Source organism: Lepus europaeus, chromosome 19, assembly GCF_033115175.1.
Source record: "Lepus europaeus isolate LE1 chromosome 19, mLepTim1.pri, whole genome shotgun sequence".
Lineage (NCBI taxonomy): Eukaryota > Metazoa > Chordata > Mammalia > Lagomorpha > Leporidae > Lepus > Lepus europaeus.
Genome location: NC_084845.1, coordinates 72,257,786 through 72,532,243, shown reverse-complemented (window position 1 = coordinate 72,532,243; position 274,458 = coordinate 72,257,786). Strand labels below are relative to the sequence as shown.

The following is a 274,458-nucleotide window of genomic DNA, read 5'->3' as shown; positions in this document are numbered from 1 at the left end:
AGGGCCCAGGCCCACAATCCCTCACCTGAAGGCCTCCTGCCACGCTCCACGCTGCACGCCCCTCGGCCTCCCCATGCTGGCCACCTCGCTGCCCCCCGTTGCTCCAGGCTTGCCCCTTCCCTCGCCAGCTGAACCTCCTCCTGGGTCCGCCCCCCAACCCCCACATGCCCCATCCCTTCCCTGTGTTCTCTCCTCCACAGGGCTCGCCACCCACACATCCCCTATCTGTCTCGTCTCCCCTGCCTGATGGGTGCTCTAGGAGGCAAGGATTCTGCTCCCCAGAATCTAGAACGGCATCTGTGAATACTGACTAAATAAACAGGTGAGCCCTGAAAGCCGTGCTGCTGGCAGTCCCACCTCAGAAGGCTCACCAGGTCCAGCCCCGTGCAGACTCTCATAGAGCCCAACAGGACAACACCGGCTTCTCTAACGAGAACGCTTTGGAAGGCAGAACACCTGTTCACTTATTTCACACCTAATACTTCTTGGGCAGAGTTCTGGAGGCACTCGACTAACAGCAAAATACACAGAGAGCCGAGTGTGAGGTGTGCCCACTGCCCTACTTGCTCTGAGCTCCCGGCCCAGGGCCGGTGCCTCTGGCGATCTGACCTGCAGCAGCAGACGTGCCTCCATGGCCTCCTTGCAGGTGATGAAGTAAGGCTTCATGAGCAAAATGTCCTGGCGCAGCTTCTGAAGACGAGCAGAGTGGGAAGGCCTCAGCCAGGACACAGGGATGGCACTGCCGCCACGCCTGTGCCAGTCCATGGGCAATTTGTGGTCACCCACCTCGTCCTCTGGGTGACACAGGGTCACTAAGGGGCAGGGAAGGGGCCTTGAAGGACCCGAGGATGGACCCAGACCTGAAGTCTCTGGCTAAGCTCAGGTTCAAATCACAGCTCCCGGGCTATGCAGGAGCCTGAGGTTCATTTATCATTTATCACTGTCTGCCAAATCCACCATTTACTCGACCTGAGCCCAGCGCAGCCCCACAGGCACAGAAGCCACCTGCCTGGGAGCCAGCAGCCCCAGGGCCAGCACGGGGCTCCATCTGACACCCTGAGCCACACTAGACTGCCTTTCAAAACCCAGGTCCCTTGTCAACCGTGAGCCCGTGGCAGGTCAACTCGCTCAGTTTCAGTCTGTAAAATGCAAGTAACCCCTTTCCACTACCTCGCCCGAGACTCTGTCATCTCCTGTCTGGACTGTAGCACCAGTCTGTCCTTGGCCCCTACCCTCCCTCCTCCCTCACTCCTGGGTAACAGAGTGGCTACTGAGCACCAAGAAGTGTCTGGTCTGAATTGAGACACCTTGAGAGTAGAATGCATGCTGGAATTCAAAGATGTGACACGGAAAAGAAAAAATGTGAAACATCAGGACTAGCACCGTGGCACAGTAGGTTAAGCAACTCTATAGCACCAGCATCCCATACGAGCGCCAGTTCAAGGCCAGCTGCTCTACTTCCAATCCAGCTCTCTGCTATGGCCCAAGTCCTTGGGGCCCTGCACCCACGCGGGAAACCCAGAAGAAGCTCCTGGCTCCGGATTGGCCCAGCTCTGGTCATTGTGGCCATTTGAGGAGTGAACCAGCTGATGGAAGTCCCCTCTGTTTCCCTCTCTCTATCTGTCTGTAACTCTGCCTCTCAATACATAAATTAATCTTTAAAAAAAAAAAAAAAAAAAAAAAAAACGTGGCCAGCATTGCGGCTCACTAGGCTAATCCTCAGCCTGCAGTGCCGGCAACCCAGGTTCTAGTCCCGGTTGGGGCGCCAGATTCTGTCCCGGTTGCTCCTCTTCCAGTCCAGGTCTCTGCTGTGGCCCAGGAGTGCAGTAGAGGATAGCCCAGGTCCTTGGGCCCTGCACCCAAATGGGAGACCAGAAGCACCTGTCTCCTGGCTTCAGATCAGCGCAGCGCACCGGCTGCAGCAGCCATTGGGGGGTGAACCAACAGAAAAGGAAGACCTTTCTCTCTCTCTCTCTCACTGTCCACTCTGTCAAAAAAAAAAAAAAAACCGTGAAATATCTCAACAATTCTGTATATTGCTTGCATACTGAAAGAATCTTTCAGGGCCGGCGCCGCAACTCACTAGGCTAATCCTCCGCCTTGCGGCTCCGGCACACCGGGTTCTAGTCCCGGTTGGGGCGCCGGATTCTATCCCAGTTGCCCCTCTTCCAGGCCAGCTCTCTACTATGGCCTGGGAAGGCAGTGGAGGATGGCCCAAGTCCTTGGGCCCTGCACCCGCCTGGGAGACCAGGAGAAGCACCTGGCTCCTGGCTTCGGATCAGCGAGATGCACCAGCCGCAGCGGCCATTGGAGGGTGAACCAACGGCAAAAAGGAAGACCTTTCTCCCTGTCTCTCTCTCTCACTATCCACTCTATCAAAAAAAAAAAAAAAAAAGAATCTTTCAGATGTATGGTGTTAAATAAAATATACTATTAAAATTAACCTCACCTGGTTTTATTTCACTTATTTCATGTGGCTACTAGATAATTTAAAATTGCCTCTGTGCCTGACATCCGATCACTAACAGAAGTGGCTCTGGCATTTGCAATCCAAAGAAGGGCCCAGGCTCAGAACGTGCCACAGCCCCCACAGGTCCCTGAGGCGACAGCCCCGCCCACCGCTGGTGCCCTCAGCCTTACCCGGATCTCCACCAGCTCCTCCACATAACTGAACAGCAGAGGGTTGATCTCCCGGAGCCTGAGCACCGGCCGGGACACCATGAGTGCCAGGTAGCGCATGCTGCAGCGAGACACCTACGGGGCATGGCCGAGTGACTGCCCCGGGGGGTCATGCCCCCTCCCACCCACCTTTACCACCCTCACCTTTACCCCATCCCAGCTCCCCCCATGCCATCTGCAGATTGGCTCTGCCTCCCCAGAGCTGAGACCCTGCCCTCCAAACCAGCACCTTGCGGGGCTCGAAGTCCCAGTTGTGCACGACCCGTGCAGGGATGACGGCCAGGTCATTCCAGTGGCAGTGGCTGCAGTAGTACTGGCCGGTGTAGTCGCACTGCCGCGCCTCACTGGGCACACCCCCTGCAGGGGTGGGTGTGAGGTCAGACTCCTGGCTCTCATTTCCCCTCTCACAGCCTGCAGGGACAGACTCCGCAGGCCAGGAGGCCTCAGCCAGTCCCCGTGTCACCGCCCGCAGTGAGGCAACAGCACAGGCCTGCCACAGGACTCCCGAGGGGCCACAGCACACACATGACTACCGCGCGCTTTCCCAGGCCCTGTCTGTAAAAGAAAGCCACACAGACGCTGCGCCCAGGCCCCAGCCCAGCAGGCAGATGACCCGGGCAAGTCAGGGACAGCTGGAACCTCAGTCTGACTGAATGGGAACACAAAAAATGCCCTACCAGTCCCTCTTCCTTGCTGAGGACAAGCAGGCATGGCTGCACCCACAGATCTGCGCTCAGCTGCCTGCTGGGTGCCTGCGTGCCCAGCTGCCCCAACCACAGCCCCATCTCACTCTGTCCCCACCAGCACTCACGCAGAGAGATGGGTGCCCGGCACTCGGCACAGCGGTAATCCTGGCTGTCCAGCCCTGTCTCAGGGCAGATGTTCAGCTCGTACTCAGCTTGGTGGCTGACTTTGGAGCTCACACAGGGCTTGGAGATGAGGTTCAAGCACTTGCTGTGACACCGGTAGCAACACCCTGGAGCGGGAAAAACAGTCACACACCTCTCAGAAACGGGTAGGGTGGGGCTAGGGTCGTGGTACAGCAGCTTAGGCCACCACCTGCAACGCCGGCACCCTGGACTGGCGTGCTGGCTCTAGCTCCAACTGCTGTGCTTCTGATCTGCCTTCCTGCTCATGCACCTGGGAAGACAGATGACTGTACAAGTGCACGGGCCCTGCCACCCACACGGGAGACCAGCACGGAATGACTGGCTCCTGGCTTTGGCCTGCTCAGCCCTGGCTGTCGTGGGCATTTGGAGAGTGAGTCAGTGGACAAAGATCTCCCTTTCTGCCTTTTAAACAAATACGTCTTCAAAAAGCAGCGCAGGGGGTAGGTACCATGCAGCCCATGCTGGCCTTCCAGCTCAAGGCCCCTGCCCTGCAGCCTCTACTCCGACACACAGGTCCACTCATGGCCTTCTGCTCCCACAACAGATCTCAGGACCTGCAAGACCTTCATGTCCCCAACCTCCGACCCTCTTAACTCCAATCTCCACACCTGGGGACCACTCTGCCATCCCCACCCACCAAAGCCCAGCTGTCCACATGCAGTCCCTGCTCCCAGCTTCCCATCCTGGGTCACAACCCCTTTCCAAACCTCAGCCACCTTCAGAGTGCCACCACCCTCACCTCCCACCTTTGCCCTCCCTCTTCCAGTCCAATATTAAAACCTAAGTGTAGGGGCCAGCACCATGGCATAGCAGATAAAGTGGTTTGAGTGGTCTGAGTCCCGGCTGCTCCACTGCTGATCTGGCTCCCTGCTATGGCCTAAGAAGCCAGCAGAAGATGGCCCAAGTCCTTGGGCCCCTGCACCTGTGTGGGAGACCTGGAAGAAGCTATAGGCTCCTGGCTTCGGATCGGCCCAGCTCTGGCCACTACAGCCATTTGAGGAGTGAACCAGAGAATGGAAGACCTCTCTCTCTCTCTCTCTCTCTCTCCCTCTCTGTACCTCTAACTCTTAAATAAATAAATCTTTAAAAAAAAAAAAAAAACCCTAAGTATGAGGCCAGCGCTATGGCAAGTTAAGCCACCACCTTCACCTTCAGCACCAGCATCCCATATGAATGCTGGTTTGATTCTCAGCTGCTCTGCCTCTGATCCAGCTCCCTATTAATGCATCTGGGAAAGTAGCAGATAGCGGCCCAAGTGCTTGGGCCTCTACACCCATGTGGGAGACCCAGAAGAAGCTCCTGGCTTTGGTTTAGCCCAGCTCTAGGCATCATGGCCACTGGAGAATGAACCAGCAGACATAAAATCCATCTCTCTGTTTCTTCCTCTCTCTTTCCTTGTAACTCAACTTTTCAAATCAATAAATATTCTTTTTTTAAATCCCTAAGTGTGTCCAGCAGCCACCTCTGAGGCCGACCCTACCACACCTCCCCTCAGGCAGCGCCCCAACCACACTGCTCTCTGCACACCGGACACCCAGCGGCCACAGGGCCTCCAACATGGGGCCCCTGCATTCCTATGCTCACTCCTGGACTGCCAAGTCAGCTTGAACACAATGATGCCTCTTCATTCCACCCTTACGTGGTGCCCACACACAAGCCCCCACACAAGCCATTTCCTGCTTCTCTTCACTGTGCTGTTTGGCATTTACCAGTCTGACTTCTTATCCAGAGCAGCTCAGTCCAGTGTGGTGGCCACAGCCTCGCGTGTCCAGAGAACACTTGCAGGGCACACAGCACAGCCGTGATGTGAGCCCAGTGATAGCAGTGAGCTTCTAGTCTCTGGCATCCCTGAACACAACCCAGACATGGACGCAGAGCTCTGAGCTGCTCTGCTCTGCCCTGGGGACCAGCAGCACCTGTCTCCACCTGGGCCCACCTGTGCAGGTGTACCAGGTCTGGATGAGCCCCCAGATGATGGTGTTGCACTTGTCGCAGGTTTGCTTGACACTCTTGCTCTTCTCCTTGTAGAAACGGTGCTGGAGGAGGACTCGGATGTTGGGCTCGTCCTCATTGGGGTCCTGCAGACAGAGGGCCAGAGCATGGTCCCTGGTGGGCTGGGCTGCAGCGCCTTCCCCACCACGCAAGCCCCTCAGTTTATTTCTTACAGGCAACATTTGTAGCAGACTGAGCTTGAATCCAAGGCCAGGTCTTCTTTCCCCTTTAGCAACAGAACCACCACCTCTCTGTGTGGGTCAACAAGCTAACACACCACCTTCCCAGCATCCCCTGCAGCTGGGTGGGACTGCACTGGGGCCATCGGCACGTGAGCAGGAATGACACGGTCTCCCTGCCTCCCCTCCTACTGCCAGCTGGATGCAGACCCCATCCTGGGTTTCCCCAGGGACTGGCAGACCAGCAAAAGACTTCCAATGCCATCTGCTGCCACATGGACCAAGCACTGACCGCCTATGGGATTTTTTTTTTTTTTTTTTTTGACAGGCAGAGTGGACAGTGAGAGAGAGACAGAGAGAAAGGTCTTCCTTTTGCCGTTGGTTCACCCTCCAATGGCCACCGCGGTAGGCGCGCTGCAGCCGGCGCACCGCGCTGATCTGATGGCAGGAGCCAGGTGCTTATCCTGGTTTCCCGTGGGGTGCAGGGCCCAAGGACTTGGGCCATCCTCCACTGCACTCCCTGGCCACAGCAGAGAGCTGGCCTGGAAGAGGGGCAACCGGGACAGGATCGGTGCCCCGACCGGGTCTAGAACCCGGTGTGCCGGCACCGCAAGGCGGAGGATTAGCCTAGTGAGCTGCGGCGCCAGCCCGCCTATGGGATTTTTATGCAAAGAAAATCACACATCTCCATGGCCTCACCTAATCCCTACTGAATATTACACCTAGAATTCCCAGGGGACCAGGTGGACCCTCCCCCCCGGTAGCTTCTGAGCCCTAGAACCCACTGCCCCCTCCTCCTGCCTCCCTTAGGGGACACCATGTCTGCACCCTGAGCCCTGGGACCCACTGCCCCTCCTCCTGCCTCCCTTAGGGGACACCACGTCTGCACCCTGAGCCCTGGGACCCACTGCCCCTCCTCCTGCCTCCCTTAGGGGACACCATGTCTGCACCCTGAGTCCTGGGACCCACTGCCCCTCTTCCTGCCTCCCTTAGGGGACACCATGTCTGCACCCTGAGCCCTGGGACCCACTGCCCCTCCTCCTGCCTACCTTAGGGGACACCATGTCTGCACCCTGAGCCCTGGGACCCACTGCCCCTCCTCCTGCCTCCCTTAGGGGACACCATGTCTGCACCCTGAGCCCTGGGATTCACTGCCCTTCCTCCTGCCTCCCTTAAGGGACACCACATCTGCCCCCTGAGCCCTAGAACCCACTGTCCCCTCCTCCTGCCTCCCTTAGGGGACACCATCTCTCCAACCCTAAGGTCAGACACTTTAGCGGGGAGCCAGTGACCCAGAGCTGGCCCAGGACTGACCGTCACCCTGAGAAAGGGAAGGGTTCATCTGTGCAGGACCGCCAAGCCAGGGGAAACCACCTCTGCCACAGCAGCTCAGCCACCCAGGGCGAGGTCCGACGCAGCTGGAGGGGCTTGCAGCTAACAAGGTAAATACTCTTCCTTCAACTTAAGCTACTGGAGAGGCTTCTGCCCCCTGCAGCCAAGAGGGGTCTAGAATAACAAAGAAATAACCTGCACGTAGAGCCAGGGGCCCTCTCATTCCCCTGCCTTTCTTGGTACCTCTCTGCCTCAGCCTCTCAGGCCTAGAGGGAGACCCCCGAGGCTGCCCCTGGCCCCCCGCTTCCCGCTCCAGCCTTGGCCCTGGCCCCTCCACGGCAGCACCCACCTTCAGCTCCTGCAGCTTCAGCCGGAGGTGGATGAGCCGCACCACGGCATCCTTCTGCTGCTCCGACTGCTCAGGCAGCTCCAGAATCAGCTGCTTGCACTCCTCAATGGCCTGCCGCAGCTGCTGGATGTCAGAAGCCAGGAACAGACCCTACCCGGGTTGGGGGCAGGAACGACAGTCAGGGGCCCACTACAGGTTCTCCGTGTCGAGGCTGGGCCCATCACCACTCAGGCCCACAACGGACCTCCACCCAGATGAGCAAACAGAAGCCCAGGAGCCAGAAGCGGCTCCAGGCCTCTGGGAGTGAGCAGCACGGTAAGGAGCCACCCCAGAATGCCCACGCCCAGCTGGACCCGTCCTCCAAGAGGCACCTCAGGATGCTCTTCAAGGTGACTTCCTCCTTTCAGAAATCCAGCCGCCTTTCCACTCGCTTCTAAAGAGCTTCCCCTCAGAGAACAGCTGGGGAAATGATGGCTGCTGGCCTGAACAGAAAGTGGCCCCCAGCCTAAGTTTCAAGCTCAGGCAGACGCCAGCAAGGCAGCCTGGAAGGGCCCCCCACCGCCAAGACCCAGACCTTCCGGCTGCTTTCACCACACAGTGCCCCCACAGCTCAGGCCCCTGCCAAGCCCCGACTCAGAAACACCCAGTTACTGGGGACGACGCCTGGGGAGTGTGGGCTGACTCTGTCCTCGGGAGCCAAGCCCTCTTCCGTATGCGCACTAGAGAGCCAGTACTGAGGAGCAGCACCCTGCCCCCTCCTCCTGGGAGCTCACTCCGTGGCTGAAAGGAAGGGCTCAAAAATGCTACGGAAGACACAAAATACAAATACAGAACGTGTACCTGAATGGGCAAAGCTGGAAGGCACAGACAAGGCGAAAAGTGAGTTCCAACTGGGGGCTCCTGGCTCTTTATTTTACTCTTCTTACAAGACTTATTTACTTATTTATTTATTTATGACTTGAAAGGCAGAGTGACACAGATCTCCCATCTGCTGCTTCATTCCTCAAATGTGTACAACAGCTGAGCTGGACCAGGCGGAAGCCAGGAGCCTGCGCCTCCCTCCAGGTCTCCCGTGTGGGTGGCAGGGACCCGAGTACTGCAGCCCTCATCTCTTCTGCCTCCCAGGTGCACCAGCAGGGAGCTGCACCAGAAGCAGAGGCAGGCAGGCTGATGTGGGACACAGGCCACTGCCTGCCCCTGAATCCTTTTTCACTTAAGCTACACTTTAATGTTTCTATAAAGTTTCTCAAAATTAAAAGCCTTACAAACTTTTTGTAAAAAACTGAGCCCTTTAATTGCTTTTCTTCAGAATAAGCATTCTGTGAATAGAATATAGAACAAATCAACAAGATGTGCAGAGGTTGTGGGAAGCAAGCAGGGGGCTTCTCTCTCTCCGTCCCCCACTCTCACCTTGCAGCGTGTCCACAGGATTCCAGAGAACCCCAGCAGATTCAACTCTCACATTTACTTCACAAGGACCTGGGGCTAGGGGAGAGGGGCAGGCCCACGTCTCCAAGCCCTAGCCCCAGGACGTCTCCAGCAGCCCTCAAACGGGCTCTGAGCGTGGAGTCGGGCCCAAGGACTACTCCGCCAGCACACGAAACACAGCCCATCCCACCCATCCCCTGCCCCCCCCAGGCCCCAAATCTCACCACAGGCCGGGAAAAGTGGTCTTCAGACAGCCCTAGGTCCATCACGCGCTCAGTGCAGCGGAACTCCGGCTCCCCCAGGGGCAGCTCAGGCAGGGTCTCTGCAGAAAGAGGGCATAGATGTGCAGGGCAGTGGAGAGAGAGGGCCAATCTGCCCCACTTGCCCACATCCCTCAGGGAGGAGGCACTGCAGGGAGCGGCTGTCCACCTGGCACTTGCAAAGGAATGCAGCTGCTGGTGCAGGCAGCAAACAGCCACCAAAAAATAAAGTGCTGAAAGACGCCCCAACTTCCCAGCAGGAACCCCCATATAAACGCACGGATTGAAGAAAGGACACTGGAAGCCTGCACTGCGAAACCCAGGAACCTCAGCATGGCTCTCTGTACCCCTGGGTCACAGCCCCCCACAGCCTCCTGACCCCCAGGTCTTGGCTCTGAGTTCACTGCAGCTGCTGCGTGCTGGGCCCTGGGACGCAGTAGAGACTGATGACACAGACCCCCACCTCAGAGGAGCAGAAGCCAGCTAAGGAGCAGGAGAGTGATTCCACAGCGAGGCCCTGCCCCCTGGCAAGGCCAGCAGGCTCCAGGGAGGGTGGGGGACGGGCAGGGGTCCAAGGGCCCAGCCCAGCCCCACCCCCGCACCCACCTTCAGAAGCAACGTCCAAGACCTCCTCACGAGGCCCCTGCTCATGCTGCCGCGGCCTGAGCTGCTTGTTGAAAGGGTTGAGGTGGGCCTGCCGGAACCGGGCCAGCTTCTCATCATATTCCATAGCATCGCCCTGTGGGGCCAAGCAGGGGTGAGGGCTCAGCTCCCAGGCTCGCATGGACCATCGCTTCTCCCCACCCCTCTTCCTGTGCTACTTTCCTGGGAATGGGAGGATGACAGCCCCCCACCCCCAGCCTTGAACCTCAGCCCGTTCCACAGGCCATCTCAGCAGCCACCACCCAGGCCCCCACTGGTAGCAGAGGAGCCCGCAGCACTGGTGCTCATCCCATCCATAGCATGTGGGCACATGACCCATCCAAGGGTCCCCAGCCACACCGTCTAGAATCCAGGCTCCTCCTCAGGCCTCGGACGCCCCTCTCAGCTCCACCCTGGCCATCAGTCCATGCCCATGAGTCCCATCTCCTGGTACTGGGTTCCTCTTCCCTGACTCAAGACAAGAGCAGCCCAAAACCACGGCCTCCACTGCAGGGCTCAGTGTTAGATGTTCTGGAGCCAACGTCAGGGTCCAGGCCTGCGCTGCAACCAGGGGGTGACCCTGAGCAGGGCCCACCACACTCACACTCCAGAACTGTCAGCACCTGGAGCAACTTTCTCCAGTGCCGTCTACACTGGCACCTCGGGCCTGGGTCTAGGCCCCCTGATGAGCGACACGACTGAGGCAGCCTTGGAATCTCAGGGGAAAGGCAGGTGCCTAGCTCACCATCTGCAGAAGTCACAGATCAGTAACTGCTTTCTCCCCTCCCTGGGGCTGGGCCGACTGGTCCCAGTAGGGGCAGCATAAGCAGTGTCCAGCCTGGTCCTGGCTGGGCACATTCCACAGCCTCTCTCTGCCTCTCTTCCTCTCCCACAAATGGATCATTGTGAGGGTGAAGTGAGCACAAAGGAAGCCCTCAGGGATGTGAGCTGGCAGCCTGGAGGCCTGTGTCCCCATCAGAGCGCCTGCCTCCACCTCCCAATCCCAGCTTCTTGCCACCGCAGACCCTAGGAGGCAGCAGTGATAACTGAAGCCAGTTGAGTCCCTGCCATCCAGGCAGGAGACCTGGACCAAGACCCCAGCGCCCAGCTTAGCCTGGCCCAGTCCTCACTGCAGGCATCTGGGGAGTGAACCAGCACATGGGCATACTCCTCCTCTCTCTCGCTGTGCCTCTCAAAAATGTTTTAAGAATACATAATTAGGCCGGCACCGCGGCTCACTAGGTTAATCCTCCGCCTTGCGGCGCCGGCACACCGGGTTCTAGTCCCAGTCAGGGCACCGATCCTGTCCCGGTTGCCCCTCTTCCAGGCCAGCTCTCTGCTGTGGCCCGGGAGTGCAATGGAGGATGGCCCAAGTCCTTGGGCCCTGCACCCCATGGGAGACCAGGACAAGCACCTGGCTCCTGCCATCGGATCAGCGTGGTGCGCCGGCTGCAGCGCGCCTACCGCGGCGGCCATTGGAGGGTGAACCAACGGCAAAAGGAAGACCTTTCTCTCTGTCTCTCTCTCACTGTCCACTCTGCCTGTCAAAAAAAAAAAAAATTAAAAAAAAAAGAATACATAAATTCTCAGTAGCATTCTTCTTTTAAGCTGTGCCGAAAGTACACGAGTGTTCGTTAGCTTTCTCTGCACCTGTTACAGTCTGAAATAACTCACAATGATAAAAGACAATCAATTCCGGAACTCTTCTCCTACACCTTTCCCCAAAAACAAAGAGCCCAGTGGTGTGGGAGCTGAGATCTGAAGCAGTCATCTGGTGGCAGCAGAATAAGGTAGCACCACCCCAAGCCCACGCCAGGGCCTGACACCGGAGTCAGGGCCACCCACCACCCATGGAGCCCTCCCGCCTGTCAAGCCTCTGTACTGTGTATGTAACTGAGCAGAAGCTCCAGTCTGGTGGGACCTAGCACCTGCTGACTGGGAGGCACCGAGGACCCAAGTCTCTCCTCTCTCCCTTACTGCCTGATGACTCTGGATGGACCACAGATGGTGGGGTGAGAGGCAGACCCCTGGTGCCCAGCACCTCCCCAGAGAAGACCCACAGTGCAGAAAAAGCCATCCCAATATTCACACCCCTCCCTCCAGAGCTGGGAGCCCTCATTGCTGGTTTGTCACATGGTTTCCCGGCCTCTTCTGCACTAGGTGTGGTAATAGGACAGGAACAGGAAGAACATGCAAGACTTTTGGGAACTGCCCTCGAAGAGAGGGGCTGCTGTCGGCTGGGACACAGACGAAACGGTGAAGCTGGGGCAGACACCCCGAGGTGTGACCTAGGGGCCTCAAACGAAGGTGGCAGAATGACCACACTGCAGGTGACTCATGGAGTGGATTCCACTCAAGTGACACACGAATAAACCTGTCTACACCACTGTAACCGGGACAGAGGTTTCTGCCCCAGATCCTCACTGGTCACCCAGTAACCCAGCAGCCAGCAGCCCTATATGAATCCCAGGCCTGCCAGCTCCTAGCAGTGTGACCTCCTGGAAATCAGTAAGCCTTTCTCTGCTTCCAATTGCTCATACCCCAAATGGGAATTACAATGGCAACATACACAGTTACAGGAAAGACTGGTTAATACAAAGTTCCAAGGGCACCCCTCAGCACAGAGCAAACACTCCGAGTATCAGCCACAACTTAGTAACTATTACCATTGTTACCCTTAAGAACCAAATAATTTGGGCCAGCCCTGCGGCACAGCGGGTAACCAGTATCCCACCTGCTCCACTTCCAATCCAGCTCCCTGTTAACATGGGCCTGGGAAAGCAGTGGAAGATGGCCCAAGTGCTTGGGCCCCTGTACCCACATGGGAGACCCGAAGGAAGCTCCTGGCTTCTGCCTGCCCATTTGGGGAGCGAACCAGAGCATGCAAGATCTCTCGCTCTCTCTCCTTTTCTCTCTGTAACTCAGACTTTCAAGTAAATAAATAACTCTTTGAAAATAAAAATCAAGCAGCCTGATTTAAATTCTGGGTCTCCCAGTGAGAGCTGAGACCGCAATTCCTCACCTATGTGTCAGAGAAAAGCAGGATGTGTGCATGCCAGGGAGGCCAGACCCAGAGTCCCTGCTGTGCAAACTGTAGCCGTCAACCTCTGGTACCCAGCCCAAATGAAACAAGGGGTGGACATATGGCCTTGAAGCACACTGGGGAAGCCCACCTACCACCTCAGAATGCTGGGGTCAGGCCGGCGCCGCGGCTCACTAGGCTAATCCTCCGCCTTGCAGCGCCGGCACACCGGGTTCTAGTCCCGGTCGGGGCACCGGTCCTGTCCCGGTTGCCCCTCTTCCAGGCCAGCTCTCTGCTGTGGCCTGGGAGTGCAGTGGAGGATGGCCCAAGTGCTTGGGCCCTGAACCCCATGGGAGACCAGGAGAAGCACCTGGCTCCTGCCATCGGATCAGTGTGGTGTGCTGGCCACAGCGCGCCGGCCGCGGCGGCCATTGGAGGGTGAACCAACGGCAAAGGAAGACCTTTCTCTCTGTCTCTCTCTCTGTCCACTCTGTCAAAAAATAAAAAAATAATAAAAATAATTAAAAATTAAAAAATAAAAAAAAAGAATGCTGGGGTCTGAGTCTCAGCTCTACTAATGCAGGCCCAGGAGACAGCAGAGCTGGCACAGGTGATGGGGTTCCTGTCACCCACGAGGGGACCTGGACTGTGCTGACACAGACCCAGGAGACAGCAGAGCTGGCACAGGTGATGGGGTCCCTGTCACCCACGAGGGGACCTGGACTGTGCTGAACCCAGGAGACAGTAGAGGGGGCTCAGGTGATGGGGTCCCTGTCACCCACGAGGGGACCTGGACTGTGCTGAACCCAGGAGACAGCAGAGGGGGCTCAGGTGATGGGGTCCCTGTCACCCACGAGGGGACCTGGACTGTGCTGACACAGACCCAGGAGACAGCAGAGGGGGCTCAGGTGATGGGGTCCCTGTCACCCACGAGGGGACCTGGACTGTGCTGACACAGACCCAGGAGACAGCAGAGCTGGCACAGGTGATGGGGTCCCTGTCACCCACGAGGGGACCTGGACTGTGCTGAACCCAAAGACAGCAGAGGGGGCTCAGGTGATGGGGTCCCTGTCACCCACGAGAGGACCTGGACTGTACTGACACAGACCCAGGAGACAGCAGAGGGGGCTCAGGTGATGGGGTCCCTGCCACCCACGAGGGGACCTGGACTGTGCTGACACAGACCCAGGAGACAGCAGAGGGGGCTCAGGTGATGGGGTCCCTGTCACCCACGAGGGGATCTGGACTGTGCTGACACAGACCCAGGAGACAGCAGAGCTGGCTTAGGTGATGGGGTCCCTGCCACCCACGAGGGGACCTGGACTGTGCTGAACCCAGGAGACAGCAGAGCTGGCACAGGTGATGGGGTCCCTGTCACCCACGAGGGGACCTGGACTGTGCTGACACAGACCCAGGAGACAGCAGAGGGGGCTCAGGTGATGGGGTCCCTGCCACCCACGAGGGGACCTGGACTGTGCTGAACCCAGGAGACAGCAGAGCTGGCACAGGTGATGGGGTCCCTGTCACCCACGAGGGGACCTGGACTGTGCTGAACCCAGGAGACAGCAGAGCTGGCACAGGTGATGGGGTTCCTGTCACCCACGAGGGGACCTGGACTGTACTGACACAGACCCAGGAGACAGCAGAGGGGGCTCAGGTGATGGGGTCCCTGTCACCCACGAGGGGATCTGGACTGTGCTGACACAGACCCAGGAGACAGCAGAGCTGGCTTAGGTGATGGGGTCCCTGTCACCCACGAGGGGACCTGGACTGTGCTGACACAGACCCAGGAGACAGCAGAGGGGGCTCAGGTGATGGGGTCCCTGCCACCCACGAGGGGACCTGGACTGTGCTGAACCCAGGAGACAGCAGAGGGGGCTCAGGTGATGGGGTCCCTGTCACCCACGAGGGGACCTGGACTGTGCTGAACCCAGGAGACAGCAGAGCTGGCACAGGTGATGGGGTTCCTGTCACCCACGAGGGGACCTGGACTGTGCTGACACAGACCCAGGAGACAGCAGAGCTGGCACAGGTGATGGGGTCCCTGTCACCCACGAGGGGACCTGGACTGTGCTGACACAGACCCAGGCGACAGCAGAGGGGGCTCAGGTGATGGGGTCCCTGTCACCCACGAGGGGACCTGGACTGTGCTGACACAGACCCAGGCGACAGCAGAGGGGGCTCAGGTGATGGGGTCCCTGTCACCCACGAGGGGATCTGGACTGTGCTGACACAGACCCAGGAGACAGCAGAGGGGGCTCAGGTGATGGGGTCCCTGTCACCCACGAGGGGACCTGGACTGTGCTGACACAGACCCAGGCGACAGCAGAGGGGGCTCAGGTGATGGGGTCCCTGTCACCCACGAGGGGACCTGGACTGTGCTGACACAGACCCAGGCGACAGCAGAGGGGGCTCAGGTGATGGGGTCCCTGTCACCCACGAGGGGATCTGGACTGTGCTGACACAGACCCAGGAGACAGCAGAGGGGGCTCAGGTGATGGGGTCCCTGTCACCCACGAGGGGACCTGGACTGTGCTGACACAGACCCAGGCGACAGCAGAGGGGGCTCAGGTGATGGGGTCCCTGTCACCCACGAGGGGACCTGGACTGTGCTGACACAGACCCAGGAGACAGCAGAGGGGGCTCAGGTGATGGGGTCCCTATCACCCACGAGGGGACCTGGACTGTGCTGACACAGACCCAGGCGACAGCAGAGGGGGCTCAGGTGATGGGGTCCCTGTCACTCACGTGGGGACCTGGGATGGACCGTGTGGGTTTCCTAACCGGCTGCGGTGTCTCAGCTTGAGAGCAGTGCCCAGTCAGCCCGGCAGCACCGCCCCGCTGGGCGCCCGGTGCCGGCCAGTTCCAAGCCCTGTACCTGCCAGCCCCAGCTACTGTGGGCATTTAGACAAAAGACCTCTCTGTCAGTCGTAAGAAAACACATACATACACACACATACAAAGGTAAATATTCTCCAAACAGTAAGAATGTGGCCTCGAGCTTCAAGGCCAACAGGGGCAGGGGCGCCTCCGGGTTCCGGGGCAGTTCGCTGACCGCGACGCACAGGAAACAGCGGCTTTCGTCCACCCCGGGCGGCCGTGCGGGCTCTAGGCCTGGGGGAGGCCGCAGCGGGGCGCCAGGCTGGATGAGACAGGGGACACGGGAGCCACCCTCCGACCTCTACGCAGGCTGCATAATCGCGCTGGGCCGACGGAGGCTGCTGCGGCGTCCTCCCCGCACACGGCGCTGGACGCCTGCAACCCTGGAAGCCTCGGAACGGCGGGAAGGGGCGGCCCGAGGGGCCAGCGCCGCGCCACCGCCTCAACACGGAACCCCCCAGGCCCAGGCCACGCGGGTCGCCACCGCGTCCTCCCGACGCCGGGGGCGCCCCGTCTGCTCCCGGCCGGCAGGAGGCTTCCCGGGGCCCAGGGCGTGCGGGCCGAGGCTGCCGGCCGGTGAGTGCCCTGGGCCCCGCAGGGCCCCGCGGCGCGCTTGCTCGGGAGCCTCCCGCCCTGCCCGCTGCCACCGCACCCACCCATTGCGGGACGCTGACGCCGAGGCTCCGGGTGGCCAGCGTCTCCGAGGGCCGCGCAGGTCTCTGGCTCCACCGGGCCCTGCACAGCACTGGAGCCGGTCCTGCGCCCGCGCCGCCGAGGGTGCGCCCGCGCCCCGGCACCCCGGGCCCGCCCCAGGCCCGCGCGCCGCTCACCTGACCGCCGCCGCCCTGGCTGCATCGCCCCCGCGGCGCCGCGCTCGCCGCTCCGGGTCCCGCCGGGCTGCGCGCTGCTGCCCCCTGCGGCCGGGAGGCTCACGACAGCCACGCCCGCCCCACCGAGCTCACCGCCTCGGGGCCTGCCAGGCCGCACGCTACTGCCCCCCGCGGCCGGGAGGCTCACGACACCCTCCCCGCGCCGATTGTGCCCGGGCTGCACCTCATATGCAATTTATTAAAATTTTGAATTTAAAAAAAAAGATTTATTTCTTTGAAAGGCAGAGTTATAGAGAGGAGACACAAAGAAAGAGAAAGAGAGAGAGAAAGAGATATCTTCCATCTGCTGATTCACTCCCCAAATGGCCATGACAGCTGGAGCTGGGCCAGGCCAAAGCCAGGAGCCAGGAGCTTCTTCCAGGTCTCCCACGTGGGTGCAGGGCCCCAAGGACTTGGGCCATCTTCTGCTGCTTTCCCAGGCCACAGCAGAGAGCTGGATTGAAAGTGGAGCAGCCTGGCCGGCGCCGCGGCTCACTAGGCTAATCCTCCGCCTTGCGGCGCCGGCACACCGGGTTCTAGTCCCGGTCGGGGCACCGATCCTGTCCTGGTTGCCCCTCTTCCAGGCCAGCTCTCTGCTGTGGCCCGGGAGTGCAGTGGAGGATGGCCCAAGTGCTTGGGCCCTGCACCCCATGGGAGACCAGGAGAAGACCTGGCTCCTGCCATCGGATCAGCGCGGTGTGCCGGCCGCAGCGCGCCAGCCGTGGCAGCCATTGGAGGGTGAACCAACGGCAAAAGGAAGACCTTTCTCTCTGTCTCTCTCTCTCTGACCACTCTGCCTGTCAAAAAATAAAAAATAGTAATAAAATAAAATAAAAAAGAAAGTGGAGCAGCCGAGTCTATATGGGATTCTGGCACTACAGGCAGTGGCTTAACCTGCTGTGCCACAGTTCTGGCCCCTAAATTTTTTTTTTTTGGACAGGCAGAGTGGACAGTGAGAGAGACAGAAAGAAAGGTCTTCCTTTTGCCGTTGGTTCACCCTCCAATGGCTGCCACGGCTGGCGCGCTGCGGCCGGCACACCGCGCTGATCCGATGGCAGGAGCCAGGTCTTCTCCTGGTCTACCATGGGCCATCCTCCACTGCACTCCCTGGCCACAGCAGAGAGCTGGCCTGGAAGAGGGGCAACCGGGACAGGATCGGTGCCCCAACCGGGACTAGAACCCGATGTGCTGGCGCCGCAAGGCGGAGGATTAGCCTAGTGAGCTGCGGCGCCGGCCTAAAATTTTTGTTTTATAACATCACCTGCACTAAACCACCCAGCCACAGGAAGGGCTTGGATGGAGTGGGCCACGCCCATGCTCTCCACCCCTCATCAGTGTACTGTTGGAAGCAGCAGCTAAGGCTCCCTCGGCAGGTCCACTCCCATCTCTGCGGTCGCTGCAGCTGCACCAGCTCAGCTCCCCTGCCGCACCCCTCCTGGGGTTACTGTGAAGCCTCAGGAAGACAATGGCCCTGACTGTGCCTCCTCACGTGCTAGGGGCCGAGAGCCCAACACCACCCCAAACTAGTCAGAGATGCTGCTCTCGGGCCCCCAGACCTGCTTTTGCTCGCCTGACTCACAGAAAGCCAATCACTGAACTCACGGTGGTGGAACGAAGTGGGTGTTCATTGTAAAGTGCAGAGCAAGGAGCCTAGTAGCTAGTTCTTAATTCCTCAGGGAGTTAGGGTTGAAGGTTCCTGTGCATTGCAATTGGGTCTGAGAGGTGCATGTTCAGCTCGTGTCCAGGTTCTTGGTCGGTCACTGGCGCTCATGACCTTTGATTGTTGGCAATGCTGTGCTCTTTATGGACTTTTGTGATGCCAGGTGGGCTTCTATTGGCCTGGGGAGTTCCATTAAGTCACCTTCTGCCTCAGGCCTGGAATTCCCTTGTCTGGACCTGGAATTCCCCTACAAAACCCTGCTGGACAGTACTGGCCACAGAGCTTTACCTATGAGAGAAGTAGATGACTTCCTGAGTACAGTGATTAGAACCCTGTAGGTGGCTGTGTCGCTCCGTCAGTTCAGAGAACTCAAGATCTAGAGAAACAGTAGGGGAATGCACGCTCAGGGTCCAGGATCCAGAGTAACAGCTGAGTAATGCACACTCAGGGTCCAGGATCCAGAGTAACAGCTGAGTAATGCACTCTCAGGGTCCATATCTAGAGTAACAGCTGAGTAATGCACGCTCAGGGTCCATATCCAGAGTAACAGCTGAGTAATGCATGCTCAGGGTCCATATCCAGAGTAACAGCTGAGTAATGCATGCTCAGGGTCCATATCCAGAGTAACAGCTGAGTAATGCACTCTCAGGGTCCATATCTAGAGTAACAGCTGAGTAATGCACGCTCAGGGTCCATATCCAGAGTAACAGCTGAGTAATGCATGCTCAGGGTCCATATCCAGAGTAACAGCTGAGTAATGCACTCTCAGGGTCCAGGATCTAGAGTAACAGCTGGGTAATGCACCCTCAGGGTCCATATCCAGAGAGTAACAGCTGAGTAGTGCACTCTCAGGGTCCATATCCAGAGAGTAACAGCTGAGTAGTGCACGCTCAGGGTCCATATCCAGAGTAACAGCTGAGTAATGCACTCTCAGGGTCCAGGATCCAGAGTAACATTTGGGCAATGCACTCTCAGGGTCCAGGATCTAGAGTAACAGCTGAGTAATGCACTTTCAGGGTCCAGGATCTAGAGTAACAGCTGAGTAATGCACTCTCAGGGCCCAGGATCCAGAGTAACAGCTGAGTAATGCACTCTCAGGGTCCATATCCAGAGTAACAGCTGAGTAGTGCATGCTCAGGGTCCATATCCAGAGTAACAGCTGAGTAATGCACGCTCAGGGTCCATATCCAGAGTAACAGCTGGGTAATGCACGCTCAGGGTCCATATCCAGAGTAACAGCTGAGTAATGCTCGCTCAGGATCCAGGATTCAGAGTAACAGCTGGGTAATGCACCCTCAGGGTCCAGGATCCAGAGTAACAGCTGAGTAATGCACGCTCAGGGTCCATATCCAGAGTAACAGCTGAGTAGTGCACGCTCAGGGTCCATATCCAGAGTAACAGCTGAGTAGTGCACGCTCAGGGTCCAGGATCCAGAGTAACACTTGGGCAATGCACTCTCAGGGTCCAGGATCTAGAGTAACAGCTGAGTAATGCACTTTCAGGGTCCAGGATCTAGAGTAACAGCTGGGTAATGCACCCTCAGGGTCCAGGATCCAGAGTAACAGCTGAGTAATGCACGCTCAGGGTCCATATCCAGAGTAACAGCTGAGTAATGCACGCTCAGGGTCCATACCCAGAGTAACAGCTGGGTAATGCTCGCTCAGGACTGCCATAGTAACATTCATAGCCCCTGCACTCCTATGCCGGGAGGTTTACAAACTCCAGCAGTAAGGCTGAGAAGGAGCAGCTGGAGGAGGAGGAAGAAACACACCAGCAGAGTGTGGTTTTTAGAAAATGAAGCAATGCAGGCTCCCCCTCAGCTTGGGCTGCATCCGTGATCCCCCCACAGCATCCAGATCCACACTCACCCAGTCTGTACTAAGCCATTCTCAGTGCATGGTGCCCCTGCCCACTGGGGGGCCCATTCTGTCTCGGAGGTGGCTCCAGTCCGGGTGTCCAAGGACCACCAAGGAAAGTGGTGTGAGTAGAACAGACCTCTCAGGAGAGGGGGGAGAGGAGAGGCCACTGTGCTACAGAGGCGGCGTCTCTGCAGGGGCTGAGTGCTGCGTCCACAGTACCCATTCCACAAGAGGAAGGCGGCGAAGGGCCCAGCAGGAGGCGACTGCAAGGACTGAGCAAAACAGCCCCCCTGCTGCAGACGGCAGGGCTGGAGCTCCGATATGCTCCGACGGTAGACAGCAGGTGCGGCAGGACAAGAGCCAGAAACAGTTGAACCAGAGCGTCTGGCTGAGCACCTGGGGAAACAAGTGGCATCACCGAGTTGGGGGAGGCCTGGGGGAGGGGCTCTGGGGCTCCGTTTGGACGTGTGGAGCATGAGGCATTGCGAGGCTGTGTTCTGTTAGACCCCCACAAACCACACCTCGCAGAGTTCATGCTCCCTTGGCCTGAGGTTGGCCCACTGAGAGCAGCACAGTGGGACCAGGCCTGTCCCTGCTCTGGACCTTATGGAGGCTGAGACCACTTTGCTACAGGGAAGACTGGGCAGCCATGCAAAGAACAGAGACTGATGGACTCAATAGCAGCCTGGCCAGTGACCAGAGAATGCTTCTCTCAAGACTGAGACATTGAATTTGTGTGCTTATCCCAGCCAACACCTTGGAAAGCCAAGAAAACATCGAGTGAACACAGGGCATCAAGAGAAATAATCAGCTGCTGCTGGGGTCACTGTGTTTTTGGGTGATTTGTAACAGCTTGGATGCCAGTCCTGGCCCATGTCAGGGTCGAACTTGCGGCAGGTGGCCCTCTGAGCTGTGGTACCCCAGACCTGTGACCTCTCTTCTTGCACACAGAACCACCTTGAAAAGTGATGTGAGGCTGCAGCAGACTGAGCCACTGCTCGTGACACCCACATCTCATACTGCAGTGCCAGTTCAAGTCCTGGCGACTGCCACACTGCTTCCAATCCAGCTCCCTGCTCATGTGCCTGGCAGGCAGTACTGGGGTCCCTGCTACCCACATAGAATACATGGAATGGAGTTCCAGTCCCTGACTTCAGCCTGGCCCAGTCCTGGCTCTTGTGGGTATTTGGGAAGTAAACAAGCGATGGAAGATCTCTCCTTTCTATCTCCAAAATTTTAAAATAAATTAAAAAAAAAAAAAACATTCAAAAGAAGAGACACAAGAAAAGTCCTGCCTCTGTTGCTGGACAGGGGAGAGTCTGGGCCTTTAGTCCTGATAACAATCCTAGGCTTAGAGGGATGGGCTGCACGGAGTTGTGCCTGGTCCAGCAGGGCTGTACACCCACTCACGTGGGTTCCACCGGCAGGCCGCCTCCTGGGGGATCCTGCCGCTTCAGGGAATGACCACCAGGGGGCGTGTGAAGCTGGCAAGTGTGCTGGCCTGGGCTTGGTTGCTATGAGCACAACCCGCAGACCCTGAGCAGCCCCTCCCCAGGACTCAAGTCTCCAGCCTCCCAACACAACCAAGGGCTCCCCTCCCTGCCTCCCGGGTCCAGGTCCCAGCCTTCAGGTCTGATGTCAGTTTTTGTGTGCACCTGCCCCCTACTTGCAGCATACAGATGAGCTGGAAGCAGGAGGTTGAGTGTGGGCTGCTCTCAAATCACAGGAGAGCTCCTAGGGAGAGGATTGCCCAGGCTCCTCCAGTTCCTCCAGGCCACAGCACAGACCTGCCCCAGCTCCCCTGCCCTTCCTCACCCCTCTGGACCCAACTTGTCAGAATAAAAAGAAATCTCCAGCACCAGGCAGGGACATCTGACAGCAATAGATTTATTAAGTATCCCCCCAAAATATAAACACAAACTAATCTTTAAAAAAACCATAAAACATCAGGCCTGGAGCCACAGAAGAACAAAGAAACAAATGAGCAACACAAAGACAGACGGAGGCGGCCCAGGGTGGGGAAGAGAGGGCTGGGTGGACTCCTGGGGGGAGGGAAAATGACCATGGATACTAGAGGACAACGACTTGGGGGCCCTGGGGTGCTACGGCGAGCTGGTGGGGAGCAAAGCTGGGGCAGTGTTGGTCGGTAGGTGGCTCTGAGGGGCGCTGCTCGTCTCGGCCCCGGCTGCCACACGGCCCCACGCTCCAGCCGCAAGCTGCTTTACTTGGGGCCCTGGGCCTCGGATTCTTCTTCATCGTCTTCATACATCTCGCCCTCCTCCTCGGCCGTGGCGTCCTGGTACTGCTGGTACTCGGACACCAGGTCATTCATGTTGCTCTCGGCCTCGGTGAACTCCATCTCGTCCATGCCCTCGCCTGTGTACCAGTGCAGGAAAGCCTTGCGCCGGAACATGGCCGTGAACTGCTCCGAGATGCGCTTGAACAGCTCCTGGATGGCCGTGCTGTTGCCGATGAAAGTGGAGGACATCTTGAGGCCGCGGGGTGGGATGTCGCACACGGCCACCTTGACGTTGTTGGGGATCCACTCGACGAAGTAGCTGCTGTTCTTGCTCTGGATGGCCAGCATCTGCTCGTCCACCTCCTTCATGGACATGCGCCCACGGAAGACGGTGGCCACCGTCAGGTAGCGGCCATGGCGCGGGTCACAGGCAGCCATCATATTCTTGGCATCGAACATCTGCTGGGTGAGCTCGGGTACGGTCAGGGCGCGGTACTGCTGGCTGCCCCGGGCCGTGAGTGGGGCAAAGCCGGGCATGAAGAAGTGCAGGCGGGGGAAGGGCACCATGTTCACGGCCAGCTTGCGCAGGTCGGCGTTGAGTTGGCCAGGGAAGCGCAGGGAAGTGGTGACCCCACTCATGGTGGCCGACACGAGGTGGTTGAGGTCGCCGTAGGTGGGTGTGGCCAGTTTGAGGGTGCGGAAGCAGATGTCGTAGAGGGCCTCGTTGTCGATGCAGTAGGTCTCGTCGGTGTTCTCCACCAGCTGGTGGATGGACAGGGTGGCGTTGTAGGGCTCCACCACCGTGTCCGACACCTTGGGCGAGGGCACGACGCTGAAGGTGTTCATGATGCGGTCGGGGTACTCCTCGCGCACCTTGCTGATGAGCAGGGTGCCCATGCCCGAGCCCGTGCCGCCGCCCAGCGAGTGGGTCAGCTGGAAGCCCTGCAGGCAGTCGCAGTTCTCGCACTCCTTCCGCACAACATCCAGGACCGAGTCCACCAGCTCTGCACCCTCCGTGTAGTGACCTTTGGCCCAGTTATTACCAGCCCCACTCTGACCTGTGGAGCGAGACAGACAGGGGTCAGGGGTCTGTAGCACAGACCTCCCAGAGGGCAACTGTGGAGGCCCGAGCCTCTGTTTTCTCTCCCATAAAGGGGCAGGTCCCACCGGGGATACCTTTGCACACCTGTCACGGATGCCCCAGAGCCCAGACAGCGGCATGGTTTGTCCTGTAAAGGTTCTGTCTCCCAGGGGTCTCCTGTGTAAGATCATCCACTGTGTGCCTTGAGCCTACCTTTCCTCTCACTGGCTGGGCTGTGAAGTTCAGCCCTGGCCCCAGAATGCCTTGCAGCTCAAGGCTGGGTGGGAGTCAACACCCAGCAGTTGGATGTGGGGGCGTCGGAGGGCTGCAGTGAGGTGCAGCCCTCGCCCTCTTTACCTATGAGGCACAGGCAGGAGAATGCCGTGGCCGCTTGCTGCTTGCTTGCAAACCCCAAGTCCCCTGGAGGCCCCGACTCTGTTCTGCCAGCTCTCCCACAATTCTGTGAGCTCCTTTCTTTTTTACACCTCATTCTGCTTGAAATGTGTGAGCTTGAAATGTGCCCAAATGTAAAATGGAGAGATCAGTTCTCACCCTGCAAGATCATGTTGAGGGGTGTGAAGGCGTTGGCGTGGATCTGCCGACAAAGCTGGGAGCAGGGGGACTTACCGAAAATGAAGTTGTCAGGCCTGAAGAGGTGACCAAAGGCCCCCGAGCGGACGCTGTCCATGGTCCCAGGCTCCAGATCCACCAGGATGGCCCGAGGCACATACTTGTGAGCTGCAAGGAGAGAGGGGCTCAGTCATGCAGGTTACAGCGGGTCAGGGGTGCCCTCATTCTCCATCCTTCCCTGACCTTAAGAGATGGGACCCAAGGGTGGGCTTGGAGGCATCGGTGACGCTGAGCATCTAACTTTACCCTCAGCCTCACCAGTGTAACACAGGGATGGGGGATGGAACATGTCCCTGAGGCCACTGAGCGCTCCCCAGTCTGTCACAGCAACAGCCCCTGGTGCAGCAAGCCCTCAGGTGACTCCCCCCATGCCCTCTCAGGATGCAGCCAGCCACCCAAGCTTCCTGCCTGCTCTCAGGGCCATCAAACAGCTTGGCACACTCTGTGGACACCTAGGCTAATGGACAGGAGGGCAGAGATGCTGGAGCCCAGGCTGGGGGTGGTGGTGCGCTCACAGGAGGCCTCGTTGTAGTAGACACTGATGCGCTCCAGCTGCAGATCTGAGTCCCCCACATAGTTGCCGCTGGGGTCTATGCCGTGCTCATCACTGATGACTTCCCAGAACTGCAGGAAAGGGGGGGGGGGGGGAAGAAGAGTCAACTGGTGGCCCGTGACCCCTGGCAGGGCCCTCTGAAGCCTCAGAGACCTCAGTACAGAACCAGGGGCTTGGACCCAAAACCTCCACTAGCCCGCCGAGACACTCTGGATCCAGACCTGCTTGCTGGCAAGGGCCCTGGTCAGTCCGTTGGTCTGTGGAAGGGGCTAGCAGTAAACACCACATGGAGAAACTTTTTTGTTTCTTCTTTTCAGACCAGGGAACCGCGGGAGACACGGCCACAGCAGGTTGCAGAGCGGGGCTCATATTCTCAGCCACACCCTGTATGTGGCCCCTGTCCAGTGACGGGGCAGTGAAACTGGCACCCTATTGATGACCTCAGCCAAGGGGCCAAGGGGACCTGTGGGGACCTGTGAGGCTGTCCCAGTGAGTGGCCCCCAGACTGCCCCTGTGGAACCTGGCAACTCAGAGCTTCGGACTCTCACTGCCTTCTGCTGCTCACCTTTCCCCACCTTGGGCCGCTTGGGTTCACAGTCCAGCCCCACCCCTTGCCAGCTGCATGACCCCGGGCAGGTCACAGGGGTTCTCTGCACCCCATGTCCTTGGCTGCACGCAAGCTCACATGAGCAAGTAGCACAGGGCTGGCACTGTGTGGAAGTGTGAGCCCAGGTATGTGAAGGGCAGGCCTGCCACACTCCAGGGACGCCTCTTTGCTTGAATAGCAAGGTGGCTGCCCCCTCCGACAGGCCGTCTCTGGCCCACACACTGTGGCTTCTGGGGCTACCCATACTCCCCAGGCCAGAGTGACTGTCAGATAAGTCACTGGGTACGCAGGCCTCAACGCAGCCAATGGCCTCAGTCACATCCTGGTGAAAAGCCCACTCCATGAACCGAGCACTCTGCCCTGTCTGGCTGTCTCTGACAGTCACAGAAAGCTGTCCTTGGGACAGAGAGGCTGCTTCTCACTGGGTGGAACTTTGTCGTACGTACAAAGGAGCTCACCGAAGGGATCAGGGAGCAATGGATCTGCAGAGACTGGGGGTGTGGTCATGCGATCACCACATGAAGACACTGCAGAGAGGCCCCCAGGCGTTGTTATTGCTGCTGAGCTTTCTTCTTCTTGCATGAAGTGTGAGAATTTTTACCTGGGAATGTCACAGAGGCGTTTCAGGCCTGCCCCTGCTGTTTGGCCCCCTGAACCCACCTGACAGCAGCTCTTGGCAGCTTGCCTGAGCCAGGGGCCTGGCGCCGCACAGCCCTGGGCACTTCAAAATCCTGGCATCAGGAACACCCACAGTCACCAGTCCCTGGGGAGGGGGGATGGGCTCAGCCACTGTGCTGCCAGTGCATGATGGACAGTTCCTGGCGGAGTGTGAAGCATGGGTCTCCTAGGAGGCCCAGGGCTGCAGCCCTGCGCCAACCACACTGTGGGCCAGAGCCCCCTCCTCCTTGGACCTTAGTCTTCTCATGAAGACGTGATAATGGTGTCCACATTAACATAAGCAGCATAAGGGCCAGGAAAAAAAAGCAATCAGCAAACGTTGTCTTCATTTCCTTAGAAGGGCTTAGGTGGAATTGGCGTTGTGGCATGAAGCTGCCACCTGCAGTGCCGGCATCCCATAGGGATGCCAATTCAGGTCCCAGCTGCTCCACTTCCGACCCAGCTCCTGCTGTGGCCTGGCAAAGCAGCAGAAGATGGCCCAAGTGCTTGGGTCCTTGCACCCACGTGGGAGATCCTGCCTCCTGGGTTTGGCCTTGACCAGCCCTGGCAATTGTGGCCATCTGGGGAGTGAACCAGAGGATGGAAGATCTCTCTCTCTCTCTCTCCCTCTCTGTAACTCTGACTTTAAAATAAATAAATATTTAAATAAAAGGCCTTAGGTGCTATTTAAAGTTTAAAGGCACTTTTACAGACAGCTTAAGCAAAATGGGCTGGAAGAATAAAAAACAAAACAAAACCGTGTTCCTGTTCAGAGAGAGGAATTTTAAACTCCAGGTTTCCGTGCTTGCTCCAGTTTTTTACCAGAATACACTAATAGTTGCTTTTGTGGTTGAAATTTTTAAAAATTGTAACTTAAAATAAATTCAGTAAACCGTAAGTAACCGTCCAAGAACAACACGTAACTTGGCAAATCAAATAGGAAAGAAATCTGCAAGGTCAAGGCCGAGTCTCCTTGCTCAGTGGGTGGCGCTGTCCGTGGTGCTGACCGCAGGACCTGCCGGCCTGAGACCGAGCTGCGGGCAGGGTGGGTCCGTGGGTCTCAGCCTGCGGCCCCTCTCGAGGAGAAGGAGGCAGCCAGAAACCTTCCTCCCATTGGCCGCCAAGACCAGCGCTCCGCCCCTCCAGAGGCCCCGCCCGCGGGGAGGAGGGTGCGGCCCGGGAGTCCTCGGGAGGACTAGGGCACAGACAAAGACCCCAGAAGACCCCTTCTCTTCCGGCGGCCCTGGCACTGGGGAACAGATTGGAGTCAGGATCCCGGGCCCAGGAAGAGGAGCTGCCTGCCATGAGCCCGGCTCGTCCTTTCACACCGCAGTCCCACGGGCTAGCCTCGATCCAGTCCTGCCACGCCCTTGCAGGACAAGGTCTCTCCCAGAGCAATGTCTCGGGCACCGCCCGCCATGAGTCACTCAGCGGCTACTGACGCCCCGAAGAAGAGCTGGTGCTCCAGGCTGCAGACCCCTGGTGCGGTCCTCCCTCAGGCTGGCCAGGTGCCAGAGAGGACCCACAGCAGGGAAGCAGCCCCTTGCCCACCCAACAGCTGCTGCCGGTGATGGGGGCCTGAGCCCCACCCCTGCAGGCACATGAGGGACCCAGCAGTCAGCTGCAGCAGCAGGAACAAAACACAGCCACGGAGCTTCCTGTCCTTGGGGCAGGCGCTGGGCCTAAGGGTCCCAGCCATGGCCGGGGGCGGCTGCAGTGGTGAGCAGTACAAAGGAAAACAACTCCAGTCCTGACAGGTCCACCTTTCTATGGTTTGCATTGTTGGAAGGGTCAGATAGGAAATTCTTCATTGAGCATAACAAACAAACAAAGCCATGGAAGGAGGTACACAGCCCTCAGGGCTCCCTCAGGTGCAAACAGAGTCTGGGGTCCTCCTGAGGTGGCAACAGGGCCTGTCCCAGCCATAGAGGGAGGGAGCTCGTGAGAGGGCTCAGGGCTGCCAGCCCAGGGACCCCAGACCCTCCCAGGAGAGCAGATGTTCAGGGCAAGCCTGGCCCCGGGACCACACTAACGAGCCCTCAGCCCCTGCTGTCAGATGCTCCCCAGGAGCCCTGATTCGATTTGTGGCCACGTCCTCAAGCCTCCCCTCCCCCACGCCTCCTTCCCTGGCACAGCTGTCCCCTTCCCTGATTAAGGAGTGCCCCTGCTACTGCCCCCACCAGAGGCACCCCCACCCCACAGCTGAACCTGCAATTTACATGTCAGCCACGTGGCTACCCCAGCCCCATTGTAATCAGCTTTTTGTTCCTGCTTGGTTTCCAAGACAACAGTCTGCAGAGGCCCCACCCCCCTTCCCCTGCAGGACCCGACCTGCTAGGGCCTCATCCCAGCCCCCAGCTGCTTCCCTGGCCATGGTGCTGACAAAGACCTCCCTTACCCCAGCCAGAGCCCTCACTCCCACCCCAGCCTGAGCCCCAGGCGGGGCATCTGCAGGATGCTCAGGGCAGGATGGGCAGCCCTGGCTGTGGTGCTGACAAAGACCTCCCCTCCCAGCCTGAGCCCCCCCAGCCGGAGGCACCCTCCCCCGACGCAGCTGGAGCCCCAGGCTCGGCACCTGCAGGGTGCTGAGGATGGGATGGGCAGGTCTGGCCCTGGTGCTGACAAGGACCACCCTTCTCAGCTGGAGCCCCCCCAAGCTTGAGCCCCGCTCTAACCCACCGCACCCGGAGCCCCAGGCTGGGCACCTGCAGGGTGCTGACAGTGGGATGGGCAGCCCTGGCCGTGGTGCTGACAAAGACCTCACCCCAGCTTAAGCCCCCACCCCCGCCTGAGCACCTCCCCCCCAGCCTGAGCCCCCGACGGGATGCGCAGCTTGCCCGTCTGGTGCGTGCTGCGTGACCTTGGGTGAGGGACAGCTGGCTCAGGAGCTGCAGAGGAGCGAGGCCACCTCTGGAGGATCGCTGCGGATATCTCTCCCGCTCCCCCCACTCCTGCTCCGCCTCCGCAAAGTGGGCGAACAATGGCGGAGCGGCCGCGGCGACGACGCCCTCCGCGCCCAGAGCCCGCTTTGTCCCCACGTCCAGTCCCCGGGTGGGCGCGGTCTAGGCCCTCGGGGGCTTCGGCCAGGTGCTGCTGCCCCCGGGGAGGATGAATAGGGTCCCAAACCAAGGTGACCCCTGAGTCCCGGCCCGACGGCTCCCCACAAAGGAACGGGGTGGGGCTGCGACGCGACAGCAGCTCCGCTGCCTGCAGGACACCGCGTCCCACCCCCCACCCCCGTCCCCGCGATCCTGCGGCTCGGCTGTGCTTAGGACGCGAGCCGCACCCATGCGCCCACCCGGCCCGGCAGAGGGCCACGCCCAGCCGGGCCGGGCCCTAGGCGGGCGGCCACCCAGCAGACACGGGGTGAAGGCGCGGGCGGGGGCGGTGGAGCAAGGACCCCGCCGACCCTGCGGCGCGCGAGGCGGCTCCTGGCTTTGTCCCGGGTGTGCAGGTCGGGGCGGGCGGGCACGGCGCGCGGCCTCACCTTGGCCCCGATCTGGTTGCCGCACTGGCCGGCCTGGATGTGCACGATTTCTCTCATGGCGGCGCGGCGCGGCGGGCGGAGGCGGCGGGCGCAGGGCGACGGGCGGCTGCGGAGGCTCCGCGGCCCCCGACGCCCGCTCTTAAGGCCGCGGCCCCCGCGCCCGGGCTGACGTCTCCGCGGCGTGGCCAATCCGCAGGCGCCGCCGCACAGTGCGGCGCGGGCACCGCGCACCGCCCCGCGCTCCGGGCCGCGCCGCAGCCTGTTCGCAGGGAGGGGCTGGCGCGCTCCGCCGAGGACAATGGGAGCCGCGGGCCCCCTGTCGCCCTCGCCCCGCAGCTGCCCCGGCGAGTGCTCCCGCAACTTTGTGAGGGGCCCTGACACCTCCACCCCCGTCATGTCCCGCACACAAGTCCACTGGGCTTTGCGGGGTCCCTGGGGTGGAGGAGGCAGGCAGGGGACAGCAAGCTTGCGGGCGGGGCCCCCGTGCAGGTAGCGTCCGCAGCGCCTCGCCGCGGTCGTCTGCAGTGCGTGGTGCCCCTTGTACTACCCCGCACCATGGACCTGCTCCAGGGGTGCACAGCAGCCCCAGGTGTGCGAGGCTGGAACCCCGACCCAGGCTGGCACCGAGCCGCTGCCCAGCGGGTGTCGGAGTTGGCGGTTTGTCCTACAGCGCACACGCCGGTGGTGGGGGATGGGTCCGCGGGTGTGTCTGAGTCACTCCCTGACGTCACCTCCTGGACTGCGGGACTCGGTGCCGCCGAAGCCGAGAGGGAGACCACTCGTGTGGGGAGAGGGACCCGACCCCGAGCCGCCAGGCGGACTTGAGGGGACCCCCCCCCATGGAACGTCCCCCGGGGCCAGGCCGGCAGGGACCCTTTGTGCAGTTTCGGGAGCAGGAGCCCCTTAGGAAGTGCCTGCGGCGTTCCCAGCATCCTGTGTGCTCGCGGGTGTGCGGGTGTGGACCCGCCCGTGTTCCCCGTGTGCAGCCCTGTGCTCGCGGGTGTGCGGGTGTGGACCCGCCCGTGTTCCCCGTGTGCAGCCCTGTGCTCGCGGGTGTGCGGGTGTGGACCCGCCCGTGTTCCCCGTGTGCAGCCCTGTGCTCGCGGGTGTGCGGGTGTGGACCCGCCCGTGTTCCCCGTGTGCAGCCCTGTGCTCGCGGGTGTGCGGGTGTGGACCCGCCCGTGTTCCCCGTGTGCAGCCCTGTGCTCGCGGGTGTGGGGGTGTGGACCCGCCCGTGTTCCCCGTGTGCAGCCCTGTGCTCGCGGGTGTGCGGGTGTGGACCCGCCCGTGTTCCCCGAGTGCAATCCCTGTGCTCGCGGGTGTGCGGGTGTGGACCCGCCCGTGTTCCCCGAGTGCAATCCCTGTGCTCGCGGGTGTGCGGGTGTGGACCCGCCCGTGTTCCCCGTGTGCAGCCCTGTGCTCACGGGTGTGCGGGTGTGGACCCACCCGTGTTCCCCCGTCCTCTCTGTGAGTGTGCAGGGGTGTGCATGAGGCCACTTGGTCTGTGTCTTTGTTCTCTCAGAGGCCCCCCACTTTGGCAAGCTGGAAATGGGTCTTTTGTCTGAGATGCCCCTCCCTGCACCACCCGGCTGCCTCAGGGGCTCTGCCTGGGCCTTGCTGTGTCTTCCGTCTCACGGAGGAAGGGGTCTGGCAGCACCCGGAGGCCAGGACCGCCTCCCAGCCAGCTCACGCCTCCTGCCCGCCGCCCCTGGAGGGTTCTGGTGCCAGGCTCATGCTGACTCACCCTCCTGTCTCCCAGCAAACGCCTGCCCTGCCGGGAACCAGCTCCCAGCCCCAAGGCCGGGAGTCAGAACGGGTGGGGCTGCCAGGAGCTGGCAGGCACCACCGCCTGCACCTCCCGCTGAGCCTGCCCAGGTCGGGGTCGACTGGGCAGGAAACCGAGGCGGGCTTCTCAGCAAGAAGCCCAGGTTTCAGGAGGGTGAGGGCTGGGGGTTGCACCACTCCTGTGCCAGGCTGCATGGTTGACTTCTGGGTGCCCACTCCCCCAGCACTCGCCTTGGGCTGCTCCCTGAGCACCCCCATTGCCTGCCAAGCCTGGCCAAGCCTGGCCCCTGCTCTGAGGATAGAGGTTTCGAGCCCAGCCCACCCTGCACCACGGGCCTCTGGGGCATGTCGGGCGGTGAAGACAGCCCCTTTCTCACTGTGCCGTGCCTGGGGCTCCGGCCAAGGTCTCAGGTGGTCACGGGCTGGGACTGCCACTGCCGCAGTGTGCAGTCTGGTTAGCGTGGAGGTGGCTGGGAAGGAACTGCTGAGCCAGCCGCTCCCTGCTGTCCACTGGGATTTGGGGCCTCAGCAAGGGAGTCAAAAAGCAGGACCAGCATGGGCCTCAAGCAGGCAGGCATACAGGCTAAAACGGATTAGGTTTGTGAGCTGGGAGACCACGCCGTCGCCACGCTCCTGTGTGACCTCACATGGGGTCTCCACACTGGCTCTGGGGGCAGTCTGGGTCCTTGGAACAGTGGTGTCCCCCCTGGGCAGGCAGCCCCTGGCTCACTTCCCACCCTTCAACTCCACGCATCCTCTGGGATGATGAGGCCGGTTTATTACCCGAAGGTTCCCATCCGCCTGAGCAGTGGTCACTGATTCAGGCCGTCAGCCTCTGCGGCAGCCAGAATTGGCGTTTGCCAAAGCTGTGTGGTGGAGAAGCAGGACGAGTCTGCATCTCTCTAACCCCAGTGGGCCTCTGAGTCGACCCTTGGAAGGGTTCACCCCACTTCCCTTCTGCAGACCCCCGGTGTGCCCAGGGTGGGGAGGGTACTTCCTGCAGCAGTCTGCTGGGTGGCTGCGGCCATACCCTTCTGGCCACAAAGCCCCTTCTGCGGAGGCCCTGGCTGGGAGCAGCACTGCGTCTCAATGGCCATCGCTCCTCCAGTCCCGGAGACTCCGTGTTCCAGCCAATGAGGGCACAAGTCCCGGGAGTCGGCAGCAAAGACTCGGTGGGGGTGGGTACTGCTGAGTCATCGGGCGGAGGTGGATCTCTCCAGATGCCGGCAGAGTCTCTTCAGGAGCCTGGGCTCTAAGACCCCTCCCCCTCCCTCAGCCTGCTGCATCCCCCAGGACTGCTGTCTGGGTCTGGGGGCTGGAGGTTGGCTGCAAAGCCACCTGGCCCGGAACTGGCAAAGGGGCACTAGGGCGGCCCCACAGGAATCAGGCCACACCATGGCACCAACGCCCTGGCCTGGAGGCCCGTGGCCGCCACCCCCCTCTCACCAGGAGCACAGCAGCACCTCCTTGAGCGTCCTGCGCAGTTCCTGGCTGCGGAAGGCATAGATGAGCGGGTCCACGATGGAGTTGCAGATGATGAGGGTGAGGAAGAGGTTGAAGTTCTTAAAGACGCAGCTGCAAGTGGGGTGCCGAGGGCAGAGCACGATGAGCGCGAGGTGCAGGAAGAAGGGGCCCCAGCAAAAGAAGAAAATGCCCAGGAGGATGGTGAGGGTGGCAGCACCCTTGAGGCCAGAGCCCTGGTGGGCTGGGCGCTGTCCCTTGTGGAGCCGGGCGATGCCCTGGGCATGCTGGCACGCCCGGGTGAACATGTGGACGTGCAAAACCGCCATGAGGACCAGCATGGCCAAGAAGAGGCTGACGAGGCAGAGCAGCACGGCCGTGTGGTCGTAGTAGGCGACGAAGAGGGAGCTGGAGGTGGCACTGGCCCCCCAGACGGCCAGGGCAATGCACCGCGCCCTGGGCAGCGTCACGATGCTGTGGTAGCGCAGCGCGTAGAAGATGGAGATGTAGCGGTCCACGGCGATGGCACCCAGGAAGCAGAGGCTGGACACCATGGAGCTGCAGATGAGCACGTCGATGACGTCGTCCAGCTGCTGCACCACCGCAGCCCGGCCGGCCAGGGCGCCCGCCTCCAGCAGCAGCAGGACGGCCGTCTCCAGCACGCTGCTCATGCTCACCAGCAGGTCGGACAAGGCCAGGCAGCAGATGAAGCAGTACATGGGCGAGTGCAGGTTGCGGTTCTTGGCGATGGCAACCACCACCAGCAGGTTCTCCACCAGGCTCACCAGCCCCAGGCTGAGGAAGAGCCCATCGGGGATGGGCACCTGCAGGCACCAGGGTCCTGTGTGGTTGGCAGCTAGCCCAGGACTGGGGGAGGCTGTGGCTGTGGTGTTGAGGGAGCCCAGCAGCCTGCTCTGGGGCGCCTGCATGGGCATAGTCCCGTCCGGGGGTCAGGAAGGGGCTGGTGGGCCCCTGGATTCCAACGGCCGTCACTGCCCAGGTGTCCAGCTCAGCTCATGGTGCCACTGAAAGGTAGGGGTGGCGCTCGGGTGTCCCCCGTGCCTGCCTCATTCCATCTGGACAGCCCCAGACCTGTCCTCACACTCACCCTCTCCCAGGCTGGGCGCAGGCTGGACAAGGCATGGCTCAGTCAGTGTGGACACTTCCCCGGCCACGACCCCAGCTCTGTGGTGTTGGCCCTCTGGTCTCAGGGAGCATCACTCTTGGTGAGAACAAACCACGTCCTCTGTCGGGTCACTGGAGGCAGCTGAGGCCTGGACATCTCCACACCAACCACCTCCTGATGACGCCAAGGGGCCAAGTTCCCGGGGAAGAATGGAGCCTCTCTCTGCACTATTAAAAGTTGTCCGCAGAGCCCCTCCCCGTGAGGAGCCACGTGATGGGCCGGCGCCAGGGATGCGGGCGTGCCCTGCAGTACCCAGGGCCGCCACCAGGTGTCGTAGAGAGCAAGCCCCAGCTGGCTCCTCCCCGCTCCTGCGCACAGTACAAGGTCTTCCATGTCCATGCACGGCCCAACCCCCACTGACCTGGCCATCTGGGCCGCCCCTCCAGGTCCCCAGGGCTCCCTACATACTCCCTGCACACTCCCACCTGTGACACTTCTAACCCTCTGTCACACCTATCTCAAACACGACACCCTCTTATTTTATTTAAAAAAACTTTTTTTTTTTTTTTTAAATTTGAAAGGCAGAGTTGTGGGTGGGGAAGTTCCCATTCTCTGGTTCACTCCCCAGGTGACCATAACAGCCGGGGCTGGACCAGGCTGAAGCCAGGAGCCAGGAACCTCTCCCATGTCTCCCACAAGCGTGCAGGGACCCGAGGACCTGGGCCATCTTCTGCTGCTCTTCCAGGTGCATTAGCAGGGAGCTGGATTGGAAGTGGAGCAGCTGGGGCTCAAACTGGTGCAAATATGGGATGCTGGAGTCTCAGGAGTTGGCTTAACACACTACGCTGGCCCCCAAATCCTTACTTTTTTGGAAGTCTTAAAATACTTTTTTGAGGCAGAGACAGTGCTCTTCTCTGCTGGTTTGCTCTCCAAATGCCTTCAACAGCCAGGGCTGGGCCAGGCCAGAGCTGGGAGCCAGGAACGCAATCTGGGCTTCCCAGGAGGGTGACAGGGGCCCAATTACTTGCGCCATCACAGCTGCCTCCCAGTGTGTGCATCAAGCAGGAAGCTGCAGCCAGGTATCAGACGTAGGATGTGGGTGTTTTAACTACTAAGCCAAATGCCTGCCCCAACATACCCTGCTCAAAGCTGCCCTCCATCCCCCCACCCCCACCTGGGGCAGCTCTGCCTTGTGCACCCCTTGCGCCATCTCCCTCACCACCATCCGAGGGCAGGCAGCATCGTGTACGCTCAGTTCAGTCCGGGCAAGGAGCAATAACCCAGCTGAAGTTCAAGGTGGACCTGGGGCTAGACCAGGGAGAGCAGCCCAAGAGTAAGAGCCCTGTAAACTGAGTGGCGCTGCTGCAGGGGAGGGGCAGAGGGTCATGGCTCCCATCACTGCTTCTCAGATGAACTCAGCTGAGCCCTTTCCAGGCTGCTCCAGACCCTGCTCCCAAAGGGCCCGGCTTCACCAGGCCCAGGGCAGTGGCTCCTCCTAGCTGCAGCACAGGATGGGGGGGTGGGGGGAGCTGAATGGCCGGAGGGCATCCTGGTGACGCCGCCGTCTTGCTCATACTCACGGGTGCTGTGCCCATTTCCGCTGTGGAAGGACACTGCAGGCCCCCGAGCCAGGAACCACATCAAGGGCAGGCCTCAGAGGGCCAGCAGCCCCGTGTGGTGCAGGCGAGCCACTCTCGGTGGGCAGGGGCTGCCCCGCGCCCACCTGTGGCGTCTGCGAGGTGCACCGGGGACTGTGGAAGTGGGAGTGGGATGAGTCCTTGCATTTGCAGGTGGAGACATGAGCGTTTGCAGTAAGATGTGAGCCAGTGGTGAGCCGGGGGCCAGGCTGCAGGGTGGTTTCAGGGTTTGTCTGTGACATTCGTGTTAGAATCCACTCTTTCATCCATCCAACTGCCAGTCTCTGGCCCGGCCACGCCCACCCTCACACTGCAACCCCGTGAGTGCACATGCTAGCACCACTAATGTCAGTCTTTCCTTTGGCACCTTACAGAGCCTCCCTTCTGAAACAGGTATGGAAATACAACCTAACTGAACAAGTGTCGGGTCCCAAAGCAGGACAAACAAGGCACGAGCCAAGGCATGGCGGCTCCTCCTGCCGCCCCAGCGAGCTAACAGCCTGGCCTCCGAACCACAGAGCACTGTGCCTACTCTAGAACATCCTGTCATGCACATGGAATCACACAGGTTGGATGTGTTTTTGCTCACAGAGATCTGCCCTTGTTGCAGGAACTGTCCTCATCCGGACCATGTGCCGTCCACTGTGTGGCCAGGTCATACTGGGCATTTGGCGGGCTGGGCTCTGCCCATGATGAGCAGTGCTGGGAGATGCTCCCATCTCTGTTTGGACACGGGTGTGTGTTTCTGCAGGATAACACCAAGGACAGGCACGGCGTGGGCAGAGGTGTGTCAGCCTTGCCTTTGTCCAAACACTTTCCACACTGGTGGAGGTGGCGCGGTAGAGCCACTGGGGAGGCCCTGCCACCACTGCATCCCAGCTTCTGCTCCCGGCTGACGGCAGCCAAAAGGTGGCGGAGGGTCCCAGGAGGTGATCGGGAAGCAGGGCTGGGGCAGGGGGAGCCGTGTCCTGGGGCCACAACTCCTGGTGCCCGCAGATCCCCCAGCGGTCAGCAGCGCCGGCCCCAGCTTCCTGTGCTGTCACATTTCGGGGATGTGTTTCCAGCTCCGTAAATGGGGCCTTTGAGAAGCAACAGGGTTCACACCAGCCTTCCTCCCCCACTGGCCCTGCCTGGGATTTGAAGGGCGTGGGAATCAGGCAGCCTTTGGCCGAGGTGACCACATCCTTCTTCCTGGCAGAAATCTGCTGGTGGGCACCAGGGGAGGGTGACCCTGCCACAGGACTCTCGTGCCGAGCTTCTGTCACTGAAGGGAAGTGACGAAACCTGAAGACCCTAACACGAGTCATGCCGACTTTACCTCTTAGTGCCCCTGGACAATCTGTGAAGCAGGAGGCATGCTGGGCAGTCCCAGCAGGGGACAGAGTGCACTGGCCACTCACCACTGTCCACCACCTGAGAGGCCTCTGGACCAGCCCGGATGTCAAGAGCTGAGCAGAGCGGAGCCTCCCCACTGCTGCTGTGTACCTGCCACACCTCCTGACGTGCAACTGAGTCATGGGGTGCAAGCCTCTCTGTCTAGCCACAGCTGCAGCCGGTGGGGTGGGGTGGGGGGTGCCCGGCTCCTGGTCCTGCTCCCCTCACCAGCCACGCGCCTGCCCACTGGCTCTCCTCAGTGAGCTCCCGCTGCAGCATATCAGCTGGGGCACCACTTTTTGGTTGCAGGGTGGTTTCAAGGTTTGTCTGTGACATTCGCACATTTGGTTGGGGTGCTGTCCATCTTTTTTAAAGATTTAATTATCATTATCAATATTATTATTTAGATATTTATTTATTTACTTGAGAGGCAGAGTTACAGAGGAGACGTCTTACAGCCACTGGTTCACCACCCCCCAAATGGCTGCAATGGCCAGGTTTGGTCCAGGCCAAAACCAGGAGCCAGGAGCTTCTTCCGGGTCTCCCACATGGATGCAGAGCCCCAAACACTCGGGCCATCTTCCACTGCTTTTCCAGGCACATTAGCAGCAGGGACTTGAACCAGTGTCCACGTGGGCTGTCAACACTGCAGGCGAGGCTTAACTTTCTACGCCACAGCACTGGCCCCTACTTATTTATTTTTAACTGTTGTCTTTAACCTTTTTTAGCTTTTATTGTTTTAAAGACTTATTTACTTGAAAGTCAGTCAGAGAAGGAGAGGCTGAGAGAGAGGTCTCCCATCTGCTGGTTCACTCCCCAAATGGCTTCAACAACCAGAGCTGTAGATCTGAAGCCAGGAGCCAGGAGCTTCTTCTGAGTCTCCCACGTGGCTGCAGGTGCCTAAGGACTTGAGCCATCTTCTGCTGCTTTCCCAGGCCATGGCAGAGAGCTGGATCGGAAGTGGAGCAGCCGGGACTTGAACCGGAACTCATATGGGATGTTGGCACTGCAGGCAGGCGGCCTTACCTGCTACGCCACAGCACCAGCTCCTACTTATTTAATTTCCAATTTTTAAAGTCGAAGCAAGAGACAGGGAAAGAGAACGATATTCTACCCACTGGTTCACTCCCTAGATGGCTGCAACGGCCAGGAGCTTCCTCTGGGTCTCTACATGGGTGCAGGGGCCTGAGCTCTTGGGTCATCCTCCACTGCTTTCCCAGGTACACCGGCTATGTCACACACAGTGCCGGCCCCTAACCCTCTCCTTTGAACCTGGGGGTGGGGATGCTGAACAGGTCTCTGGTCTGCCCCGTCTCTGAGGCCCTCGGCACACAGGGGCCTCCCATGGAGGCTGAGCACAGTGCAGGGACAGCTGGGACTCAGCACGACCCCCAGCCTGGGTAGCAGATGCAGCCCTTCAAGTTGCTGAGATGGGACATGAGGGACACAGGTGTCTCCTCCCACTGCCATTAGCAATGTGTTCAGCTGCAGGTGAACCCACAGCCCTGGCTTTGTGGGCTCCCGGCCTCTCAGGACAGCAGGCCTGGTCAGTGTCATCTTGGTCTGCTTCAGGTAGGGTGCAGGGAGGCTGATGTGGCTCCAGATGTCACATCTCCACGGGCTGGGGGAGAGGCACAGTGCCACGCCCTCCAACGCTCACTTCCAGAACACGAACTCTCGGCACAGCCCAGCGCCCCAGCTCAAGTTCCTCCTAGGACTCCCCAGCTGTTGGCAAGGAAGACAGGGGCTGCTGCTCACCGACCCATGTTCTGGCACGTGGTCCCCATCCAGGACAGCTGTCGTGACCCACCCACAGCATGGCTCCTTGCACGTGATCTCTGAAGGGCACAGCAGGCACCGGACTCCACGTTCTTGCTACGAAGTGGAGCTGCAGGCCCAGATCTGAGACAGGCAATGGCAGCTTGGCTCCCGGGGCAATCTCTCGCTATCAACACCATGCAGTGAGCTCTTGACATCCCGGGAGGGGGCCGGCACCCCAGGCACCTGGTGGTAAATGCTAGGGCACCCCCCCAACCTCTGCTGTACCAGGTGACCCTGCCTCCCCTCCCCCACCAACACCACCATCTCACAGGAACAATGAAGCATTGTGGGGGCTTCTCGGTGGAGGCCAGCGGGCCAGGACTTGGGGAGGACCGCGCTGGCCATCTCTGGCCAAGAGCTCTCACCACCCTGTGGTCGGTATCGCTTCCTCACCCCTCGCCCCCTCCCTCCTGTGTGGAAGCTGGGGCTGAGCAGGGGACAGAACATCTGCCACACCTCTTCACACCTGCAGGCTTGAATCCTTCCAGAATCAGTCAGGCTTCCAAGCCCTGGGCCAGAGCAACGGCCTCACCTGTGTGATGGCGGCAGCACCGTGGGGCCCTCGGGACCTGGGCATGTGCTGAACAAGTGAGCCAGGCCCTGCCCCGGGCCACACGCCTTTCCTGGGCTACTGCCAAGCAGCCCTTAATCAAGACACATCTTCTTCCCCAAACCTGCTCCCTGGGGCCTCCTGCGGGCCCGCACCCTGTACTGCAGCGCCCCCAGAGCCCTGGCTGCCCCGCCTCCTGCTCAGCTCCTGCTCACGTGCACTCTGGGAGACAGCAAATGATGTCCCCATGCTCAGGTCCCCGACACCACAGGGGAGACCGAAATGGAGCTCCTGATGCTGGCTTTGGCCTGCCCCAGCTCACCCTTGCGGCCATCAGGGGAGTAAGCCCTTCCTTTCAACGCTCCTGTCACTCTGCTTTTCGAACAAAAAGTCAATCTAAAAACAAAACAAACAAAACCTACTTTTTGGGTTTCCTCTTCATCTCTGGGCCCTGCCCTGTAGTTCTGCGGTAACTCCCCCCTCAGATTGGAGAGACGGCGGCATTCATCGGCCAGCTAGGTCACACGTGCTTCTCTGCTCTGAAGGGGCCCAGGGACCCTGCCCCAGCAGGGAGCACCCAGGGGGCCCCACACAACCTTGTCCAAGTTCCAGGAGCCCACCCTGGAGGCGGCTGAATGGGTGCGGGCACTGCCCGCCGACACCCGCAGGGAACAGAAGACGCAGGCCGATGATACATCCAGCTTTTCTACTTGCGAGGCCTGGTCAATTCCGACCAGAACAGAAATCAGGAACATAATTGTACAGTGTGGGGCGCAGCACGTGCACACAGCTCAGCCCCACTCCCCCTCCCCCTCGGGGTTGTCCTCTCGCGGTGCCTCCAGGTCATTGAAGTGGAAGTTGGCCATCATGTCGCGCACGGCCAGCATCAGCCTGTTCAAGCCCTGGTTGCGGTTCAGACCCCCAGCAACTCCTTCCTCTGGCCTCTCCCCCTGTGGCAACGAGACACATCTGGGCTGGGACTCAGGAGCTGTGTGCTCTGTCGCCCGAGGACGCCCATGCATTAGCACTGGGCCCCAGACCCTCCCCGGGTCCCTGCCAAAGAAAAGGAGCTTTCAGAAACCAAACAAAGTGCAGAAGCCACGTCAGGCCCAGGGAGCAGGCCCAGCAGCCACGCTGGCCGTGCGGCTCCGCCTCGACAGCTCAGCAGACTGCACACAGGTCCTTCCCTGCGCCTGCGCTGCCTGCATGGCTGCAGACTCCCACACCCAGGTGGGCTTGTCTACCGGCCCGGCAGGGACGGGCCGAGGCCGCTCCACGTACCTCCATGGTGTAATTTGGCAACAGGGACCTGAAGAAGAGGGCGATTGTGTTTCCATGGCTGACAGGACTTAGCCTGCAAGACAAGGGCAAGAAGGGTCACAGGACAAAACTCAGTGACTACCTCCGGTTTCCAGCCCCACTCACGATGGCCCTCGTCAGCTGTCTCCCACCCATCTCCCACTGGCAGGGTCAGGAAGCAGTCTTAGGGAGCCCAAGGACACAATGGAGGCCCTGTGTCTGCACAGTGTAGCAGATGAGGGCCCTGGGGTGGGCAGTGGCTCCCAAGCAGCTTGAGGACGTCCCACATGGATGCCGGTTCAAGCCTTGGATGCTCCGCTTCCAATCCAGCTCCCTGCTGATGTGCCTGGGAAAGCAGTGGAAGACAGCCCAAGTGCTTGGGCCCCTGCACCCATGTGGGAGACCTGGAAGAAGCTCCTGACTTCAGCCTAGCACAGCCCTGGCCATTGAGGGCATTTGGGGAGTGAACCAGGGGATGGAAGACCTCTACCTCTACCTCTACCCTCTACCCTCTAATCTCTACCTCCTTCCCTCACTCCCCCTCCCTCCCTCCCTCCCTCTCTCTCTTTCTCTCTACCTTTCAAATAAATAAAGGCAAATGAAGAAAAGCTGTAGGTTCATGGTCTCCTCCAGCAGTCTACAGCTACTTATGTGTGGAGACCCCTGCCGGTGAGAGGTGGGGCTGCAGCCTCTCTGCCACACACTGGCGCCCACACTGGGATTATGGGCAGGGCCTACAGAGTGAGGTTGAGCGAGCAGCTGCCACAGGACCACTCCCTCACTGGGACGAGGCCCAGTGCAGCAGAAGGTTCTTTGCATGAACACACGAAGAGTCCATAATTTCCACCCTGACCGAATGGAGAATTCCATGGGAGCTCTTCTCCAGTGCACACAGTCTTGAGTTTTCTGACAGGAAGCAGAGGACAAAGGACTGCAGTCTACCCAGGCGCCTGCCAAGGTCTGGAGAGCACGCGCTCCCTTCAAAAGGGAAATCTGTCTGCGACTCTTTGAGATGGGCCACTTGGTGGGTGATGGCCACTATTCCTCAGCTTTAAAGGCCGGAAGGGGCCGGCATTGTGGCTTAACAGGTTAAGCCGCCATCTGCCGCACCGGCGTCCCAAATGTGCACCGGTTCTAGCCCCGGCTGCTCCACTTCTGATCCAGCTCCCTGCTAATGCACCTGGGAAAGCAGCACCCATGTGGGAGACCTGGAAGAAGCTCCTGGCTCCTGGCTTCACCAGGCCCTGGTTGTTGTAGCCATTTGGGGAGTGAACCAGAGGATGAAGAACTCTCTCTCTAACTCTGCCTTCCAATAAAATAAAAACAAAACAAAACAAGGCCAAAAGGAAAGGCTAAAAAAGAAAAAAAAAAAAATCCTTGTTTGTGTCGCAGATTCCGCAGGCTGGCCCACAACACTGTAACCCACATGATTTCCCATCCCACTGTCCTGCTCTCCTGGCCCTGGCCCTGTGAACACCCCACATGCTCTGCTCCCGGCACGGGGCCTTGGACCACACAGGGCCTCCTGCTCAGCAGCAGCGGCCACACCGCGCTCTTCAGTTCCCAGCCAACGCCAGCTCCTCTCTCAGGCGTGCTGCCGGTGCTCCCAGCGGGTCCTTGTGGCAGCTTAAACTTCACATTTGCAGACATGACAGTTAGTGTCTACATTCCTGTCTGGACTGTGCCGCTGCTACACAATCTCACAGACAAGTGCAAAGCAGGTCTGCGGTCCCACCAAACGTCAGCCCCTCTTCCCCTGGGGACAAGGGAAGACCCCTGGAGCTCCTGTGCTGACCTCTCGGCTTGTGCATATGCAGAGGCCCTGAGTCCCAGGGAGCCCCAAAGCACGGACCTCAGAGCTAAGCAGGCAGGAGAGCAAAGCGGGAGGGGGTACCTCTCGGGTCTGGCGTAGGAGGAGATGGTGTCCAGGGGAGGCAGAGGGTCAAAGCCCATCACAGACTGTGTGGTCACATCCTTCAGAGAGGGAACAAAACAGACACATGACAGCATGCTGCTGGGACATCCACTAGGCACCACGACACTTCTGGGTGGCGGTGGGACAGCTCGGTGGAGTACGTGGTAGGAATCACCACTCTCACTTGACCCGTGTGTCACCAACTCTCATCTGGTGACTGCTGGCTACAGGGACCTGAGTGGCTGAGTCACGAGACACACACCTGCTGTCGCTGCTGCCAGAACAAAAGGCCCAGCTGAGGGCAGGTTGGCTGTCAGTCTCCAAGAGTGGCAGAGTGGCCAGGCACACCAGACGTGACTCAAGGCGTCCTGGACAGCCTCTGGCCTGCCCTTGTCTTACCCCTTACGACAGCACCAAGTTTTTCTCTGGGGTTCAGGTGGTAGCAGCACACATGATAGGTGCCAGAGAAGGACCGGACCCAGGACTGCAGAGAAGGCACGTGGAGCTGGCAGCACAGTCAGGGACCGTGGACAAGCCCAGGAAGGACCTGCCTCTCGCAACGCCAATCATCTGAAGCCGTGTGCATCCCCCACCAACACGGCCTCGCGGGACGGGAGCACGCACGTGACCAGCTCATGCTGGGAGCACGACCTTACCGGGGGCAGGGCGGCAACAGCCCCCTTGATCTCGGAGAGGATCACGTGGCGGTGGATGTTTCGGGGTGCACGCTGGTACAGCACCTTCCGCCTGAGGCCAGGGAAAAGAAGAGCAGGTCAAATGGCAGCACCTGTGGGAGACAAGGGCTGCGGCCCCAGCCGGGCCTGCCTGCGGCTCTGTCTCCCCACCCGGCAAGCAGAGCAAGCAGCTGGCCGGGGTTCACCTGACTGCCAGGGCTTGGCCTCGAGGCCAATGAAGAGGGCTGGTGTCGGGCCTGGCCCATGTGAACTGAAGTAGCACAGGCCCAGGGCTGCGCCCGATGCAGCAGCTGCGGTCCTGAGCACTGGACCCCAATGCAGGGAAGGGGCAGCTCCCCTCTGCCAGGTGCCCACCACCCAAGGCAGAGGCAGACAGCAGCAAGCACTGAACAGACCATGCTCCACGTGCCCCACTGCCCCTGGGAGGGAGCGGCTGAGACCAGTGGTCTCTGCCCGTGCAGCTCACCTGCTCTCACAGATCTCCACGGCAGGGTCCCCAGTGTCCACCGCCTGCAGAACTTCACGGACGTTCTCCTCCAGCCAGCTCATGGTGGCAGGTTCTTTCCAGAGGAAATGTGACCGCCCGAGATACAGGCTCACCAGCTGGCGCAGGGCGGGCGGCTGACTGTGGAGAGGGGCACCTGTAAGCAGACCCCCGAATGGCCAGGGCCTGCCCTGGGACCGGCTCTGCTGCTGCGCATGGGGGCGGGGGAGGGTCCAGGCCATGCATATTGGCCTCAGGGGAAGAGGACACTGGCCCTGGCTGGGGGCTGGGGTGCACCCATGCCTGGCTCTGTGCTCCTCTGCAAGCCGTTTGCACTCTGGAGCATGAATCACTTAATGGAAGCATGAGCACACAGAAGGGACGGGACGTCACAGACGGGGGCTCTGCACCCGGTTCCCCACAGGCGTTTCCTTCTGCGCACATTTCACTTTGTTTTCCAGAAGAAATGTGAAAAGGTGGTCTGTGCCGACAGAGGAAGCTGGGTGTGCTGGCCTGCCTTCCTGCCTGAGCACTTGCCCCAGCTAGGCCCTTTCTGAGGCCAGGGTGTTCTGCCCTTGGACTCCAGAGCCTTCCTCCAAGGGATGGCAGTCTCCCTCGTCCCTGAGGTCACCAGCTCAGGGGAGCACCAGCCTCACCTGTGGGCACCCACGCTCTGCACCCCTGGCACCCCACGGCACACACACGGGGTACCTTTCCTTCTTTACCTTATTTCCGCATCAGGTCCGAAGAAGCGGTGATTCACGACAGTGGCATCAGGCCGCACGCTGCAATACTCCAGCAAAGGCATGAGGACTGCAGGCGGAAGCAAAGGCTCCAATGTGCCCAGCAACCCCAGCCCCCAGGCAGAGGACAGGACACGGTGAGATCCTTGTCCCAGACACGACTTGGGTGTATTAGGGTGGAAACAGCTGGACAGCCAGTGGGTCCATTCCGAGTTGCTGCTACAGGGAGCATCCTGGGTCCGAGGCTGGGGTGTGTCCTCTTGGACCCTGGGGGCAGACGCTTGTCCCGCTGCACCCGAGAGAGACCTGCCCATGACCCTCAGCAGGCACATGAGTTCGGATGTGCTGACCATGAAGATCAGGCTCCACGGCAGAGTGGCACAGAGGAGCCAGCAGTGCAGAGCTCCGGGTGTCAGGGCGGCAGCCCCGGGGTGGGGTGTGTGCCCTGGCACCCCGTCCCGAGACAGAGTCTGTCCAAGCCCACCCTGCATGCGGTGCTTTCTGGCTGAGCAGCAGTGACTCCCCCAGACAGCTGCCTGCTAGAAGCTGTCAGAGGTACCCACCAGGAAGAGAGAGGCGGCACGTGGCCTCCCCAGCCTGCATCCCCAACAGCACTGCCCATTGGAACTCAGGTCACCATCAGCAGCATCTGACCCCAGACGAGGAAGCAGAGCCTTCCTGGACAGAGGAAATGAGCCTCTCTGCCTCGGTGAGAAGGCGGAGATCTTGAGCGAAGCCTCACGAGTTCCGCCCATGCTGGGAACGGCCTCGACCCCTCACTGGGTCCCCCAGAACCAACGAGGCAATGTGGACTCCAGGATGTTGCCCAGAGGACACGTGGTCACTCAGTGTGGACACATGGGCTATGCAACCGCGTCCCCACACACAGCCAGTGCTGGTCAGGAGAGCCTCATCTTAGAGTAATTTCATGTGTGCTCTTAGGGGAGGGTCGATTCATCCACCGTCCAACCAAACAGCAGCCTGACTGTATGTCCCTGTGTGCAGTCGTGTGTGGGGAGAGGTGTGGGGATGGCTTAGGGTGCGAGTCTGCTGGAAGCCCTCGAGTACCAGGGCCCCTTGCTCTGCCCCCAGCACAGCACAAGTGTAGCTCCTCTTCTGGCTGCCCAGGCTGCTGCCCGTCTACTACCTCTGGGCTGGGCCTGCCCCCTAGCATCAGAAACCACCTAACGCATTGCACTTGTATCTTCTAGCTAATTTGGCTGTCTCTTGCCCCAGAACGGAAGCCCAAGGTGGGCATCAGGCCGGTGTGCATTGAGCTCACTGAGACTGGGGCTTGGCTTCCAAACCTTCCTAACGACGGCAGGAAGTGCTGGGACCTGGCCTCCACCACCAGGAGGCGAGTCACTACCCAGGGCGGACCGCACACCCACCTCCAGGGAACATGGTGAGTGCCTGCTGGATCAAGAGGGAGGCCTTTTCCCTGGCCGAGGTGAGCTCGTGCTCCGGGAGCTCTGTTTGCTGACTCAGCAGGAAATACGCCAACGGAACAGAGAAGGCAAAATTTGGCAGCTGGGACAGGTTTCGATGAGCCTATAAGCGATGCACAAGCAGATTTGGGTCCTCGAGGCCACACAGACAATGTAAAGTTCACAGGTACTCCATGTCCCACGATGAGCCCCTTGCTCACATGGGCACCATGGTAACTGTGCATGAAGGGCACGTGCACTCCTACCTGGGGGACTCTGTCCATGCAGAGGAGAGGGTGGGGTCAGCGGCGGTGAGAGGAGGGCCTCAGAGCCACCCAAGAGCAACTGTCGCCGTCTCAGTGTGGAAAACTAACTTCGGAAGGGGCCTCTGCTCCCAGCACCACTCCCGACTGTTTTTCCTGCCTTCCTCATGTGTGTGTACAATTCAACGTGGCTTAGGTTTTCTGTACCACAACGGGCTCATAGTCTCCACAGAGCTGTACCCTCAGAAACCACCACAGACAACTCTCTGTAGTCACGTTCTAGGGTTGTTTTCCCTAGGAATTTCTAGCTCCCTGTACGTGACACTGGTTGATCGATTATGCCAAATGTTATCCAATTCAAAAGGATGTACCCACTTCTCACTGGATGTGAACGTGTGCCCAAGGAAAACCAAGCAGAGTGCAATCTCACCTTCCCACTCCCCCACAACCCCAGGCCCTCCTGGGGGTCACCACACAGCTGCCCCTCCCCCTGTCAGGCACGATCCAGGAGGGACAGGCACCTATTAATCTTAATACACTGCATCTAACCTAATATACCACAATCATTACTTCAGTGTGTAATCCACAGAGAAGTTACTAGTAAGACACTTCACGTGGTTTTCTGTTGGTGAGTGTGACACTCGATGGGCACCCTGGTCTCGGCACCTGAGCCAGGTGTCGGGGCCCCGGCCTGCCTTCCTTGCACACTGGCACAAGTCTGACAAGGCACACATACTCGATCATGAGCATGTGGATGTGTCAGTCTAGCACTCCCGTGGTACACAGCCACCCCACACTCAGGACTTGGGGCACCCTCCCCAGGTGACCACATATGCTGGGGGTCCCTGTGCCAGCCCCACACAGTTCCAACTCTCCTGTGGCATCACTGTACTGACCACAACAAACTCTCTGGTCTCTCTGACCACAACAAACTCTCTGGTCTCTCTGACCACAACAAACGTTCACGGTTCCAGCACTGCAGTCTTTGTACGCACAGGTCTGCATGTGTGTACATGGGTGCGTGTGCACTCCCACAGTGTGCACCTACAATCCAGCAGTGTGCATGCACACCCAAGGGCTCTGACAGAGGCTGGGGGATTCCACGCAGCAGAGGTAGCGGGGGGACCTTGGGATCTGCTCTGGCTCCACCCTCAGCCTCACACCGTTTACCACAAGCTCTGAGTGACAGTACATGGCCACACCTACCTCCCACTCCTGGAAGAGGCGGATCAAGTACTCATAGTTGCGGGCCCGCAGGGCCAAGTGGTCGATCAGCAGCAGCATGCACAGTGGGTCCTCGTCTGGCTCCAGGCTTCGGGAGGCAGGGAAGTGGGCAGAGCAGAGGGGAGCAGAGGGAGCAGTCGTCACAGCCCAGTCTGCAGACCCCCAGCTCCGCAGGGAGGACCAGCAGCCCCAGGGCCCCTCACCTCAGAATGAGCTTGCAGTACTCCAGTGCAGTACGTGGGCAGCCTCGTTTCTCTAGGAAGCTCATCTGCTTGTAGAGGGCCAGGTAGAAGCTCCTGGGTCCAAAACAGTTCCCCATGAATTCCAGCAAGGCACAGCAGCAAGGCCTCAGGAGACAGACCTGCCCAGGATGGCCGTGGCCTCTGCCCTCGGGCCTCCCAATGCAGCGTGTGCAGCACCGAGAGCCTGTGCTCCACTTGATGCCGTTAACTGCGCATCTGCATCTTCAAAGACAAGCTTATTTGAAACTTAAAGTTTTGTTTACTATTTACCACCTAAGGGCACAGAGTTGAAATCCTCCAACATTATAATTACGATGTGAATCTATCAAATTTCAACAGATGCTGTTAGCACTGTTATAAAGTCCTAACATGTTGTGAGGTTCAGTTATCCTGCTAAGCATCTCATTAGAAGACATCAAAGTGACACAGAGGAAAGCAGTGGAGAAAAGGGACAGCAGCTCGCGCTGAGGACCCCGAGGACGGCCAGAGGGAGGCGGATCCTGGGACAGGGCCCGGCTGGTGAGGGCTGCCAAATGGCAGTTTTAGGGGAGACATTACGTGTGACACTGCTGGGGCTGAATCTGAGCTGCTCACTGATTCAACAATCGAGACACACGGCTGCCAGGCATCCCAGAGCTCAGTAAACTCACTGGGGCCAGATCCATCTGTCCAAACACAGGCGGTAATGACTGCAGGCCTCTCTTCTAAGGTGGACAAGCCAAGTTCACCCAATCCTGTCCCTGAGCCCAGCCCTCTCACCTAACAGCTTCCGGTGGAGCATACCTTGAGAGCAGTGACACCCGCCTGCAGTGATCCCAGTGGGGCTCACAGGGAAAGAGCGGGTGAGACGCTCGAGGAGCCAGTGCAGGGCGGGCTGTGCTCACCTGTTCTCAGGTCTGCGGTAGTCCAGCCGGCAAGCCCCGCTGGTGAGACTGAACAAGGGGTGGAATGCACACTCCATGCTGTACAGCGCTCTCTCTGTGGGCCAAAAACAGGGAGGGTGTCACGGCCACGCGGGGCAACTGTGTGGACTCGCAGCAAGGAAAGGTCTAGCAAGGTCACACTGAGGGCACAGGTGTGACCTCATGGGTCTCCCTAGCCCAAGATGGAGACACTCTGCATGCCCTGAGGTGTGACTGAGGCCGCATCCTATGCATAACACATCCTCAAAAACTGGTGGTGCGTGTGCGCAGTGGCTGGGGAGTGCCACGCCTGGAGAGATCCTGAACATCACGGCGAGGGAGACCCTGCCCGCGTGACTCCAGGGGGGAAGTGCCCCAAATGGGCAAATCCAGAGAGAAACAGAGTCGATTTGTGCTTCTAGCAGCTGAGAAGGACAGCTTTTTTTTTTTTTATTAAAAATAATTCTTTTTGTTGTTTTTCTTTTTTATTGGAGAGGCAGAGAGACAGAGTGCTCTCATCCATTAGTTCACTTCCCAAAAGCCCACAAAGGCAGGGACCCGGCCAGGTCGAAGCTGGGAATGCAATACAGGCCCGCCAGACCAAGCAGGGACCAAGCCTCCCAGAGCACACATGAGCAGGAAGCTGGAGCCAGGTCTCAAACACCAGTATCCCAGCAGGGGGCGCAGACATCCCAAATGGTACCCTAACTGCTAAGTGAGGAAATGCCTGAACCAGGGTTGTGGTTTTTTGTTTTTTTTTTTTTGTTTGTTTGTTTTTTTGACAGGCAGAGTGGGTAGTGAGAGAGAGAGACAGAGAGAAAGGTCTTCCTTTTTGCCGTTGGTTCACCCTCCAATGGCCACCGCGGTAGGCGCGCTACGGCCAGCGCACTGCGCTGATCTGATGGCAGGAGCCAGGTGCTTCTCCTGGTCTCCCATGCGGGTGCAGGGCCCAAGGACTTGGGCCATCCTCCACTGCACTCCCTGGCCACAGCAGAGAGCTGGCCTGGAAGAGGGGCAACCGGGACAGGATCGGTGCCCCGACCGGGACTAGAACCCGATGTGCTGGCACCGCAAGGCGGAGGATTAGCCTATTGAGCCGCGGCGCCGGCCCAGGGTTGTGTTTTTTAAGATGCATACATGCAGATACACAGGATCTCTCTACTTGGCGAGCAGAGATGGAGAACCTCCATTCACTGGTTTAATTCCCCAAAGTGCCCGTCACAGCTAGGACTTTGGCAGCCTAAGCTGAGGTGGGAAACCCGGTTCAGGTTTCCCAGTGTGTACGTCACCAGGAAGCCAGAACCAGAAGTGGACCTGGGACTCAAAGCATTCTGGGCTGCGGGCATCCCCAGTGGTGTCTTCACCCCTGGGCTAAACATTCATCCCGGGGTTCTGGAACGGGTGACGACCATGTCCTAAGCCTGACTGAGGTGACGGTTGTACAACTCTTGGTGTAAACTGTATACTTTAAAGGGGTTTCATGGCATACGGACTGTATCTCAACACAGTCATTACTTTGAAAATATCCTGGCAAACCCACTTGTATCCTCTGTAACAAATATCTGCCCACACCTATGGGCCTCAGCTGTTCCTACGCGCAATGGACGAACAGGCCCCACCGTACCGACAAGGTCTCGCGCCATCTCCTGATCCTCCTGAAAGCGGCAGGCGTCGCTGAGCTGCAGGAGGGAGTCCACGTGGTAGGGGCTGGTCTGCAGCAGGACCTGCAGGGCAGGGGCACCTCTGGAGGTAAGCAGCAGGCAAAGGCCCCCCGGGACAAGACAAGAGGCCGAGCCTCTCCCTCAGGCACTCTACTGAAGCCGGGAGAAGTCATCCCCAGGGTGACAGTCACAGTACCCCCAGGTAAACAGGTGCTGCGGCTGCTGAGCCATGCCACTGCCTGCCTTAAAGCGTGGACCTGGACTTGGCGCACGTGAGCTAGCGCCATTTCTCTCCAATGCTTTAAGAAAGGAGAATGGAAAACGCATTCCTCTTTCTCCCAGACAGAACGCAACAGGGGACTGTCAAGAGCACCTTGCCCTGGGCAGCCACGAGGTTCGGAGAGGACGCGGCCTGGCTGGCTGCCCCAGGAGCTGGGACATGCCAGGTGTGGATGGAAGGCGCCTCCCTCTGGTCACGGGGTACGATCTGCCCTGCACAGAGTCACAGGAGGGACACAGGACCTAGCACAGAGGCAGCTACACTGCCCTGGCCCTGCCAGGAGCTGCAGGGCTCACGTACCACAATGTTGTTCGGCTCCATGGACTCCACGGCCAGCAGGAACTTGTGCTGTGCCTGCTGGTACTCCTCATTGTGCTCAAAGGCAAAGAAGGAAAGGCCTTTCTTCGACTCCAACAGCCGCATGGACAGACCTGAAGGACAGAGTGCTCGGGGAGGGTGTACAGAGGCTGGGCTGCTGGCACTCTGTAGGGATGGTGGTGCCAGGCAGTTTCACCCAGCACTGTGCTCTTCTTGGAGAGGACCCTGAGATGTCGACACAACTGGAGCAAGTTGCCAGGGTCTGGGGCTGGACTGCCGCCAAGCCTCACGCTACAGTGCACCAAGCTCTCTCCCAGAGTGCCCAGGGCCTGCTTCTCACTGCTGGGGCTACACCAGGAGCCAGCATCCTGGCTGCTTTGGTTTTCTTCAAAGACGTGTTTCCCCAGAGAACTCAGATCCAGCTCAATGTGGATGGAACACAGAGTGGCCCAGGACCACGAGCCTGGCTAGTCTGAGTGGCGTATCAGGGACAGGGACACACATGGGACACGGCTGGGCCAGACACTGCACCGGATCAAGTCTGGTTTGAAAGAATATCCAGGGGACAGGCAGGACTGGGAGACAGGCCTTTCTGTCTGCTGCTGTGACTGACTTTAGGTGTATGGGCCCCGGTTTCTTCTGATAAACTTGAGAAACTCAGTCACCCAGGATCCCCACCCAATAGGTCAATGCTTCTCAGCCCTCTGCAGCCCTACCAAGGCCCAAGTTCTTACGACCACAGGGAACGAGCTCCTGCTCTCTGGTAGGAAGGTAAGAGGCTGGTGGGTCACAGCCAGATCAGAGGATGTCGTCAAAAAACGAGGGCTTATCCTCCAACAGCACTGGGCTCCAGGTGTTCAGCAAGTGCTGAGAGCACAGAATCTTCTAGAATCCCCGCAGACACAGGAGCAGGAGAGGCAGCAGCTGTGGGGCTGTGCAGTGCTGACCGTGGCATCTCTGCCCCAGGCTCTCTGAGGGCCCAGCATCCTTGACAGACACTGACTCACCTCTGCACTCTTTTCTTTACATTACGAGTGCTGAGCTGTTTGCAGTAAGACTCAAAATTACTGCACTTCTAACAACAAACTCAACTAGAGTACCCACGGCAGTAAGGCAGACGAGTGTCAAACAGACTCGAGGAACACACACACGGATGGAATCTGGGACATTCTCAGCCACCAGCACCAGTGTGCTCAATCCCTGAGGTGGTGAGAAAACACAGAACCAGGGGCCGCACACTGGCTTCACACAAATGCGGGGGCCCACCCCAACCGCTTCTAGCATCGGCCACTGCCCCAACCCCCACAGACCCTCACCTGGTTTGCTATACCGGGGCCAGGTGCTCTTGGGGGTCGTCAGCCACGTACACTTGGGGTACACACGCTGTCTCTGCCGTGGCCTGGGAGAAGAGGACACAGCTTACCTCCTGTGGCACATGGGGACCCAGCCTTGGCTGCTTCATGTTCGTAGTGACTTGTGGGAGACCCCAGAGCGCGGGAAGTGGTGGGGAAGGGTGGGGATGGGCACCGCCCCAAGGACAGAGCACAGAGAAACGGTGCAAAGCAGCCACTGCCTGAAGCCAGGAAATAGAAGATTCACCCAGGCCAGCAAAGAGGCAGGAGTAAGAAGAAAACCTAAACCAAAGGGCACAGAAGTGAGACTAGGGCCAGCACTGTGGCGCACCAGGTTAAGCTGCCATCTGCAATGCCATCAGCATGCTCTGAGTGCCAGTTCGAGTCCCAGCTGCTCCACTTCTGATCCAGCTCTCTGCTAATGTACCTGGGAAGGCACTGGGAGATGGCCCAAGTGCTTGGGCCTCTGCCACCCATGTGGGAGACCCTGGCTTTGGCCTGGCTCAGTCCTGTCTTGGCCATTTGGGGAGCGAACCAGTGAATGGGAGATCTCTGTCTCCCCCTCTCCCCGTAACCCTGGAGGATAAGCCTGAGTATGTGAGGACCTCGGCAAACTCCTGGAAGCAGCACGGAGGGCAGCAGTGAGAGGATGTTCAGCTCCTGGAGAAGGGAACAGGCCCTACCCTCCCTGCCCAGGCAGAGTGTTCCCGCTGTTACTGGGTGGCAGCTGCGACAGGTGCCACACGCCCACTACTGTCTGAATATTCTGTCCCTCTGAACACATGCAAGGATTTGATCCTCCAAGTCATACTCTAACGATATTAACAGGATGGAGAGGCAACACCACCGTGGTGCTGAGACGATTAAGTCTGGATACGGTCATTAGGGTGGGGACTGGCCCCCGCTAGGATCCTGGTGACTCTGTAAGAAGGGGGACACCAGGGTGGACACACAGACACAAAAGCTGCCATGAGTCACCTGGGACTCTGCCATAAAGCGACACAGTTGCGGGAGGGCCTTCCCCAGGACTCGTGCCACGCGGTCTGCACATCCAGCCCCCAGACTATGTGCTCAGGAACCTGCTCTCCTACCAAGAAGGCTGCCTCGAGGGCTCTGCTGGACCGACACACAGCACACCCTGGCTGAGAAGCCTTGCAGCAGGCAGAGCAGTGCTGGGAGCGGCAGGGAAGCTGCTGGCACTGCAGGGATGGCCATGGGTGCCTGGACGTTATTCTCTAGGCTCTGATCACCTGAATTACTGAATTCAAACTAAACAAAAAGAATGAATACAGAGTTGGACTGTTAGGAGCTGGATAAAAAGGCCTGTTTCATTTGCCATAAGAAAACCAAAAACTGGGAGAGAAAAAAACTATGTAGTAACCAGGGTCAAAACATGAAGGACGCTAACATGGGGCCCAATTCTGGGTAACTGGTAGGCTGCAGAGTGGGAAATGACTGGACACTTGAAACCGTTCTGCAGAATCCCAGGTGTGGCCTGGCCTGGTCCCAAGATCACTGCGGTCACCTAGAACAGCCTGGAACAAGGTGGCCTTGACAGATGCTGGGAGGTGAGGTGGGGAAGAGGTGTGGAGGAGGGTTCAAAGAACCTGACAGGCAGCTGTGGACTCCACAGGGCAGTGGGGTGATGCAGAAGGGGCCAGGAGGTGGGGGGGAGGAGGGGCAAGCGGCTGACATCGTGTCACGCAGGGAAGAGAGCAAGGCCTGGGTTCTGTGGAGATTCTGAGCACGAGGAGAAAGAAACAGACACACATTCGGACTTTGTCACAGAGCAGCAGGACAAGCGGTGGGGGGTGGGGGGAGGAAGAGGGAGCAGTGGCTTCGCAGTCAAAGTCTTTGGTATCACTTAAAAGCTCAGAGAAATGACAGTAATGGGGTGGCTACTGTAGCACAGCTTAAACTGTAAGCTGCCAGTTGGGATTCCATATCGGAGTGCCTGGGTTCAAGTCCCAGCTCCGGTTCTGACCCAGCTTCCTGCTAATGTGCACCCTGGAAGGTAACAGCTTCAATATTTGGGTCCCTGGCATCTGTGAGCGAGACCCAGATTGACTTTCAGGCTCTCAACCTCAGAGTGGTCCAGTACTGGCTGCTGTGAACATGTGGGGAGTGAACCACTGGATGGCAGATCTCTGTCTCTCTCTTCCTGTCATCTGCTTTTCAAATACACATAAGCAAACAAAACAGAAAAAAACACCAAAAAAGTGTAATACTATAGCAATAAGTACGATTATTATTAACTGATCACCACCAATTACCTGTAACATTGTTATTACAAACTAATCAATAAATAACTATAACTTGCAGAAACAGGACTATGCAAATGGAACGAAATGGCAGAGACAGATCAAGCAGGCGCCAAGGGTGGAGAGAACAATACGGGGTGACAAAGGCGACATCTTCAACAGTTCAAGTATTTTTCATTAATATTCCAAAAAGAATATAAAAGTCTTCTTTAATCGGAATAACTTATCAAAAACCTAAAGCAAAGTATAAAGCAAAAACTGTGAAACACAAGGCAAGTGTGAGCAAACGGCCTTATGAGAAGAGCAGACAAGCCACTGGTCCTTGAGACCGGCACTGCGGCACCGTGGGCTGAGCTGCCGCCCGCTCCACTTCCTGTCCAGCTTCTCTGATGCACCTGGGAAGGCAGTGCAAGACCTGGGCCCCTGCGCCCACACGGGAGACCTGGGTGGAGGTCTCGGCTCCGCTGTCATCCAGGTACGTGCGCCACCATCTGCTGCCTCCTAGGTCCATCAGTAGGAATCTAGATCGGGAGTGGAGGCGGAACTTGATCCTAGGCACTGCAACATGGGACCCAAGCATCCTAGTGTTGGCCTCACGACAGATTTTAAAATCATACACCTGCTGTGGATGAGAGGACACATGTGTCTCTCAGTCGGTGGGCCAGTCTTCCCGAGGGCAATGTGGCAACATGTAGGGAACTGGAAATACCCATTCCTGGACAATTTGACACAGATGCCCCCATTTGCAGGGGGTCCATGCAGGCAACATCTGGACACAGTCTGATAAATGTGTCAGTAAATGATGCTTATGTAACTCAGTGCAGAAAACCACTCTTAGGACTCAGAACCTGCAAAACCAGAGCATGGCAGTGGGACAGGAAGTGTGGGGTGTGCACAAACACCCTGGGAAGACACAGAGACTCATCAAAACCAGAGCATGGCAGTGGGACAGGAAGTGTGGGGTGTGCACAAACACCCTGGGAAGACACAGAGACTCACCAAAACCAGAGCATGGCAGTGGGACAGGAAGTGTGGGGTGTGCACAAACACCCTGGGAAGACACAGAGACTCACCAAAACCAGAGCATGGCAGTGGGACAGGAAGTGTGGGGTGTGCACAAACACCCTGGGAAGACACAGAGACTCACCAAAACAGAGTCAAAGGAGGTTACCTGAAAATCCCCACCCCTCACCATTTTTATTTAAAAGACAAAAACAGAGAGAGATTTTCCACCTGTTGGTTCACTCCCCAGTTGCCTTCAACAGTAGGCTAAGCCAAGCCAGGAGCTGGACCTCCTTCCAGGTCTCCCATGTGGGTGGCAGGGACTCAGGCACCTGAGCCATCACCTACCGCCTCCCAGGGTTCATGTCAGGAGGAAGCTGGATGGGAAGTGGAGTAGCCAGGACTCAAACCAGGCACTGAGATACAGGACAGGAGCATTCCCAAAGTGGAGACTCAACCACTGTGCTGAATTCCTGCCCCTGTTTCTTAATGTAAAATTTTTATTTTTATCTACTTGAGAGGCAGAGAGACACAGAAAGAGTTCCCATCTATTGGCTCATTTCCTAAATTTCCACCTCATATAGGGCTGGGTAGGGGCTGAAGCCAGGAGCTAGAGGCGCAATACAGGTCCCCGATATGGGTGGCAGGGACTCAAGTACTTCAGCCATCACCACTGCCTCCCAAAGCCTGCATCAGCAGAAGCCAGACAGAGCTGGGATCATGGATGGAACCCAGAGGCGCTGCCTGCCCAGGGCCTTTTCACCGGCCTCAGGAAAGTGCCTCCCTCCCTGCAGACAGCCCAATAAGGAGCCAAAGTTTCCATCAGGCAGCTTGCAGCAGGTCTTACCTTTGTTCACCCAGCACTGCGCGAGCACCAAAATACCTTTTCAACTCTGTGTCTGGATTCAAGTGTCTAGAGAAATGGAAATATTAGCAAGAAAACTTAAACCATGGTCTCCTACAGTGATCCTGGACATTCCAGAGAGCCACCTGAGAACCCAGCAGAACAGCGATTCTGGCCACACGGTAACCTCCAGGCCTACCTTCTCTAAGGCCACCCCGACGTGTTGTGAGACCCAGGGAACAGGGCTCCCGCAGGGCATCAGAGGGGCGCAGTGGGTCCTTCTGTGGGAAGGTAAGGCACCTGGGCAGGTGTCGCGCACATGGCAACCATCTGCCTGCAAGGCCGAGTGGGGGCAGCTAGTCAAGAACGTCTCTCCCTTTTCAACTGGAGACAGTCTCGGGGGTGGGGTGGGCCACATAAAGGCCACACTAGACCCCGACAGTGTGGACGAGGTTCCTTCTCTTCAGCCTCGCTCCTGTTTGCTGCTGGATGCTCAGTGATAAACTCTGGCCACTTTTAAACACAGCAGTTCTGCCTTGTTTGGAAATTAGGTAGCGCCAATCTGTGTTTTGAAATTACTTTCTCTTCCCATGCAGTGGAGTTGAGGCCGTACCTGTGCTCCACGTACAGGACGTGCTTCTTGGAGCTCAGGAGAGGGGGCCCTGGGCGGTTTAACCCACTGCTGTCCTCAATCCTCTCTAAGATGCGGTCGATATCCTCCAGTCCATTTTCCTAAAAGCCCAAGACAACCTATTAATCACCACACTGACTTTTTGAACGTTAAAGTAATACCCAAGTGATTTTTATAAGAACTACTAAGCTGTATTTACTTCCTAAAGAACAGGGTACTTCAAACATTCTATGACAGACATATATTTAGACAAAAACAAAAGGTGTTTTGCACGAGGAAGCTCAGAAGAGAATCACAGAACCCTGCAAACCCTCGGGTCACAGACGAGGCTGCCAGTCTCACATGCAGGCTGCTCGCGTGGGGACTTCCCAGCCCAGCTGAGCTGTCGGGACAGACTAGGACGCACAGTCTTGGAAACAGACTTCCTGGGGACAGCCAGGTGGTTCCCACGCCCCACCACTCAGTCCGTCAGGGCGAGGAAAGGGGACAGGGGTGAGCATCACCCGGGTGATGGGCAACAGCCCTACCAAGGCCCCTCTGTCACAAGGACATGATTCCTAACGCGTGCTGGACACACAGAAAGAAGGGAACAAAGACAGAAGCAACAGGAGCTAAGCTCCTCCTCCCTGACCTCCTGGGCAGCCACACTCCTAATGGTGACAAAAAACCAACTTCTTTCACCATGGCTGCAGGAAACAGGCAGAGGACAAGCCAAAGCCACGCCTGACACACATACCGAAGTCTCTCCTGTGCCGGTTTTCTTATTTTTCTGTTTCTTTTTCTTCTTTCGGAGTTTGCTACTTGCATGAGACTAAATGAAAGAGGCACATGTGAACCAGTGGAAAGAGAAGGACAACCTCAGAAACCGACAGCCAAAGCAGCAAGCTCAATTCCCCTCCTCTAAGCAGTGCCCAGCCCCTCCCTCCCCACCCAGGACGCATCCTTTGATGCGACAGTGTGGCCTTTCTCTCCCACCCTTTCTTTCATATATATATACTTGAAAGGCTTTATTTATTTATTTGAGAGGTAAAGTTACAGAGAGAGACAGAAAGGTCTTCCATCTGCTAGATCACTCCTCAAATGGCCGCAATGGCTGGAGCTGGGACAATCTAAAGCCAAGAGCCAGGAGCTTCCTCCAGGTCTCCCAGATGGGTACAGGGGCCCAAGCACTTGGGCCATCTTTCATTGCTTTCCCAGGCCATAGCAGAGAGCTGGATCGGAACAGGAGCAGCTGGAATAAGGAATGGTGCCTGTATGGGATGCTGGCACCGCACGCAGAGGTAGAGGCTTAGTCTACTATGCCACAGCAGCGGTACCCCACCCCTGACCCTTTCTTGATGGGCTGTGGGCTACCCCTGAGCTTACAGTTCAGCCCAACCTCACAGTGGCTCACGGGCACTAAACCTACCCACCCTCCCACCGACCCTCCAGCTCTCCTTTATCACCCTGTCAGTCCCTGACTGCCACAGCACAGCCATGGTGGACACGAAGGCCCTGCTGTGCCAAGGCTGTCTCACACTGACCCCCTGTGCCTCTGCCCCTCACTCTCCCACCTGCACCTGGCCTGCTCCTTCTAAGTTAGCCTATCAAGACCCCAACCTTAACTAGGGGCCTGCTCTGCTCTCTGGGTCAGCGCTCCCATGTCTACTGGTCCTGGGGCACCAGATTCATTTGCAGGGACCAGAAGGCTCCGAGTGAACATCTCTGGGATCAAAGAGGAAACCCTCCCTCAGGAGCTGGCATCTGGCCCAGTGGCTAAAATGCCCGTGTCCCACACCAAGTGCCTGGCTCCTGACTCCAGCTAATGTACATTCTTGGAGACAGCAGGTGATGGCTCAAGTAGAAGTGCTCCTTTCTGTCACATGAGAGACTTGAACTGAGTTCCCAGCAATTGGTTTTGGCCTAGCGTAGCCCTGGTATCTAGGGAGTGAACCAGCAGATGGTAAATCTCTGTCTTTCAAATAAATAAATAAAGATTTAAAAAAAAACAAAGCACACACACAAACTTAAAAACCCCTCCCGTAGGGATCCTGTGGGAAGACCCCCGTTCTTCAAGGACCATCCTCTGTGTTGTGATGCGCATCCCTCCCAGCACCCAGACCGAAGGCCCACAGTCAGGAGGACACGCTACACAAAGACACAAACCGCTGCGCAGACCCAGGCACCCTGATGTCACTACTGGTCTTGGGGATTTCATGCAATTCTCATCAGGGGAACTGGGCAGTGAACAGAATCCAGCTCAGAAAACGTGAGCACAGCGGGTATGGCTGGATGCCCGGTGGCCCTGCTCTCTGACACCGGCCCACAGTCTCTCATACCTGCTCTGGAGGCACTGCCTTGGCCACTTCCGCATCTCTTCTGGGCTCTGTGCTTCCGTGTTGAGCCCTTGCTTTGTTCCCCAATGCCATGGAGTCTGCCAGGGCACAGCCAGACCTGTCTCCGTTTCCCACGGGATCATCCTCCAGGTCCTCAATGTGGATCTGGAAAAACAGGTTGGACAGGATCAAGGGCTTTGCCTGACAAAGCAGTCATGATGCGAATGGCAGTGCAGAGAAGGCACAGCCAAGAGAGTTCTGAGCTTTCCAGCAAGTTTTTTTTTTTTTTTTTTTAAGATTTATTTATTTGAAAGTCAGAGTTACACACAGAGAGAAAAGAGGTGGGGGAGGGAGGGGGAGGGGGAGAGAGAGAGAGAGAAAGAGAGAGAGAGGTCTTCCATCTGTCAGTTCACTCCCCAATTGGCTGCAAGGGCCGGAGCTGTGCTGATCCGAAGCCAGGAGCTTCTTCCAGATCTCCCACGCAGGTGCAGGGGCCAAGGATATGGGCCATCTTCTATTGCTTTCCCAGGCCATAGCACAGAGCTGGATCAGAAGTGGAGCAGCTGGGACTCAAACCGGTGCCCATATAGGATGCCGGTGCTCCAGGCCAGGGCGTTAACCCGCTGTGCCAAGCGCCGGCCCCTCTAGCAAGTTCTGGCTCAGGCTGCCTCAGTCAGGGGGCCCCCGAGAGACTCAGTGTTCTCTGCCTTCAAGGATGACACAGTGAAGCGGCACCATGATCGCCCCATTCACTGAGACCACCCAAAGGTGAAAGTTAAAATGCATGGCTCAGCCAGGGCACTGAAGTCCTTCTTCCTATGCAATCCTCAGCTCATGTACCGTGGCACACAGGACGCACCGAGGATCCACCTGCCCACAGACTGTGATGACAGAAGTCACAGTTGTCTCTCAGCATCTGTGGGCCTGTGGACACTGGCATCTGCAGATTCTCTAGTCTCTTACATAAAATGGTGTAGGATTTGCACATAACCCATGTGCATTCCTTCGTATGTTGTAGATCATCACTAACGTAATGTGAGCACTGTGAGAATACTGTTACACTGCATCCTTTAGGGAGAAAATAAGGAAAGTCTGTACTTGCATTTCTTTTTAATTATTTTTGGTCCCTGGTGGTTGGATCCACAGACATGGAGGGCAGACTGCACATGGAAACCAGTGGAGCCCCAAAGAGCAGTGAGAATGGGTGAGCCACAGCTGGGCACACGCACACACACACGAGCAAATCTAAGCAGCATGGCACTGAGTAGAGAGACACACACTCTTGGGAGGGGAGACAGGCAGTGGGGACAACAGGGGAATGGTACAAGTCATGAGAAAAGTTTCAGTACTCAGCAAATAAACGAATGGCCGATAACACTTCATAAACAGCAGATCAACTGTGAGGTGCAGAAATAGATAAATGCAACTTTATATTCAATTTAGAACATTTGGAAAATGTAAAGCTCAAAAAATAAGAATGAAATCAACTCCAACCCTTGCAACCCTGAGAGAGTTTAAAACAGAAGTGGGGTCAGCTTTCCGTGGTGACTTCGTTGATGGGGATGAAAGGCAAATGCCCCTGCTGCTCTCACCTGGCTGCCCTGCAAGCTGGCATCCTGTGTCACAAATGCCAGTGGAGCCTCGGCTACTTCACTTCCAAGCCAGACCCCTGCTAACGGCCCACGAAAGCAGTGAAGATGCCCAAGCGCTTGGGCCCCTGCACACATGTGGGAGACATGAATAGAGTACTAGGCTTCTGGCTTTGGCCTGGCCCAGATCTGGCTATGCTACCATTTAGAGAGTGAACCAGCACATGGAAGATCACCTGTCTGTCTCTATTTTCAATAAATAAGTAAATAAATAAATGTCGGGGCCAGCGCTGTGGCACACCAGGTTAAAGCCCCAGCCTGTGGCACCAGCATTCCATATGGGCGCTGGTTCAAGTCTTGGCTGCTCCACTTCTTCTGATCCAGCTCCCTCCTGATGCACCCACGAAGGCAGTAGAAGATGGCCCAAGTCCTTGGGCTCCTGCACCCTGTGGAAGACCTGCAAGAAGCTCCTGGCTCCTAGCTTCAGATCGGCTCAGCTCCAGCTGCAGCAGCCATGAAGGGAGTGAACCAATGGATGAAAGACCTCTCTCTGAAACTTTTCAAATAAATGAAATTAATCTCTTTTTTAAAAAAAGGAGAGACAAGCCATAAACAGGAATAAAATATTTTTAAAATAATAATAAATAAATGTCGAGCTAAAGCTCAATTGAAACAATGATGCTGTACACACAGGCATGTCTCTAAGCAGTTCTGCTGACAGCGCACGATTGCCATCTACACTGGCCTCCACCAGCAGGACGTGGCGTCAGTCACCTCGAGATAAATCTTACTAGCCACTGTGAAAGCTGTATCAAAGCAGAGCCACATCTGTCCAACCCTACCTGCCAAATGGAGCCGGGAGGCTATGAAGAACGAACCTTCACACACATGAGCCTCTGTGGGAACTGCCCTAGAAACTTCTCCAAACCACAGCTTTGGGGCATGCGTTTAAGATGCCTGAAGTCAAGATGTTGTGTCCCTGGGCCGGCGTTGTAGCTTAGCGGGTAAAGCCACCACTTGCAGTGCCAGTATCCCAAATGGACGCTGGTTGGAGACCTGGCTGTTCCACTTCTTTTTTTTTTTTTTTTTTTTTTTGACAGGCAGAGTGGACAGTGAGAGAGAGACAGAGAGAAAGGTCTTCCTTTTGCCGTTGGTTCACCCTCCAATGGCCGCCGCGGTAGCGCGCTGCGGCCGGCGCACCGCGCTGTTCCGATGGCAGGAGCCAGGTGCTTATCCTGGTCTCCCATGGGGTGCAGAGCCCAAACACTTGGGCCATCCTCCACTGCACTCCCTGGCCACAGCAGAGAGCTGGCCTGGAAGAGGGGCAACCGGGACAGGATCAGTGCCCCGACCGGGACTAGAACCCGGTGTGCCGGCGCCGCAAGGCGGAGGATTAGCCTGTTGAGCCACGGCGCTGGCCTGGCTGTTCCACTTCTGATCCAGCTCTCTGCTATGGCCTGGGAAAGCAGAAGATAGCCCAAGTCCTTGGGCCTCTGCACCCACATGGGTGACCCGGAGGAAGCTCCTGACTTCGGATCAGCGCAACTCCAGCTGTTACAGCTATCTGAGGAGTGAACCAGTGGATGGAAGATGCCTGCCCTCCTCCCCCCCCCCCCCGCCCCGTTAACTATGCCTTTCAAATAAATAAATAAATAAATCTTAAAAGCAAGCAAGCAAAGTAGAACTCGAACGCAGACACTCCTCTATGGGATGTGGGTGTCCAAGCAGCTTCTGAACCACTGGACCTGTTTCTGAATTGCCAGTTCTGCTGTGCTGCTCTGTTTGTCCATGTTTCGCTAATACCACACCATCCTGATGCTTTACAAGCCCGGAAACGAGGTGGAGTTTTCTGAGGAGTGTCTTGCCCATGCCAGATCTTCTGCATTTCCATGTGAACTGTATGATCAGCCTGACCACAAAGCCTGGTCTCCAGCCTGTAGACTAAGAAGGACTGGACTCGACCAACCTGGGGAAATGACATTCCGATGATGTCAGTCTTCTAGTCCCTGAACATGGACGCCTTTCCCCTCACATGTGCTGTCACTGTTCCCAGCAATACTTTGTGTTTTTCGGTACGGAGATATTCTGTATTTTTCACTAACTTTATCCTTCAATATCCGAGGTGTTTTTTAAATTTTTGTCATTTGAGAGCCAGAGAAACAGACAAACTGAGTCTCCTATGTGGGTTGCAGGGACCTAACTATTCCAGCCATCTCTGCTGCCTCCCAGGATGTGATTCAGTACAGAGCTGGGACTGGGAATCCTAACTTGACAGAACTGTGGAACAGCCCGTTGAAGGTACAGGTAAAGCTTTACAAATCCAAGAAGAAGAAACCGAGAAGAAAACAGACAAACCCACAACTGATTGTAAAGCTTTAAAAACTGTGCCTCCAACGGACTGTTCCACAGCTGTATCAAGCCAACAGTTTCCAGAAAGAGCAAAGCTGTGGGCTCACGCCTGCATCTCCTTTTCTGTGAAGTGGGTCCCCAGTCTGTGACATACTATCTGGGATCCCACGCAGGTGGGACAGTGCCTAGACAGCGAGGACAACTGAGACCTGAGGGCAGGAGGCACAGCCCTATCTGGAATGAGTACCTGTCTGTTCTTTGCAGAATGAATGGCTGGTCCTTCAAAGATGGAAGGGTCTAAAGCAGCATAGGCAATGTACATATTTATGAAGTAAATGACTGAATTCTTAATACACTAAAATCATCATGATACACATTAAAAGGGTTAAATTTGAGTTTACAGTTTTATTCTACAAAATTTTTATTTAATTTTTTTGAATTTGAAAGGCAGAGGCAGACAGAGAGGTCTTCCATCCACTGGTTTACTCCCCAAATGGCAACAATGGCTGAGTCTCGGCAAGGTCAAAACCAGGAGTCTGGAGCTCCATCCAGGTCTCCAACGTGGGTGGAAGCCATCACCTGCTGCCTCCCAGGACGTGCGTCAGCAGGAAGATGGAATCGGGAGCAGAGCCAGGACTGGCATGGGATGCAGGAGTCTCCAAAGGTGTCAAGGAATGCACAGGGGCCAGCGCTGTGGCGCAGTGGGTTAACACCCTAGCCTGAAGCACCGGCATCCCATATGGGCACCAGTTTGAGTCCCGGCTGCTCCACTTCCCATCCAGCTCTCTGCTTTGGCCTGGGAAAGCAGTAGAAGATGGCCCAAGTCCTTGGGCCCCTGCACCCGCGTGGGAGACCTGGAAGAAGCTCCTGGCTCCTGGCTTCACCAGGCCGCTCTGGCCATTGCAGCCAACTGGGGAGTGAACCAGTGGATGGAGGACCTCTCTCTTTTCTCTCTGCCTCTCCTCTCTCTGTGTAACTCTGACTTGTAAATAAATAAATAAATCTTTTTTTTTTTTAAAAAAGGAATACATAAAACACCCATCCCAATACATACTTTGTAAAGATGTATGCATTTAATTACTTGAAGGCAGAGCAACAGAGAGGGAGACAGAGGAAGATCTTCTGTCTGCTGGTTCACTCCCTAAATGGCCTCAACAGCTAGGTCTGGGCCAGGTTGAAACCAGGAGCCAGGAACTCCATCCGGATCTCCCACATGGGTGGCGGTGGCCCACTTGAGTCATCTTGCGCTGCCTTCCTAGGTGCATCAGCAGGGAGCTGGATCAGAAATGGAGCAGCTGGGATTTGAACTGGTGCCCCAAAATGGGATTCCAGTGTGGCAAGAAATGGCTTAATACAGTTCACCACCAGACCCACCACCAGTATTTTCAATAAGCTGTTTTTCACTTGCAGTATTACTGGGGGCAAATATTCACCATACACACATCTGACACAAAATATGCATTAAAATACATATAGAATTCCTATTAAACAGTAATAGGAAGACAATCACATAAAAATGGGCAAAGAAATGTGAAGAGGCACTTCACGTAAGATAAACAAATGGCCAGGGAAATGCAAATAAACAAAAGAGATGGCATTGCATAGCCACAGAATGCCTGACTGCAAAGACTGGCAGTGCCCAGTACAGAAAGCTAGGCTGGGCAAGGCTGCCTTCGCCTCAGAGAAGGGTCTACAGTCTCTTCACGTCCCAGGTGTTCCGTCGAGCAGAAAGTAAACACGTGTCCACAAAAGACTTCTATACAAATGTTCACATAGTTTTAGTCCCAACACCCCAAACTGGAAATAACACAGGCATCGACCAAAAAGTAAATGGATGGACATGTGGTACGTGCACACAGTGTGTGACTGCTCCGCAGCAGATGAACACCACAGAAAGAGTCAATCTCACAAGCACAGGATGAGCAAGAGCGATCAGACGCAGAGAGCAATTCTGTACAACTGCACACGGACCCCGGAAACAGCACCGCTCACCAACAGACAGACAGCAGACACACAGGCTGGAAACAACTCCTCACACACAAACCTTGGAAGAGGCACCTCTCACCAACAGACATACAGCTGGGGCACAGGCTGGAAGCAACTCTTGGCACACGGAACCTGGAAAAGGCACTTTTCACTGACATACAGTGGGGTCACAGGCTAGGAAGAACTCACATATGAACCCCGGAAAAGGCACCTCTCACCAACAGACAGATCGCAGGGACACAAGAACAACTCCTCATACATGAACCCCAAAAAGGCACCTCCCACTGACAGAAAGTGGGGACACAGGCTAAAAACAATGATAAAACCTTCTGTAACTTGGTGGTGGTGGTGACACTGGTCTATCGCACAGCTGTCAAACTCAAACCATACACTTTAAATGGGTGTCTTTTATTACACACAGATTATACTTCAACTAAGCTGATTTTTATTTATTTGAAAGGCAGAATGACAGAGAGAAAGAGGACATCAGAGCTACAAGGTGACAACACCTGCAGTGAGCAGTTAGAGCTACAAGGCGACAACGGACCAGCAGTGAGCACAGTCAGAGCTACAAGGCAACAATGGACCAGCAGTGAGCATAGTCAGAGCCTCAAGGTGACAATGGACCAGCAGTGAGCACAGTCAGAGCTACAAGGGGACAACGGCTGCAGTGAGGACATCAGAGCTATAAGGTGACAATGGCTGCAGTGAGCATAGTCGGAGCTACAAGGTGACAGGTCAGCAGTGAGCAGTCAGAGCTACAAGGGGACAATGGCTGCAGTGAGCACAGTCAGACTACAAAGTGACAAGGGTCACCAGTGAGCACAGCCGGAGCTACAAGGTGACAATAGCTGCAGTGAGCACAGTCGGAGCTACAAGGTGATGGGTCAGCAGTGAGAACATCAGGGCTACAAGGGGACAATGGCTGCAGTGAGGACATCAGAACTACAAGGTGACAATGGCTGCAGTGAGCATAGTCAGACTACAAAGTGACAAGGGTCACCAGTGGGCACAGCCGGAGCTACAAGGTGACAATAGCTGCGGTGAGCACAGTCGGAGCTACAAGGTGACAAAGGTCAGCAGTGAGAACATCAGAGCTACAAGGTGACAATGGCTGCAGTGAGGACATCAGAACTACAAGGTGACAATGGCTGCAGTGAGCACAGTCAGACTACAAAGTGACAAGGGTCACCAGTGAGCACAGCCGGAGCTACAAGGTGACAATAGCTGCAGTGAGCACAGTCGGAGCTACAAGGTGATGGGTCAGCAGTGAGCAGTCAGAGCTACAAGGGGACAATGGCTGCAGTGAGGACATCAGAACTACAAGGTGACAATAGCTGCAGTGAGCATAGTCAGACTACAAAGTGACAAGGGTCACCAGTGAGCACAGCCGGAGCTACAAGGTGACAATAGCTGCAGTGAGCACAGCCGGAGCTACAAGGTGACAAAGGTCAGCAGTGAGAACATCAGAGCTACAAGGTGACAATAGCTGCCGTGAGCACAGTCGGAGCTACAAGGTGACAAGGGTCAGCAGTGAGAACATCAGAGCTACAAGGTGACAATAGCTGCTGTGAGCACAGTCGGAGCAACAAGGTGACAAGAGCCAGCAGTGAGCACAGTCAGACTACAAGGTGACAAGGGTCACCAGTGAGCACAGCTGGAGCTACAAGGTGACTCTGTAGGATGGACACCAGACCCCCATTTGTGCTCTGCCTCCTCCCCAGGAAGCCATCACCAGTCCCTAGACGTGTTTTTGAGTAAGGCACTCAGGATTGCACATTTCTAGGGAAGTTCTTTTGTTCTCTTGACTCAGTGTATCGTATTATGTCTGGTCTGACCACGTGCCCAGGATGCACTAAAGGCTACACACTTCAGTGGATTGAATCCTGACATACCTAAGGTTAACAATAACATGCCCAAAGTTTCATTAAGTATCTTGCTCAAGTTCTCCCATCTGGGAAGGGGTGGAGCCGGATCCACAGGCAGCACTCTAGCCTGCACAAAGACTATTTATCTAAGACTACACAGTAACTATGTGTAGGCCTCCTGGGAAATGGGGACACACTTACAAATAAAGTTTCTGTTTTCATGATGCTGATACTCCACTATAGGATACAATTGATATAAAGTAAGTGGAACAGACAGCCTATTAAGTAATGCTCAGCAATAAACTTCAGCGGAAAAGACGCCCAGAAAAAGAGATGGGAGAACAGCAGTGACTGCAGTTTTTAAAAAGTTATTGAGGCAGACAGAGATGGAGAGCTAAGATCTCCCATCCATGGTTCACTCCCTAAATACCTACAACAGCCAGGTCTGGGTCAGGCCAAAGGACATCAGGGCTACAAGGTGACAACAGGTGCAGTGAGCACAGTCAGAGCTTTGAATTCAATCTGGGCCTCCCACCTGGGTGGCAGGAGCCCCAGGATTTGGCCATTCTCTGCCCACTCCCAGGGTGTGCATCAGCAGAAGCCAAGCTGAGAACCAGGCGCTCTGAGGGGGAGTTCAGAGCCACGCCCCAATCTCTGAGCCAACACCTGCCCTGACTGCGATTTTAAATCAGGTGGCGAAGCCAGGCATGAGCCGCAGGCGGCACCTGAGCCAAGCCAAGGGGCAGTCAGGGGGTCAGACGCGTGTCAATGTCTGAGGAGAGTTTTCCCAGCCGCAGGCGTGACCGAGAGCGCGCTGAGAAAGAGACCAAATGCAAGAGCCTTCCAGGCACACTGGGTACCGCCAGGGAGGGCTGTGATCAGCGTGTGCTCAGAACCCCACGCAGAGTGACAGGACCAGAGGTGGGGCTAGGAAAGGACGGTCTAGCTCCCCATGCCCGGGACTCCCCAACGCTCTGCAAGTGGGCTGTGAGCCAGGGAGAGATAGACATCAGGATCAGGCATGCCATCCAGGTGGCCGGCCCCAGCACCGAACGAACGGAGAAGCCCCCAGCGGAGGCAAGGACGACTGAAGGAGCGCATTGGGCCAGAGGCGCCGGCGTAGGTCACGTTCGGATGAAAGGGAGACAAGAGTGCGAATCACGCACGTGAAGAAGCTCTGAGCTGCTGACACTAATGTCCCATCTGTGGGAGCCCTGCACTCTGCACCCAGCTCAGCTTCCCGCTAACAGACACCGTGGGAGGCCACACCCTGCCATGCACACAAAATACCTGGACTGAGGCCCCAGCTCGCGGGCATCGAAAGCGGACCAGCAGGTGGCTGCTCCGTCTCTGCCTCAAGACCCAGAGAAGTGGCGCCCTGCGCACTCTGCTGCAGCCCCTCCTCTGGACACTGCAGCCCCGCCCACCTGTTCACCCCACAACACCCCCTCCAGTCCCGCTCTCGGCAGACCTTCCCCGCCCCTTGAGCCCGCCCCCTCACATCTTAGCCCCGCCCCTGGCCGCTCGGTCCCGCCCCCACTCAACTCTTAGCCCCGCCCCTCCACCGAGTACAGAATCGGCTGGCCCCGCCCCCGTCACACCGCCCTTCTCGCTGGGTCCCACCTTTGACCCCGCCCCGGGCCGCTAGGCCACGCCCCATTCAGCTCCTAGCCCCGCCCCTGCGCAGAGTGCAGGATCGGGTGGCCCCGCCCCGTGACGTAAGGGGCACGCCCCCGCAGCCCCGCCTCGCCCCCCGCCTGCCCTCCTCCGGCCCCCCCCCCCGGCCGCCCCGCTCCTCACCAACTCGAACCGGTTGTTGACTCGGACGCCCTCCTTCCCTGCGCCCCCAGGGCGCCGGCCACCCGGTTTCCGTTTTGGCCCTTCTTCCGCGTCATCGTCCTCACCGAGGTCGAACCGCAGGGCTTCGGGCCCCAGGGGTTCCTGGCCGCGCTGTTCCCCCCTCAGCCTCCGGAGGGCCCGGCGCGACATAGGACCCAACGGCCGCTGACGTCTCAAGAGAGAGAAGGAAGAGCAGAAGAGGAGGGCGGTCGGCGCGCCTGCGCACACCCGGCGCGCTGGCGCGAGGCTGGCGTGTCGCGTCTGCGCGCTGCGGCTCGCCGGAACTTCCTGTCCACTCCAGCGGCGTCAGCGAAGGTGCAGGCGCTTCCGGGGGGGCTCTCGCGAGAAGTTGGCGCCTCAGCGCGGCGAGACCTGCCGGCGGGTGGAGGTATTCCCGGCGCGGCTGCCGGCTCGGAGGCGGCCCGTACCCCGATGGAGACCCTAGATCTCAGGGTGCGAGCCGGCGGAGGGCGCAGGGGTGACGCGGCGCGGGAGCCGAGGCCCGCCTGCGGGAGTCCCCTCCGCCCGCTTCACGGGAGTCAGCGTCCCGGAGCCGGCGCCCCGCCGCCCGCAAGTGGGCAGCGCCGAAGCCGGCGCGGCCCCGGGACCTGGCGCGTCGCTGTCCTGAACGCCGAGGGCGAGTCGCCGGCTCGCCTCGCGCGGCTGTCCCGAGCGAGGACCCCGCCCCCGCCGCGGACTCTCGGTGGGGGCCGCGTCAGGGTTGCCGTGCGGCTCGCGACCGCAGAGGGGAGCGCCGGGCCAGGTGCTGTCCCGTCTGTCACAGGTGACGAGAGGCAAGTCAGAGGCCCGGGTCTGAGTCGGTGCCTGCTCTTGGCTCGGAGCCCCCCCAGTCCGGAGTTGGCGCGCCTCTCATGGGAGCTGAGTAGAGTGTGCGCACGGCGGGGCTTTAGGCTGCTTGTCAGTTTTGTGTCACGTGGGCTTCTGGCCTGGCCTGCGATGGCTGCTTGGGGGATCTCAGTGTGTAGTGCAGAAGACGGAGGTGTGAACACAGTGAGAAGTGCATCGGCCCAGCTTGCGCTGTGTCTTCCCTAAGAAGCAGCTCCAGACACAGGTTTCCCCTGCACTGCTGCAGGCCTGGCCCTCATCAAGGAGAGCGTGATTCTGAAGAGCCCTAGGGACCTGTTTCTCAAAACCTGGTAGATGAGGCCAAGGCAGGGCTTGGTTCAGTTGGCTGATTGTGCAGCTTCCTGTACCAGGGTTGGGGCAAGACAGAGCTCCCATCTACGGATGCCTGTGGTGGCCAGGACTGGACTGGGCTGGAGCCCAGAGCCAGGAACACAATCCAGGCTTCCCCTGCAGGTGGTGGGATCTGCATCGGCAGAAGCTGGAGTAGGGAGGCAGAGCCAGCAACCAAACTCAGGCATCTGACACGGGGTCCGAGGCATCTTACCCATTAGGCCAAATGCTTGCGCCACAGGCTATGTCGTCTTATTTTCGAATTGGTGTTCGTTTCCAAGTGTTTCGTGTGAATTGGAACCCAGGCCCCATGGTTGGAAGTGGGAGCTGCACATCCGCATGGTGCCAGCTTCCTCTGTGTAGTCAGGATGACAGCAGCGTTCACTCCCAGCAGTGCCTGCACACGGGTGCTGAAGGTCCACGTCCTTCTGGCTGGCTGTGTGACCAAGGGCAGTGCCTGCCCTGTCCCTGCTTTCTTCCTTCCTACCTTTTTTCAAAGATTCATTTATTTGAAGGCAGAGTGACAGAGATAGAGACCGAGACGGATCTTCCATCCTATGGTTCACTCTCCAAATGGCAGCAGCAGCCACGGTTAAGCCAAGCTGAAGTCAGGAACTGGGAACTCCATTCAGGTCTACCTCATGAGTAGCAGGAACCCAAGTACTTGGGCCATCATGGGTCAGAAATGTGAGGTAACCGGGACTCAAACCAGCGTCTCCAATATGGGACGCAGGCATGCCAAGCAGTGGCTTAACCTTTTTTATTATTATTTTTATTTTAAAGATTTATTTGAAAGGTAGAGTTACACAGGGAGAGAAGGAGAGGCAGAGAGAGAGAGAGAGAGGTCTTCCATCCACTGGTTCACTCCCTAGATGGCCACAAGGACTAGAGCTGCACAGATCCGAAGACAGGAGCCTCCCCCAGGTCTCCCACACGGGTGCAGGGCCCCAAGGACTTGGGCCATCTTCTTCTGCTTTCCCAGGCCATAGCAGAGAGCTGGATTGGAAGTGGCACACCTGGGACTCGAACTGGCACCCATATGGGATGCTGGCACTGCAAGTGCGGCTCCACCCACTACACCACAGCGCTGGCCCCTGTTTTATTATTTTTAAGAGAATGAAAGGGGCTAGCAATGTGGTGTAGGGGATTAAACTGCTTCCTGCAACACACAGGCATCCCATATGAGCACCAGTCCAGGTCCTGGCTGCTTTGCTTGAATTCTGATCCAGCTCCCTGCTAATATACCTAGGAAAGCAGCGGCAAGTGGCTCGAGTACTTGGGCCTTTGCCATCCACATGGGAGACTTGGATGGAGTTCTAGGTTCTTAGCTTTGGCCTGGTCCAGCCCCGGCTGTTGAAACCATTGGGGAAGAAACTGGCAGATGGAAGATCTCTCTCTCTCTCATTCTACCTTTAAAATACAATTTTTCTAATTTGAATTTCCTGGACTCCAGCCAATGAAAAGCATTCTTTCCTGCAGCCCTGTTATAAATCACTGCAAGGCACAGGCCTCCCTGAGGGTCAGCGTGTGCCCAAGCTGGGTATATCTGGCCAAATTCCTTTACCTCATGATCCTCAGCTTCCTCACCTGTCGGTGCAGTGGTGACAGAACTCACCTCCTGGGTCCTTGTGAGCAGGCAGGGCACTAGCAGGTGCTGCCAGCGTGGGTGACAGGTAGCCCAGACCAGCGTGACCAGGGACTTGAAGCTGGTAGAGGAGGCAGCTGGGGCTGTGTGGACCCAAGTAGGCCTTCATGTCATGCGGGGCACCTTGACTGCTGAGCCCAGGTGGCCACTCAGCCCCAAGGGAAGGGGCCCAGTGCTGTAGCTGGGCAAGTGCTGTGTGCATACCTGAGATGGGAGCCTGGGAGGTCACCTTTATTAGGCCAGGAGCAGCCGTGTGCGTAAGTGCACAGGACTGCTTCCCTCTGTAGCCGGATCACCAGGGCCTTCTGGGCCAGCAGTGAGTGGAGGTCAGCACCAGAGTGTGACAGGGCTGGGCCGGGCAGGGTGCCTGGGCTGTGGATGCCAGGCCAGGGTCCGAGAGCAGACAGCCTCGGGGACTTTGTGGGACACCTGGGAATCCATGTGCCCCATTCCAACTTGGAAGTGCAGCCAGGGAGGAGCTTCCATGGCAGTGGAGTCAGTGGGAGGAGACCCACGATCTAGAATCCTCTGTGTCCTCTCCTCAGTGAGAAAACCTGTTCCCCTGTTGTCTTCCCTGCCCTCTCCCCAAGGAATCTTGAGGGGCTGGGGAGAGCCTAGCCACAAATGAAAGCTGGAGACAATGTATATAAATATAGGCTGTGTGTATATATTATATAAATGTATCTATATGTGTATATATGTACATGTATATGTACATGCACAGCTCAGGAGCGTGGGAGGCAGCTGTGCCCCAGCACCCCAGGACCAAGCTGGGCTCCTGCCCCGGGGCCTGGCAGCCTGAGGCCATCACTTAAAGTCGAGAGCGCTGGTGTGAGGGATGTAGAGGGACTGGGTCTGGCGGCTGCGGCGTGGCGTAGTGTTGAGGACGTCCACACTCTTGCGGCTGGAGCGCACCACGTCGGCCACAAAGCTGGTGCAGTCACTGCAGACGTCCTTCAGGACGCAGCCGTGGGTGTAGATGTGGGGGAACTCCTCCTCCACGCTCCGCCACTGTGGGCCCTGCAGAGATCTGGACAGGGCAGACAGGAGAGGGCTGTCACGGAGAGGAGCCATGCCACGCCCCTTCCCGGGTCCCCATTCTCTCCTCGGCTGGCATCCATATCAACTCTTGGAATGAATGTGCCTCGCACAGTTCGTCCCAGTAGAGGCTCTCCCTTGACGGGAACTTGAGTCCTGGGCCCTGCCATTCCGTCTCATATCACCCAGAGCCCTCCTGATCTGTCTCAAAACAACAGCCAAGGAGTTCCATTTTTTCGGGGATGCCCCTTCAGGCAGATGAGTCCAGCTCTCATCGCCCGAGTGCCCACATCAGCGTGAAAACCTGCCCACCACAGCCACACAGGCCACAAAGCAAAGGAACGCACTGGAAGACGTCTCGTCTCTGTGTCGGGGAGGCTTTGGCAGTCGACGCCCTCTGAGAACTCTCAAAGCCCAGTGTGTACACGGGGATGTGTGCAAACTTCTTGGAAGGCATCTTCATCTGCAACACAAAGGACAGGTGGACAAGACCCTCCCACAGCAGTCCAGCTGCACACCCGTCCCCCAGCCCTGAGGCCGGACTGCTGGCCACCCTCCACTCTGATGCCTCTGAAGACCAGCGTATTCCTGTTGCTCACTGAACACCCAGCTGAATTTCCTGCTCATCCAGGCAGGGATTCCTAGGGAGCAGGCACTGTGCCTTTGTGTAGCACACAGGTTATGGTGTCATTCCCTGCACTCAATCAGTTAACACTGCTGAGGTGTCAGTTTTCCTTTCCAGGAGTCAGGACGCAAAGCAGGGACCATGGTGGTAGATGCCCCTCTGAAGCCAAGTCCTACTTGTGAACTGAAGTGCACGGGTGACACACACTGAAGTGTTGTTATCCATCACCTCTGAGCACCTCTGTGCTCACGCATCCCCCAAACAGCAACAGCCAAGGACGTGGCAGAGCACCCAAAGGCATGAGTCTCCTGACGTGGAATGTTAAAGAGGTGGGGAGGAGCAACATTGTGGCACAGCAGGTTAAGCTGCCACTGGTTTAGGGTCCCGGCTGCTCCACTTCCCATCCAGCTGCCAGCTAATGTGCCTGGGAAAGCAGCAGAAGATGGCCCAAGTCCTTGGGCCCCTGCACCTCTGTGGGAGACCAGGGTGGAGTTCTGGGCTCTTGGCTTTGGCCCAGCCCAGCCCCAGCCATTGCAGCCATTTAAGGAATGAACTAGTAGATAGAATCTCTGTGTCACTCTGCCTTTCAAATAAATAACTCTTGAAAAACAAAATACATACGAGGTCTTTAAAGACAGCACAGTCTTAGAAAGTATAGGGAAGGGGAAGGGAGGAGGTGATGGATGTGGAGCCTGGCGAGGAGTGAGGTGTGTGATCCCCTGTCCCACCTCATCAGATCCCAGAGATCCCCAAGATCCTTACCTTTATGCTACAGGAAGTGCAGACAGCTCTGGAAGGGAAGGGAGGAGGCAGTCAGTGTGCAGAGGCGGCGCCCTGTGCCCTCACACATCCTGGCCCAAACTGTCCTTGCCCTCTGCCTGGCCCCTGCTTTCCTCTGCACTAAGCACCCTGGAGGATCTGGGGAAATGGTCCCCCACACCCCCCAGCTGTGTGTGTCTGGCTCTGAGCACAGGAACGCCAGTGATGCCCACAGGCCCAGGGAGTAGCTTCCTTCTAGCAGCAATGGACGTTTTCCATCCCCACACACGATTTCAAAAGGAGACGCCTTGTAAAAGCTGAAACATATTAGGAGATGAGTCGGATGGTCCTGGCCAGCAATGCACATAACTTTACGATAAAAGCAGGCAATAGGCATGCCGTGCTATAAAGATACATCTGGGGCGACACTAGCTAAAGTTGTCCAGAGGTTTCCTAAAACGAATAACCATGTTCTCCTGCATGAGTGACCTACAATTAATTGTCTATCAGCAAACCCGGGAGTTCATTTTATTTCACTGTGGTCAGAGAACTTACTTTATGTGTCTTGAATCCTTTTCTGTTTATGGAGACTTTCATGGCCCCAACATAGGCTATCTTGTGAATGTTCTGTGTACACGGGAGAAGAATGTGCAGTCTGCTGCTGCTGAGTCGGCGGTTCCATAAATGTCAAGTTGTCTGATCCTGCTGCTCAAATATTCTGTAAACTTTCTGTCTGCCTGCTAGTTTGATCAACTGGTAAGGGAAAAGTACTAAAATCTCTAACTGGATTTATCTGTTTTTCCTTGCAGTTCTGTCCTTTTTACTACACTTGATCTTAGCCAAAAGGCCGAGAAGCGATAGTTCTGTCCTTTTTGCTTCGTGTAGTTGGACTCTTACTAGGTTTATTTAGTTTAGGCTTATTTTCCCCTTCTTATGAAATAAAGTGCTTTATATCTGGTAATATTCTTGCTCTGTATACCTACACCAATACTAGCTTTCTTTTTAACAGAGTGGATAGTGAGAGAGAGAGACAGAGAGAAAGGTCTTCCTTTTTGCCGTTGGTTCACCCTCCAATGGCTGCTGCGGCCGGCGCATCTCGCTGATCCGAAGCCAGGAGCCAGACGCTTCTCCTGGTCTCCCATGCGGGTGCAGGGCCCAAGCACTTGGGCCATCCTCCACTGCCTTCCCTGGCCACAGCAGAGAGCTGGCCTGGAAGAGGGGCAACCGGGACAGAATCCGGTGCCCCAACCGGGACTAGAACCCGGTGTCCTGGAGCCACAAGGCGGAGGATTAGCCTGTTAAGCCATGGCGCCGGCCCAATGCTAGCTTTCTCAGACTGGTTTTAGTGTGGGTTATTTTGTCCTTCACCTTGCTGGCCCATGGTCTTTATATTTAAAGTACACATCTAGGGGCCAGTATTGTAGTGCGGTGGGTTAAGCCATTGCTTATGACGGATGCCAGCATCCCCTCATGGAGGGCTTGCTCCAATCCTGGTTCCTCTACTTCTTCTTTTTTTTTTTTTTTTTCTTGACAGGCAGAGTTAGATAGTGAGAGAGAAAGGTCTTCCTTTTTCTGTTGGTTCACCCCCCAAATGGCCGCCATGGCCGGCAAATTGCGCCGATCCAAAGCCAGGAGCCAAGTGCTTCCTCCTGGTCTCCCACACGGGTGCAGGCGCCCAAGCACTTGGGCCATCCTCCACTGCCTTCCCGGGCCACAGCAGAGAGCTGGACTGGAAGAGGAGCGACCGGGACTAGAACCCAGGGTGCCGGCACCGCAGGTGAAGGATTAGCCAAGTGAGCTGCAGCGCCAGCCTCCTCTACTTCTTATCCAGCTTCCTGCTAATGAGCCAAATGAGACAGCAGATGATGGCCCCAGTACCTGTAGACCTGGATGGAGTTCCTGGCTCGTGGCTTCAGCCTGGCCTAGTCTTGGCTAGTGCAGCCATTTGGGGAGTGAACCAGCAGGTAGAAGATTAATCTCTCTCTTTCTTTCTCTATGATCTGCCTTTCAGATAAATAATCTTTAGAAGTTTATTGAGGCTGGCACCGTGGCTCACTTGGTTAATCCTCCACCTGTGGCACTGGCATCCCAGATGGGCGCCGGATTCTAGTCCTTGCACCCACATGGGAGACCAGGAGGAAGCACTTGGCTCCTGGCTTCAGATCGGTGCAGCGCGCCAGCCATAGCAGCCATTTGTGGGGTGAACCAATGGAAGGAAGACCTTTCTCTCTCTCTCACTGTCTAACTCTGCCTGTCAAAAAAAAAAAAAGTTTATTGAAAAAAAAAAGTATATGCCTTGTAGATGGCAGATAGTTGGGTTTTGCTTTTTCTTTAAACATAATTTATGTACATGTTGATCTGTTTGGAAGACAGACCGTTAGGCTCACATCCCCTCTGGGCCATGCCAGGCCCCAGAGAACTCAAGGTCATTCTCTCGTGTGGGTGGTGGGGACTCCACCATCTGAGAGCAGACTCTCCTGCCGGACCTCAGGTTGCACAACAGCAGGTGGTGGACCAGGTCTGAACTCCAGGTGCACGGGGAGGGGATGCAGGCGTCCCTGCCAGGCTCTTAGCTGCTAGGCTAAGCAGCTGCCTAGCAGCGGTCAGTCTGTGACACTCTGCCTTTTAACTGGGTTGCTGTGGCGACTGACAGAGTTGTGCCTGAGTGTCTGCCTGCCTGCCTGTTCTCTGCTCCCCTATCTGGTTCTGTTTTTTTCTAGATCAGAAGTTTTTTATGATTCCATCTTATCTGCTTTGTTGCCTTAATTCACTCTATCTCTGTAGTTAGTGGTTGCTTCAGGGCTGCGGTAACACAGTCTACCTCCAAGTAATGAGCATAGCAGCCATGCGCGTCCTAGTGCTATCGTGTTTTACTTACACACGTTCCAAACCCCACAGCACATTGGCACTAATTTTGGCTTGCTTTTGGCATGCCTGGGTCTGTGATGGGGGCCAGCCACGCTGACCACTGGCATTGTGTGTCTTTATTCCCTAGCCTTTGCTTTGCTCGGGCAGGAAAGCAGGGTAACCGGGACACGTCAGTCCTTTGAGGTCTCATTTTACGACGTGCCAGCCAGGCCTGGAGCAGAGCTCAGCCTGGGCCACTCACCCCACACGCCTGAGTGTACCCTCCACTCGGCGCCTGTGGGTTTCATTCTCAGCTGTGGCTGATGGACGCCAGGTGACTCTGGTCCTTTACATCTTTAGCGCAGGCTGAGGAAAGCTCTTCTGCAAAGGGTCAGATACGAAACGCTCGGACAGGTCACTGGCCTGCGGGCTGCAGCTCGTCAAGCTCTGTTTTAGGCCGATGTCGCCCCTTGCACAGTGCACTCAAAGCTCAAGGAAGGCCTTCCCTGTGGCAGGTCCCCGGGGTCCTCTGTGCTATCTCTCTCTGGACGCTGCACTCAGCTCCCCTGCCTCAGTCTGCATAGCCCGCCCACCTGGAAACCCTGCAGGGCTCCCTCGGCAGGTTCTCTCCAGTGTCCTGAAAACCATGGTTCCACATCCTTTGCTGTTCCGTTTTTGGCTGTTTCGATGGAGTATGTCTACTCTCTTGACTCAAGCTATTTAAACAGTTTCTTAATTCCACACCTTTAAGGAATCAATGGCCATGTACAGTCATAGACCCAGGAAGCCTATTGGTCAGGTCAGCCCTGGGCTAAAGGCATCTTACCTCCTGCCCACATTAACTTGTGGCCCAGGTGCTTACGGGAGGCTCACCTCTTGCAGAAGAGACAGGTGGGGGGCCACGAGAACAGGGGGAACTTGGCTCGGCAGCAACAGCAGACCTGGGAGGAAATGCCCCGCTAGAGCCCGACTCTGCCCAGAGACCAGGGGGTGGGGAGTTGCAGCCTCTCGCCCCGTGCCCCTGCCCAGGCTCCCAACCAGCAGGGCGAGTGGGAGCGCTGGGCCTCACCTTCCCCTTTTTCAGACTGCTGAAGAGCTCCCTGTTCTGCAGGAACTTCTCCATCTCCGCCTTGACTAGCACGCGGCGCACGTCCATCACCTCCTCCACCGTCAGGGCCAGGCTCTCCACGGGGTGGCTGAACTCCTGGGAGGGACATCCAGGGGATGAGTCTCCCTCTTTTTGGACCCCCATCCAAGCTGTCTGGCGACTTCCCAGAACACCGGGGCCTCTGTGCATTCGTCCTGGGGGCCATGCAGGCTCCGGTTTCTCTGAGGAGGCCCCTGTTGCTGCCTGCCCTGTCCAGCCTACCCCAGCCCTTGCTGACCACATCCCCCTGTGCTCCCCACCTGCAAGCACCAAAGCCCATCTCAAATCTCGGCTCCTGCTAGAGGCCCAGGAGCCCTGTCCTCGTGAGCGGCACTGCCTATGAGGGACCACGGACGTCATTTTCCCGCTCAGTCTTGTGGGGTGCTGGCACTGCACAGACTAGGGCCCCTGCATGCCTCCACTGTGACCTGAGGTGCCAGTTTCTGTTGCCAACTGATGGTGCGATGTGCACTTGAACAGTCCCTCTACACTTTGCAGATGTTACTGAGTGCAGAGAGACCAGCAGCCTGCCCCTCGGATAAGGCCTGAGTCCACTACGTTCAAGGTGGACTGAAGGCCACAAGGGTCTCAGGCTGCCACAGTCAGACCTTCTAGAAACCATTTTAGACTTGTGGTCATTTTATTTATTTTGAAAAGATTTTTCAACTTAATATTTGAGAGGCTGAGTGACAGGAGGGTGGGTGGGAAAAGGAAGAGGAGGAGGAAGGATCTCCCATTCACTGATTCATTCCCTAAAGACCCAGAGAAGCCAGGGCTGGGTCAGGCCGAAGCCAGGAGACAGGGATTCCACCCAGGTCTCCTTTGTGGGTGGCAGGAATCCAAATACTTGGGCCATTGCCTGCTGCCTCCCTGGGGCATTAGCCGGAAGGTAGACCAGAAGCTTGGAGCAGCAGCCGGGACTTGAATTGGCCCTCTGCTGTGAGATGCCAGTGTCCTGGGCAGCACTCAGTCTGCTGCGCCACAATGCCTGTCTGTCTTGGATGATTTTAAAACGTGTCCCAATTCCTTCACCAAGACGTGGGCCTTGGTTCCCCTCCCTCTGAGAATGGGCTGGACTTAGCAAATCACTCACAACGAGACAGGGTGGCAAAAGACAGCATGGCTTCTACCTCCCTGGGACGGCAGCTCCCGCCGACTTTGTAACTGCAGCCCCTGAGAGACCAGAGCCAGGACCACCCCAGCTGGGCCACTGCTGGATTCCCAGCCCTCAGAAACCACAGGAGGTGGTACACACCTGCTATTCTGACTGTGAGGTCCTTTCACACAGCAGTGTGTAACTAGCCCAGGACTACGAGGGCAAGCACCCCTTCAGTGACAAGCACATTGCAACAACCCCCACACGCCACTGTGGCTCACTTGATAAAATCCTACACAGAGGCCGGCGCCGTGGCTTAACAGGCTAATCCTCCACCTTGCGGCGCCAGCACACCGGGTTCTAGTCCCGGTTGGGGCGCCAGATTATATCCCAGTTGCCCCTCTTCCAGGCCAGCTCTCTGCTATGGCCCGGGAAGGCAGTGGAGGATGGCCCAAGTGCTTGGGCCCTGCACCCCATGGGAGACCAGGAGAAGCACCTGGCTCCTGGCTTCGGATCAGCGAGATGTGCTGGCTGCAGCGGCCATTGGAGGGTGAACCAACGGCAAAAAGGAAGACCTTCCTCTCTGTCTCTCTCACTATCCACTCTGTCAAAAAAAAAAAATTAAAAATTAAAAAAAAAAATCCTACACAGAGAGGGTGGTGCTATGGCGAGTAGGTTAAGCATCCTGCAGTGCTGGCACCTTACACAGGCACCAGTTAGAATCCCGGATAGTCCACTTCCAATGCAGCTCTCTGCTGTGGTCTGGGAAAGCAATGGAAGATGACCCAAGTCCCTGGGCCCCTGCACCCGCATGGGAGACCTGGAAGAAACTCCTGGCTCCTGGTGTCGCATCAGGCCAGCTCCAGCTATTGCAGCCATTTGGGGAGTGAACCAGCGGATGGAAGACCTCTCTCTATCACTCTGCCTCTCAGATAAATAAATAAATCTTTAAAATACATATATCCTGGGGCCAGTGCTGTGGCGCAGTAGGTTAATGCCCTGGCCTGAAGTGCTGGCATCCCACATTGGCACCGGTTTGAGACCCTGTTGTTCCACTTCTGATCCAGCTCTCTGCTGTGGCCTGGGAAAACAGTAGAAGATGGCCCAAGTCCTTGGGCCCCTGCACTCGCGTGGGAGACCTGGAAGAAGCTCCTGGCTCCTGGCTTTGGATCAGTACAGCTGTGGCCGTTGTGGCCAATTGGGGAGTGAACCAGCAGATGGAAGACCTCTTTCTCTCTCTCTCTGCCTCTCCTCTTTCTGTGTAACTCTGACTTTCAAATAAGTAAAATATCTTTAAAAAAAAATCCTACAGAGAAACCCAGGTCTCGGCCAGGGCCACCAGAGACCAGCAAGTGTCAGGTCTTCACAATCACCAGTTAGACAAAATCCCCAGCTGATGAAACCGAGGTGCAGAGAATCCCGGCAGTCCGATAAATGCTCCTGCTGAGCTCAGAGCACAGGGCTTCAAGTTTACCACCAGCCTCAGCCTGCAGGGTCACCCTTCCCTGGCTGCGGGGCCACAGTGCCCCAGCAGGTGGCAGCAGAGACCAACCTCAGAGCTAGCCACCGCCACATCACTCCTCACGGCAGGCTGGTGCCCAGCAGTGCCCCTGGGCCCTGGGCAACGTGCCCACTGCTCACCAGCCACAGGTGTTTGGCATCTGGTCTGTCCTCCTCTGGGCCCCTGAGTTGGGGGGGGCTGGAATCAGGCAGGGACTGGACATTCACAGATGGGGAATCTGGAGAAAGAGCACAAGCCCTGTGAGGGTTGTGGGTGAGAAAATGGACAATGGAGACAGTGGGCAGTTCCATGGCGGGGTGGGTAAATAGCCAAGCCAAAGGTCAAGGGGAAGTGGGTCAGGGACGCTGCAGTTGAGTGAGCTCCACCAGTGACCCAACGCTAGGGGTCCCAGTGCACAGCAGGCCTTGCCAAGCTCCATGGATGCACCAGAGACCCTCTCCTCCACAGCCATACTCACACTGGAGGCCCAGAGGACAGAGGGGGAAAGAGGTACATGCACTTTTGCGCCCAGCTCTCTGGGAATCCCAGACAGCTAGGGGAAGCAGGTAACCTGGGGCAAGAGTGAGGTTCAGAACTGGCCTAGTCTGGACCCCTCAGCACTGGAAAGTGGGTCCCAGCTGCTGGATAGAGTCATCCTGAGAGAGGCCACAAGGCTACAGGGCTACCAAGGGACTCTGCAGGCCGACAAGGAGGTCTGGCAGTGACCCCATGGGGAGCACAGCCCTGTTCTGGGGGAGAGCTCAGGGCATGGTGCTGCTCCAGGCAGGGCAGGCTCTGGAGCCACGTGGGCTGCACGAGCCCACCCACCCCACAGCGGATCCAGGTTTCCACTCAGGAGGGCAGGCGAGGCCGGGCTGGCATCTGTGCCCCAGCATGTTGATCACAACTTTCCAGTATTAAAATCAAGGGAATTTAAGTTTTGAAAGCATGCTTCACAGGGAACATGGACTACTTATTTAACAAAGCAAGTTTTCACATAAAGAGGGGTGCCTGTGTGAGGGACGCTTCCTACGGCCTTCTTACCCAGGAGGGCCGAGGGACGCAGCGCCACGCGAGGGGCCCGAGGGAGGGGGCAGCAGGGGGAGGCAGCACTTGCCCTGGTCTCGGCTGCGGGGCCTCCAGGAGTACACACTGCCCGCTCGGGGCCGGCTCAGCTCCACGCCTCCGGGGGGCTGGGGAGCCGGCTGCAGGCCAGAGACCACCTCGCTCCGGAGCTGGGCCAGGTCATGCTCTGAGAAAGAGCGATCCCGCTTCAGCGTGACCTCTGCACACGGAGACTCTTCCTCCTGCAGACACACCACACAGCCCAGCGCTGACCACCCAGGCCCCTGCCCGCGCCCGCACTGAGCGATGGGGGTACTGCTGGCTTGCCGAGGCCCGGACTGCCCTCCACTCACTGCTGGCCCTACCATCTCCCAGGTGGGTCACAGCCGTGGCTCAGTAACCAAACCTTTTCCCAGACCTTCTGCAAAGTCCTGGAGAGGAAAGGCTTGGTACAGACAGAGGCTGAGCCACAGAGACGGCCACCACCAATGGCCGCCACGCTCAGAGGGATGGGCCTTCATGGGGACCAGTTCTCTATGGAGGAGGGGGTTGCTCAGCTTCCTTGCCACAAGCGGATGGGTCACTTTCCTGTCACACTTTTTTTTCTTTTTGGTGTGGGAAGAAGTAGCCCAAAGCCACTGTCATGACAAGGAAGGGTCCCTGAGCCCCAAGCCTACTCACAGGATGGTTGCAACCACGTGGGACACCAGTGTCCAAGGAAGGCCTGCTGGCCTGCAGCTCTGCCAGCCCCTAGCCGCAGCCTTGGGCAGCGATGCCCACTTGGCCATGAGCTGCTCCCAGCCTCTGCTCGGGCCCTCCTCACCTCCTTGCCCTCTTGTCCCCCCTCACCCAGCTCTCAAGAAGCCCAGTGGGCACTGACCTCCGATGTGTTCATCTCTTCCATCTCGGCCAAGGTGGGTGCCTTGAGGAGCACTCGGGGCCGCGGGCGCTGGGTGCTGCTCCCAGCATCCATGTTAGACAGATTGATGCAGGAGGTGGACTGGACATCGCCGGAGCAGGCATTGAGGATGCAGGGCAGAGAGCCGAACCCTGGCAGAAGTGGGGTGGGCAGTGAGCGTGCAGCCCTGAGGTGGAGTGGGAGTGGACACAGAGCAGAACCCTGGCAGAAGTGGGGTGGGCAGTGAGCATCAGCCCTGAGGTGGAGTGGGAGTGGACACAGAGCAGAACCCTGGCAGAAGTGGGGTGGGCAGTGAGCGTGTATCCCTGGGGTGGAGGTGGGGGTGGACACAGAGCAGAACCCTGGCAGAAGTGGGGTGGGCGGTGAGCGTGTATCCCTGGGGTGGAGTGGGAGTGGACACAGAGCAGAACCCTGGCAGAAGTGGGGTGGGCGGTGAGCGTGTAGCCCTGAGGTGGAGTGGGAGTGGACACAGAGCAGAACCCTGGCAGAAGTGGGGTGGGCAGTGAGCGTGCAGCCCTGAGGTGGAGTGGGAGTGGACACAGAGCAGAACCCTGGCAGAAGTGGGGTGGGCAGTGAGCGTGCAGCCCTGAGGTGGAGTGGGAGTGGACACAGAGCAGAACCCTGGCAGAAGTGAGGTGGGCAGTGAGCGTGCAGCCCTGAGGTGGAGTGGGAGTGGACACAGAGCAGAACCCTGGCAGAAGTGGGGTGGGCAGTGAGCGTGCAGCCCTGAGGTGGAGGTGGGGGTGGGTGGTGAGTGTGCAGCCTTGGGGCAGAGGTAGGCAGAGGACCGAACCCTGGCGATGGTGGGAGTGGGCAGAGAGCTGAACCCTGGAAGGGGTTGGGTTGGGCAGTGAGCATGCAGCCTCGGGAGGGGGTGGGGCTGGGGGTGGGAGTAAGCAGAGAGCCAAACCCTGGCAATGAGTGTGCAGCCCTGGGGTGGAGGTGGGCAGAGAACCAAACCCTGGCCGGAGTGGGAGTGGGCAGAAAGCCGAACCCTGGAGGGAGTACGAGTGAATGGTGAGCACGCAGCCTGGGGAGGGGGGTGGGTGTGGGTGTGGGTGGTGAGTGTGCAGCCTGGGGTGGGACTGGGCAGAGAACTGAACCCTAGCAGGGGTGAGGGTGGGCGGTGAATGTGCAGCCCGGGGTTGGGGACCAGGGAGGGCCCTGACAGCTTCATGGGCACTGCCTTGCTTAGTTCACACCTTACAGAGGCTGAGGGCTAACCACTGAGCAGTAAGAGGCTTCCACCCAAAGACCCACCTAGTCTGTTAGCAGGAGGAGGAGGAGGCCTCAGACGCTCAACGAATGCGTCTTCCTCCACTTAAAGACTGATTTTATTTTCCTCCTAAATATCAAAATTTGTCACATCATTGTAAAAAAAAAATGTGAAATGGCAAATGGGTTGAAAGGCAAGACGCAGACATAGGACACAAGCCTCCACGTGGAACCTCCCACGGCTGGCCCCAGGTCCTGATTTGCAGCCGGACCAGGACAAGAGGGATCTCAGCACCCCACCCGTCCCCGGCTCACCACGGGCACCCCAGCGTGGGCCCCCGACGGGGCGCAGCCTGCGTTCCTGCTTGATCTCCTCCAGGATCTTCTCGTGCAGGCTCCTCTGCTTCTGAGGAAGCGGGCGAAGCCTTCTCTCCGACACCTGCATGGCCAGTGGGCTGCTGGGAGGCCAGGCACGCCAAGCGGGCCCACCAGGAGGGAGTGGGACCCCCAGTGGGCTCTGTGTGCACCTGGGGTCGGGTGGGGGCTGTCCTCCCAGAAGGGTGAGGGTCCAGGGCTACACTGTGTGGGCCAGGGCCAAGGCCCGGTCTTCCAGTCAGCAGGCAAGAGAGGACCAAGTTGCCTGGACCCAGACGCGTCCAGACACCTCCTGGGTCGACTCCAGGAGAGCCCTCACCTGCTTCAGTGGAGGCCGGGAGCGGATGAAGTCCAGGATGAGCTCATGGGCATCCTTCTTCACCCTGGGAGGGATGTCCCCGTCAACCTGCCAGGGAGACAGGAAGGTAGCCCTGCTGCAGGGGCTGTGTGCTGGTGCCCAGGTGCCCTGACCACAGGCTGGTCCTCACCCCAAACCCCTCCCGGGCTCTGATCCCCGTGACCCCTCTGCCTTCTGCACAGGTGCATATTAACACTCCAGGCACACTGTGATGCGGCTGCAGCATTCAAGGTCTGATGACAGCCCCTGCTGGCATGGGGCTTCCAGGACCTCAGTTCCTCTGGAAAAGGAGCTGTCGTAGATTGACATGAACTTGGCGTGCAAGATTCTAAGTGACACGAGCACTCAGGAGGGTGGCACAGGTGTGTCCCAGAGGAGAGACCCTGCGGCCCTGGCTCCTGTGCTGGCCTCCTCCGGGGCCGTCCCTGATTCTCCAGGATCTTCTCCCTCCCCTTCCCTGCCATCCATACACTGACCCTGAGCCGTGGGAACCAAGGGCTGCGTCTGCCTCCTTCACACCCTGGCCCAGGCTGGGCTCAGCACCCAGCACCAGGAGCTGCTGTGGGACCGAGATGGGGCGGGGCGATGCTGAGCTCACCATGACCTTTCGCAGCTTGTAGTTCCTGGCCCGGATGTCCTGCATCAGCATCTCGAAGGGCGTGAGCTGGAACTCGGTGGGCAGGGGGTTGAACTCCTGCTCTTGCACCTTCTTGAGCTTCACCCCGTGGCGCAGCTCCCGCATGAGCTGCACCCACAGCCGAGCCTGGGCCCAGGGGGATGGAGAGGGCCCTCAGGCACAGGCACAGACCCTCGGGGCATCCCAAGTCGGGAGGGAACTGCTTACCCAGTCTGTGCGCCCCAGGTTGTCGAGTTCCACCAGCGGCTTTTCCACCTGCGGCTCATCCTCCCCGAGCTTCTGCAGCATCTAGGACCACACCCCTGGTCAGTCCTGAACGTGGAGCAGCAGACCGCACGCTGTGCCCAGGAACACTTGACCACACCATGGGCTCCCAGGCAGCCAGCCAAAAAGGGGGCCAGCGGGCACGTGGGCTAGGCCTGGGTGTTCAGGAAGACATCTGAGGAACTCAAGAGACCAGGTTGGAGCCATGGGTGCATACTATGTCCACACCTGCCCAGGACACTGTCAGAGGGTAGGGCACCCACAGGGCACCCATGTGGCGCCGTCTCCCAACTGAGGCAGCAGGCGCAGGTGTGTGTCTCACTCACAGCGCTGTCTCAGGAGCACCTTGGCAGGCCAAGTGTCCACCCATGATCCCGGCTTCAGTCTTACACTTCGTTGCTGCCTTTTTTTTTTTTTTAAGTTTACTTGTTTATTTGAAAGAGCAGCAGAGACAGAGAGAGAGAGAGAGAGGGAGGGAGGGAGGGAGGGAGGGAGGGAGGGAAGGAGGGAGGGAGGGGCACCTTCCACCTGCTGTTTCACTCTCCCCAAATGCCTCCAACAGCCAGGGCTGGGCAGGCCAAAGCCAGAAACTCCTTCTGGGAGTTTCAGATACCTAAGTATCTGAGCCATCCCTGCCGCCTCCCAGGGTGCGCATGGGCAGGCAGCTGGATGGGAAGCTTGACCACAGATACCCTGATGTGGGGTGTGGGCGCCCCAGGTGGAAGTTTAACCCCATCCCTAGCTGCTACTTGGAGTCACAGCCAGGACCCAGTGAGCACAGTGTGGCTCGTGCTTGGTCCCCAAAACTGGGTGAATGAACCAATGGGTGGGGCTCTGAGTGAGCACATCCTGTAGACACAGGTGTGAGCCTTGCGAGCTAAGAAAAATGCTGACGTCAGGGTGAGAACTTGCGGAAGATGGCAAAGACAGCCGTTCTCTCCTGAGGCCTGGGCAGGATGCTGGCGCTCAGGAGAGCCAGGGCCCGTCTCTCACTAACTCCTCCACGCTTGTTGGCACACGGCAGTGACACCACCCCAGGCAGAACCAGCTGTCCTGCTGTTCTGGCTTTTCACCTCGAGCTGCTACTTGCCAAAGCACTGCCAACTCTGAGTGCACAGGTGTGATTCTGATAATAGTCCAGTGTGTGCCCTGGCCAGTCTGTGGGCAGGGCTAGGGCACAGTGGCTGCTCGGCTGTCCCTCCTGAGCAGGCTAGCCCGTCCAGCTGCAGACCTTTCTCTCCATCCCCGCTACAAATTCCTGGAGTATCTCCTGGGCCGACCAACGGCCCCCGTGGAAGGGTGGGCTTCCACTGTCCAGACAAGCAAGCGTCAGAGCAAAAGGCAGACTGAGTTCAGAGGAAGACGAGAGCACCACAAGCGTCTGCGAATCCTGGGGGTGGAAGGAAACTGCCCATCTTGGCACCTGACTGGGTTACAGGTGAGTGCCAGCCAGGCCCACCCCGAGAGACCCCCCCAGGGTCACTCCTGGTGAGAGGGAAGGAGGCACAGTCCCACCGATCAGGAGCCAGCCTCACCTTCGAGACCTTCAGCACGTGAGCGAGACAGGGAAGTAGACCTTGCCCCCGACCGCCACGCCATGCTTCATGCCCTCATCTGGGAGGTGCACACCCACCTTGGAGCAGCACTGACTCCCCCCAGGAGAGGCTGAGACCCCTGACACCTGACTCCAGGTCCCTGAAGAGGCAGGCAGTTCGCTGGCCCATATCAGCTAGGGCTTCAGGCAAGGGACCCAACCTAGCGGAACCTGTGCTCACTCCTCGGTAAGACCTTCTCAGAGGGGTGGTGTGAGCACAGGGGCCACAAATGCTAGCACGGTCCTCTCACTGGCTGTACACCAGCCCCAAGCCATCTCCGAGTCTGTCCTGAGCAGTCAGACAGCTGCCTTCAGCACAGTATTTCCAGAAAGAGCTGGGACCAGGGAGGCAGCAGGCAGCCCCCTCTGCAGACAAGAGGAAGCAGCAGGCAACGCGATCACTTAGGGGCTGGGGGTCGATCACTAAACTGCCTGGGTCTCAGTTTCCTTCAGTGAAAAGGTGGGAGAGTTAGATCACAACCTACCAAGAGCCTGGGCCCTGAAACTGTGCCCAGGACACAGCAGAGGGCTGCCTGCCCCTACACCTCCTTGTTCATGCCCTGGCTCTTCCCCACCTCCTGTGACCCCCCACACTCCCTCTCACCTCCTTGGCCTCCCGGACTCGGGCCAGGAAGGCACGCAGCTCCAGGGTCTCCACGAAGAGGGCTCGGCACACGGCCTGGTAGTGGGCTTGGGCGCCCCGAGGGTCGGTCAGCCGGGCAGCACACAGCCGCATGGCCTGAGCGAAGGTGCGCACGACCCGGGGGCCGCCCTCGGACTCCTCCTCCTCCTCGGGACCTCCGTAGCCCTCGTCAGCAGCCCCGCAGCTGGCGTCCTCGCAGTCGCTGTTGGCCATGAGGTCGATGAGCCGCTCCAGCTGCGGGCTGAGCTCCCGCTCTTCTGTGTCGTCCAGCCCCCAGTCCAGGGCGCGGTAGATGGCGAAGCCCAGTGACTGCACCATCTGTGGGACGAAGGCGGGACGCACAGGGCAGTCACTAGGGGGCTCTGGGGCGGTGGCGGCCAAAGCCAGTGCCTGCTGGGGAAGGCCACAAGGGGCTGGAAACATGGAGCCCCGCTAGGAGGCATCCCCAACAGCAAGGCCCCTCTGGGAGGTAACGGCAGATTATCGCCATGCAGGGCACAGCTCAGCACCTCCCCTCCCGGCTGCTGGACTGAGTGGGGCCAGAAAATGCATCCACACTTGTCCCCGACACACTGCAACCCCGGTGTGGGAACCACCAAATGTACTCAAGTGGTGGACGTGACCCTGCCACCTGTTCCCAGGGGAACACTGCAGAGCAGGAGGGAAAAGCGTGGACCCCAGGCGTGAGTCGCCAGCCTGCTGGAGCACCGCGGTTGTCTACGGGAAACCCTACACTCAGCAGCAGGGGTCGGTGCTGCCGGGCTGGGGGCGGGGCAGGGCTCAAAGGGGATGGCTGAGAGGTCCATGTCTTGGTCGTGTGCTGGGGACGCAGCACTCACATTGAGCCGCCCACCTAAATCGTATGTGCTTCACTGTATGTGACGGCTAGCCTAGGGAAAACCAAACTCCACGTCAGACCTTGTCCTAGCTGCTAGACCACTGGGGAGGTAACATCCATCATTGTCGTGAGCTAACAGCATCATTTAAACCAGAGGAGGGAAGTGGCCAGTTTAATTGCTGCTGCTGTGGGACCCACTTGACGTCCGTGATAGAATTTGGCACTTCTGTTTCACAGGGAAGGGGACAGAGACACGCAGAGGGTGGACCACCCTGCTCCAGGGCATGACGAGCCACACCCTCATCTGAGTCCACCATACCCAGGGGGCAGGGTGGGGTGGGGGGAGTCCTTTGACCTCTCATTTCCTGTGCACCTGTAACTGTAGGAGGCTACATCTTCCTGTCCCCCTTCACACTCTGATGAGCACAAGTATATGCTGATTTGGATTACTAATGTGAATTCAGCACACAAACGATATGTAGGAATTCCAGAGACTGCAGGAAAACTGCTAGAATCACAAGATCTCAGATAAGGAGGAAGTTTGCGACCACCTGACCAGGAGCAAGGACCACGCACTGCGCACTGCGAGCTGTCAGCCTTAGATCAAAGCTAAGCCCCTGACGCCCCTCAGCCCTCTCAGCTTCTTTTAAAACTGCTCTTGCTAACTAGCAAGGTGGAAAAGCTCCTCTGAGACAAGCTGTCCGCTCTGCCAGCCTGCTGAACAAATCTCTTTCTTCCCACCCATTCTTGTCTTGGGGAACCCAGGGAATGGAAGCCCCCGCCCCACCACTGGTTTTCCAGTCACACAGGAACCGGAGCCCAAGCCTGGCATGGCCAGGGTGGGGTCCAGGAGAACGTGGGGCCCAGAACACGGCCTCCTGTGTCCTGTAGAAAACTCATGACCCCCAGCTCACCTTAGCCCTGTTCTGGCACAGAGCCAACTCTGTCACACCCCAGAGGCGGGGTCACAGGGCAGGCAGCAGAAGCCTAAGGGCTGGCCACATTTGAGGGGACGGCCAGGGTGGGGGCCTCTGGGGCAGAGGCCTCCATGTCCTTCCAGGTGTGACAATGGGGTGGGGGTGCAGGACCAGCAAGAACCACAGTTCACCTCATTTCCCATCAATTCCTTCGGACCCAGAGGCAGAGGCCAAGATGGAGGTCGAATTCCACACCATCCTGCCTCTGCCTCCCAGCTCCCTGCTGACCCGTGGTGTCTGGTTCTGTGTCCAGCCCCAGCCATGCCACCTCATGGAGGAAAGCCCACATGCCCTCCTGCACAGAGCAGCTCCCAGCCCATCTGTGGCCCCTCCCTCTTCCTCCTGGTCCCTGGTCCCTGCTCACTGGCTGAGCTAGCACCACTAAGGGTTAACTCCAGCCCAAGATTTTTATCTGAGAGCTGCTATTAAAAGCTTTTCTGTGCACCTGGTCACTGGAAACTTTCTCTGGAAGGCAAAGAATGCGTGCTTCCCCACGAGGAAAATCTAGACAGCCGGCTAGTCTCAAGACCTCTGCCCCAGGCAGGTGCTAGACCTGAGCTGCCCCAGCTGATGGGGCCGAGCAGCATTGCACGGAACCCAGCATCTGCCTGTAGTGCTTCCTGGGGGCACAGCCTCTGAGACCAGTGTAGACCCTCCCTGCCCCACCACAAAGTTCTCTGTCAACGTTTCATTGGGTAACAATGGGTCTCTGGAAAGCAGGGGGCCACCGCCACTCTGTCTGGGCATCACGGACAGCAGGGGCCACCTAACCTGTACCCAAGAGGTGCTGAACTTCAGGAAAAATGAGTTCTCTGGAATACTATACAGCTGTGGAGAGCGAGGGTCACCAGCCACACACAGAAGCATGTGGGTCGGGAGACAGCTGGCCATGCAGAGAAAGACAGGTAGGTCAGGAGACCAACAATCACACACACACACACAGAGACAGACACACACAGAGACAGGTGGGTCAGGAGACCAACAATCACACACACACAGATACACACACACAGAGACAGACACACAGAGACAGGTGGGTCAGGAGACCAACAATCACACACACACACAGAGACAGGTGGGTCAGGAGACCAACAATCACACACACAGATACACACACACAGAGACAGACACACACAGAGACAGGTGGGTCAGGAGACCAACAATCACACACACACACAGATACACACACACAGAGACAGGTGGGTCAGGAGACCAACAATCACACATACAGATACACACACACAGATACACACACACAGAGACAGGTGGGTCAGGAGACCAACAATCACACATACAGATACACACACAGATACACACACACAGAGACAGGTGGGTCAGGAGACCAACAATCACACACACACACAGATACACACACACAGAGACAGGTGGGTCAGGAGACCAACAATCACACACACAGATACACACACACAGAGACAGACACACACAGAGACAGGTGGGTCAGGAGACCAACAATCACACATACAGATACACACACAGATACACACACACAGAGACAGGTGGGTCAGGAGACCAACAACCACACACACACATACAGATACACACACTGATATATACACACAGAGACAGACACAGAGACAGGTAGGTCAGGAGACCAACAATCACACACAAACACACACACACACAGAGACAGGTGGGTTAGGAGACCAATAGACACACACACAGATACACACACAGACAGATACAGACACACACAGAAACAGGTGGGTTAGGAGACCAATAGACACACACACACAGACACACACAGACACAGACACACATAGGGACAGGTGGGTCAGGAGACCAACAGCCACACAGACACACACACACAGACACACACAGGGACAAGTGGGTCAGGAGACCAACAGACACACAGACACACAGACACACACGGGGACAGGTGGGTCAGGAGACAAACAGCCACACACACACAGAGGCTGGTGGGTTGGGAGGTACACTGCTTCCACCACCTAAACCCAGGAAAGCAGGTGTAGCCAGAGCTGGCGTCTCCAGCACTCACAGCTGCAGCTCAGGATGGGTGGCACCGAGCCCTGCATGTGCTAATAAGAAGCACGAAGGCTTTGCGTGGGTCTGTTAGGGTTTTGTTCTCAGAGGCACAGGATGCAGCCCGTGTCCATCTGTGGCACAGTGGTCAGCCGCTGGGTCTAACACACACACAGGCACTGCAACAGGGCCATGCTTCGAGAAGGCAACAGGTTCAGGGTGTCACCTCTGGGCAGGTGGGTGGGAGAGGTGGAAGAGTCGGGGCTGGCTGGGGGTCCTGGGCAGCACTCCCGGGCTGGCCCCTGACATCCACTACCCGCCCTGGGTGCTGTGTCCAGGAGACCAACCCCACAGACCACATTGCCTCGCCTCTTCCTCTGGCCTCTGCTGTGCTCAGGCCTCGGAGCTCCGCGGGAGCCTCCTGAAGCATCTGCATCACGTGACACCGCCGGCCTTTTCTATGGACCAAGTAACCTTGGGAATTGTTTTAGAAGTACCTGGGCTTCCGAACTGCTCGGCAGTGCCACCATCGTCGCAGCATCTGCGAGAGAAGACAGGAGTCAAGGTGGGTCCGGGGCTGGGGCCGTCCACCTACCTTCTCCCCAAAGACCCTGCGTGCCCCAGCGAGCCCGTCAGGAGACAACGGCAAGGCAGGCACAGCCAGTTCTGGGCAGCCCGCCTGGCCGAGGGCTGCCGATCCTCCCCGAAGCCCCAGACACCAGGCCCACTCCACAGTCACCGAGGGGGTCAGGGTGGGGGACAGCCGACGGGGCACTGTGGGGGAGCTTAGAGGAAGGAGAGGCTGAAGAAGAGGAAAAGGAGGTGGTGGCTCCGTGACCTCAGCTGTGCAGCCAAGACCTCAGGTCTGAAGCAGACGCCCCAACCCACGTGTGCCCCAAGTCGCAGCAGTCAGTGGAGAGACCCAGGCTCCAAGTGGACGACATGTGCTACTCAGAGGGGAAGGGCCCCAGCCCCACAGCCTCTCTGGGAGAACCAGAGACCCAGGCTGAGGCACGGGGGGAAGCCGCTCCCTGTGCTCCATTTCCTGGATGTGGCACCGAGCGAGGCCACACAGTGGGGCGGGCTCCTACATGTGCTGCTGTGGTGACCAGGTCATGACCCCAGAGGCGGCTATCTCTGCACCCACCTCACAGAAGGGAGACCAGGGCCCAGCAGCGTCAGCTCCTGTGCTCCAGAGTGACTCGGAACCTGTGCTAATGACTGTTTCTCCCTTGGGCCTCCCAGGACGCCAAGCCCAGACACAGACCCCCCACCCCCAACTCCTACAGCCTCCTGAATTATGTGACTAGAACTATTAGGATGCGAACTCCAACTGCTTTAAGTTTTCTGCAAGGAAGTGAGATGAAAACAACAACACATGCCATTGTCTGTTGTCCACAAATATTTTCGAAATGCTATCAACCACCAGGAAGATTGCCAAAGATAAAGGGAGTTGTGCAGTCCATTAAGATAACCGCTGCAGCGTGGGGTGGGGGCAAGGAAGGGGTGAGGGGGTGAGGAAGGGAGGCCAGGGAGGCCAGATCGGCCCCAGCAACCGGAAGGAGAAATCAGATGGGGACAGAGGCGCTTCCCGCAGGAGACCAGGGCCTGAGCTGTGTGACAGGCAGGAAGGTGACCAAGGGTCACCAGCTCTCCAGAGCTCATCCAGCCCATGGTCCTCCTTCACCAGAGAGCTTCCCAGCTGGAATAATTTAATGCTGTGTCCATGGTTTAAAGTCTGGGGCCAGCACTGTGGTACAGAGAGTAAAGCCACGGCCTGTGATGCTAGCATTGCATGTGGACACTGAGCTGAGTTCAGGCTGTTCCACTTCCATTCCAGGTCTCTGCTAAGGCCTGGCAAAGCAGGGGAAAATGGCCCAGGTGTTTGGGCTCCTGCACCCACATGGGAGACCCAGAAGAAGTCCTGGATTTGCCTGGCTTAGCCTTGGCCGCTGCGGCCACTTGGGGTGTGAACCAGTAGATGGAAGATTCTCTCTCTCTCAAATAAATAAATCTTTTTTAAAAAAAAATCTGTATACCAACAAAGAATTGTGCCAAAATCAAGAGTTTGAGACTCTAATTAAATTCTAAGTGGCAAGGACCTGGGGAGTCTGTGCTCAGAACCCCTCGTAGACTCACGGGCACCCGGGACCACATCCACATGCCACCTCACAGAGGCTGGGGCCACGATTCCTCCTTAGAGAGGAAACTGGGGTGCAGGTGGATTAAGAAACTGCCCCCAACAGGCCAGCGTTGTGGTGAAGTGGCTAAGCCGCTGCCACGACACAGGCATCCGCGTGGAGCACTGGGATCCCAGCTGCTCGGCTTCACATGCAGCTCCCTGACACCCCAAGTCCTTGGGCCCCTGCCTCACGCTTGATCCCATCCTGCTGGAGTCCTGGCTGTGGCGGCCAGTTGAGGAGTGACCCAGTGGGTGGAAGATCTGTCACCCCACCTTCCAAACAAACAGACCACACAGACGAAAAACGGAGGAGCCGGGTCCCACAGAGCCCAGCCAGGTCCCCAAGTGCAGGGGCCTCATCAGTCCCCAGGGAGCAGCCCAGGCGGCCTGCACGGAGCGGCTGTGATCCGTGACCTGTGGGGCCCCAGGAGGCCATGCAAACTGTGTCCTGCTTATTTTAAACTTTTCAAGGCAGGCATTTGGCCTAGGGGTTAAGCTGCCCTTCAGACCGCCAGTCTCCCATACTGGAGTGCTCTCTGCTTACGTGCACCCTGGGAGGCGGCGGTGACAGCACAGGTACAAGGGCTCCTGCCACCCACGTGGGAGACCCAGAGCTTTGGCCTGGTCCAGCCCAGCTGTTGCAGGCATTTGGGGAGGGAACAGCAAATGAGAGATCTCTGTGTCTGCCTCTCGAATAACATAAATAAGTAAATGAATAAAAATTCTCCTGGGAGGAGAGGGGGAGGTACTCAGAAGCAGAACACTGGGGCGAAACACCCAGGCCCCCACTGGCGCCTCTCCTCAAGCTGTTCCCGGGCGGAGACTCCCTCCCTGCCCAGAGCAAAGGAAAGGTACTCCCATTTCTGTTGGACCAATCACGATGAGGGAGGCTGGTGCAGTAGCATAATGGGTAAAGCTGCGCCTGCAATGCCGGCATCCCATATGGGCACCAGTTCGAGTCCCGGCTGCTCCACTTCCCATCCAGCTCTCTTCTATGGCCTGGGAAAGCAGTAGAAGATGGCCCAAGTCCTTGGGACCCTGCACCAGCATGGGAGACCTCGAGGAAGCTCCTGGTTCCTGGCTTTGGATCAGCACAGCTCCGGCCGCTGTGGGCAATTGGGGTGTGAACCAGCAGATAGAAGACCTCCCCCCCGCCTCTGTAACTCTGACTTTCAAATAAATAAATCTATCTTTATTTAAAAAATCACGACGGAGACACGGGAAGCAGCCAGGCGGTTTTCCGAGCAGCAGTCTCGAGTGGGACAGACTTCACCTGTCTGTGGGAGGTACCGTCCACAGAGCTGGAGAGGGAACTGGGAGGAAGGAGCCTGGAGGGGCTAGGAGGAAGGAGCCTGGGGGGTGGGGGCTCGCAGCAAGGAGCCTGGGGGAGCTAGGAGGAAGGAGCCTGGGGCGGGGTGGGGCTGGGAGGAAGGAGGGGGGGCAGGGCTAGGAGGAAGGAGCCTGGGGGGCTAGGAGCAAGGAGCCTGGAGGAAGGGGCTGGGAGGAAGGAGCCTGGGGTGGGGGAAGTGCTGGAAGCAAGGAACCTGGGGTGCTGGGAGGAAGGAGCCTGACAGGGGGCTGGGAGCAAGGAGGCCCTGGCCAGGCTAGGCTCTGGCCACCTGCAGTTTGTGACACCAGGTATCCTGACCTTCTGACCTCACCTGCCCTCACACATAAGGAGCAGGTGCAGAGACACCTCCTAGGGTGTGGCGCCCAGAGGACGTGGTCAACAACAGGTCATGGGACCGAGGTGGCAATGGGCAGGGCCAGCTCACGGGTGGACCTGCCGGTGACTCCCTTTTAGGTGTGGCTGTGAAAGGCAACAGACGGGCAGCAGGGGAGACCTCACCCATCCGGGGAGGCCACGGCATTGGCATGCTAGGCTCTCCCCAGGCCTAGACCCCGAGAGCTAAGTGCCAGTAATGCCTGCCGACCGTTGGAAAAGAAACTCTCAGAAGCTCCCACGTGGTGGACCCACGAGTCGGCCACACTGCAAATGTGCCACCTGCAGCATCTCTCACCTTACCCAGCAGGTCTGCTTCTAGAAGGCACGCCCACACGGCCACCGCCTCCCCCTGCCCAACACCTACTGGAAACAGGGAGACATCCACACGGGACACCTTGGTTAGCTGTGGACGGAACAAGGTGACCCCAGGCCCCCCACGGAGGGGAAGCAGGGATGCTGGCAGGGGGTGGACTTGAGGTGGGGCTGGGTCTCCTGCTGTCCATTTGCACTTCCTGTATACGCAGGAGCAAGCAAACATGTAAGGCCATTGGCCATAGCCTCACCCGATGGCTCATGGGGGCGGGGTGGTCGAAGCTAACATACCAGGGTACCCAAAACATTCGTTCACAGGAAATGGAATTAAAAGATGTTTATTTTGGGCCAAAAAAACTTTTGAAACCCATGCAGATGAGGGGTCTCCAAACAGGTTATGGTAAACACCAAAAAGCCACGCACAGATTTCAAATTTCTTGCACTAAAATAAACTTATCTTTACCCGCCCCCCTGATTTTCCAAAGCCCCTTTGCGCACACAGAACTCTGACTACCTCAGCTCCTGCTCGTGAAGCAGGGCCGTCTCCCTCCAGAGTGGTAGTGACGGCACAGTGCAATGAAACACACCCAGCGAGCTTGCTCCCACGGCAGGAGCTCGCACCCAAAGCCCTCTGAAGCTGCTGAGCCCAGGGGAACCCCTGCAAGCCCGAAGCTGTGTTTGTTTAGCAAACAGGAGAGCTCTTGGGGTCAAAGGGACCCAGGTGTCTGGTGTCTGCGGCCTGTCCTTCCTCCTCAGAGCTCAACAGTCCTCTGCATTTTCACAGAGGCCTGATGTGTGCCCGGGGACAGCCCCATGGAGGCTGTGCAGATACCAAGTCCCTGTGCGATCCAGGAAACCCACGGGCCCAGACAGGGGACAAGGAACCTGCCGAGCTCACTGAGCTTAGCTTCAGCCCCTGGGCTGGCCAGGACCCAGGCCAATGCCCGCACTGCAACTTGCTCCCCTCACGGACCGCCCGAGCTACCTTAAGCTGGGGTGAGTGATCCTGGCCTTGGAGGTGTCCAAGCAAGAGCTGTAACCCAGGGCATCCAGTGGCCATTGCTGGGAGCTTGTTGGACGAGGAGGGTCAGGCTTGCCCCATGCCTGCAGACCCAGAAGTTCTGGGTTGGCACCCAAAGACCCCAGTGCGACAGATGCCCCAGGCAGGAAAGCCTGAGGCCCTGGGGCTCTGGGCAGCTTTGGAAACAGACTCCTGGGTCAGACCCAGAATCTGGATGGGGAACAGGTCAGGGGCAGTGCTGAGAACTCCCAGGTATGCCCGGATTTCATGGGGTGCACACAACCGAGGTCGTGCACACAAGCTGAAGGACCTGGGAGACGCGTGTTCACGTACAACCACCCTGAAACACGACAGACGGGGGACGGAGGGCACCTGATGCCACATGCTGCCCACTCCACTCCTGTCACCCAGACTTCTCCCTGCCGCGCCTGGCAGGATTGTGGCCCCAAAGCCGGCCACATCCCGCTCCCCAGAGCCTGGAATGGGGAACGTAAGGTCGCAGAGCGTGGCAGGGTTGCTAACGGCTGACCTTAAGGTAAAGAGACTATGTCTTAGGGTAGAGGAGCAATGTAGCCTCCATCTGGATTGTCTGGGCTCAGTGGAGCCCTCACACCCCACTCTGGGTAAAGGAAACAGTGCGAGATCCGAGGAGATGGAGACAGAGCCCTGCCTGCCCAGGTGCCTTGCACATCAGCAGACCAAAGCCACATGGGAAGGCGCTGGCTGGCGGAGGACGCAGGAGAGGGAAATAGTCCCTCCTCAGCTTTCCCAGAGGCTTCTCCCCTGCTCTGGACAACAGCGCTCAAGGCTCACTTGCCCATGCTTGGGGAAGCACAGAGCTGCCTGAACCCCAGTGGCCCAGCACCACACCTCAGGAGTCACAGGCCCCACTTCAGCTCCCAGGAGGGGCACATGGGCCAGGACACAGCCCCAGCGCACTGACAGGAACAGCTTCCCAGGCCGGGGGGACCCTCGTCGGTGCTGCCTCACCTCACCAATGGGGCAGGTGCTCATCACTCCAGCTTATGGAGGCGGTCAGCGTGCTCCACACACTGCCCTAGGGCAGACTGGGAAAGACAACAGGCCCGTGGGTGCTGTGCCAACAGCTGGACCATGACAGCTTTGTGCTTGGAACTGGGGGCTGCTGTGAGAGGCACAGGAAGGCCCCGGGCCCACGTGGTCGAGAGCAAGAACGGGGAGGTCTCGTGGGGCGTGTGTGTGTCGGCCTCAGAGCTACAGGCAGGAGGAGGGACGGGGTGAGCCGGAAGACAGGTGACATGGGGCACCCCATGCACAAAGACTGAGGCCTGCCTGGGAGATGGTTCAGCATCAAACGTGGGCAAGGAAAACAGGTAAAATGGTGTCATGTACGTGAATGGGGGAGCAGAGGGGCCCGGCCAATCCTGCCCTCCCAGAGGAGCTGTAGACCCCACAGATGCCCTGGGCCCAGCCCTCACCTGGCAGAGAACCTGACCCACACAACTCACATGGGACAGGAACCAGGGGTCTCCCAGCGGCTGACGGCCACGGCCCACTCGGCAGATGCCACTCTCCTGGGGTAAAACCGGGGATCTCCAGGCAGACGAGTGCCCCGGGCGCACCCCTCGGTCACCTGATCATGCTCAGAACAGCACTGCGTGCAGGCCTGGGGGAACTGCTTGCCTCAATTACAAACAGGAGTCCCCGGGCCCGCGTTCTGGCGAGGCAGGTTAGGCTGTTGCTTGTGACACCTGCATCCTACGTCAGCTGCCCCACTTCCAGTCCAGCTGCCAGCACGCCTGGAAAAGCAGCCGAAGACGGCCCAAGTGCTGGGCCCTGCACTCCCATGGGAGACCCAGATGGAGCTCCAGGCCCCTGGCTTCCGATGGGCCCAGCCCTGGCTGTTGCAGCCATCTGGGGAGTGAACCAGTGAATGGAAGATCGACCTCTCTGTCTCTCCATTTCTCTCTGTAACTCTGCCTTTCAATTAAATAAATAAATCTAAATAAAAAGAAGAGGAGGCTTGTTCTGGAGAGGAGAACGAGTACCCTCGGTGTGCTGAGATAGCATTCACCCTCTCAAATCTGAGTGATTTTATTTATTTATTTATTTATTTTTATTTTTGACAGGCAGAGTGGACAGTGAGAGAGAGACAGAGAGAAAGGTCTTCCTTTTTGCCATTGGTTCACCCTCCAATGGCCACCGCGGTAGCGCGCTGCGGCCGGCGCACCGCGCTGTTCCGATGGCAGGAGCCAGGTGCTTATCCTGGTCTCCCATGGGGTGCAGAGCCCAAACACTTGGGCCATCCTCCACTGCACTCCCTGGCCACAGCAGAGAGCTGGCCTGGAAGAGGGGCAATCGGGACAGGATCGGTGCCCCGACCGGGACTAGAACCCGGTGTGCCGGCGCTGCAAGGTGGAGGATTAGCCTGTTGAGCTACAGCGCCGGCCAAATCCGAGTGATTTTAAACACTCGCCGGCTGAGAAGAGGGCAGGCATTGTGGTGCAGCGGGTTAGGCTGCACACTGGGACACCCACCTCCCGGGATCAGCGTGCCTGGTGCGAGCCCTGGCTCCACTTCTGATGCAGCCTCCTGCTAACACACACCCTGGGAGGAGGCAGGTGATGGCTCAAGTTCTTGGGTCCCTGCCATCCAAACCTCGACTGAATTCTGTGCTCCTGGCTTCAGCAGGCGTTTGGGGAATGAGCCAGCGGGCAGAAAATCTCTCCTCGCTCCACCCCTGTTTGCCGCTCTCTGTTGCTGTGTCTCTCAAATAAGTAAACAAATAAAATGCAGCTGACGACTGAGATGTGAGATTGCTATCCACAGCAAGGAACAAAAGTGCTCAGTGAATTCCTGAAGCCCCGGGACAGGTGGGGCCGGCCACCCTGGGGGAGACAGCTTAGCTGACTGACAGGAGCTCAGATCCACCAAGAGGAAGCTTGGGTAAATATTCTCTGTAATCGCTGGGAGGTAGCGAGTCACCATCCCAGCACCTTTAGGAGCCAAAGAGCTATGGACCGAAAACGAAAGTGAGTCCCTCCTGCCCCAGGTCAGTGCCAGCAGGAAGAAAGGGTCCACGAGCCGCACAACCCTGGGATGGAGAAGGTTCCAGAGAACGCGGGCAGGGAACACGGCTGGACTGGTCCACACTTCAGGGAAGCAGCAGCCGTGCCGGTTGTGCGCCTCGGCTTCCCTGGAGTGGGGGTGGGCCCAGGCAGCTGCACCCAGACCTGGCCCCCTCCTGCCTGACTCTGCGGAGCCGGGGCCTCGGCTGACCCGCGGGGACCAGGGGACAGGCCCTAGGGAAGGACCCAGGGCTGCCTGCAGCCTCCCTCACTGCACCGCGAGCAGCTCGCAGGTGTCACACGGGCGGCGGACCCGGTGGGAGGCGGCGACGCCCCTGCCGGCCGCAGCTCGGGGCTGTGGCTTTGTCCTGCCCGGCGCAGGGCCTTCCGGGCCGGCTCCCAGGGCTGCGGGAGCCCGGCCTTCCTCCCGCACCGAGTAAGTTTGTCCTCCCAAAGAGCGAGAGTAACGACCGCCACCTCCCGGGGGCTAAATCGCCGGTTCCCGGGGGAGGGGGCTGGTGAACGGCGGGAAAACCAAGGCTCCCCGCGCCGGTTCGCACGGGCCTGCGAGCCCGAGCCACGCGGTGCCTGCCAGCCTCGGCTCCGGCTCGGGGCGCGGGCAGAGGCGGAGTCCAGCGCCTGCCGACCCGGCCCGCGCGCGAGCCCGGAGGCATCTCGCTCAGGTCGGGGTCCCCGGGTCCGGGCCTGCACCAGGGTCCCAGCCGGAGACTGCGCGGGCGGAGGTCGGCCTTCCAGGCCCCCCGGGACCCCCGCCCCGCCCCGCCGCGTCCCGGGAAACGCGCCCCGCCTCACCCGCAGCGCCAGGCCCCGGCCCCGCCCCGCCGCGTCCCCGGGGACCCCCACCCCACCCCGCCTGGCGCCCCCGCCTCACCCGCGGCGCCGGGTCCCCGCCGCGCGCCCACCGAGCCGTCTCTGCGCAGGAGGACGTCGTCCGTGTCGCGGATGCGGGCGCCCGGCGCGTCCCGCAGCCCGCGGCAGCCCTGGAAGCACACGGCCCACGCTTGCTCCTCGTTGATCGGCTGCTCGTACACCCGCAGCACTTCCCGCAGCGACAGCTCCCAGGGCTCGGGCTGCCCCGGGGCCGCCGCGCCGCCGCCACAGCTGCCGGCAGCGGCCATGGCCGCCCCATGCTCGCCGCGAGCGCGCCGGGCCGTTCCCATGACAGCGCGCGGGGCGGGTCCGCACGCCCGCCGCGCCCCGTGGGCCGCAGGGGGCGGGGCCGGGCTGGGGCGCAGGTGCCGGCGCGGACGCGGTAGTGACCGCGCTGTCCCGGCCGGGCAGGTGCTGGGGACCTGGGAGGGAGCCCCACCCGCGCGCTCGGCTCTGGCTCCGAGAAGCGGGCGGCGGCAGCCCGCAGTGGCCTCTGCAGAGCCGGCCGGCAAGGTGACCTCGGAGATGGCTCCGGGTGGGAGACACGAGGTGGGAAGCGCGCGGTCGATGACCGCTCGCAGTGCCTCGGGGCAAACAAACCCGCGTGGCGTGCCGGGGACGCAGCGCAACACACGCGGGCGCTCCTGCGCTGGCCGCGGGTTGCCCAGGCCTGTGCTGCCCACTGGGCATGATAGGGCCGCAGGACAACGCGACGCAGCTGGAAGATCAGTGCCGGCAGTGATGCGCACAAATGCAGAGTTCCGGGCCCTGGGGCTGGAGGTGGGGACACAGGTCCGAGCGGACCGGGGCTGTGAGACCCGCGGTACTTCGGGCAGTGGGCATGAGGCTTTACGGCCTGGTTTGCAGGGTAGAGTGGGCTGTTCCCCAGGGCCTCAGATTACGTGATCCCCTCGGGTTTCAGTCTTGGGGCAGAAGACTCATTTGCTAAAGTTTTTTTAAAAATTTTTTTTAAGGTTTATTTATTTGTTTGAAAGGCAGAGAGAGAGAGAGAGAGAGAGAGAGAGAGAGAGAGAAAGAATCTTCCATCACTCCAAATGGCAGCAACGGCTCGGCTGGGCCAGATGGAAGCCAGGAGCCGGAGCTCCATCCAGGTCTCCTGCGTGCTTGGGCAGTCAACTGCTCTCCCCAGGTGCATGAGCTGGGAGCTGGATGGGAAGTGGAGCAGCCAAGACTCCAGCAGCTCTCCCAAACGGGATGCCCATGTCCCAGCCCACTCAACTTGCTGGCCACAGCACCAGGCTGGCTTGAAGGTTTTGTGGTCAGTCCCTGGGTGGCTTTCACATCTCTGCTCATGTCCACGGACAAGAGCCACAAGAGGAACAGAGGCCCTGCTACTTTGTGGAGGGGCCGGAGAAGGGGGGGCCCAGGCCAGTCCTGAACGAGGGGTGCTGGGCACCTGGGGCTCCACTCCCTTAGACGGAGGGCCAGTGGCAGTGGCGTTGGCGTCGAGGCTGGCCCCCCCTGGGCAGAGCGGCCGCAGGTGTGGGGCTGGAGGGTGGCCTGGCCTCTCCTGGAGGTTTCTGCCCTGGGAACCTGTGGGAACCTGTCGCTGAGAAAGTGCAGGAATGAGGTTCCCGCTGCCCTCCCCGGGGCACCACTGTGTGTGCATGTAGCTGGCCAGCAGGATGTCCACACAGCACGGCCAGCACCTCGGCAGGAAGCTGGTGGGGAGGAGCAGGCAGCCCTTGCAGCTCTCCCAAGGCCTCACGTTTCATTAGCGTGGCGGCTCGGGAGGCCGCGTGATGACTCGCACCCGACTGGCTGCAGTGACGCTCACCGGGCAGCGTGCACGCATCCCGGGGACCTCCCGGAAGACCGGCCAGCAAGATTTAAAACCGAGGCTCTACCGAAGAGCTTCAGAAACAACATTCTCCTTTTATTTATTAAGATTTATTTCTTTATCTGAAAGAGAGTTACAGAGAGAAGGAGAGGGAGAGAGAGAAAGAGATCTCCCGTCTACTGGTTCACTCCCCAGATGGCTACACAACCAGGGCTGGGCCAGGCCAAAGCCAGGAGCTTCTTCCAGGTCTCCCATGTGGGTGCAAGGGCTGGACTGGAAGTGGAGCGGCCAGGACTCAACTGGTGCCCATATGGGATGCCGGCCTCGCAGGGGGCAGCTTGACCTGCTCTGCCACAGTGCTGACCCTGAGGGTCTCCTTGGCTCTCGATACCTGAATAATTCCCTGGCCATGGCCGCAGTAAGGGTTTGCTTTCAGAGGCTGAGGGAAACCCATCTGCAAGCCAGATGCCCGGCGGAGAAGGCAGTGCAGGGTGTCCTGGGGGTGGGCTTGAGCCCTGCAGACTGGCCAGCAATCACAGTCCACTAGGAAGCAGATCCGGCTGGCCCGCGGCCGGGTCGCCGTGGGAGCTCGTGGTCCAATGTCAGTTCCTGCCAGCTGGCCACTGATGTCCCCTCCCGTGGGCCAGCACCGGGAGTGGCCACACTTTGACTCAGAAGTTGACTCCACACTTCTGTCATTGAGACTTGGGTAAACCAAGGGAGGGGCAGAGTTGGTTGTTTGCATGCGAGCAAGCAGGTGCCAGGGTGGGATAGGGTCGGGTGCCTCTGGGGAAAAGGGCACTGGTACTCCAGCTCTGGCTGACCACAGAGTGTGCATAGTGAGCTTGCCGCCAGGGATTTGGAAATGAAAGAGCGTACTTCCCGCTGTTCAGAGAAGCTCAGGGGCCGCGGATGCGGTGCCGCCTGCAGCACCGGCATCCCTTATGGGCACTGGTTGCAGTCCTCTGCTAATCCCAGCTATGGCCTGGGAAAGCAGCAGAGGGAGGTCCAAATGCTTGGGTCCCTGCACCCATGTGGGAGACTGAAGCAGCTTTTGGCTCCTGGCTTCAGCCTGGCCCAGCTCCAGCCATTTTGGCCATTTGGGGAGTGAATCAGCAGATAGAACCTTTCAAATAAATAAGTCTTTATCAGGGGTGGTGGGGGAGCACAGTGGAGATTGACCTAGGCCAATCATTAACCTTGCGTTGAAAGTTTGGAACAAGGCCGTTTCTTTTTTTCTTTTTTTTTTTTTTTTGGCAGGCAGAGTTAGACATTGAGAGAGACAGAAAGGTCTTCCTTTTTCCGTTGGTTCACCCCCCAATGGCCGCCACGGCCGGCACACTGCGCCGATCCAAAGCCAGGAGCCAGGTGCTTCTCCTGGTCTCCCATGCAGGTGCAGCGCCCAAGGACCTGGGCCATCCTCCACTGCCTTCCTGGGCCACAGCAGAGAGCTGGACTGGAAGAGGAGCAACCGGGACAGAATCCGGCGCCCCGACCAGGACTAGAACCTGGGATGCCAGCGCCGCAGGTGGAGGGTTAGCCTAGTGAGCCGAGGCGCTGGCCAAGGCCGTTTCTAAGTACAGGATCGCGGATCAGGAAGGCCTGGGGAGGTCCTTGGAGCCAGGGTTGCTCAGTGCCGTGATTAACCCACCAGGGCTTGGAAGGGCAGTTGCCCTCAAGTTATCTCGTTAGCAAACACACTCCCCAAATACTCATCTGTGGCGTAAGCTGTTTGTTCACACGTGTTTACCGAGGGCGACGCGGGTGCGGTACACAGGGAAAGACCGGGAACAGCCCAGCCGGTGTCTGTCCCCTGGGGGCTCATAGCTTCCCCTGAGCTGGAACCCCGGTGTGCTTGCTCCGTCCTGTGCTCTGTTTGCTGCTTTCGAGGGGGCTGTGGTAGGGAGCTCTGGCCCCGTCAGTGCGCCGCAGGCTGTGTGCCGATGCAGGGCACCTTGCCCTGCACGCTGTGGGAATCGTAGCTCTGAGCATCTTTGCAGACACAGGCCACAGGATCCTGAGTGTTGGGTCCAGATGCCCAGGTCTGTGTGGGCCGCGATCATGCAATGCCAGGGAGAACACACCAGCCACCTCGGGACAAAGGTCAGCGTCAGGCACAAAGATGATTTCAGACCAAAGGCCGCTGACTCACCGGGGCCCTGGGCAGAGCCACGCCAGCCGTGGCAAGGGGATGCCTTCCTGACCGCATTTCAGGTGCAGAAACAGGTCGGCTCCTCCTGTGTCCTTCTGTGCACACCGCGGTGAGCGGCCGGCCAGCCTGCGTTACCCCGGGGCAAAGGGCCCTGAATGCCTGCTTTGTCTTGGTCCCTGCTGCCAGCTGGGGCCAGAACCCAGGGGTTGGACAGGAAAAGCTGAAACCCAAGAGGTGGTGGCTTTGTGTCTTCAGTTTATTTTTGGCTGGGGCCAGAGGCCGAGCTCCCGAGGGATGTGGGAGACAGAGGCTGTGTTGGTCTCTCACGGAGAGCCCGGGACAGCTCGGAGGAAAGGGCTCTGGGCTGGAGACTGGGAGGGCTCAGAGTTCAGCTACATGCGGCTGAACCTGGGCGGCGTGGGCCAGGGCTCCAGACCGTGGCGGAGACTCAGAGCCCCAGTCCAGACCCTGACAGAGATGATGGCCCTGGGTACACACCATGGAGGGGATGACAGCCCCGGGTACACACCACAGCCCAGAGTCCAGGCACTGGTTCAAATCCTGGCTGCTCCACTTCCAATCGAGCTCACTACTAATGCTCCTGGGAAAGTAGCAGGGAAGACCCAGAAGAAGCTCCTGGCTCCATCCTGGCCCAGCCCCAGCTGTTGCAGCCATTTGGGGAGTGAAACAGTGGATGGAAGATTCTCTCTCTCTCTGTCTTTGTCTCTGTATCTCTGCCTTTCAAATAAATAAATAAATCTTAGAGAAAGAGGAGACCTAGAAGAAGATGGAGACAAGGGGACAGCAGACATGGCCCTTGTTGGAGCCCTGTGGACTGGCCCGAGGGCGTCCAGATTCTGGGTCTGTATGTGGACAGACAACACAGGACGACTGAAAACAACAGGAAGTTGGGTATCGTGGTGCGATTGAGGTGCCCGAACCCTGCATCAGAGTGGCTGGCTCAAGCCCCAGCTGTGCTCCCGACTCTGGCTTCCTGCTGACCTGCGCCCTGGGAGGCAGTGGTCCTGCTACCCACACAGGAAACCCAAATTGAGTTCCTGGCTTTGACCTGGTGCAACCCCAGCCATTGCAGGCCACTGGGGAGTGAACAAGGGAATGGGAGCTCTCTCAGTCGCTCTGCCTGTGAAATTAAAAAGACGAAGAATGAATGGAACGCTTTTTCAGCCTGTCACTCCGACACAGTGGCCACATGAGCAGGAAGCCTGCAGTGAGGTGGCTCCATGTCGGGGCTGACGTGCAGGCTGCGTGGTGACAGATGCCCCCGTTGTGAGATCGCGGGAGCCGTTGTGGTTCCCATCCAAGTTGGAATTGGAGTTGTTTGAGTGTCAGACGGAAGAAAAGGCCTACACTGAATAGTCTCCCACACACGGCGGCCCAGGTGCCCCCAGAGGTGGTTACTGTGAGGGCACACACCCATCTCCCTTCCAGAGTAGCAACTGTACCCGCCTGTGCTGTGACTTTTGACAGGTAGAGATATAGACAGTGAGAGAGAGACAGAGAGAAAGGTCTTCCTTCCGCTGGTTCACTCCCTGTGCTGTGACTCTTACCTCCTACGTGAAAGAGCTCCTCCAGGCACCAACCCCACGTGAGGCAGGTGGTTTGTGGGTGCATCACCCCCAGCTCTGTAGATGGACATGGAGGTGGCTTGTGGGTGTGTACCCCCAGTTCTCTGCTGATTGAGGTTGTTTGTGGGCTGTTTGTGGGTGCCTCAGCCCCAGTTCTGTGCAGGTGTAGGATGTTGGTGGGTGCCTTGCCCCCCCCCCCCCCCCGCGCTGATCTGTGCTGGTGTAGGTTATTTGCAATCATGCATGGACAACCTTTAACATTTTAAGCTCCTGGGGACAGAGTTTTTGCTTAATCACTTCTATACACACAAGTGAATTTCACGTAGTGAGGGCACAGCTGATGCCTGTCCATTGTCTTGTGTGTCAAATAAAGTCTAAGAAATGAACAGGTTGGGGCCTATGCTGGGCCAGCCCAGAGGATTGGGCCGTGGCCTGTGGAGCTAGCATCTGCATCTGAGTGCCGCCTGGATGCCCTGTGCTGGGCCGGCCCAGAGGGTTGGGCCGTGGCCTGTGGAGCTAGCATCCGTATCTGAGTGCCGCCTGGATTCCCACTGCTCTGCTTCCCATTCAGCTCTCAGCTGCTGCGCCTGGGAGAGCAGTGGGAAGACGGCTCAAGTGCTTGGGCGCCTGCCACGCACGTGGGACATCTGGATGGAATTCCTGGCTCCTGGCTTTGGCCTGGTCCAGTCTAGGCCATTGCAGCTGTTTAGGGAGTGAACCTGCAGGTGGAAGATCTCTCTCTCTGCATCTCCTTCTTTGTCACTCTGCCTTAAATCAATAATAAGGTAAATCTTATAAAGAAAGAAATGGACTTGTTGGATCAAGCGATCTATTAGCTTATTCCAATACCTGTTATCAATCCGGCCCCCTGGAGGCTGCCTGCCTGCACTGGTGATGGGGGTTGCTGCCCCGAGTTCCTCCACCATCAAAAGTTCTATAGGTGAAAAGTGGGTTAATTTGCATTTCTCTCGTTACACCGAAGAGCAGAGCTATTTAAAATTGATTCAACTGGTGCTTGTTGGTCCATTTCAGCATGCACGGGGCAAAGCAAGAAGTTCCAAGTGGGGACCCTGACTATGCCGGTGGAAACCATGCTGATCCCATTATCCCAACATTCGGGCCTTGCACACCTGCAGCTCTCTCTGCTTTCTGGTCCCCTGGCCGGGATGCTCGCAAGCACGAGGCTCTCCTGGAAGCCTGGGGGCCGAGGGTAGGGGCCCCACCTGGAGTCTGCGTCAGGGTCTGGGGGCGGCCGGGCACGTGCTCCGCCCCCAGGCCTCTGACTTCCTCTGGTAGGGTAGCTTGTTCTGAAGACGATTTTGTGTTTGGGAGCCCTTCAGTGAGTACAAATGATTTTTAAAACATTTTGTTTTTACCTGGGAGGCAGAGGGATGGAGACCATCCCCAGAGTGCCTGGCCCGGGGCTCTGCGGCGGCCGAGCGCTGCCTGCCATGGTCTGAAATTGCCCTGGCTGTGTCGCTAAGCACTGCGTGGGTCCTCGAGGGCTCCTGCATCCTGGTCCCTGGTGGGTAGCGGGAGTCTGTCTCCCCGGGCACCTTCATGACTGTCCGTCTGATGCCAGCCGTGTGCACTGGGCCGAGTGTGTGTCTGGCTTCCTATTTATCCCGTCGGAACTCCTGACACTGCCTCGTCACGTTTCCTTCCTTTCTCCCTGGAGGGTCCCGCGCCTGGGTGCGTCCCACTTGTGTTCTGGTTTGGGCTGCCCCTGGCTGTCCTCCACTGAACCTCCTCCTGGCGCCAGGCACTGGGTTCCCTGTGTGCCCAGGAGGGCAGAGGCCCGGCCTCGCCTCAGGGGTGCTGCATGCTGTTACTCTCAGCATCTGGTTCCTGCCTGGGAAACATCAACTTTCTCACCGTCCTAAAAGTCATGAGGTTCTGGGGCCGTGGCGCAGTAGGTCAATCCTCCACCTGTGGCAACGGCATCCCATATTGGTGCCAGGTTCTAGTCCCAGCTGCTCCACTTCCAATCCAGCTCTCTGCTGTGGCCCGGGAAGGCAGTGGAGGATGGCCCAAGTGCTTGGGGCCCTGCACCTGCGTGGGAGACTGGGAGGAGGTGCCTGGCTCCTGGCTTCAGATCAGTGCAGCTCCAGCCGTTGCAGCCGTTCGGGGAGTGAACCAGCCGAAGAAGACCTTTCTCTCTGTCTCTCCCTCTCACTGTCTGAACTCTCTCAAATAAAATAAATACTTAAAAAAACAAAAACCATTCATGAGGTTCTACTTTATAAAAGGATGCCGTACTGAAAAATTTTAAAAAAAGTATGTTTATTCCTTTTCTGTTGTTCTTAAAAGGTTTTCTTTAATGTATTATTGAGAGGCAGAGAGACAGGTGGACAGTGAGTGCTCCATCTGCTGGGTCACTGCCCAGATGCCCACGGTGGCAGGGCCCGGAAGACCCCAGTGGAGAGCTTGGTCTTGGCCTGGGCCTCAGACAGCCGGGGTCCTCTTAGAGGCAAGACCAAGGAGACGGCACGGCTGGTCAGTCGGGGCCGCCCCAAGACCAAGGAGACGGCACAGGCTGGTCAGTCGGGGCCGCCCCAAGACCAAGGAGACGGCACGGGCTTGTCAGTCGGGGCCGCCCTATGCTGTGGTACAGCTGGGAATGGAATCAGAGCGCTGCCTGCTCGGCTCCCACCCCAGCTCCCTGCTGATGGCCAGGGAGGCAGCGCAGGATGACCAGGTACATGGCCCCTCCAGCCATGTGGAAGACCCGGCGGGGGCGCCGGGCTCCTGGCCACTGTGGCCATTTGGGGAGTGAACCAACGGATGGGAGACCTCTGTCTGTGACTGCCTCTCCCTCTCTCTGCCACTCTGAGTTCTGAGGGTGGAGACCAGCCGGAAGCAGAGGCCCGGAGGATGTGGTTGGCTCGTGTTCCGGCTGCTTCTCCGGGCTTCTGATTTTAACGTGGATCCGCGAAGTCAGCACTCTCGCGGGGGAATGAAGTCCTCTCTGGGCTGGAAGAGAGACCCTCAGCCTCCTTGCCCTGCGCTCCTGAGCGGTGGGGACAGAGGCTCAGCCTGGCGCCCGCCCCTCCCATGGGGCCCAGCCCCCAGTGTCCTCTGCAGCCTTGTTCCGACCCCTCCGTGGCTTCTGCGTGTGGCTGAGTGGAGGCCCTGCTCACTCCTAAAGGTTCCTGGGTCTTACCGGAGGCCCTGGCTGCCAGCTCCCCCTGCAGAAGGGGCTGATCAAGCCCTGAGGCTGGCACACGCCCCATGGGCAGGCCCCTGGGTCCCGTGTGTCAGGGGTGTGTCACATCTGTCACACGTGTGGCATGTGTGACAGGCTGGGTGTGCTGAGAGTGGTCACACACCACGTGGGCAGGCGACGGCAGGCTCCGGGTCCCGTGTGTCAGATGTGTCACGCGTGGGACAGGCTGGGTGTGCTGCGGGGAGGGAGGCACACAGCGCAGGCGATGTGAGTGGAGTCTTCCGCTCATGCCAGGTGCCCCTGCACAGCGGCCCGGCCCGACCCAGCCTCGACGCTCGGACCGGCACCGGGGCAGGCACGACAGCGCCTCGCCGCCATCCGCCCCGCTGCGAGGCCGAGGGAGCCCTGTCGGGCGCGCACTTTGCAGTCCGGCTGTGGGACGCGGGGCTCAGCGCCCTCAGTCCGCGGCGCAGGGCAGAGGGGGGACGAGCCGCCATGGTCGGGGGGGGGGGGGGTGATGCAGCAGGGGCGCGATCCAGGGCTGGGCGGGGGGCTCGCAGCAGGGCCCGGCCCAGCAGGGTCCGGACTCACCGTCCTCCCCGCCCACGCCCCCGGGCCGCGCCACGCGCCACGCGCGCACGGAGCCTGCGGCCCTGGCCTCCGTGGCCGGTCCTGGGCTCAGCGCACGGCAGCCTCAAGCCTTGGGCGGGAAGGGCCCGCGTCGTTGTCGTCTCGGTCGTTGTCGTGGATCTGTGGAGTGATGTGCGGGAAGGGAACGGTGTCTCCTGCTCGAGAGGAGGCCTGGCCGTGACACGTCTACCCTGCACGCGCCCAGCCCAGGGCGGCTGTCGGGCGGGCTCCGGGCTGAGCCGCCTCCAAGCTGAAGCCCACGGACCCGACAAACGCTGGAAGACGTTCGTGTCCACGCGCTGCCGGACAGGAGCGCCCTCGAGCGGCAAGCCGGGGGGTTGCAGCAGGAGCGGCGGGACTCACTCAATTTCCGAGTTATCCGAAAGGCAAAGACACGACCCGTTGACCCACCACGATGGCCCCAGATGCCACTGTTAACACACACTGCAGACCTCCAGCGCCAAATTTACTGTATTTTTCCCCAGTTACCCAGAGCTGTTTTGGCCGCCGCCACGCACAACATGGCGGCCGCCGCGTCACGCCCCCCACATCGCCACGTCCAATAGCGTGAGTCCATATCCTGGGGGGTGTGGCCGGGCCGCCGCCAGCCAATGGGCACGCGCGCTGGCCCAGCCAACGAGGAGGCAGCGCGGGCTCGGGCGCTCGGGCAGTCGCGATGTCCGGCTCCGAGTGCTGGCGTCCCGCAGGCTGCCGGCGGGCCTGGGCCGAGCTGCTGGGTAGGTGGGCGCGACCGCTGTCCCGAGCCGAGCTCGCGGGTGACGGGGCGTCCGGGGCCCTCGCAGCCCTCCCTGCTCACGGCGCCGCCCTCGCTCTTCTCCCTAGCGGGCCGGGCCGGGCGGCCGCGGCGCAGCCCTGGACGCGAGCAGAAGCTGAGGGACTCGGCCGTGCGGCTCCTGAGCGGCCGCCAGGACGTGGGCGGCCTCTTGCTGGAGGTCAGCAGGGCCGGGCCTGCGTTCCGGGGGGACGAAGAGCGGGCCGGCGGCCCCGAGGCCCGCGCGCAGCGCTTGGGGACACTGGTCGGTGAGTTCCAGCCTCGCGTCGGCCCTAGGGGCAGCGGCCGGCGGGACCGTGCGGCGGCTGCGGGAAGCTGTGGGGGCGGCCGCGGCAGGGGGTGAGGGCGGCTGGCCGTCCCGCGGGATGCTGAGCCCGAGTTCCTGAAGCTGTGGTCGCGGTGCCGACAGCGTCCCCACGAGATGCGCGCACCTCCGGTCTGTGTTCTTTTTAGGATTTGACAGGCACAGCGGCAGAGGCAGAGTCTCCATCTGCTGGTTGGCTCCCCGGATGGCCACAGCAGCCAGGGCTGTGCCAAGCCAGAGCCGGGCGGCAGGAGCCACGCAGGGCCGCCGGGCGCAGCAGCTGGGAGCGCATACGAACCCGGGCCGAGATGATGGGTTGTGCGGCTGCTGCGAGCCCGCCGGGCCACAGCGCGCAGCTGGCTCTGGTCACTGGAGTTCGGGCCCCTTAGGCACCCGCGGGTGTTCCCCGAGACCTGGCGATGGCAGGCGCGTCCTGCAGCGCTCGGTGTTTGGTGTGGCTGCCTTTGGGTTATTTCTGTTAGTAATTTTTTAAAGCTTTGCTAGGGTATACAATTTCATGCATTTGCTAGTTTTCATTTTAAAAACCATTTCGGGGCGGGCGCCGTGGCTTAACAGGCTAATCATCCGCCTTGCGGCGCCGGCACACCGGGTTCTAGTCCCGGTTGGGGCACCGGATTCTATCCCGGTTGCCCCTCTTCCAGGCCAGCTCTCTGCTATGGCCAGGGAGGGCAGTGGAGGATGGCCCAAGTCCTTGGGCCCTGCACCCGCATGGGAGACCAGGAGAAGCACCTGGCTCCTGGCTTCGGATCAGCGAGATGCGCTGGCCGCAGCGGCCATTGGAGGGTGAACCAACGGCAAAAAGGAAGACCTTTCTCTCTGTCTCTCTCTCACTATCCACTCTGCCTGTCAAAAAAAAAAAAATTCTAAAAAACAAACAAACAAACAAAAAAACCATTTCAGAAGCCATACGAGCTGGAGAACGTTCCCGTGTCACCTGATGGAGGCAGGCCCCCGGGGAGCCCCGAGGACCAGGCCGCTGTGGCCGCTGGCGCCCAGGTGCTCGGCAGAGCTGCAGTGGTCAGGGACGCGCGGAGATTGAAAGCCTGCTACAGGCCTCTGGTCCCCGAGCTGCCCTGGGAAGAGGTCGAGATCCTGGTCACAGACGGCTGAGACGTGGCCGCTGTTCCGTGAGTCGTCTCCCTTTCTGTGACGCCACGGCTTACGATGATGCACTTAAAGCCGCAGGTCTTCAGGCAGAATCAGGAGGAGAGAGAGCCAGACAGCTTTCTTCCATCCACTGGTTCACCCCCCAAAATGGCAGCCGTGTCCAGGGCTGGGTCAGGCCGAAGCCAGGAGCTTCTTCCGGGTCTCCCACGTGGATGCAGGGACCCAAGGACCTGGGCCATCTTCCACTGCTTTCCCAGGCCACAGGAGAGAGCTGGATCAGAAGTGGAGCAGCTGGGACTTGAACCAGCACCCATATGGGATGCTGGCACTGCAGGCGGTGGCTTTACCCGCTGCAACACAGTGCCAGCCCTTTGCTTTGTCTTCAAGGCTGTGCTTTGCGGGATGAGGCCTCCCGGCTGGGGGTTCCCACAGGGCTGCTGTCAGCCAGGATGGTGGCCGCTGGCGTGGTGCGGATCTGTGCCCAGGGGGCAGCGGCGGAGCCTGGGGACCGTGCGCTGTTGGACGCAGAGCAGAGAGTGAGACGCCCCTGGCCCCGGGCGCGGGTCGGGCTCCCAGTGCTGTTCGGTGAGAGGCGGGTTCTCTCTAAGTCTTGGTGTCTTTTCAGAGGGATCTGGCGTCCTTGCTGGAGACGGCACAGAGCCTGCTGGCGCACGGCTCCTTCTCCCGCCGTCGCTTCTGTCAGGAGCTGTGGAGAGCACAGGTACCGCTGAGCTGCAGCCTGGCCCCAGGAGGGTGGCCGCCTCCCTGTGTCTCTGGGGACTCCCCATCACCTCATCGGCTACAGGGGCTCGCGGGCCCTTGTGGCTGGGACGGCACCTCGGTCACTGCGGAGACGCGGCCTTGGCAGTGCTCAGAGGGTACAGGGGGCGTCCCCGGAGGATGGCGAACTCGCGGCGGAGATGAGGGGTCGTGCCTGCTCTCTCCAGAAGCCCCACGGCGCTGCGCTCACACAGAAGAGCAGCCACTCCTGGCCGTGCGGCGTCCGTGCAGGGCTCACGTTTGTCAGGCTCCGTCTCCGTGCGCCTCCTCACGGTCGGGCTCGGGGAGGGGGCAGCTGACGGCCAGCGAGCCCGTATCCGGAGTAGGCCTTGCTGAGGGGACTTGATCAGACTCGCTGGTAGCAGGTAGCTCCCGCGCCCGGCTGCGAGGGGTGTCATGTGTGAGAGCCGGCGGAGGCAGACGCGGGGAAGGGTTCCGGGGAGACCCTGACGTGCGGGGGGCCCTGGCTGCCCAGCAGGCCGTGCTGGCTTCTCCGCTGTGCGTGCCCACGGCGCGTGGTGGCTGCGGACCCAAGGTAGTGCGGGCTCATCGTGCTGCTCCCTTTCCAGGACTCGCTGCTGCTCGAAGCCCTGTGGCGTCTTCACACACAGAACCTCGTGAGCCTGCAGGAGCTGCTGGAGAGGTAGAGCCCTGGTGATGGCACTGGGTGGGCACAGTGGGTCCCCGCGGCCCCGTCGGCCTGCCGTGTTGGAGTGTTCAAGGCGGAGCGTCCCTCGGCGAAGCTGTTGCTTTGCCGTTTAAAGGGCACTCGTCGGTGTCGGTCAGACGGTGCTGTGGTTGAGTGTGCGAGGTGGTGGGGTGAGCGAGGTGGACACAATACGTGCACCTGCTCCCTCCAGTCCCCTGGGACTTTTAGAAAAGGCTGGCCCTGGGGAGGTGGGCGGGCCCTGGACAGAGCAGACAAAGACTGGCCCTGGGGAGGTGGGCGGGCCCTGGACAGAGCAGACAAAGGCTGGCCCTGGGGAGGTGGGCGGGCCCTGGACAGGGCAGAGGCTGTTGTGAAGGCAGGTGCACCCCAGGTCCTCCTTGTTACTCCCTAAAGGCCCCGGGGCCCCAGGAGCTTGGGGCAGAGGAAGTGTGGTGAGGGAAGGCTTTAGAGCCCCTGCTGCTGTCTTCTCCCAGGTGGGCCTGTTGGGTGCAGTTGAAAAAGCTGAACTGGCTGGTGCCATGGCTCAACAGGCTAATCCTCTGCCTAGCGGCGCCGGCACACCGGGTTCTAGTCCCGGTCAGGGCGCCGGATTCTGTCCCCGTTGCCCCTCTTCCAGGCCAGCTCTCTGCTATGGCCTGGGAAGGCAGTGGAGGATGGCCCAAGTGCTTGGGCCCTGCACCCCATGGGAGACCAGAATAAGCACCTGGCTCCTGGCTTCAGATCAGTGCGGTGCGCCAGCCGCAGCTGCCATTGGAGGGTGAACCAACGGCAAAAAGGAAGACCTTTCTCTCTGTCTCTCTCTCTCACTATCCACTCTGTCTGTCCAAAAAAAAAAAAAAAAAAAAGGAAAGAAAGAAAGAAAAAGCTGGAACCCGAGTTGAGTGTCAGTGCTTCATGGGAACAGCCCCAGCCACCGCGACCATCTGGGGAGCGAACAAGCAGATGGAAAGTCTCTCCCTCTCTCTGTTGTCTTCTATGTCTGTAGCTCTGCCTTTTGGGTAAACAAATTGTAAAAAAAAAAAAAAAAAGTAATTTATTTGAAAGGCAAATTGGTCGTCTGTCCACTGGTTCGCTCCCCTGATGTCCACAGCAGCTGGGGGGGCCAGAGCTGAACTCAGCCTGGGTCTCCCGCATGGTGGCAGGCACCCAAGCACTTGAGCCTCCCCAGGTCTGCATCAACTGACGGGGGTGTGGGTGTCCCCGGGGCCACTTTTCTTTTGCATATTTATTCATTTTTTTTTATTGAAATGCAGGGTTACAAAGAGGCAGAGAGATAGAGAGATAGAGAGAGGTCTTCCATCCGCTGGTTCACTCCCCAGATGGCTGCAACGGCTCGAGCTGCGCTGATCCAAAGCCAGGAGCCAGGAGCTTCTTCCTGGTCTCCCATGTGGGTACAGGGGCCCAAGGACTTGGGCCATCTTCCACTGCTTTCGCAGGCCACAGTAGAGAGCTGGGTCAGAAGTGGAGCAGTCGGGACTCGAACCAATGCCCATATGGGGTACCTGCGCCCATAGCAGAGGACTGGGGCTGAGGCGTGGTTCTACTCTGACCACTGCTGGTGCCAGTCGGTGAAGGTGCCAGTCAGGTGCCGGTGCCAGTAGGGTGATGGTGCCTGTGACAGTCGGGTGCCGGCGCTGGTGTGGTGATGGTGCCGGTCAGGTGACAGTGACAGTCGGGTGACGGTGCCAGTCGGTGATGGTGCCAGTCAGGTGCCGGTGCTGGTCAGCTGACAGTGACGGTCGGGTGATGGTGCTGGTCGGTGATGTGCAGGAAGGAGATGTGGCTGAGGCTGTTCTCGTGCCACTGAGCTTCTGTTTGCTTTTTGAAGACTTATTTATTTACTTACTTACTTATTTACTTATTTATTTGAAAGGCAGAGTTACAGAGAGGGAGAGACAGATCTTTCACTGGCTGGTTCACTCCCCAGATGGCTGTAGTAGCCAAGGTTAGGCCAGGCCGAAGCCAGGAACCAGGAGCTTCTTCCAGGTCTCCCATGTGGGTGCAGGGACCCAAACACTTGGGCCATCTTGCGTGCTTTTCCCACGCCATTAGCAGGGAGCTGAATCAGAAGTGGAGCAGCTGGGACATGAACCAGGGCCTGTGAGTGCCACCGGCGACTCGGATGGCAGCTTGTTAACCCGCTTAACAAGGGCTTGGTGGGCGTCCTTCCCTGTCCGGCTGTGACGGCTCGGGGCTTCACGGTGGCTAAAGCTTCTGGTGAGTGACAGAGAGAACTGCTCCGTGGTGGAGGTGAAATGTGTCTGTGTCCGTGTCCCCCCAGCCACCCCGACGAGCAGGCCGTGGCGGCGTGGCTCTCCAGGAACCTGCGCCTTCTCTGTGAGCAGACGGAGTCTGCTCCCTCTGCCGAGGTCGCTGGGGCTGTGCTGTCCGGTAGGTCCACGGACCGAGGGGGCTTCGTGGGTAAAACTGGTGTGGAGGGAGAGGAGGCAGGACGGTTGTCCCGCAGCCGTGGTCAGCGCCAGCCCCCGGGAGGGTCTCCCACAGCCTGCCCACAGGCCCTGGGGAGCGACGCCCGCGGGGTAGGTGGGCTGCAGGCGCAGCTCGTGGGTTTCCCTGCAGGGGCGGGCCGCATGCTTTCCCTGAGGTGTTTGCACTCGGCCGGGAGGCTCACATTGAGGGTTAGGAGCCTTCTTTGTTTTATTTAATTTTTTTTTGTTTGAGAGGAAAGATTTAAGTCAGAGACCTCCAGTCAGAGTGGCCTAGGGGGAGCTCCAAGAGAGGAAAATCCCTCCGCTTTTTTTCTGTTTTAAAGATTTATTTTATTTACTTGAAAGGTGGAGTTACAGAGGGAGAGGGGGACACAGGTCTTCCATTCGCTGGTTCACTCCCCAAGTGGCGCAACACCTGGGGCGGGGCCAGGCCAGAGCCAGGAGCCAGAAGCTTCTTTTGGGTTTCCCATGTGGGTGCAGGGTCCCGAGTACTTGGGCCATTCTCTGCTGCTTTCCTGGGTACCTTAGCAGGGAGCTGGATCAGAACTGGAGCAGCCAGGACTCTAACCTGCATTGCAGGTAGCAGCTTAACCTGCCGTGCCTCAGAGCGTACCCGGAGCAGTCCCTTTTAGATAGTGTCAGGAAAGGATGTCGGTGTGGAGAAAATGTGCCAGGGAGCCCCTCCCGCGCCCAGACCCCACCCTGGGGCGAGGTGCCCCCTGCCGCTCCACAGAACCCTCCCTCCCACACGTGCGCCCCTGCCAGAGCGGCTGCTCTTTGAAAACCAATGTGCATGCAAATACTCGGGTTTCTGGTTTTTCAGATTTTGTGCGAATCTTTGTTTTGACGGGATTTTGTGAAAACTCAGCTCAGAGGAGATGCGGGGAGCCTGAGAAGATGCCCCAGGTGAGGGGTGCGGGGAGGAAGTGGGGAGGGGCTTCGGCTGAAGAGCAGGCTGGGTCCTGGGTCTTCTCCCTGGCCCAGCAGCTGCCTGTGAGTAGGTAGGAGGCAATGTGTTCAGCACGGGGAGGAGGAGGGACAGGAGTGGGCAGTGGCCGCTCCCCTGCGTGTGCTGGTTCCCGAGGCCCAGAGCGAGAGGGGAGGAGCGAGCTGAGGGGGCTTCAGCAAACTCCACCCCAGCGGCACAGCGGAGCTGTGAGGCAGGGCCTGAGGTGTGCCGACAGCACTTGCAGGAGGTTCTCCCCGTCCACTTGCTCTGGGTCTCCTTGGTACTTCGTGGTTCCTAGGCCTAAGAAGTCTTCAAAGTGGACCCCTTCGTGAAACATGGGTCTGTTTTACTCTAAACAATGGGAGGTTTTCTTGTGTGCACATACAGCGGTCATGTGTGCCTAGGGCAGTGGCTGTGCTGTGTGTGTAGGCGGTGGTGTGTTGTGTGTGTGTAGGCAGCTGTGTGTGTGGAGGGCGGTGGCTGTGTTGTCTGTAGGTGGTGACTGTCTCTGTGTGTGTGTAGGACTATGGCCATGGCTGTGTCTGTGTAGGACCGTGGCTGTCACTGTGTCTGTGTCGCACCGTGGCTGTGTGTGTGTAGGACCGTGTCTGTGTCTGTGTAGCACTGTGGCTGTCGCTGTGTCTGTGTAGGATCGTAGCTGTCTGTGTGTGTGTAGGACCATGGCTCTGTATGTGTAGCACTGTGGCTGTCGCTGTGTGTGTATGGGACCGTGGCTGTCAGTGTGTGTATAGGACCATGGCTGTGTGTGTGTAGGACTGTGGCTCTGTGTGTGTAGCACTGTGGCTGTCGCTGTGTGTGTATGGGACCGTGGCTGTGTCTGTGTAGCACTGTGTCTGTGTGTGTAACACCATGGCTGTCGCTGTGTGTGTCTGTGTAGCACTGTGTCTGTCGCTGTGTCTGTGTGGGACCGTGTCTGTGTCTGTGTAGCACTGTGGCTGTGTGTGTGTAGCACCATGGCTGTCGCTGTGTGTGTCTGTGTAGCACTGTGTCTGTCGCTGTGTCTGTGTGGGACTGTGGCTGTGTCTGTGTAGCACTGTGGCTGTCACTGTGTCTGTGTCGCACCGTGGCTGTGTATGTGTAGGACCGTGTCTGTGTCTGTGTAGGACCGTGTCTGTCGCTGTGTCTGTGTAGGATCGTAGCTGTCAGTGTGTGTGTAGGACCGTGGCTCTGTATGTGTAGCACTGTGGCTGTCGCTGTGTGTGTATGGGACCGTGGCTGTCAGTGTGTGTATAGGACCATGGCTGTGTGTGTAGCACTGTGTCTGTCGCTGTGTCTGTGTGGGACCGTGGCTGTGTCTGTGTAGCACTGTGGCTGTGTGTGTGTAGCACCATGGCTGTCGCTGTGTGTGTCTGTGTAGCACTGTGTCTGTCGCTGTGTCTGTGTGGGACCATGGCTGTGTCTGTGTAGCACTGTGGCTGTCAGTGTGTCTGTGTATGTGTAGGACCGTGGCTGTCACTGTGTGTGTGTGTGTTTATGTGTAGGACCGTGGCTGTCACTGTGTCTGTGTAGCACCGTGTGTGTGTATGTAGGACCGTGGCTGTCACTTTGTCTGTGTAGGACCGTGGCTGTCACTGTGTCTGTGTGGGACTGTGGCTGGCGCTGTGTCTGTGTGGGACCGTGGCTGTCAGTATGTGTGTAGGACTGTGGCTGGCACTGTGTCTGTGTGGGACCATGGCTGTCAGTATGTGTGTAGGACCGTGGCTGGCGCTGTGTCTGTGTGGGACCATGGCTGTGTCTGTGTCTGTGTGGGACCGTGGCTGTCAGTGTGTGTGTAGGACCGTGGCTGTCACTGTGTCTGTGTAGCACCGTGGCTGTGTGTGTGTAGCACCGTGGCTGTCACTTTGTCTGTGTAGCACCGTGGCTGTCAGTGTGTGTGTAGGACTGTGGCTGGCGCTGTGTCTGTGTGGGACCGTGGCTGTGTGTGTGTAGCACCGTGGCTGTCACTGTGTCTGTGTAGCACCGTGGCTGTGTGTGTGTAGCACCGTGGCTGTCACTTTGTCTGTGTAGGACCGTGGCTGTCAGTGTGTGTGTAGGACCGTGGCTGGCGCTGTGTCTGTGTGGGACCGTGGCTGTCAGTGTGTGTGTAGGACTGTGGCTGACGCTGTGTCTGTGTGGGACCGTGGCCGGCGCTGTGTCTGTGTGGGACCGTGGCTGTCAGTGTGTGTGTAGGACCGTGGCTGTCACTGTGTCTGTGTAGCACCGTGGCTGTGTGTGTGTAGCACCGTGGCTGTCACTTTGTCTGTGTAGGACTGTGGCTGTCAGTGTGTGTGTAGGACCGTGGCTGGCGCTGTGTCTGTGTGGGACCGTGGCTGTCAGTGTGTGTGTAGGACCGTGGCTGGCGCTGTGTCTGTGTGGGACCGTGGCTGTCAGTGTGTGTGTAGGACTGTGGCTGACGCTGTGTCTGTGTGGGACCGTGGCCGGCGCTGTGTCTGTGTGGGACCGTGGCTGTCACGTCTTATCTCCACAGGTCGCCCTGGACGTGCTGCACAGGATGTTGGCCTGTGAGTGCCGACCAGGCTGCTTCCCAGCTCAGCAGTGTTTGCTGTCTGCCTGCCTTCCTCCCCTCTCTGTGTCCTTGGTGTGGAGGCAGCGTCCAGGACTGCTGGAGCTCCCTGTTGTGTGGTGGGCATGGGCTTCCCCGCACTTCTCGGCTCCTGGCGGCTGCACAGTTACCTTCCAGAGCTGTGCAGTGACTCCAGCTTCGTGTGCAGACTGCGGGGCGGGGTGCAGGCTTGGGGAGCGCTGAGTGGAGCCACGTGGGGGCTTGGAGGCCTGCACACAGCTGTGGGGGCCCACGTGTGTGCTGGGAGGTGTGACGTCGCTGTCTTGTGCTCTCGCAGTTGGCCTGGACGCAGTGGCAGCCGGCACTCAGGAGGCGTCGTCGGCACACAGGGCAGCGAGGTGCTGGTACGTCCGGGGCTCCTGCCCTGCAGGTGGGTGGGGGCTCCGACTGCAGGGTCCTGGCTTTTGTTCCTGAAATCCCTGCTCTGCTGGCCCTCGACTGGGGCCCTGAGAACCCTGCCCACTGTGTCCCTGTCCTGTCCCTGCAGGTGAGCCCTCTGTGCCCCCTCCCCTCCCTCTGGGCTTTCTAGAACACAGGCTGTCATTTCTCTTGTGCGTGAGCTTCACATGTGCTCTGAGGGTGCTGAACGGGAGCCGCTCAGCCCTGCGCTCCTGGGCTCTAGGGCGACCTGCCGGTGCATGTGGGGATGGGACAGGGTGGGGCGTGCGGCGCTTGGTCACAGGGGAGTTTAGTGTGTGAGGTCCAGGGGCCTCAGCCCCCTGCTGCTCTGGCGTGCGCGGCTGCAGGGTTGAGGTGGGCACCTGACAGGCCACGGTCCCCCTGTTAAGTATTTTGGTTTGCTGCCGGTACACACCAGTGTTTCCCAGAGTTGGCCTCTCCTGCTTGGCTCTGAAACCGGGACCCCTGGTTTTGTGACCTGCTGTTGGGGGCTGTGTGCGTGACACTTGGAGAGAGCCTACCCGTGAGCCCTGCGGTCGCCTTGCTGTGCGGTTGGCATGGAGTGAGAGCCCTTCCTGCCGTGTCTGCAGGTTCAGCGTTTGCTGTGGACGCACGCTCTGTGGGATGATTGCAGGGGACGCTCCGAGAAGGTTTGCCAGCGACATGCTGACACAGATACTCACCTACAACCCTGTGCTGAAAGGTGGGTCAGTCTCCGGCTGAAGCCGTGGACCATCCGCCCTGTCTGAGGGTCGGTGTCTTCTTGCTGCCATGGAGACCACATCAGCTTCTGTGGCTGTGCCTTTGGTGGGAAGTTGGGGCGCTTGGTAGCCTGTGGCCTCTCCCAGGGTGCTTGGTTACTAAGTAGCCATTGCCTTGGAAGAAGATGCAGGGTAAGGCGGGCAGGACAGAGTTGTCACAGAAGGGAGGGGTCTTAGGGCCTCTTCCTGAACAGCGCCGTGCGCGGCCCATCCTGCCGCAGACACCGGGTGTGCCTGACGGTGCTGCAGGAGTTTGCTCATGTGTGAATGTCTGGTGCGCGTGTCCGTGCTCTGTGCTATCCCGTGACCTGGCATAGCTGCTTCCAAGGCTGTGTCGCTGCCAGTGAGTCAGGCTGAGGAGACGTCTGCTGTCGGCCGCCGGCTGTGTCCGCAGGTCAGAGGCTCAGCTGGGATGTCTGGGACAGGAAACAACGGGCGACTGCTGGATCCTCGGCCCCTGCTCGAGCCGAGCGTCCTAGTGTCCTTTCGACTCCATCCTTACTACAATTGGTCTTTGACAGTTTAACGTTTCAAAGTAGCAGAGCTAGAACGTAGTTCACGTATTGGAGACCATTTATAGCAAATAAGACTGTAGGATGCTGAGCCAGTGGCACAGGAATCTGCCCCGCCCCCACCCCGCCCCGCCATGCGTGCGTCCCACGTCCGTGAGAAGATGCTGGGGGGAGGTAGCGTGTGTGCTAAGCAGGTACACACGTCTCTTGTCATTATTCCCTGAGTGATACAGAAAACCAGCACCCTATGAGTGTGTGTGTTGTGCTAGGTTTTCCAAGCCACTGGGAGAGGACTCGATACGTGTGGGGTGGGTGCAGGTCCTCCTGGAAGCCGACGGCGACTGGGGTTCACAGAAACAGGGGCTTCACTGATAAGCGAGAGGACGCTGCTTGCAACAAGATCGTGTTTCTGCATCGAATCTTGAAAGACGGCCTTTGGGAGGCCACTGACTTGGGGTCCCCTCTGTGTCCCCCTGCAAGTGTCCGACGCCATTGAGAGGCAGAGAGAGTGGAGTTTCGCCAAGACCCACCCGCTGCTCACCGCCTTGTACCGTGGGGTGCGTGTCATGCTGGGTTTGGGGCGGGGGACTGCAGGTCTGTGGCTCCAGGTCCTGTGTGGGGAGGTTCAGGGGACTCGGGCGAGACGTGGCTGTCCATGGGTCAGGGCACGGATCTCGTCTGCTTCCTGAGAATTCCCTGCAGAGGAGGGGACGCGAGGTGTGCACGGGGCAGCCCGGTGCACTGTCGGCTCCCGCGGCCTCCGTGGCCGGGGTGGCAGCGAGGCCAGCTCCCGGGGCCCTCTCGTTGCAGCTCTTCGTGATGCTGAGCGCCGAGGAGCTGCTCAGCTGTGTGCGGGAGGCTCTGGAGACCCAGGAGGTCCACTGGCAGCGTGTGCTCGGCTGCGTGTCCGCCCTGGTTGTCTGCCTCCCAGAAGCTCGGCAGCTACTCAGCGGTGCGCCAGCCCCTCCCCTGCGTGTGTGCTGCGGGTGCTGGGGCCGCGTGGGTGGGGGCTGGTGTGGGCACGGCCTCCTCGCTCGCTCCTGACTCCAGCTGAGTCTCTGGGTCCTCCGCAGACTGGGTGGCCCGTCTGATGGCCCGGGCGTTTGAAAGCTGCCACCTGGACAGCATGGTCACAGCCTTCCTGGTTGTGCGTCAGGCTGCGCTGGAGGGGCCCGCCTTGTTTCCGTCGTATGGAGACTGGTTCAAGGTGAGTGACGTGGGACGCTGCTGCAGCGGCCCTGGGCAGCCTCCTGTGGGTGCTCAGCTGCTCCTACACCCAAGGGCTTTGAGGATTCACTCTCCAGACCCCTGTCAGCACCCTCAGCGGTGCTTGCGAGAGGCACCTTGGTGGGTGTGGCCATGAGTCCACCCTGAAGGCCGGGCTCCTAGTGATCCTCTTGGTGGCCCCGTAAAAACCAGCGGTTTCTGTGAGGACGGTGTGGGCTCCTCGGCGTAGTCGCCCCTCAGCAGGAAGCTTGGCTTCCTGCCCCTCCGGAGGGCCGTGAGCAGTCTCAGGTTTGGGGGAGCTGAATGGGGTGGGGCCGTGAGCAGTCTCAGGTTTGGGGGAGCTGATGGGGTGGGGCCGTGAGCAGTCTCAGGTTTGGGGGAGCTGAATGGGGTGGGGCCATGAGCAGTCTCAGGTTTGGGGGAGCTGAATGGGGCGGGGCCATGAGCAGTCTCAGGTTTGGGGGAGCTGAGTGGGATGGGGCCGTGAGCAGTCTCAGGTTTGGGGGAGCTGAATGGGGTGGGGCCGTGAGCAGTCTCAGGTTTGGGGGAGCTGATGGGGTGGGGCCGTGAGCAGTCTCAGGTTTGGGGGAGCTGAATGGGGTGGGGCCATGAGCAGTCTCAGGTTTGGGGGAGCTGAATGGGGCGGGGCCATGAGCAGTCTCAGGTTTGGGGGAGCTGAGTGGGATGGGGCCGTGGGCAGTCGGGTGTAGGGGAGTTGCATGGGGTGGGGCCGTGGGCAGTCGGGTGTAGGGGAGCTAGGCATCTTTGTTTGCTGAGTTTCCTGTCTCCCCGGTGCTCAGTGGGGTGGGGATGGCAGCCCGTCTGCCCTGTCTTCCTGACCATCGTCGTCTTAGAGGTGCTGTTCCCTTTTTGATGCTGGCTGTTTTGCAGTTACAAGAACCAAGGTTGGGAACAGTCAACATGTGACGGTCTCATGGTCCTGGTGGGTCCATGCGTGGCCAGTGTGGCAGGGTCTGTGTGGTTTTGGTGTTCACAGATGTCCAGTTGCTCTCTGCAGGGTTGGTTGTCATGTGTGTGGGGCCAGTACCTTGTCCTGCTGTCATTGGGGCCCTGCTGGAGACCTGTTGCAGTGTGTGGGGGTGCTCCCTCGGCCCCCAGGTGGGCTGGCTGCTGGGCACCCCCCACTGCCCTTGATCCGTGGCGTCAGGATCTGTGGGCTCGTCCACCGTGGCCGCCTGTCCTGCAGGGATCACATCACTCTTGGTCGGGTGTGGGAAGGACATTGCCATGTGAGACGAGTGTATTTGCACGTTAGAGCGTCCGTGGGGGTGGCTGTGGACCCCTGAGGACCATGAGCGGTACCTGGTCGGATCTTCTCAGTCAGCACCCCCAGCTCTTCCTCTCTTCTGCGGGGTGAGAGTGGCCTGCCAGCCAGCCCCTTGGTGCAGCCCAGGGGCTTGGGCCCCGCCGAGCGGCGTCGGCGCCCCGAGCCGCATCCCCGTCTCCCCACAGGCCTCCTTTGGGAGCACACGTGGCTACCACGGCAGCAGCAAGAAGGCACTGGTCTTCCTCTTCAAGTTCCTGTCCGACCTCGTGCCCTTTGAGGCCCCACGGTGCCTGCAGGTGAGCAGCTGCCCCAGAGCTGGGGCCCCGTTTCCACTTTGACAGGTGAGAGGTTTGTATACTCAGGGAAGGGACCAGTCAGCAGGCAGTCTGGCAGTGGGTGCAGGTGGGATCCCATGTCTAGTCATTTATTTATTTTTTTATTTATTTGAAAGTTTTACAAAGAGAGGTAGAGACAGAGAGGTCTTCCTTCCTCTGGTTCACTCCCCAGATGGCCAGAGCTGAGCCGATCCGGAGCCAGGATCCAGGAGCATCTTCCGGGTCTCCCACGTGGGTGCAGGAGCCCAAGGACTTGGGCCATCCTCTGTAGCTTTCCCAGGCATATTAGTAGCAGGAGCAGTGGAGCAGCCGGGACTTGAACCTGCGCCCATAGGATACAGGCACTGCAGGCTAGGCCAGGGCTTTAACCCACAGCGCCACAGCAGCACAGCACCACAGTGCCACAGAGCCGGTCTCCCTACTCCCCCTTTTTTTTTTTTTTTTTTTGACAGGCAGAGTGGATAGTGAGAGACAGAGAGAAAGGTCTTCCTTTTGCCGTTGGTTCACCCTCCAATGGCCGCTGCGGCCGGCGCATCACGCTGATCCGAAGCCAGGAGCCAGGCGCTTCTCCCAGTCTCCTATGCGGGTGCAGGGCCCAAGCACTTGGGCCATCCTCCACTGCCTTCCCAGGCCACCGCAGAGAGCTGGCCAGGAAGAGGGGCAACCGGGATAGAATCCGGAGCCCTGACCGGGACTAGAACCCGGTGTGCCGGCGCCACAAGGCAGAGGATTAGCCTGTTAAGCCACAGCGCCGGCCTGGTCTCCCCTTTTCTACTTCAACAAGTGATAGGTTCGTGTATTCAGAAGGACCTGGAAGGCTGCGCCCTCAAGCGGCTGACAGCCATCACGCCCGGGTTTTACACCAGTGTGCAGTATCTGGTGGTTTTTGGTTGGTTTGGTGTTTGTGTCAATCAGACAGCTGCTCTAGCATGTGTCTTTAGGAGGGATGACCTGGAGGCTGGGCGTCATGGGGCAGGCATTTAGACCCGTGGTTAAGACATGTGCGTCCCGTGTCGAGGAACCTGGGCTTGAGCTCTGCCTCCATCTCCGACCCCAGCCGCCCTCCTGCTGGTGCACAGCTGGGAGGCTGCAGGGGATGGCCTGAGGGACCAGACCCCGCCACCCACCTGCTGACGCACACCCGGGAGGGACCAGACCCCTGCCACCCACCTGCTGACGCACACCCGGGAGGGACCAGACCCCGCCACCCACCTGCTGACGCACACCCGGGAGGGACCAGACCCCGCCACCCACCTGCTGACGCACACCCGGGAGGGACCAGACCCCTGCCACCCACCTGCTGACGCACACCCGGGAGGGACCAGACCCCGCCACCCACCTGCTGACGCACACCCGGGAGGGACCAGACCCCGCCACCCACCTGCTGACGCACACCCGGGAGGGACCAGACCCCGCCACCCACCTGCTGACGCACACCTGGGAGGGACCAGCCCTGCCTTGGGCTTGGCTCCGTTCTGGCTGTTGTGGGCATTTGGGGAGTGACCCACGAAGTTCTCTCTGTGTCTGTATATAAAATGTCTGAAAGATAAAAGGGGCGTGTATGCTGCTCAGATGTGCATAAGGGCTACAGGAAGCAGAGTGGATGGTCCGTGGACCGTCCTCCCTCCCACCCCGCCCTGGAATTCTGGACCCCTCCCCTGCCCAGGCACTGCAGTGTCGGGCCTGTGTTCAGCAGTCCTTTAAGGTGAGAAGGTGCCTGGCGAGCCTGGCTGTCACCACCGGCAGCATCGTCCTGTCCCGAGCCCCTCTGAGGTCACCACGCGCCTCCCCTGCCTTCTGCCTGGCCCTGCCGCCTCCTAAAGGCACGGTCGGGACGTCTGTGTGCAGACCCTCCGCAGCTCTCGGGCCGCTGTGCTCGGCAGTCTCCGGCTTCCTGTGTCGGGCCCGCCCCCTTTCCTGGAGCCTGTGGCTGGTGCCTTCTGAAGCAGAGGCCGCGAGTGTCCCCTGCGGTCTCAGTTGTCCGTCAGCACCGTGGACTCCTTTGTTTCATTGCCGTCCCTGACCAGGGAGCTGCAGGTGCCCAGCCGTGCCCGGTTCTGGGTCCGTGTCCCCCACTTGCCTGGTTCACGCCCCAGCACTAACCCAGTGCTAACTGACGCGTTAGTTTCTGGGCGAGCAGCCTCTGCTGTGGGTGTTGGTTTTGCTAATGATTTTTCTGCTTTGCTTATGAGCCTGCCCGGGGCTCCTCGGCGTCCCTGGGGGGTGCAGCCGTGAGTGGGGCTGTGGACCAGGGTGGCCGTGGCTGTGCTGCCCCAGGGCTCCTCGGCGTCCCTGGGGGTGCAGGCCGTGAGTGGGGCTGTGGACCAGGGTGGCCGTGGCTGTGCTGCCCCAGGGCTCCTCGGCGTCCCTGGGGGTGCAGCCGTGAGTGGGGCTGTGGACCAGGGTGGCCGTGGCTGTGCTGCCCCAGGGCTCCTTGGTGTCCCTGGGGGGTGCAGGCCGTGAGTGGGGCTGTGGACCAGGGTGGCCGTGGCTGTGCTGCCCCAGGGCTCCTCGGCGTCCCTGGGGGTGCAGGCCGTGAGTGGGGCTGTGGACCAGGGTGGCCGTGGCTGTGCTGCCCCAGGGCTCCTCGGCGTCCCTGGGGGTGCAGCCGTGAGTGGGGCTGTGGACCAGGGTGGCCGTGGCTGTGCTGCCCCAGGGCTCCTCGGCGTCCCTGGGGGTGCAGCCGTGAGTGGGGCTGTGGACCAGGGTGGCCGTGGCTGTGCTGCCCCAGGGCTCCTCGGCGTCCCTGGGGGTGCAGCCGTGAGTGGGGCTGTGGACCAGGGTAGCCGTGGCTGTGCTGCCCCAGGGCTCCTCGGCGTCCCTGGGGGTGCAGGCCGTGAGTGGGGCTGTGGACCAGGGTGGCCGTGGCTGTGCTGCCCCAGGGCTCCTCGGCGTCCCTGGGGGTGCAGGCCGTGAGTGGGGCTGTGGACCAGGGTGGCCGTGGCTGTGCTGCCCCAGGGCTCCTCGGCGTCCCTGGGGGTGCAGGCCGTGAGTGGGGCTGTGGACCAGGGTGGCCGTGGCTGTGCTGCCCCAGGGCTCCTCGGCGTCCCTGGGGGTGCAGGCCGTGAGTGGGGCTGTGGACCAGGGTGGCCGTGGCTGTGCTGCCCCAGGGCTCCTCGGCGTCCCTGGGGGTGCAGCCGTGAGTGGGGCTGTGGACCAGGGTGGCCGTGGCTGTGCTGCCCCAGGGCTCCTCGGCGTCCCTGGGGGTGCAGCCGTGAGTGGGGCTGTGGACCAGGGTGGCTGCAGCTGTGCTTTGCCCACAGGTACACATTCTCCACCCGCCGCTGGTTCCAGACAAGTACCGCTCCCTGCTCTCTGACTACGTCTCGCTGGCCAAGACACGGCTGGCTGACCTCAAGGCAAGGCCGGCCACTCTCTGCGTCTGCTCCCTCCAGCTGCCCAGCAGACTGGTCTTGGTGGTCATCGTTCCCTTCTCTTCCCTGAAGGTTTCCATAGAAAACATGGGGCTTTACGAGGACTTGGCATCAGCCGGGGACATAGCAGAGGTGAGATCTTCTTGCGCTGTGCCATGCTCACCGGGCACAAGTCCAGTTTGCTTCTCTCTGGGGTGTTTCGGCCTTGGCACCCTGCCCCGGTTCGCCTCTGGCATGGCTGGGGGCGGGGCAGGAGCGCTCCTGCGGTATCTTGCGCGGCACCCACCCAAGATGAGCGTCTGTGTCGCTGTTGTCCCTGTGATGCCCTCGTCTTGGTGCCTGTGGGGTTGGGTGGGTTTTTCTGGGAATCACACAGAGTATAAACCCCGCGTATGTGAACCAGGTGTCAGATGGCCACGTGCTGTGTCTGTCGCTAGTCAGAAATCACCTTTTCTGATTAAGGCCTCTTAGGCTGTGCATTCCTAAAGAACACTTAGTAGATGATGTCCAAGTGTTGGTGGAGATTTATATGCAGTTTTCAAGGTAAAATTTATTGTTGCTCCTAAGCTGCCACTTAAAAAAAAAGATTTTAAAGATTTTATTTGTGTGATAGAGTTAAAGGCAGAGAGAGGGAAACAGAAGGGTCTTCCATCCTCAGGTTCACTCCCCAGATGGCCGCAATGGCCAGAGCTCGGCAGATCTCAAGCCAGGAGACAGGAGCTTCTTCCGAGTCTTGCACTTGGGTGCAGGGACCCAAGCACTCCAGCCATCTTCCACTGCTTTCCCAGGCCATAAGCAGAGAGCTGGTTTGGAAGAGGAGCAGCTGGGACATGAACTGGCGCCCATCTGGGATTCTGGCGCTGCAGGTGGAGGTTCAGCCTCCTACTCCACAGCACCGGCCCCCATGATTATTATCTTTTAATTCATGAGGCAGAAAGAGCTCCCATCCATGGATTCACTCCCCCAGTTGCCTGCAACAGCAGGGGCTGGGTGAGACCTGGAGCTGGGAGCCAGGAAGTCACTCTGGGTGGCAGGGCCGCGAGCCCTTGAGCCAACGCTTCTGCCTCCCAGGGCGTGCTGTAGCAGGAAGCTGGAGTCTGGAGCCAGAGCCACAGGTGGAATCCAGGGAACCTGATGTGGGACGCAGGCACCCTAATTTTGAAATCGCCGCCAGGCCAAACATCCACTTCTCAGATTTTTTTCAAATCTCAGAAATGAAGTATTGGGGCCGGCACTGTGGTACAGTGAGCATCCTGTATGGGCACTGGTTTGTGTCCTGGCTGCTCCACTTCCTTTTTTTTTTTTTTTTGTAGGGGAAAACCAAATACCTTTTCAGCAGGTTTGGCTTTCACTGCTTTTATTTTTTATTTATTTATTTATTTATTTATTTATTTATTTTGTCAGGCAGATTGGATAGTGAGAGAGAGAGAGAGAGAAAGGTCTTCCTTTTTGCCGTTGGTTCACCCTCCAATGGCCGCTGCGGCCGGCGCATCACACTGATCCAAAGCCAGGAGCCAGGTGCCTCTCCCGGTCTCCCATGCGGGTGCAGGGCCCAAGCACTTGGGCCATCCTCCACTGCCTTCCCGGGCCATAGCAGAGAGCTGGCCTGGAAGAGGGGCCACCGGGATAAAATCCGGCGCCTCAACCGGGACTAGAACCTGGTGTGCCAGCGCCGCAAGGCGGAGGATTAGCCTGTTAAGCCACGGCGCTGGCCTGCTCCACTTCCAATCCAGCTCTCTGCTATGGCCTGGGAAAGCAGTAGAAGATGGCCCAAGTCCTTGGGCCCCTGCACCCATGTGGGAGACCCGGAAGAAGCTCCTGGCTTCGGATCGACCCTTCTCCAGCCGTTGCAGCCATTTGGGGAGTGAACCAGTGGATGGAAGACCTTTCTCTCGGCCTCTGCCTCTCTCTAACTCTGCCTTTCAATTAAATTAATTAATTAATTAAAAAAAAGAAATGAAGGATCTGCCCCTTCCTGCCTGGAGGTGTCCGGTCTGAACCCTTCAGTCTTCAGAGGGGGCTGCCAGTGGGTACAAGAGATGGAAGGTGGGGGCTGAGCTCTGAGCAGGGGCCTCGCTTCCCAGCTCCGCGCTTCCTGAGGGCCAGCACTGTGATCGCTTTCCCTGTTCAAATGTTGAGCACCCCTTTGCTGAGTCAGCCATGGCAGCTTGGAGGAAGAGGCTGAGCCAGCCCCGGGTGCTCACGCTCTTGGGAATACGTTCTCTTCCTCCATGTGGGAACCAGCCCGACAGCCAAGCAGCCCAGGACGTCGCAAAGGCCGTGGCAGTGTTTGAGCACACGGGGAGAATCCCAGTCACCGTCATGGAGGCCAGGTAGGGACGGGCAGTGGACAGTTGCCGGTGGCTGCAGCTCCTGTGGACCCTGCCATGACGGCATCCGAGGGCTGTCTTGTGGAGGGGGCTGCTTTTGCTCAGGGGAGACGAGTCGGTGTCTCCGAGGTGCTGGGTGGGGCGTTCGGGAGCTGTGTTCTGGCTGTGGAATGTGTCGTCTTTGGTAACTGCCCGTGGGTCCTTCGACCCAAAGAGCCGTTGGGGAGAGGTCACGTGGGTGGCGTCTAGCGGTGATTGGAGACCTGTGTGCAGCCAGCTCAGGAGATTGAACAGCAAAACTTGATTGAACTCAGTGTGGGCCCAGAGCATCTTGGGTTCTGGTGACCTGAGAGCAGCTCCAAGGAGAAAGGGACCCTCGTGGCCTTAGATGAGCCCAGGTTCCGTGGCCACGTCCGAGAGTGACGCACACGTGGTCTGGGTTCCTGGGATGCAGGGGTGTTTCTGTCATGTGCATGACGTGGCCCAGAACAGTGAGCAGGGAGACTGAAAAACAGCTTTGAAATAAGAGTTGCTCCTGCCCCCAGGGGTGTCCACGCTCACCGAGGTGCTGTCTGACGTTGTGTGTTGCAGCATATTCCGGAGATCTTACTACACAGGCCACTTCCTCCCTGCCCTGCTCACGCCGCGAGTGGTCAGTATCGTGCTCTGGAGTTGACGACACATCTGAACGCAGTGGCCAGTTCTCGTCTGTGTCTCATTCACGCCCTTTCTTACAGCTCCCAGAGACCCCTGATCCGCGCATGGCTTTCATAGACTCTCTGAGGAGGCAAGGACGGAAGGGACTGGGGAGAGGGTGCGCCCTGCGTCCAGCAGACGTGGTGCCGTGGAGGACGGTGCTGCTGTAGCAGGAGCTGCCTTTATCACACGTGTCCTAGCTGGGGAATACTGACTCCAGATTGAGTTGGTGATCAGCATGTGGGGTGGGCATGGTGGCCCTTGGGGTCAATCAGGGTGCCCGTAACATGTGGGGTGGGCATGGTGGCCCTTGGGGTCAATCAGGGTGCCCGTAACATGTGGGGTGGGCATGGTGGCCCTTGGGGTCAATCAGGGTGCCCGTAACATGTGGGGTGGGCATGGTGGCCCTTGGGGTCAATCAGGGTGCCCGTAACATGTGGGGTGGGCATGGTGGCCCTTGGGGTCAATCAGGGTGCCCGTAACATGTGGGGTGGGCATGGTGGCCCTTGGGGTCAATCAGGGTGCCCGTAACATGTGGGGTGGGCATGGTGGCCCTTGGGGTCAATCAGGGTGCCCGTAACATGTGGGGTGGGCATGGTGGCCCTTGGGGTCAATCAGGGTGCCCGTAACATGTGGGGTGGGCATGGTGGCCCTTGGGGTCAATCAGGGTGCCCGTAACATGTGGGGTGGGCATGGTGGCCCTTGGGGTCAATCAGGGTGCCCGTAACATGTGGGGTGGGCATGGTGGCCCTTGGGGTCAATCAGGGTGCCCGTAACATGTGGGGTGGGCATGGTGGCCCTTGGGGTCAATCAGGGTGCCCGTAACATGTGGGGTGGGCATGGTGGCCCTTGGGGTCAATCAGGGTGCCCGTTAGGGTCCCAGCTCCTGTGCTCCCACTGCCGCTTCCTGCGAGTGTGCACCTGGGAGGACCTGTGCCTCTGCCACCACATTTGAGACCCAGACAGGGCTCTGGGCTCCTGGCTTTGGCCTGGCTATTTGAGGGGTGAACCAATGGACAAAGAATCTGTCGTTCTGCCTTTCAAGTAGATGAAATATTTTTTTTTTTTGACAGGCAGAGTTAGTGAGAGAGAGAAACAGGGGGAAAGGTCTTCCTTTTCCATTGGTTCACCCCCCAAATGGCCGCTACAGCCGGCGCGCTGTGCCGATCCGAAGCCAGGAGCCAGGTGCTTCCTCCTGGTCTCCCATGTGGGTGCAGGGCCCAAGGACCTGGGCCATCCTCCACTGCCTTCCCGGGCCACAGCAGAGAGCTGGACTGGAAGAGGAGCTACTAAGACAGAATCCAGCGCCCCAACCAGCACTAGAATCTGGGGTGCCGGCGCCGCAGGCGGAGGATTAGCCTAGTGAGCCGTGGCGCCGGCCGAAATAAATCTTTTTAAAAATTTACTTATTATATGTTTTAGTGGAGGCCCAGCCTACTATGCCACAGCACTGGCTCCTCTTTCCATTTCTTAAATTATTTTCAAATATGCTTGTAGAAATCTTACCCTCCAAGCCTTTTACACGTGCGCTGATGTCAGTCTCATTCATTATGTTGTGCTGCTGTCAGCCCTGCCTCCCAACCCTCCCCTTCTGTGTCGGCAGCCGCACTGCTGCGCCAGCCCCTAGCACCTATCCACCTTCTGCCTCAGAAGTAGCCCACACAGGATTTGACTCTTCATTTCGTGTATACACTTAACAGTCATCAGGAGTCTGGATTTCCATTTTTTTTTTTAATCATAGATAAACACTTTTTTTTTTTTTTGAAAGATAGTTACCAGGGGCTAGCGCTGTGGCGTAGCATTTTAACACCCTGGCCTGAAGCGCCGGCATCCCATATGGGCACTGGTTCAAGACCCAGCTGCTCTACTTCCAATCCAGCTCTCTGCTATGGCCTGGGAGAGCAGTAGAAAATGGCCCAAGTCCTTGGGCCCCTGCACCTGTGTGGGAGACCCAGAAGAAGCTCCTGGCTTCGGATCGGCGCAGCTACAGCCATTGCGGCCAATTGGGGAGTGAACTGATGGATGGAAGACCTCTCTCTCTCTCTCTGTCTCTCTCTTTCTCTCTCTGCCTCTCCTCTCTCTGTGTAACTCTGACTTTCAAATGAATAAATAAGTCTTGAAAAAAAAAATAGTTACCAGAGAGTTAGAGAGAGGTCTTCCATCCACTGGTTCACTCCCTAAATGGCTGCAATGGCCAGGGCTGGGCCAGGCTGAAGCCAAGAGCCAGGAGCTTCCCCCGGGTTTCCCACAGGGCCTGAGGACCCGGGCTATACTTCCACTGCTTTCCCGGGAGCATTAGCAAGGAGCTGGGTCGGAAGTGGAGCAGCTGGCACTTGAACCAGTGTCTGTATGGGATGCAGGTGCTGCAGGCCGGGGCTGTGACCCGCTGCACCACAGCGCTGGCCCCTGGATTTCCATTTTTAACAGGCTAATATCCAACTGTGGATATGCTACATTTTTTAAAGTTTAAAAAATTTGAGGGGCTGAAGGGGCTCAGCTGGTTAAGCCATCACTGTGACATCAGCGGCCCATATCAGAATGCTGGTTCCAGGGCAGCTGCTCCCTGCTAATGCCCCTGGGAGATGGGGGGCAGCAGAAGGCCCAGGGAGGCCAGCAGGGAGCTGGGATCGGGAACTGAACCGGCCCGGGGTGTGGGTGGTTTGCCCCACCCCTAATTCTGTACGATTTCGATGTAGTTAATTGCATATTTTTGGAAATTACCGAAAATTGAACGAGAGAAATAAACATCTTTATAATCTCAGTCCACGGTGATAACGGTTGTTGGCCCCTGGTGGTCTGGCCTTTCAGGATTCACGTGTGACTGACGGGTGACACACGTAGTGCTGTGTCGTTTGTCATTTCTAGTGTTTTCTGTGTCATAGCTGAGCTGCTTTTGTTTTCTCCCGACACAGAGTGGGGAAGATCCCGCCGTCTCTATACACCACCTACCGCCACGCCTGCTCCACGGCCCGAGAGAAGCTGCCAGAGGGTAAGGCCCGGGTCGCCCTGGCCAGGACTGCGCTTTCCGTGACTCTTGCTGCGCACGTCCTGTGACGCCTGCCGGGGCTGTGAGTGTGGGAGGGCCTGAGGAACGACCTGCTTACCGGTGCTCGTCTCCGGTGCCGCGCGGCTGTGGAATGCGTCTGCCTGCCCCTTGGGGTTCAGGAGCTCTCTGGGCAGCAGTCCCCAGGCCCACCGTGTGGTGCAGAAGTGTGCCTCGTGGGGCTGTTGGCTGACTGTAGCCGAGTCAGAACATAGGCCAGGCGTCTTCGTGCCTGTGGGGAGCGGAGTCCCAGACAGAGGTCTTCCATCCGCCAGTTCACTCCCCAAGTGGCCACAATGGTGGGGGCTGGAAGGATCCAAAGCCAGGAGCTTCCTCCAGGTCTCCCACGTGGGTGCAGGGGCCGCAGCACTCGGGCTGTCTTCTGCTTTCCCAGGCCATTAGCAAGGAGCTGGATCAGAAGTGGAACAGCTGGCACTCAAGCTGGTGCCTGTATTTTTTTGGATGCTGGCGCCCAGGGTGGAGACTTTACCAACCATGCCCCAGCACCGGCCCCAGTTTGTGTTATTTGGGACAAGAGAAATGAACTTCTGGTCCTCTTCCCAAAGGCTCACAGCAGCTGCAGCTTTCCGGGCCAAACACAGGAAGCCAGAACTCAGTCCACAGAGGAGCTGTGTGTGGGGGAGCCCAACCCCCTCAGCCTCCGCTGCTGCCTCCAGGGCGCGTACAGGAGCAGGAAGCTAGAATTGGAAGCCGAAGCCAGGACTTGAACCCAGGCCCTCAGAGCACGGCTTCCTAACTGATGGCGTAACTGCCGTGCCACAGCATGTTTCCAGGCCTCTGACAGCCGCAGGGCCAGGCAGGCTGCGTGAGACCAGTCTTGGTGTCTGTTCCCCAGAGCCCCGCCTCTCATGAGCACAAGTGGTTTCCTGTGGCCTTGGAGACCCCAGAGGCTTCAGCAGGCAAAGGGTGAAGGCCCCAGCCCAGCGTGGTGCGCCATGCCTGCCTGGCGAGAGGTGGTTCCCCTTGTCGTAGCGCCCCTCACCCCTGCTCCTACCCTAGGGGCTCTCGGGATGTTCCTTGGTTTCTGCCACTCATGCCTATGCGCAGAGCCCGGTGATTTCCGTGTTCAGTGGGCGTGGCCTGCGTGCACAGCTCTGGCAGCCCGAGCTTGCTGTGCTTTTAAGAGTATGTCGCGTTTCTTCCTTTGTGTAACTGTCTGGACAAGTACCTTTTGCAAACATGTAGTCCTGTTGTCTTCCATACGCCTGTTACTGCGTGTGAGCTGAGAACCGGTGGTGTCTCCCGGGCACTGATGCTCACCTGCTTTCCGTCTGTCGTCAGCTGACTCGGAGGTCTGATGACCGAGCAGTTGCCCTCCTCCCGCGTAGCCCCCTTGTTTGAGCTGGGCTGGGGGTTTTCACGATGTATCTGCATTCCAAGGTTTTGGTGATGGGATACACAGCCACTGTTCTTAAGCTTGTGTGTCAGTGTTAATTAGCCCCTGGCATTGCCTCTTCCTACACCTCTGTGTGAAGGAAAGCCGTGGAAGTGGGCGGTGCGCTGTTGACCTGTGTGAGGCCTCTGTCCGCAACAGAGTCCTGTCGGGCGTGTTTCCCACCCGGTTGTTAAAACTGCCTCCCCTCCGCCTAGATGCAGCCCCGGGAAGGGGGACTGAGCCTGGCTGTGCTGAGGAGCCCCTGGGGTCACTCCGAGCTGCGCTGGGAGAGCTCAGAGCTGCCATGGTGGACCCCGCCCAGTATGATGGTGAGCGCGGGGCTGGGGCAGGTCTGTGCGCTGTGGAGCTACGTTCTGCACACGGTGTGCCATCGGAGCTCTGTGTCTGCTCCGGTGTCTTCCCTGTGGTGCAGAGTTTGGTAGTTGAACTTGACTGTGAAGGGGACCCCCCACAAGCTGTCACGAGATCCCAGTGGGATGTACAGTGGAGATGATGAGGACTGAGTAGAGTGACCAGGGCAGGCTGGCTGACGTGCCATTGGTGCTGCTTCTGGAGCAGCAGGAGGTTTGCACGTGAGGCCAGTGGCTGAGTTTGGTCATCGTCAGGCCCGGAGCGTATGCTTCCCTGGGGCCTAGGTGCCAGGGAGAGTGGGCTTGAGACTTTATTGATTTATTTATTTGAAAGGTAGAGTTAACAGAGAAAAAGGTCTTCCATCACCTGGTTCACTCCCCAGATGGCTGCAGTGGCCAGAGCTGGGCGGATCTGAAGCCAGGAGCTTCTTCCGGGTCTCCCACGCAGGTGCAGGGGCCCAAGGACTTGGGCCATCTTCTACTGCTTTCCCAGGCCATAGCAGAGAGCTGGATCGGAAGTGGAGCAGCTGGAACTAGAACTGGCTCCCATGTGGAATGCTGGCGCCGTAGGAGGCAGTTTCACCTGCCGCACCACAACGCCAGCCCCTGGGCTTGAGATTTTGGGTGGGGCAGGGTTGTGTTGGCCGTCAGTTCCTCCAGGAAGAGGTGGTGGACGGCACCCAGTCCCTTCCTGCTCGTGCCACATGCCCAGTGTCACGAGGCAGCGAGCCCTGTGTGTGCCAGCAGCCCGAGCCCTGTGCCCTCGCAGTTACAAGGTCACAGGAGAGGACGGCGCCTGAGCAAGCCCTGGGCCACGGCTGCGGTCCGTGGCTGGTGCTGAACGGCTTGTGTGGCCTCGGCACGGCCTGTGCGCGCCCTGTCCCTCACTGGTCTCTCCGTGTCAGTTGTGTCTGCCCAGGTGGCTGTGGTCTCTGAAAGGCTGAGTGCGGCTTTGGCCCCCAGAGAGGAGGACGGCACCTTGGAGGTGGCAAAGGTTCAGCTCAACATCCTTGCTCCAGAGCTCGAGAGGCGAGAGCAAGAGGTGGGTGCAGGAGGGGCGTCCACCACTTGTTAGGTTGTGCAGAGAGACCCGGGCCGGCTCTGCTCTGTACTGGTGGGGCCCATCCGGCCCCAGCCCTTATGTGTTTGAAAAAATCTTTTAAAAATGTATGTTCATCTACTTGGAAGGCAGAGCGATAGGTATGAGTGCACACACGTGCACACACGCGTGCACACACGCGCACACACACGTGCAGATCTTCCATTTGCTGATTCACTCCCTGAATTCCGTACCAGCTGAGACTGAGAAGCCTGGGGCTCATTGGATTCTCCAGCGTGGGCGTCGTGTGCTGCTCCCGGCCGCATTGCGGGCGCTGGGCCGAGAGCCGAGCCGCTGGGACTCAGACTGGCCCTCTGATGTGGGCTGCGGCTGCGGCACCCTCATGCCTGTGCTCTCGTGTTGGTGAGGAGGAGCGTGTAGCAGGCTGGGTGCAGCTCAGCCTCAGACGTGTACAGCCGGGCTGTGTCAGACTGCTCGCTGCTGTCAAACCCTGGGAACTGCACGGCTGTTCCTGTCTGTCCTGGCCCGATTCCCTCCGCAAATACGAGTCGTGCCCTTGCGTCAGCCACCCTCGGTGCTGTCTCCTCGCAGGTCGTGGACCTCCTGCTCATGTCTTTTTGTCAGAACCTTATGGTCGCCTCCAGCTTTGCACCACCAGAGAGGTAAGGGCTCCGAGGCCCCTGGGGCTCTGGGTGGTGCCAGTGCCCGTTCCTGCCGTGCGGGCCAGGGGCCAGCCGGGGCATGTGTCAGGCTGCAGTGTTGGGGAAGCTGCCAGCGCTGTGGCCCCTGCTCTCTCGGCAGGCAGGGCGCCTGGGCTGCCCTCTTCACGAGGACCCTGTGTGGACGCACTCTGCTCCCTGGCACGCTCACGCGGCTGTGCCAGCTGCTTCGTCACCAGGTAGGCTCGCTCCCTTGGGGCCCCTCTGTGGGCCAGGCCGCCCCTGTCGCTTCTCGCTCCTGCCTTGGGAGCCTTGCCTGGGAAGCGGGCTGTCGTTAGCTCTGCCATCTGCCCCTTGTTCTCATTCTAGGGCTCGAGCCTCAGTGCCCCGCATGTGCTGGGGCTGGCCGCCCTGGCTGTCCACCTGGGTGAGTCCAGGTCCGCGCTTCCAGAGGTGGAGCTGGGCCCTCGAGCCCCTGCCAGCAGCCTCCCCGTCCCCGACTTCTTGGACAGCCTCCTGGCCTGCGGGACCGGCGAGTCTCTGCTCTTCTGCCTCAAGTGAGCTCCTCCTCTCCCTCGCCGCTGCTGCCTGGCTCTCGTCTGAGGCTAGAAACGCCTGTCAGTCTGTTCATTTTTATTTATTTGGAAGGCAGAGCAGCAGAGAGATTGACAGAGAGCTTCCACCCGCTGGTTCACTCCCTAGATCGCCACACAGCCAGGGCCGGGTCAGGACGAAGTCAGTCACCCGTCTCCCGTGTGCCTGCTAGGGCGCACGTTGGCAGGACTGGCCCAGGCACTCCGAATGGGATGCAGGTGCCCACGCCGCAGCCTAACCTGTGCCACGACGCCCGGCCTCGGTGGCGGTCGCTGCTAAGCAGTGTGGTGTCTGTGATGGAGCGCAGGACTTGCGCATCACAAGGTGTCACGCCGGGAGCCGCCCTGGGTGGAGCGTCCCTCTGGGCAGGCGTGGGTCTGTCTGTGGTGAGCTGTCTCTCGCCTCACTCCTGTGTTCCCCTGCTGCAAATTCGGAGGGAACTGCACCAGCAGGAGGGTTTGAGGTCCTCATCCCCGCTGAGCGTGGGTCTGCGTGTTCCTCGCCCGTGGGTGGAGCAGGGCAGACCAGGAAGTTGACGGTGGGTGTGGAGCACACCAGCGGTCTCCAGTGCCGGGGAGAGGCGGCTGTGTGCCAGGTCAGCGTGTGCTCTGACCGGCAGGCGGCTGTGGCGAGGGGCGAGTAGGACACGGCCAGCGGCTCTGCTGGGAGCTGTTGGCCGGTGGAACTGTGGTAGGGACTGTTGGCATCCTGGGATTAGCCCCTGGTTGCTTGGGCAGAGTGAGTGTGTGTGTGGCTAGGTGGCCAGGTGGGCAGTCAGAGGTTCCGGTGTGAGCTCTGAGCAGAAGCACAGGAAGCAGAGGGAGGCTGTGTGGGAGCAGGCGCTCGAGCCCTCGTGGGCTCTCACTGTGGCCTGGGGTTGGGCCTTGATGCCCCTCCCCACGTGTGTGTGGGCCCAGGCCTGTGTGGTGTGCAGGGGCTGGAGGCAGGAGCTGTGGAAAAGGAGGGGCTGGCTCTGCTCGCAGCCCGTGAGAAGGGCAGGAGCTCCTGACAGGGCAGCGAGGGGGACACACAGGGAAGTGTCCCTTGTGGCAGGGACACTAAGAATGGCACGAGGGTTGGGGTCAGCACTGTGGTGTAGTGGGTTAAGCTGTCGCCTCCAGTGGCGGTATCCCATTTTTGTGCCGGTTTGAGTCCTGGCTGCCCCACTTCTGATCCAGCTCCCTGCCAATGCACCTGGGAGAGCAGTGGGAGATGGCTGAAGTCCTGGGGCCCTGCACCCACGTGGGAGACCTGGAAGAAGCTCCTGGCTTCTGCCTGGCCCAGCCCTGACCTTTGCAGCCGTTTAGGAAGTGAACCTCTGGATGAAACAAAGATTCGTTCTCTCTCTCTCCCTCTCTCTCTCCGCTGTAATTCTTTCAAGTAAATAGGTGAATCTTTAAAAAAATGGCTCGAGAGGTCTTCAACAGGTTCTTGGAAAATGCACATTTTGAATGATTGTATGAATTCCAAATTGTGTTATACAGAAATTGGCTTTTAATTCCAGTATTTTTTAAAAAATTTATTTGACAGGCCGGCGCCATGGCTCAACAGGCTAATCCTCCGCCTTGCAGCGCCGGCACACCGGGTTCTAGTCCCGGTCGGGCACCGATCCTGTCCCGGTTGCCCCTCTTCCAGGCCAGCTCTCTGCTGTGGCCAGGGAGTGCAGTGGAGGATGGCCCAAGTGCTTGGGCTCTGCACCCCATGGGAGACCAGGAGAAGCACCTGGCTCCTGCCATCGGAACAGCGTGGTGTGCCGGCCGCAGTGCGCTACCGCGGTGGCCATTGGAGGGTGAACCAACGGCAAAAGGAAGACCTTTCTCTCTGTCTCTCTCTCACTGTCCACTCTGCCTGTCAAAAAAAAAAAAAAAATTTATTTGACAGAATTAGAGCAAGAGACAGAGAAAGGTCTTCCTTCTGTTGGTTCACCCCCCAAATGGCCGCTAGGGCCGATCTGAAGCCAGGAGCCAGGTGCCTCTTCCTGGTCTCCCATGCAGGTGCAGGAGCCCAAATACTTGGGCCATCCTCCACTGCCCTCCCGGGCCACAGCAGAGAGCTGGCCTGGAAGAGGAGCAACCGGGACTAGAACCCGGCGCTCATATGGGATGCTGGCACCGCAGGCGGAGGATTAACCGAGTGAGCCATGGCGCCGGCCCCTAATTCCGGTGTTTTCACATGACGTGGTTTCCTGCTTGGAAGCATCGTTTTCAAGTCGCCTTTGCCTCCCGGCAGTCACTCTGCTGAGCCTGGGTTGTTGACGGGAAGTAACTTTGCACTTGGGCGTTGCTGTTCCTGCGTCCTCAGGTGTGCCTGATCTAGTTTTGTCCTCGGGTGTTTGTAGGTGTGAAGGGACCACCTCCCATGCCCAGTGGCCCCTGGGCGGCCAGCAGGCTGCCTCTGCACAGCCCTCACCTCCCCTTTCTTCCACCACCCTCCTCGTCTTGGGTCCCAGGCCCAGGCCCCCATCCTGTCCATGTTCCTTCCCCACACGTCTCTGGTCACATGGCCACACTCCTGAAGACAGAACTGTTTTCCCTGTGCGTCATTCTGTGTCGTTCTGCAATCTGCCTTCTCACAGGTGACACAGGTGACACGCGCCTGGCTGACAGTGACTGCATGTGTCGCACCGCTCTCATCTCCTGCTCATTCAACTCCTTTGTCACACGAGCACACGCTGAACACGGCCCAGTCCCCTCAGAGCCCTTGTGTTCCTGTCTGTCAGTTTTCCATATGGGCGGGACCTCCTGGGGTTGTGACTTTGGCTCAGGGGAGACTGCAGGGTCTGTTGCAAGCAGGCTCTCCTATACTGAGGGCTCACTCAGTTCACCTGTTTTGAATGTACTGGATACAATCTTTTATTTTATTTTATTTTATATTTTTGACAGAGTGGACAGTGAGAGAGAGAAAGGTCTTCCTTTTCTGTTGGTTCACCATCTAATGGCCGCTGCGGCCGGTGCACCGTGCTGATCCGAACCCAGGAGCCAGGTGCTTCTCCTGGTCTCCCATGCGGGTGCAGGGCCCAAGGACTTGGGCCATCCTCCACTGCCCTCCCTGGCCACAGCAGAGAGCTGGACAGGAAGAGGAGCAACCGGGACAGAATCCGACGCCCTGACTGGGACTAGAACTTGGTGTGCCGGCACTGCAGGTGGAGGATTAGCCTATTGAGCTGCGGCGCCGGCCACAATCTTTTATTTTTTAAAGATGTATTTACTTGCTGGCCGGCGCCACAGCTCACTTGGCTAATCCTCTGCCTGCGGTGCCAGCACCCTGGGTTCTAGTCCCGGTCGGGGCGCTGGGTACTAGTTCTGGTTGCTCTTCTTCTTGTCCAGCTCTCTGCTGTGGCCCGGGAGGGCAGTGGAGGATGGCCCAGGTGCTTGGGCCCTGTGCCCGCGTGGGAGACAGGGAGGAAGTACCTGGCTCCTGGCTTCAGATCGGTACAGCGCCTGCCGTAGCGGCCATTAGGGGAGTGAACCAACGGAAGGAAGACTTTTTCTCTGTCTGTTTCATTGTCTATAACTCTCTCTCTGTCTCTCTCTCTCTCACTGTCTAGCTCTGTCTAGCAAAAAAAAAAAAAAAAAAAAAAAAAAAAGATTTATTTACTTGAAAGAGAGTTACAGAGAGAGAGAATCTTCCATCTGCTGGTTCACTCCCCAGATGGCTGCCATGGCTGGGGCTGAGCCAAACCATAGCCAAGAGCCAGGCGCTTCTTCCAGGTCTCCCACATGGGTGCAGGGCCCTCAAGGACTTGGGCCGTCTTCTACTGCTTTTCCAGGCCACAGCAGAGAGCTGGATCGGAAGTGGAGCAGCTGGGAGTTGAGCTGGTGCCCATATGGGATGCCAGCACTGCAGGCTGGGGCTTTAACCCGTTGTGCCAACCCCAATTTTTTTTTTAAAGATTTATTTTTTATTTACTTGAAAAATACAGTTAGAGAGGAGGAGACAGAGCTTCCATCTGCTTGTTCACTCTCCAGATGGCCACAACCAGGAGCCAGGAGCTTCTTCTGGGTCTCCCACGTGGGTGCAGGGGGCCTAGTGACTGGGGCCATTCTCCACTGCTTTCCTAGGCCATTGGCAGGGAGTTGGATAGGAAGTGGGGCAGCCGAGTCTTGAACCGGTGCCCGTATGGGTTGCTGACTCTGCAGGTGGCAGCTTAACCCACCAGGCCACAGCGCCGACCCCCTAGATACCATCTTGTGATGTTCAGACTTAAACTTTTCTCTTACTCTGCACCTCACAGGGGTCACATTTGCACGTTCTAACTCCTGTTCTGTCTTCAGGTTCTGCACGGCAGCGATTTCTTACTCCTTGTGCAAGTTCTCTTCCCAGTCACGGGATGCTTGGTACAGCTGTTTGTCTGCAGGCCTTGTGAAGAAGGTAGGTCTCCCGGGCTCCGGGTTTCCATCTGTGAGCCCTGGGCAGGCCCCGTGCTTCTGCTGCTTTTCCTTCTGTCCCCCACGTGTGAACTGGGGCCACAAGATGACAACAGCAAGTATCCCCCTCTCCTTAAGGAAACAGCTACCCCTGTTAAGACAGAAAATTGAAAGGTCAGTACTTAGAGAAAGTGTCTTCATTTTAAGAGAGATTCCAGCCGCTCTCCTCGGTGGACGCCGACTGTAGTTCTTAGGACAGATTTGTCTGAGTGTCCGTTGCCATCAGTGTGAGACAAGACAGCATCGTCGTCTCGTGTGTCAGAGGCTTCCTGTCAGAATCGGCCGAGAAGCTTGATTTTTTTCATTAAAGATGTATTTATTTCATGTGAAAGAGGTAGAGAGGTAGCTATTCCATCTGCTGACACACTCCCCAAATGGCTGTGACGGTTGGAGTGGGGCCAGGCAGAAGCCGGGAGCCTGGAGCTCCATCCAGGTCTCCCACGTGGGTGACAGGGAGGCAGGCACTTGGGCTGTCTTCTGGCTGTGTCCCTGTGCGTGGTCAGGAAGCTGGATCAGAAGCAGAGTCTGCACGGACTTGAACTGTCGCTGGGATGCTGGTGTGGCAGGTGGTGGCCTAACCCGCTGTGGCGCGGTGCCACTCCCCGGCCAAGCAGCTCTTGACAACCCTTCCCAGATACAGTCAGAATCCAGTCCTGGCTGTGTGCTTTGAAGAACTTGGTCCCAAGGGCCAAGGCTCTGCTCTTCTCTTCTCTTCTCTTCTCTTCTCTTCTCTTCTCTTCTCTTCTCTTCTCTTCTCTTCTCTTCTTTAAGATATGGTTTATTTACTTGGAAGGCAGAGTTACAGAGAGAAAGAGATCCATCTTCCATCTGCTGGTTCACTCCCCACATGGCTACAACTTCCAGGGCTGGGCCAGTCTGCAGTCAGGAGCCAGGAATTTCGTCCAGGTCTCCCAAGTGGGTGGCAGAGGCCCGAGCACCTAGGCCACCTTCTGTTGCTCCCAGGTGCTTTAGCAGGGAGCCTGATCAGCAGTGGAGCAGCCGGGACTCCAAACCAGCACAGTGCCAGCCCGGGTGTGGAGACGCGGAGAGGCCTGGCCCTCTCCCCGCTGGCCTCACTGGTGTTGCTGATCAGACTTCCTGGCCCGTGGTCCCAGTGCAGACGGCCTGGAGGGGCCGGCAGGAACAGACCAGCGCCAGCCTCCGCGAGGCAGTGTTGGTTGAGTGTTCTGCCTCAGAACGTCTAGTCCAGCCCCCAGGGCTGTTCGCGGAGACCCACGGGAGGATTCCCGGTGCTCCAGGAGAGGGTGGGAGAGGGCCCGACAGGGCTGCCCGTCACGGTCTTGGCCGACCGTCCGTGTCTGTTTCAGTTTCAGTTCGCCGTGTTCAGACTGATCTCAGAGTCCCGAGAGCCGCCCCCTCAGGAGGGCACAGCCGGCTTCCCCTGGAGCGCCACGCACCGTCCTGTGGACTGGCAGAGAGCCGCCCTCTCTCTCTGGAGACAGCGAGCCCTCCAGGAGCTGTTGAAGGAGAAGCAGTTCCGTGTAGGTGCCCGGCCGTCCTCTGTCCCACTCCTGGTCCTGTGTCCCGAGAGGCCATCGGCCACGGGTGCAGCTGTAGAGTTACAGGGGAGCGCCCTGCTGGGCTTGGGAACTTGGGGGTGAAAAATGTCTCTCACGTGTGCTCAGCTCTGGGCTCGCCTGGAGCCTGGCCCTGCTGCCATCCGGGATACTGGCCTGGTGGCTTGGTCTTTACTGCAAAAGCCTTTGTTGCTCCGATACGTTTTGTTGTTGCTAAGTCAGTCGATCCTATTGGAGCAGAGGAGCAGGGAGCAGCGTGCACCTGTCGGGCCCTGTGCTCTGCCTGGCTTTGGCTTCCCCAGTGGGAGCCTCCTCAGGAGGCGCTTTCCTGTCACGGCACGTCGGAGCTTGTTCCTTGTGGATTCATGGACTTTTAAACGGGAGGTGTGCTACTGGGAGTGTTGGAAGCCCATTGCTCATCAAGATCTATTGTGTGGTTGTTTTCCCAACTCAGTCAGGATGTTGTCTGTCCCTGGTGCTACTGGGTAATAACAGAATGAGGCTCTGGTACCTGCTGAGAACAGGCGGCCTGGGGCATTTACCGAGAAGCAGCGGCAGCATTTGCAGTTCGCGTCCTTCAGAGTTAGCCGTGTGCAGTTTCTGAAGGCTTAGAGCGAAGCACAAGGCAGCCTCATTTAGTCCGTGGAAGAGCACGCCACCTGACCTGAACGAAGTCTCTGATTACACAGCAGTCTGCACTTCGAATCTTTGAATTAGGGATGCTCAGCCGGTAACACGGAGTTGGATGTTCCAAAACCCAGGAAGTCCTGACACCTGACACACCCGCGGTCCCAGCATTCAGGCTCCGGGTGCCCGGAGGCTGACAGCACGGAGCACACGCCTCATCGTGGTGCAGGGCCGAACCGCACACGGCACCCAGCTGGGGTGCTGTGTCTTCAGGACTGTAGTCCATTGCTGCTTTTCTCTCAGTTAACTTACAGAGACTGGTTACAGCTGGAACTGGAAATCCAACCTGAAACTGACGCTCTTTCAGACGCAGAAAGGTAAGTGTTTCCAGAGAGCTGCCCTGAAACCAGGGGCAGGTTCCTGTGTTGTCATCTTTCTCTGTCTCTTTCTTTCTCCTTAAGACTTATTTATTTCAAAAGGAGAGGGACCAAGAGATCTTCCACCCCCTGGCTCACTCCTTAAATGGCTGCAACAGCCAGAGCTGGGCACTCCTTCCCGCTCTCCCACGTGGGTGGCAGGGGCCTACGCACTTGGGCCTACTCCACGGCTTCCATGAGCGCCAGCAGAGAGCTGGCTCAGAAGCAGAGTGGCTGGGGATTGAAGCGGCAGTGGGACACGAATGTGGACGTAACCCACTGCGCCGCAGCGCCCGTCAGCGGTGCCGTCTTAAAGTCTGTTTTGCCACCTCCTCCTCAATGTATGGTGTGGCTGAACCGCATAATCCGTGCGCACAATCGCAGTTATTCATTCCTGTATTCAAGAAACACCAGTGCAGCTCCTGCTCTGTGCCAGACATTTCTAGAATGTCCTGGGAGTGCAGAGTGCAGCCCGCCTGTGTGAAACTCATGTGTGCAGATGAGGTGCGCACGGGGCTCCCGCACCTGTGGGTTCTTGGGCCCGGGACCGTGTTGGAGAGGTCTGATGTGCCGTTGTGGGCATGGGAGTGGGGGTGCGAGAGGTTTAGGGCAAGGACTGCACCCACCTTGGAGGAGGCGTGCGGCCACCTGCACCCCTGCACCCATCTTCCTGCTCCGGGATCACAGTGTTGGTTCTGGCTGGGGTAAATGGAGCTGCTAGGGAGAGGAGAAGGCTGGTGCGACAGAGGGGCTGCTGCCTGTGGCTTAGGGCTGTGTGCTGCTGTGCAAGTGCTCACTTCTCAGCCTGGCCCCTCCCCTTCCTTTGCCCGGAGAAATGGTGTGACTGTGATGTTCTTTAAAAGATTTATTTATTTATTTGAAAGGCAAAATATCAGAGAAAGAAGAGAGAGATCTTCCATCCACTGGTTCATTCCCCAAATGGCCACAATGGCTGGAGCTGGGCCAGGCCAACACCAAGAGCCAGGAGCTGCCCCTGGGTCTTCCATACGGGAAGCAGGGGCCGCGGCACTTGGGCCGTCCTCTGCTGTCTTCCCAGGCACATCAGCAGGGAGCTGGATCAGAAGCAGGGCAGCTGTGACTCAGACCAGCTCCCGGGTAGGGGATGCCAGTGTCGCGATCACGGGCTTAACCTGCACCAGAGCGGGGCTGCTTTCTGGTGTAAGGCATAATGACCATTTCTTTTTTCTTTTTTAAAAAGATTTATTTATTTATTAGAAAGAGTTACAGAGAGAGAGAGAGGTCTTCATCCGTTGGTTCACTCCCCAAGTGACCACAAAGGCGGGAGCTGCGCTGATCCAAAGTTAGGAGCCAGGAGCTTCCTCCTGGTCTCCCATGTGGGTGCAGGGGCCCAGGGACTTGGGCCATCCTCCACTGCTTTCCCAGGCCATAGCAGGAGCTGGGTCGGAAGTGGAGAAGCCAGGACTGGAGCCGGTGCCCATGTGGGATGCCAGCCCTGTAGGCGGCGGCTTTACCCGCTACGCCACAGCACCTGCCCCTTTAATGACCATTTCTTAGCCCTGCAAGTCCCTGTTAGCTTGAGATTGTGTTTAGAGGTGTTCCCGGGATGCCTTACTTTCTGTTGGGTTCCGCATGTCTCGCTTGTGTCCTGACAAATCGGGGCGATGAGGGTGAGGACACCCCTCTATCACCTTGCTTCCTCAGCCCCTCCTGGCGCTCTCTGCGGACACGGCTCACGGCGTTGCTGGTCGCGGTGTCGTTGCGACCTTTGCTGACACAGAGCTGCCCCTGTCTGCGGCTGCTCGGTGGCCTAGTCTGCACACCGGCTTCTTCGGGGGCCTATGGGTGGTTCAGGCGTCCCAGGGTGACTTGTCGGACGCACACTCGGCACTGAGCTGATCTGCCGACCGCCTGCCTGGGTCACGGAGGTTGCCACTGAGACTGGGCCAGCAGCCCCATCCTCACGCTGAGGTCCCAGGCCGTTGGTCCCAACCGTCCCGGTGCACCCGGCCGACCTCGGGGAGGTGGAGCATTTCTCAGAGCTGACGCTGTTGTCTGCTCTTGCAGACAGGACTTCCACCAGTGGGCGATCTACCAGCGTTACCTCCCGGAGCCCTCTGCTGCCGGGGGCTGCGACGGAGACCTGGAGGTGGCGTGCACGGTTCTCGTCGGCGTACTGATGGACTTCTGCCGGAGGTCAGTGGTGCCAGCGCTGGGAGCATCCTGCTTTCCATCATGGTGGTTCCGTGAGTGTGGGCGTGTCTTCCAGCGGGCCCGCTGCCTGAGTCTGGTGTTGTTCCCGGGTGTCGATTGTCACAGGGAACAACTGTGTCTTGGTCAGCTGGACCCCGGCGTGAGGGCCAGCTGGTAGTCGCGCTGTTAAGTAGTCCTAGCACAGGAAGTCTGCCTGTGCGTGGTCTTGAGTTGTCTTCGTTTACTTGCGTCTGTCTTACAAGTTCTTCCAATATCATTTTATAATTTTCAGTGTATAAGTCTTAGGCCTCTTTGGTTAAATGTGTCCCGAAGTATTCTTTATAGTACTATTTTTTAAAGATTTATTTATTCCAAAGGCAGAGTTGTCTGGGTTGCCGGTGCTTAGGCTGTGGTGTCGACTCCTTGCCTGTCGCCCCAGCACCGCAGGAGCACTGAGGGCGCCTCCGCTGTGTTTGTGTTTCAGCCGGGGAAGCTCTGCCCTCGGTGGCCGCACCGGGAATCGGGATGTTCTGTCCAGGCTGCAGGTGAGGTGGGGCCGCTGCTGAGACCCCTCTGTTCCCAGCACGTTCCCGACCGCTGTCAGGGTGGACACCACAGCGTGTCAATGCAGACACAAGCTGTGGCGCTGTGGCGTCTCCCCGCTCTGGGGCACGTAGGAGCCTAAGAAGGTGCCGGCTCTGGGGACCTCGGCTGCCCCACTGGGCTCTGGGTGCTGACGGGTGTGAGCAGTGCAGTGTCTGGGGTCCCCACAGCGAGAGGGGAGTGCTGCAGGGGCGTCCCTGCTCTGCCCAGGCCTGCCGGGTGAGCTCTGGCTCGGAGCGAGGTGACCTCCTGCCTGCATGTGACCATACAAACCCCGTCTGCCCCCTGGGGGGACTGCAGTGCCTCAGTCACCGTGGTCACGCGTGTGGGATTCCTGTAGCTGTTCTTGGAGCACCACTGAAGGAGACAGGTGGGGGTGGGCATCGGGGGGCAGTTACACTGGGAATATCTACTCACTGATGTGAATGCTTTGCCCAGAGAAAGACCCAGGGCGAGAGCCCGACCCCTCATCTTTTTTTATTAAATTGCGAGAGAGCTCTGATCCGTTAGTTTATTCCCCAAATGCCCGTAGTAGAGGGGCTCCGAGTCAGGGGCTCAGCAGGTGTCCTGCCCGGGTGGTAGAGGCCCTGCTGCTTGAACCCCAGCCATCCTCAGCCATCCTCCCTGGATGTCAAAGGAGAGAGCCAGGGAGGCAGCCGCAGCCTGCGTGCTGGCTCGGGTCGCACCCGGTCAGCCGTGACGGCATGCGGGCTCGGGTCGCACCGGGTCGGCCGTGACGGCACGCGGGCTCGGGTCGCACCGGGTGGGCCATGACGACACATGGGCTCGGGTTGCACCAGGTCGGCTATGACGACACGTGGGCTCGGGTCGCACTGGGTGGACACTGGGTCTGCTGCCCACCGAGTGCCTGCTGTATGCGTCCTGCTGGAGCCAGGCCTCCTCAGGCTCCGGCAGGCTCGTGCTCCGCCCACGCCCTGCCCGGGGGTCCCTCTCCCCCACAGAGAGGCTGGCTGGCTTGTCCGTCCCCTGCTGCTGTCCCTGCTTCCCCACAGCTTGGCCACTTCTCCGCCCGTCCGTAGTCGGGCTCCATGCGCACTGCCGCTCCCCCTCCCGGAGCTGCGCACACTGGGGAGTGGTGAGTGCACTGCTGAGGAGCTCCTTGGAAGCCTCCAGAAGAGGTAGCACGTCTGGGCAGACACAGCACCTGCCAGGGTGCTCAGAGCCTGCTCACGGGCCCCACACTGGGCTCCCAGCGAGGTGGCCGAGGAGGCTGCCGACACACTGGCCTGGCAGCATAGGTTTTGAGTAGCTGTGATGTCCCCTCTGCCAGACTCAAACTCAGGCTCGTTCGCAGAAGAGAAGGGTTGGCGGTGGTATATTTAAAAGAGGAGGACATGGGACCAGTGCTGTCGCCTCCTGCAATGCAGCATCTCAAGTGGGTGCCGGTTCAAGTCCCGGTTGCTCCACTTCCTATCCAGCTCCCTGCTAATGCTCCTGGGAAAGCAGTGGAAGATGGCCACAGTCCTTGGGCCCCTGCACCTGCGGGGGAGACCCGGAAGAAGCTCGTGACTCTGGCTTCAGCCTGGCCCAGCCCAGGCCATTGCGGCCATTTGAAGAGTGAACCAGCAGATGGAAGAGCTCTCTCTTTCTCTGTAACTCTGCCTTTCAAATAAACAAATATTTTTTTAATCCTTTGAAAGATAAAAAGGATGGGGTGGGTATGTGGCATGGGGTTAAGATGCCACTTGGACCCCTGCGTCCCGTGTGGGAGCGCCTGGTCCCGTGCGGGAGCGCCTGGTCCCGTGCGGGGGCGCCTGGTCCCGTGCGGGGGCGCCTGGTCCCGTGCGGGGGCGCCTGGTCCCGTGCGGGAGCACCTGGTCCCTGGTCCCGTGCGGGAGCGCCTGGTCCCGTGCGGGAGCGCCTGGTCCCGTGCGGGGGCGCCTGGTCCCGTGCGGGGGCGCCTGGTCCCGTGCGGGAGCGCCTGGTCCCGTGTGGGAGCGCCTGGTCCCGTGCGGGAGCGCCTGGTCCGAGTCCCCAGCTCCTCTGCTTGCAGGATTTGAATGCATTTTTTTCTTTTCCTTTTCTTTTTTTTTAAAGATTTATTTATTTTATTTGAAAGGCAGAATTAGAGAGAGAGAGAGAGATCTTCTATCTGCTGGGTCACTCCCCAGAGAGCCGTAATGACCAGGGCTGGGCTGGGCCAAAGCCAGGAGCCAAGAGCTTCCTCCAGGTCTCCCACGTGGGTGCAGGGCCCAAGCACTTGGGCCGTTTTTCACTGCTTTTCCAGGCCACAGCAGGGGGCTGGATGGGAAGTGGGAAGTGGGTGTCATTTGGGATGCCAGCATTGTAGGCGGCGGCTTTACCTGCTATGCCACAATGCCGGCCTTGAGTGCACTTCTAAAGTAGAATTCACAATTATTTTGAGCAGATGGAACAACCTTTGGCATGTAAACTCTTCAGAACTGTAAGCATCATTAAAAAAAAGAGTCCATGGAAATGTTGCAGAGGGAAGGACGCTCACGGGTTGTGACAGTGGATGCCTGCCCGGCCCTGGCTGAGCCCTCCTGAGAGGAGTGGCCACACGGTGCTGATGGGGCTGAGAGCAGCAGCCAGCCCGGGAAAGTGGGGGCCGCACTGAGCCGTCCCTGCCCTTCACACATGCCCACAGGGACCCCGGAAGTGGGAGGGGTGCAGGCTTACCTGTAGCTGGATCTGTGCACTCCATGTACTTTCCCCTATGAAAATTGACTCCCAGTTAAAAAGCTCGTCCCACTCCTTTCTCCTCTTTCCCAAATGCACCTCTCGGGGTGTCCAGTGGGGCCTCTCGGGGTGTCCAGTGGGGCCTCCCTCGCAGGTGTTCAGTGGGGCCTCTGGGGATGTCCAGTGGGGCCTCGCAGGTGTCCAGTGGGGCCTCTCAGGGTGTCCAGTGGGGCCTCGCAGGTGTCCAGTGGGGCCTCTGGGGATGTCCAGTGGGGCCTCTCGGGGTGTCCAGTGGGGCCTCGCAGGTGTCCAGTGGGGCCTCTCGGGGTGTCCAGTGGGGCCTCGCAGGTGTTCAGTGGGGCCTCTCGGGGTGTCCAGTGGGGCCTCGCAGGTGTCCAGTGGGGCCTCTCGGGGTGTCCAGTGGGGCCTCGCAGGTGTCCAGTGGGGCCTCTCGGGGTGTCCAGTGGGGCCTCGCAGGGTGTCCAGTGGGGCCTCGCAGGGGTCCTGCCTGTACGTCTGGGCTTGTGATCGCTCGGAAGCCAGAGGTGGACAAACGTCTTGGCCTTGTTTCTCAGGAGCTGGCCGTTGACCTGGAACTGCAGCAGGGCCCAGCCGTCCCCCCTGGCCACGCCCCGTCTCAGGGCCACTTCCTCTACGCAGTCTTCCGCAGCAGGCTGCAGACTCTGGCGAGCAGTGGGGACGTGGCTGCCAGACTGGAGAGAGAGCAGGAGCTGCTTCTGTGCAAACGGTAACACAGCCGGGCCTGGCCAGCAGCACCCCTCCGCGTCCCCCCACTGCACGCTGGGCCGCGCTCGGCTCCCCAGGGGGTCTCATGGGGAGCAGATCTGGCTGTGGATTAAGTCTTCGCCGTGGCCCCGGGAATCCTGTACTTGAAGATGTAGTCAGAATAAGGAAAACTGGACGTGGGCGTTTGACCACTGCCCCACACTGGAGGGCCTGGGCTTGACTCCCGCTCTGGCTCCTGTGCCAGGTTCCTGGTGATGCAGACCCTGGGAGGTGGCTCCTGTCACCCCTGTGCAAACGTGGATTAAGTTCTTGGTTCCCAGCTTTAGCCCAGCCATTGCAGGCTTTTGGGAAGTGAAGCAGCACATGGGAGCTCTGTCTCTGACTCTCAAAGATGCTCAATGTATCCGTTTTTTTTTTTTTCCTGGGGGGGGGTGTGGTAAAAATTTATTTGGAATTTGGAAGACAGAGTTACAGAAAGGTAGAGGCAGAGAGAGAGGTCTTCCATCCGATGGTTCACTCCCCAGTTGGCCACAACGGCCAGAGCTGAGCCAATCTGAAGCCAGGAGCGTCTTCCGGGTCTCCCACATGGGTGCAGGCACCCAAGGACTTGGGCCATCTTCCACTGCTTTCCCAGGCCGTAGCAGAGAGCTGGATCGGAAGTGGAGCAGCCAGGACTCGAACCAGCACCCATATGGGATACTGGCACTGCAGACAGCAGCCTTATCCGCTGTGCCACAGCACTGCTCACTGCAGCCCTTCTTGAAGAGCATGAAATGGTTTAATTTTCCAGTTAAAGGCCATAGCGTGGCCGTATGGTTACTGTACCAGTGTTACAGTCTTTGGGGGGAGGGAGCACATTGTGCATGTCTGCGGGGGCCCTGCCTGTGCAGGAGCTGGGCACAAAGGCCCAGGTAGGGACAGGGGGCTGCAGCCTGGGCCCTCTGGTCCCGAGGAGGGCGTTGGTGCCACGCCTGAGCCCCGGGAAGGAGGCCTGCATCACTGACACGGCCCCTTCTCTCCAAGGATCCTCCTCCACCTGCCCCCATCCATTCTCATCGGCAGCATCCAGGCCGAGCAGCCTGTCCCCCGCAACTGTGAGGAGTTCTTCCACCTGGTCAACTCTGAGTTGGTAGGTGCCGTGCGGGTCGACGGGGAACGTGCCGGGAGCTCCGGGCAGAAAGCCGAGGGTGGCCCCTGTGGCCTCCGGGTCACCCTGACCTCGCGCTCTCCAGCAGGGAGATGGGAGTCAGGTGGGAAGCTGGACCCAGAGAGCTGAGGGAACGGATGCACAGGCGCAGAGCCGTGCACACAGTCGGGACAGGCGGCCCATGTGCCACGGGTCAGCCATGGGTCGAGGCCTCGGGAGTCTGGAGCCTGGAACGTGCGGCTCATTCTGCCTCCGTTCCTGCTCCTGGTGAGAAGCTGGGCGTGCACGGGCGCCCTGCGGTGAGATCGCGGCTGTGGCTGCCAGGGGCCCTTTCCACACCAGCCCCTCGTAAGGTGCATCGTGATCTCACCAGATCCTAGCAGAGGTGCTGCACCGCCTCAGCAACTGAGGGGCCGGCCTAACGCCGCTGTACCGCTGAAGACCTTCAGTTAGTTCTGAAAGTGCACAGGCAGGCGGCCGAACCTCGGTTCCGTCTCAGTTCCGTAGCAGGAAAGCAGAGACGAGATGTACCCACGTGGTTTTTCTTCTGTCTCCTGAGGGGCACTGCTTGGTTAGCCGAGGACAGAGAGGGGAGAAGTGGCCGGCAGGGAGGTGTCGCCCTCAGCCCTGTCTGCAGGGGCGGGGGATCTGCCCGCGCAGAGCAGTGGGTGGATGAGGCGCTCTGACCGCGTGTCGGGGCCAGCCTGTCAGGCCAAGGGTTTGCTGGGGCCGCGGCTCCTGCCGGTCTCAGCAGGGGCCCTGCGTGCCGCCCTCGTGTCCGTGTCCCTCCTGACGCCCAGCCGGCCTGTGGGACTGTTTTCCAGAGAAACTTCTCCCACGGAATCACCCTGACCCACGACATCACCCTCCACTTCTTCAGGGTACGCTGTCTCCGTGGCACCCCGTGGCCGGACCTTCTGTTGGGTGCTGTCTGTCGGGTCCTGGGCTCTCCCGGGCGCGGGTGGTGGGAGGCTGCTGAGCTCCACGGGAAGCCCTGTCTCGCAGGGGCTGCTGACTGCCTGCGTCCACAGCAGAGAGCCAGCCCGAGTGGCCGACCTGACCCTGACTGAGTGCCAAACCCACTGTCCCATCATTCTGACCTCTGCTCTGGTAGGCTCAGCCGTCCTGTGGGGTGGTCTTGGGATGAGTAGGGACCCTGTGGCCATGTGGCACCTTGTCACCACGTTCATTTCTAGCTGGGTCTCCATCCTAGTCGTTGTAGACACAGTTGGATGTGTCAGCCCACAGCAGGTGAGGGGAACGAGTCTCCTGGACTGTCCCCAGCCCCCGGGACCCCCGCCTCGTGTCCCTCCCGGTCCTCACCGGGGGTGCCCAGAGACCATGGAGTGTTGGAAAGGAGCGGGGGTGTGGTCCCAGCATGCGTGGGCCACGTCTTGGGGCTGGAGCAGAGAGCTGCCTCAGCTCCTGCTGCATCTGTGGCCTCCCTTGGGGACACTTGCTTGACCTCCATTCTGGGGTGGGTGTGGGGGAAGAGGTGGCCAGGTTCCTGCCGCTGCCTTCTGTGGGAGTCGTGGTGAGCGCCCGAGCAGTCTGTGCCTGCCACCTGCTGTACCAAATCTGGGCGGATTCACTGTACATGAGCTTTGCGGTTGTTAGGGGATCCTGGAGGACCACCAAGGCCACAGCAGGCAGAGTGGGTCCCACTCACAGCGCTTCAGGGGACGAGGGCTTCCCGTCTGTCCCGAGGCATGGCATTGCTCTGAGCGTTAAGTGGGGTGCGCAAGAGAGCGTTTTGGAAGTTAGAGTGACTGAATGTGAGCCACCGGATCCCGGCTGTGACACGCCATCTGCCCAGGCCCCCCGTGGCCTCTCGAGAATCTCATAATTGGGGCAGCTAGGGACATCCAGGTGCAGCCACCCTTATCTACTTCCTGGTTGTCTTCCCCGTGAGTCGTGGTGGCCAAGCCTGGAGCCGGTGCTGTGTGCCCAGTGGAGCAGATGCTTCCAGGACTGCCTGCCCCAGGAGCTGCGGAGGCTGCAGGAGGCGCGGAGGTTTGCCAGCGAGTGAGTGTGTGGGCGGCCGGGCTGGCTCCTAGGGAGGCGGGGAGGAGCCAGGCCCCACGGGCTCACGTTTGAGCTCAAGAAGGTTTTGGGAAGACTGGTCTCAGCAGTTCCATTTCAGCTCAGCTTTTTCTGCCGGCCTGTGCCGTCTCGCCTCCCCACCAGTGCAGGGGGACCAGGCAGGGGGCCAAGGACTGGCAGAGTCGCAGCCCATCCCAACCTGGGGACTGACACACCTTCCTGTCCCAGGGCAGTGGGGACTGCTATGCCCTCACAGGTCAGCAGAGGGAAGGGCTGGCCCCCACCAGCTTTGCCTGCAAACTTGATCCTACAGACGAGGTGGTTGAAAGGTTCTTAAAACTGTTGCATTGTGGGCCAGCGCCGTGGCTCAATAGGCTAATCCTCCGCCTTGCGGCGCCAGCACACTGGGTTCTAGTCCCGGTCGGGGCACCGGATTCTGTCCCGGTTGCCCCTCTTCCAGGCCAGCTCTCTGCTATGGCCCAGGAGTGCAGTGGAGGATGGCCCAAGTCCTTGGGCCCTGCACCCCATGGGAGACCAGGATAAGCACCTGGCTCCTGCCTTCGGTTCAGCGTGGTGCGCCGGCTGCAGTGTGCTGGCCATGGCGGCCATTGGAGGGTGAACCAATGGCAAAGGAAGACCTTTCTCTCTCTCTCTCACTGTCCACTCTGCCTGTCAAAAATTAAAAAAAAAAAAAAATTGCATTGTATCACTAATTTTCTGCCTTTTTTTTTTTTTTTGACAGAGTGGATAGAGAGAGACAGACAGAGAGAAAGGTCTTCCTTTTTGCCGTTGGTTCACCCTCCAATGGCTGCTGCGGCCGGCGCATCTCGCTGATCCAAAGCCAGGAGCCAGGTGCTTCTCCTGGTCTCCCGTGCAGGTGCAGGGCCCAAGCACTTGGGCCATCCTCCACTGCCTTCCCGGGCCATAGCAGAGAGCTGGCCTGGAAGAGGGGCAACCGGGATAGAATCCAGCGCCCCAACCAGGACTAGAACCCGGGGTGCCGGCGCTGCAAGGCGGAGGATTAGCCTGTTGAGCCGCGGCGCCAGCCTTTCTGCCAGGTTCTCAACCTGCTGTTAAGCCATCAGATACCACAGTAGAACCGGGTCCTCCTTGTCCTCTGTCCGGTTGTGAGGCCTGACTGGTCACAGGGCCTGCTCAGAGAACTCACAGCCTTTTTTAAGAGCACGCACGTTCTATCTGCTGGTTCATCCCCCACCCCAGCCGTCATCCGCTCCCTCCAAGTTTGTGTCAGCAGGAAGCCAGGAGTGTAACCAGCACAGCCCAGTGGTGACCACTGCGGCACCACACATGCGTCCGAGGTCAGGCCACGTCCTGAGAGCTGGGGGTGTTTCTGTGACCCTGCCTCCCCTCTCAGACATGTAGCTGTGGCATAGCGGGTAAAGCCACCACCTGCAGTGCCGGCATCCCACGGGCACCAGTTTGTGTCCCGGCTGCTCCACTTCCGATCCAGCTCCTGCTGTGGCCTGGGAAAGCAGCAGGAGGTGGCCCAAGTCCTTGGGCCCCTGTACCCAATGTGGGAGACCTGGAGGCGGCTCCTGGCTCCCGATCGGCACAGCTCCGGAGTGAACTAGTGCATGGAAGACTTTCCTGTCTCTCCCCCTAACTCTACCTCTCACATAAATAAACTTTAGGGGTGGGGCAGCGCAGTCCTGAGGCTCACAGGTGTGTGGACGTCTCTCTCCCCAGCTTCCTCTCCTCCGACAGTGCTTGCTCTGCACCCAGCCCTGCCTGGGTCTCGGCTGCCGCACTGCACGTGGCCCTCACACAAGCAGGGAAGGACGACGCTGGGACACGACTGAAGCAGCTGGGCGGCGAGAGGGAGGAGGTAAGACTGGCGTCGGCAGGGACCCTACGGTTTGGGCAGGAAGCTGGTGGGCTCCGTGCAGCACTGGGGTGTGGGACGTGGGTGTCCCCGCCTCTCCTCAAGGTTTCTAGTTGTTCTCCAGGACACGTGAGGTGTGCAGTGCTTGTCACTTCATGTGGAAGTGAAGCCAAGGTAGAGGTTTTCTAGGGCTCCCCCTCGAGCTCACTGGTGAAACACCTCCCGTTTCTGTTCTCTGTGCTTGTTCTTGGGCTCACAACCCAGCGTACGTCAGCCACTGTCTGGTACCTGCCATGCTCCTGTGGCCGTAGCCTTGATGTGTGCGCCACTGGGCACACTGAGCAGGGGCCTGAGGACAAAGGCAGCCCCGCTGCACCCATGGGCAGGGCCTAGAACGTGTGGGAGGTGGCTGCTCCCAGTTGGCTGCTGGGCCCTGGAAAGCCCCTGGCTGCCCACTGCTTCCCCTCCCCCCACACCTTGTCAAGGCCAGCCCTAGGCACCTCCCTGGTAGGGACACCCAGGGTATTGCGTCCTGCAGGCCACGGCTTCCTGAGGAAGACGTGGAACACGGAGATGCACCAGTGCCTGAGAGCCAGGGCGTGCAGCCACGTCAGTTGACCTGAAAAGCCGCTCCCAGCAGAGTGTTCTGGTAATCCTGACACACGAACTCTGCAGGGATTGCTCAAGGCTGTTTTTGTTAGAGGGGGTTTGTGTGGTGCCAGAGCCTTCAGGGCTCAGATGCTGCTGAGCGCACAGGAGTGCTGTCCCAGCGACTCCTAGCTAAGCTGACAGCAGTGGAACGTGCTCTCGGTTAAGTGGGAACATTTTTTTTTAAAGATTTATTTTATTTATTTGAAAGAGATAGAGAGGTAGAGACAGAGAGGTCTTCCATCCACTGGTTCACTCCCCAAGTGGCCGTGGCAGCTGGAGCTGCACTGATCTGAAGCCAGGAGCTTCTTCCGGGTCTCCCACGCGGGTGCAGGGGCCCAAGGACTTGGGCCATCTTCTACTGCTTTTCCAGGCCACAGCAGAGAGCTGGATCAGAAGTGGAGCAGCCAGGACTAGAACTGGCGCCCATATGGGATGCTGGTGCTTCAGGCGGGGCTTTACCCACTGCGCCACAGCGCGGCCCCAGTGGGAACTTCTGAGCGAGCCCCCTTCCAGGACCTGGGTCCCAGATGTGTACCGGTGGTCGGGGCAGAGCTGCTGCAGGGCGTTCACAGAAACACGTTTTCACTTGCAGCTGTTGGTTTCCCTTTTCTTCTTCTCTTTGATGGGCCTGCTCTCCACATGGCTGACCCCAAACGTGAGTCGGTGTTCTTGGGTCTGGTGGTACCGGGCGGGGGGGGAGGGCAGCTGAGTCACAGCACTTGGACGTGGGGTCATCAGCCACGGAGTGGCTCCTTCTCTGTTCATTGGCCACAGGACACAGCGGGCTGGGCAGAGCCCCCCTGTACCGAGGGCTCCTTTACGCACCCCACTAAGAGAGGCGCTCTCCGTCAAGTTCCGTCAGCCCTGAGCCAGCCTCAGCATCTTCTCCCATGGGCCACAGGGCACTGCCGACCCCAGGAAGGCTTTGCATGTCTGTGCGGAGATCCTCATGTGTCTGGAGCGGCGGGGGATACCCTGGCTGGGGCTCTTCCAGTTGACAGAAGCAGGTAAGACCCTGTGCTGACACGGAAAGTGGACGTTGGGTCCCTCTGACGTGGCCAGAAGCCGAAGCAGCTTGTCGGTCTCTTCACAAGCAGGTGGTTAAGAACAGGTCCTCCTGGGATGCACCTTGCACACTATTTTTAGTTTATCTCCCTGCTAAATTGATAGCACCTCTGGTTTCACTGGGACAAATCGAGGAAAAAATAAAAGCAAAAGAGTTTATTGCAGAGCTGGGGCAGCAGCAGCAGGCCTGCGTGTGAAGAGGGGGGGTCTGCCTACCCAGACCCGACTCCAGCATGAAGGCATCACCCACCCTCCCTTCCAAGCAGGGCCCTTCCTCCACCGGGCCCTGCACCTGCAGCCAGGCACAGACCTTCCCCCCACACCCAGGGAACCCCAAGAATGATTGGGGCAGACAGCCAGGGAACTGACGGACACCCCCCAATACTGCAGATGCTGGGCTGGGACACCTCCTCCGCGTGGCCCCGGACCAGCACACCAGGCTGCTGCCGCTCGCCTTCTACAGGTAACTGCCTGCTGGGCTGGCGTCTCGGCCCTACTCAGAGGCTCCCGCCCCGGGAAAGGCTGGCATGGCGCTGGTCGCTCAGGCGTCCGGTGCCCTCCCTGTGCTGCCACTCACCTGTCTACCTGTCAGTCAAGTGGCACCTCTGTTGGCCTCCAGCCTCCTCCCCTACTGGCGGGACGCCCCCACAGTCAGGGAGGCCGCCTTCCTGCGTGTCGCTGTTGACATGTACCTGAAGCTGCGTCAGCTCTTCGTGGATGGGGAGACGAGCGCCGTGGTGACCCCAGCCAGCAGGAGCCGGGAGCTCCAGGAGCAGGCAAGCACGCCCCATCGTGGCAGGCTCCTCCTGCCGAGGGCCGTTCGGGCAGGTTGCAGGCGCCCTCTGACCCGCAGCCCCGCCTGTGCTCTCTAGGGAAACCCTGTGGAACTGCTAACAAAAGCTCGCGACTTCCTGCTGCAGTTCATACCTCAGTGTCCGACGAAGAGCTGCTCAGACGTGGCGGAGGTGAGAGGGCGTCTGGCCCCCGGGACAAACTGGGCACGGGCACACAGACGCACGGCCCAGAGCCCCTTCCCTCGGCATCCCCGAGCGGGGCTGAACACGTGTTTTCTCACAGCTGCTGGCCGGGCGTGGAGACTGGGACCCCGAGGTGAGCACCGCCCTTCTGGGCAGGCAGCCGCTGACTGTGGCAGACCCCAGCCTCTACCGCGAGCCCCAGCTGTTCTGACTGGACCCAGCACCGTGCACCAGCCCAGCTCCTTTGTAAACAGTTTGTTAAAGCCTAAGGTGGAGCTCATGTTGCACTAAAAAGTGGATTATAAATCTCCTTAATCGCTTTAGTGGAGAAAAGGATCGATTGTTTATAGTCTGTGTCTGGCGCCCAAGCTACTACAGTGTGGGATGAAAACAAACCACTGGTCCCACAGCAGAGGGCAGAAAGGCTACGAGAGCTCTGCACAGCCCCTAGGCCCCACGCCCACACGCGGAGCGGAGGTCGGGGGGTATAGATAGCATGGGTTCCCAGGGAGCGAGCGTGTGGAGCCCCCTGCACCCCCGCTGCCTTCAGGCTGCTCACAGGCCCTGCGGCCCACATCGGTCCTCAGGTGGGCTCAGGCTTCACGGCCTGGCCCTCCATGGTCCCAGAGGGGTGTGGTGGCCCGGGCGGCGGCTCTGCCTCCAGGGGCAGGGCCTTGTCCTGGGTCTGGGTCAGCGGATGTACCATGGACATGTGCACGTTGAGGTTGTGGGCCTTCTCGAAGCGCCGGCCGCACTGGTCGCAGGCGAAGTCCAGCTCAGTCTCTGCCTTGTGTTTGGTCATGTGGTACTTGAGCGACGCCCGCTGCCTGCACTGGAAGCCACAGACCTCGCACTGCAGCGGCTTGGCTCCCGAGTGGCGCATCTGGTGTACCAGGAGGTGCTTGCGCTGCTTGAAGGTCTGCCCGCACTCGTCACAGATGTAGTTGCGCACCTCTGCAAGACAGGTGGGCTGGTGCCAGGACCGAGAGCAGCTGGGCCCAGGCAAAGGGCCTCTGCGGCCCTAAGAGATACAAACTGTTCTTCTAATAAACACTTCGAAACTGCTCGAAAATACTGCGCATGTCCGGCCTTCGCCTTGGAGATTCCATACATCTGAACAGTTAAAATCCAACAGCCAGGATCTCCTCCCAGGTGTCTGATGTGGGTGCCCGAGCTCTCCCGACTCGACCCCTGTCCCCAGCCCTGGTGACTGGGCAGGCAGAGGGAGGGGCCTCCCATCTGCTTCACCCAAACAGCCCCAGCAGCTGTGGCTAGACCACAAACTCCATCCTGGGGGGCCCCAGGCACATTACCGGGGGCTGGATCGGAAACAGAATGGCCAGGACTCCTGCCCAGCTGCCCCTCGGATGTGGGACGTGGCTGTCCCGGTGACAACCTGACCTGGTGCACAATGCCACCCCGTCAGAAGCTCAGTTTCAAGACACCATCAAGAGCTCGGAAGCCTAGAGACAGGCAGTCAGGAGAGGCTTCACAGAGAAGCGCATCCCAGTGTTACATGGATGTGTGTCCATGTGTAACTGGGGGCACAGGCTGTGATGACCCGTCCAGCCAGTGCGGACGGGGAGTATAAATGGCTCCATCAACTTGTGAAAACAAGCCAGTTCCATGCAGGGGCACCCCCCCCCCCCCCCCCGTGCTGTCTGCACATGTGTGCACACCTACAGCAGCTTCCCCAGACTCCTTCCGAGATCTGGATCTCCAGTGTCTCGGGGTGTTAAAGAACGGCTGTGACCACCGGTAACTGGACTGAGACGCACGGCTGCAAGAACGTAACCCAAAACACGACTGCGTCGGGAGACCCACGTAAACACTAGAGCAGAACAGGAAAACCGTCTCACTGAGATGAGTGAGTCCTGACGAAAGACGACTCTCTGGTCAGCTGTCAACTCCGTGTTGGCTGGGCAGCAGAATACCTGCAGTGGGCCCTCGGTTAACGGGCCGGAGTGCGGCTCAGGACTGCTGGCCTCACGGGCAGCAGCAGTGCCTGTGTCACACAGCACGTCTACGACTGGCAGGAACCACACAGCTAAGTCACGCGGGCTCTGGTGGACGCCTGAATCCACGTCGGCGTGCCTAGGCTCACCTCCCGCCTCCACCCTGGGAGACAGCAGGTGGGGCTGGCTCAAGTACTGGGTCCCTGTCTCCCACAAGGGAGACCCAGGTGGAGTTCCAGGCCCATGGCTTTGGCCTGGCCCAGCCTGGTTGCAGGCATGGAGAGTGAATCAGCAGACGAAACAAAGGTCTGTCTTTCACACTGCCTTCCAAATAAACTTTCACCATCTTAGGCTTTTCTCATTTTTCACAATTTCTATAATGAACACGAGTTGTTTTCTAATCTGAACAGGGTTCTATAATGTATTTGATCAACTCCCAGAAGTGCACTAGAGTTTCCTGTGCCATCAATTTTCACGACTTTGAACCTAGAGACCATACCTCAGTCAGGACTGGTGGGTTTGTCCTTCAGACTGCAGCCCCCATGTGCCCAGACTCCTGGAAGGCTCCCAAGCCCCCCATGCGCCCCACCCAGACTCGGGTGCTTCTAAGAAGCGTCGGAGCAGGTACCTGTGTGGATGAGCTTGACGTGGCGCTGCAGGTAGCGGTCGATCATGAAAACTTTGTTGCAGCCAGGGTGGGGGCAGGGCCGCTCTCGGACCTCCTCGTGGTGTTCCTTAATGTGCTTCTGTAATGGGGCCAGCGAGAGACCCGAGTGACCCCTGGCCAAAGCCCCACGCCCCACAGGTCCCCACAGTGTCCTCACAGGCGAGGGCTGAGCACCGCAGAAGGTGGGCAGATCCAGGTGTGCTGGCTCCACACCGCCAAGCCCCTCTCCAGAGGGAAGAGCTGGCTTTAAGTCACCCCTCCCCAGGTCGCACGCCTCCCTCAGCCCAGGCGCCTGCGAGTCCTCGGACCCAAGGCCGAGCCTGGCTCAGCAGGAACGCCAGGCTCACACCAACACTGGGTGCCCGCGCCTCACCTTCATGCCGTCAGCGCCTCGGTACACGGCTGTGCAGCCCTGGTAAGGACACTTGTAGATGGTGGGCAGCTCCTCCCTGCAAGGACAGCTCGTGTGGCGGCGCTGCTGCCACAGGCAGGGCAGCCCCCCTGAGGACCCCTCACCTCTCAGAGCGCAGCTTCTTCTTCCAGCCGGGCTTGGGCCCGGGTTTCTTGCGGATTTTTGGTTCTTCGGTCTTCTTGGCTTCTTTGCTTTCACTCTTCTTCCCAGAGACCCTGACAACAAAGACCAGAACCAGTGATGTGTCCAAGGTCTACTCGCATCCTTGTTTAAAGACAAGGGACAGGGTTTCCCTAAGTGAGGGGCCCTGACCCCAGCTAGAGCCACCAAGCCATACCAGCTCTCGGTGGGACGTTGAGAGGCCTGGCCCAGCCCCCAGGGGGGTGGGGGGATGTACCCCAAAGGCAGAGGAGCGGAGTGCAGTGGAGAGGAACACACTTGCATGGGGGAGGAGGGTGCTGGCCGGAGACCTGGAACATGGTGACCCAGGGAAGCTTTGGGGGTCAGTCCCTTCACAATGACCATGCATGAGGAAAAAGCTGAGCACCCCCTCGCTGGAGCCAGAGAGGCCTATTCTCTACTTCACTGCACACATGATCATCTCCCTCTTCCTTCCCAACCTGTGTTCCCGGAGCAGTTGGCTAGGGCCGGAGTGGACAGTGGAGCCCTGGCCTCCAAGAATTTGGGGTTGTGCATTTTAATTAGTCTGTAGCTGACCCCAAGGAGGTCTAGCAAAAAACTTAAAAGAATAAATGTACTTGTCATTCCTTTTTGAATCGAGACGTTTAGGAAAATCTGTTGGTAATAAAACTTGCTTGTCGGGCCGGCGCTGCGGCTCACTAGGCTAATCCTCTGCCTTGCGGTGCCAGCATACCGGATTCTGTCCCGGTTGCCCCTCTTCCAGGCCAGCTCTCTGCTATGGCCAGGGAGTGCAGTGGAGGATGGCCCAAGTCCTTGGGCCCTGCACCCGAATGGGAGACCAGGAGAAGCACCTGGTTCCTGGCTTCGGATCAGCGCAATGCGCCGGCCGCAGCGGCCATTCGAGGGTGAACCAACGGCAAAGGAAGACCTTTCTCTCTGTCTCTCACTGTCCACTCTGCCTGTCAAAAACAAAAAAACTTGCTTGTCATGGGGAAGGCCACACATAAACCCCCACAGCAGGGGCAGTGCCACTTGGGACACCTGAGTCCCATGTCAGAACCCCTAGGCTCAATCCCTGGTTCTACTCCCAACCCCAGCTTCCTCTAATGTGCACCCAGGGAGGCAGCAAATGATGGCTCAAGCACTTGGGTTCCTGCCACTGGTGGGATACCTGGGTGGAACTTCTGGCTCCTGGTTCAGCCTCGCCCAGCTCTGCCTGTTGCAAACACTGGATGGGAGGTTTCTGTCTGTGTGTCTCTGCCCCTCAATAACAACTGGGGGGGGATCCAACAGCAAATACACTAAATTGTGAGAGACTGAAAGCCTTCCCTCTGAGAAGCCAAACGAGGATGCCACTCTCACCCTAATATTCAACACAGCACCAGAGGACCTGGGCTGGGCAATGTGCAAGAAAAAGGAAAAAACAGGAAAACAATTCTCTTTCTTCACAGATGACATGACCTTACAGGTAGAAAACCCCGAAGAATCCACCCAGAAAAAACCCTAACAAAAGAAATCTACACAAACTCCAAACACTAACAAACAACAAACAATAAAAAAGAAATTAAGAAAACAATGTGCTGACAATAGCATCAAGAATAAAATACTTAGGAACAAAATTAACCTAGAAGGGGAAAGACTGAGACACTGTAAGCCAGCTGACAGGTTGAGACAGTAAGTGGGAAGGCAGCCTGGGGTGAGGACAGGAGCTGGCCCTGTTCAGTCGGCAGTGTGGCCCTGACGTGATCCAGTCCCTGCAGTCCCTGTGGAAGTCGCGATGGGGCGAGGACAGGAGCTGACACTGTTTGGATCACGTCAGGGACACACTGCCGTCGTCCCTGTGGAAGTCACGATGGGGCGCAGGTCTTCACAGTGAGGTGAAGTCCACTTGGGGTCTCTGCAGCCCACACCGGACTGCCTGACTCCTGTCCGGGCCATCCAGCTGCTCCACCCTGGGAGCCAGCAGGGATGGGTCCCTGCCACCCATGTGTGAACCTGAATTTCTGGATTCCAGACCTTGGCTTTGGCCTGACCCAGCCCTGTCTGGCGCGGGCATTAAGAGAGTGAATCAGTGGATAGAACACCTGTTTCTTTGTGTCTCTGCTTCTCAATTAATAAGTACAAATTTTAAAAAAGCAATGAAAAATCCCATCTAACATCTAACACGGAACTTTAAGGTACACTGAACAGCCAAAACAAATTTGAACAACAACATACGAAGATGGAAGACTCAAATTTTTCTATTCCCAAACTCACTACAAAGCTACACTAATCCAAACAGTGTGTTACTGGCGTTAAGGATGGACACAGGCCTATCCACCAGAATTGAAACCACACACTCACAGTTCAGCCACTCACTTCCACAGGGGCCCCGAGCCCGTCCGTGGAGAAGGAGCGGCGTCCCCACCCGGGACGCGGGGACAGCTGCATTTCCCCGTGCAGAGACTGAGGCTGGGCCCCTCACAACGCACAAACAGTAACTCGAATGCATCATGAACCGAATCCAAGCTAGAACTCTAACTCTCCCAAGAAAACACAGGAGCAAGTCTCGTGATCTTGGACTTGGCAACCGTCCCTTCAACCTGACGCAGCACAGGCAGCACAAGTGAATACAGGCGGAATGGACTTCATTTAGGCTGCCGGCTCCTGGCTTCGGATCGGCTCAGCTCCAGCCGCTGCTGCCAGCTGGGGAGTGAACAAGCAGAGGGAAGACCTCTCTCCTCTCTCTCTTTCTCCCCTTTGCTCTGTGTAACTCTTTCAAATAAATAAATCTTAAAAAAAATAAATTTAATCCTTTGCATATCACTATTAACAGTGTGAGAGGAGGCATCTGGCCTAGCAGGTAGGACTCTGGTGTCCCAGGTTCGAGTCCCAGCCCCAGCGTCCTGCTAAAGCATGCAACAGTGCTGACTCAAGCGACTGAGCTCCAGCCACCCACACAGGAGACCTGGACTCAGTTTCTTGCTCCTGGCTTTGGCCAAGCCCAGCCCTAGCCATCATGGGTATTTGGCAAGTGGACCAGGGGATAGGAGTGTGTTTTCGCTTTCTCTGTCACTCAAAAAAAAAAAAAAAAAAAAAAAAAAAAAAAAAAAAATCCATAGGGAGAAGGAAGATATTTGTGATACAGTGGGTTAACCCCCAACTGAGTGGCACACATCCTATGCCGGGGGCCTAAGGCCCAAGTCCTCCCACTGCTTCCGATCCAGCTTCCTGCAGATGCACACCTGGGAGTACGTGGGTCCCTGCCACCCATGAGAGATCCAGGTGGAATTCCTGGCTCCTGTTTCAGCCTAGCCCAGCCTTAGTTGTTGCAGCCTTTGGGTGAACCAGGTGATGGAAGACCCCTCTCTTTCTATCTCTGGCTCTCTCTGTTGCTCTGCCTTCCAGATAAATTAAAAATAAATGAACTTGTAAAAAAATTTTAAAAGCTAAACACAAAATTACTTATTGAATGATTCAGTTAATTCTACTTCTAGGTTGATGCCCAAAGAATTAAAAACGGGCTCAAACACGAGCAGTAGTGTCCACATCATTATTCCCAAGGGTCAAGAGGTGGTGACACCTAGATCAACAAATGAACAGATCCACACACAGGCTGTAACCACACACGGGAACAGTGTTCAGCCACAGAAGGAACGAGTCTCACATGGGCTACTGCACCGATGAAGCTCCAGGCAGTATGTAAATGAAAGACGCAACACAAAAGGACCAACGCTGCAGGAGTCTAGCTGTGTTCAGCACCTAGCACAGGCCCTGGTTCAGCAGCTGCCAGGGCTGGGGGAGGAGGAAGGCAGAGTTTGCTCACGAGCCGTTTCTGTGCGGAAGGCACGTTTGCAAACATGCGGCAGTGCTGATGGCTGTGCACGCTGCCACTGCTGAGCAGGAGAGTCGTGCACGTACGCGGGGAAGCCTCCAGCAACAGCCTCTGCACGCAGGCTGGGCAAGAGGGCCGTGCGGGGACATGCTGAGACGTCGGTCCCCTCGCAGAGACAGACTTGAGAGGAGGCGCGTCTCCCGACCAGGGCCGTGTCCCCAGCTGCCGGCTGGCACAGCCTTCTCTTTCGGGGACTGGCCACTTCCCCAGCAAACAACCACTCAGTGTAGACTCTGCCAGGTGCGTGGCTGGGCACTGGCCTCCGCTGCTTGGCCATCCAGGCCCTTCAGTGGCCCAGGTGTGGGCTTGCCCCGGCCTGGACCCACGATACTCTAACCCGTCAAGGCACGGCTCGTCTGCCCCAGCCTGCCAGAACCCTGTCTGTGCTCAGAGGAGAGAGAACTGGAGATGCAAACGCGGGGCTGCTCGGGGCCTTGTCCTCGCAGGTTCCAGCTGAGATGCACTCAAGGCACCCCAGGATCCGAGTGGCCTCCGGGGCAGAGAACCAGCGGAGGTCCACGTCCACGACTGCCCACTCCCGCCTCTCGCACCAGTGCAGCTTCCACTCAAGTCAACTCCTTTTCCCAGAAGCCTCTTATTACCGTTTCTGCTTGCATCTGGGGCCTGCAGCGACAAGCAAGTGAAGCGGGAGAGCCGCTCCTGTCTCAGCACAGGGCTCTCCTCTCCCGTCCCAGCCTCCGCCCCCAGCACTGCTGCTCCACACCCACGCTGGGCACAGGGCCACGGGCACACTCCAGGTGGGACTCCAGGGTTCTGCTCAGGCCGGGGCGGTCAGTGCAGAGGGAGCAGGGTCTTCCTGACAGAGCCCCCGCCACGCGGCCTGCGACCACCGGCCCCTGCCTGTTGGCCCCCAGCCAGCTTCCTGTCCACCCAAGCGCACTCAAGTGCTTCGGGCACATCTCTGTGTTCTGATTTCGATCTCTCCAAGCTCCATGCCTCCTACGCTTCCTATTTCTCTCTCCGCAACCAACGTCAGGGCTTCCAGGAGAAAAAGAAGTCAAGTTTACGCCTCAATCTTTCTCGTGGGTTCCTGGCTGACAGTGTAGCACTGAGCTGCTCGCGCTCTGGATTCCATTCTGCACTGTGCCATGCTCAGGACGAGGAGCAAGTCCATGCTCAGCTAGAGCAGGGCTTTGGGGTTGAGAGGAAAGTGACAGGAAAAGCCAGGACCCCGTGCCCTGACTGGAGAGAAGACAAATCCTGAAAAAGGTCAAAATAAGGTCATGGGTAATTCAACACCAAGCAGGTGATGGCTGCCTGGCCCCAGACATCACTGTCGGAGTTCAAAGTGATTAGAGGGCTGGGTCCCTGGGCTTCAGGGCACACGCCCAGACCAGGGAGAAGAAAGAACAATGTGTGTGTGTGTGGGGGGGAGCTGGGCAGTCAGGGAAGACACGGCGAGCAGCAGGGATGGCACTGTCAGAAGGGAGCAAGGCTGGGTCTCGTCAACACAGGTCCCTGCCGTTCCCGACGGCGGAGGCAGCCCTGCACAACCCACCAACCACCTCATGGCGAGACACTCTCGTACTTGGTCCCAGCTCTGGACTACCACCAAGAGGAGGCTGGCGGCCGAGGGGAACCTACCTGCTCAGCTGGGCCTCCTCACTGGCTCCCGGCTCACTCTCAGAAGCCACATGTCACCAGGCTTGGGAGACTGGGCCGAAGCAGAGTGAGCTGAGCGAGGCCGTGCGCTGACCTCGCGTGCGCCCCCTCGAGCCACCCCCTCGGCCCCGTGTGCTGTGGCGGGGCTGTGCCCTTACTTCTTTTCTGGGTAAGGCTCGAAGGATTCATCTGAGGACTGGGGGTGCTGCTTCCTGCCGCCTTCATCTTCACTCGGGAAATCTCTAGGAAAGAAGAGGGAGCCTTGAGCGAAGCCCTGGACGCAGTGGGCGACAGACCCAAGAACTCCTGTCTCAGGCACCGTGAGAACCCCAACCCCATGTTTTAGTCCTCCTGAAAATGACTTGGAACACCTAAGATTCCCCAAATCTCCAATCCCTTTTCCTAAGAGAAGGACAGAGCAGGGTCACCAGAACCGAACACGCTGGCCACCCCCAGAAGCAGGGCTCTCCAGGACCCCAAGCTCAGGAATGGCCTTACGGTGCTGCCCAGGAGGTGTGAAGACTCAGGAGACGGCTTCTGGACAGAGGGCGTCTTCTGACAGTCACGCCTTACCGTGTGACTGCGAGCGAACGCACGGCTCACAGCTTCACCGTCAGCCACTTCCACACTCCACACAAGGCAGAGAAAGACCCGATGTCCGCCCCGAGGCGCGGCTGTCTACTTAGTCTGCAGGGCTGCAGACAGCCAGGCTAGCAGGCCCACAGTCACTCCTCACGGGCCACCATGGCCTGGATGGAGATAGGCCTGAGATTGGCTGGCAGCCCGAGGCCGGCCTAGAGCCATCTGCTTCCTCACTGGGTACCCCACTGGGTTTGTACCAAAAGCCAGCTGCATGGGGTTCGCACGGTGAACGCCAGCCTGGAGTGCGGCAGCTGTTCCGAGCAGCGGTCACTCAGAGGCTGGGGCTGGCCCGGGGGCCCACTCCAGGACTGTCCGCCCTCCCTGCCTCCTGCACAGGGACTCTGTTCCAAGTCCCAACGTGGTCATCACAAAGGGCTAGAATCTGGCTTCCTCTGGCCTGGTGACATCTGGGCTGGGTACAAAACTGAGGCCTTTAAGGGAGAAACTGCAGGCAAAAGCAAATGACCCCAGCACAGCACAGTTCAAAGTAACTTCCACACTGCTCTGGGTCTGACACAGCGCAGCAGCAGCCAGCGGCCTCCGCAGCTGCGTCAGGTCCCGGGGGCCCTCTGGGACCTGGCCACTCCTCTCCTCCCACCACAACAGGGAGAGCGTCCCGAGCAGGGCGTGGGCAGCGGCCCCGAGGAAGGCCACCTCTGGTTTTCGAAGAAGAAACATTAGGCTATTTAAACCCACTCTTCTCTCACCCCTCAGAAAGGTCACTGAACTCGTCTTTTACCCGATCATCCGAGGTTGAAGAGGGAACCTGCTTCTCACCCAATTGCCCTGAGAAACAAAGAACAAGCTCCTGTTACCGACACAGCATGGCAAAGCGCCTCACTGCCCTCAGCTGACGGCACAGCCTTCGTGATGGGAACCTGGGGTGCCCTAGCCTCAAACCCCACTACCTCCTCGCCCAGCCCCCACCCCTGTCCACCACAGGCACAGGCAGCACCACGATCAGAAGCCCTGGGGGACAGTCCATAGTGGCAAGGCCAACTCCTCCTACAGATTCAGGCCCAGCTGCAGATGGGCCCGACCTGTACTCTGCAGGACGTGTTTTATTCTTTTTTTTTTTTTTTTAAAGGTTATGAGCGATTTTTTTTTTTTTTTTTTTTAGACAGGCAGAGTGGAGAGAGACAGAGAGAAAGGTCTTCCTTTTTGCCGTTGGTTCACCCTCCAATGGCCGCTGCGGCCGGCGCATCTCGCTGATCCAAAGCCAGGAGCCAGGTGCTTCTCCTGGTCTCCCATGCGGGTGCAGGGCCCAAGCACTTGGGCCATCCTCCACTGCCTTCCCGGGCCATAGCAGAGAGCTGGCCTGGAAGAGGGGCAACCGGGATAGAATCCAGCGCCCCGACCGGGACTAGAACCCGGGGTGCCAGCGCCGCAAGGCGGAGGATTAGCCTGTTAAGGCCACGGCGCCGGTCTGTTTCAGACATTCTTAAAGCTGCTGTTATCAAAGTATCACACACACAGCATTTCCCAAGCCAAGCAGTTCTAAGCTGCCTGTGCCATATGACTCCATTCCCCACCTGCAGCCGGCCGTGGGGCTGTGTGCCCCCCGAGTGTCTCTGTCCAGCTGAACCAGCTGAGGACTCCCAGGAGGGAGCTAGCCTTGTATAGGCAAGACAGAAGGGGCAAGCACGAAGCTAGCCATGGCCCTAACACACACTCTGGGCAGTCGCCCCAGACTCTGCCGTGTGCGCCCAGGGCCTGGTCCCCAGGGAAGGACCCTGTGTTTCCCTCAGCCCGGCAGCAGGCGTCACCGGGGAGCCAGCTGACACCAGGGCCTCATTCTCTTCCCCCACGTCCCACAGACAAGGGCCTTGTTCGTCCCTCTTCTGCGGCCCTGGACCACCAGACTGGCGCACTCGGCCCGGAGCACAGGCTCACAGAGACGAGGCACCAGGCGAACTTGTCCTCACATCAACTGATAACCCAGGTCCTGCTTGTGCAGGAACAAGCGGCCGAGACAGGCTGGCGCTGTGGCGCAGCATCACGTACGTCACTAGCTCAAGTTCCGGCTGCTCCTATTCCAATCCAGCTCCCTGTTAATGTGCCTGGGAAGGCAGTCGAAGATGGCCCAAGTGCTGGGGCCCCTGCACCTGTGCGGGAGACCGGGCAGAAGCTCCTGGCTCCTGATCATTGCAGCCATCTGGGAAGTAAACCAGCAGATGGAAGACATTTCTCTCTCTCTCTGTAACTCTGCCTCTCAAATATAAGCAAATCTTTTAAAAAGAAAGAGTCTTACTAGAAAATAAAGCCTGAGAGGCTGGCAGCCATGCCTGCTGTGCCCAGGGCCGCACACAGCTGCCGCTCACAGGAGCACTGACTGGCTCGCTGTCTTCCCACCCTTGGGGTGCCACATTGTAACCCCGCCCCACTCAGGAAAATGCAATCCTGGTCTAGAACAGGTCAAACGTGCTTCCTACCTGGGGCCCCAATGAGGGGTGGGCTCGGCTGAGGTGGGGGGCCTGGCCCAGGCCCCAAAGGGTTGCCATCTGGAGGAGGGGCCACGTCCATGCTGGGCAGTGTGGTCCCTCTGCCCTGGGAGACCTGAGGGGCAGTCCCCGAGGGGCTGGATGCCTGGCTGTGGGTGAGCTGCGGTGCCATCTCCTTGTCCCACGCCCACTTCACTGACAAGGCGCTGTCCAGCAGGAGGGCCCTGCAGCTGGAGTCAGTGTCCATGGTGTAGCTGTGGCCCTGGTCGCAGCCCCACATGGCCTGGATGACACCACAGTACTCGGAGGCCAGCGTTCTCTGAAGGGTGGGTAGGGCCCCGCAGCTGGCTGCATGTCCATGCACCCACCCTACCAAGCTGTGCAGGCACCGAGAGCTGGAGGTGATGAGATCCCCTGAGGAATCAGCAGAGATGTCAGCCCGGGGCTGCAAGCACCCAGCCCACCCTAAGAGCCCACACTTGCACCCAGGACGGGCAACTCACCAAGAAACGCTCCCTCCTCCGCCACCGTTGGGGGCTGGGCGCCGACCCTGTAAAGATTCAGTGCAGCCTGTGACGCCCGGCGCTCCTGCGATGGAGTCCCTACAGTGGCCACCCTCCCCAGCTATCTCCTGCCAAGGATAATCTGCAGAGAACATGCCCATGGACAATCCTAAGAACCACCCTCACCTTCAGAACCTTCGGACTCCAGGCCACTGCTCACCTCCAGAGCCGCACACGCCTGCCCACCCTCACCTCCAGAGCCGCACACGTCTGCCCACCCCTCACCTCCAGAGCCGCACACGCCTGCCCACCCTCACCTCCAGAGCCGCACACGCCTGCCTCACCCTCACCTCCAGAGCCGCACACGCCTGCCCCACCCTCACCTCCAGAGCCACACACGCCTGCCTCACCTCCAGAGCTGTGTACACTCGTCCATCTCCATCATGTTCAGAGCCCTGTGTAAACATGCCACCTCCGTGGACCCTGAGCACCCTGGGTAATCCTGCCCAGCCATCTCAAACTCAGAACCTGGTATAAACCTGCACAAGCCCCTCCTACACCCAACCCGTGTACACCTGTCCGTTATCACATTTGTAGCCTCTGAAACCTGTCCATCCCATCACACTCAGAGCCCTGATAAAACCTAAAAAAATCCTCACACTCAGAGCCCTGTATAAACCTGTAGATCCACTCACACTCAGAGCCTGTGTAACCCTGTCCACCCCACTCACACTCAGACCTGTGTAACCCTGTCCACCCACTCACACCCAGACCTGTGTAACCCTGTTCATCACCCTTACATTTGGAGCCCTGAGTACGCCCATGTATCTTCTAATACTCAGAAGTGCGCGCACATCTGTCCAACCCAACCACACTCAGAACCTGCGTAGACCTATTAACTCCTTCATACACAGGGCCGAGTATAAACCTGTGCATTCACTGAGAGCCCTGTGTAAGTGTGTCCACACCTCACACACAGAACCTGTGTAATCTGTCCACCCTGACACCCAGAGCCTGTATAAACCTGTCCACTCTCACACTCAGAACCTGTGCAAACCTGTCCACCCTCATACAAAGAGCTTGTGTAAACATGTTCAAATCTGTCAATTCCCTTCACAGGCAGAACCAGTGTCAACAGGTCCATCACTGCACACTCACACACAGATCCTGTGTGTATCTGTACATCACACTCAGATCCTGTGTGAACCTGTACGTCTCCTCACACTCACAATCAGATCCTGTGTGAACCTGCCTATCTCCACACACTCACACTCAGATCCTGTGTGAACCTGTCCATCTCCTCACACTCACACTCAGATCCTGTGTGAACCTGTTCATTAAACTCACATCCTGTGTGAATCTGACCATCTCCTCACACTCACGCTCAGATTCTGTGTGAACCTGTCCATCCGCCACACTCACACTCAGATCCTGTGTGATCTATCCGTCTCCTCACACTCACACTCAAATCCTATGTGAACCTGTCCGTCTCCTCACACTCACATTCAGATCCTGTGTGAACCTGTCCACCCCTCACACTCAAACTCAGATCCTGTGTGAATCTGTCCGTTCCCTCACACTTCTACTCAGATCCTGTGTGAACCTGTCCATCTCCTCACACTCACACTCAGATCCTGTGTGAACCTGTCCACCCCTCACACTCACACTCAGATCCTGTGTGAACCTTTCTGTCTCCTCACACTCACACTCAGATCCTGTGTGAACCTGTCCACCCCTCACACTCACATTCAGATCCTGTGTGAACCTGTCCATCAAACTCAGATTCTGTGTGAACCTGTATATCCCCCACACTCACACTAAGATCCTGTGTGATCTATCCGTCTCCTAACACTCACACTAAGATCCTATGTTAACCTGTCCTTACACTCACACTCAGATCCTGTGTGAATCTGACCATCACACTCAGATCCTGTGTGAACCTGCCTATCTCCACACACTCACACTCAGATCCTGTGTGAACCTGTCCATCTCCTCACACTCACACTCAGATCCTGTGTGAACCTGTCCACCCCTCACACTCACACTGAGATCCTGTGTGAACCTTTCTGTCTCCTCACACTCACACTCAGATCCTGTGTGAACCTGTCCACCCCTCACACTCACATTCAGATCCTGTGTGAACCTGTCCATCAAACTCAGATTCTGTGTGAACCTGTATATCCCCCACACTCACACTAAGATCCTGTGTGATCTATCCGTCTCCTAACACTCACACTAAGATCCTATGTTAACCTGTCCTCACACTCACACTCAGATCCTGTGTGAATCTGACCATCACACTCAGATCCTGTGTGAACCTGCCTATCTCCTCACACTCACACTCAGATCCTGTGTGAACCTGTCCACCCCTCACACTCACACTGAGATCCTGTGTGAACCTTTCTGTCTCCTCACACTCACACTCAGATCCTGTGTAAACCTGTCCACCCCTCACAATCACATTCAGATCCTGTGTAAACCTGTTCATCAAACTCAGATCCTGTGTGAATCTGTCCGTTCCCTCACACTTACACTCAGATCCTGTGTGAACCTGTCCATCTCCTCAGACTCACATTCAGATCCTGAGTGAACCTGTTCATCAAACTCAGATCCTGTGTGAATCTGTCTGTCTCCTCACACTCACGCTCAGATTCTGTGTTAACCTGTCCATCCCCCACAATCACATTCAGATCCTGTGTGAACCTGTTCATCACACTCAGATCCTGTGTGAATCTGTCTAATCCTCACACTCACACTCAGATCCTGTGTGAACCTGTTCACCCCTCACATTCAGATCCTGTGTGAACCTGTTCATCAAACTCAGATCCTGTGTGAACCTGTCCATCTCCTCACACTCACACTCAGATCCTGTGTGAACCTGTCCATCTCCTCACACTCACACTCAGATCCTGTGTAAACCTGTCTATTCTCTCACACTCACACTCAGATCCTGTGTGATCTACCCGTCTCCTCACACTCATTCAGATCCTGTGTGAACCTGTCCATCCCCTCACACTCACACTCACACTCACATCCTGTGTGAACCTGTCCATCCCTCACATTCACATTCAGATCCTGTGTGAACACATTCATCAAACTGAGATACTGTGTGAATCTGTCCCGTCACACTCACGCTCAGATTCTGTGTTAACCTGTCCATCCCCCACAATCACATTCAGATGCTTTGTGAACCTGTTAATCAAACTCAGATCCTGTGTGAATCTGTCTATTCCTCACACTCACACTCACATCCTGTGTGAACCTGTTCACCCCTCACACTCAAACTCAGATCCTGTGTGAACCTGTCCGTCTTCTCACACTCAGTCAGAATCTGTGTGAACCTATCTCCTCACACTACACTCAGATCCTGTGTGAACCTGTCCATCACACTCAGATCCTGTGTGAACCTGTCCACCTCTCACATCACACTCGGATCCTGTGTGAACCTGTCTATCCCCTCACACTCACACTCAGATCCTGTGTGAACCTGTGCATCCAATCACACTCACACTCAGATCCTGTGTGAACCTGTCCATCACACTCAGATCCTGTTTGAATCTGACCGTCACCTCACACTTGCACTGAGATCCTGTGTGAACCTGTCCACCCCTCACACACACACTCAGATCCTGTGTGAACCTGTCCATCACACTCAGATCCTGTGTGAACCTGTACGTCTCCTAACACTCACACTCAGATCCTGTGTGAACCTGTTTAGCCCTCAAACTCACACTCAGATCCTGTGTGAATCTGTGCACCCCTCACAATCACTCTCTGATGCTGTGTGAACCTAATCCTCACACTCACACTCAGATCCTGTGTTAACCTGTCCATCTCCACACACTCACATTCAGATCCTGTGTGAACCTATCCACACCTCACATTCAATCAGGCCCTGTGTGAACCTGTCCACCCCTCACACTCACACTCAGATTCTGTGTTAACCTGTCCATCCCCCACACTCACACTCAGATCCTGTGTGAACGGTCCATCTCCTCATACACACACTCAGATCCCGTGTGAACTTGTCCCTCACCTCACACTCAACTCACACTCAGATCCTGTGTGAACCTGTCCATCCCTCACACTCACATTCAGATCCTGAGTGAACCTGTTCATCAAACTCAGATCCTGTGTGATCTGTCCATCTCCTCACACTCACACTCAGATCCTATGTGAACCTGTCCGTCTCCTCACACTCACATTCAGATCCTGTGTGAACCTGTCCATCCCTCACACTCACATTCAGATCCTATATGAACCTGTCCACCCATCACACTCACACTCAGGCCCTGTGTGAACCTGTCCATCCCATCACACTCACACTCAGATCCTCTGTGAACCGCTCTAGTCCTCACACTCACACTGAGATCCTGTGTGAACCTGTCCATCCCCTCACACTCACACTCAGATCCTGTGTGAACCTGTCCACCCCTCACACTCACACTCAGATCCTATGTGAACCTGTCCGTCTCCTCACACTCACACTCAGATCCTGTGTGAACCTGTCCACCCCTCACACTCACACTCAGATCCTGTGTGAACCTGTCCATCAAACTCAGATTCTGTGTGAATCTGTCCGTCTCCTCACACTCACGCTCAGATTCTGTGTGAACCTGTATATCCCCCACACTCACACTCAGATCCTGTGTGATCTATCCGTCTCCTCACACTCACAATCAGATCCTATGTGAACCTGTCCGTCTCCTCAAACTCTCACTCAGATCCTGTGTGATCTATCCGTCTCCTCACACTCACACTCAGATCCTGTGTGAACCTGTCCATCCCTCACACTCACATTCAGACCTCTGTGAACCGCTCTAATCCTCACACACACACTCAGATCCTGTGTGAACCTGTCCACCTCTCATACTCACTTAGGCCCTGGGTGAACCTGTCCATCCCCTCACACTCACACTCAGATCCTGTGTGAACCTCTCTAATCATCATACTAACACTCAGATCCGGTGTGAACCTGTCCGCCCCTCACACTCAAACTCAGATCCTGTGTGAACCTGTCCGTCCATACTCACACTCAGATCATGTGTAAACCTGTCTATTCCTCACACTAACACTCAGAACCTGTGTGAGCCTGTCCACCCCTCACACACTCAGATTCTGAGTAAACCTGTCCATCCCCCACACTCACACTCAGATCCTGTGTGATCAATCCGTCTCCTCACACTCACACTCAGATCCCATGTGAACCTGTTCATCAAACTCAGATCCTGTGTGAATCTGTCTGTCTCCTCACACTAACGCTCATATTCTGTGTTAACCTGTCCATCCCCCACACTCACACTCAGATCCTGTGCGAAGCTGTTCATCAAACTCAGATCCTGTGTGAATCTGTCCGTCTCCTCACACTCACGCTCAGATTCTGTGTGAACCTCTCCACCCCCCAAATCACACTCAGATCCTGTGTGATCTGTCTCCTCACACTCACATTCAGATCCTATGTGAACCTGTGCTCCTCACACTCACACTCAGATCCTGTGTGAACCTGTCCACCCCTCACACTCAAACTCAGATCCTGTGTGAATCTGACCGTCTCCTCACACTCACACTAAGATCCTGTGTGAACCTGACCACCCCTCACACTCACATTCAGATCCTGTGTGAACCTGTCCACCCCTCACACTCAAACTCAGATCCTGTGTGAACCTGTCCGTCTTCTCACACTCAGTCAGAATCTGTGTGAACCTATCTCCTCACACTACACTCAGATCCTGTGTGAACCTGTCCATCACACTCAGGCCCTGTGTGAACCTGTCCATCCCATCACACTCACACTCAGATCCTCTGTGAACCGCTCTAGTCCTCACACTCACACTGAGATCCTGTGTGAACCTGTCCATCCCCTCACACTCACACTTAGATCCTGTGCGAACCTGTCCATCCCTCACATTCACACTCAGATCCTGTGTGAACCTGTCCACCCCTCACACTCACACTCAGATCCTGTGTGAACCTGTCCATCAAACTCAGATTCTGTGTGAATCTGTCCGTCTCCTCACACTCACGCTCAGATTCTGTGTGAACCTGTATATCCCCCACACTCACACTCAGATCCTGTGTGATCTATCCGTCTCCTCACACTCACAATCAGATCCTATGTGAACCTGTCCGTCTCCTCAAACTCTCACTCAGCTCCTGTGTGATCGATCCGTCTCCTCACACTCACACTCAGATCCTGTGTGAACCTGTCCATCCCTCACACTCACATTCAGACCTCTGTGAACCGCTCTAATCCTCACACACACACTCAGATCCTGTGTGAACCTGTCCACCTCTCATACTCACTTAGGCCCTGGGTGAACCTGTCCATCCCCTCACACTCACACTCAGATCCTGTGTGAACCTGTCCACCCCTCACACTCACACTTAGATCCTGTGTTAACCTGTCCATCCCTCACACTCACATTCAGATCCTGTGTGAACCTGTTCTTCAAACTCAGATCCTGTGTGAATCTGTCCGTCTCCTCACACGCTCATATTCTGTGTTGACCTGTCCATCCCCCACACTCACACTCAGAACCTGTGTGAACCTGTCCATCCCTCATACTCACACTCAGATCATGTGTGATCTGTCCGTCTCCTCACACTCACACTCAGATCCTGTGTGAACCTGCCCGTCTCCTCACACTCACACTCACACTCAGATCCTGTGCAAATCTGTCCACACCTCACACTCACTCAGATCCTGTGTGAATCTGTCCACCCCTCACACTCACATTCAGATCCTGAGTGAACCTGTTCATCAAACTCAGATCCTGTGTGAATCTGTCTGTCTCCTCACACTCACGCTCAGATTCTGTGTTAACCTGTCCATCCCCCACAATCACATTCAGATCCTGTGTGAACCTGTTCATCACACTCAGATCCTGTGTGAATCTGTCTAATCCTCACACTCACACTCAGATCCTGTGTGAACCTGTTCACCCCTCACATTCAGATCCTGTGTGAACCTGTTCATCAAACTCAGATCCTGTGTGAACCTGTCCATCTCCTCACACTCACACTCAGATCCTGTGTGAACCTGTCCATCTCCTCACACTCACACTCAGATCCTGTGTAAACCTGTCTATTCTCTCACACTCACACTCAGATCCTGTGTGATCTACCCGTCTCCTCACACTCATTCAGATCCTGTGTGAACCTGTCCATCCCCTCACACTCACACTCACACTCACATCCTGTGTGAACCTGTCCATCCCTCACATTCACATTCAGATCCTGTGTGAACACATTCATCAAACTGAGATACTGTGTGAATCTGTCCCGTCACACTCACGCTCAGATTCTGTGTTAACCTGTCCATCCCCCACAATCACATTCAGATGCTTTGTGAACCTGTTAATCAAACTCAGATCCTGTGTGAATCTGTCTATTCCTCACACTCACACTCACATCCTGTGTGAACCTGTTCACCCCTCACACTCAAACTCAGATCCTGTGTGAACCTGTCCGTCTTCTCACACTCAGTCAGAATCTGTGTGAACCTATCTCCTCACACTACACTCAGATCCTGTGTGAACCTGTCCATCACACTCAGATCCTGTGTGAACCTGTCCACCTCTCACATCACACTCGGATCCTGTGTGAACCTGTCTATCCCCTCACACTCACACTCAGATCCTGTGTGAACCTGTGCATCCAATCACACTCACACTCAGATCCTGTGTGAACCTGTCCATCACACTCAGATCCTGTTTGAATCTGACCGTCACCTCACACTTGCACTGAGATCCTGTGTGAACCTGTCCACCCCTCACACACACACTCAGATCCTGTGTGAACCTGTCCATCACACTCAGATCCTGTGTGAACCTGTACGTCTCCTAACACTCACACTCAGATCCTGTGTGAACCTGTTTAGCCCTCAAACTCACACTCAGATCCTGTGTGAATCTGTGCACCCCTCACAATCACTCTCTGATGCTGTGTGAACCTAATCCTCACACTCACACTCAGATCCTGTGTTAACCTGTCCATCTCCACACACTCACATTCAGATCCTGTGTGAACCTATCCACACCTCACATTCAATCAGGCCCTGTGTGAACCTGTCCACCCCTCACACTCACACTCAGATTCTGTGTTAACCTGTCCATCCCCCACACTCACACTCAGATCCTGTGTGAACGGTCCATCTCCTCATACACACACTCAGATCCCGTGTGAACTTGTCCCTCACCTCACACTCAACTCACACTCAGATCCTGTGTGAACCTGTCCATCCCTCACACTCACATTCAGATCCTGAGTGAACCTGTTCATCAAACTCAGATCCTGTGTGATCTGTCCATCTCCTCACACTCACACTCAGATCCTATGTGAACCTGTCCGTCTCCTCACACTCACATTCAGATCCTGTGTGAACCTGTCCATCCCTCACACTCACATTCAGATCCTATATGAACCTGTCCACCCATCACACTCACACTCAGGCCCTGTGTGAACCTGTCCATCCCATCACACTCACACTCAGATCCTCTGTGAACCGCTCTAGTCCTCACACTCACACTGAGATCCTGTGTGAACCTGTCCATCCCCTCACACTCACACTCAGATCCTGTGTGAACCTGTCCACCCCTCACACTCACACTCAGATCCTATGTGAACCTGTCCGTCTCCTCACACTCACACTCAGATCCTGTGTGAACCTGTCCACCCCTCACACTCACACTCAGATCCTGTGTGAACCTGTCCATCAAACTCAGATTCTGTGTGAATCTGTCCGTCTCCTCACACTCACGCTCAGATTCTGTGTGAACCTGTATATCCCCCACACTCACACTCAGATCCTGTGTGATCTATCCGTCTCCTCACACTCACAATCAGATCCTATGTGAACCTGTCCGTCTCCTCAAACTCTCACTCAGATCCTGTGTGATCTATCCGTCTCCTCACACTCACACTCAGATCCTGTGTGAACCTGTCCATCCCTCACACTCACATTCAGACCTCTGTGAACCGCTCTAATCCTCACACACACACTCAGATCCTGTGTGAACCTGTCCACCTCTCATACTCACTTAGGCCCTGGGTGAACCTGTCCATCCCCTCACACTCACACTCAGATCCTGTGTGAACCTCTCTAATCATCATACTAACACTCAGATCCGGTGTGAACCTGTCCGCCCCTCACACTCAAACTCAGATCCTGTGTGAACCTGTCCGTCCATACTCACACTCAGATCATGTGTAAACCTGTCTATTCCTCACACTAACACTCAGAACCTGTGTGAGCCTGTCCACCCCTCACACACTCAGATTCTGAGTAAACCTGTCCATCCCCCACACTCACACTCAGATCCTGTGTGATCAATCCGTCTCCTCACACTCACACTCAGATCCCATGTGAACCTGTTCATCAAACTCAGATCCTGTGTGAATCTGTCTGTCTCCTCACACTAACGCTCATATTCTGTGTTAACCTGTCCATCCCCCACACTCACACTCAGATCCTGTGCGAAGCTGTTCATCAAACTCAGATCCTGTGTGAATCTGTCCGTCTCCTCACACTCACGCTCAGATTCTGTGTGAACCTCTCCACCCCCCAAATCACACTCAGATCCTGTGTGATCTGTCTCCTCACACTCACATTCAGATCCTATGTGAACCTGTGCTCCTCACACTCACACTCAGATCCTGTGTGAACCTGTCCACCCCTCACACTCAAACTCAGATCCTGTGTGAATCTGACCGTCTCCTCACACTCACACTAAGATCCTGTGTGAACCTGACCACCCCTCACACTCACATTCAGATCCTGTGTGAACCTGTCCACCCCTCACACTCAAACTCAGATCCTGTGTGAACCTGTCCGTCTTCTCACACTCAGTCAGAATCTGTGTGAACCTATCTCCTCACACTACACTCAGATCCTGTGTGAACCTGTCCATCACACTCAGGCCCTGTGTGAACCTGTCCATCCCATCACACTCACACTCAGATCCTCTGTGAACCGCTCTAGTCCTCACACTCACACTGAGATCCTGTGTGAACCTGTCCATCCCCTCACACTCACACTTAGATCCTGTGCGAACCTGTCCATCCCTCACATTCACACTCAGATCCTGTGTGAACCTGTCCACCCCTCACACTCACACTCAGATCCTGTGTGAACCTGTCCATCAAACTCAGATTCTGTGTGAATCTGTCCGTCTCCTCACACTCACGCTCAGATTCTGTGTGAACCTGTATATCCCCCACACTCACACTCAGATCCTGTGTGATCTATCCGTCTCCTCACACTCACAATCAGATCCTATGTGAACCTGTCCGTCTCCTCAAACTCTCACTCAGCTCCTGTGTGATCGATCCGTCTCCTCACACTCACACTCAGATCCTGTGTGAACCTGTCCATCCCTCACACTCACATTCAGACCTCTGTGAACCGCTCTAATCCTCACACACACACTCAGATCCTGTGTGAACCTGTCCACCTCTCATACTCACTTAGGCCCTGGGTGAACCTGTCCATCCCCTCACACTCACACTCAGATCCTGTGTGAACCTGTCCACCCCTCACACTCACACTTAGATCCTGTGTTAACCTGTCCATCCCTCACACTCACATTCAGATCCTGTGTGAACCTGTTCTTCAAACTCAGATCCTGTGTGAATCTGTCCGTCTCCTCACACGCTCATATTCTGTGTTGACCTGTCCATCCCCCACACTCACACTCAGAACCTGTGTGAACCTGTCCATCCCTCATACTCACACTCAGATCATGTGTGATCTGTCCGTCTCCTCACACTCACACTCAGATCCTGTGTGAACCTGCCCGTCTCCTCACACTCACACTCACACTCAGATCCTGTGCAAATCTGTCCACACCTCACACTCACTCAGATCCTGTGTGAATCTGTCCACCCCTCACACTCACATTCAGATCCTGAGTGAACCTGTTCATCAAACTCAGATCCTGTGTGAATCTGTCTGTCTCCTCACACTCACGCTCAGATTCTGTGTTAACCTGTCCATCCCCCACAATCACATTCAGATCCTGTGTGAACCTGTTCATCACACTCAGATCCTGTGTGAATCTGTCTAATCCTCACACTCACACTCAGATCCTGTGTGAACCTGTTCACCCCTCACATTCAGATCCTGTGTGAACCTGTTCATCAAACTCAGATCCTGTGTGAACCTGTCCATCTCCTCACACTCACACTCAGATCCTGTGTGAACCTGTCCATCTCCTCACACTCACACTCAGATCCTGTGTAAACCTGTCTATTCTCTCACACTCACACTCAGATCCTGTGTGATCTACCCGTCTCCTCACACTCATTCAGATCCTGTGTGAACCTGTCCATCCCCTCACACTCACACTCACACTCACATCCTGTGTGAACCTGTCCATCCCTCACATTCACATTCAGATCCTGTGTGAACACATTCATCAAACTGAGATACTGTGTGAATCTGTCCCGTCACACTCACGCTCAGATTCTGTGTTAACCTGTCCATCCCCCACAATCACATTCAGATGCTTTGTGAACCTGTTAATCAAACTCAGATCCTGTGTGAATCTGTCTATTCCTCACACTCACACTCACATCCTGTGTGAACCTGTTCACCCCTCACACTCAAACTCAGATCCTGTGTGAACCTGTCCGTCTTCTCACACTCAGTCAGAATCTGTGTGAACCTATCTCCTCACACTACACTCAGATCCTGTGTGAACCTGTCCATCACACTCAGATCCTGTGTGAACCTGTCCACCTCTCACATCACACTCGGATCCTGTGTGAACCTGTCTATCCCCTCACACTCACACTCAGATCCTGTGTGAACCTGTGCATCCAATCACACTCACACTCAGATCCTGTGTGAACCTGTCCATCACACTCAGATCCTGTTTGAATCTGACCGTCACCTCACACTTGCACTGAGATCCTGTGTGAACCTGTCCACCCCTCACACACACACTCAGATCCTGTGTGAACCTGTCCATCACACTCAGATCCTGTGTGAACCTGTACGTCTCCTAACACTCACACTCAGATCCTGTGTGAACCTGTTTAGCCCTCAAACTCACACTCAGATCCTGTGTGAATCTGTGCACCCCTCACAATCACTCTCTGATGCTGTGTGAACCTAATCCTCACACTCACACTCAGATCCTGTGTTAACCTGTCCATCTCCACACACTCACATTCAGATCCTGTGTGAACCTATCCACACCTCACACTCAATCAGGCCCTGTGTGAACCTGTCCACCCCTCACACTCACACTCAGATTCTGTGTTAACCTGTCCATCCCCCACACTCACACTCAGATCCTGTGTGAACGGTCCATCTCCTCATACACACACTCAGATCCCGTGTGAACTTGTCCCTCACCTCACACTCAACTCACACTCAGATCCTGTGTGAACCTGTCCATCCCTCACACTCACATTCAGATCCTGAGTGAACCTGTTCATCAAACTCAGATCCTGTGTGATCTGTCCATCTCCTCACACTCACACTCAGATCCTATGTGAACCTGTCCACCCATCACACTCACACTCAGGCCCTGTGTGAACCTGTCCATCCCATCACACTCACACTCAGATCCTCTGTGAACCGCTCTAGTCCTCACACTCACACTGAGATCCTGTGTGAACCTGTCCATCCCCTCACACTCACACTTAGATCCTGTGCGAACCTGTCCATCCCTCACATTCACACTCAGATCCTGTGTGAACCTGTCCACCCCTCACACTCACACTCAGATCCTGTGTGAACCTGTCCATCAAACTCAGATTCTGTGTGAATCTGTCCGTCTCCTCACACTCACGCTCAGATTCTGTGTGAACCTGTATATCCCCCACACTCACACTCAGATCCTGTGTGATCTATCCGTCTCCTCACACTCACAATCAGATCCTATGTGAACCTGTCCGTCTCCTCAAACTCTCACTCAGCTCCTGTGTGATCGATCCGTCTCCTCACACGCACACTCAGATCCTGTGTGAACCTGTCCATCCCTCACACTCACATTCAGACCTCTGTGAACCGCTCTAATCCTCACACACACACTCAGATCCTGTGTGAACCTGTCCACCTCTCATACTCACTTAGGCCCTGGGTGAACCTGTCCATCCCCTCACACTCACACTCAGATCCTGTGTGAACCTGTCCACCCCTCACACTCACACTTAGATCCTGTGTTAACCTGTCCATCCCTCACACTCACATTCAGATCCTGTGTGAACCTGTTCTTCAAACTCAGATCCTGTGTGAATCTGTCCGTCTCCTCACACTCACACTCAGATCCTATGTGAACCTGCCCGTCTCCTCACACTCACACTCACACTCAGATCCTGTGCAAATCTGTCCACACCTCACACTCACTCAGATCCTGTGTGAATCTGTCCACCCCTCACACTCACATTCAGATCCTGAGTGAACCTGTTCATCAAACTCAGATCCTGTGTGAATCTGTCTGTCTCCTCACACTCACGCTCAGATTCTGTGTTAACCTGTCCATCCCCCACAATCACATTCAGATCCTGTGTGAACCTGTTCATCACACTCAGATCCTGTGTGAACCTGTACGTCTCCTAACACTCACACTCAGATCCTGTGTGAACCTGTCCATCACACTCAGATCCTGTTTGAATCTGACCGTCACCTCACACTTGCACTGAGATCCTGTGTGAACCTGTCCACCCCTCACACACACACTCAGATCCTGTGTGAACCTGTCCATCACACTCAGATCCTGTGTGAACCTATCTATTCCCTCACACTCACACTCTGATCCTGTGTGAACCTGTTCATCAAACTCAGATCCTGTGTGAATCTGTACATCCCTCACAATCACACTCAGGTCATGTGGCTACCTGTCTCCTCACACTCACACTCAGATCCTGTGTAAACCTGTCCATCACAATCAGATCCTGTGTAAACCTGTCCATACCTCCTGAAACTCAGATCCTGTGTGATTCTAACCGTCTCCTCACACTCACACTCAGATCATGTGTGAACCTGTCCATCTCCTCACACTCACACTCAGATCCTGTGTGAACCTGTCCACCCCTCACACTCACACTTAGATCCTGTGTGAACCTGTCTGTCTCCTCACACTCACACTCAGATCCTGTGTAAACCTGTCCATCACAATCAGATCCTGTGTGAACCTGTCCATAACTCACACTCACACTCAGATCCTGTGTGATCTACCCGTCTCCTCACACTCACATTCAGATCCTATGTGAACCTGTACGTCACCTCACATTCACACTCAGATCCTGTGTGAACCTGTCCATCACACTCAGATCCTGTGCGAATCTGTCCATCCCTCACACTCACTCAGATCCTGTGTGAACCTGTCCATCACATTCAAATCTGTTTGAATCTGACCGTCTCCTCACACTTGCACTGAGATCCTGTGTGAACCTGTCCACCCATCACACTCACACTCAGATCCTGTGTGAACCTGTCCATCACACTCAGATCCTGTGTGAACCTGTCCACCTCTCACACTCACACTCAGATCCTGTGTGAACCTGTCTAATCCTTACACTCACACTCAGATCCTGTGTGAACCTAATCCTCACACTCATACTCAGATCCTGTGTAAACCTGTCCTTCCCTCACACTCACACTCAGATCCTGTGTGAACCTGTCCACCCCTCAGTCACACTCAGATCCTGTGTGAACCTATCTTCTCACACTCACACTCAGATCCTGTGTGAACCTGTCCATCTCCTCACACTCACACTCAGATCCTGTGTGATCTATCCGTCTCCTCACACTCACATTCAGATCCTGTGTGAACCTGTCTATTCCCTCACACTCACACTCAGATCCTGTGTGAACCTGTCCATCCCTCACACTCACACTTAGATCCTGTGTTAACCTGTCTATTCCCTCACACATTCAGATCCTGTGTGAACCTGTCTATTCCCTCACACTCACATTCAGATCCTGTGTGAACCTGTCTATTTCCTCACACTCACACTCAGATCCTGTGTGAACCTGTCCACCCCTCACTCACACTCAGATCCTGTGTGAACCTGTCTATCCCCTCACACTTACACTCAGATCCTGTGTGAACCTGTCCATCACACTCAGATCCTGTGTGAACCTGTCCAACCCTCACACTCACACTCAGATCCTGTGTGAACCTGTCTAATCCCTCACACTCACACTCTGATCCTGTGTGAACCTGTCCACCCCTCACACTCACACTAAGATCCTGTGTAAACCTGTCTATTCCCTCACACTCACACTCTGATCCTGTGTGATCTGTCCGTCTCCTCACACTCACATTCAGATCCTGTGTGAACCTGTCCATCATACTCAGATCCTGTGTGAACCTGTCCATCACCTCACACTCACACTCAGATCCTGTGTGAACCTGTCCACCCCTCACACTCACACTCAGATCCTGTGTGAACCTGTCCATCACACTGAGATCCTGTGTGAATCTGTCCATCCCCTCACACTCACACTCAGATCCTGTGTGAACCTGTCCACCCCTCACACTCAGATTGCTGACTGAATCCCAGAACTTGCTAAAGCCTCTTTGTTTTTGTGTTTGTTGTATTGTTCATATATCTCACTGTTTTAATGAATTTTTGGAATATGGATTTCTGGAACAAGGAGGAATGTCTTTTGAAATCAGGGCAATGGGAATCAGGATGTAGCACTGATGGGAAAAGGAATCAGGGTTGGGAAACTAAGAATTATAAATAGGAAGATGGGAACATATGCATCCATCTTTTGGGATACACAGGGGTGCGGAAGGAATCTTCACAGCGTTGTCTAAAATCCCCATGTTTGGTAAAAGGCATGAACTTACAAATGCATAGGTTCATGGAACACCAACAGGAAAACGCAGATATTATACCAATTTTTAAATGCTATGATGCTATTTAAAAATTGTTTGAAACATTTACTTAAAAAAGAAAACCGGCCGGCGCCGTGGCTCAACAGGCTAATCCTCCGCCTTGCGGCGCCGGCACACCGGGTTCTAGTCCCGGTCGGGGCACCGATCCTGTCCCGGTTGCCCCTCTTCCAGGCCAGCTCTCTGCTGTGGCCAGGGAGTGCAGTGGAGGATGGCCCAAGTGTTTGGGCCCTGCACCCCATGGGAGACCAGGAGAAGCACCTGGCTCCTGCCATCGGAACAGCGCGGTGCGCCGGCCGCAGCACGCTACCGCGGCGGCCATTAGAGGGTGAACCAACGGCAAAGGAAGACCTTTCTCTCTGTCTCTCTCTCTCTCTCCCTGTCCACTCTGCCTGTCAAAAATAAAAAAAAAAAAAAGAAAAAAGAAAACCGTGTCAACCTGTCCTCCTCTCACACTCAGATCCTGTGTGAACCTCTCCATCACACTCACACTCACACTCAGAACCTGTGTAAACCTGTCCATCCCTCACACTCAGAATCCAATATAAACATGTCCGACTCCTTTACCCTCCGTGAGTATCCTGTCCTTTTCCCTTCACAACACATGGGGGTGCTCCCATCTGCCTCTGCAGAACCAGGCACAGCTTGCCCACCGCACAGCAAAGCTCCCACCAGCACTCCCTGGCCTTAGAGCAACCGCTCAACCTGCAATGAGACCTACTTTGCACAAGGCTTCCGCTGGCCCATCGGGGAGACATTCACTCTCTGCAGGAAGGACTCCAGGAGGCTGTGGCACTGGTAGAACTGGGCATGGCAGTTCCTGCAGACAAACTGAGACAAGGCTGGATCCTGGTGCACAGCCACACCCAGCAGGCGCTGGAAGTCCCTGACGAACACACGCTCCCCTGGGAACGGTCTTGCTGAGCTGTGCCCAGACGCCCTGTCAGAAATGCTTCGGAGACTCCGTGAGGAAAACTTCCCATGGCAGAGGCGGCAGTGTCCCATGGCAGGAGCCCGGCCAGTCCCTGGGGAAAGCAAGAGAGGACACTAACAGTGAGTGGGCACAGGGCCTCCGTGACACAAGTGCCAAGAAAGTGAGGGGTTTAGGGCCGGCACTGTGGCATAGCAGGTAGAGCCGCCACCTGCAGCGCCGGCATCCCATATGGGCACTGGTTCAAGTCCTGGCTGTTCCAGTCCAGCTCTCTGCTATGGCCTGGGAAAGCAGTAGAAGATGGCCCAAGTCCTTGGGCCCCTGGTACCCAGCAGGGAGACCTGGAAGAAGCTCCTGGCTTCGGATCGGGGCAGCTCCGGCCATTGTGGCCATCTAGGGAGTGAACCAGCGGACCGAAGACCTCTGTAACTCTGCCTTTCAAATAAATACAGATCTTTAAAAAAAAAAGAGAGGGAGAGAGGGAGGCAAGTGTCTGCGGCCTGAGGCTCCCACCCTATCAACAGCCTCCTGGGCATCTGGCTGAGGGAAGTACTCAAGCGGGTACTGCTGGCTGAGCACCCAGCCTTCAAGGGCATGGGCTCAGAACAAGGCCAGCGGCCCTAGGGGCCTTTCCAAGAACTGTGAATGCCCCCGCTGTGAATGAAGTCAGGAACTTTCTCCTGGCGCCATCTCTGTGGGACTAAAAGCCAAAGAGCAGTGTCAAGGCTGTGCCTTCAAGGAAACAATCGAAGTGTTCAGCGTTTACCCCGGGCTTCCTGTCGGCCAGCTGTAGGTGATGCCCAACAGTTAAGAGAGGCCCACACCCGGTATCGGAGCCCTGGCTCCACACTGGCTCCAGCTCCCGACCTCGGTTCCTGCTAATGCAGAGCCGTGGAGGCAGTGGAGACGGCAGGCAGCGCTGGGTCACTGCCACCCTGGACTGCACTCCCAGGCCTCAGCTTCGGCCTGGCCCAGCTGTGCTGGTGCCAGTACCTGCGGAGTGAACCACCAGTGGGAGAGCTGTTTCCTCCACACAGGATTCAACAAGAGAAGCCACGAGCCGCCAGGGGCAAAGGGCCAGGCTGCATTTACCTGCGAGGCAGGGAGCAAGCAGGTCACACAATTAAGTCAATTCTCACCAGACCCTCTGGGTCCACTCAACCAACAAAAGACGGGGACTCAAAGAGGTGAAGCGATTCACCCGAGGTCTCAAAGCACGAGACAAGACCTGGGTGGAAGCCCAGACCTGTCTGATCCGAAACTCGATCCTAGGGGCCCAGGCGGCTGTGTGGACACAGGTCCCGGGCAGAGGCCGGAAGGGGCAGCGGAGTCGACCTGCGCTCGGCCCGCACCCGCCGGAAGGGGCCTCTTTCGGGGGGAGGCGCAGTCGGCTGTGGGCCGCCAGGCCGCGCCAGGGGCGTACGTGGTCACCGGGCCTCCGAGCCGGCGGGACCCACCTCGCTCGCCCGCGTCCCCGCCGGCCTGCGCCGCACCCAGCCAAATCGTGCCGCCGCCACCCTAGCGGCCATCCACGCTCGGGGAGCCGCTGCGGGGCGGCGGACCCGAGCCGGGCCGCCCTGGGCGACAGGAAGCGCCGCCCGGGCCCCGCGACCCAGATGGAGCGGGGCAGAGCGACGCCGGCGGCGCCCCGCGGGCCCAGTCGCACCCCGCCGCCGCTCCCCGCTCCGGCCCCAGGGCGACAGTGCCCGCTGCTGCCGCCTACAGGGCGCGGCCCCCGGAGCTCGCGGCCGGCCTGGCCTCCGCCTCTCACCGGTAGGAGCCAGGCCCAGCGCGGGCGGTCGCCGGCACGGGCTCCAAGGCAGGTCCTCGACGCGGAGGGAAACGCCGCTGCTGCGCCGACGCGCTCTCGGCGGCTCCCAAGAAGGCCCCTCCACCCCTCCGGCCCGCGGGCCCGCCCCCAGGCGCTGACAGGACCCGCCCGGCGCCCAGCCGCCCCGCCGGCCTCCTCCCCGCGGGCAGCCGGAAGTGCCCCGTGCCCCCTCCGGAAGTCCCTCCGCGCCCCTTCCGGCGGTCCGCTGCTCCGGCGGGCCCCGCGCCCGCGCCGCCTGCGTTCCGCGCTGCGGCCGCCCGCCCCGCCCCTCGGCCGCCTCGGCCGCCTCGGCCGCCGCCTCGCTGCCCGGCGCCATGGCCGCTGCGGCCGGGGACGCCGCGGTGAAACCGCTGCAGAGCGCCATGAAGCTGGCCAACGGAGCCATCGAGCTGGACACCGGCAACCGGCCCCGGGTGAGCGAGGCGGGGGCGGAGCTCGGGCGCCGCGGCGTTCTCCGGGGGTCCCGGGCCCGCCCGGCGGGGGTCGCACTCGGGCTCTGCCCGGCGCCGGGGTCGTGGGGGCCGGGCAGAGCCGTCCTCGCACCTGGCGGGTCCCGGGCGCGAGGACGGAGGCCCTGGACCCCCGGCTGGCTCCTGACCTTGGACAGCTCCCAGCCCCTGCTGGCCCGGTCTCCCGGGCTGTCCGGCGGGTCCGGGGCCCGAGCCCGGCCTCGCTGGCGGTGGACTCGGGGGCCGGGGAGCAGCCGGGCGCGGGCAGGGGCGTGACCGGTCCCCGCGCGGGGGCGGCCCGGGAGGCGCGAGGAGCCTGCGCGGGCCGGGCAGAGGCCCCCTCGTTCCGAGCGTGCGTTGGTGGGCAGCAGCAGCAACCAGAGGTCCTGCCTGGAATCATTTTGTCCTCAAGACGGGCGGTTTGACAGCTGAAGTAAAACAGGCCGCCCTGCTGCGACCCCGGCGCCCTGCGCCCTGGCCCTGGCGAGTGTCCCGCCCAGGCCGGGGTTCGGAGAAAGGGATTTCCCAGCCCGAGCCAGGAAGTGTCCTGACTTGCAACAGCCCTCCCTCTAGCTTGCGCTGAAGCCACGGGCTGAGTGACCCCGGAGCTGACAGGAAGGAACTCCGCACAGCGGGAAATGGCAGCTGTCCCCCGTGGGAACCTCCGGCCCTCCCTGAGCTGGAGAGACTGGCGGCGAGAGGGGCGATGGGCGCTCACCGCCTGAGGCGGCCCTGTCGGAAGAGGGGCTTTGACAGCTCTAGTCCCCGCAGGGCAGACCTAGGAGGACCTCTGCAGGCAGCTCGTCCCCGGGCTTCCCACAAGGGCACCAGGCAGGCAGGCGGGGGGCTCCTCCCTCTGCTGGCCTGACCCCCGCTGTCTCCACAGGAGGCGTATACGGAATACCTGAGGAGCATCCACTACATCTCCCAGGTGCTGCTGGAAGAAATGGAGAGGACCAAGGGTATGGCTTTACCTCTGCTCCTTCCTGGGCACTGGTCCCAGATCTAGGGGTCTTCCTGCAGCCTGGTCATTGGCAGAAGGTGGTGCTCAGTGAGCTGTCCAGCCACACAGTGTCAGGGGTGACACAGCACTGGGGGACAGACACTGAGTGGGCACCCATGGTCCACAGAGCCCAGGGGTGGGCAAGGAAGGAGTGAGTTTCACTGAGGTGGGGGCATTCCCAGCAGAGGGGTGTGCAAAGGCCCTGAGAGGGGAGCAGGATGCGCAGGGCTCCTTCCTGGAAGCTCACGGAGGCTTTGAGCTTTATGGGAGAGGCCAACACGGAGCAGAACCCCAAGGAGGTGGGAGGAGCCAAGGTCTTGTGGAGGGACCTTGAGGGTGAACCCAGGCAGAAGGGGACGGGAGCTGCCGTGTGAAGGGAGGATGGGGAGTTCCACTGTGCACACATCACATGTGAGGTGCCCAGAGCTGGAGGCCACCCAGCGCCCAGGCAGCGAGTGAGCTCCGTGCACTCCTGCAGGCCGCGACTGGGGCCCTGGGAGGTGGGAGGGCAGGAGCAGCCCCGACCGAGAGCACACAGAAGAGACCTGGAGTGGAAGCTGGGGATGCGTAAGGACAGGTTCAGGGGTTGTCATGGGCTTACATGGTGTGGAACGAGGACAGAGGTGGTCAACAAGTGGCCCACTCTAGAGCATGGCAGCAGCGCGTGTTGGGTAGTAAACGAGGTGCCGGCGCCCCACCCTCGGGAAGCCAGGCTTGTGGGGGGCGGTATGTGCCAGAAGACCCCCTCGGCACACCCCTCTTTGTGGACTGGCCCCATGGAGAGAGCAGGGTCCACCTCCATAGCAAGACCCTCCACGAGGAGCAGGGGCTCGTTAGGCAGAGCTGCGCTGACGTTGGGCTGGCCGAGCGTGGCCATGCAGGGAGCCCAGGGCAGGTGACAGAGCGCGGCATGGGCTTGCCCAGTGTCCCCACTCCCTGGTGTTCATCCCTGTGAGCGCCTGACTTGTGATGGAGTTGACTGAACAGCCTTCTTGTCTGGTCCCCAGAAGCCGGGGACGCTGTGCCCCCGGACACCCCCAAGATGCTGAAGCTGGCAGAGCAGTGTCTGGAGAGGGCCCAGTCGACGGCAGCCAAGCTCGGTGGGTCCCCAGCAGGAGGAGGCCCTCTTGGGGCAGCCCCACAGCTGCGTTTCTGTGAGACACGGGCCCACGTGCTAACCCCTGGCTGTGTGTGGCTTGCAGGCAAAACGCACCTGAAGCCAGCCACGCCTGTGGCTGCTCCAGGCCCCTGTCCTGCCAGCAGGCACCGCCGTGTGTGCTCGGATGAAGGAGGGAAGCTGTCTCCTTTTCTGCCACCTGAAATCTTCCAGAGACTTCAGGTGGTGGAGGCACACAGCTCTAAGAGGTAAGACGGGCAAGACGGGAAGTGGGCTGAGCCTGGGTCCCAAAGGGGACCCCTTCTCCCACCCTGCATAAAGGAAATGGCACACAGGCAACGGCAGCAAGCAGAGAACAAGAATCGGAGGGCAGAGGCAGACCCCGTCTTCCTGAGAGCAGTCAGACACGCCTGTCTTTAAAGAAACAAGAGTGCAGGGGAATACCTGCGGGAAACAAAACTACGAAATCTGACCCAGAAAATAAAGACCAAGTAGAAGGGAAACAAAAAATCCAATACTAAAATTATTTTCAGAAAACTAGCAGGAGTCAGGCTTCAGCTGAGCAGCTGACGCCGTGTCCTGCACGGCCCGGCTGACTCCGGCTAGTGTGGAACCTGGGGGCAGCAGCGGTGGCTCGAGCCGTGGTGCTCCTGCCGCCCGCCAGGGAACCTGCTGAGTGCCCGGCTCCAAGCTCTGGTCCTGTTCCAGCTCTGACATGCATGGATGGAGAAAACCAGTGGGTGGGATCTGTCTCTCAAGCAAATAAATTTAAAAACAGTTGGGGCACTTGGTGTAGCAGTTAAGAAGCGCACCTTCCGTATGGGAGGGTCTGGTCTGAGTGCTGGCTGTTGCGCTCCCGTTAATCATGTGCACCCTGGGAGGCAGCGGGTGACAGCTCAATTACTTGGGACCCTGCCACCCACGTGGGAGACCTGGATTGAGTTCCAGGCTCCTGGCTTCCACTTGCCCAGGCCCCAGCTATTGCGGCATTTGGGGAATGAACCAAAAGATGAGAGAGCCTCTACGCCGTTCAAAGAAATTTAATTAAATTATTAAAAACACAAATTAAGTGAGGAGCCAGCATTGTAGCATAATGGGTTAAGCCACTGCCTGCAATGCCAGCATCCCATGGCATTCCATTCAAGTCCAAGCAGTCCCAGTAGATGGCCCAAGTGCTTGGGCCCTTACCACACACAGGAGACCCAGATGGGGTTCCATCTGCCTGGACCAGCCCCAGTCATTGTGGCCATTTGGGGAGTGAACCAGTGGATGGAAGATCCTTCTACTTCCCTATATAAATCACTCTGCCTTTCAAATAAATAAATATATATATATATACACACACACACACACACATATTTTGGACAGGCAGAGTGGATAGTGAGAGAGAGAGACAGAGAGAAAGGTCTTCCTTTTTGCCATTGGTTCACCCTCCAATGGCCGCTGCGGCCGGCGCATCTCGCTGATCCGAAGCCAGGAGCCAGGTACTTCTCCTGGTCTCCCATGCGGGTACAGGGCCCAAGCACTTGGGCCATCCTCCACTGCCTTCCCGGGCCATAGCAGAGAGCTAGCCTGGAAGAGGGGCAACTGGGATAGAACCCGGCGCCCCAACCGGGACTAGAACCTGGTGTGCCGGCGCCGCAAGGTGGAGGATTAGCCTGTTAAGCCACGGCGCCAGCCTCAAATAAATATAATTTTGAAGATTTTATTTTATTTATTTGAAAGAGTTACAGAGAGAGGCAGAGACATAGAGACAGAGAGAGGTCTTCCATCCGCTGGTTCATTCCCCAGATGGCCACAACAGCTGGAGCTGAGCCGATCTGAAGCCAGGAGCCAGGAGCTTCTTCTGGGTCTCCCATATGGGCGCAGGAGCCCAAGGGCTTGGTCCATCCTCTGCTGCTTTCCCAGCCCATAGCAGGGAGCTGGATCAGAAATGGAGCAGCCGGAAGGGACTCAAACCATCGCCCATATGGGATGACAGCACAGCAGGCTGGGGCTTTAACCCACTGCACCACAGTACTGGCCCCTAAATAAATGGTTTTTTAAAATTCTTATTTATTCAAAAGGCAGAATTACAGAGAGGCAGAGAGAGAGAAAAGTCTTCCATCTGCTGGTTCACTCCCAAAAATGGCTGCAATGGCCAGAGCTGAGCCCATCGAAAGCCAGGGGCCCAAGGACTTGGGCCATCTACTGCTTTTCCAGGCCATAGCAGAGAGCTGGATCAGAAGTAGAGCAGCTTAGACTCGAACCGACGCCCATATGGGATGCCAGCACTGCAGGTGGCAGCTTCACCTGCTACACCACAGCACTGGCCCCCTAAATAAATAATTTTTAAAAACCAAATTATATTCTGCCCTAGAGATCTATACATATAAACAAAAATGGATAGACAAGTGTGTAACAGCAGAGTAGAAGTAGCAGAAGACAGAATCAGCGATTGGGGAAAAGGTGAAAAGATGCCCAGACATCACAGAATCAAACGGCAGGACAGAAATGACATGGGTCAAAGTCTGACTTAAGTGTTTCTGGAATTCTTGAAAGAGGAGAAAGGAGAGGAGGCAGTATCTGATGATGTCAGTTTTCTAGACGTAACAAGATTCCAAGACATAGGCAAGAAGCAATGAAGGCAGACAGGTAGAACCAGAAGGCCCGCCCTCCTGGCCGGCTGCACAGGGGCAGCTTCGGCTGCCAACCTGCTCTCTCCTGACCCTGCAGAGCAGAGCGACGTGTGCCACCAGGGCTTCCTATGGAGCCAAGAGGCTGTCGGACACCGTTCCTCGTCTGGCAAGGCACAGACCAACCTTGCTGTAGGGCCGTGACAGTGCCTGCGAGCTCGGGTCATAGCCACAGGTGTACCACTGGTTTTCAGCACAGTCCAGGTGCCCAGCTCCTTGGGACAAGTGGAGCCCTGGCAGTACCACTGCCTGCATCTCAGCAAGGCAGACGGGAAGGGTCGACCGCCCCTCCCTCACCACCACCACCTCCTCTTCCTCCCTACCTCCCAGCCTCAAAATGGGGTTGGGGGGAAGAGAGGGAGGCCCCCAGGGCCAGGATGGCAGCTGGTCATCACTTCTAGGGAGCTGACACCACTGGAGGAGGCCTCCCTGCAGAACCAGAAGTTGAAGGCTGCATATGAGGCCCGGATGGCACGTCTGGACCCCAGCCAGGCTATGCAGAAGACATCGCTGGTGAGCGGGGCCTGGGGAGGGCCTGGGAAAGGGGGTGAAGGAGGAAGGACTCATTCCCTTCAACCCCCACAGACCCTGTCTTTGCAGCGGCAGATGATGGAGAACCTGGTGATCGCCAAGGCCCGGGAGGAGACGGCACCCTTTCTGGCTGTCCCCGAGGAGTGTGGCTTTGAGCAGGGTGGGGAGTAGGAACCAGTTGGTGTGGGGATGAGAATTCTTCCGTCTATCCAGCCCCCAGGCCTGCTGGGGCTATCCCACTCCTGGCCTCAGCAGTCTGTCCTCCCCACCCTTCAAGTCCCCCCAATGCCTTCCTGGCAACAGCCCCTCCCAGAGTTGGTGCCCTAGCTCCTGACCCTCATCACCACTGGACTGCACTTCTGGGGGCAGCAGTAACGCACCTGCCCACTGGAGCCCTGGAACGTCTCAGGTGCTCTGGGTTGTGCCAGGTAGATGGGGGAAGGGCAGGAGGAGCACCCAGGTCAGGCACCGTGAGCCCTTGACTCTGCCACCCAGCTCCAGAGGAAGATGGAAGAGCGCCGGCTTCGGCTCCAGGAGGCTGCCAACAGGTGCACCTCTCGCCCACCTCCTGGGCAGCTGAGGGAGGACTGGCAGGGGCTCCCCTGCATGGGCCCAGCCCTGCACCCGCCAGCTCACCCTTCCTCCCCAGGAGGTTCTGCAGCCAGGTGGCCCTGACCCCGGAGGAGCGGGAGCAGCGGGCCCTCTTTGCCGCCATCCTCGAGTACGAGCAAGACCATGTGAGTCTGATGGGTCCCAGCGGGTGGGGGGTGCAGGCAGGGCCACGTGGGTCCGCGGTGTTCGGTTCTCCCTGCACCCCAGGGAGGGCACCCAGGCAGCCTTGGCTGGGGATGAGGGTCCCATGTGTGGGGCCCACTGTGCTTTCCTCCAAGGCCCCCTGTCCTGCAGGACTGGCCAAAGCACTGGAGAGCCAAGCTCAAGAGGAGCCCAGGGGACCTGTCACTGGTGACCAGCCTGGTCTCCCACCTGCTCAGGTACCCTGTCCCCACAGAGCCCGTCTGCCAGCCTTGGGCTCCGCACCCTGTTGCTGAGCAACACGGAGAGGGCTTAGGAAGGAAGTTCATTAGGAGGTTGGACAGGCAGCCGGGTGGGACAGCAGCCTCTGAGGCTCCCGGCTCTCACGGAAGGGACAGTGCTGCTGCCACGCTTGCCCAGCTGCCTCTGCCCTAACCGTTTCTCACTGCCTCCCTCCCACCCCCTCGATGGGATGAGGCACACGATACTGCGCACCCACCTACAGTGAGCGACGCCCGAGTCCCTTCTCAGAAAGCTTTCCGAGTGTGGCCTCTTTGTAGACAGGTGCACGTCACACACGTGGGCCTGAGGCCAGGCTCTCAGCCCCTAGGTCAAGGCCAGTGGGTGGACTGCAGCCCCTCCAGCTCCGGGGGAGCCCACTGGCACTCATGTTCAGTGCTGAGAGGGGGCAGGGCTGGGCATGGTACCTGCTGCCTCCTCCCCACCCCCTGTCCTCCTTGCAGCCTCCCCGACCACCCGATCTCACAGCTCCTGAAGAGGCTCCAGTGTGCAGTGTACGGCGCGCTGTACCCCGTCGTGAGCAGGGCCGCCCCAGGCTGCTGCTCCCTACCCCCAGACACCGACGGGCTGCTGGCTCCTGGGAGCCGGCGGCTCCGGGCTTCACAGAGCCTCTACTGCATGCTGTCCCCTCCAGAGCCCAGCACAGCCCCAGGGCCGCCAGACGGCCCCCTTGCCACTCCTCCCACGCCCCCGCTCCATCCTGGACCCCCAGACAGGGAGGCAGACGACAGCCCTGCTGGGCCTCCCTCACCTTCACCAGACGCCTCCACCCGTCTGCCGGACAAGGACAGCTCCTTCGAAGACCTAGAACAGTTCTTGGCCACATCTGAAAGGTGGAGTCGGGGCCCTGCAGGGCAACCTGAGCCACAGCCCCCAGGAGTGAAGAGGGAGCCCCTGCTGGAGCGGCTGCAGAGCACTGTGAAGGACATACACAGCGCCATCGGTGAGGCCCACGGGTGCCTGGAGGTCAGCAACGACAGCTGGCCAGGGAGCCTGCCCTGCAAGCCAGCCAGGCCGGCACTGCTGTGCACAGCCCTCTGTCCACCTCCTCACACAGCCAGGCACTTGGCCATGCAGGGCGGGCGCTGGCCCTGCCCCTGTCCCTCAGAGAACAGGTGTGGCTGTGTGTGAGTCCTCGCTCCCCGAGTCCTCACTGGGAGATGGGAGGAGTGGGGCCTGCTCATCCTCACTTGTTTGCCCTGGTCCATGTCAGTCTTCTCTTTGGGGAGGAGACTTGCCTGTTAGAGCCTATGGTCAGCAGGTGGTCCTGGCCCCCAAGGAGAAGGTGCAGGACAGCTGCAGGCCACACAGGAAGGGCCGGAGGGGGGCGGACTTGAAGACAAGTTGGGGGAGGACTGGGCTGAGCCCCTCACCATGAGCCCAGAGGCAGGACCCCCTGACATTCCTGGCGCTGCTCCCGGCAGACAGGTTGTTGTCACTGACCCTTCTGGCCTTCGAAAGCTTGAACACAGCGGCCTGCAAGGACCGCTGCCTGGCCTGCATCGAGGAGCCCTTCTTCTCCCCACTGTGGCCACTGCTGCTGGCCCTCTACAGGTATGGGCTGGGCCCCAGCCTAGCCAGCCACCCACATGACCTGGTGTCTCCCAGGGCTGTGCCCCCAGGGCCTGCCCCAGTCACTCCCTCACATCACTCAACCTCTGACACCATTCTCGGGACTAGAGTCTTGGGACAGCTGGGTTGTTGGCTTAGGATGCATGCCCACTCTCCCCAGGACTGAGCCCCAGAGACGCCCCGCCCTGCCCCTGCCCAGGCAGCCTTAGGCAACTGAGTGTGGCTCTCTGCCCCAGGAGTGTGCACCGTGGCCGCGAGGTGGCGCTCAGCAGGAGCATGGAGCTCTACAGGAATGCACCCCCAACAGCCATTGGCATCCCCACCAAACTCCTCCCCAGGGACCCACAGGCCAGGGGGGCTGCCGCCTACCCCTACTGCACAGCAGCCCAGGAGCTGGGTCTGCTGGTCTTGGAGAGCTGCCCCCAGAAGAAGCTGGAGTGCATCGGTGAGGAGGTGGGGAGGCAGCTATGGGGAGGGAGGCTCCCATCCCAGCACTGACAAGCATGGGGCCCAGGAGCAGCCGGATGAGGACCTGAAGCCACATTTCTGTGCCACAGTGCGGGCCCTGCGAGCCATCTGTGTCTGTGCAGAAGACTACTGCCGCGCCCAGGAGGCCACACCTGAGGCCACGCCCACGCCCCCAGCCTCTGCTGCCATGTGAGTCCCCCAGGGCTAGTGGTGTGGGCACAGCCGGTAGGGCACTGCAGTGAGGGGCACCCCTGCTGGCCCCCAGGGGCCCCACAGCTCTGCTGCTCCGTGAGCCTCCATGGGGCTCAGTACCCGAGAGCGAGCCTAGCCAGTTTGCACCAAGGACCCTGCGCTCTGGGTGGATAAGGTCAAGGCTGCAGCAGCCAGGACTGCACAGCCCCTCCTGGGGCAGGGCTGCTCAGGGCTCTGGGGCTTCCTGGCTGATCTGGTGACCTTTGGGGTTGGGCTTCCCAGGTGCTCACGCTTGTGCTGTGTGTCACATGAGGGGAGCTGCACCCTCTGAAGCCACCCAAGCCCTGTTAAAGGGCCCAGTCCCCACCCGGCCTCCCAGCCAGGGACGCCCTGCCCAAACCTGCTGTTCAGGTAGAGGCTGGCTTTCCTCACCTGAGTTCCGCAGCCGCGAGGCTTCGTGGTACCCAATGCGATCTGTCTCCCCCGCTCTCAGCTGGGGCTGACGGGCTCAGCCTTGATTCACCTGCTATTGCAGGCAGCGGGGCTGTGGCCCTGGCCTGCATCCAGGAGCCTGCAGGGGATGTGGTCAGTGCAACGAGGGAGCAAATGGTTGCTGCCAGGGTCAGCTTGCAGGGTCTGGTCAAGCCGGTCTGGCTCCCACGGGTCCTCTTCACCCATTGTATAAAATACTGCCAGGGCTGGGTGTGTGGGAGTCCGGGCCTTGGGGCTCCCTGGTCTGCAGGAAAGTGGATCAGGCTCCAGCCCGTCTCGAGGGTCTCCTTTTCTCCCCTACTCAGCGCACGTGGGCCTTCCCTGCAGCAAGTATGGGGACCCCTGACCCCAGCCTCCTGTCCAGAACTGCTGTACTGGGGTAACCACTCTCCCTTGGGGAGTGAGTGGGCTGTGGACAGGGAGCCTCCCTCCATCGGCCCACTCAGGTCCCCCCAGGGCTTGGCGGTTTGTGCAGCCTGAAGCAAGAAGGGGCTGTCCCCACGCCACAGCACAGGGGCTCCAGCCTTGCCACTCCCAGGTGGCCCTGTACTGCCAGTGGGTGGGGGGCACAGGGAGAGCAGCCGTAAAGGCCAGCCGAGGCCCGAGCCCAGCAGCTGCTGTTGCTGCCCGCAGTGGTGCTGATGACCTGCTGCCCATCCTGTCCTTTGTGGTGCTGAGGAGCGGCCTCCCACAGCTGGTGTCGGAGTGTGCGGCCCTGGAGGAGTTCATCCACGAGGGGTAGGGGACGCGGGCCCCCGGGCGGGGCAGGCACACCTCAGGAAAGCCCCTGAGGCCCCCTGTGCACAGGGTGCTCCCTGCCAGCTCATCCCTCGGCCCTGGCCCAGCAGACCCTAGACAGGGCCAAGGGGCTGTCTGTCCCCCTGGCAGCATCTGTCTGGGGGGCCCCTCGCTGTTGGAGGGCCTCCCCACTCTGTCACCCAAGGACTCCCCAGTCCAGCTTCCCACACTGCCCCACCTGTGGCCCTCTGCCGTCCAGAGCCTGGGGGCCACCCTCATCCTCTGCAGCTGACAGGTGCCCCTGCTGCTCCTCCACACAGGTACCTGATTGGAGAGGAGGGCTACTGCCTGACATCACTACAGAGTGCCCTGAGCTATGTGGAGCTGCTGCCCCAGGGGCCCCTGGGCAAGTAGTGGAGGCTGGACCCAAGACTTCTGCTGAAGAACCCAGCCTCAGTGCCCCTGAGGACTGTCCAGTGGCCTCCATGCTGCCCTGCACGCCTAGTGCAGGACACTGGGGGGCAGGGCAGCTGTGGTAGGGCCCCCAGTTCCTGCCCTCCTCCTAACCCTGCATCTGCCCCCGGAGGCTTGGGGCAGTTCTGTCCACCCAGCAAGATGGGGCCAAACCAGCTCCCAGCTACCAGGCCCTGATCTCTCCTGCACCTGCCTGAGGCCCCTTGAGGGACGGGCTGCTGCCTCCCTGGGGCCTGCAGCAGTGGGTGAGGGCCCTGCAGTGAGCATCTGGCTGGGCCTGGCCCCTTGTGGACAGGGTGACCTGCAGGGTCACCAGGGGGGTTCACAGCCCACAGCCAAAATCTGGTTTGTGCCACCACACCCTATCCCACTCTTAGAACAAAGCTCCTATGAGCCAGGATGGAGAGCCTGCCACCCCCACCCAGGGCCCCAGGGTGCCACTGGCGCGAGTCTGTGCTGCTTGTTGACTGGGCAGTGACTGCCCTGCTCACCCACACTGGCCCAGGTCTGGGACTCTGAGCCGCACACCCACCCCAGGCCTAGGACACTCCCTGTCCTCACTCACCTTGGCAGTGGGCAGTGAACGTTCCAGGACCCTCGACCAACTCCAAGCCCCATACATCCTTCCCCAGGTCAGCTGCCAGCCCAGTCTAACCTAAAATAAAGAGGTCACTGCTGTCTGGCTGTGTGCGGCTTGCTCAGTCCCCACCCCAGTACTGCTGACGCCGAGGCTCGGCTGGCCTAGCATTCTCACTGCTGGCCACCAGAGGGCGCGCTCAGGACAGGTGGTAGGAGCCACAGCCACCCGAAGCCCTGCACAGGCGCAGGATCCGCGGGGACTGTACCTGGCCAGGTAGCTGTGGGATTCACCCTCAAGGACTGGACAGCTCTACAGGGCATTAGGGAGCCAGGGTGGACGTCCCCACTGAAGACCTGAGCCCACAGCACTCACCTGGAGGCCTCCCAGCAGTCATTGTCCCACAGAAGGGGACTCCAGCAGAAATGCCCCTTGATGGCAATGCGGCCCTCGGGAGAAGAGGGCAGGCAGCCAGGCATGGACAGCATCTGCCAGGGAGTCCTGGGTAGAGCAAGAAAAGGAAGGGCCTCAGACAACATGGGTTCCACAGGGAGGCAGCGGGAGGGTTCCAACCCAGACTCCCCACGGAGCTGGCCGTAGGGGCTGTGTTTGGGTTCCTTGCAGCAATGGTCTTGCCAAACACAAGCAGTTGGCACTGTCCAGCGCTCTGTTCCCAGGTCTCTGTAAGGAACACCTGGTTTGCCTCTCACAAGGCCCCTGTGAGCGAACAGGTGGTGTATCTTTCCCGGTGGGCAGCAGAGCTGGCTTGAACCCTGATTCAAACCAAAGGCCAGCCTGTGCCATGCATGCCGGGGGCTGACCCCAGGAGCAGGACAACCTGAGTCCCTGCGGCCACTGTCCTCTAGAGCAGCCTCTGTGGGCTAGGGTCAGCCCCTCACCCAGCGCCCCAGAACAAACGGCTGGCACCCACCTGGGCTGCAAAGTCCCTGGGGACCCAGCTTTCTGCAGACGAGATGCAGGCCGGGCCCCCAGGCCTGCCCTCCGACTCCTGGGCACTCCACAGCCCCTGGGAGGGACGTTCATCTCCTCCGTGGCTTGTGCTGGGTCGAGTTCTAAATCTGGATCTTAGAACTGTGGTGAAGAATTCTGGGCTCCCGGACCCAGACATGTCTCAGCAGGGCAGGCTGGGAAGGTGGTAGCCCTGCTGCTGGCCTGGGCGCCGCGTCCAGAAGCGGAGTTCTGAGGCCGCACTTCCTGGAGCAGTAGAGGATGAGCTGAATGTTGAGCACCCTGACAAGGGCAGCCCCGGGGGGCTGTGCTGAGGGCACACACCTGCAGCTCGGAGCTGTGCGGGAGGACTGCGTCCTGACAGTGGGGGGAAGGCTGCGCTCGGCTGCTGCTCGCTGTGTGGCTCTGAGCTGTCCTTCAGTCTGAGCCTGCGGTGCCACCTAAAAGAAAAAAAACATCATAGAATCATAGAATATTCCTGTTTGAAATCCTACAAATCAGCAAGAACTCAAGACCCCCACGTAGGAAGACAGCCAGGCTACAGGTGGCCTGTGGAGACGGTAAGAACAAACCCAAGAGAGGCTGAGATGACAGCAGAAACCAAGAGATGTGAACTAAGACACAAGCTCAGACCCATCAGACTGGTGACACTGGACACGGTGTGGGGATGTGTGCGGTGGTGGGGGCGGGGAGCCAGCAGGCAGTCCTGGCCAAGGGACCGATGGCCTCAGACCTAGCGATGGCCACCTTCTGAGGGCGTTGGGAACCGTGTGGACCGACGTCCCAGCAGGATGTGTGTGCGGGGGGTGCGGGGGGATGTCGGGTCCTAGGAGAGCCGAGAAGGGAACTGTGAACACACATGACCCAGGCCTAAACTGGCTGTCACACAGTTGTCACTGTGTGGCTGGGCTCCAGCTGGGGCAGCCCCCCGATGGCCAGGCCCAGCCATCGATCTGACACTGCAGCCTGACCCCAGCTGTCCGTGTGACTTTACCCAGTACTAAATAAATGGAGTACACAGAACAAATACATGAGTATCCTGGGACCCCCCTAACAAAGTATCACAGAATGTGTGGCTTGAAACAAGTTCAGAATCCCAAGAGCTTTGCAAGGCAGAAATCTGAGCCGAGTGCCCACAGGCTGCCCTGGTCTGAGGCCCAGAAGGCCCCTCCCTCGCCTGCACCTGCCCTGGGAGCTTTCGAAAACCCATGTAGTCCTTAGCTCTGAGCTGCATCACTCCGGTCTGCCTCCTACCCTGTGCATCTTTGTCAATTTTTTTTTTTTGTTGTTAAAGATTCCTTATTTGTTTGAAGGACAGAGGGACAGAGATCTTATATCCACCGGTTCACTCACCAGATGGCCACAACAGGTCAGGACCAGGCCAAAGCCAAGAGCCAGGAACTCCACCTTGGTCTCCCAGGTGGCGGGACCACCAGACGCGCAGGCAGGAAGGCGGGTGGGAGGCGGAGCAGCCAGGACCTGGAGCGGCAAGCATGGCACTGGCCGAAATTCTGCTGAAAAGGTTCATTTACTTACTTGAATTTCCTTGCGAGGCAGGCAGAGACGGCTCCCCTTTGTTGGCCTGCTCCCCAGACGCCAGTAACAGAGGATCCCCAAAGTCCAGGTGGCTTCCCACGTGGGGGGCAGGGACCCAAGAATCCACCTGCGCTGCCTCCCCTGCACTGCACGAAGCGGAGCCGGCCCCGGCTTCTCGGCTGTCTTCACTGGCTCACGCCGCCGAGCTGCCCGTCCGGGACAGCCCTGAAGTCCCCCCGGCGGCGAATCCTGCCGGGCGCAAGCTCCAAGAGCAAACCGGCTTCCCCTCAGGACGGTCCTCTGTCCAGGCGCTCGGCCCGGGCGGCTCTCACGGGGGGCAGGCCTCCCCGGGGGCTCTCAGGAGCCCGCCTCGCGTTATCCTGGGTCGGGGGAGGCCGGTGCTCCCGGAAGCCGCGCTCCTCAGCCGGCCCCGGGCGGCCCGAGGTGGCCCGTGTGTGCCTGAGGGGGCAGAGGCGCCCCTGCCGCCCGCTGGCGCACTCCCCGGGCGCCCGCGCCCCGCGCCGGGAGCCGCACACGCCGCCCCGGCTCCGGCGCTCGGGAGTGGCGCCCGCCCCGAGCGCGCGGCCCCGCCCCCCAGCAGCCGGCCAATCCCCGCCCTCCGAGGAGGCTGCACGTGACGCCCTCCCGCCCCTCGACGTCACGGCCTGTGGGCGGAGCCGAGTCCCGCGGAAGCGCGTGCCAGGGAGGAGGCCGAGCGCAGAGGTGGCGGCTCCCGGACCCCGGGCACGGACAGGTAGTGCTTTCGGCCGTGGGATCCACGGCCCGACGTCGTGGGCGGAGGAGGAGGCTCAGATGACGCGAGCGGGTCTTTGAGGAAGGGGACAGCCATAGACACCGGGCGCTCAGCGGCCAGGGCCTGGATCTCCCGGCGGGGGGTGGGCAGGGGGCGCTGAGCGGGCGGAGGCTGGCTCCCCCGGGAGGGTTGGATAGACTGTGGGTGCTCAGCGAGCAGAGGCTGGCTCCCCCGTCGAGGTTGGGTGGGCTGTGGGTGCCCAGCGGGCAGAGTTTGGCTCCCCCGTCGAGGTTGGGTGGGCAGGGGGCGCTGAGCGGGCGGAGGCTGGCTCCCCTGGCGGGGGCTGGGCTGAGGTGCGGGGGGCGCTGAGCGGGCGGAGGCTGGCTCCCCCGGCGGGGTTGGGTGGGCAGGGGGCGCTGAGCGGGCAGAGGCTGGCTCCCCGGGCGGGGTTGGGTGGGCAGGGGGCGCTCAGCGGGTAGAGGCTGGCTCCTCTGGCGGGCGGTGGGCTGTGGGTGCTCAGCGGGCGGAGGCTGGCTCCCCGGGCGGGGTTGGGTGGGCAGGGGGCGCTGAGCGGGCAGAGGCTGGCTCCCCCGGCGGGGTTGGGTGGGCAGGGGGCGCTGAGCGGGCAGAGGCTGGCTCCCCCGGCGGGGTTGGGTGGCAGGGGGCGCTGAGCGGGCGGAGGCTGGCTCCCCCGGCGGGGTTGGGTGGCAGGGGGCGCTGAGCGGGCGGAGGCTGGCTCCCCCGGCGGGGTTGGGTGGGCTGTGGGTGCTCAGCGGGCGGAGGCTGGCTCCCCGGGCGGGGTTGGGTGGGCTGTGGGTGCTCAGCGGGTAGAGGCTGGCTCCCCCGGCGGGGTTGGGTGGGCTGTGGGTGCTCAGCGGGCGGAGGCTGGCTCCCCCGGCGGGGTTGGGTGGGCAGGGGGCGCTGAGCGGGCGGAGGCTGGCTCCCCGGGCGGGGTTGGGTGGGCAGGGGGCGCTCAGCGGGCAGAGGCTGGCTCCCCGGGCGGGGTTGGGTGGGCAGGGGGCGCTCAGCGGGCGGAGGCTGGCTCCTCTGGCGGGGTTGGGTGCGCTGTGGGCGCTGAGCGAGCAGAGGCTGGCTCCTCTGGCGGGGGGTGCGCTGTGGGTGCTCAGCGGGCAGAGGCTGGCTCCCTGGGCGGGGCTGGGTGGGCTGGGGGCGCTGAGCCGGCAGGGCGCGGCCTAACACCGCGCTCCGCCCGCAGGATGGGCAGCAGCTCGCTGTCCGAGGACTACCGCCTGTGCCTGGAGCGCGAGCTGCGGCGCGGCCGCGCGGGCGTGTGCGGGGATCCCTCGCTGCGCGCCGTGCTCTGGCACATCCTGGTCGAGGACTTCGACCTGCACGGGGCGCTGCAGGACGACGCGCTGGCGCTGCTCACCGACGGGCTGTGGGGCCGCGCCGACCTGGCGCCCGCGCTGCACGGCCTGGCCCGAGCCTTCGAGCTGCTGGAGCTGGCCGCCGTGCACCTGTACCTGCTGCCCTGGAGGAAGGAGTTCACCACCATCAAGGTGGGACTGGGTTTCAGGTGTCTGCAGGGTGTGTAGGCTTCCTAGGCTCAGCCCGCGGAGGCACTCTGGGCTCCCTGAGGTCTGCCCGGGCAGTCCCGGGCTGAGAATGTGGGTGCTCGCCTGCTTTATCACTGTCCTCCCTAAGGGGACCTCGGGGCGTAGTTGCCATGGAAACTCTAGGACAAGTTCAGGGGTATGTGTGTAGGGGGGAGACTTAAGGTCCCTGAGTGGTCCTAATTCCACCAGGACGTAGGCTGACCACTTTCGCAGAGCAGGCTGAGGCCGGTCCCCTGCGAAGCGGGAGAGTGCTGGCCACCAGTTCCGAGGCTGCTGGTGCTCAGAGCTAACTGGGAAGAGTAGGAAGGTGGTGACGTCACTGCACGTGGGCGACATACACCCCCGCGGGTTGCCATGGCAGCCGAGCCACCGCTCTATCAGGACACCTGCTGGCTCGGGGTTCTAGGACTTTGATTCCTCCATTCACACAGGAAAGGAGTGGGCCTGCCGCCCCTGGGGTCAAGCACAGAATGGAGGCATCAGCAGCCAGGAACAACTGGGTTTCGTGCTGGCGCGGCACTGGCTTCCGGCCCGTTCCTGGTGTGCGGCTGTGCACCCGTTACCTGATCTTCCTGAACGTGTTTCAGCCCTGGGAAAGGGACAGAGTCCTGCACTGAGGCAGGCTGGAGAAGCAGGGAGGGAAGGACTTCAAGTGCCCCGGGGTCACAGGCCCCAGCCCCGTGACTGTCCTAGCAGCCTTTCAGCTCTGCACACACCTGTGTGGTCTGGAGCGCACCCTGACACCCATCTCACACACACACACAGCGCACCCTGCCACCTGTCTCACACAGACACACACACACAGCGCACCCTGCCACCTGTCTCACACAGACACACATACACAGCGCACCCTGCCACCCGTCTCACACACACAGGTGCACCCTGCCACCCCTCACACACACACAGAGCACACCCTGCCACCCATCTCTCTCACACACACACACAGAGCTCACCCTGACACCCATCTCATACACACACACAGTGCACCCTGCCACCCATCTCAAACACACACACAGCGCACCCTGCCACCCGTCTCACACACACAGGTGCACCCTGCCACCCCTCACACACACACACACAGCGCACCCTGCCACCCATCTCACACACACACACAGTGCACCCTGCCACCCGTCTCACACATACACAGCGCACCCTGCCACCCGTCTCACACACACACACATACACAGCGCACCCTGCCACCCATCTCATACACACACACAGTGTACCCTGCCACCCGTCTCACACAGACACACACACACAGTGCACCCTGCCACCCGTCTCACACACACACACACACAGTGCACCCTGCCACCCATCTCACACACACAGAGCACACCCTGACACCCATCTCTCACACACACACACACACACACAGAGCTCACCCTGACACCCATCTCATACACACACACAGTGCACCCTGCCACCCGTCTCACACAGACACACACACACAGCGCACCCTGCCACCCATCTCACACACACAGGTGCACCCTGCCACCCCTCACACACACACAGAGCACACCCTGCCACCCATCTCTCACACACACACACACACAGAGCTCACCCTGACACCCATCTCATACACACACACAGTGCACCCTGCCACCCGTCTCACACAGACACACATACACAGCGCACCCTGCCACCCATCTCACACACACAGGTGCACCCTGCCACCCCTCACACACACACAGAGCACACCCTGCCACCCATCTCTCTCACACACACACACACAGAGCTCACCCTGACACCCATCTCATACACACACACAGTGCACCCTGCCACCCGTCTCACACAGACACACATACACAGCGCACCCTGCCACCCATCTCACACAGACACACATACACAGCGCACCCTGCCACCCATCTCACACACACAGGTGCACCCTGCCACCCCTCACACACACACAGAGCGCACCCTGCCACCCATCTCTCACACACACACACACAGAGCTCACCCTGACACCCATCTCATACACACACACAGTGCACCCTGCCACCCGTCTCACACAGACACACATACACAGCGCACCCTGCCACCCATCTCACACACACAGGTGCACCCTGCCACCCCTCACACACACACAGAGCACACCCTGACACCCATCTCTCACACACACACACACACAGAGCTCACCCTGACACCCATCTCATACACACACACAGTGCACCCTGCCACCCGTCTCACACAGACACACACACACAGTGCACCCTGCCACCCGTCTCACACAGACACACATACACAGCGCACCCTGCCACCCATCTCACACACACAGGTGCACCCTGCCACCCCTCACACACACACAGAGCACACCCTGCCACCCATCTCTCTCACACACACACACACAGAGCTCACCCTGACACCCATCTCATACACACACACAGTGCACCCTGCCACCCGTCTCACACAGACACACATACACAGCGCACCCTGCCACCCATCTCACACAGACACACATACACAGCGCACCCTGCCACCCATCTCACACACACAGGTGCACCCTGCCACCCCTCACACACACACAGAGCACACCCTGCCACCCATCTCTCACACACACACACACACAGAGCTCACCCTGACACCCATCTCATACACACACACAGTGCACCCTGCCACCCGTCTCACACAGACACACATACACAGCGCACCCTGCCACCCATCTCACACACACAGGTGCACCCTGCCACCCCTCACACACACACAGAGCACACCCTGCCACCCATCTCTCACACACACACACACACACAGAGCTCACCCTGACACCCATCTCATACACACACACAGTGCACCCTGCCACCCGTCTCACACAGACACACATACACAGCGCACCCTGCCACCCATCTCACACACACAGGTGCACCCTGCCACCCATCACACACACACAGAACACACCCTGCCACCTATCTCTCTCACACACACAGCGCACCCTGACACCTGTCTCACACACACACACACACATACACACAGCGCACCCTGCCACCCGTGTCACACACACAGTGCACCCTGCCACCCGTCACACAAAAACATGGAGCGCACCCTGCCACCTGTCACACAAACACACAGAGCACACCCTGCCACCCATCACACACACACACAGAGAGCACACCCTGCCACCCATCACACACACACACAGAGTGCACCCTGCCACCCATCTCACACACACAGGTGCACCCTGCCACCCCTCACACACACACAGAGCGCACCCTGCCACCCATCTCTCACACACACACACACAGAGCTCACCCTGACACCCATCTCATACACACACACAGTGCACCCTGCCACCCGTCTCACACAGACACACATACACAGCGCACCCTGCCACCCATCTCACACACACAGGTGCACCCTGCCACCCCTCACACACACACAGAGCACACCCTGACACCCATCTCTCACACACACACACACACAGAGCTCACCCTGACACCCATCTCATACACACACACAGTGCACCCTGCCACCCGTCTCACACAGACACACACACACAGTGCACCCTGCCACCCGTCTCACACAGACACACATACACAGCGCACCCTGCCACCCATCTCACACACACAGGTGCACCCTGCCACCCCTCACACACACACAGAGCACACCCTGCCACCCATCTCTCACACACACACACACAGAGCTCACCCTGACACCCATCTCATACACACACACAGTGCACCCTGCCACCCGTCTCACACAGACACACATACACAGCGCACCCTGCCACCCATCTCACACAGACACACATACACAGCGCACCCTGCCACCCATCTCACACACACAGGTGCACCCTGCCACCCCTCACACACACACAGAGCACACCCTGCCACCCATCTCTCACACACACACACACACACAGAGCTCACCCTGACACCCATCTCATACACACACACAGTGCACCCTGCCACCCGTCTCACACAGACACACATACACAGCGCACCCTGCCACCCATCTCACACACACAGGTGCACCCTGCCACCCATCACACACACACAGAACACACCCTGCCACCTATCTCTCTCACACACACAGCGCACCCTGACACCTGTCTCACACACACACACACACATACACACAGCGCACCCTGCCACCCGTGTCACACACACAGTGCACCCTGCCACCCGTCACACAAAAACATGGAGCGCACCCTGCCACCTGTCACACAAACACACAGAGCACACCCTGCCACCCATCACACACACACACAGAGAGCACACCCTGCCACCCATCACACACACACACAGAGTGCACCCTGCCACCCATCTCACACACACAGGTGCACCCTGCCACCCATCACACACAGAACACACCCTGCCACCTATCTCTCTCACACACACACACAGCGCACCCTGACACCTGTCTCACACACACACACACACACAGCGCACCCTGCCACCCGTGTCACACACACAGTGCACCCTGCCACCCGTCACACAAACACATGGAGCGCACCCTGCCACCTGTCACACAAACACACAGAGCACACCCTGCCACCCATCACACACACACAGAACACACCCTGCCACCTATCTCTCTCACACACACACACAGCGCACCCTGCCACCCGTCTCACACACACACACACAGCGCACCCTGCCACCCGTCTCACACACACAGTGCACCCTGCCACCCGTCACACAAACACATGGAGCGCACCCTGCCACCCATCACACAAACACACAGAGCACACCCTGCCACCCATCACACACACACACACACAGCGCACCCTGCCACCCGTCTCACACACACACGAGCCACAGGGCACAGCGCTGGAGCCTCACCTGCAGGCGGGACTGCTACACAGCTAGACGGGGGATGGCAGTCTCTCCTGACAGGGGAGACCTGAGACACTGGTGGAAGCCCCTGTCAAAGCAGGTGCATCCACAACTCCTGGGAGCAGCGTCTCGAGGGGTGCAGATGGAGGGGACAGGGGAGGCAGGACTTCGCAGTGTTAGGGGGTCTCTTGTTCTGGTTCCTACAAGCCAGGTGTTTTCATGGTCAGCCCCTGGGGGTGGACCCAGGCATCAGACCTGCACCCCAGGCCTGGCCTCCAGGAGGGAGTGGTGGCTGACCAGGTCCCTCCCTTGCAGACCTTCTCGGGCGGTTACGTGCACGTGCTGAAGGGCGTGCTCTCAGAGGAGCTGCTGACCAAGAGCTTCCAGAAGATGGGCTACGTGCGCAGGGACGACCACCGCCTCATGGTGACAGCCCCACCCCCAGCCCGGCAGCTGGTGCAGGTGGCCCTGGGCTGCTTTGCCCTCCGCCTCGAGTGCGAGATCCTGAGCGAGGTGCTGGCCCAACTGGGCACCAGTGTGCTGCCAGCGGAGGAGCTGCTGAGGGCACGGAGGGCCAGTGGGGATGTGGCCTCCTGCGTGGCCTGGCTGCAGCAGCGGCTGGCCCAGGATGCAGAGCCACCGCCACTGCCCCCACGGGGCACCCCTGCTGCCTACAGACCCCCGCTGGACCTGTACCGGGACCTGCAGGAGGACGAAGGCTCGGAGGAGGCCAGTCTTTATGGGGGACCTTCACCGGGCCCAGACTCACCCCCAGGGGAGCTGACCTACAGGCCACCACTCTGGGAGCAAAGTGCCAAACTATGGGGTACTGGGGGCCAGACCTGGGAGCCCCCAGCTGAGGCGCTGACTCGGGCGGGCAGCCCACCCTACGGGGCCTTGGAAGAAGAGCTGGAGCCAGAGCCCTCCGCCTTCTCCTTTCTCTCGCTGCGCCATGAGCTGAGTCGGCCTGGGGACCTGGCTGTGGCTGAAGCCCCTGGGAGCCCTGGGAGGGCCAGCCCCAGGCACAGGGAGGCAGAGGGGACAGCGGCATCTGCCTATGGGGCTGTCCCTGAGCTCCCAGGCTACCAGACACACAGCTGCCTGACCCCTGGTGCCCTGCCCACGCTCTGCTGTGACACCTGCCGCCAGCTGCACGCTGCCCATTGTGCAGCCTTGCCCGCCTGTCGCCCAAGCCACTCCCTGCGTGTGCTGCTTGGTGACACCCAGAGGCGCCTGTGGCTACAGCGGGCACAGGTGGACACCTTGCTCTATGACAGCCCTGGAGCCCGGCCCTAGGCCCAGTCAGGCCCCCGTCAAGGGCTCTCAGGAGTTCCTGTGGTGCTTCCTGCAGTGGGGGTCTGGGCTGCAGCCTCTCCCATCCTTAGGGAACTCTAGGCGCAGCAGGAGGGCTCTGGAGAGGCGGGGGTCATGCCTCCCATGGGAAACTCCTCAGAGGGACCAGGCCTCAGCCCTGGCCAGCAGCAGGCCTGGAACTGGCCCCACAGGGACCTTCCCACAGGTCCCCGTCCTCAGCACCCAGATCTGGGCTCCAGTGTGCTGGCAAGGGGGCCCTGCCTGTGTCACAGCACCCAGACAATCCCCTCAAGGACCCCCATCCTTCTCAGAGCTGTCAGCTGCCTCCCTTCTGGCCTCTAGAGACACCACACAGGGGCTTCAAGGACCTGCAGGTGGCACTGGAGTCCCCCAAAACCCACCTGGGTAAGGCCCAGCTATGGGACGCTGGACCCACTAGGTGTCACGGGAGGTGCCCAAGGGCTGCAGAGCCAGGGCAGACTGCCAGCCCCACGAGGTCGAGGGGTGCTGAGTGAAGGCAGCTGTGCTAGTGGGGGTCCATGCAGCCGCTGCTGAGGTGGGGCAGACACCCAGCGAGGGAAGGAGGCTTAGCCTCTGAGAGGCAGCCAGGCTTCCAGACAGGTCTCCGGAACCCAGAGACCCAGAGACGGACCCCCGTGTGCTGTGACAGCCCCTAACCCCCTTCCCTGAGCAAGCCTGCTCCTACCCCCCCGCCCCAGTCCTGCTCCCTAGTGCACGGGAAGACAGTCCAGGTCCACAGAACATTAAATGAGGTGAAACCACACTTGTCAAAGCTTTTATCTCTTCATCTTCAGACAGCACACTGCTCCTCTCTGCACGAGCAGAAGCTGCGTCCACTCAGGCCCCACCCACACCTGTTCCCTCCTTCCCGCCTGGAGTCTGGGCAGACACACCTGGGGTCCTGCAGCCTCTCTGCCTGGGCCTGCTGGGCCCAGGCCCCCGGGGTGGCCCAGCTGGCTTTTCCATAGGAAGAACAGCAAAGGCCCTATGCAGGCCCCGGGGGCACTGCCACCGCCAGCATCAGCCTGCATCCGGACCTGCCTGCCTGGGGGCAGCGTCACACAGGACAGACAGGAACGGCCCCAGCCACGAGGACAGCCGGGCCAGCAGGCTGAGGGGGCGCGGGCGTGTGCTGGGCTCGCGTCAGGGCTTGCAGCGCTTGCTCTGGCCCTCGGCCGTGGCCGTGGCCGCCCGCTTGTTCCGGTGGTGGGGGAAGGTGGGCATGAGCTCAGGCTCGCAGGCTGTGGGGAGAGAGGCGCTTCAGTGCTGGTGGACAGGGGTGCCAGGGCAGGCGGGGGTGGGGCACTGCCGCCGGCCTGAGCCCAGCTCTGTCCAGGGCAGGCGGGGGTGGGGCACTGCCGCCGGCCTGAGCCCAGCTCTGTGTTTGGGGCTGGCCCCAGGCCCAACCTCTGCCTCCACCCTTCCCTCACCCCCTTCCCCTCGAGGGGTCCTCACCCAGGGCACACAGCCCACCTGGATGGGCCTGTACCAGGAGCCCAACCACCAAGAGCCAGAGGGCTACAAGGACCCTGGCACAGCAGAGGCTGAGGGCCTGGGGAACTCACGCAGAGGCTTCTCCTTGAAGTAGGAGCTCTCCAGACAGTCCCCGGCTGTCGCCCTGCAGGAAGGTTGGCCGTCAGCCCCCGTGAGCCCCTTCTCTCACCCCACACGGGGCTCAGTGGCCTCTGTCCTAAGGACCCCTCCACCTCGCAGCCAGGCCCCAAAGCAGCCCGCGCGCTGCGTCAGCACCTTTTCCTGGGGTCGTACATGAACAGGAAGTTCAGCAAGCGCAGTCCAGCCTCCGAGAGCCACGGGAACTTGTGCTTCAGGTTGTTGTACGGCTGCTTCCTCAGGCTGTACTGGCCAACCAGCGGCAGCTTGGAGAAGCCCTGTGGGAGGCAGAAGCTAGAGCCACGGAGGGCACCAGCCTGGGGGAGGGGGCCAGGGTACCCTACCCACCGGCCAGATGTTCTCATTGGGTGTCCCCAGCAGCTGCACGATCAGGTCAATCTGGTGGATCTCAGACGTGCCAGGGAGAAGGGGCTTGTGAGCCAGCAGCTCAGCCAGGACGCACCCCACGGCCCTGCAGGCCAGAGCAGGCCTCACCTTAGCCACACCAATGTGACCATGTCGGGCCGCAGGCAAGTGCAAGTGCCCCCAGGCCAGGCCGAGGGCAGGACTGCCTCCGCAGCTCAGTGCAAGGCCTGCGTTCACATTTCCCAGGGTCAAGCCCACCGCTCGGGGTGCTGGGTGGGTGGCAAGGACCCCACCTCCCACCCCCACACACTCCTGCCTCTGCCTCAGGGCTGAGCCAGGGAACCGGGGACCTGCTCCTGCCCCAGCCCTTCCCCGCGGCCCCAGGAACGTCACCACTCTCACCACATGTCAATGCTCGTGGTCTGGGTGGTGGTTCCCAGCAGCAGTTCCGGGGCGCGGTACCTGCAGACAGAAACACCCATCTCCCTCTGCACAGGGGCCGTCCTCCGGCCCAGCCTCCCTGGGCAGCCCTGCTCTGAGTGGAGAACACACAGGGACTGTCCTGCACACGACCACACCACTGGAGACAAGGGTTAAATGACACGAGGCTGGAGCCCACGTGGGGCTCCCAACGTGGGTCTCACCAGCTTCGACTTGACAATGCCACGGCACAGCCCCTCCTGAGAGGGCTCCTGCCCGTCTCCCTGCAGGGCACAGCTTGTGTGGACAAGGTCAAGTCCAGCTGTCACCCCTTCTGAGACAGCCCTATGAGCCTGCATAGCCCCGATGCCATCAACGCACAAGGCCCCCACACAGCTCTCCCCGAGGCACAGCTGGTCACCAGGGGCCACATTTCTGAGGGACTCACCAGAGCGTGACCACCTTGGGGGTCATCGGCTTTACCGGAACACCATAGGCCCGGGCAAGGCCAAAGTCCGCTGTGACAGAGGCAGAGAGGAGGGAGGAGTGTGTCAGCCAGTGGGGGGTAACGGCTGGACTCAGAGGCCCAGGGTCACACGGCAAACAACGCCCAGAGACGCGTCCACGTCCGTGAGGCCAGCAGCTGGCACCCACCTGTCTTCACACAGCCCTTATCAGTCATGAGCAAGTTGGAGACCTTCAGGTCCCTGGGACAGAAAGAGAAGTGAGCTCACAGCCACCAGGTCATCGCCGACTCACAGACGCTTTCCCCACATTTCCTCGGCTTCCAGTCTTCTAAACGCGGAAGCCAGGCAGGAGTCAGAACACCTGCCGCTGAACCCCGCCCCTTCTCGAGCGCCGGCACTGCAGCTGCCCGGGGCAGCAGACGCCACAGCCCACGTGCCGCTCGGCCTCGGCCACTCCCCTGTGTGACCACAGCACGCCAGGGTGGCTTCCCCACGGTGAGGCTTCTGACCAGGTGCACGCCTGTCCTCTCTCCAGGAGGGTACTCAGAACATGCTGCTACTGGAGGCCAGGGTTACCGCTCCCTGTGTCAGGAACCCGTACCACCCTAGCATGTCCTTGGCCTGGCCCATCACAAAGACCCCACCCACTCGGCCTGGTCCAGGCCTGCACACCTGTGAATGATGAAGTTCCTGTGCAGGTACTGGAGGCCCCGGAGCACCTGCAGCACGATGCACTTGACCTGTGCAGAGGGCAGAGGGCAGGCACCCGCTGGGGAAGCCTGGCCCTGGCCAGCAGCGGCCTCAGGAGCCAGGTGGCTGCTGCGGCTGGCACAGGACTGGCCACACGAGGAGGGGCCTGGAGCCCCAGCTGTCCTGCGGGGACCCCTGGGCAGCAGTTTCCCCCTCAGCGACAGCAGTGTCGCGGCCCCCGGGGGCTGTGGCTAGTACAACAATGCAGACAAGGGGAGGAAGACCGCCCCACGCCCCACACACCTGGGCCTCAGAGAAGGGCGTGGGCATGTTCTCCAGGAGGCTGGCCAGGTCCTGCTCACAGTACCCCATCACCAGAAAGATGCTGGAAGGGAAAGCAAGGGCGATACCGCAGCTGCCCTCTTCTGGGTCAGCAGAAGAGCAGCCCCGGCAGGGGCAGGGGCCGCACGGGACACACCTCTCCAGGTGGTTCCCCACCACCACCTCCTTCAGCTCCACGATGTTGGGATGGCGGGCGCGGAGCAGCAGCGTGATCTCCCGCAGGCTGCTGATGGGGATGCCTGCAAGAAGGGCGTCGCAGACACGAGGCGCTGCTGGGCCCCCACCGCAGGGAGATCCGGGGAGCCCAGCAAGCAGGAGCACTTGTGTGTGAGCTGCAGTGGGGGACGTGGGCACCTGCGCAGGCAGGCGAAGGGGAGCCCGAGTCACAGGACAGAGCAGGGACCAGGGCTGAGGACGCCAAGGCGCCCAGGGGGGAAGCAGGCGATGGCACAGCGAGTGCAGCCCCAGGAAGCTCGGGGGCAGCGCACCCCTCCACCTCCCCCCATGTGGAGGTCCCAGCCACGGCGGCCCTGGGCCCATCTCCTGGCTCACCATCTTTCTCCTTGTCCATCCGTACCTTCTTGAGGGCGACAATCTCATCTGTCTGGGTGTCTCGGGCCCGATCTGCAAGGGAAACAGGTCCGGGTCGATCCGCACTCCTGACGCTCAGTTCTCTCTCCATGCAAGCAACGCCCGCAGCCGAGATACGCGCTCCCTCGGGGCTTCCTCTGTGGAGCTGGCCACAGGCGTCCAGTGTGATCTCTTGGGGAGCCTGGCCTCGTGCAACTCCGTCGTGCGAGATGCCGCGTGCCCTCCCTCTCGGGGCACAGACCACGGCCTGTGTTCGCTTGTGGCTGTGTTGACAGCAAACAAGGTTCTCTGGCACAATGGCTCTGCTCTCGGCGCCAGCTCCCCGGAAGTTGTCCATTTTACAGAGCGCGCACTTGGTGCAGCGGTGAAGAGCCGCTCGGGGTGCCTGCATCCTTCACTGGAGGGCGGGGGTTCGAGTCCTGGCCCCACTTCCGATCCAGCTTCCTGGTAATGAGCACCCTGGGAGGCAGCAGGTGATGGCTCAAGGTCTTGGGTCCCCACCACCCACATGGGGGACCTGGATTAAGTTCCAGGTTCTTGGCTTCAGCCTGGCCCAATCCTGGCTGTTGTGGGCATCTGAGGCCCACATGAACCAGTGGATGGAACACCTCTATCACCTTCCCTCTCTGCCTTACAAAAAAACAATAAGGTTCCTGAACACGCTTTTGGGATCAGCCCTTCCAGCCCCAACACAGCGGCTGCCGTGGCAACACCCCCAGCCCACGCATGTCAGGGCTGTGGCCAGGCCTCCCATGCTGGGCACTCACACACGATGCCATAGGTTCCTTCCCCAATGCGGTTCAGCTTCTCAAACTCCTTCACGCTCCGGCATCGTCCCAGCTGAAAGAGAGAGGCGCTGCCAGTGCGGGGACTTGGGAGCTGACGCACGGCTGAGAAGGGCTATCTGGTACCTAGTTTTACCAAGGATCCTGCTCACGTCTCGCTCACCAAACAGAAAAGCAACCGCAGACCTGGCTGTCACGGGAAGGGGGAGGCTGACCCTGGGCCACTGTCGAGTGAGGCGTAAACTGGGTCTCAGTGCTCCCTGGAGCCCACCTGCGTCCACAACAGGTGTCTGTCGTCCAATCGCAGAACACCCACCCAGCACCGCCGCCCTCACGGCCCCCTGCCAGCCGGGCACGCCTGCCTTCCACAGCCTTGCAGGCTGGGACACAGAGCAAGACAGGGCCGGAGCGCCTGCTCCACCTGCCGGAGAGCTGCGCTGGAACGCTGGGGAGACACAGGGCCTGTCTCACCTGAGCCACGGCCATCTCCCCAGCAGAGCCTGCACCATGTTGTACCCGTGCAGGGGCCACCGCTGTGTGGGCTGAGCAGGCATTTGAGAAATGTGGTGGGAAAGGGAATCAAAACGTAAGTTTAATTTGGTCATAAAGATAAAGGCTTACTAGCTGGATGGATCGTGGCCAGGAAGAGAATCACTGAGCACTGGGGCTGGTGCCGTGGCTCACTTGGTTAAACCTCGGCCTGCGGTGCTGGCATCCCACATGGGCGCCGGTTCTAGTCCCGGCTGCTCCACTTCCGATCCAGCTCTGTGCTGCGGCCCGGGAGGGCACTGGAGGATGGCCTGAGTCCTTGGGCCCCTGCAACTGCGTGGGAGACCAGGAAGAAGCTCCTGGCTCCTGGCTTTGGATCGGCGCAGCTCCGGCTGTTGCCGCCATTTGGGGAGTGAACCAGCGGAGGGAAGACCTCTCTCACTGTTAACTCAAACGCTCAAATAAATCTTTAAAAAAAAAAAAAAAAAAAAAAAAAAGCACCGCTCCCTGGGGACTCCCAGGCAGCGCCCTGCTCTCCACTCCCCCTCCCCCTCCCCGCCCTTCCACGGCACCGCCGCGAGCTCGTCGCGGCCGCCTGCACCTGGCGGCTCTCACGGGACGGCCGCCCGCGGGGCCGTGGGAGCCCCACGCGAGCCGCGCCCGTCCTTCCCTCGCCCTGCGCCCGCACCCGGCCGGAGGGCGCCGGCCCGACCCCCGCGTGCGCCTCCGGCCCTGCCGCACCCTGTGCTCCGCAGGCACCGTGAAGAAGCCTTCCCTGCGGACACATTTCAGCCGGATCTGCTCGGCCTCCGGCTCCGGCTCCGCCATGCCGCGCCGGCCCGCCGCTTCCGCCGCGCGTCCGCCGCTTCCGGCCGTTACCATGGGGACGCCGCGCGTCCTCCGGCGGCCGGGCCTCCGCGGTCCGCGCAGGAGGGTCCTCGGGGGGCGCGCTCGCTCCCGGACAGCCGGGTCCGCCGTGCCCGGGGGCCGGGCCACCCCGGAGCGCCGCCGGGAGGCAGGGGAGGAGAGGGCCGCGCCGGGGCGCCAGGGCAGGGCTGCGGCCGTTCGAGCCATGCGGTTCGGTTCGAAACATTTATGCAGAACAGCCTTCAGACCCGGGGTGGAAGGGGCGGTCTGCGCACCGCAAGATTCAAAATGCAATAAACCTACAGCAGGCCAATTTCTGCTAAGGCTTTTTAAAAGATTTTATTCATTTGAAAGGCAGAGTTATAGTCAGAGGCAGAGAGAGAGAGAGCGAGGTCCTCCACCCGCTGGTGCACTCCCCAGATGGCTGCCAGGGCCGGAGCTGCATCGATCCGAAGCCAGGAGTTTCCTCCGGGTCTCCCACGCGGGTGCAGGGGTCCAACGACCCAGGCCGTCTTCCACTGCTTTCCCGGTGCAGCCAGGACTCGAACTGGCACCCATATGGGATGCGGGCACCGCGGAGGCTTTACCCGCTGTGCCACAGTGCAGGCCCCCAGCAGGCTAATTTTTAAGTTGTTAATTTTGTATGGCCCACAGAGATGTCAACTATCCTAACAGTCCTTAGCAAAAATAAGGCTCCCGACCCTCGCTTTAAACAGTGTTCTGTCTTCATACCGTACTTTGAAAATTCATTTCTTAAACTCATCTAGGTTACATACGTGCTTAAGCAGGACTGCATGCATGTGTGTGGTCGGTGAGCTGCTCAGCTGACGTCCCACACTGGATGCCTAGCTCAGCCCACAGGACTCTGCCTCTGACTCCGCTCTCTGCTACCAGGTGACGGCTCACCACCCACGTGGGAGACCTGGATGGAGCTTCAGGCTCCTGGCGTTGCCTGATCCAGCCTTGGCTGTTGTAGGCATTAGGGGATGAACCTGCATCTCTGTCTCCCTGCCTTTCAAATACAGTGAAAATAATCGTTTTTTGAAATTACAAAAAAAAAAAAAAAAAGAAAGAAAGAAAGAAAGAAACGATGTATGGGACAGGCAGCAGACTCCCCTACCCTGGCACTTGAGAAGGTTGTGTCCATCACCCTGGTGGACAGGCTCTGTCCCTTCCGTTAGCCCACCGAGGCCAGTACTCCTGGAGACCATGCCTAGAGCCTGCCACCAGCCAGTCTCCAGCTGACAAACCCCACATTCTGTTTCTGCCCTGCATGTGTGAGGGCAGACTGGGCTGAGACTGTCTCCAGCAGCCCTGGGCTCTTCCTGAGTGGCCCTCCACTGGCCAGAAAGACAAGGCCACCAGCAAAGCCGGCCCCAACCCCAGCACACACTCCTCACTGGGCATTCCGTATGCAGGGTCAGTCCTCAAAATCGCATCTTTCCCCCAGCTCGGGGAGACGGTGGAAAGCGCTGTCACGGCAGGAGGCGCCCCTGGCAGCTCAGCACTGCACAGCCAGCGCTCGCGCCACGGAACGCTGCCGGAGTCCTTGATTAGCACACGTTCGCTCTCTGGCCCGCAGTCACGGTCGCCCTCCACCAAGCTGCCAACAGCTCTGGGGAAGGGAAGACCCAGGCGGTCACGGAGCAGTGGGAGGAGGACAGGGCAGCCCTCGGCCACCAGCGCTGAGACTCGCATCACACTGACCACGGACAGCTACCGGGGTGCTCATTTATTCTTGGGAGTGTAGATTGTAGGCCGCGATGGTACTGGGGTTCCTGTGCCGCTGGTAGGGGCCACACTCAGCCTGTTCCCGGATGGTCCTCTGCTCTTCGCTCTCGGTAGAGCTGTAGCTGATGAGCGTCTCGTTGGAGGCCCGCGTGATGGTGATCTTTGGAATGGTGCTCCTCTTCTCGCTCAGCTGCTGCCTCGGGCCGGCCTTCTCTACAGGGAAGAAGACGCCGGGCGTTGGGCAGGTGTGGGGGCACTGCTCTCACATACACACAATGCCTGTCTCAAGCCAGAGAGAAGGAATTAGATGCGTGGCTACCAGGAAGAGAAACGGGGTGCCCAAAAGCAATCCAAACTACTAAGGCACATGCCGACGTGTAAGCGGCTAGTCAGGTCAGCCATGCGGCTGTCAGCACCACACTGTGTCCCGAGGAAGGGACCCTGCGACCGCCTGCTGGCAGACCACACCGCGGCCCAGCCTCCAGGCAAGGCTCAGAGGGGTCAGGACACCTGGACGTAGCCCACAGGATGCTAACGGTGGTGAGACCCCACTATGCAACAGAGATGGACATTCCCGGCGTTGCCCACAATTTCTTAAACTTGCTCAGGTTACAAGGACAGCGTGAGATGCTACAGAGTACAAGGGCTTCAGCCTCAGGCCTCCTGCAGGGCAATCCTGTCAGAGCAGAGAGGTGTCCGTACATCCCAGTGTACGTGTGCACCCACACAGAGCTCTCCAGAACCACCCTTGTCACAGAAGCGCCATCAGACGGGGACTCGGCTGTCAGCTTGCTTTTGCTCACCCACACCTCACGGACTCAGTTACGTGGCAGGAGGAACTGGTGGAGACGAGGAGGCCGTGCACTCGGCGTTCATCCTGTGCCAGCCATCATTCTGAGCCCGAGAGTAATGACAGTAACAACACACACGGGGGGAGGCGCTGTGGTGCAGTGGCTAAACCCCAGCCTGCAGCGCCAGCGTCCCATATGGGCGCAGGTTCAAGTCCCGGCTGCTCTACTTCCGATCCAGCTCTCTGCTATGGCCTGGGAAAGCAGTAGAAGATGGCCCAAGTCCTTGGGCCCCTGCACCCATGTGGGAGACCCAGAAGAAGCTCCTAGTTTCTGGCTTTGATTTGGCCCAGCCCTGACCTTTGTGGCCATTTGGGGAGTAAACCAGTGAATGGAAGATCAATCAATCTCTCTCTCTTTTTCAGATAAAGTAAATACATCTTAAAAAGAAAAAAAAAAAAAGAAGAAGAAAAAACAAGACAGAGAAAGAGATCTATCCACTGGTTCACTCTTCAAATGGCTGCAACAGCCAGGGCTGGGCCAGGCCAAAGCCAGGAACCAGGAGCTCCCACGCGGGTGCAGGGGCCCAAGCACTTGGGCCATCTTCTGCTGTTTCCCAGATGCATCAGCAGGGAGCTGGATCGGAAATGGAGCAGCTGGGACTGGAACCGGGTAGGGTGGGGATTAACTTTTTCTTCTTCTTTTTTTTTTTTTACAGGCAGAGTGGACAGTGAGAAAGAGAGAGACAGAGAGAAAGGTCTTCCTTTTTGCCGTTGGTTCACCCTCCAATGGCCACCGCGGTAGGCGCGCTGCGGCCGGCACACCGCGCTAATCCGATGGCAGGAGCCAGGTGCTTCTGGTCTCCCATGGGGTGCAGGGCCCAAGCACTTGGGCCATCCTCCACTGCACTCCCTGGCCACAGCAGAGAGCTGGCCTGGAAGAGGGGCAACCGGGACAGGATCGGTGCCCCAACCGGGACTAGAACCCAGTGTGCCGGCGCCGCAAGGTGGAGGATTAGCCTAGTGAGCTGCGGCGCCGGCCGTGGGGATTAACTTAAGCAGGGGCTGGCGCACGGCTCACTAGACTAATCCACCTGCGGCGCGGGCACCCCGGAGTTCTAGTCGTGGTTGGGGCACTGGGTTCTGTCCCGGTTGCTCTTCTTCCAGTCCAGCTCTCTGCTGTGGCCCGGGAGGGCAGTGGAGGATGGCCCAAGTGCTTGGGCCCTGCACCCGCATGGGAGACCAGGAGGAAGCACCTGGCTCCTGGCTTGGATCGGCGCAGCACCAGCCATAGCGGCCATTTGGGGGATGAACCAACGGAAGGAAGACCTTTCTCTCTCTCTCTCTCTCACTGTCCAGTCTGCCTGTCAAAAAAAAAAAAAAATTAAGCAGGGCAGTTCACCCAGGGTGGGGGTCTTGGGAGTCCTGCCCTCAAGGACCTGAGTGTGTCGGGGCAGCTGACCTATACCCAATGTGGTATTTTTTGGCTCTCATCTATGTTGTAAATATTTTTCGAGCTTGCTATTTGTTGTATGTTTGTTTTGACAGTGCTTGGGGAGGTGCCTTCCATTTTTACATAGCTCACTTCTGTGTTTTTGTGATGTCTCTCTTTGCTTGAGATGTATCAAGATGTTCCCCTCTAAGAACTCACATCACAGGACTGGCATTGTGGTGTAGCAAATTAAACCATCTGTAGTACCCACACAAGAGACCTGGATGAAGCTCCTGGCTCCTGGCTTTGGCCTGGCCCAGCCCTGGCTGTTGCAGCCATCTGGGGAATGAACCAGTGGATGGAAGATCTCTCTATCACTGTAACTCTGCCTCTCAAATAAATAAAATAATTTTAAAAATAAAAAAAGAAATCAAATCATTATTTAAGTATTTGGGGGTGGGTGTTGTGGCAGTGTTTAAGACACTGCTTCTATCACCAGCATCCCATGAGCGCTGGGTTTGAGTTCTGGCTCTGTTTCCAATCTAGCATCTCGCTAGTGCACACCGTCCTTGGGTCACTGCCACCATGTGGGAAACCTGGGTGGGGTTCTGGATGCCTGGCTTTAACCTGGCTCAGCTCTGGCTCTTCTGACATCTGGGGAGTGACCCAGTGGATGGGAGATCTCTCTGTCTGCCTTTAAAAATAGTTGTTGGCTTGGGAAAGCAGTAGAAGATGGCCCAAGTCCTTGGGCCCCTGCACCACATGGGAGCCCCTGGCTTCCGATCGGCACAGCTCCAGCTGTTGTCACCATCTTAAAAGATTTATTTATTTGAAAGGCAGAGTTACACAGAGAAGAAGAGGCAGAGAGAGAGAGAGAGAGGGAGGGAGGGGAGGAGGTCGGTCGGTCTTCCATCCCCTGGTTCATTACACAAATGGTGACAACAGCTGGAGCTGGGCCAATCCAAAGCCAGGAGCCAGGAGCTTCTTCCAGGCCTCCCACGTGGTTGCAGGGGCCCAAGGACTTGGGCCATCTTCCACTGCTTTCCCAGGTGCATTAGCAGGGAACTGGATCCGAGGTGGAGCAGCCAGGACTCAAACTAGCACCCACACGGCCACAGCGCCGGCTGCAGTGGTCTTTAAAATTACGAGAATATGTTTGTGTCTTCAGGGCAGGCATTCAGTACAATGCTGCAGACACCTGCATCCCACATTGGAATGTTTGGGCGCAAGTCCAGCCCCACTCCCAATTCCTGATAATGAGACAGGTGATGGCTCAGGTAGCCGGGTTCCTACCATCCATGGGGGAGACCCAGAGGGAGCTTCCAGCTCTGACTCTCCTGTGGACATCTGGGAATTGAACCAGTGGGGGGGAGATCCCTGTCTTTGTCTCTCTCTTTGGCTTTCAAATGAAACAAATTTAAATTTTTCATTAGATTTTTAAATATTTTTTTTTATTTGAAAGGCAGAGAGAGAGAAAGGGAGAAACAGAAAAAAAAATTAAGTTTTTAAAGACTTATTTGAAAGACAGAGTATCAGGAGGGGGGGAGGGAGGTAGAGAGGGCGATCTTCATCTTGCATCTGCTGGCTCAGTCCCCACATGGCCTAAGAGCCAGGGCAGCCAGGAAGTCACTCGGGTCCCCACGTGCAAGGCCGGGGCCACTTCTCAGTGATTCCCCAGGAGCAGCGGCAGCCAGCGCTCTAGCAGGGGACACGGGGACTGCAAGCAGCAGCTAACCCTGCACCACACTGCTGGCTCCTGGACAAAACCTCGTTGAGGTCGATTCCTTCTGTTCTCTGGACTCACCCTGTGACAGCGGGAAGCTGCGGAAGCAGTGGGCACCCGCTGGCTAGCCCACTCCCACCCAGGCCACGAGTGGGCCAAAGGTGGCGCTGTTCGGCAGCGTGCTTCTCAACGCGACCCAGCAGCTCCGACCCTGTGCTCTGAGACGCAAGAGGTGCCAGAGCGCCCCTGGAGCGCCCCACGGTGCGCCGTCACAAAGCCCCCTCCAGGCCGCTGTGGCAGCAGCCTGCTCCCGCTCTGCAGCCCCTACCAGGAGCCTGCCTCAGACCCCCTCCTGCATCCTTACCACACGGCCCTAACTCTGCCCACCTCACGCCCTCTCTGTCCCATTCTTACAATGGAACTAACTTTTGATACTTTCTGAATTTTTTTTTTATTTTTTATTTTTTTTATTTTTGACAGGCAGAGTGGACAGTGAGTGAGACAGAGAGAATGGTCTTCCTTTGCCGTTGGTTCACCCTCCAATGGCAGCCGCGGTAGGCGCGCTGCGGCCGGCGCACCGCGCTGATCCGATGGCAGGAGCCAGGTGCTTCTCCTGGTCTCCCATGGGGTGCAGGGCCCAAGCACTTGGGCCATCCTCCACTGCACTCCCTGGCCACAGCAGAGAGCTGTCCTGGAAGAGGGGCAACCGGGACAGAATCCGGAGCCCCGACCAGGACTAGAACCCAGTGTGCCGGCGCCGCAAGGCGGAGGATTAGCCTGTTGAGCCACGGTGCTGGCCAATACTTTCTGAATTTTTAAAGAATTACAAGTTCACAGAAAGCTGCAAATAACACGAAGTCGCATGTACCCTCCGCTGTCTCCACACACAGCACACACCGTGATCACCACGGCACAGAGCCTCCACCACAGAGCCTCCACCCGGCTCACATCCACTTCCCCTGCCCCCGCCCTGCCCCCCCCCCCCCCAGCATCCACATGGGAGACCTGGATGGAGGTCCTGGCTCCCGACTCAGCTGGCCCAGCCCTGACTGTTGCTTTTCAAATAAATGAAAAATAAAGAAATAAAATCTTTGTTAAAAACTAAGTATACGCAGCAGCCTTGAGAGCAGGCTAGTACTTGTCCATCCCATTACCAGCAGCCACGGTGGCCACCTCACAACCAAACTTAGTGTCCACTCCCCCACCCCGCCTGGTTCTGACAACACAACGGCACAACCCGGCCTTGGCAGTGTGACAACCACTTCCTCACGATCTCACGGATCAGGACTTCAGGCTGGGTTTGGCTGGACAGCGGTCACTTGTGGCCTCCCAAGGGGTGCACACATCAGCTGCCCCCGAAGGCTCGGCTGGCCTGGTCGTCTGAGGTGCACACTCACCGGGCTGGACACTGCCACTGGCTGTCGCGGTGCGCATGCCAGCCAGGCTGGGGAGAGGCAAAGGCTACCTCACTCCCAAGTCTGGCCCCCGGGGTTGGAGGGCTCAGGGAGACCCCGACGCTAGCCATAGCGCCGCCATGTGGCTTCAGTGCTGGGGGACCAGCAAACCAGCCAGAACACAGGCACAGGCACAGGCGGGCCCCGTGGCTCGGTTCTTCCTTTGGGTTTGGGCCCCTCACTCTTCACCCTCCTCACTCTGGCTCCTGGACCCACTGCTCCTCTGGGTGAGTGACAGACGCTTGCCGGGCCACGGCGTCAGGTAGTGCCCCCACTGGCCTGGCCCCTGGTGACCGACGCGGAAGCCCCTTTCAGAGGCTGTGCAGGTGCAGGCCACCCGGTCAAGGCCTGGCTAACACAAAGCAGAGACACCGGGGGCTGCCCAGGAAGATGTCCCCTACACTGAGGGTGCCAGGGGCCTGGAAGTCACCGCCTGGCTTCTAAGCGACCGCCCGGGGTCTCGCCTTTCAGTGTCAAAGTGGAGCCGCCCTGACAAACCTCGGAGGTGGGGCGGTGGGCCTTCCTGGGACCCTCCCCCGTCTGCTCCGGCGGGAGTTCAGTGCCGGCCTCTGGCCCCTGCCCCGGCCTCCACTCGCCGCCCCGCCGGGCCGTGTCCACCCGCGCGTCCTGCCGGTCTGACCACCGCGCCTCCGCACGGCCCCTGGCCCTGCAGCTCACCGGACGACAGGCACGGCCGGTCCCCGCCCGGGTGCCCCGGGGGGGAAGCAGCCGGCCCGGGGCGGGTCCTGGGCGGGCACGGTGGCCCTCGCGACAGACCGCCCGGAGCAGCCTCACTCCTGCCCGCCGCCCGCTGCGCCCCCGCTGCGCCTGTCCTCGCCGGCCAGAGGCCTCGCGCCCCGCACCCGCGCCCACCGCTCTACCTTCGGACGAGGCGGACGGCCGCTGCGGCTTCCCGGACGCCGGCCCCAGGTGCAGGCTGTCCGCGGGCCTCGCGGCGGCCCTGTCCGGCGGCTTGGGCTCCGGCGAGGGCCTCTCCGCCTGCCTGTCCTTGCCCTTGGGGGCGGCGCAGCTGAACCCCCGCTTCGGCTCCTCACCTGAAACGCACGCACACGCTCAGACCCGCGCCCGGCGCCCGCGCGGGACCCGCGCCCCGCGGCCTGTACCTTTCCTGTGCTTGGGTTTGCTTTTGGAAAGTCCCATAGGGGAGGCCGGCGCAGGCCGCGGCCCCGGCGCCTCCCCGGCGGCCAAGCGCCCAGTGACTCACAAAGGGCGACATGTCCGCGGGCCGGACGCCGCGGGTCGCCCAGCAACCGTTCCCGCCGGCGCCGCCTCTCGCGAGAGCTGGCCGCGCGACCGGAAGCGGGCGGCGACCCCGGAAGTCCCCGCGGGGCGGAGCTGGCCGCTGCGATCGCGTCCGCTGCGCCGCTCCGAGGGCCGCCGCCGCCGCCGGACTGACCATGGACGGTGAGGGGCAGCCGGAGCTCCGGGGACGCGGGGAGGGCGCCGGGCCTGCATCGAGAGCCCCCTCCCGGCCCCTCGCCCTGTCGCCGCAGCCCGGGTACAAGGCGTGACCAGCGCTGTCCGCTTGGCCGCGGCAGCCCTCGAATGTCAGCCCGGAGGGGCGGCCGCGCCCTGGCCCGGAGGCCGCCCGAAGGCGCCGGGCCCCTGCCCCTGGCCCGGCCGCTCTGCGCCGAGGGAGCCGGTGTGACGGGCGGGCAGGGTGGGCAGCGCCCGCGGGGCTCTCTGCGGCGCTCCTCGGTGCTCCCGGGTTTCCGCCGGACAGCCTCGTCCGGCCGAGCTTCCCGGCGGGAAGGCGGGGCCTGGGAGGGAGGGTGACGGGCAGGGCCACCTGTGCCCAGGTTGGCTGTGCAGGCCTCAGCTTCCTCCGGTGCAGGTGTCAGGGGCTGGCGGGGCCGTCACAGGTGCGGGGCGCTCCAGCGGCAGGGCAGGTGTCAGGGGCTGGCGGGGCCGTCACAGGTGCGGGGCGCTCCAGCGGCAGGGCAGGTGTCAGGGGCTGGCGGGGCCGTCACAGGTACCGGGCGCTCCAGCGGCAGGGCAGGTGTCAGGGGCTGGCGGGGCCGTCACAGGTACGGGGCGCTCCAGCGGCAGGGCAGGTGTCAGGGGCTGGCGGGGCCGTCACAGGTACGGGGCGCTCCAGCGGCAGGGCAGGTGTCAGGGGCTGGCGGGGCCGTCACAGGTACCGGGCGCTCCAGCGGCAGGGCAGGTGTCAGGGGCTGGCGGGGCCGTCACAGGTACGGGGCGCTCCAGCGGCAGGGCAGGTGTCAGGGGCTGGCGGGGCCGTCACAGGTACCGGGCGCTCCAGCGGCAGGGCAGGTGTCAGGGGCTGGCGGGGCCGTCACAGGTACCGGGCGCTCCAGCGGCAGGGCAGGTGTCAGGGGCTGGCGGGGCCGTCACAGGTACCGGGCGCTCCAGCGGCAGGGCAGGTGTCAGGGGCTGGCGGGGCCGTCACAGGTACGGGGCGCTCCAGCGGCAGGGCAGGTGTCAGGGGCTGGCGGGGCCGTCACAGGTACGGGGCGCTCCAGCGGCAGGGCAGGTGTCGGGGGCTGGCGGGGCCGTCACAGGTACGGGGCGCTCCAGCGGCAGGGCAGGTGTCGGGGGCTGGCGGGGCCGTCACAGGTACGGGGCGCTCCAGCGGCAGGGCAGGTGTCAGGGGCTGGCGGGGCCGTCACAGGTACGGGGCGCTCCAGCGGCAGGGCAGGTGTCGGGGGCTGGCGGGGCCGTCACAGGTACGGGGCGCTCCAGCGGCAGGGCAGGTGTCGGGGGCTGGCGGGGCCGTCACAGGTACGGGGCGCTCCAGCGGCAGGGCAGGTGTCGGGGGCTGGCGGGGCCGTCACAGGTAAGGGCGCTCCAGCGGCAGGGCAGGTGTCAGGGGCTGGCGGGGCCGTCACAGGTGCGGGCGCTCAGCAGCTGGACAGCGTCCACAGGCCGAGAGCTGAAAATATTCTCGCAAAGCTGGGGGAGCGAAGCACGAGGCCGACACTGAACCTTCCCTGGCCGGCGGGGGTGCAGAGTGGGAAGTCCGGGAGAGGAGGGTCCCCAGGTGGGGGAGGAGCCGATGGGATTTAGCTGAGTGTTTACATAAACAACCGGTTGGCTTCCCTGGCAGCTGGTTTGTTTTTGTTTTTGTTTTTTAGAATATATTTTTAAAGATTCATTTATTTATTTGAAAGAGTTACACAGAGAGAGAGAGTCTTCCATCCGCTGGTTCACTCCTAGTTGGCTGCAATGGCTGGAGCTGTGCTGATCAGGAGCTTCTTCTGGGTCTCCCACACAGGTGCAGGGGCCCAAGGACCTGGGCCATCCTCCACTGCTTTCCCAGGCCATAGCAGGGAGCTGGATTGGAAGTAGAGCAGCTGGGACTTGAACCAGCGCCCATATGGGATGCCGGCACTGCAGGCAGCAGCTTAACCCACTAGGCCACAGTGCCGGCCCCCCGCCAGCTGTTAACTGCGTGATTTCCCCATCTCTCTCCACTCCGTATTTGTAGTTAACTTAGGACATCTCAGAATTTGGCTGCCCCAGGTTTTCTCTAGGCTGTAGTGTGGTGAACCCATTCGGGAATCGTGGTTCCTCTCTCTGCAGCCGGTGCAGCTCCGCCTGGCGAGTGAGAAGCAGGTTCACGTGTCAGTGGACTTACCCGCCCCGCCACAGCGCCAGCCCCGATATCAGTGGGTTCAGCTGCTGAGTGTGGGCAGGACGTGCCCTGGGCCAGACCCCCTGGCTCAGAAGTGGTGGCCGAGGAAGGCCGTCCCCTTACACTTTCTCCGTTCTCCTTGGTGTGTGAACAGCGTCAAGTGGGACCCTTCACACGGGGGAAGACACAGCCGCGCTCACTGTTGCGTCGCTGGAGCTCACCTCATCTGTCCTCACACTAACCTTTTTTTTGAAGACAGTTATTTATTTATTTGGAAGTTAGAGTGACTGAGACAGGAGAGAGAGAAGTCTTCCGTCCACTGGTTGCTGCAGCAGCCCAGGCTGGGCCAGGCCAAAGCCAGGAGCCAGGAGCTCCATCTGGGTCTCCCACGTAGGTGCAGGGCCCCGCTGCCTGGGGCATCTCCTGCCATTTCCCCGCATGTTAGGAGAGAGAGAAGTCTTCTGTCCACTGGTTGCTGCAGCAGCCCAGGCTGGGCCAGGCCAAAGCCAGGAGCCAGGAGCTCCATCTGGGTCTCCCACGTAGGTGCAGGGCCCCGCTGCCTGGGGCATCTCCTGCCATTTCCCCGCACGTTAGGAGAGAGAGAAGTCTTCTGTCCACTGGTTGCTGCAGCAGCCCAGGCTGGGCCAGGCCAAAGCCAGGAGCCAGGAGCTCCATCTGGGTCTCCCACGTAGGTGCAGGGCCCCGCTGCCTGGGGCATCTCCTGCCATTTCCCCGCATGTTAGCCAGGAGCTGGGTTGCAAAGTGCAATTGGCAAAGCTCACCCTGAGTGCGCCACGCCAGCCTTTCACGCTGACCTTTCGTGGTCAGCCGTCACGTTCCTAACGAGCCCCAGGTACAGGAGGGCTGCACATGCCGGCTCCCTGTGGCTAGCGGGGACCAGAGCCGTGCATGGACGCTGCTGTGCTGGGCCCCCTGAGGCCTCAGCAGTGTGGTCCATGCCTGTGTTCTTGCCGCTGCTCAGTCCCCGTCCTCACACTTTGCTCTCTCTTCACAGATACGCTGTTCCAGCTGAAGGTGTGTAAGAGTGACCGCTCAGCGCAGAAGCACAGCTCGGGCGCCCCCACGAGCTCTGCTGGGGCTGCCAGCCGGGCAGTGACGCAGCTGGCCGCCTGCGGGGCCGAGTGGGCACAGGTTCCTCGGGCTCGGCCAGGAGACGTGTCAGCTTTAAGCAACACCACTGGGTGTTGTGTGCATGCCTTAATGTCCCACTCAGCATTTCAGACTGTGGCCTAAAACCTTTAAGTCGTAGTTGGAGGGGAGCTTTTGGGACAGCCGAGAGTGCCTCTCCCCCGTGCTGGCCTCTGCCGCCTCCCGCGGCTGACTTCACAGGTCCTGGTGCGGGGTTGGCCATGCTGGTTTCCTCTGGCCCTGCAGTGTCCTCACATTGCTGACTCCAGGCTGTGGTGGGGACACGCCCACAGGAGCAGTCGGGAATGTCGCAGGCCTGAGGGTGGCCGGGTCCGGGGCTCTGGTTCTCTACTGGGATTCCCAGCAAGAAGTCAGTGTCTGCACCGTATTCGGTGAGGGTGGACCTCTGTGCCGTCGCTCAGGCTTGCTGTCCTCCGACCTCCTCTCTGGCAGCGTTTGGGCCGGGACATTTGAGGGGCCCCTCAGAGACTGGCAGTTTCCTCCCTAGTGCAGCTGTGCAGGGCAGGGCGGCCGTGAGGGGCACGGCAGCAGCTTCTGGCCTTCTCTGGGTCGGGTGCAGCTGGCGGTGGCCAGGAACCAGCGTGGGGTGGAGGGCTGTGGGGCCTGGCGGCTGGGCTCTGCCTGACTCAGCCACTGTGGCTTCTGCGCAGTTCACAGCAAAGCAGCTGGAGAAGCTGGCCAAGAAGGCGGAGAAGGACGCCAAGGCTGAGCAGGCCAGGGTGAAGAAGGTGAGGCCGCGCGGTGTGTGTGCCGTCTTAGCCGCTCTTGCTCTCCACATCTGGAGCTCGCTGTGTTTGCCTCCACGTAGAGACAGCAGGCACGATCACAGGGAGGTGGCTCCCACCAGCCCCTCCCAGTGCTGCCTGCCTGCGCCCACCGAGGGTGTCAGGGAGATGAGTGCGTGGTGCTTGTTCCTCTCTGTGTCCATTCCTTTATCCATTTCTGAATTTTTTTTTTTTTTTTTTTTTGACAGGCAGAGTGGACAGTGAGAGAGAGAGACAGAGAGAAAGGTCTTCCTTTTGCTGTTGGTTCACCCTCCAATGGCCGCCGCGGTAGCGTGCTGCGGCCGGCGCACCGCGCTGTTCCGATGGCAGGAGCCAGGTGCTTCTCCTGGTCTCCCATGGGGTGCAGGACCCAAGGACTTGGGCCATCCTCCACTGCACTCCCTAGCCACAGCAGAGAGCTGGCCTGGAAGAGGGGCAACCGGGACAGGATCGGTGCCCCAACCGGGACTAGAACCCGGTGTGCCGGCGCCGCAAGGCGGAGGATTAGCCTGTTGAGCCACGGCGCCGGCTCATTTCTGAATTTCTGAACTTGGCCATTGTCCTCCATTGTGCAGGAAGCAGGCATCTAGTTGCCCCGGCCACAGTCTCATGGGGCTTGGCTCCCTCTCGTGTGGAGCTGGTGCCATGGGCGTCAGGGACTGGGCAGAGGTATGGTGTGTCCCCCACAGGAAGGGGCAGGGCTGGAGGCTCCCTAGGGGGCTTCTCCTGGGAGGGGTCCCCTGCCCAGAGATGTGCAAGGCAGGAAGGGTGCGGCTCTGACAGCTTTGCCTCATTGCTGAGGTAGCACTGGATTTGGATTTCAACTAAACTCAGGCTGCCTGGGCCGGACAGGGGTCTGGGATGCCTAGGTGTGACTTTGTGCCTTTTCCACCTGCAGCTTTGCCTCATGTGGCCTTTGAGTGTCACCTGTCCTGTCCTTGGCTCTGTGAGATGCAGTGTGAGGCCTGGGGGTGCTGCAGTGGGGCCCACAGCATCATGGGAACAGCCCCCACCTCCATAGAGCAGCCTGTTGCCACTGCTCTGTCCCTTGGCACGCGTGGTGCTGGGTCCTGGGCGTTTCTGATGACTGGAGAGAGCTGTGCAGGGCTGACCCACGGCCGCAGACGATGCCCCTGGGGGTCAGCACCAGCCACGTGGCAGGGCAGGCGGGGTTTGTACAGACCAACCACCAGGTTCTCCCAGCTAGTGTTGCCCCCTGAATTGTAGGCCCTGCAGCAGAAAAACGTGGAGTGTGCCAGAGTGTATGCTGAGAATGCCATCCGCAAAAAGAACGAAGGCGTGAACTGGCTCCGCATGGCGTCCCGGGTGGACGCCGTGGCCTCCAAGGTGCAGACAGCTGTGACCATGAAGGGGGTGAGTGTGAGGGTCCAGGCCAGTTCCCAGAGTGCAGCTGGGGGCACAGGCAAGGCTGGGCCACAGGGCAGCGCCCGTGCGTGTGGGAGAACGTCAGTGGGCTTCCGTTTTTGCACTGTCACACGAGATGCAGGGGCCGCAGGGCCAGGCCTGTCCTGATTTGGGCAGGGGCAGTGGATTCAGACCCCGACTTCTGCAGACAGACAGGGCGGGTGAGCAGGCGCATGTCCCGAATGACCCGCACACCGCACCGCCTTGTGCAACGGCATTTCCGGAGGACTTGAGTGATGCCTCACTCAGGGTTGGAGTTTTGTTGGTCGTGGTCAGAAGACCTGTTCCTGGCAGGTCCTTTAATCAGTTCTCTCCGTCAACCCACCTCTCTCCCAGGTGACCAAGAACATGGCACAGGTGACCAAAGCCCTGGATAAGGCCCTGAGCACCATGGACCTGCAGAAGGTCTCTGCTGTGATGGACAGGTTCGAGCAGCAGGTGCAGAACCTGGATGTACACACGTCGGTACGTGGCCTCGCTGGTCAGGAAAGGTGGCTCCGGGGCAACAGGCGTTCTTCCTGGCAACTCACAAGTTTCTTGTGTGCTGAGTTCCAGCCAGGACCTTGGGCAGGGGCGTGGCCAGGACAGCGGGGGCCACCTCCAGGGTACCATGGTCCTCTGGGGAGGTCCAGGTGGTGAACAAGCACACAGAGGCATAGAAAGGGGCCACACAGAGTGGGTGGACGTGGGTACGAGGGAGGAGCTGGCTGTGGTGGTAGGAGGGGCTCCAGAGAGTGCCTTCAGAGAGGATGGTTGAGAAGGCTGGTGGGGGCGGGAGTCCGTGGGAACGCAGAGGAGCCGCCCTGGAGCCGTGCAGGGGGCTCCAGCTGTGCCTAGCGCGTGCCTTCCCCGCCCAGGTGATGGAGGACTCCATGAGCTCGGCCACCACGCTGACCACGCCTCAGGAGCAGGTCGACAGCCTCATTGTGCAGATTGCCGAGGAGAACGGGCTGGAGGTCCTGGACCAGCTCAGCCAGCTGCCCGAGGGTGCCTCTGCCGTGGGGGAGAGCTCCATGCGCAGCCAGGAGGACCAGCTGTCGCGGAGGTGGGACCCTGCCCTGCAATGTCCTCCCCCGCAGCGCCTGAGCCCTGGGGCTGCAGGCCACACAGCAGCACCCTGGCCCGGGGCCTGCGTGGATGGGTCCTGAGCCCACATCAGCCGTAGGGCCCCCACACTGCTCCCTAGCAGAGCCGGGAGCCCAGGGTCCCCGTGTCCCAGGGCAGCCTGGATGAGCCGAGGCTGGAGGAATGTGACCATCGGGTGGGTGAGGGGCTGTGGCTCCCCAGCCGGCAGCTTACACAGAGACATGAAGCGTTTGAGGATGGTGCCTGCCCTGCCTGTCTCATCCGAGTCTTTGGGTTTCCAGGTTGGCCGCCTTGAGGAATTAGCCAAGCCCTCCTGGTACACCGCCCCGCTGCTCCCCACTGCGTCTTGCCTTCTGCCGGGCGACAGCCCCGCCTCTCAGCTGCTGTCACCTCCCAGGCCTCCACAGCCTTGGAACCCTCCTGTTCTCTGCGGTCGGGCGGTGCGTCTTCGCCAGTGCTGTTTGCACAGTTGTGTGGGGGTGACTGTGGCTCTGGGCCAGCACAGGGACACTGGTAGGGTTCCCCTCTGCCTCTGAGAACTCCAGCCTAGCACCGTGGCATGGGTTAGAGACCTGCTGCTGCCGCCAGGCAGCTCCCAGAGGCCTCTCCTCCCCTGAGGCAGACAGAGTCCCTGTCTTGTGCACAGACCTGGCCCTGAGGTGGTGCCAGTGGCCTGTGTGTGAGCCGGCGGCATCAGGGCCACAGCCCGTTCTGGGGGCCTGGCAGACGGTGGCCCCTCATCCATCGTTCCAGGGGTGGGGTCTGGGCCACGACTGCAGCTGGGCCTCACCTGGCCTCCTGCCCTTGGCTCTCCTGGTCCTCCAAGGTGTCCAGGCCACAGGGGCAGGACCACCATCCACCTCCAGGTCCTTGTGCTGAGGCTGCCTCTGGAGGTGCCCGGAGCCCCGGCCTCTCTGTCCAAACAGCAGCAGTGCCACACCTTTGCCTGGGGCTCTTCACGCCTCAGGGTGATGCCACCTGTGGTCACCTGCTCGGATCACTACAGATAGCGCGGGTGCCGCCCCTCCTTCCCTCTGAGCGTGGAATCCAGAGTGGCTGGTGAAGGGAGCTTCGGCTTGGCCAGCGGTGGCAGCTCTGAGGACGACGTGCTGCCATGTCCTGCGGGAGAAGCCTGGGCCGCGCGCTGGCACTTGCTGGGAGGGCTTGGGAGGGCTTTGGGCAGAGGCTGCTGTTTCTTTTGTTTCCTAAAGTTCACTTCGTGTCTTTGAAGCTCACGGGACTTTTGGTTTTTGTTTTTTTTTGCCAAGTAGAAAGCAGCCTGCAGGTGGGGTGTTGGGTCCGAGCCCCCTCGCTGTGACCAGTGCTTTCCGCGCTGCTACAGACGGAGGCTGACTTTCGCTGCGCTGCAGTCAGACCCTTACCTGGCCACTGTGTCCAGTCCTCCCGGATCTGGACTTGGGGGCCCTGGGGTTTGCAGTAGGGAGCTCATGTTGAGGCGAGGGCAGCATGCGTGGGGCCTGGAGTTGGGGGGTCTAGGCAATGTCAGGCCATGGGCTCCCCCAAGTTAACCCACTGCTGTGTGTGAAGGGGGTGCTGATGGCCCCTGTTCTCAGGGAGCTTCCTCGGCCCCCAGGGTACAGAGTGCAGTGCAGAGGAGCCAGGGCCCAGGCCAGGTCCGGCAGGGAGAAGGGCACGACTTCCCATTTGTTCAACACTGTTGGAAGTAAACGGATGGACCCCTGAAAACTCGTTCTCAAGCTGTGCTCTGGTGCTTCGGGTGGGGCTGGGAAGTGGTGAGTGCCGCCCACCCCGGGGCTCGGGGTGGACGCTGAGAGAACGCACACTCCCAGGCCCCGCCTGGCCGAGCATTTCTGTGTCTTCGTTTATTTGAGAGACAGAACCTCCATGTGCTGGTTCACTCCCCAGATGTCCACAATGGCCAGGACTAGGCCAAGGAGCTGAAATTCAGTCCCGGTCTCCGTGTGGGTGGCAGTGACCCAACTACCTGAACCGTCACCTGCCGCCTCTTGGCCACACAATCCAAGAAAGGCATCGGGAGCTGCAGCCAGGAATAAAGCCAGGCGCTCCAGGACCGGACTGGGCCAGAGGCCTGCCCCAGAGTTAAGTTTTACTTTGAAATAATTTAAACTTGGTACACGGCTTCTGCTCACCTCCCATCTGTCCCGAACTTGAACTTCCTAGTTACCCACAGCACATGCCCTGACTGTAACGGCCAGGTTCACCGTGTAGCTGCTCGCTCAGGACAGACCAGGACGCTGTGTCGTGACAGGGCCCTGAGCCCTGCTCCCAGCATCTTCCCAGGATTTATGCTGCGTTTCCTCAAGCCTCCTGATGTCCCCCAGCTTGTGGCCATCCTCCCTTTTCTTGGAACATGCTGGCCAGTTGATTGGCACGACGCCCCTCACCTTGGGTGACGGGGTGAGACCCAGGCATGCAGGGTCACTGCTTGGCGCTGGTCACTGCCCTCGCCTCACGGGCCGGGGGGCCTCTCCAGCACTTCTCTGTACAGCCACCGTCGTCCCTTTCCTTAGCGTCTTGTGGAAGGGGCGCGTGGCCACACTGCCGCGTGCTCACGTTGGTTTGCCAGCTGCCGTTCCCGTATTGGGTGCACAGGCTGCAGCAGTGCTGGGCACCCTCCACTCCATGGGATGCTGGGCTCCTCCTGCTCTCCCGGCCCCGGCCTGGTTCCTTCTAGTGGGGAAAGGATTTCAGAAGCCGGGATCTGGGTGTGAAGCGTGCTTCCTGGCACTTTGTGTCACTGCTGGCAGACCCTCGGCACGTGGCCTGGGCGACCACATCTGCGACCTCCACGCACTCCCCTCGGTGTGTGTGGTCCTGCAGGTGCACTAACTCCCCCTCAGACTGGCCTCTGCCCGTTTACTTTGTGCACAAAGTGGTTTCAGAAGTGCAGCCTCTGGCCGGTGCCGCGGCTCAACAGGCTAATCCTCCACCTTGCGGCGCCGGCACACCGGGTTCTAGTCCCGGACGGGGCGCCGGATTCTATCCTGGTTGCCCCTCCTCCAGGCCAGCTCTCTGCTATGGCCCGGGAGTGCAGTGGAGGATGGCCCAAGTGCTTGGGCCCTGCACCCGCATGGGAGACCAGGAGAAGCACGTGGCTCCTGGCTTCAGATCAGCGAGATGCGCCGGCCGCAGCGGCCATTGGAGGGTGAACCAACAGAAGGAAGACCTTTCTCTCTCTCTCTCACTATCCACTCTGCCTGTCAAAAAAAATAAGTAAATTAAAAAAAAAAAAAGTACAGCCTCTTCATCCGTACCCTGCTCGGGGAGACCGTCTCCTGAGGCCTGGTGCCCGCTGCCCCAGTCCTAGCTCGCATGCAAATGGAAGCAGCCCCAGTGTGGGCAGGTGCTGCCCTGTGCTGGGTCTGCTGCCTCTGACCAGAGGTGGGAGTGGCGGCCCGGCGAACACGAGACGGGCAGAAGAGGCTCCTGGGATGGCAGGGGTGCTGAGCAATGTGTGATTTTAACGCGGTTAAGATTAGTTCAGGACTCACCGTAGCAAAGGTGCTGCGATACCCCTGCAGCCCACCAGGGGACCTCTGCTGGCTCACCCGGGCCCCGGCCCCAGCCCAAAAAACATGCAAAAACTCTGGTTGGTTTTCCGTGAGTAGTTACTCTGTGGGGCTGTGGCTCAGGGGAGAGCTAGTCTGTGCCAACCCCTAAGAGCCCTCGGGCTGCACCTCCCACTGTGGCGGCATGGTTGTGGGGGACTCGGAAGCCCAGTCACAGGACTGCTCAGCCCCTCCCCCTGGCCGCCTTCCAGAGAAGGGGCCTCACTTCCTCAGAGGTAAGGAGGAAAGGGGCGCCGTGCAGGGCCCAGCCTCCGCCCCACAGTGGTCTGTGCTGGCCGAGGACTCCCTGCCCATGTGTTCCCACGCTCTGGCCTGAAAGGCAGCTGTGATGTGTTGAGGCCCTGCCACGCCCCAGGCTCAAGACCCCTGACACCCTGTGGCATGGTGCTGGCCACTCTCCCCATGGACGAGGTGGCCTTGGTGCTGGACCTGGTCTTTGGTGTGAGATGACCTGCAGGGGCCACTGGGGTTCCCATTGCAGAAGGGCTCCACCAAGGGGATGGATCCTCCAGGCAGTATGGAGGGTGTGGTGTTCATATGAATGGACGCATGAGTCATGTATGTGTACATGGGTGACCACATGTAGGTATGTGAGTGCACACGAGTACATGTCTGGTGCATGTGTATATGTTGAGTGTACATGTCTGGGTGCGTGTGGGCATGTGAGTGCACACGCGTGGGTACGTGTGCGTGCACACGTGTGGGCATGCGAGTATACCTGTGTGGGTACATGTGAGTGCACACATGGTACATGTGAGTGCACGTGTGGGTACGTGTGCATGTGTGCAGGTGTGCCTGTGTGAGTACGTGAGCATGCAGACGAACACCCGGGAGAAGGTGGCCCCCGGCCACGTGTTCCCCAGACCCTCAGGCACTGAGCAAAGCACTTCCAGGTGTCTGGGTTTCCTGGCCCTCATCTGCCAGAACTCGGGGTCTTCCGTGCGCTGACGCGCAGCCGGGACAGTTTGACAAAAGCCCCCTCGGGTGCTCAGGGTCCCCCTTGAGGGCCAGGCACTGACCACGCCCTCAGAACTTGCAGGGCTCTTGCTTTTATTGAGGGGTTGTGGTTTGCTCGTGTCCTGAGCAGGCCTGTCGGTGTCGGTGAGCCGAGGGCCTGCTGTGTGGGCAGCGGGTGGGTAGGTGCACGTGGCCCCCAGTCCCCGGGGATTACAGGAGACCCAGGCTGAGCAGCAGGAGACTGAGGGAGGCCAGCAGAGCCCCTGGCTGCCGGTGGAGGCTGGGGGCTTCTGAGTAGCCGTACTGCGTCCTGCAGGAGCCGCCCAGCTGCTCCAGTGAGATGGGCTCCTCCTCGGGGACTTGTATCTGGTTGCTCGCCTAAGGACAGACACAGGTGGGCAGCCTGTGGGCTACAGACAGGTGGGGCAGCCAGGGCGCCCGCCCTGCTCACCTGCTCCACTTCCCGGAAGACCCTCAACAGGTTGTCAGCCAGCGCACCCCTGACCTCCGCCTCCGTCCAGCCCCTCCTGAGCAGCTCAGCGACCAGGTCTGGGTACTTGGACACGTCCTCCAGCCCCACGGGGAGCCTGTGCCGGGCCAAGAGAGAGAAGGCTCTTCATACCCGGGGCTGTTCCAGGCCCTCAGGACACAGGTTCCCTGCTCCAAGCCCCGTCAGCCATGCGGGTGGTCACAGCCTCCCTGCTGTCCACGGGACACGGCTCTTCCCCTACCTTGTAACACCGTCAAAGTCCCCACCGAAGCCTACGGCTGCAGCTCCTGCCACGTTCTTGATGTAGTCCAGGTGGTCTGCAGGGGAAGCAGGTGTGGGTCCCACGCAAGACCGCGGGTTCTAGCCGCCAGCTGTGGCTGACCACTCCCCACCTACCTGCCACTTGGGACAGGGTGGCCTCCCTTGCACAGGAAACATAGTCGTTGTAGAAGTTCACCATCACCAGGCTGCCCGTTTCCTTCTGATGTGGGAGAGGTGCCGCTGAGGCACAGCGGCCAGGACGCACAGCCCTCGCCCCACGTCCGCCCACCCCACAGCTGAGAGAGGCGGCCCGGGTCACACAGCCCTCGCCCCACGTCCGCCCCACCCCACAGCTGAGAGAGGCGGCCCAGGACGCACAGCCGGCCCCCATGCCCGCTCCGCACCACCAGCTGCAGCACGTCGTCTGGCACATTGCGCCTGTGTGCACACACGGTGAAGGCGGAAGAGTGGCTGAAGATAACCGGGGCCGTGGACAACCGCAGAGCGGCCTTCATGGTGGCCACAGACACGTGGGCCAAGTCGATCATGACGCCCAGGCGGTTCATCTCCCTCACCACACGCTGCGAGAGAGGGGGCTCAGGGCACCAGCCTCAGCCACCGCCGAGGCTGGGGGTGGGGGGGAGGCACTAACCCTGCAGGTTTGTAGGCGGCCTACGGTTCAGTGCTGGGAGCACCAGTGGGTCCCGGGGATGCGACTCCTGCTAGCCAGATCCTGGCTGCTCCCCCCCACACCTCTGTTTTTCCCTCTAGGGGTACTGGGGTCTTCCCCACCCCAGCTCACCTGCCCGAAGACTGACAGCCCTCCGCTCTGGGCCTCGTCGTCCCCTCTGTCCACCAGCCAGTTGTCAGCCCTGGGAGGGCAGACAGCAGGTGCCCGGGAGGGCGGTGGAGATAGGGTCGCAGCCCTTCCTCCCGGCCACCCCCTGGGGTCCTTGCAGTGGGGAGCTCACCAGGGCGTGTTGCAGTTGTGGGTGAGGGTGAGGTAGCGCATGCCCAGGCGGTAGAGGGCCCGCAGGACGCCCAGGCTGCTGTCAATGGAGTGACCACCCTCCACACCAATCAGACTGGCCACCTTCCCCTCCCGGAAGGCCTGCTGGATGCCTGTGGGGAGGGTTCCAGGGGTGAGGGGCAGTGGGCACGGGCACCCAGGAGGAGTTGACGCCAGCACCCTGCTCGGCACACCTGCACTGTCGGTGACGCACAGGAAGGTCTCGGGGTACAGCTGACACATGCGGTGGACCACGTCCATCTGCTCCAGCGTCCTCCTCACTGTGTCTTTGTTCTGGGTGTCGCAGGGTGTGTACGCAGACCAGAACTGGGGACACGGCGCAGGAGCTGAGGGCACCAGGCCCAGGCAACACCCCCACACACAGGGGCTCCCACCCAGCTTGGGGGCCCTTCCTGTGGCATGAGCAGCTGTCCCCACCCAGGGCCTTGGAAGGTACATGCCCCAGGGAGGGTCACTCTCAGCCAGGCCCTCGGAAGACAGGGGGAACCTCCATACCTGGCCCCCCACAAAGCCAGCCCTCAGCTTGGGGATGTTGGTGTGGGTGTCAGCCAGAATGGTCAGGTTGGCCCTCGCGTCCTGCAGTCGATTGTTGAACTTGTTCAGCAGCTGCCAGGGCAGGTCATTGTGCCTGGGATGGGCAAGGAAGGGAACAGCTTGGACCTGGGCCTTCCCCACCATTTCTTGCTCCTCAAGGGTTCGGAATACACCGAGGCCACACCTGTGCGCAGGTGCCCCACCCCCAGGCCAGGTAGCCCAGAGCTGAGAGCAAGGTCTTCCCTTGGGGGTGGGAGGAGCTGTGTAGAACAAGATCCTCTTTCCTGCTCACTCGCACAATTTTCGGCTTAAAGATTAAATCGGCCCCTTGTAGGGAGGGGGCTGGGCTGTCAGACACAGGATTTGGGGCTGCCCAGGCCCCTCTGCTGCCTGTGTCCCTGGGGAGGGTCTGCACCCCACTTCTAAAGCCTGGGATTCTGAGGTTCTCCCAGAGCCAGCAGGAAGGGGCAGTCTGATGGGAGAGGAGTTAGCCTCAGCCAGGGCCGAGTGGGCCCACCTCTGGCTGCCAACAGAGCCGGGACCCTTCCCTGAGCCAGGGCCCCAGAGTGGACCCCTGACTCAGCCACACACACAGGGAGCTCCCGACTGGGCCTGCACCACCTTGGCAACCAGCAGGCTGTGCGCACAGCCTGGAGGGGGCTTTGGCCTGCAGCCCCGCTTGGAGGGTGCCTGGGCCTGACTTCGCCATCCCCCGGGCTGGGGCCCCCCTACAGGTAGGCAGCCTGGGGGCACTCCTGGTGAATGAGAGTGTGCAGGTCGGGGCTGCGCTAGTTCGCTAGCTCCCATCTCAACTTGGCATCTCGGTGTCTCGCTCAGGGAACAGGTTGTGAGGGTGAATGAGTAACTGGGCACAGTCACGGGCAGCACACGGGTGCCCCTGAGCGTGCTCCTGGGGTTTCAGCCTTGAGCGAACCTCAGCAGCTCAGGGCAGCCCCTCCTCCAGGAGGGGCCAATCCAAACCCAGTCAGCTTTTCCCTCCGGGGAAAACTGGGCTGCTGACACATCCTGTTTCCACCCCATGGCACCAGGGGTGCACCCAGCACCCCACGAGCCTCCCCAGGAAGGTGCTGGCAGGGCCTCGGTCGGCTCCTGAGGAGCACCTGCCACAGGTGGCATTTCCAAGGGGCACTGTGATGGGCTGAGCCCTGCCCTCCCCACAGCACTGCCAGAGTGGGTGCTGAGGGAAGGGGCACAGCCTGGACTCCTGCTGGGGCAGGGGCCCCGGGAAGAACACACAGGGCCGGCCAGGGAGCCCTGCCCACGCGGAGTGGGTGGGACCTTGAGTGCGGCCCCCCGCACTTCGGGAGCCACCCTGGGAGGCAGACGCAGCACAGGGGCCAATGTCCCCCTCTCCCCGTCTCGCCCCATCCTCCCTGCAGTGTCCCAGGGAGCAAGGACTCCTCTGCCTTAAGGTCAGGCCAAGCTGCGTTCCAATCAGATCTGCCATCCTTATCTGTGTGTCCTGGGCAGGGTCTGCTCCTGGAACAATAGCAGATACCTGTGCTGCTCCTCAGAGATAAATTCCCCCACTATCAGCCAAGACACTTCCCCCGCAGCTGGGTGTGGCCATGGAACTAAGTTCTGTCCGGGACAGCTTCTACAAACTCCCTACAGCTGTTGCTCACCCTTTGTCCTTCCTCCTTCCTGCTGTCTGGCATGCAGATGTGATGGCTGGAGCTGGTGCAGCCATGTCAGGCCAAACTGTGGCCATGCCAAGTCCTGGCGTATGGAACACCATAGCACAATGCCTCTGGGTTTCTGGTTGCTGCCCCCCTCTGAAGGCCTCTACCTGCCAGGCTACCTGAGTGACCCCAGATCTTCCTCCAAATCCCTGTTGCCCAAGTGCCCCCGCCTGCCAGGCTCTGTGGGCCCCTCTGCAAAGTCCCAGTGCTGGACAAGAGCGTGGACACATCTGTGTGCAGCTGCCTGAGCCCCCAGGAAGAAGCAACAGCCCCCGCCCCGGCGCCTACAGTTGGTGTCTTCTTGGGGGAGGCCAGACTCCCCTGCCTGGAATGCCCACCCCTGGGGACTGGAGGAGGGGAGCCCAGGGCAGGGGGTGTGCAGCCGGTGCCCCCCCAAGCATGATGTAATGTGCAGGGGAGGGGGTGTGCAGCCGGTGCCCCCCCACCAAGCGTGCTGTAATGTGCAGGGGAGGGGGTGTGCAGCCGGTGCCCCCCCACCAAGCGTGTTGTAATGTGGCACAAGACGCCGGGGAAGCCAACAGGGGCAAGGAGCAGAGCACAGGGGACAGAGGGCGCTCTGGGGACCGACACTGGCTTCCTGCCGCTCCTCCCACAAAGCCCAGAAACATCTGCTGAGAATCACCAAGCGCCTGCTGAGCGCCTGCTGTGTACCTGCTGTGTGCCTGCTGTGCACCTGCAGTGTGCCAGCAGCTGAGCGCCTGCTGTGTGCCTGCTGTGTGCCAGCAGTGGCCTCCTGGCCCCACAGAGTGGGAGTGCCCCCTGCAGAAAGCAGGCTGGGGGAGCGGTGCAGGTGGGAGCAGGCCCACTTCAAGGTGAGCCCGAGAGGGCACCATGGGGAGCGGAGCAGCGACGAGAAGCCAGGGCCACAGTGGGGCATGGAGTCAAGGAGGCGCCAGGACTTCCCCCACTGGCGGTGGCTGAGACGGCCCTGTGAGCCGTGTGGGGCTGGCCAGGCAGGGTAGGAGGAGGCGCTGAGAAGGGTCAGTGGGAAGCAGGCCCCAGGGAGGGGCTTGTGGAGCCCCACATGCTCCAGGCACCCAGGTGAGGGCATGGTGGGGTGAGGAGGGCGGCCCCAGTTGGGATAGAGGCCGCGGGATGGGCAGGACCTGTGTCAGGAAGACGCTGAGGCCCGGGGAGGGAACGAGACTCCCTCAGGCAGAATCATGGCGGCAGGGTGGAGGGACCAGGCCTCGGCGCCCCCAGCCCCACCACACTAGAGCCTTTGGGGCCCTGAGAGACCCCGGTGGGCCCAGCCCCACATGCTTAAGGCACTCACCCGTCGATGACCGGCGTGACCTGCAGGATTTGCACTGCCTGGTCCAGGAACGAGTCCGCTGTGCAGACGGCCACCAGGGGCCACAGCCACCAGCTGGCCCACATGACCGGCTCCTGCGACCTCTTCCTCACTGTCCTGGAGCCTGTGGAGAAGCCCGCACCTGCCGGGAGGGAGCACAGAGGCCTTTGGTCAAGGAGATTGCTGCCCAGAACCCTCCTGTTTACAGCTCCTGTGTTCAATGAGTAACCAGCACATTCCCCATGAGGGGTGGGATGGAAGGTCCAAGCTGAGGGCTGGGTGTTGCTGTCTGGCCTGGGCAGAGGCATAGTAAAAGGCTGGGATCCCAGACCCAGTGAGGGGCTGGGCCCAGAGTGACAATGGGCGAGGCCAGAGAGCTGAGGACAGTCAATACCCAAGTATGTGCACCTCCCAAATCCCATCCTGCCACACCCCCTCCTCACCTGCATGAGGTCTGCTTTCCATCACACTTTACAACCAGGGCCCCTCCCAGGAGGGGGCGGGTCTCCCTGATGCCTCTACCCCATGCTGGGGTCTGAGCCAGCCCCCCTCTGCCTCTCAGTGACTCCTCTGTGCGCACCTCTGCCTGCATTGCCCAGAAGGCAGGAACCTAGACTACATCCAACCATTGGTCTCTCTTGGCCCCACAATGTAACCTGGGGACTGCCATCCCCACAAGAGCACAGCAGGCTTCCAGGGGCTAGCACAGGACAAGCAGCCAGTGAACGTCAGCTCAGGCTGCTCCCGGACAGCACCGGCCTTCACGGGAATCCACCTGCAGGGTCCAGCTCCCAGATGCTCAGTCCCAGCCAGGCCAGTGCCACAGGGTCAGGGCGCCCCAGGCTGGCAGCCCTGTGTGTTCTGGGACAGCGCGCGGGCTCCTGAGCTGGTTCCCTCCTGCTGACAGCACCCCCGGGGCCACTGTCATCGGCGCTGTCTCCTCTGCTTTCTCCTGCCTCCGTGCACCCCTCATGTGCCATGGGAAGAGGAGCCGGGGCACCAGGGGCTCGTAGTGCTTCTATCTTCTCACAGCCACCCCCATCTCTTGGCCAGGAGCCCCCACCAGGGCGCCCCTGCTGCCCCGAGTCACGTTGCCGGCAAGGTCTGAACTCCCACCACCCTTGATGCACGAGGGGGCCAGAGTCCGGGCCCCTTGCTTCGACTCATGAGCCTGGGTGCTTGTGACACACAGGGGCCTTAGCCGCCGTGTGCCAGCGCACCTGCCCAGGAACTGGCGGTGTGCTGGAGTGGGTTAAGCCCCTTGTGATGCCTGCATTCCATACTGGACCGCTGCTGGCTCAAGTCCCAGTGGCTCTGCTTTTTATCCAGCTACATGCTGATGTTCCCAGGGAGGTAGCAGGTGATGGCTCAAGTATTTGGGCCCCTGCCACCCACATGGGAGATCCAGATGGAGTCCTGGGCTCCTGGCTTCAGCCTGGCTCACACCTGGCCTATGTGACCTTTTGGGGAGTGAACCAGCTGATGGAAGATCTCTCTCTCTGCTTTTCAAATATATTTTTTCCTTTGTGCAGAGTGCCTGCCTGGACTTGGCTGTCACAAAGCAGCTGGGTGCATCCAAGTCCACCCAGGGCAGAGCCTGGAGCCCATGCAGCACACACATGGTTAAGAGGGTGCTGGGCCGGGCAGTGCCGGCACACCGGGTTCTAGTCCCGGTCGGGGTGCCAGATTCTGTCCCGGTTGCCCCTCTTCCAGGCCAGCTCTCTGCTGTGGCCCGGGAGTGCAGTGGAGGATGGCCCAAGTCCTTGGGCCCTGCACCCCATGGGAGACCAGGAGAAGCACCTGGCTCCTGCCATCGGTTCAGCGCGGTGTGCTGGCCGCAGCACGCCAGCCGCGGTGGCCATTGGAGGGTGAACCAACGGCAAAGGAAGACCTTTCTCTCTGTCTCTCTCTCTCTCACTGTCCACTCTGCCTGTCAAAAAGTAAAAAAAAAAAAAAAAAAAAAAAAAAAAGAGGGTGCTGGGCTGGCCAGGACAGAGCCGGGAGTCCGCGCAGCACACACACGGTTAACAGGGTGCTGGGCTGGCCAAGCACAGTCTTCTCCCAGTGCTGAGTCACTCAAGACAGGAGTGGCTCAGACCCCAGCCCCCCTCCCTGGAGCCCAGACCAGCTTGGCCTGGGCATTCTGAGGCAGTCAGCGGGGGGAGGTCTTGTACCCTCTTCACCACCGGGGCTCACGTCTACGGCAGCACCCCTCGTCCGACACAGCTTCCCCTGAAGCAGGGCTGCCTGCTGCCCCCGGCTGCATTTCAGCTCCAAACCCACCTGAGACTTCACTGAACAGGCACATAAGCCAGGACCTGGGCCTGGACAGCACTGACCAGCTCCTGAGCCCACAGGCCCGTTCTCACCTCTGGTGAGGGTTTGGTTCCTCATGGTGACTGCGTGGTCCTCCCAGGTCAAGTCTCAGGCCTTCTACGTCTGCACCCTCTCAGAGGATGGGGGGGGGGGGGCTCAGAAACCAGGGAGCTTGCCTCGGGTGTGAAATTCAGAGGAGGGGTCACCAGAACTTCCTCATCACATCAGTGGCACGTTAATGGAATGCTTCGGAAATCCAAACTCATGCAGAAGAATCCCTCCCACGATGAGCAGCGCATCCAACTTTTAAACACAGACAGGGCCAGCGCGGGCGCTGCAGCACAGCAGGCTAAGCCCCCGAGGGTGGCCCACATCCCATATTGGCTCCACTTCTGATCCAGCTCCCTGGCCCAAGTAACTAGGACGCTGCCACCCACAAGGGGGACCTAGGCGGAGCCTGGCCCAGCCTTGGCTGTTGTACACATTTGGGGAGTAGACCAGCACGAGGAAGATCTCTCTAACTCGGCCCTTCAAATGAATAAATAAAAGAATGCAACAGGCTGACTCCACAAAGGAAAAATGATGAAAAAACAGGACAGGCCTGGGGTCAGCATTCCAGGTCTTCCTGTGCCCATGTGACTGGGGCGGGCAAGGCGGTGCCTCCTCAGGGAGACAACACCAAGCTGAAAATGCAGCCCCCACGCAAGCCGAGAGGACTTGAGGACGGGGCGCGGGAGCGCTGTCAGGCGGCTGGGACGCAGGACCTGCCTCGATTCCCTTCTGCACCATTTCTGAGGCTAAACCCACGGGGCAGGAGTGTAGCCTGGGCGGGAGGCCCCTCTGCCCTGGCGAGAGCTGCCCGGCTTCTCAGTGTCCTCGGCACGGTGGCAGCTGCTGCACAGCCATCCGTCGGGAGCACAGGGAGCAGGTGACTGTGCCACAGTCCCGCCCAGGCCCTCTCCACTGGGTGCACCCTGGTGTCTGACGGCGTGCTCCACCCCCGGCTGCCCCTCCTCCGCTCCTGGCTGCACTGGGCCTCAGGCCTGTGGCTCCCAGCTCAGCAGCTACGGTCCCACTTCATTCTGTGCTCCAAAGCTTCCTCCTCGTACATCTTGTCAGAGCAGGCCCTCCGGCGTTCTGTGGCAGCCGGCCTGTGTCTGAGGGGTCTGTGCACCCCACACCGTGGGCGGCCAGCTGCACAGGCAGCCCCGAGCCCCGGCCTGTGTCCCCACGGCCTGCCTCACTCCAGGTGTCGATGGAGACGATGTGGGGGCCTGGTGCTCGGTGGTGACGCTCTCCCCACAGCTTCTGAGCCACACTTGTGCCCTTGGAGCTCTGCAGGTGCCAGTGAAGTGCCTGAGTTTGAGCCTTTACTGAGTTTTTCCTTGAACCAAACCAGTGTTCGCGCCGGTTAGTGGGAGCTCTCGTTGCTGTAACCACACCCAGAGCAGCAGCTAACTCCAAGAAGAACAGGGGCTGGCGCTGGCCACAGGTGCGCTGGCACACCATGGGCGGGCAGCATGGCAGAGGCCACACCTGAGCCCTGGGCTGGGACCCTCAAAACACAAAGCCCGAGTGAGACTCAGGAGCCAGACTCAGGCTTCAAGGACAGCTCAACCTCTGGAGGGACCAGGGTCCCACAGAACGGCCTCCACTCAGCCCAGGACACGCACTGGCCTGCCTCCTACAGGGTCCACGGCCTCGGCACCCCCACACGAGGGACCAAGCCTCAGGGAGACAAACCGTGCCCCAACCCCCGCACTGTGACAGAGACAGAGATCCTCCGTCTGCTGGGTCACTGCCCAAATGGCTGCGACAGCTGGGGCTGGGCCAGGCTGAAGCCAGGAGCCAGGAGCCAGGAGCTCCATCTGCGTCTCCCACGTGGGTGGCAGGGACCCAAGCACTTGGGTCCTCTTCTGCTGCCTCCCAAGGTGAACAGGAGCGGGAAGCTGGATGGGAAACAGAGGAAGAACTGACCCCAGGCACTGTGACAGGGACGCAGGCGTCCCAGGAGACGGTGTGACCACGGCACCTGCCCCCCGGTGCCTTCGTCCGTGCACTGGGGGCGAGCCTGACTTGGTCCCCTGGCATTTCCAGCGGTAGGGTGCGTTCCTCAGCACCGTCTGGATCTGCTTAGCTCTCTGCTGCCTTCGCACGATGGAATGAATTCCAGACTCCCTCTCCCACTGTTTATCTGGACTCCCGCCTTCCTCAGCCAGCTGGCCAGCCCAGCCATCACATCTTTGCTATTTAAGGGTGCAGCCACCGCAAGGCCACACTGCTCACACGCAAGCAGGCCCTGCACACGCCAGCAGGAGGCGAGCTGGCCGTCGGACGGCCACGTCAGACCTCAGTGTGTCCTGGGGGGAGGCCCTCCCTCACCCGGCTGTGGGCAGCTTAGACCCCTGCTCTGTGTGAGGGGCTCTCCAGCCTTCTTCCTCACTGCACCCCATTTGCATGCCCCCCTCTGGCTCCTGCGGCAGCCCCTCTGCACATACCCCTGGGAGCGTCTCTACCCTGCATCACGACAGCTGCGTCCACCTGACTTCTCCAGCCAGGAGCCTGCTGACAGCCCGTCCCCGTCCCTGAGGCTGGGGGGTCTTCCTTGGCACCTTACCCCTTACCCCGAGGGCACGGGCAGGAGGATGCAGGGCCTGCATCTGGGCTTGGCTGTCCCAGTGCACACGGGAGCCATGCAGTCCTCACTCCTGGTGCTCCACTGGCGCTGGTGTCCAGCCTTTCACACCATCCTGTCCTGGAACGACCTGCTCACCCCTCCTGTGATGGTGAGGAGGCCTGGGAAGGGTGGGGGTCCCAGGGCTTGGTCAGCCTAGCTCAGGGGGCTCCTTATATAGACTCGTTGTCGTGAGACAGTGCAGTGCGAGCTGAGAGGTCAGCCTCAGCACCAGACAGCCCCGGGCTCCCTTCCCAGTAGGGCAGGATGACTGCTCCAGAGCCACCACCCTCAACACACTTGTCAGGGCCGCCACGCTGCCAGGATGCCCGGCCACACAGAGAGGCCCAGCTCAGCCCCGCGTGGCCTTTCAGGGGTCACAGGGTGGGGTAGTCTGTCCTCAGGAGCACAAGGAACGCTTTCGTCTGTGAAGTGGAGCTGCTGTGAGGCCGTGGTTCCTGGTGTCACCCTCCCCGCTCCCCTCCTCGGTTACCTCCCTGTGGTAAATCTCCTGGCACCGTCCGTCTCACTCGGCCGTGTGACAGGGCAGCAGCCTCAGCCCAAGGGACAGAGCCAGACAGGACGATCCAGGCAGGTCTGAGCCCCACTTCCGGCTCTGACCTTGGCTGTGGCCCCCTGGCAAGGCAGCAAGGGGCACCCAGGCCTCCGCTCAAGCTCTGCGCTCAGGGCAGGCTCAGTAGCTGCCTCCCGTTGTGTCACTTTGTATGTAACACGGAGAACAGCATTGTTAGCTGGAAACAAGCCTCACTTCCCAGAAACAGACAGGGTGAGAGCAAACAGCACGGTGCCCCGACTCCAGGGCATCACAGACACCCCGGGGGGATTACCAGCTGGACCTCATGTGGTTCACGGACACCCCGGGGGGATTACCAGCTGGACCTCATGTGGTTCACGGACACCCCGGGGGGATTACCAGCTGGACCTCATGTGGTTCACTGCACAGAGCACCTGGGGATGTGGGACCTGAAGAAGCCCCAGGTGGGCCAGGGAGACCGACCAGGTCTGGAGACTCCGGATATCACCCAATCTCGGGGGTATGGAGACGCCCACAGCAGCACAGAGGTCCCAAGACCCATGACTCATGCGTGTCATGAACACTCACGCCTAGTACACACGCCCGTCAGAGCCGCCGGAGCTCCTGTGCGCACATCCACACACAGTGAAAACACGCAGACACAGCCTGCACACACACGCCACGCGGACTCAGCCGCACCGTCGCTCCGTACTTAGCAATCACTTTCAGGGTGCTGTGGCACAGTGGGTGAAGCCCCTTTCGTCACCAGCATTCCCTGTCAGAATGCTTTCGAGTCCTGGCCCTCCGCTTCCAATCCAGCTCCCTGCTCACGCACCTGAGAAAGCAGCAGCAGATGGCCCACGTCCCCGAGTCCCTGCCACCCAGTGGGAGACCTGGACGTAGCACCTGGCCCTAGCTATTGTGGCCATCTGGGGAGTAAACCAGAGAGGGGAGCCCTCTCTCTCTCTGTTTCTGTCTCTCCTTGTCTCTGTCACTCTGCCTTTCAAACGAGTAAATGTTCATTGAAAAAAAAGCCACCAGTTCTGCACAGGCACACGTTCACAACCCAGGCCTGTCCTTGTCACACGCCCACACCTGTGGGTCCTCACAGACAGCACGACGCAGATACACCAGGCCAACATGGTTGGGGGTCTGCACCTGCTCGTGGCCCTCGGCTCCACCCGGCCCCCATGGAGCCTGGAGCAGCGGTGTGTGGGAGGGGGACTTGCCCTGGGCTCATTCCCCTTCCCCAGCCCTCTCCCTGGCCTTTCTCCCGGCTCCAGGCCAGGCCGCCGTCTGCACTGAGAACTCTGCCCCACAGAACCCTGGCTCTCCAGAGGCCACCTGCCCACCAGCAGCTTCCCCAAGTCCTCTTCACCCTACCCAAGCCCCCACTCTTCCCAGATGACCGCACACACAGCCCCTCCACGGGGGCCCAGAAGCCCCTCCCTCAGCACCCAAGGTGCCCCGGACCTGCTCTTCAGCCTCGTGCCACCCACCCCAGATGCAGACATAGTCACCCAGAGGCCACCCTCCCGCCTCTCTGCCTGGCACCGACACCCTTCACCTGGCAGCCCTTGGACCTTCAGAGCCCCCACCCATCGTGGCTCCCACGGTGGTCCTGGTTGGGCATACAGTGGGTGCCCACTCACCGTGAGGCTCCCGCGCATGCTCACGGGAGAACCCCAGCCTCTGTGCCTCATCGTGGCCTGGGCCTTGGTCCAGTACCACAGACTCACCAGGGGCAGGAGGGTGCTGCGCCGTTCTCAGTCCCTGCGGCTCTGCCCAGGCCACAGCCGGGAGCCCGAGCTCTCCAGCTACAGAAAAGCCACCTCGTTAAAGACAAACTTCCCCAGGGGCTGCACTGCGTGCAGGGGGCGGGCGAGGCCTTAATGCCTCACACGCACCAGCTGCCGCCCGTTTCTCACAACACGCAGGCTGCCTGTCTAGGGCTGCGTTGGGTGCCGAGGCTTTGGGGTCCCTAGCAGCCACCTGGGTGTCCTTCCCAGGCTAGCCGCAGCATCAGGGAGTGTCCAGTCAGGAGCCGGGGAGGAGGGGCCCCTCCTGTGAGCCTGGTGCCTCCCCCACTCCCAGGGACAGAGGACAGCGGCTCTGGCTGGCGCAGGGGCTGGGGGCCTTCATTTTTCTGTCTGTGGGGGTGGGACTGGTCTGCCCCCATTCCCAGCTACAAGGAGGAACAAAACCAGTCAGGGACTGGAATGTCCTCTGGCACAGCACAGGACTTTCGAAATCTGGGAGGGTCTGCGGTGGGGCTTGGAACACAGAGGCCCAGTGGGGGAGGGGCTTCCCTGGTGGCTCCGGCAGCAGGCAGAGAGGAAAGGCCAGGCCAGGCCTACCCCGGCCCCACCAGTGAGGGGGAGACTCGTGGCTCTTGCTGGGCAGGCCCCCCAGTAACCTGGGGATGGGGCACCCTGGGCCGTCCAGCCCCCAGTCCACCCTCTGCCCTGCAGCCCTGTGAGCCCTTCCTTCCTGAGCTGCAGCCGCCTGGCCGCCCCTGCTCACAGCCATGAGGTGAGACTCCAGGTCAGAACTGGGAGCACCGCCTGGAGCCTGGGGGCCAGAGGGAGACGTCAGAAGGACCTCTGATCTGGACAAGGCTAGAGGGCTCAGGGCACAATCCACACTGAGTAGGGGTCCCGGGCCTGCCCTGCAGGCAAGGACATCAGACGTGGGGTGGGGCCCATGGCCTGGAAGACCAGTGTGGGAGAGGCAGCTCTGCTTCTCATGTTGTGACGTGGTCTGCTTCCCAGAGTGAGGACTCAGGGGCCCGAGGGGCCGTGCCCTGACAGGGATGGGGGCACCAGGCCTGGGTGTATCCAAGGGTGACCCGCCTTCAGTGGGGAGGGGGTGGCCGCCCCAGGGGAGGAGGCGTCTGCCTCCAGGGAACTTGAGCCGCTGGCCTGACCGTGTCTGAGCCGTGTTGTCCTCTCCTAGCATCCAGTGAGGGGTCTCTCCCTGTGTGTTCTGTGGGTGCCGTCTTTCCACGCAGCCCTCCTGCTGACCCCATCAGCAACCCCGCACTCTCCTGCCTCAGCTCCTTCACTGAGCACCTCTGCCGGCTGCCCTGGCCCTGTCTGACTTAGCAACACAGCAGACAGCCCCCACCCCAGAATGCCCAGGAGCTCCTACCTCCCACCGCAGAGGAAATCCTTCAGACACTCTCCAGGGCCCAGTGGAGACCTCAGCCCCAGCACGGCCTCCCCTACCCTGCACATGCACCTCGCTCCAGCCCCCTTCTCCCCCGACGACTCATTGTCCGCCCAGCCGCAGACTGCTCACTGCCTGCCTGCAGCCTGCAGCCCCTAAGCGGGCCAACACGTGGCTGCCCAGCTGGGCGTCCGTTTCCTAGGACAGATCAGGCCCAGAGCAGGTCACTGCCGGTGAAGGAGTGAGGTGCAGACCACCTCATGGCCAAAGCCTGCAGGCCTGGGGGACCAGCTGTACCGTGGTGCCTGTGGCCACAGGCTCCTGTGACAGGCGTTCAGGTACTGAGCCTGGTGCATGTGGGCACGTGGAGCACCGGCAGGTGAATTTACAGAGTCCCGTGTTCTGCCAGGGCTGTGACCTGTCCCCAGGGTGGGGTCTTAGGCCTGAGCCCTGACCTCCCATGGTCTCATCTCCCGATAAAGGTCCCTGACCTGGCCCCACCCTCGGTTACCACCCAGAATGGAGATGGCCCAGCCTTCCACACTCCTGGCTTGAATTACAGCCAGTGATAGAAAAGATTTAAATGCATACGGTAAAATGATTGCTTTAGACACCAAGATATCAATCTTGCATTTTGACTGCTCCAAAATGATTAAACAATTTTCACTTAAAAAAAAAAGTCAGTGACCAGACTGGCAGGGCACAGGGCAGTCAGGGTAGGGGACAGGAGCACAGTGTGGAAAGGCTTGAATGTGCAGAACCCAGAGCTCGCCTGAGGCTGGGGGACACCAGAGGCCAGAGAGGTCGGTCCCACTCAAGCCCCTTCTCGGTCAGCACACTACTCCTACCACTGCTGCCCCCTTGTGGCCATGCCTGACTAAGCACATGCTGGGGTTCTGCAGGCGTGGCCCTAGGGTCCCTTTTGGACACGCAGCCATGGCCTGGCCCCCACCCGCAGTCCTGTCTGTGTTCTGCCCACAGCCCTATTCCCGGTCTCCCAGCTCTGCAACCGAGCCTCGGACTGCACTGCCCACCTCGTCCTCAGGGAGGTGGAGTGGTGATTTCTGGGAAGCCTGTAGGGTTCCAGAGTTGTACTTGGGTCACAGCTGTTGTTCCCATGTGTTTGAAACTCCCAGGGCCCAGCACCCCCTACTCTGTCCCCAGTGGAGGGAACCCCTTCCAGCCTCGGAGAGGAGTCCCTGCTGTCGTGGGCTCCTGGGGGGCACAGAGGTCAGACCTGGACTGACAGGACTCTCTCTTGGCCGCTCCTCCATGCTGACCCAGAGGTCCCTGAGTCCCATTAGTACAAGCTTCCAGAGACTTCTCGGAGGGCATCTACTCGCCAGAAGGCCGAGGCCTCTTCCACGCGTGTCAGCCAAGTGCAGCCCCCGAGCACAGACACCCACTGCACCAGACAGAACTGGCTGGCCTGGGCCTGTGGCACACAGTGGCCTCGGCAGTGGCTGCTCCCCCTTCCCACTCTCACTCCTTTCTAGAATGTACTATGACAACCCTGAATCCCCCTCGCCTCCCTCCTGAGAACCTGGGGATATCTAAGGCCACGATAATGGCTATGACGTCCACAGAAAAGAGGGGGCTGAGTGGGAAACATGGAGGCCACACGGGCTCACGATGTGCTCCCCAGGCTCTGAAGAAACTGGTCTCCAGGTGAGACCACGCCTGGGCACTGATGCTAAGGACCTTCATTTGCAATCGCAAAGGAAGGCTCAAACCGCAACGTTATTCGGGGTGATTTTCAACTGTGTTAAAGTCCAGGCTTGTCTCAGCGAAACCCACCCAGGGACCACAGTGCTCTGCTCCTGAGTCTCCACACTGCCCAGCTCAGGAGGAGGTGAGGAGGAGTGGCTGCATCCAAGGAGACAACACGCCCCAGCACACACGTCCACGCCAAGTGCACACATCAGACAACACGCCCCAGCACACACGTCCACACCAAGTGCACGCATCAGACAACACACCCCCAGCATACACATCCATGCCAAGTGCATGAATCAGACAAGACAACACGCCCCCAGCACACACGTCCATGCCAAGTGCACACATCAGACAACACACCCCCAGCATACACATCCACGCCAAGTGCATGAATCAGACAAGACAACACGCCCCCAGCACACACGTCCATGCCAAGTGCACGCATCAGACAACACAACAGGCTGGGGCCGGGGCTGTGGCTAGGTGGGCTAAGCCTCTGCTTGCAGCGCCGGCATACCATATGGGTGCTGGTTCGAGTCCCAGCAGCTCCACTTCTGATTCAACTCTCTGCTGTGGCCTGGGAAAGCAGCAGAAGATGGCTCAAGTCCTTGGGCCCCTGCACCCATGTCAGAGACATGAAAGAAGCTCCTGGCTCCTGCCTTCAGATAGGCTCAGCTCCAGCCTTTGCAGGCATTTGGGGAGTGAACCAGCAAATGAAAGACCTCTCTGTCTCTCCCTCTCTCTGTAACTCTACCTCTCAAATAAATAAAATCTTTAAAAGAAAAAAAAAAAAGACAACACGCCCCCAGCACACATGTCAATGCCAAGTACCCCACGTCAGATAAAGTAACACGCCCCCAGCACATACATCCACTCCAATTACATGCATCGGATAAGACAACAGGTCATGGCACTGTGGCATAGTGGGTAAAGCCACTGCCTGCAGTGCTGGCATCCCATATAGATGCTGGTTGGAGACCTGTCTGCTCCACTTCCAATCCAGCTCCCTGTTATGGCTTGGAAAAGTGGTAGAAGATGGCCCAAGTGCCTGGGCCCCTGCACCCACAAAGGAGACCCAGAAGGAGCTCCTAGCTCCTGGCTCAGATCGGTCCAGCTCCAGGCATTGCGGCCATTTGAGGAGTGAATCAGCAGACAGAAGCCCTCTCTCTCTCTGCCTCTGCCTCTCTGTAACTCTTTCAAATAAATAAATAAATCTTAAAAAAAAAAAAAGGACAACATGCCCCCAGCACGCACCTCCACGCCAAGTGCACACATCAGATAGGACAACGTGCCCCCAGCACGCACCTCCACGCCAAGTGCACACATCAGATAGGACAACGTGCCCCCAGCACGCACCTCCACGTCAACAGGCCCCCAGCACGCGCCTCCACGCCAAGTGCACACATCAGATAAGACAACGTGCCCCCAGCACGCACCTCCACGTCAACAGGCCCCCAGCACGCACCTCCACGTCAACAGGCCCCCAGCACGCACCTCCACGTCAAGTGCACACATCAGATAAGACAACATGCCCCCCCCAGCACGCACCTCCACGCCAAGTGCACACATCGGATAAGACAACAGGCCCCCAGCATGTACCTCCACGTCAACAGGCCCCCAGCACGCGCCTCCACGCCAAGTGCACACATCAGATAAGACAACGTGCCCCCAGCACGCGCCTCCACGCCAAGTGCACACATCAGATAAGACAACAGGCCCCCAGCACGCACCTCCACGCCAAGTGCACACATCAGATAAGACAACATGCCCCCAGCACGCACCTCCACGTCAACAGGCCCCCAGCACGCACCTCCACGTCAACAGGCCCCCAGCACGCGCCTCCACGCCAAGTGCACACATCAGATAAGACAACGTGCCCCCAGCACGCGCCTCCACGCCAAGTGCACACATCAGATAAGACAACAGGCCCCCAGCACGCACCTCCACGCCAAGTGCCCACATCAGATAAGACAACAGGCCCCCAGCACGCACCTCCATGCCAAGTGCCCACATCAGATAAGACAACATGCCCCCAGCACGCACCTCCACGTCAACAGGCCCCCAGCACGCACCTCCACGCCAAGTGCACACATCAGATAAGACAACATGCCCCCAGCACGCACCTCCACGCCAAGTGCCCACATCAGATAAGACAACAGGCCCCCAGCACGCACCTCCATGCCAAGTGCCCACATCAGATAAGACAACATGCCCCCAGCACGCACCTCCATGCCAAGTGCACACATCGGATAAGACAACATGCCCCCAGCACGCACCTCCACGCCAAGTGCACACATCAGATAAGACAACGTGCCCCCAGCACGTACCTCCACGCCAAGTGCACACATCAGATAAGACAACGTGCCCCCAGCACGCACCTCCACGCCAAGTGCACACATCAGATAAGACAACGTGCCCCCAGCACGCACCTTCACGCCAAGTGCACACATCAGATAAGACAACAGGCCCCCAGCACGCACCTCCACGTCAACAGGCCCCCAGCACGCACCTCCACGCCAAGTGCACACATCAGATAAGACAACATGCCCCCAGCACGCACCTCCACGCCAAGTGCACACATCAGATAAGACAACAGGCCCCCAGCACGCACCTCCATGTCAACATGCCCCCAGCACGCACCTCCACGCCAAGTGCACACATCAGATAAGACAACATGCCCCCAGCACGCACCTCCACGCCAAGTGCACACATCAGATAAGACAACATGCCCCCAGCACGCGCCTCCACACCAAGTGCCCACAGCCTGGAGAACCACAGCAACCTTGTATGCCTGCTGGGCTCCCATACAAGTATTTGCATTTTGTTTCTTGTTCATTCTCTCAGAAAGTTCAGGTGCACACAATGGTGGAACATTCCAGAACAGGTGGGTGGGTACCACTGGCCTCCAGGAAGGCTTTGGGGGAAGGACCCTGGTAGCTGCCACCTGGACTGACAGCAGAGGAGGGATCCCTGGGCAGGGGGGTGGGGGTGGTAGCCTGGGCTCCTGATTCTCGGATAGGAGCTCGAGCTTCCCATCTAAACCACAGATGGGCTCCTACCCGCAGGTGTTGGTGGGGGACCCACAGGACCTCTTCCCCTGCACATCCATTCCCAAGAACCACTCCCCTCTGGACAGTACCTTCCTGGACAGCACCCCAGACTCTGGCCCGCCGACCCCAGCCCACTCACCCTGGCCTCTGTGACACAGCCTTGTCCCGGCCAGGGCCTCCTCCCAGCCCAGGCAGGCTCCCTGTTCTGACCTCTCAGCAGTGCTGGCCCCACCCTGCCACCTGCCTCTCCTCCCAGGCTTGCACAGGAAGGTGAAGAGGCAGGCTCCTGCCTGCCCGAGGGAGCCCTGTGTTGGGGAGGAGGGGGAGGGTGAAGGGCAGGCTGGCAGGGTGGGGATCTGCCCTCCCCGGCCGAGCTGCCAGGCCTCTCCCCAGAGAGGCCCAGGGTGGTTTCTGCAGAGGTGGAATGCTGCCTGCCACCCAGGGTGCTGGCTACCAGGACCACCTCATCGTCCAGCTCTGCCATGAGACTTTGCCAGTCAGCACACACGACTTCCTTGTTCTTGGTCACACTTTAAAATTCTATTTGAGGGGCCGGTGCCGTGGCACAGTGGGTTAAAGCCCTGGCCTGAAGTGCTGGCATCCCATATGGGCACTGGTTCGAGTCCCAGCCGCTCCTCTTCCAATCCAGCTCTCTGCAGTGGCCTGGGAAAGCAGCAGAAGATGGTCCAAGTGCTTAGGCCCCTGCACCCTCACAGGAGACCAGGAAGAAGCTCGTGGCTCCTGGCTTCGGATCGGCGCAGCTCTGGCCATTGCAGTCATTTGGGGGAGTGAACCAACGGAAGGAAGACCTTTCTCTCTGTCTCTCCCTCTCACTGTAACTCTACCTCTCAAATAAATAAATAAATCTTTTTTTTTTTTTTGACAGGCAGAGTTAGAGAGAGACAGAGAGAGAAAGGTCTTTCTTTTCTGTTGGTTCACCCCACAAATGGCCACTATGGCCAGCGCTGCACCAATCCGAAGCCAGGAGCCAGGTGCTTCCTCCTGGTCTCCCATGTGGGTGCAGGGTCCAAGCACTTGGGCCATCCTCCACTGCCTTCCCAGGCCGCAGCAGAGAGCTGGACTGGAAGAGGAGCAACCGGGACAGAATCCGGCGCCCCAACCGGGACTAGAACTCGGGATGCCGGCACCACAGGCAGAAGATTAGGCAAGTGAGCCGCGGCACCGGCCAAAATCTTTTTTTTTTTTTTTTAAGATTTATTTATTTTTTACTTGAGAGTCAGAGTTACAGAGAGAGAGGAGAGGCAGAGAGAGAGAGAGAGAGGTCTTCCATCCACTGGTTCACTCCCCAATTGGCCGCAATGGCCAGAACTGTGCTGATCTGAACCCAGGAGCCAGGAGCTTCTTGCGGGTCTCCCATGTGGGTACAAAGGCCCAAGGACTTGGGTCATCTTCTACTGCTATCCCAGGCCATAGCAGAGAGCTGGATCGGAAATGGAGCATCTGGGACTAGAACTAGCACCCATATGGTATGCTGGCGCTTTAGGCCAGGGCTTTAACCCGCTGCACCACAGCGCCAGCCCCTCAAAAATCTTTTTAAACAAATTCTATTTGAGAGGCAGAACGACATAGAGACAGACAGGCAGTGCTCCCATCTGCTGGTTCACTCCCCAAAAGCCTGCAACAACTAAGGATGGGGAGTCAGGAATGCAATGCAGGTCTCCCATGTGGGTGGCAGAGACCCAGCGACCTGAGCTACACTGCTTCCTCCCAGGCTGTGCACTGACAGGATGGGAGCTGGCGACTGGAGCAGAGCTGGCAACTGAACCCAGATGCTCCAGGTTGGGACACGGGTGTCCCACCTGCTAGGCCAAAGCCTTGCTCCCTATTCTACATCTGAGGGTGAAAGTGTGCCATATTGAGTCACCTGCTACCTGGTGGTACTTTGGTAACGACAGCTCACATACCAGGCAGTGGCCCATGGAGACTCGTGAGCTTGGGACAGGAGCACATTTTTTTTTTAATATTTATTTTACTTATGTATTCATTTATTGATTTTTATTTAAGGTACATATTCTATTTAAAAGGTAGAGTTTCAGAGAGAGATATATCTTTCATCTATTGGTTCACCTCCCAAATGTCCACAATGGCCGGGGATATGCCAGGCCGTGAAGCCAGGAGCAGTGAACCCTAAATTCTTGGGCCATGATCTGCTGGCTTCCCGGGTACATTAGGAGTGAGCTGGCTGGGAAGTGGAGTGGTGCCCACAGTGAAGCCTGCATCCCAAGCTGGGCTCTCAAAGGCCTCGCAAGCATCCGGGCCACAAAGTCGGCCTGGACAAGGCCACGCCAGGTTGCACGTCGCTCTGAACTCGCACTGCAGCCAGAATCAAGGCGGGTGGTCTGCTGCTGAGTTCACCAGAAATCCCTATCACCATGGAATCAGAAATACTCAATAGCTTTCAGGTTGGAGATATCAGGTAGAAAAATGAAAACAGCTCAAGTTTGTTGACAAAAGCATAATTTACCATTTTTTTAAATGAATCATCGATAGCTTACAAAGAAAGGGGGAAGGTTTTTATACCCAGAGGAGTGATGTTTGGGGCCAGCGCTTTGGCATAGCAGGTTAAAGCCCTGGTCAGCAGTGCCAGCATCCCATCTGGGTGACAATTTTCTTTTTCTTTTTCTTTCTGTTTTTTTTTTTTTTTTTTTTTTTTTTGACAGGCAGAGTGGACAGTGAGAGAGAGAGACAGAGAGAAAGGTCTTCCTTTTGCCGTTGGTTCACCCTCCAATGGCCCCCGCGGTAGCGCGCTGCGGCCGGCACACCGCGCTGATCCGATGGCAGGAGCCAGGTGCTTATCCTGGTCTCCCATGGGGTGCAGGACCCAAGCACTTGGGCCATCCTCCACTGCACTCCCTGGCCACAGCAGAGAGCTAGCCTGGAAGAGGGGCAACCGGGACAGGATCGGCGCCCCGACTGGGACTAGAACCTGGTGTGCCGGCGCCGCAAGGCGGAGGATTAGCCTAGTGAGCTGCGGTGCCGGCCTCTGGGTGACAATTTTAATCTGATCCAGCTCCCTGCTAATGTACATGGGAAAGCAACAGAAGATGGCCCACGTCCTTGGGCCCCTGTACCCACATGGGAGACCCAGAATAAGCTCCTGGCTCCTGGCTTCAGATCAGCTCAGCTCCAGCCACTGTGGCCATTTGAGAAGTGAGCCATCAATGAAAGACCTCTATGTCTGTCTCTACCTCTCTCTGTAACTCCTTCAAAGATATTAAAAAAAAAATTTTTTTTAAAAAAGGACATTAAAGAACCAGTAACATTTTTAAAGGAACCATAAAGTTATAATTTATCCTTCATGGTTTACTCAGCCCATGTGATTAACTTTGTTCTGCTTTGACCAGCAGTTTTATGAACCCATAAGCTTTTAAAGAATTATTTATTTTCACTTTTATTTGCAAGAGGGAAGCACACACCACAAACACACAGATCTCCCATCTGCTGAGTCACGCTAAGTGCCCTCAGCAATGTCCTTGGGCTGGGCCAAGGCCAGGAGCCTGGAACTGCGTCCAGGCTGAGCAGGTGGCTGGCAGGGGCCCAGTTGCTTGAGCTGTCACCTGCTGCTTCCCAGGTGCACATCAGTAGAGGCCGGAGTGCTTCCTGGATCTGGGACTTGAACCTCGACCCTCCAGAGTGTGTGCAGGCGCCCCAGGCAGTGTCTCGCCCGCCCTGCTCCATGTTTTTTAATTAGAATTTTAGGAATTCTGACTTAATCCACTGATCTGCTCCCAAAGCTGTTCCAGGAGCCTGGCCCAGACCTGTATCCAGACGGCCCCTCTCTGAGGAGGACACCCTGGCCTCGAGCTGACAGGAGTGCACAGAGCTGTCGGCGGAAAGCAGCACCGCCGACGAGCTGTGCCTTCCTTGTGACGGACGACACTCGGAACAAGCTGTGACTGACGACATCGAGTAACGTGCCACGGCTGGTGAGCGCATGGGCAGATTCGGGGGACAACATGCATGATTTTTTTAAGGTAAGGGTTACAGACACAGAGAGGGGGCAGACAGACGATCTTCCACTGGTTCACTCCCTAGATAGGCGCAATGGCCAGGGCTGGGCCAGACTGAAGCCACGCGCTTCATCTGGGTCTCCAGTGTGGATGCAGGGGCCCAATCACTTGGGCCATCCTCTGATGGTTTTCTCAGGTCATTCTAGGGAGCTGGATCAGAAGAGAAGCACCTGGGACTCAAACCAGTGTCCACATGGGGAGGCAGGCTGCAGCTTTACCTGCTGGGCCACAGCACCAGCCCGCACGGTGGCTTCTGAAACAAGGATATTCCACCTTTGCAAACTGATGGGGGGGGGGGGGGGCGAGTGCCTCTTCTCTGAAAGTTGTCAGAGTCCACACAGACTCAGCTCCACAAACCCTCACCAAACACAGAGCCAAGCGGCCCTGAAAGAGGGAGCAAAGCACTGCTCCCCGCAGACTGCCAGGCCCCCACCCAGCAGGTGTCTGCTAATTCTGGTTTGACACCACCACCATCACCAGCTCCACCTCCCTCACAGCAAAGTTGTGTTTGGGGGGGGTGTTGCTCCTGCAGTCTAAAGTGGGACCGGGGAGTTGGATACAGGAGAGGAGTCTGGGCAGCAGTCACACATCTGGGAGCAACTGAGGGGTTCCGGGGTGCCGTGCACACACAGGACAGGCGCTGAGGGGTTCCGGGGTGCCGTGCACACACAGGACAGGCGCTGAGGGGTTCCGGGGTGCCGTGCGCACACAGGACAGGCGCTGAGGGGTTCCGGGGTGCCGTGCGCACACAGGACAGGCGCTGAGGGGTTCTGGGGTGCCGTGCGCACACAGGACAGGCGCTGAGGGGTTCCGGGGTGCCATGCGCACACAGGACAGGCGCTAGAGATGACAGTGCCTGGGTACTAACACTGTGAGAGTGGAAAAAGCAAAGATACAGCAAAGTGGAGACAAAAGGGATGCTTGGGACGTGAGCGAAGGAGTGAGCGCCGGCTTCAAACAGAGAAACCAAGAGAGAGACCTGCCCGGCCCGGCTGTGGCCACCAAGCAGGCAGCTGGAGTCCCCGGCGGGCCCAGGGCTCCTTCACAGCGTTTACTGTTCGGTGAAATGACACACTGCGGCGTATTTACAGAAACAAGAGTTGGTGTGATGCGACTCCAACGTTTAGAAGAAAACCAGACCCCAGCACCGCGCGAGACCTGAGACTGCAGCCCTCATTGTTCTGCGGATTCCTTTCTGCCCCTCCCCCAGCGGTGCTGGCACCCAGGGGCCAGGGGAGGGGCCTCCTCCCGCAGGTCCCCTGACCCCAGCCCAGCCCAATCCCAGTGCCTGCTCGCAGACTCTGGCCCTGCGTTTCAGGGTGGAGCTTCCTTGGAACAGCCCGAGTGGGTGAGCCACGTTTTCCAGGGCCTGGCCGGAGAGGAGGACCTGGTGGTGAGTGGGGGCTTGGCAGGGCCGTGGGGAGCATGGAGGGGACTGGCGAGGGGGGCTGCTCAGGGACCCCAGCCACACACGTGCCACCCTCATCTGGGCAGCTGCTGGTGAAGGAGAAGGGGTCTTCCTGGGAGGGGGGCGCCCTGGACAGAATCTGCCGCCCCACCAATCCCGCCACTACTTTGAGGTTTCCGGTCTGGAGACAGGCAGTTCCAAGGCCTCTCCCATGGGTCTGTCCACTGCCCTGCAGCCCCAGCTGTGGAATCTTGGCCAACAGGGGGCCGCAGGCTTGGGGGCCAAACGGGCACCAGGCCCTTGCCTGACAGCAGCTGCCAGCGGAGATGAGTGGGATAGGTTCTTGTCTATGGGCAAAAAAGAATTCAGACATGAGACAGAGCAGTGGTAAACAAGGTAGCAAAGTTTAACAGGGCGTGACATCGGTCAAACAGATGGGGCAGAATCCCAGACCGTCCAGTCACTCAGGCTAGGGAAAGCAAGGTGGCATGCTTAGACGGAGAGAATGCACCTGGCAGGCCAGGCCGGGTGGCTCAGCAGAGAGCTGAGCACAGTCTGTGTTCAGACTGGGGCTTATAAGGCCACGGGGTTCATCCTTCCTCGACCCCCTCCTCCAGGACCAAGGGTTTGCTCAGTGTGAATTAGGTGAAGTTCCCCGCAGGGTTTCACTACTCAGAGCTGTCAGACTGGGGGGGGGGGGGGGGCACCTGGTGTTGGGTAGAGGAGCCTCCCCTAGGCTGCCGGCCTTGGAAGAAGGCTAGGAGGTTTCATTGCCCAGTGTTATCGGGCTTGGTAACCCATGTGGTCCCCAGCAGATAGAATTCTCCTGTGGAGCTTTCCTTAGGGGAGGCTGAGAGCACCTGTGGAGTTACTGTGGTGTGGGCAGGACTTCCAGGTGAAGATACTGGGCTGCCTCCAAGCTGAGCTTCTGAAGATGCTTTGTTTTCCTTAGACCTCTCACACACCTGGGCTAATTTTTAACTTCCTACCTAACAGAGCCAGGTACCAGGAGGCCAGGGTCACTGCCCAGATCAATGTCTGCCCCACGGGGCAGGCCAGGTTAATCAGGGTCCTTGGGGCGACCCAATGGCAGCAGCTGGGACTCAGGACAGTGGCTGGTAGCCACCTTGTGAACATCCTAACCACAGGTGCTGCTGAGCCCAGGCACCTGTTGGCCTGGCTGGGCCCATGCGTAACAGACTCCCTCTCCCATCCCCTAGTTCACACCCAGCCCTCCCCTTCAGAGCCCTGGGACAGAGCCTAAAGCCAACATGAGCAGGGACCTGGACTCCGTGGAGGTGTTCGACGGCATCCGCTTCCCAGGGTACTTGCATACCCCAGAGTCCCTGCAGGCCGCCTGCGCCTTCCAGTTCCAGGACACGGATGTCCTGCTGGTGACATTCCCCAAGTCAGGTGAGGGGCAGCTGGGTGGGTTCTGGGCGAGGCAGGGACCAGTTCCTGCCATCCAACCACCAGGCCTCCATCCACCTTGCCCTGAGGTCCCTCCCTTCACGTAATTCCAAGGGGTTGCCTCTCTGGCCTAAGTCTGTAATGTTCAATTCCAGAGCCCCCAGAGTCCTAGTGGCCTTGGGGCTTCGCTCTGGTGCTGCAGTGTCCGTGCCTTGAGCCATCAGCAAGCCTCCCCTCTGCGGCCCTTGGAGCCAGGTGGGGTGTGTGTGTGTGTGTGTGTGTGTGATGCCACACACCTGGGTATTTGCTAGGGACAGTGTGTGCGTGGTGCGTCCACAGTCCTGGCTGGCAGGACCAACTCTGGTTTCCCCTGAAGCTGTTCTGGGTGTGGATGGGGTTTGCCTTCCCTGGGCCTTGGGGGGAGCAGGGTTTGCAGCCCTCCCCTTTCATCCCATGCAGGCCAGTGCCAGCCTGGTGTTGGCAGGACCCTGAATCTAGAAAGAGCAGGTCCCCAGAGACAGGGAGTCCGACAGCTGCCCTCTGCTAGGTTTCCCGGGAACAGCCCCGGTCCAGCGTGGAGTGGCAGGAAGAGCAGGCCCTGCCTGTCTGAGCTGGAAGCTGGGGGATCAGCTGGGATGGGGGGGACGCAGTGCTTGGGTGCACCAGTGCTTCCACCACCCATCACTGGTCCACTCTCTCCTCGTTCCCTTCTCCTTCCAGGCCACACCCAGGGGCTGGCCTGGGGGCGGGCATTTCCTGTTGGCTCCAGGATTAGCCCCTGTGGGGCTGTGGTTCCTGGACAGCCAAGGCCGGCCCCGGCCTCTACACGGGACCCCCACTCCCCAGGCTGGGCCGTGGCTGTGCTGGGCATGTCCTGTCCTATGGTTAGCAAGAAACAGGTGCCCACTCACTCCTCACCCAGCCTGGCCTGCAACCTACATGTACTGTGGCTTCTGAGATGGCGAGGGGCTGAGGTCTCCTTTCTATTCCAGAAGCCAACAAGCTAAGAAAGGGGACTGTGGGCATCAGCCAGCTGTCGGGCACCTGACGGGGACTGAGTGACGTCCAACAGCTGACCCCAGGGAAAGGGCAGTTGCTTGGGACTCCTCCTTCCAGTACCTTCGGGAACACCGTGTGGCTGGAGTTCCTGATGTCCTCACTACCAGGCTAGAATGTTCCAGAAGGTCAATCAGGGAACCCATCATTTCTATCAATGGGAGCTGGCCCAGAGGGTCAAGGTCAGAGGTCAGGGTCAGGGTCTCCCACCTGCCAGGCCAGGATGCTGCAGTGCAGGGAGCAGCCCACCGATCCTCCACCTCAGCCCCTCGCCTGTGGGCTGCCAGTCTGAGCCTATGTAGGGCATGAGATAGCTCCTGCAGGTGCACCCCTGTGCTGGTCAGCCCTGAGCCTGCTGACCACTCCCTGGACCCTGCAGTATTGGAAACTCAATGGCCCAAGAACAGCACACATGGCCTGCTCTGCGCTGGACACGGGGCCCACCCACGGAGCCTGTGCTTCTCCTTCTCAATTATAAAGTCAGCACACGCAAGATGACCACACAAGAAACGGTGGGGTCTGAGCCCTTCCTGGAAAAACACCCAGCTTTCTCACAGAAGACCCCGAGCGGCTCTGTGGGGCGCACGCATCCTCACACAGCGAGAATGTGCTGCACCCACAAGAGGCCTCATCCACAGTTCCGCCCCACCCCCCAGGTTAGCCATTTGGAAACATTAGACAGGAAATTCCAGAAACAAACAATTCATACATTTTACGCTGCACACTGGGACCCATGTTTGGCCAAGCAGGTAGGGCCACACGGGCCACATGCACGTTGTGCACCCTGGAAGGCGGCAAGGACGGCACAAGTACTCACATCCCTGCCACCCACAGCGAGACCTGGGTGGACTTCCTGGCTTCAGCCTGGTGCAGCCCCAGCTGAGGCAGGCATCTGGGGAGTGACCAGCAGACGGGCGCTCTCTTTCTCTATGGAGACCTTTGTGTCATTGTTTCTCAAATGCGTTTTAAACAATGTTAAAGACTGTGCTGTTCTGAGGAGTGTGGCGGAATCCCATGCCCGGCCTGCCGTGGCCATCAGAGTGCCAGCGTCCGAGTTCCCCTTGTTCTAGTTAGCAGTGGCCTGGGAGCTCGCCAGTGACACCTGCAACCTGGACGTCCCCAAGGGGGCCTCGAAGGGCTCCCTTCAGCTGGGAAGGCCGACGTTCGGACCTAGCAAGTAAGGGGACAGCACGAAGCCGTTGGAGCCATGGTGAGAACACCTCTGCAATCTGAAGCCTGAGCCGGCAGCCGAACTCCTGCCGGCTGTGCCGTTGCACCGCACGTGGCAGATGTGGCCATACAGCACAGCAAGCTTTAGAAAGAGGGTTCTGACAGCACTGCACTGCCTACATGGAGGCTTCAAGAAGGACCCCCCAAAACAGTGAGGCCCCCCACTTACTGCAGGCCAGGGAGGGGAGAGGCAGAGACCACTCACTGGTACACTAAACTTCATTGTAGGTGTGAATACCTATGACAAAACTTAGTGTACCTCCAGGTTCAGGCGTCCGTAGGGGGCCTGGGGTAGGGGGACCCATGGACTCAGCAGTGTCCGGCTTTGCTAGGTGGGTCATTGAAATCCTTCTCTAACTCTCAGCCTCGCTCTCTGCCATGTCATAAACTCAGTAAAATTGGGCCATGACCTTCATTTTTGGGAAAACACATCAGACTCAACTGGCTAGGACCCGTGTGTGTCACACCTGAGCAGGCTTCAGGACTCCGGTGTGTGCACACATGTGTCTGGCCTGTGTGAAGGTCTCACGACTGAAGCTCTCAGAACACATCAGCACAGCATCTCGTAGGATTCCCCAAGAGGCTCCCAGCAAACCTCAGAAGTCGCTCGGCCCAAAGTGTGGGACCTACATTTTGACGGACACCTTGGCACACCAGGCTTTAACTGAAGAACCATGGAAGACCTGAAGAACCAGGACTGTGAGGAGATGCCGACACGTGGATGCTAGCATACATGGTGTGGACATGGGCCCACGTATGGCCTGGGGTAAGGCAGTGGGGTTCCCACATCATGGCTGACATTGGGTTACAGTTTGGTTAGAGTCACAACAAACTTTGATTCTGAAATTGAGCTCCAATGACCTTCACCAATTCCACAGACACTACCACCTTGTATGCACCCTCTCTCCACACTCCTGGGTTCTCTGTGGCCTCAGCGCCCTCTGTCCGCACTCCTTGTCCCTCCGTGGCCTCAGCGCCCTCCGTCCACATTTGTCTCTCCATGATTCAGAGCCCCCTCCACACACATGCTCCTTGGTTCCGTGACTACCCACACCCACACATACATCGGCTCCATGCACCTTCCTCGTCAGGTTTCAGACCAATGGGACTGCCCGATTTGGGCTGTGAACCTCCAAACCCCGGAGCTGAAACTAATCTCCCTAATAAAGTTCTCACTGTGTTTGCGGTATCAACTGGCGGAGGTGGGACCCTTTTTTCTGCCCTGGGCCATCTGGATATATGTAACACCACTCATGGGCCACACAGCTCATCCATTTAAAAGTCCGCCTGCTACGGGTGCAGCACATTTCAGGTCCCTCCTGCAGTCTCCTAGGCGGGGCCGGCCTCTCCCCAGCCCTGGAGGAGAAGCTGTGGAGCCTGCTCCCCTCAGTCCTTGTGGGGGAAGGACGACCGTGGCTTCTGTGGGCTCTGGTCCAGGTTACAGGCCACACCAGGAGGACCTTCCAGAGAGGAAGGAGAGCAGAGCTACAGAGATGGTGTCCATCCCCTGGCAAACGTGTGAGCAGCGTGTGGCTGGAAACGGGGCTCAGGCTTCGCTGACGAGGTCTCGGGTGGAAACGAGGGGCCTGTTCCTGGGAACTCACGGAAGGAACCCGTGACACAGGTCAAGAGCTTGATGAGCTGTGCGTGGCCCTGTGTCTGTGGAGCTCACGGGGCTGCGACAGGAAGCAAGCTGCCGCCTCCTGGCCCAACTTTCCCTGCTCGGCCTCACAGGTACTACGTGGATGCAGCAGATCCTGAGCCTCATCTTCTGCGAGGGCGACCTGAGGCCCATTCACCACTGCCCCAACTGGGCCCGCATGCCCTGGCTGGAGCACATCTCTTTCCAAGGCTTCCTGGCCCAGATGGACCCTGCCCGACCCCGTCTTCTCACCACCCACCTGCAAGCCAGGGCCCTGGCCCCCGCCCTGAAGAAGTCCAATGCTCGGGTAAGGGACAGGCCACTGCCCTCCTCCTGAGCACCCCAGGATCAGAAGCAGGCTCTCGGAGCACACGGGCTCCTGGGGGTATTGCCCAGAGGAGAGGGGTGGGGGCAACGGGCAAAATCCCAGCAGGAAAGAGCCTGTGGCTGAGCTGAGGAAGGGTCTGGGTGGCTTCTCCTGCCAGACCAGGGACATGGCCAGCACTGAGGGTCAGGAGGGCCTAGGTCTGGTGGATGGCTCTGGGGAAGATCAGCCCGTCCATACCTGGGAGGCCCACACCTGCCGCAGACATCTCCAGGCCTTGTGGAAGCAGCCAGAGCCCAGTCACGCAGGACCCACTCACCTCTGGGGGTCATCACAGGCTTGGCCTTAGGGAGCTCAGGGCACAAGTTCTGACGATACCTCTGGGTGGGCTTGGCTGGGCCCGCTGTCCCCAGGGCAGTCAGGCACCAGCTGAAGGCATGTGCGCCACAGCTGGCACCAACCTCATCTTCCCTCCACCCTTCCTGGAGGGGAGCTGGGGCCACAGACTAGGCAGAGAAGGGCTCTCCCAACAGGTGGTATACATGGCACGGCACCCCAAGGACGTGCTGGTCTCCTTTTACCACTTCCATCGAATGGCCAGCTTCCTGCCGGACCCCAGCTCCTTCCAGGATTTTGTGGATGAGTTCCTTGCGGGCAAAGGTGGGTGTCCTGGGGGCCCCCTCCTGGAACCCTGGCTGGTAGGGCAGCCTCCTCTGAGGAGCCCCTGCTGTCCCTCTCCCCAGGCTTCTACAACTCTTGGTTTGACCACGTGAAGGAGTGGCTGAGCCTCCTGCAGGATCTGAACATGCTTTTTGTCACTTACGAGGAGCTGCACCAGGTGGGTCTGCTGCCCCCCAGGCCTGCAGGACAGTCCCCAGCCCCTCTGGAACACTCTGGACAGGTCCACCAGCTGGACTGGGCCCTCCAGCACCTCGTGACTCCAGTGTAGTTACACACATGTGAGATTTGGCGGGGGCATGGGGGGTGTTCAGGAGCCACTTTTGTGTGCATTTTAACATTTGTTATTCAACTTATTGTAGTAGACTTCAAGCCCTTATTCTTCCCAAGTTCTACATTTAGTGTCCAAATTTTATTCTGTTTATCTACCAAAGAAGTCTTTAGTTCGTATTTGATTCCATTTATAAACTCAGATAAGTTTCTATACGCATTTTAATTGTTAATAAATTCAATCTGTCTTTGGTATCCCACAATCATCAAACAAAACACATAGGCCTTGCCCTACTCAGCCAGCTCCTGTCTGTCCAGCCAGTGCTATTCTGGTACTGCTTATAGATCGGGAGATTTCAGCCTAGAGCTACCCATTCAAGCCCCTTTCTTAATGACCAACCTTACTTACTTCTAACGCTGGCCTCGTGCCTCATCCCAAGCCCTGGGTGCGTGATCAGGAGTTCAGAACTCGTTGGAGGGTAGGAATCGCCACACATGTATGTCCTGACTCACGGGACAGCAGCCATCGTCAGACAGTGCCTCTCTCTAACCTGAAAACATTAGAATAGATTACAAGTGGCTTCAGCTGAGGCCAAGCTTGCCCAATCAAATGGATTTGGGTGCAAAATTCAGTTCCCCGAGATTCTGGATGTAGGAGTGGTTAATCAGATCTGTGGCCAGATTCTCTGAAGTACTTGAAAAATCTCTCAATGCCAAACTTCATTTCCTTAACACAAAAATAGTAATGTGTAGCTTCGTTCTTCAGAATTGTTGTACTTACCTGATGTTTAATTTTAAGCCACTGAGAAGTTAAAAATGATGCTTTCACAAATTTGGACACAGCCTAGGCCCTGGCAGATGTGTGAGAGGGGGCTGGAGTCCCCTCCTGTCTTCACAAAACTGTTCATCTTACGCCCCTTCTAGCACATGGACTTTACTGGGGTAGCACCTGTCTGTCCCCGGAGCACATACAGCACCTGGCACACAGCAAGTGCTCAGAGGCACTGACTGAACAACCATCAGCAGCACACAGCAACGACTCAGAAGTGTTGAGGGAACAAGCATCTCACAGAGAGAGGACGAGGCACGAGCCCTGTGGCTCCCTGCTGGCTGAGCTGTAGTGCCCAGGACCTCGGCTGACAAATCAGGGTGTTTTTGTTTTTGTTTTTAAGTATATACTATCAACAATCAGTTGACTTTCTAAAAAATGTATCTTTTTCCGGCCGGCGCCGCGGCTTACTAGGCTAATCCTCCGCCTGCGGCACCGGCACACCAGGTTCTAGTCCCAGTCGGGGTGCCGGATTCTGTCCTGGTTGCTCCTCTTCCAGGCCAGCTCTCTGCTGTGGCCCGGGAAGGCAGTGGAGGATGGCCCAAGTGCTTGGGCCCTGCACCCCATGGGAGACCGGATGGTGCTCCCGGCTTCAGCCTGGCCCAGTCCTGGCTATTGCAGTCATGACGGGGAGTGAACCAGTGGACAGAAAACCTCTCTCTCTCCCTCTCTCTAACTCTGCCTTTCAAATTAAAAAAATAAATTTTTCTAAGCCACCTAACAACACATCTGTGTCTACCCCCAACCACCCACACATTTATCACCTGTCCACCAAGCCATCTGCCACCATCTGTGTACCGCCCACCCGTGTGTCTACCGTCTGATCGTTGGCCCACCCACCCATCTGGCCATCTAATTTTGGGCTTACTCTGCTGGAACTCCCACTGCACATGGGGCGTTTTATATCCTGGACTTTTCTCTACAGGTCTTCTGACTTGGCGTACATAGCTCCTCATGTCTGGACACCAGCGCTCTCCAACCTCTTGCCGGCACCGCCCTGCGTGCTGATTACCTGGCGAGCGGCCAGCAGGCCTCGTCCCCTCACTGGTCTCTCCTCTCTGAGTCCAGGAGCCCCGGCGCACCATCCGGAAGCTCGGCGAGTTTCTGGGGCGCCCGCTGGGTGAGCAGGAGGAGGACGTCATCCTGGGCCACAGCAGCTTCTCCTTCATGAGCCAGAGCAGCGCGGCCAACTACAGCCTGGTGCCCAAGGACATCATGGACCCCGAGCGCAGCCCGTTCCTGCGGAAAGGTAGGGCCCGCGCCTGGGCGTCGCCAGCCGCACCCGGCAGCCCTCCCTCGCTTCCCGGACGCCAGGGGTCACCGCCACCGCTCCCAGCCCCCCGCTGGCTAGCTGGGGGCCCCGTCTCCCGCGGGCACAGCGCCTCCCGGGGCCCAGGAGGGCGTCCCCTGAAACCAGCCCTGAGTCCCCGCTCCCAGGGACACTGACCTCCGCTCGCTGCCAGGGCAGGCCCGGGCGCCAGGGTGCCGCGTGCCCCGCGGGGCCAGCGCCTCAGGGCTGGCGGTCAGCGCCCGGTGCCCCTCAGGGCTGGCGGTCAGCGCCCGGTGCCCCTCAGGGCTGGCGGTCAGTGCCCGGTGCCCCGCGGGGGTCAGCGCCCGGTGCCCCTCAGGGCTGGCGGTCAGCGTCGGGTGCCCCTCAGGGCTGGCGGTCAGCGTCGGGTGCCCCTCAGGGCTGGCGGTCAGCGCCCGGTGCCCCTCAGGGCTGGCGGTCAGCGTCCGGTGCCCCTCAGGGCTGGCGGTCAGCGCCCGGTGCCCCTCAGGGCTGGCGGTCAGTGCCCCGTGCCCCGCGGGGGTCAGCGTCTCAGGCCCTGGCGCCAGGGTGTCCGGTGCCCCGCGGGGGTCAGCGGTGAGTGCCCGGTGCCCAGTGCCCCTCGGGGTCGAAGCCGCCGCCTGCGTGCTCCTCGGAGGTCGGCGCCACGGCCCCCTCCCCAGCCCAGCCGGAAGCGGTAGGGAGAGTGCCCTTGGCGCGTCTGCGCGTGCGCAGCTGAGCCCACGTGTCTCTGCCTCCCGCGTGGGAGACCCGGATGCAGTTCCCGCCTGCTGGCTTCAGCCTGGCCCCACCCTGGCTGGCATCTGGGGAGGGAACCGGCGGATGGAAGATCTCTCTGTGTGACGCTGACTGTCAAATAAATAAATCTTTTATTTTATTTTTTGACAGGCAGAGTGGACAGTGAGAGAGACAGGCAGAGAGAAAGGTCTTCCTTTTCCGTTGGTTCACCCTCCAATGGCCGCTGCGGCCGGCGCATCTCGCTGATCCGAAGCCAGGAGCCAGGTGCTTCTCCTGGTCTCCCACAGGGTGCAGGGCCCAAGCACTTGGGCCATCCTCCACTGCCTTCCCGGGCCACAGCAGAGAGCTGGACTGGAAGAGGAGCAACTGGGACAGATTCTGGTGCCCTGACCGGGACTAGAACCTGGTGTGCTGGTGCCGCAGGAGGAGGATTAGCCTGTTGAGCCACGGCGCCGGCCTCAAATAAATAAATCTTAAAAAACAAATAAATAAAATCTGCAGGGGGCAGTCCTTGGCTCAGCCCAGCCAGGGCAGGGGTCTCCTGAACCACGGCAGCTCTTGGAACGATCGTGTTTTTCTTTTTTCGAAAAAGATTTTTTTTTTAAACATTCATTTGTTTACTTGAAAGGCAGAGTGAGGTTCTTATGTATCCAGATATAGCGAGAGGTCTTCCACCCGCTGGTTCATTCCTCGAATGGCCGCAATGGCCAGGGCTGGGCCAGGCCGAAGCCGGGAGCCTAGAGCTTCCTCCAGGTCTGCCACGTGGGTCAGGCCCACGCATGTGGGCCATCACTGCTACTTTCCAGGCCATAGCAGGGAGCTGGGTCGGAAGTGGAGCAGCCAGGGTTTGGATATGGGATGCGGGCATAGAGGCTTGACACCCTGTGCCACAACGCCTGTCCCAGGAGGCCTCTCAACACGCTGAGGCCACCCTCCCCTTGACCAGCTTGGCTTTGCATTCGTGGGCAGTCTGCTATTAGTAGTTGCGGATGGACTGGTGGCGGTGTAGACTACTCGGAGATGCGCTCCTGGCCGCACCGCCCAGTGCCTGGTGGTGGTTCACCGTGGTGGGGGGCCGCCTCAGGAGGTTAGCACCTCCAGCGCCATCACTGCAGCGACCAAAAGCCCAGCCCTGGGGTTGGCTCCGCCCATGTTGAACCCGCGGTGGAACCACGATGCTCCCTGCATGTGGGAGCCAGGGCCCAGCCCTTCAACGCCCACAGCTAGGATGGCTTGGCAAAGGCCCCCATGCCACGCTCTCAGGACAGGCTCTGGGCTGAGGACCCAGGCACAGCCCCCACGCCACTGACCCTTCAGGGGCCGGAGGCAGGTTCATTTCCTGGGGCCGCCGTGCCTGGGGGGTTAAAACAAACACTTTTCTCCTGTCAGTCTGGCGGCCAGCAAAGCCGAGGGCTGGGCAGCAAAGTCGTGCTCCCCCCGGAGCTCCTGGGGAGCTCTGGCCTCGCTGCCTCTGCCCGCTGCTGGTGGCCTGTCGTGCTCGCCTGGTGGGTGGATCCCGGCAGTCTCTGCTCTGCCCCCTGGTGATGAGGACCCCGCTGGATGATGGCTTGTAGTGAGGGCACGGTCACAGGCACAGCTTTGTCTTCAGTAAACCTTAGCTTCTTGCAACCACTTAGTTATGTCTCCTTTTGTTTTAAAGGGGGGGGGGGGTGCTCCCTCTGCTGCCCAAATGCCTGCAACAGCTGGGGCTGGGCCAGGCTGAAGCCAGCACCAGGAGCTCCACGTGGGCCTCCCATTGGATGGTCAGGGCTCAAACAGTTGGCCCGGCATCGCCTGCTGCCTCTGGAGCGCTGACACGAGCTGGCGTGCAGCGTTAGCCAGGACTCTGCCCCGGCACTAGGCACGGGCATCCCGAGTGGTGCCCCACCCTGTGCCTGCAGTGTCGCTTCCCTGAGCCTCGGCTAACGCCCTCTGCCCCCCTCCCTGCCCGCAGGTGTCGTGGGGGACTGGCAGGAGCACTTCACGCCAGAGCAGAATGAGAAATTCAATGCCGTGTACCAGGCCAAGATGGGGGACTGCAGCCTCTGCCTGCCCTGGATCATGGACTGATGGCCTCGCCCGCCCTGCCTGCTGCCTGGGGCCCGGCCTCCTGACCGCCCACGCTCTGCTGCCTCCCTGGCCTGGCAATAAAATGCTGTGTGGACCCTTCCTCAGCGTGACCTGGGCCCATTTTCTGCTGGGACTCAGCCCACCCACTCTTCGCCCATCCCTCCTCTGGTTGAGACCCCAGGACCCCGATCCCTCGGGAGCCTGGGCTGCTGGCCTTTAGCCCTTTTGTCCTCCAGCCTGCTGACGATGGCCTTCCCAGACCCTCCCTCCAGGGCCCAAGGGGCAGCAGTGGGGCCGAGCGCTGGGAAGGGGCCCTCCCTGCCATGCTGCCAACCCCAGAGGCCCTCATCCCAGTGGTGCAGCTGTTCTGGAAATTTCTAACTGCATAGAGGGATTGGGGGTACTGAGGCACCCCGGGCCCCAGAGTGAGCCAGCGGGCCTGACCATCTCAGCCTGTGTCAGAGAGGCCTCTTCTGAGCCCAGCCCATGCTGGCTAGGCCAAAGGAGAATGCATCAGTCCCTGGTGTGTGGCTTCAGGCACAGCCAGGTCCGGGCGAAATCCTTGTGTAGTCAGAAGTGCCCCATTCTGTGTGGAAGTCCACCCCCACGCCCTGCCGGTGCGCTGGCCTTGATCAAGCTCACTCCTCCCCCGAACTCGAGACCCAACCAGGACCACAGCAACCCAGTCCTCACCCTGGACTGAGCTGCTGGGGAGACCCTCCTCACTCACTGTGTCCTCACCTCCTCTCTGGGGGCACAGGCGCTGTGGTGACATCAC

The 274,458-nt window shown here is 59.2% G+C and overlaps 13 protein-coding genes across 28 annotated transcripts in view; 5 read left to right on the top strand and 8 right to left on the bottom strand.

The window, feature by feature from the left end:
• The window catches only part of DEF8 (differentially expressed in FDCP 8 homolog), a 66,350-nt gene extending 49,813 nt beyond the window's left edge, over nt 1–16,537 (bottom strand). For 3 of the 7 annotated variants that reach the window (XR_009864510.1, XM_062177936.1, XM_062177935.1), the window contains exons 1-9: nt 16,310–16,394; nt 9,716–9,848; nt 9,074–9,171; nt 7,422–7,571; nt 5,506–5,647; nt 3,491–3,655; nt 2,909–3,036; nt 2,641–2,754; nt 610–690 (exon numbers count right to left, since the gene is read on the bottom strand). Coding sequence is in view for 6 of the 7 variants with exons in the window: in XM_062177936.1 (XP_062033920.1) it covers nt 610–690; nt 2,641–2,754; nt 2,909–3,036; nt 3,491–3,655; nt 5,506–5,647; nt 7,422–7,571; nt 9,074–9,171; nt 9,716–9,839 (1,002 nt within the window). In the remaining variant the exon portion in view is untranslated. Of the gene's footprint in view, nt 1–609; nt 691–2,640; nt 2,755–2,908; nt 3,037–3,490; nt 3,656–5,505; nt 5,648–7,421; nt 7,572–9,073; nt 9,172–9,715; nt 9,849–16,309; nt 16,417–16,483 lie in introns of those variants that run through there. The other 4 variants (XM_062177937.1, XM_062177932.1, XM_062177934.1 and 1 more) reach the window with 4 other exon arrangements.
• A 5,377-nt stretch (nt 16,538–21,914) lies between these two features.
• LOC133747765 (uncharacterized) lies at nt 21,915–33,910 on the bottom strand. The gene is made up of 6 exons (XM_062176058.1): nt 32,527–33,910; nt 29,908–29,959; nt 29,296–29,727; nt 24,507–24,615; nt 23,989–24,099; nt 21,915–23,338 (listed from the first exon to the last, which is right to left on the bottom strand). The coding sequence occupies exons 1-6, from the start codon at nt 33,474–33,476 to the stop codon at nt 22,263–22,265; spliced, it is 2,730 nt and encodes a 909-aa protein (XP_062032042.1). The 5' UTR covers nt 33,477–33,910; the 3' UTR covers nt 21,915–22,262.
• A 5,828-nt stretch (nt 33,911–39,738) lies between these two features.
• On the bottom strand, nt 39,739–68,755 carry TCF25 (transcription factor 25). Of its 2 annotated transcripts, none has more exons than XM_062177249.1 (18): nt 68,500–68,755; nt 58,911–59,072; nt 57,329–57,403; nt 56,575–56,693; nt 55,965–56,030; nt 51,819–51,901; nt 50,485–50,615; nt 49,868–49,967; nt 48,226–48,319; nt 47,303–47,395; nt 47,082–47,187; nt 45,577–45,736; nt 44,168–44,255; nt 43,425–43,583; nt 42,920–43,010; nt 42,243–42,322; nt 40,331–40,403; nt 39,739–39,999 (listed from the first exon to the last, which is right to left on the bottom strand). In XM_062177249.1, exons 1-18 carry the CDS (start codon nt 68,686–68,688, stop codon nt 39,841–39,843), a joined length of 2,028 nt encoding a protein of 675 aa, XP_062033233.1. In that variant the 5' UTR covers nt 68,689–68,755; the 3' UTR covers nt 39,739–39,840. The 2 variants fall into 2 exon arrangements, with proteins under 2 accessions (XP_062033233.1, XP_062033234.1); XM_062177250.1 differs by having other exon boundaries at nt 68,604–68,685.
• A 2,423-nt stretch (nt 68,756–71,178) lies between these two features.
• SPIRE2 (spire type actin nucleation factor 2) lies at nt 71,179–100,721 on the bottom strand. 2 transcript variants are annotated; one of them, XM_062176267.1, is made up of 15 exons: nt 100,460–100,721; nt 91,777–91,820; nt 87,425–87,781; nt 85,170–85,250; nt 84,924–85,088; nt 84,287–84,373; nt 83,908–84,031; nt 82,339–82,508; nt 81,511–81,700; nt 80,534–80,631; nt 77,719–77,853; nt 77,523–77,590; nt 73,806–73,833; nt 72,766–72,881; nt 71,179–72,410 (listed from the first exon to the last, which is right to left on the bottom strand). In XM_062176267.1, the coding sequence occupies exons 1-15, from the start codon at nt 100,704–100,706 to the stop codon at nt 72,188–72,190; spliced, it is 2,133 nt and encodes a 710-aa protein (XP_062032251.1). In that variant the 5' UTR covers nt 100,707–100,721; the 3' UTR covers nt 71,179–72,187. The 2 variants fall into 2 exon arrangements, with proteins under 2 accessions (XP_062032251.1, XP_062032252.1); XM_062176268.1 differs by having other exon boundaries at nt 71,180–72,410; nt 100,491–100,512.
• Nucleotides 100,722–110,469: 9,748 nt separating this feature from the next.
• FANCA (FA complementation group A) lies at nt 110,470–158,713 on the top strand. Its single transcript, XM_062176057.1, has 42 exons — nt 110,470–110,530; nt 110,637–110,834; nt 112,406–112,554; nt 112,644–112,739; nt 113,368–113,441; nt 115,750–115,859; nt 116,742–116,824; nt 119,356–119,389; nt 119,729–119,795; nt 120,441–120,553; nt 121,604–121,680; nt 121,934–122,075; nt 122,197–122,330; nt 123,824–123,934; nt 127,237–127,332; nt 127,420–127,479; nt 129,592–129,680; nt 130,269–130,329; nt 130,415–130,464; nt 133,286–133,362; nt 135,028–135,141; nt 136,089–136,225; nt 136,835–136,905; nt 137,045–137,141; nt 137,272–137,459; nt 141,771–141,867; nt 143,252–143,425; nt 144,392–144,465; nt 146,551–146,679; nt 147,161–147,221; nt 150,516–150,688; nt 151,711–151,816; nt 152,659–152,715; nt 152,840–152,944; nt 153,747–153,859; nt 155,585–155,723; nt 156,964–157,026; nt 157,273–157,378; nt 157,827–157,899; nt 158,056–158,212; nt 158,309–158,401; nt 158,514–158,713. Exons 1-42 carry the CDS (start codon nt 110,470–110,472, stop codon nt 158,622–158,624), a joined length of 4,320 nt encoding a protein of 1,439 aa, XP_062032041.1. The 3' UTR covers nt 158,625–158,713.
• On the bottom strand, nt 156,531–201,908 carry ZNF276 (zinc finger protein 276). 3 transcript variants are annotated; one of them, XM_062177880.1, is made up of 12 exons: nt 201,560–201,908; nt 201,004–201,129; nt 200,617–200,706; nt 187,247–187,550; nt 170,672–170,718; nt 170,160–170,582; nt 168,435–168,513; nt 167,244–167,327; nt 161,552–161,662; nt 161,409–161,484; nt 160,997–161,114; nt 156,531–159,367 (listed from the first exon to the last, which is right to left on the bottom strand). In XM_062177880.1, the coding sequence occupies exons 4-12, from the start codon at nt 187,528–187,530 to the stop codon at nt 158,997–158,999; spliced, it is 1,593 nt and encodes a 530-aa protein (XP_062033864.1). In that variant the 5' UTR covers nt 187,531–187,550; nt 200,617–200,706; nt 201,004–201,129; nt 201,560–201,908; the 3' UTR covers nt 156,531–158,996. The 3 variants fall into 3 exon arrangements, with proteins under 3 accessions (XP_062033864.1, XP_062033865.1, XP_062033866.1); XM_062177881.1 differs by lacking the exons at nt 200,617–200,706; nt 201,004–201,129; nt 201,560–201,908 and adding an exon at nt 189,886–189,908; XM_062177882.1 differs by lacking the exons at nt 200,617–200,706; nt 201,004–201,129; nt 201,560–201,908 and adding an exon at nt 189,228–189,356.
• Nucleotides 189,588–200,731, top strand: VPS9D1 (VPS9 domain containing 1). Of its 3 annotated transcripts, none has more exons than XR_009864505.1 (15): nt 189,588–189,700; nt 190,623–190,698; nt 191,747–191,839; nt 191,942–192,104; nt 194,933–195,044; nt 195,117–195,179; nt 195,558–195,610; nt 195,712–195,799; nt 195,969–196,054; nt 196,559–197,058; nt 197,540–197,669; nt 197,924–198,140; nt 198,245–198,344; nt 199,473–199,577; nt 199,898–199,988. XR_009864505.1 is itself a non-coding variant. In XM_062177879.1 (15 exons), exons 1-15 carry the CDS (start codon nt 189,602–189,604, stop codon nt 199,989–199,991), a joined length of 1,968 nt encoding a protein of 655 aa, XP_062033863.1. In that variant the 5' UTR covers nt 189,588–189,601; the 3' UTR covers nt 199,992–200,731. The 3 variants fall into 3 exon arrangements, 2 of the variants coding, with proteins under 2 accessions (XP_062033863.1, XP_062033862.1); XM_062177879.1 differs by having other exon boundaries at nt 191,750–191,839; nt 197,924–198,132; nt 199,898–200,731; XM_062177878.1 differs by having other exon boundaries at nt 197,924–198,132; nt 199,898–200,731.
• A 1,918-nt stretch (nt 201,909–203,826) lies between the features above and the next one.
• Nucleotides 203,827–212,325, top strand: SPATA2L (spermatogenesis associated 2 like). The gene is made up of 3 exons (XM_062176424.1): nt 203,827–203,887; nt 205,104–205,407; nt 210,549–212,325. Exons 2-3 carry the CDS (start codon nt 205,105–205,107, stop codon nt 211,527–211,529), a joined length of 1,284 nt encoding a protein of 427 aa, XP_062032408.1. The 5' UTR covers nt 203,827–203,887; nt 205,104; the 3' UTR covers nt 211,530–212,325.
• Nucleotides 212,326–212,327: 2 nt separating this feature from the next.
• CDK10 (cyclin dependent kinase 10) lies at nt 212,328–218,175 on the bottom strand. Of its 2 annotated transcripts, none has more exons than XM_062176425.1 (13): nt 218,071–218,175; nt 216,823–216,895; nt 216,017–216,088; nt 215,601–215,703; nt 215,426–215,507; nt 215,105–215,172; nt 214,620–214,672; nt 214,414–214,483; nt 213,948–214,007; nt 213,528–213,651; nt 213,318–213,457; nt 213,134–213,186; nt 212,328–212,809 (listed from the first exon to the last, which is right to left on the bottom strand). In XM_062176425.1, exons 1-13 carry the CDS (start codon nt 218,155–218,157, stop codon nt 212,712–212,714), a joined length of 1,083 nt encoding a protein of 360 aa, XP_062032409.1. In that variant the 5' UTR covers nt 218,158–218,175; the 3' UTR covers nt 212,328–212,711. The 2 variants fall into 2 exon arrangements, with proteins under 2 accessions (XP_062032409.1, XP_062032410.1); XM_062176426.1 differs by having other exon boundaries at nt 215,105–215,151.
• Nucleotides 218,176–219,247: 1,072 nt separating this feature from the next.
• SPATA33 (spermatogenesis associated 33) lies at nt 219,248–226,559 on the bottom strand. The gene is made up of 3 exons (XM_062177162.1): nt 226,448–226,559; nt 226,205–226,378; nt 219,248–220,140 (listed from the first exon to the last, which is right to left on the bottom strand). Exons 1-3 carry the CDS (start codon nt 226,482–226,484, stop codon nt 219,929–219,931), a joined length of 423 nt encoding a protein of 140 aa, XP_062033146.1. The 5' UTR covers nt 226,485–226,559; the 3' UTR covers nt 219,248–219,928.
• A 115-nt stretch (nt 226,560–226,674) lies between these two features.
• On the top strand, nt 226,675–236,607 carry CHMP1A (charged multivesicular body protein 1A). Its single transcript, XM_062176527.1, has 7 exons — nt 226,675–226,748; nt 229,955–229,974; nt 230,760–230,837; nt 232,101–232,247; nt 232,635–232,763; nt 233,156–233,343; nt 233,666–236,607. Exons 1-7 carry the CDS (start codon nt 226,742–226,744, stop codon nt 233,685–233,687), a joined length of 591 nt encoding a protein of 196 aa, XP_062032511.1. The 5' UTR covers nt 226,675–226,741; the 3' UTR covers nt 233,688–236,607.
• A 1,426-nt stretch (nt 236,608–238,033) lies between these two features.
• On the bottom strand, nt 238,034–250,772 carry DPEP1 (dipeptidase 1). Its single transcript, XM_062176926.1, has 11 exons — nt 250,511–250,772; nt 243,229–243,388; nt 240,190–240,322; nt 239,868–240,000; nt 239,636–239,786; nt 239,467–239,536; nt 239,069–239,245; nt 238,800–238,884; nt 238,645–238,720; nt 238,365–238,500; nt 238,034–238,291 (listed from the first exon to the last, which is right to left on the bottom strand). Exons 2-11 carry the CDS (start codon nt 243,330–243,332, stop codon nt 238,124–238,126), a joined length of 1,233 nt encoding a protein of 410 aa, XP_062032910.1. The 5' UTR covers nt 243,333–243,388; nt 250,511–250,772; the 3' UTR covers nt 238,034–238,123.
• Nucleotides 250,773–262,035: 11,263 nt separating this feature from the next.
• LOC133748246 (sulfotransferase 2B1-like) lies at nt 262,036–273,771 on the top strand. 3 transcript variants are annotated; one of them, XM_062176925.1, is made up of 7 exons: nt 262,036–262,129; nt 263,389–263,557; nt 267,575–267,789; nt 268,341–268,467; nt 268,551–268,645; nt 270,653–270,833; nt 273,565–273,771. In XM_062176925.1, the coding sequence occupies exons 2-7, from the start codon at nt 263,416–263,418 to the stop codon at nt 273,678–273,680; spliced, it is 876 nt and encodes a 291-aa protein (XP_062032909.1). In that variant the 5' UTR covers nt 262,036–262,129; nt 263,389–263,415; the 3' UTR covers nt 273,681–273,771. The 3 variants fall into 3 exon arrangements, with proteins under 3 accessions (XP_062032909.1, XP_062032907.1, XP_062032908.1); XM_062176923.1 differs by having other exon boundaries at nt 263,365–263,557; XM_062176924.1 differs by having other exon boundaries at nt 262,042–262,129; nt 263,376–263,557.
• The last annotated feature ends 687 nt before the right edge of the window (nt 273,772–274,458 follow it).

Coding starts and splice junctions, on each gene's coding strand:
- LOC133747765 (XM_062176058.1), bottom strand. CDS start 33,476: ATGCCCATGCAGGCGCCCCAGAGCAGGCTGCTGGGCTCCCTCAACACC. Junction 29,960..32,526: donor GAGGTGCTGCTGTGCTCCTG/GTGAGAGGGGGG, acceptor TGTGCGCTGTAG/GACAAACCGCCAACTCCGAC. Junction 24,616..29,295: donor GCAACCAGATCGGGGCCAAG/GTGAGGCCGCGC, acceptor CCTTTCCTGCAG/TTCTGGGAAGTCATCAGTGA.
- TCF25 (XM_062177249.1), bottom strand. CDS start 68,688: ATGTCGCGCCGGGCCCTCCGGAGGCTGAGGGGGGAACAGCGCGGCCAG. Junction 59,073..68,499: donor TCAACAACCGGTTCGAGTTG/GTGAGGAGCGGG, acceptor CTGTTTTTCCAG/ATCCACATTGAGGACCTGGA. Junction 42,323..42,919: donor CTGTTGCCGCCCTGCCCCCG/GTAAGGTCGTGC, acceptor CCCTCTCTGAAG/GATGTGACCACACAGTCTGT.
- SPIRE2 (XM_062176267.1), bottom strand. CDS start 100,706: ATGGCCGCTGCCGGCAGCTGTGGCGGCGGCGCGGCGGCCCCGGGGCAG. Junction 80,632..81,510: donor GCCCCGCAGCCGAGACCAGG/GCAAGTGCTGCC, acceptor CTCTTTCTCCAG/ATTCCCCATCTGTGAATGTC. Junction 73,834..77,522: donor ACCTGTCTCTTCTGCAAGAG/GTGAGCCTCCCG, acceptor CTTCCCTTCCAG/AGCTGTCTGCACTTCCTGTA.
- FANCA (XM_062176057.1), top strand. CDS start 110,470: ATGTCCGGCTCCGAGTGCTGGCGTCCCGCAGGCTGCCGGCGGGCCTGG. Junction 157,027..157,272: donor CCACATGGCTGACCCCAAAC/GTGAGTCGGTGT, acceptor CATGGGCCACAG/GGCACTGCCGACCCCAGGAA. Junction 158,213..158,308: donor GCCGGGAGCTCCAGGAGCAG/GCAAGCACGCCC, acceptor TGTGCTCTCTAG/GGAAACCCTGTGGAACTGCT.
- ZNF276 (XM_062177880.1), bottom strand. CDS start 187,530: ATGGGACACTGCCGCCTCTGCCATGGGAAGTTTTCCTCACGGAGTCTC. Junction 170,583..170,671: donor GGAGGAGGGAGCGTTTCTTG/GTGAGTTGCCCG, acceptor CTGATTCCTCAG/GGGATCTCATCACCTCCAGC. Junction 161,663..167,243: donor GAGCCTTACCCAGAAAAGAA/GTAAGGGCACAG, acceptor CTTTGTTGTCAG/GGTCTCTGGGAAGAAGAGTG.
- VPS9D1 (XM_062177878.1), top strand. CDS start 189,602: ATGGCCGCTGCGGCCGGGGACGCCGCGGTGAAACCGCTGCAGAGCGCC. Junction 191,840..191,941: donor GTCGACGGCAGCCAAGCTCG/GTGGGTCCCCAG, acceptor TGTGGCTTGCAG/GCAAAACGCACCTGAAGCCA. Junction 192,105..194,932: donor GAGGCACACAGCTCTAAGAG/GTAAGACGGGCA, acceptor CATCACTTCTAG/GGAGCTGACACCACTGGAGG.
- SPATA2L (XM_062176424.1), top strand. CDS start 205,105: ATGGGCAGCAGCTCGCTGTCCGAGGACTACCGCCTGTGCCTGGAGCGC. Junction 205,408..210,548: donor AGGAGTTCACCACCATCAAG/GTGGGACTGGGT, acceptor CCTCCCTTGCAG/ACCTTCTCGGGCGGTTACGT.
- CDK10 (XM_062176425.1), bottom strand. CDS start 218,157: ATGGCGGAGCCGGAGCCGGAGGCCGAGCAGATCCGGCTGAAATGTGTC. Junction 215,704..216,016: donor GATGGACAAGGAGAAAGATG/GTGAGCCAGGAG, acceptor CCCTTCTTGCAG/GCATCCCCATCAGCAGCCTG. Junction 214,673..215,104: donor AGGAACTTCATCATTCACAG/GTGTGCAGGCCT, acceptor TTTCTGTCCCAG/GGACCTGAAGGTCTCCAACT.
- SPATA33 (XM_062177162.1), bottom strand. CDS start 226,484: ATGGGACTTTCCAAAAGCAAACCCAAGCACAGGAAAG. Junction 226,379..226,447: donor CAAACCCAAGCACAGGAAAG/GTACAGGCCGCG, acceptor CGTGCGTTTCAG/GTGAGGAGCCGAAGCGGGGG. Junction 220,141..226,204: donor GCCGTCCGCCTCGTCCGAAG/GTAGAGCGGTGG, acceptor TCTTCCCTGTAG/AGAAGGCCGGCCCGAGGCAG.
- CHMP1A (XM_062176527.1), top strand. Junction 232,764..233,155: donor ACCTGGATGTACACACGTCG/GTACGTGGCCTC, acceptor TTCCCCGCCCAG/GTGATGGAGGACTCCATGAG. Junction 233,344..233,665: donor GAGGACCAGCTGTCGCGGAG/GTGGGACCCTGC, acceptor TTGGGTTTCCAG/GTTGGCCGCCTTGAGGAATT.
- DPEP1 (XM_062176926.1), bottom strand. CDS start 243,332: ATGTGGGCCAGCTGGTGGCTGTGGCCCCTGGTGGCCGTCTGCACAGCG. Junction 239,787..239,867: donor GTGCGTCACCGACAGTGCAG/GTGTGCCGAGCA, acceptor CCCTCCCCACAG/GCATCCAGCAGGCCTTCCGG. Junction 238,885..239,068: donor ACGACGTGCTGCAGCTGGTG/GTGCGGAGCGGG, acceptor CTCCCACATCAG/AAGGAAACGGGCAGCCTGGT.
- LOC133748246 (XM_062176925.1), top strand. CDS start 263,416: ATGAGCAGGGACCTGGACTCCGTGGAGGTGTTCGACGGCATCCGCTTC. Junction 267,790..268,340: donor TGAAGAAGTCCAATGCTCGG/GTAAGGGACAGG, acceptor CTCTCCCAACAG/GTGGTATACATGGCACGGCA. Junction 270,834..273,564: donor CAGCCCGTTCCTGCGGAAAG/GTAGGGCCCGCG, acceptor CCCTGCCCGCAG/GTGTCGTGGGGGACTGGCAG.